General features: G+C 50.5%; 5 protein-coding genes across 8 annotated transcripts; 2 read left to right on the top strand and 3 right to left on the bottom strand.

Moving 5' to 3' along the window:
* The first annotated feature begins 19,859 nt into the window (after nucleotides 1-19,859).
* Nucleotides 19,860-22,857, top strand: VRTN (vertebrae development associated). Its single transcript, XM_043554503.1, has one exon. The coding sequence runs from the start codon at nucleotides 19,860-19,862 to the stop codon at nucleotides 21,969-21,971; it is 2,112 nt and encodes a 703-aa protein (XP_043410438.1). The 3' UTR covers nucleotides 21,972-22,857.
* Nucleotides 22,858-46,297: 23,440 nt separating this feature from the next.
* Nucleotides 46,298-64,564, bottom strand: SYNDIG1L (synapse differentiation inducing 1 like). Its single transcript, XM_043556621.1, has 6 exons — nucleotides 64,409-64,564; nucleotides 59,669-59,766; nucleotides 50,239-50,412; nucleotides 49,572-50,050; nucleotides 48,234-48,374; nucleotides 46,298-48,075 (listed from the first exon to the last, which is right to left on the bottom strand). Exons 4-6 carry the CDS (start codon nucleotides 49,989-49,991, stop codon nucleotides 47,917-47,919), a joined length of 720 nt encoding a protein of 239 aa, XP_043412556.1. The 5' UTR covers nucleotides 49,992-50,050; nucleotides 50,239-50,412; nucleotides 59,669-59,766; nucleotides 64,409-64,564; the 3' UTR covers nucleotides 46,298-47,916.
* Nucleotides 64,565-106,455: 41,891 nt separating this feature from the next.
* Nucleotides 106,456-115,381, bottom strand: NPC2 (NPC intracellular cholesterol transporter 2). Its single transcript, XM_043556623.1, has 4 exons — nucleotides 115,122-115,381; nucleotides 110,930-111,037; nucleotides 109,134-109,306; nucleotides 106,456-107,201 (listed from the first exon to the last, which is right to left on the bottom strand). The coding sequence occupies exons 1-4, from the start codon at nucleotides 115,201-115,203 to the stop codon at nucleotides 107,115-107,117; spliced, it is 450 nt and encodes a 149-aa protein (XP_043412558.1). The 5' UTR covers nucleotides 115,204-115,381; the 3' UTR covers nucleotides 106,456-107,114.
* Nucleotides 115,382-115,632: 251 nt separating this feature from the next.
* ISCA2 (iron-sulfur cluster assembly 2) lies at nucleotides 115,633-117,958 on the top strand. The gene is made up of 4 exons (XM_043556622.1): nucleotides 115,633-115,749; nucleotides 115,953-116,055; nucleotides 116,174-116,289; nucleotides 116,921-117,958. Exons 1-4 carry the CDS (start codon nucleotides 115,679-115,681, stop codon nucleotides 117,093-117,095), a joined length of 465 nt encoding a protein of 154 aa, XP_043412557.1. The 5' UTR covers nucleotides 115,633-115,678; the 3' UTR covers nucleotides 117,096-117,958.
* A 3,277-nt stretch (nucleotides 117,959-121,235) lies between these two features.
* On the bottom strand, nucleotides 121,236-228,172 carry LTBP2 (latent transforming growth factor beta binding protein 2). Of its 4 annotated transcripts, XM_043556624.1 has the most exons (36): nucleotides 226,959-228,172; nucleotides 219,705-219,775; nucleotides 204,472-204,721; nucleotides 175,414-175,604; nucleotides 173,292-173,462; nucleotides 172,524-172,730; nucleotides 171,513-171,790; nucleotides 170,333-170,435; nucleotides 158,733-158,807; nucleotides 155,220-155,342; nucleotides 151,559-151,723; nucleotides 151,083-151,298; nucleotides 149,974-149,993; nucleotides 148,787-148,826; nucleotides 147,964-148,077; nucleotides 145,674-145,802; nucleotides 144,889-145,017; nucleotides 140,439-140,558; nucleotides 135,064-135,183; nucleotides 133,863-133,985; nucleotides 133,505-133,630; nucleotides 132,936-133,061; nucleotides 132,042-132,164; nucleotides 131,815-131,940; nucleotides 131,288-131,410; nucleotides 130,459-130,590; nucleotides 130,046-130,171; nucleotides 129,332-129,475; nucleotides 128,039-128,230; nucleotides 127,835-127,918; nucleotides 127,013-127,141; nucleotides 126,574-126,711; nucleotides 126,320-126,487; nucleotides 125,741-126,022; nucleotides 124,613-124,762; nucleotides 121,236-124,160 (listed from the first exon to the last, which is right to left on the bottom strand). In XM_043556624.1, the coding sequence occupies exons 1-36, from the start codon at nucleotides 227,450-227,452 to the stop codon at nucleotides 124,015-124,017; spliced, it is 5,454 nt and encodes a 1,817-aa protein (XP_043412559.1). In that variant the 5' UTR covers nucleotides 227,453-228,172; the 3' UTR covers nucleotides 121,236-124,014. The 4 variants fall into 4 exon arrangements, with proteins under 4 accessions (XP_043412559.1, XP_043412560.1, XP_043412561.1 ...); XM_043556625.1 differs by lacking the exon at nucleotides 135,064-135,183; XM_043556626.1 differs by lacking the exon at nucleotides 132,936-133,061.
* Nucleotides 228,173-231,598: the final 3,426 nt, after the last annotated feature.

Here is a 231,598-nt window from a genome sequence, read left to right on the forward strand (position 1 = left end):
TGGCTGGGATTTGCTGCTCCCCGACCCTCCTCCATTTCTTGCAGGCCCTGCCCCTGTGGACAGGACCTAGCTTCAGCCAAAATGAGTGTGGCTGATTCACAGTGACATGGGCCACTTCTCCTGATAGCCTCCCAAAGTGCCTCCAACTTCCTAGGCTATGGGCCAACACACCAAAAGGCACCGGGCAGGGAGAGGAAGGAAAACTCTGCACCCTGGCCACCTCTTGCCTTGGAGAGAAAAGCTGCAATATAACTACGGATGTGCTCATGGCCAGCAGCCCTGCCAGCCCTCAACCTCAAAGGGCCAAAGATCCCATCCTCAGAGGCCACTTCAATCATAGTAATTCCATGTATGTACTGAGCAAAAGACAACACAAAGTGGGGTGCCCGGGCAGCTCCGTCGGTTAAAAGTTGGCTTTCTGCTCAGGTCGTGATCTCATGGTTTGTGAGTTCAAGGCCCGCATTGGACTCTACGCTTGGGATCCTCTCCCTCTGTCTCTTTCCCTCCCCCACAGGCACGTGCTCTTTCTCTCTCAAAAATAAATAAACCTTAAAAAAATCTAGGGGTGCGTAAACATAAGGGAAGGGAAGCAAAAATAATATAAAAACAGAGAGGGAGACTCTTAAATACAGAGAACAAACTGAGGGTTGCTGGTAGGGTGTTGGGTGGGGGGAAGGGCTAAAGGGGTGAGGGGCATTAAAAGAATAAATATATAAATAAAAACTTAAAAAAAAATCTTTAGAACACCTGGGAATTTAAAAAAATCCAGAGGCGCAGGTTGCACACCAGACAATTACATCACAATTTCTTGGGGCGGGAAGGAGGCACCTCTTTTTTAACCTTTTCAGGTGATTCCTCTGAGCGGCCAACTTGGGAAATAGCAACTTAAAGAAACAGAAGAAAGGAAAAAGAAGTTGTAAACCTTCTCATGAAAAATTTTTTGAATTTAATTTTTAAAAATTTATTTCTGAGAGAGTGCGTGTGCATGGGGGAGGAGCAGAGAGAGAGAGGGTGAGAGAGAATCCCAGGCAGGTTCTGCACTGTCAGCGCAGAGCCGGGTGTGGGGCTTGAACTCACGAATCATGAAATCATGACCTGAGCCGATATCAAGAGTCAGACGCTCAACTGACTGAGCCACCCAGGCACCCCATCTTTACATGAAATGTGAACAGATATTACCTGCTCTTCTCCTTCTGGGAAAAGAAAGGGCCTGGGGTCACCTCGAATTATCTCTAGACTTATGTAAGCATAGCCCTTAGTAGTACGAAACTTACTGATGACACCTGAGGTATTCTAGAAGTTGATCACTTGATTTTAAGACATCAAGTCTTCAAGGCAGAAATAAAGGAAAGAGTTCACTGGATTCTGAAAGACCTGTGCCACCAGCTCATTGGCAAACTGGGAACACAGATGACAGTGCCTGACACAGTAGAGGTGCTCAGTAGGCAGTAGCTTATTCCTTTTCAGGAATGGAGGGAGCTCAGAGATCTCTGAGTACCAGGCACTTGTATACTGTATTGCATAATCCTCCTAGACAAGCCCTTGAGGCAAACATTGACATCTCCATTTCTTTCTTTAAGTAACCTCTCCACCTGACGGGCGGCTCGAACTCAAGATCTGGAGATCAAGAGTCGGCCACTCCACCAACTGAGCCAGCCAGGTGTCCCTTGAGATTTCCATTTTACAGGTGCAGAATTTATGGCTTAGCTGGGTTAGCACCTTGTCAGAAGCTAGAACTCAACCAGCTCTGCCCAACTCCAAATTTTATACTTTGCTCACCACACTCTGTCACTTCTTTTAAAGATTTTATTTATTTATCATTATTATTTTAAAAGTAATTTCTGGGGGCGCCTGGGTGGCTCAATCGGTTAAGCATCCGACTTCGGCTCAGGTCACGATCTCACAGTTCGTGAGTTCGAGCCCCACGTCGGGCTCTGTGCTGACAGTTCGGAGCCTGGAGCCTGCTTCAGATTCTGTGTCTCCCTCTCTCTCCGCCCCTCCCCTGCTCATGCTCTGTCTTTCTCTGTCTCAAAAATAAATAAAAACATTAAAAAAAATTTTTTTTAAGTAATCTCTACCCCCAACGTGGGGCTCAAACTCATGATCCCAAGATCAAGAGTCACATGCTGTACTGACTGAGCCAGTCAAACGCCCTCATGTTGTCACTTCTTAGGGACATTTGGGGCTGAAAAATAACTGTGATTGGACCCCTCACTTTCAGATGCACTCTCCATATACCTCCAGAGAAAGGGAGTGTGTGACCAAAGTCATCTGGGGTCACCTTGCTTAGAAGTGATAGAACACTTTAAAAGATTGGGCCAAAATGTGGTTCTGGACGACCTAAAGTTGAAGGCACCATGAGAAAAAAGGAGACTTCTATCTCTGAGTCCAAGGGGAAATGTTAGGAGCTTTGGGCATTCGTTCTGCATGGCAGATGGATCTGGGCAGAGGACCCCTCCTATTTCTTACCCCCAAGCCTTCCGTTTCCTCCTCCCTCAAAGCAATTGCTTACTTTGGTGTCTACACCTGTTTCTTGGCAGCCAAGTTGATCTTCCCACCTCAGAGGATTTGGTTCCAATCTTATTTTTTTCACTGTCTTGAAAAAGGAAGGTGCCCTTGGGCATTGTCCTGTTGTCTCTTCCTACCCCTTTTCCCACCACTTGAATCGAATAGTCAAAAAGCAAGGCTTTATGGAGCACTCCCACCATGCCCAGCATGGATAGCACATCAGTTCTGGAGAGTCCGTCTTGGATCATCCGTTGTTCCCTTCACCTGGAATCCCTGTTCCATCATCCTTGTCTCCTGGGCAGCGTGGCTCCCATGCCACCCTCCCAAGGAACACTTCACATATCTCGGCTGCTCTGTGTCCTCATGGGCACCTTAACTGCGTGTCTCACCACATTCTGTACTTGGTTATAACTATTTGTGGATATGTCTCCTCGACTAGACCGAGCATTTCCTTGAAGACAGAAACGATCTTTGTTTATCTTTGTATTCTTCAAGCACTGGACACAATGACTGGCGTATTAAAAATGTATTTATATAGGTGCTTGCTTATGCTCTTTCCAAAAGAAGGTTGGAAATATCTTACTAAAATACATAAAGAGTAGCAGAAATGGGGCTGAAGAAAAGCAAGAGTAGGAAATCACAGAATGAGAGCCAAGAATAACAATATGAATAATATTTGAGTGCTTAGTATATGCTGAGTACTGTTCTGATTGCTGTATTATTGTTTTAATATTAGAAAACAAATTTTTAAGTAAACTCTTCCTCCAACATGGGGCTCAAACTCATGACCCTGAGATTAACAGTTGCATGCTCTACTGACTGACCCAGCCAGGTGCCCCGTGCTAATTGCTTTATATGCATCATCTCTTTGTAATAATCTTTGTAATAATCCTATGAGGTAATTACTACTATAATTATCATTTCACATTTTAAGGAAATAGAGGCACAGAGAGATTAAGCAACTTGCCTAAATTCACACTAGTAGGATTTGCACACAGGGAGTGTGGTTCCAGAATCTGTACTCGTAACTACAAATCTCAGGATGCCAACCACAGGCATTCTGTACACAGGGCTGGGTTATGAACTTGGCTCTGAGGTGCCTAGCAGCCGAAGCCAAAAGCAAGGCATTCAATGATAGGAGTGATCTTATTCATTAGAAATAATAAACCAATTGCTTGGGAGAAAGGAAGCTTTTTGTGACCTTGAGTCTGAGAGAACTCCTAAGGAAGACATTGCTTTCTAAACTTTATAGGGTAACATCCCATGGCTAAAAACTGTTAAACTCCCCAGTATAGGTGTATTTGCTTATAAACTATACATATGCACCGATGAACTAATGCAATATTATGTGCATTATAAAACACAAAAATAAAAATTAAAAAGAATGAGAGAAAATGTAGATAGACAAGGAAATTCTGAGGATCGTCTTGCACATTCCCTCCAGTGGACACAGGGTCCCTCCTGAGTTCCCTGGCATGACCTGTGAAGGTCCAAAGCATGACACAGAACAAGCATTGGAGTCACAGCAATTCTAGAGGGACCAAAATAATGTGGTCCAAGTTTGTACCTCTCTGATTGGCTGGTTTGATCTAGTAATAACTATTAAAATTTTTTTTTATGTTTATTTATTTTTGAGAGAGAGAGAGAGACAGAGTGCAAGCAGGGGAGGGTCAGAGACAGAGGGAGACATATAATATGAAGCAGGCTCCAGGCTCTGAGCTGTCAGCACAGAGCTTGATGTGGGGCTTGAACCCATGAACTGAGAGATCAGGACCTGAGCCAAAGTCAGATGCTTAACTGACTGAGCCACCCAGAAACCCCGAGATCTGGTAATAACTATTTTAAATGCCAACTAATATTTTTTAATAAACCTTTTTAAGATTCTATTTTTAAGCAATCTCTACACCCCAAGTGGGTCTTGAACCCACAACCCCGAGATCAAGAGTCACACACACCCCCGACCGACTAAGCCACCCAAGAACTCCTAAAAGCTAGCTACTATTAACTGAGCCTTTTCTGTGTGAGTCACTGTACTAAGTGCTTTATCTACATTTCCTCATTTAATCTTTATCACAATCTATGAGGTAATTATCATTATAATTACCGTTTTATAGATGAGGAAACTGATCTTTAGAGAGGTTAATTTGTTTGTGGGGTAGAGTTGGGTTTAAACTCTTGTTTATTAGGTTCTGAAGCCAGGGCTTTTAATCTTAATCTCTACAGCTCGTAAATTCGGAATACTGGGCACTTGGCGGAGTCCGTAGAGCACGAGATGCTTGACCTTAGGTCTTGACTTCAGAGCCCCACAGTGGACGTAGAGCTTACTTAAGATAAATAAAATATTTTTTAAAATATTCTGAATATAGATGGCTGTAACCAGTAGCCTGCTCTCTTTTCCAAATCTGTTTTATTTACAAAAAGAATGTGTTCTTATGGTAAAAAATTGTACTAACCAAATTGAAGTGTGCAAAGTAAAAAAGCCACCTCTTCCTACAAATAACGCTCACCAGGATTTTCCCCTGGTCGTTTGCTCTCTTTAATGTTTTGCAGACTTCTTTCTTCTCACTGAACATGTGTAGATACATATTGATTAGATGCATTTTTGCAAAAACTGGATCGGAAAATACATTTTACTCGAACTCCCTCTTAAGTTGGCCATCTTTCCAGGCGGGTTTGTGCAGATCTACTTACCCATTAGAAGCAAGTAACACAATTGATGACTTACTCCATTCTTCTTCGAATATTCTCCTGTGATTTTTCGTTTCTTTGGTTTTTTTTTTCCTTCGGCTCAGACTCTAGGGGTTGGTCCCTTTTTTTTTTTCTTTCCTCTTGTTCCCCCTGTCTTCCTCCAATATCTGTTATCACTTCTACCCCCTTGGCTTTAGATCTTATCTACAGGCCAACAACTCCCAGACTTGGCTCTTAACCTGGAACACTTGGCAATTTTCCCTGTTTTCAGTTTGCTTTGTTGTTAGTTTTAAGCCTATTTAAAACATACTCGGAGGATGTATATTTGTATTTGCTTATACTTATAAAAAGAAACTCTGGAAGGTAGCTAAGGTGGTTACCTGAGTGTGGTGGTGTGAGGAGAGGAAGTTGGGAATTAGTTAACCAAGATCAAGGGCACCGGGCCTGAGGTTAAGACCAGAATGATTGGGTGAACTTGGGTGTGGCCTCCTCCGGTGGTGCCTCCTCTTTATGGTTGAAACAGAGGTGACAGAAGAAATGCATGGACCTTATGGGGAGAGGACTATGAGCCCTGGAAACCTTGTTTGAGGTCTGGCTGTTCTGGTTGTGTACCTGTGATTGTTGCCTAGGGGCCAGGGGAGGAGCTAGTTATCCACAAGCCTTCATCCCGCGCCAGGTAAATTCCCTAAGGACAACTGCTGTGTGAATGAAGCCTGTAGCTCAAAGGGCGCCTAGCAAAGGCCTTCAGGAAAAAGTGTCAATCCCTGTGTCCAATGACTTTGCCCACCAGGCACCTGCGCACCTCCACCTAGGCGGGAATGCTGCCTGTGGGCAAGTTTCCTTCTCCCTTGCTTCCATGAAGTGATGCTCCCACTCCTCAAAAATAAATATTTAACCTTTCTATTATTAAACTTATGAAATACACCAAAATGTGGAGAATAACATAATGAATCGCCCTGAATGAATGGCAAAATGAGTCCCTGATTAGAATAATAATTATCAACACTGTGATATATATAGCTTACTCTTTTCTTCTCCTCTGGTTTTTAAAAAGTGAATACCGGGGTGCCTGGGTGCCTCGGTTGGTTAAGCGTCTGACCCTTGGTTTCTGCGCAGGTCACGAGCTCACGATTTCCGTGAGATGGAACCCTGCGTTGGGCTCTGTCCTCACAGGGCAGAGCCTGCTTGGGATTCTCTCTGCCCCTCCCCCACTCACACTGTCTCTGTCTCTCTCAAAATAAATAAACTTAAAAAAAAAAAAAAGCCAATACCCGAGGTCTTATCATTTCATGCCTAAGTTCTTACACATATATCTGAAAATGTAGGACATATTTTACTATTATCACTTCTAACAAATTAACATTAATCCTTAGTATATGCTAAGACACAGTCTATATTCAAACTTACCACCGAATTAAATGTCTTTAAAGCTATAGATAATTCCAGATTGGAGTGGCAAATGAAACCAGAGAAGCCAGCAACAGCCTGACAGCCCGCTGAGCACGGACGGGTCTCTGAGGAAGGCCAGTGTCCAGGAGCGAGGGGCTCAAGAAATAGCTTGTTCCTTCCCTTGGCAACAGCTAGTAATGGTAGCCCTTCTGGAGCACTCCCTCCTTCCCCCTGGGCTATGGCTTCTGATTGGAAGAGACGACACAGCTCTTCGTGTGTCTTCCACAGCACTGAGAATAATGGCTACATAGGGTAGAAGCTCTACCCAGTGTGATTTGACTTGATAATCATATCTCCCTGGTATTTTATTATTTTTTTTAATGTTTATTTTTGATGTTTATTATTATTTTTTAGTGTCTATGTTGAGCACAAGGAGGAGAGTCAGAGAGAGAGAGACACACACACACAGAGGGCGGTGCAGAGCCGGATGCGGGCCTTGAACCCAAGAACCCATGAACCCACGAACCATGAGATCACGACCTGAGCTGAAGTTGGGCTCTTTGACTGAGCCACCCAGGTGCCCTTATCTCCCTGGTATTTTAAATATTTTCTTCACAGCCAAAGAGTGACATCACCATTTAATTTAATCATTTGAAAAGGGGGATATCATCCCCATCTTACAGATGAGGAAACTGGGGGTCAGATTTGTTTCAGTTCCCTTAACTGGGAAGTAGAAGAGCCGAGAGTCAAATCAGGCTGGTCAGACTCCGGAGTCCGAATTGTTATCTGTGTTTTGGGAATCGCCAAGGGACTCTGGCAAAGGTAGAAGAGGCCTGGGCAGAGGCAGAGAGAGGGTAGCAGGAAAGGGTGGTGGGGAGGAGGTGATGGAGGGAGAAGAAAAGGAACAAAGAATAAAGAAAGGAAACCAGGAGCTTATGACGTCATGGGGTAACTGTCAGCCATTGGATTTAGGGCCTTTGGGTACAGTAAACACAATAGGTGTTTGTGGTATTATGTGTGGAATGAACGAGAAGACTTTTGCGCCTTAACCTTCAGACTCTAGAATCTGGAATCAGGTCTGTAGGCATCAGTGTGTCCTCAGGGCTAGCCCAGGACCTGGCATATAGTAGGAGCTCATATATATCTGCCAGTGCATGAGCGAATGTATGAGTGGTATGAATAAATGAATAACTGAATAGGAAATGATGGACTAATATAGAAGTTATTTAATAAGGCACTGAGTGGATAAGTTGATTTAATGGACAGAGGGATGAGTTCTTCAAAATCTCCATAGAGAATGAGTTGCACAGCTTAATCGAATAGAAGCGTCATTTGCTGAGCCTTTATCATTAGGCCTGTGCCGAGAATTTCATAAGCCCTTTTCATTTAATCCTCATAGCAACCTCTCCAGTATTATTCTCATCATTTTTTAGGTGAGGAAGTAGGTCTGGAGACATGAGAAAACTTGTTCAGCGGCACACAAGGGCAGAGCTGGAAATTTCGGCCCTGCCATCACACCCCACAGCTCGGGCTCTCAGACTTGTCACTACCCAGTCAGTGCTCAGTAGATGCGTCACTCAATTCAGAACTTGTTTTTTGTAGGTGTTGCAAATACAGGTGACCCCCCCCCCCCACTTATGCAAGCCCTGGAAAGTTATAAATTTAAACCCAGTTAATTACTTAGCTCAGCTCATTATTTAAAGGAAGCTTTTCTATTGTATGTCCCTTTAGAAGTGAAGGATTACCTCCAACTCATCTGCTTCCTAAATCTGAATTTTGTTCAAAGCAAGGTACATATTAACTAAAGATGTCTCCTTGTAGGATTTGATTTAGTTATTGCTGGGAATCTGGGATTTTGGTGTTTGGACACCTGATGGCCAAGACCTTGATTTTGTAACACTTAATCTTAACAGTGTAAATAAAGCTAAATTAAAATTTACCAAATCTGGAATCCATTAAAGAAAAGCAGATATGGTCGATATATGTAAAAATAAAAAGATTTCTTCAGGATAAAAACTTCCATAAGCAAAGTCCACTTATAAACCACAAAATCAGAAAAAAAAATCATTTCTAATTCCTATTATAGACCAAGGGCTATCTTTTTTTTTTTAATTAATTTATTTTGAGAGAGGGAGAGATGGTGTGCATGCAAGCAGGGGAGGGGCAGAGAGAGAGGGAAAGAGAGAGTCCCAAGCATACTCCACACTCAGTGTGGAGCCCGAGGTCGGGCTCCATCTTATGACTGTGAGATCATGACCTAGGTTGATACCCAGAGTCAGACGCTTAACTGACTGAGCCACCCAGGCACCCCCAAGGGCTATCTTTATACAAAACTCTCATTAAACAACGTGAAAAAGGTGTATAATCAATAGCAAAATGGGCAAAGAATATGCACAGGAAATAAAACATAAATGGTTCAAAAATATATGAAAAATGCTCTCCCTTATTCATAATTAACAAAATGTAAATTAAAACCATCCTGAGGGACTAGTTTTTCACCTACTAGATTTGCAAAGAGAAAAAAAACATGGTAACACATTACTACGGGGAGGAAGACTGCACTCTCCTACTTTGTTTTCGGGGAAATAAATCAGTACAACTTCAAGGGAGAGAAATTTGCAAAATCCATACAAATTACTACTGAAACACACTTTGGAAGTATAGCTATTCCTACATATGTGCAAGGTCATCCGTTGTAGCTTGGTTTAAGAGCAAAAGATGGAAATGACCTTAATGTTCATCAATAGAGGCCCGGATAGTACTTTATGTTAATTCAGAAAATGGGGCTCCTGCTGCATCTAGATGTGTGCTAATAAGTTTGCTACCAGCCCCTTGTGACTGCAGAACATTTGAAATGTGGCTGGTTCTACATGAGATTTGCTTTAAGTGGAAAATATACATTGAATTTTGAAGACTTGGTACAAAAAAAAAAAGTAAAATATCTCAGTAAATTTTTTTCTTCTTTTTTAATGTTTATTTTTGAGAGACAGTGTGTGCGTGAGGGGGGGAGGAGCAGAGAGAGAGAGAGAAACAAAGGATCCCAAGTGGGCTCTGTGCTGACAGCAGTGAACTCATGAACCATGAGATCGTGACCTGAGCTGACGTTGGATGCTTAACCAACTGAGCCACCCAGGCGCTCCTCTCATCAATAATTTTTTATATTGATTTCTTGTCAAAATGATAATATTGCAGATATATTGGTTTAAATAAACTATATTAATTGGGGTCCCTGGGTGGCTCAGTTGGTAGAGCATCCTACTCTTTATTTTATTTAATTAATTAATTTATTTGATTGAGAGAGAGAGAGCGCACTTGCATGGAGGAGAGGGAGAGGGAGAGAGAATCCAGTGTGGAGTCCGACACGGTGCTCAATCTTAGAACCATGAGGTCACGACCTGAGCCAAAACCAAGAGTTGGACATTTAACCCATTGAGGCACCCAGCTGACTTTTGATCTCAGGGTCGTGAGTTCAAGCCCCACATTGGGCGTGGAACCTACTTACAAAATATTAATTTCACCTGTCCAATTCAATCACCCCTCTGTCCATTCAATTAAAGTCTTTGTTTTTTGTTTTTTTTGTCTTCTAAATATTTTTTTTTTAATTTTTTTTTCAATGTTTACTTATTTTTGGGACAGAGAGAGACAGAGCATGAACGGGGGAGGGGCAGAGAGAGAGGGAGACACAGAATCGGAAACAGGCTCCAGGCTCTGAGCCATCAGCCCAGAGCCCGACGCGGGGCTCGAACTCACAGACCGCGAGATCGTGACCTGGCTGACGTCGGACGCTTAACCGACTGCGCCACCCAGGCGCCCCACTTCTAAATATTTTTATTGTGGCTACTAGAAAATGGGAAGGTACGTGTGGCTCTCATTACATTTCGTTGGACGACGGTGACTGGATAAAAAAATAAAGTGAGAAAAGCAAGGTGCATCGGAGTGTTTAGCGTACTACCATTTGTGCTTCAAAGAAAGAAAAAAAGCACTCTCTCAGAGATTTGCTTGTTTTCTGGAACGAAACCCTAGAAACAACATTGGCTGCTTCTGGAGAGAGAAACTGTAGAAGGGGCTGAAATTTGAATCCTGAATCCTTTCGTAAATTTCTGAACCAAAATTTACATGCGTTTTGAATAATACATGATTTTTTATGCATATAATATAATCAAAAGTACTTTTAAAAATGTTGTTAGAACAAAAATATGCAGAGAAAGACCAGAAATTTATACGTGTTGTAAATGCACAGAAATAGAACTGGCAGATAAGCATAGTGAAGAGAATGTGTTAGGGACTGAAAGAGAAGACTTGCTCAATTTACTCTATTTTTTACTCTGTACCATTTGGATCTTTTGGAAAGAGAATGCTTAATTTGTGTAAGTCTAAGAGGAAAAAAAAAATCCAGATTAGAAAGAAATATACCAAGATGTTCACAATCGCTGTCTTTAAATAATGAAATTACAGGTAACTTTTTCTTCTTTCTACTTTAAAAAAGTTTCCAATTATCCTAACTTTTCCCAATTAGTCTACAAAAAAGACTCTTACTTTGGTGGTGGAAGCATCAACAAACCTTTGGTTTCTTTTTAAAAAATACTTTTTAAAGATTCCATTAGCCTTTTAAATAATTTAAAATGATCTTCATCGCTTTTTAAAATGATAGCAAGTAACGTAGACTTCTTATAAAATGTCAACACAGAAGGATAATTTGGAAAGGAAAAGTATTCAACTCTTTCTTCTACAAGATAACCACTATTCTCTGAAACTTTTAAAATTCAAATTAACTGGAGAGGCTGAGGACTGGAACAGGCTTGATCGGTGCCAGGCACGGTTCTGAAGGCTTTTAAATCGATCATCTTGTAGAATCTATGCCGCAACTCTGCGGGAAAGCTTGTGCCCCGGTAACCTTGAAGTCAGGGCTCCAAGGGTTGAACAATTCGCCTAAGGCCACACTCTAGTGAGGGGCAGGGCTGGCATTCAAATCCAAGTCCAGGACCCGTCTAAGCAGCTTGCCTCGGGCGGCTGCCATCATGGTGGGTGGGGCTGATGTGATTATGATCCAGGGACTGGACTTGAGCTCACATCTGGTGGTCCCCTTCTCCCGTGCTCCTGGGCACGGGCGTTCGATAAAGGATTTTTGATCTAGGTGGTAAGTGTAGGGCTCATGATTGGCACAAGAGCAAATGATCATTGTGGAGCTGGGGCATAACCGACCCTGGGGAGGCATTTTACACCGGTAGCCAGGGGTCAGGCGATAGAGAGGAGGTGGGTGGAATGAACTCCGGGTGGAGAGCGGCTAGCCCCGGCACTCCAAAGGGTTAAAGCCGGGCAGGAAAGCCCCTGGGGGGAGCTACCACCAAAGGCTGCAATCCGGCGGCCTTCACCTCCCCCACCAGCGGGGACTAGACGGGCGGATTGGACTGGTTCCTCTGGGATTATCTGAGGCCCCTGGGCCGAGATGAGCCGCCGGGAGGGACGGAAGCCCAGGTACCGCACGCCCCCGCCTTCCTGTGGGGCTCAGGAAACTAGGTGTCGTGGGGATCAGCGCTCTGGCCCCTGACAGAAGCGATTCTGGCCCAGGCACGCTTTGGGAGTGAGAGGTGTTGAGCCCCACGCCTGGGGGATGCTCGGAGAAAGGTGGGAACGGAGCCCGTGCAGAAAGTGGGGCCTGCACCGAGGTGGGCGCAGTGAGCTCTCCAACCTCCCCATCCAGCACCGCCAGGGATGGGGGGACTGCCTCAGGAAGAGAAACATCTTGCAGGTTCAGAAAGCCCCAAAGTCTACGCACTCATCCAAGGCCAGTTTCTGGGCTCCAGCTATGCTCCCCTACCCCTCTCCTCAAGCCTGGCCATAGACTTTCTTCCTTAGGTCTTTCTATCTAAACCTCCCCAGCCCCTCCCCCGCCCCAAACTCTTTGGAAATCTTTCAACTTTCTTTCAAGTTTTCCCTGGGCAGATTGGGGTCTGTTTCAGAACTAGGTCTGGGCGCTTTAACGCGCCCAGCTGGGTAGAGCGGAGGAGACAATAGCTGCTATCACTTTACCATTGGAAGTGACCCCCGAATTTGCACTTCTTTCATCTTGGGACCAGAGCACTTGAGGGTGGGCGATTTCCTGGGGGGAGTGGCTTAAGCCTCTTCTCCACCGGCCAGTTGGCTGTAGACGGTCCATGCTCAATGGTCCACTACAGATACGAAGCCAGTTCTGGAGTGAGAGTAGCGCTCGGCTGGGGACGCTGCCGCAGGGTGACTTAAATGTCCCAAGCTGGAAGCTGGAGAAAGAAGTGGACGCCCCCAGGGCTCTGGGCCACCCTCGAGGTCAGTAAACTAGGAAGTTTCCTCAAAATGAGGAAGAGTGGGTGCCCGGCGCGGCTTGGAGGCCCCAGGGGAGTGAGGGCTGGCCTTGGGCCAAAAAAAAGGACCCAAGGGTCAAAGAGTGACTCTGGGAAGATGCTGCAAGCTTGTGTGAGTGTGTGTGTGTGCGTGTGTGTTTGTGTGTGTGTGTGTGTGTGTGTGTGTGTGTGTGTGTGGAGGGGGGAAGTGAGGCATTGTTTCAAGTTCTTTCTCCCCACCCCCACCTCCAGCCCCATCCCCACCCCCACCCGCCGGCCTATCTCCCCTCCCCACCCTACACTATCGTCCGTCCTCGGCCCCTCCCCAGGCTCTCAGAGCTTCCCGGGTCGGATCCCTTGTTTCAGAAGCCCGGGGCCAGCCAGCTTGCTCCCCAGCCACCCATCGCCTCCTGGCATCCTGAGGGGCGACTATTGGCCTGCACTGCTTCCCCTGGTGGGCCACACTCCCTCTCTACCTCTCCAGACACGTGGTCCACTGGAGCTACTAAATTTGGGAACTCCCGAACTCCCCAGACTCGGTTGGCTTGGTGGCTTCAGGCCCACCCCGGTGCCCGAAGGCACTCCCGTTACCCTTGGTTGTGGGAGGTTCCTTGGGAAGTCACAGCTGATGGACTTGCTTGACCCCAGCCAGCCCCCGTGGCCGCCCGTGCCCTGCTGGGCCTTCTGACCACCAGGGAAGGAGCCAAGATGGCTGGCGCTCCCTCCAGCCAGGGACATATCCTGGCCAGCTGGGAGGGCAGGCCAGAGAGGCGCGGAGCCAGGCCAGGTGAGATGCCAGCTGGTTTACTATGGTCTTATCCGGTCTTGCTGAGTGTTGAGGCCTGCATGGCCGTGTCTGCTGCTTGTTGGGCCTGGTTGACTGTAGAGACTGCAGAGCCAACTTTATGAGGCATGGGGAGAAAAGAGGGGATGGGGAGAACACGGGGTCCTTGGTGAGCAAACACAGCCTAGGATGAGGCTGGCAGGGAAGGAGATTGCTCTAGAGGCCAGAGGAGACTTAAGCCAGTATTGTGTTTGCAGATTCCTGGCCCTTCGTTCCCTTACCCTGCCTAGAACCCTGGCCCACTCCTCCTAAAATGGGAGGGACAGAGGCCAGACCTGGGCTCTGAGACCCCGTATGCTTGAAATAAGGAGATGGAGGGAGGAGGAAAGCTGCCTTTGGTGCAGGTGAGGCTTTAGGTCTCTTGCAGAGTTGACAGTGTCCCTTCATTTATTCCTTGGCTCCAGAGCCCTTCGTAAGCACTACGATGCCGGCGGGATGCTTTCTGGATACCCTGTTTTATCTCCTTCCAACTTCAGGCCAGGGGAGTCCCTGTAAGCCTCCTCGGTTTCATACCTTCTCTGATCCCTTCCCAGAGTTGTGGGGTCAGGGAGGCCAGTTGAGCCAAGCCCATAGATTAGCTCTCACTCTCTGCGCACCTCATTCCACGAACGCACCTGGCGTTCGCCAGCTCTGCCTTGCGTTGCACTCCCAGAGAGCCATGGTGGAAGAGACTGTTGCACCTGAACCCCATCAACCAATTGTCTACTTAAGGACGATTGGCTTTCCCGTAGGGCCTCTGGCCTTTCCGCACTGTCCGCTCCTGGTAGTCCAGACCTTCCTGAATGGATGTGGGGTGCGGAGCCTCTCCAGGGAGCTGCTTTTTCTCAGTAAGCTTTTGAGGAAAACAGAAGTGGGGTAGTCCCTACTCATATCTCCTCTTACCTCTTCTTTGGGGAAGAGGAACGGATGAGATTGGGCGAATGAGGTTGGGCGGAGTGGAGCTGGGTGGGACTGAGACTGAGGTGGGGAAGAGTGGGTAGGAGGAGGGGTGGGGTTTGTGCAGAAGGAAGTGTGGTATATCTGGACATTTTGTTGGGAGAGATCCGGATACCGCTGCTTGAATGCAGGCCAGTTGTCTTCACCTTTCTGGACCTCAGTTCCCTTATCTGTAAAATGGCCAGATTTGTCTCAGAGCTCCAAGAATCCATGGGTTCCTGGATCCCTCGGCTCATAAGCATTTTGGGTGATATATTCTCCTGGGTGGTGAAATTACAGTGGTTAGGAGGGGCGCTCTGGAGTCAGATGGCTTAAGTTTTATAGCTTTAATAGCTGTGTGGTCTTGGGAAAGTTATTTAACCCCCAAGCCTCCATTTCCCCAGGTGTGAACTAAGGCTAGCCATCCTAGCAATGGTACAGGTGTGGTGGAATCGTGGTTCACGTGGGGGGAAGGTGAGACCCACACAGAAACAAAATGACTTCTAAAAACGCTCACCCCTCGTGAAGCCCACAGAAGCTTGTAATCACCAGAGGGAACGTGGTGTTGCTCAGGCAAAGGGACTTGAGAGGAAGGGCAGGAAGAATCACCCACGCAGTTTAAATTAATTGTCCCCTTATTTTTTCTGAGATTTTGGTTGCATTACCTAATTAGATGCACATAGTAAGTGTAAGTAAGCGGTGGCTGTTTGCATGATTTTGTTGGCGAAGCATCTAGCAGAGTGCTCATGTCTAGGCAGCTGTACAGCGCGTTCTTCCCGTGACCTGTAAGAAAAAAAAAAAACTCAAGCATCTTTGTTGTCTGCCAGAATGAAAAAGCTCTTCTGTGTAGACAGTTTATTTTTCAGGGCTCAGCTTTTTCTCGCGTATGTTACCAAGGATTGATATGACATTATTTCCTGAGTTGAATGAAAACTAATGGTTTTTTTATTTTTTAAGGATTTATTTATTTTGAGAGAGAGAGAGAGAGCAAGCGGGCAGGGCAGGGGGTGGGGGGGGTTGAGGGGGGTGGGGTTGGTGGACAGCAAGAACGTCCCAAGCAGGCTCTGTGCTGTCAGCCGAGCCTGACTGGGGTCTTCATCTCAAGATACGCGAGATCATGACTTGAGCCAAAATCGAGAGTCGGACACTTAACCGACTGAGCCACCCAGGCGCCCCTGAAAGGTAAACATAAAGTACACACAAGACGAATGGATTAAAAGCACAACTCCGGGGTCAAATGGTATGGTAAAAATTGAAATTTGGTGAGAGGTTAGACCAGATCTGTCACAGCATACACGTTAAAAAAAAAAAAAAATCTACAGCCAAGAAATTTTACCCAAAGGGGATTCTAATTTTTAACTTTTTAAAAAATTATTTATTTTTTGTAAAATTTTTTTTTCAACGTTTATTTATTTTTGGGACAGAGAGAGACAGAGCCTGAAGAGGGGAGGGGCAGAGAGAGAGGGAGACACAGAATCGGAAACAGGCTCCAGGCTCTGAGCCATCAGCCCAGAGCCTGACGCGGGGCTCGAACTCACGGACCGCAAGATCGCGACCTGGCTGAAGTCGGACGCTTAACCGACTGCGCCACCCAGGCGCCCCCAAAAATTATTTATTTTTTGAAAGGACTCTCTGCCCAACATGGGGCTCAAACTCACAACCCCGAGATCAAGAGTCCCATTCTCTCCCAACAGAGCCAGCCAGGCGTGCCTGATTACTAATTTTTGAAAAGCTTGCTTTTTTATGATTGTCCGGTAAAATTCTGGTGGCACTCCTTTGGTGCTTTACAGACTTCTTTTCAAAACTTCACTGAACCATCATTTACACTCAAGCACACCCCCTTTGAGTGTGCAGTTTGATGAGCTGACAGATGTATAGACCCAAACGCAGTGTTTAGAGCTAAGGCTAACCTAAAGCAATTTATCAGTCTCTGAGAGCAAAGATCTGAGAGCGGACAATGGTCTCCTTTTTAATTTAAAAGCAGTGTGGGAAAAGGAATATTACTTTGCTTTGCAAGGCAACGCTGAAAATGTACCAGTAATTAGGATGATGTTTGTGTGGAAAAGGTGGCTGGTAGTTTAAAATGGAGATGAGTCACAGACCCTAAGGCATCTGGGGCTCAAGCAGGGTAGTGGCCACACCATTTGTATGACCTATGGCACATGAGCCTGAGTTGGATTTTCTCAGGTGTCTCTCCTCTGAGTTGGGGGTGAGGGTAGTGCCTACTCTAAAACATGGCTGTCAGGCTGAGGACAGTGCCTGGAAAATACTAAATGCTTGATAGATCCTAATTATTAGACCTGTGTTAGCACAGTGAGTAGGCTTCCATCCCTTTGAGGAAGCTCTTTTCTCTAGGGTAGTAGTTTGCAGGTTTTTCGGTCTCAGGACCCATGTGTGCTCTTTAAAACTTGAGGACCCGGGGCGCCTGGGTGGCGCAGTCGGTGAAGCGTCCGACTTCAGCCAGGTCACGATCTCGCGGTCTGTGAGTTCGAGCCCCGCGTCGGGCTCTGGGCTGATGGCTCAGAGCCTGGAGCCTGTTTCCGACTCTGTGTCTCCCTCTCTCTCTCTCTGCCCCTCCCCCGTTCATGCTCTGTCTCTCTCTGTCCCAAAAATAGATTAAACGTTGAAAAAAAAATTTCAAACTTGAGGACCCTGAAGACCTTTTATGTATGTAGGTTATATCTACCAAGTGTATTGCATTCCAAATTAAAACTGGGGAATTTAGAAAATATTTCTGAAACAACCCCGTGACCCAGCAACGGATAACACATTTTTGTGAAAAATGACTTTTCCAGAATAGAAAAGATGTAGTGAGAAGGGTGCATTTTTTTGACATGCTTTTAAATCTCTGTATTATCTAGTTTATTTTTTTTAATTAAAATTTTTTTAATGTTTATTTATTTTTGAAAGAGAGAGAGTGGGAGCAGGGGAGGGCCAGAGGGAGAGAGGGAGACACAAAATCCGAAGCCGGCTCCAGGGTCTGGGCCGTCAGCACAGCGCCCGACGCGGGGCTTGAACCCATGAATGGCGAGATCGTGACCTGAGCTGAAGTCTCGGATGCTTAACTGACTGAGCCACCCAGGCACCCACATACTATCCAGTTTCAAAGATATTCTCCTATCCATCTCTGTTTGATCTCTTGTGATAAATTGTTTTGGTAGTTTTTGAAGAAAATCCAACTTTGGCCAGATATGTGGATGGAAAAGGGAAGAGTATTTCGATAGCTTGTTCAGTGGATATTCTTTGATAACTACACCAACACTTGACAAGTAGCAGTTCCTTAAAGCTTAGTTATGATGTAGAAACTGAAACAATATCCGTGAAGTTTTTGTACGTTGAAGTCCATTGTTTTCTTTTATGCTTTGACTGGATCTTTTATTTGTATGTGACTTTGTAACATCACCCTTTGTTTTTTGGGGAAATACAGTTCATTGATTGATGCAGATCTTCAAATGTTGACAATTGCATTATATAGGATGAAAAGTTACATTTGTTAGTGTCACTACTGATTTCATCAGTAAAGTCTTTAGGTATTGGGAAGCTGTCAAGCTCACTGTAGTGGAAACAGGTTTTCCCAAAATTCTAGTTTCCAAATGAAAGCCCCAAATTTCACTGGCAGCAAACTGTCAACAGTTTTCTTTGAAGTGACAGGCTCACCTTATTCATTTTTGAGAAGATGTCTGCCCAATATACCCAAATCTAAATGAGTAATGTCTCAATTTTTCTTTCAAGTAAAAGTGATATTCCATGATAAAAGCGGCTGGTTGATCCTATAAACCAAACAATTGTCATGTGAGACATTCAGTGTGCCTCAGAAATGAGTATTCCCCACTTTGCCACTCCCCAAATTGAAAAGTCATGTATTTAAGGGTTGCGATTAAATACAAATAAAAATCTTTACTGCTTCGTCGAGGACATTTTTTTTTTAATGTTTATTTTTGAGAGAGAGAGAGAGACACAGAGAATGAGAATAAGCAGGGGGAGGGGCAGAGAGCGAGGGAGACACAGAAGCAGGCTCCAGGCTCTGAGCTGTCAGCACATACCCTGAAGCAGGGCTCGAACCAGGGGCCATCAGATCATGCCCTCAACCATCAGATAATACCCTGAGCCAAAGTCAATCAACTGAGCCACCCAGGCGCCCCCATCAAGGACATTCTTGAGTGACACCAGCCTTTGGGTTTTTTTCTCCCTGAGTACATGGTGGTGAAGAACATGACTGCTAGCATAGCATGATTCATGCTGTTACCACAGTTTCACTCCAACATTAACACAATGAAAAGCAAATAATATCTTCGTGTTAAGTTATCTTAATATATCTTCGTGTTCTGAAAATAATTTAGCTTGCAGACCCCATGGGGCACCTGGATGGCTCAGGTAAGTGTCCCACTCTTGATTTTGGCTCAGGTTATGATCTCCGTTCGTGAGTTCGAGCCCCACGTTGGGCTCTGCGCTCATGGAACCTGCTTGGGATTCTCCCTCTTTCTATTCCTTCCACGATGGTGCACTCTCTCTCTCTCAAAATAAATAAACTTAGACAAAAAAAAAAAACCTTGCAGACGCCCTGAAGTCATCGGGAACCCCAAGGGTCCATGGACCATACTTTGAGAAGCACTGATCTAGGGAAAGGCAGACCAATTGTAGCTCTTTGAGACTGTAAGTCTTTGAACAGGTACAGAGGTACAACCTTTATGGCTGTACTGTAAAATATGTACTGTGTAATAGTTAACTAATGCTTCTGTAGTGCTTCCCTGTGTGCCGGGCACTGTCTAAAGATGAGTGTGTGTGTGTGCGTGTGTGTGTGTGTATACCTACATATCTCCTTACTTTCATTGTCTCTTTTATGCCCACACTAACTGTATAAGGTGGATACTCTTACCATCCCGTTTTACCAGAAAAGGAACCAGAAAAATGGAGAGCTTAAGTGACTTGCTCAAGCTACTATCAAAAGCCAGGCTGCAGAGACGAGTTGCTTTTCCTGGCCACTCTCCCACCTCACCCTTCCCAGGGAGCAGGGTCTCCTCCGGAACAGACGCTGGCTGGGGAGTGACTAACCCCCGGGAGGCCCTTAGCTGTTACACCCACCCTCTGGGGGAATGGGAGTGGGTGGGCACTCTCCTTAGGGAGAAGGTGCAGGACACCATCGCTGGGTCTCTGGGCACCTTGTCCTGACCCTGCCCTCTGCCCTCTGTCCTGGCAGGATGACGTCTCGGGAGCAGCTGGTACAGCAGGTGCTTCAGGAGCTGCAGGAGGCCGTGGAGTCCGAGGGCCTGGAGGGTCTCGTGGGTGCTGCTCTGGAGGCCAAGCAAGTCCTGTCGTCCTTCACCCTCCCCACCTGCCGAGAGGGGGGTTCCGGCCCCCAGGTGCTGGAGGTGGACTCCGTGGCCCTGAGCCTGTACCCGGAGGACGCTCCCCGGAACATGCTGCCGCTGGTGTGCAGAGGCGAGGGCAGCCTGCTGTTCGAGGCCGCCAGCGTGCTGCTGTGGGGCGATGCCGGCTTCAGCCTGGAGCTGCGGGCCCGCACGGTGGTGGAGATGCTGCTGCACCGGCATTACTACCTCCAGGGCATGATCGACTCCAAGGTGATGCTGCAAGCCGTGCGCTACTCCCTGCGCTCTGAGGAATCCCCCGAGATGACCAGCCTGCCATCCGCCACGCTGGAGGCCATCTTCGACGCGGATGTCAAGGCCACCTGCTTCCCCAACAGCTTCTCCAACGTGTGGCACTTGTACGCCCTCGCCTCCGTCCTGCGGCGCAACATCTACTCCATCTACCCCATGCGAAACCTCAAGATCCGGCCCTACTTTAACCGCGTCATCCGGCCCCGCCGCTGCGACCACGTGCCTGCCACGCTGCACATCATGTGGGCCGGCCAGCCCCTCACCAGCCACCTCTTCCGCCACCAGTACTTTGCCCCCGTGGTGGGGCTGGAGGAGGTGGAGGCCGAAAGTGACCCCGGCCTGCCCCCAGCGCCTCCAGCCCTGGCCCCGCTGCCGCCACCCGCCAAGACCCTGGCGCTGCTCAACCAGGAGCCCGGCCTCAGCTACTCCCACCTCTGTGAGCGCTATAGCGTCACCAAGAGCACCTTCTACCGCTGGCGGCGGCAGTCCCAGGAGCACCGGCAGAAGGTGGCCACGCGCTTCTCCGCCAAGCACTTCCTGCAGGACAGCTTCCACCGCGGGGGCGTCGTGCCGCTGCAGCAGTTCCTCCAGAGGTTCCCCGAGATCTCCCGCTCCACCTATTACGCCTGGAAGCAAGAGCTCCTGGGCTCTGGCACTTGCCAGGCCCTGGCCCCCAAGGAGGTGCAGGTGCTGGAGGAGCTGGAGAAGCTGCCGGACGAGCAGATCGCCAAGGGGCTGGGATGCTCGTCGCTGGCCGTGTCGAGCCCTGGCATGATCTTAATGCAGCGGGCCAAGTTGTACCTGGAGCACTGCATCTCCCTGAACACACTGGTACCCTATCGCTGCTTCAAACGCAGGTTCCCCGGCATCTCGCGGTCCACCTACTACAACTGGCGCCGGAAGGCCCTCCGAAGGAACCCCGGCTTCAAGCCGGCGCCGGCCCTCTCCACGGCCGGGGCTCCCCAGCCAGCGTCTGTTCCGGAGGAGGCCCTGCTCCCTTGGAAGGGTGAGGTGGGAGAGGGGCCGGGCCAAGCGACTGCGGGGGGACCGCCCGCCCCCCGTGAGCTCCTGCCCCCAAAGGTGCCCCTGTCCCGTTGGCAGAGGCGTCTGCGCAGGGCTGCCCGCAAGCAGGTGCTGAGCGGGCACCTCCCTTTCTGTCGCTTCCGCCTCCGCTACCCCAGCCTGTCGCCCTCTACCTTCTGGGTCTGGAAGAGTCTTGCGCGGAGTTGGCCCAGAAGCCTGTCCAAATTCCAGATGCAGGCCCCCGGCTTGGGCAAAGAAGGGATGGAAGCTGAAGAGAAGCAGGAGAAAGAAGCCTGCAGGGATGTGACCGCTGTGACGGCCCCTCCTGTGGGAGACCCCCCGCGGGTGGGGTCTTCTCCAGGAGAGGATCCGGGGAAAGCCCAGGGAGGGCCTTCCAGAGAGGGGGCCACGGCCCAGGGCCGGCCCCACAGCAGCCTCCCTGTGACCGAGGCGGCAGTGGGTGGCAGGGACGGCCAAGTGCTGGTGATGGACATGCTCGCCACCACAAAGTTCAAGGCCCAGGCCAAGCTGTTCTTGCAGAAACGCTTCCAGTCTAAGAGTTTCCCCTCCTTCAAGGAGTTCAGCGCCCTCTTTCCCCTCACTGCCCGCTCTACCTACTACATGTGGAAGCGGGCACTCTATGATGGCCTCACGCTGGTTGATGGCTGACAAGGAGGTGTGAAGGGGGCTGGGAGGAGAGGGGACCCGTTTGCAGAGGGTCAGGGACCTAAGTTGACGCCTGGCTTGGCCAGGATGCCCTTTGCTCTGGCTCCCACAGTGTCTGCCTTGACTCCAAGGGCAGCTTTGCGTTGCTTCTTGGCTCTCCGGCAGACAGAGCCCGAAATCAGCCCTCTGGTCTCCCGTGGAGAGCTACAAGACCAGAAACGTTCTCCATTTCAGTTGTTTGCCGTTCTTGCTTTTTATTGTTGTCTTGGTTTTAGGTTTTTTTTTGTTTTGATTTAAGTGGATTGGCTGGGCCCCCTGGCTGGTGTTGGAAACTGTATGTTTGGGGTGGGGGTTTGGTTAGCTAAAGTTGCTTTCAGCTCTTCCTGGGGACGGAAGAAGTATTGTAACATGGCGATCTGTCCCATTAAGCAGAATGTAGGTCTTCAGTTTCTTTTGGGGGTTGGCACCCTCCTTACTCAAAGCCGTTTCCCAAAGGAACATTAGAAATCAAACGTGGAGCAGGTCAGTGGCTTCTCTCTGGTGCCCCCAAAGGAGAGGGTGCCGGGCTCAGCATGAGACGTGAGGGCATACAGGAAGAACCTCTAGGGGAAGGCCCTGAACTGGATCACGGAGGTGCTGGCCTGTCCCTTGCAAGGAGTGTGGTAAGGGGCTGGGGGAGGTGGCTTCGAGTCTCTGCTGGTGCTTGGCCCGTCTGCTGTGGACGCTTCAGTCCTCTGCCAGCCTGGTTGGCTCTTGGGGACCCTTGTCTTTCTGTCGAGTCCCTCCTCAGAGCCTGTGCCCCATCAGTGAGAGACCATTCGGTGGCCAGACAGGCGAGTAACTGAATTTGCATTGTCCAAGAGTCGAGTTGGAAAACCAAAGAAATAAAGTGATGTGGTGCCCATAGCCCTTGGTCTCTGGTATTTGTTTTGCCAGGATGTGACTGCTTATTCCCACATTCCCTTTGGTTGGCGGATGGAGGGGATTTACTCTGGGGATTCTGTTTAGAATCGGATCTAGAGGTGACCTTGGGTGCTCTTCAGCTGGAGCTGGGGCCTGGAAAGATGCTCCTACCCATGGGGGAAAAACTGGCCCACTAAGTGCCCCGGCAGCCAGCACAAGGGTCAAGTCAGGTCTGTGTCAGGCATTCTCTTTAGTGCTTGTCATGTACCCAGGCTCGGGTCAGGACACCTCGAGCCTCAGAGTGGCTAACTTTGCTAACCCCCTGCGGCGGGCTGAGCTTGAAGGCCAGGCCTCAGCTTGTTAAGATGTGGCATCAGTGGCTGCTTTCCTCATGGTCTTGGGGAGTCATTCTTGGTTCTGTTTTTTTCACCCCCACATCCAGTCTATCAGCTGGTCTTGTTGACTGACTCCCAACTGTGCCCAGAACCCTCCTTCTCATGCTGCTGCCACATCCCCCCTCCTCTCCATCTCCCTTCTGCTCTTGCCCCATACAATCCATGCTCCGTAGAGCAGCCAGAGAGCGCTTCAAGTGAAATTGTATTCTTTTCACTTTCCTAAGATGTATCCACGGCTTCCCTTCACTCTTAGAATTCCTTGCACAGCCTGACAAAAAGCCTTCGTAATCCAGCCCCTGGCTAGCTCTCCCTGCCTCTTGTCCCACTCTTGCCCTCACGCCCTCACCCGCCACCCTCCAGCCACACTGGCTGCCTCAGGTCTTGAACATGCTACCCTTGGTTTAAGGGCCTTCCCATTTGTTCCATTGGAACATCTTTACATGGCAGGCTCCTTACTATTCAGGTTTGAGTCACTGTTGCATTATTCTTTTAAATTCTCTGGTGCTTATGATGATATTTCTTGTTTATTTGGTTATTTGAGCACCCCACCCCCCCCCATGCCATTAGAGTATAAGCTCCATGTAAAGCAGGGCTTTTTCCTGACTTGCTTACACACTGTATTCCCAGCAGGAAGATTAGTTCTTGGCACATATTAGGTGCTACAATCTGTTTAAAGACGCAATGAAGGGCGCCTGGGTGGTTCAGTCGGTTAAACATCAGACCCTTGGTTTTGGCTCAGGTACTAATCTCACGGTTCGTGAGATTGAGCTCTGCGTTGGGCTCTGCACTGACAGTGTGGAGCCTGCTTGGGATTCTCTCTCTCTCTCTCTCTCTCTCTCTCTCTCTCCAAGAAACATGGGGGGGGGATGAATGAAATGGGGACACTATGCTTTTCCTGCTGTTGTCCTTTGGGATTGGTACTCAAATGTAATCAATCCTACTTCCTAAGTATCTCTCATTGGCCATTGTTCTCCATCCTACAGCAACCCCATATCTAGGTCAGTGGGTGCTGTCATCTCTGATGCTGACTACCTCCATTCAAACTATCCCATTCCATCCTGACCAATGCGGGAATGATCTTGCTAAATCTGGCCTGCGATGGCCACCTATAGCCAGCAGGTGGCGATCTGGTGCAGCAAGAGGCAAGTCTCTGGGTTCCTAGTAGGTACAACCCTGTCTGGCTGTTTCCAACCTCAGCCTAACTCCTCTTACTGCCTTAGCTGTCAGAGGGTGGTACCAACCTCCCTCCTGAGAAGTGACCTGGTTGGGGCTCTAGATTCTGTTTGTCCTTTCCATGAGCTCTCAGAACCAGAGCAGATCTGATGTCCCCAGCAGTATCTCAAAGGGGTCTAAAAACCACCTGGATCTCAGTACCTGGGGGAGCTTATTAGGAATGTGGATTCCAGGGCCCCACCCAGATCCAATGATGGTCTTAGACATTGAAGAGGCAGCATATGCACATGGGTGAGTTAAACCTTGTACTTCACTTTCTCCATCTGTGAAATGGGGTTTACACAGTAAGCACTAGATGAGCATTTGCTGTTGGTAACAATGATACCGAGTTTGAGAGCCCCTGGGAAGCTAATGTCCAGGGAGATTCTTGCTCAGGATTGCCCTGTAAATTAAAGATCCTCCATCCCCCAAACCGAAAGGTCCTTTTGTTCAAGGCCAGCTCTTCTGAGTCCCAAACCCACAGGGAGATACTTTAGCTTCTGTTGGGAACAAAAATAAGATTAAAAAAAAAAGATATGTCAGTATTTATTGATTTGGAAAATATTTTATTAGTATGGTTAAATTATTCTGGTGTAGAAAAACCATTTCCTTTGTAATTGCTTAGAAAGGCAGATTATACCTAAACAGTGACTGTGTTTGCTAAGAATACTTTATGCTGATTGCAAAGTTGACGTTTGTTGAAATTATTTGTATGTTTCTGCACCGCTTCGTCAAATGCAGATGTAGAAAGAAATTCCAGTGAAATGAACAATGTGAATAAAGGAAGAAAACAGAATACGTGAGGCTGGCTCTATAGCTTACAACATTCTGTGCCATTGTAGACTAATGGTTGGTTCTGCAAAATTTGAACATAAAAGCTTCACCCTGAAAATCAATCAGCTGTGAATAAGTAAAAATAAATTTATGTATTTATCCCCTGGGGGCAGGCGTCCTATATTTTGGTGGAGATTATCTTGTCTACCTTGATGCATGAGGTTGCTCCTCAAGTATTTTCCTGGAGGCCAGCACCCAGACCTTTGGGAGGCTCTTGGGCCCCGAGCAACCAACTCATACCTCACTTGCCCCTCCTGAATGTTCCACCAGCACCTTGGTCTCACCAACTGCCAGTCTGGGCTCATTCCCCACCAACCTGCTCTTCTCTGAGTAGTTTTTAGATGCTGGTTGCTGCCAGCATCGGGTTAGCAGTTGAACTGGCCAGAAAGCTGGGCATAATCCTATAGTTTTCTCTCCCACATCCATCTTGGCAGGGCCCTCGGAACATTGCAGGCTTCACGTGGTTCCGCACTGCTAGATTATCGCAGGGAAGAGAATTGGACTGGTCCAGGCTGCCCTCCTCCGTTCCTAGTAGGAATGTGCAGAGCTCTCGTGCCAGGTCACGTCTGAGGCCACTCACCACCCAAGTCTGGTCCAGTTGTCTGGCTGAGGTGCTAGAATAGACTTGCTCACACAGGGTCTGGCAGATATGATAGGCTCCTGTCCAGCAACCCATGACAGGCTGAGCCCTGTGCTGTGAGCTGAGGGTACAGAGCCATTTGGCCTCAACTCTTGTCCTCACAAAGGCCTCCGTTTACTGGCAGCAATATGATAGAAGCTTCCATATGGAACGCACAACAAAGTGTGGTGGGTTCACAAGGAGGCACATGCCTGGCTTTGGCATCTCGTAGCTTCTCCTGATCCCCCCCCCCCCCCACCTGCCAACTTGTAGCTTCCCAGAGCCAGCTTTTCTCAGAAATACTAGCTGCCTGGGGGGTCTCTGGGAAATGCCTGGATTGCTCCTCAGATGACCTCAGTCTTTGGTTGTAAAGCACTTGTCCCAGTGTGATGGCTGTCATGGGAGGATGAGGGACCGGTGTCCTGACAAGGAAGTTAATAGGATGGAGATGGCAGTCTGAGAGGCCAAGCTCAGGAGTGCGTGCAGCGGGGACCTGCTCCAGCCTTCGGTGCTGTCTGCCCTTCTCACTGGCCTGACTTCCAACAGGGAGGTTTCAGTGTGATTTCACCTTCCCAACCTTGGCTAGTGATACACGAGGACACCTGTGGAGTATCACTAGCAGGTTCCGAAACGTTCCCATTATTGGTTTATCTCATGGAAGAGGAGGAGGAAGCTTTCAGGGAGATGAGAAGAGCAGCAGAAAGTAGGTTTAATAGTATGAAAAAATTTCCATGGAAAATGACTTTGAAAATAGCACGAAATCCGCTTAACTCTAGCGGCTCTTCTCTGCCAGGCAGAAAGAGCTGGAAGGGGGCAGGCGGACCTGACAGGAGGGCAGCCAGGAGGAGTCTGGGCAGGCAGCTGCTCACATATCGCCTGCCTGAGGAGACCAGGGGACAGTGGAGGGCAGATGGGCTGCGGCGGATCCTCCTCGGGGCCTCACCTATTACAGACCGCGGCCCCCACGGTGCAGGCTGGTGGGAGGCCAGAGTCTGGGAGAAGAGAAGTACAGGCTGTTGGGAGGTATTTGGAGGGAGAGCACCTGAGAAGCTTTGCTCAGAAGGGGTGCCAGTGCAGTTTGGTGACTTTTGCATGTTGCCAGCCACGCTCAGCTTCTAGGCTCCCTGACTTTAGGCCGTTATCTGTTGTCACCTCAGTGTGGTCACCTCAGTGTGGCTAAACATTACAATCCCCTGGATGCTTTTTTTTTTTTTTTAAGTTTTTATTTAATTTGAAAGAGACAGAGCAGGCAAGGGGCAGAGAGAGAGAGGGAGAGAATCCCAAGCAGGAAGCACTCACTGCCAGTGCAGAGCCCGATGTGGGATTCGAACCCACAAACTGTGAGATCATGACCTGAGCTGAAACCAAGAGTCCAATGCTTAACTGACTGAGCCACCCAGGCGCCCCACCATCTGAGTGCTTTTAAAACTAGGTTGTCCCAAGCCCAATTGCAGACCAATTAAATCAGAAACGCTGCATGATCTCATTAACCTGCCCTATGATTTTACCTTCTAAATCTCTCAAATCTGTCCACTTCTCACTTCCATCATCACATACTGGGCTGCAATATACACTGAACCAATCTTCCCCACATTCATGCTGCAACCAACAGGGGCATTTTTTTGAAACACAAATTCAAATGAGCCACTTGCTTAAAATCCTTCAATGCCATCCCTTCTTAGGAAAAAGATCAAAATAGTAACTTTTTACAGTGGAGAAACCTGACAGGCACCAATGAAATCAAGAGGTAGAGCTTAACAATACCAGTAACAAGGCATATAACTTCTGTGGAATCCTTGCTAGCAATTTATAACCTCAATCCAATCCCGAGAAAACATCTGACAAGCTAAAATCGAGAGGCATGCTATGTACATTCTGTGTAATAAATGAGCAGTGCTCTTCAAAAGTCTGAAGGTCACGAAGAATAAAACTAAGGGACTGTTAGGAGACTAAGGAGACACAGTAAACATGCAGTGTGGACCCTGGGCTGGAGCCTGGAACAGAAAAAGGATTTTAGGGGAAACTGAGTGGAATTCGAATACGCACTATAGTAAGTAGCATGGTACCCATGTTATATTTTCCTGGCTGGGATAATTGTACATACTCGTGTGAGTTGTTAATCTTTGGGAAAGTTGGGTGAAATAAAAGCCACCCAAATTAGAAAGGAAGAAATAAAACTATATTTGCAGATGACATTTTATATATAGAAAATGGTAAAGAATCCAACAGACTCCAGCTCATGACAAACTCAGCGAAGTTGCAGGGCACAAAAATCAGTCGTGTTTCTATGTACCAGCAACAAACAATCTGAAAAGGAAATTAAGAAAACAATTCCATTTACAGTAGCATCTTAAAGAATAACACAGAGTGAAAGGCTAGCACACTGGAAACTATAAAATATTGCTGGAAGAAATTAAAGAAGACCAAAATAAATGGAAAGATATCCTGTATTCATGGATTAAAAAACTTAGGACTGTTAAGATGGCAATACTCCCCAAAGTGATCTACAAATTCAGTGCCTATCAAACCCCCAAAAGCCTTTTTTTCCCCATGCAGAAATGGAAAAGCTGATTCTTACACTCATGGAATTTCAAGGGAAGCTGAACAGCCAAAAAAAATAATTGAGAAAGAAAAACAAAGTTGGAAGACTTACATTTTTGGATTTATATGGTACTGGGATAAGGATAGACCTATAGACCAATGGAATAGAATTAATATTCCAGAAATAAATCTGAAATATCCATGGCCAGTTGACTTTCAACAGGGCTGCTAAGACCATTCATTGGGGAAAGAGTAGTCTCTTCAACAAATGCTGTCTTTATTCCATGTAAGAAATTAACTTATAATTGATCAATAACCTAAATATATGACCTAGAACCATAAAACTATTAGAAGAAAACATATGGGCAAATCTTTATGACTTCAGATTTGGCAGTGGATTCTTAAATTTAACATTGGGAACAAGCAACAAAAGAAACATTGGACTTTGTAAAAATTAAAAACTTGTGCATCAAAGGACATTATCATGAAAGTGAAAAGTACAGAATGGGAATACACACACACGCGCGTGTGTGTGTGTGTGTATAATTTATTATTTTATTATTTTTTTAAGTAGGCTTCATGCTCAGTGGGGACCCCAATTCAGGGCTTGAACTCAGGACCCTGAGATCAAGAGTTGGATGTTTAACTGACTGAGCCACCCAGGTATCCCTGAGAAACATATTTTCAAATCATATATCTCATAAGAGTTTAATATCCAAGATATATGTTAAAAAAACTTTCAACAACAAAGACACAACTTAATTAAAAAAATTTTTTTTAATGTTTATTTATTTTTGAGAGAGAGACAGAACACGAATGGGGGAGGGGCAGAGAGAGAGACACACACAGAATCCGAAGCAGGCTCCAGGCTCTGAGCTGTCAGCACAGAGCTCACTGCAGGGCTCGAACTCATAAACCAGGAGATCATGATCTGAGTTGAAGTCAGTCACTTAACCAACTGAGCCACCCAGGTGCCCTGAGAACTTAATTTTTAAAAATGAGCACTTGATGGGCACCTGGGTGGCTCAATCGGTTAAGCATCCAATTCTTCTTTTTTTTTTTTTTCTGGGGTTTAAACAAATAACAGTTTATTTTTCTTTTCTTTTCTTTTCTTTTCTTTTCTTCTTTCTTTCTTTCTTTCTTTCTTTCTTTCTTTCTTTCTTTCTTTCTTTTCTTTCTTTCTTTCTTTCTTTCTTTCTTTCTTTCTTTCTTTCTTTCTTTCTTTCTTTCTTTCTTCCTTTTTATAGTAAACATAATTTATTGTCAAATTGGTTTCCATATAACACCCAGTGCTCGTCCCAACAAGTGCCCTCCTCAATGCCCATCACCCACTTTCCCCTCTCCCTCACCCCGCCCCCCCCCCCCCCCATAAGCATCCGATTCTTGATCTCGGCTCAGGTTATGATCTCACAATTGGTGCGTTTGAGCTCTGTGTCATGGGGGCTCTTGGCTGACAGCATGGAGCCTGCTTGTGATTCTGTCTCTCCCTCTCTCCTGGCCCCTCCTCTGCTCGCATGTGCTCACGTGCATGCACACGTGCTCTCTCTCTCTCTCTAAATAAATAAAAATGAGCATTTGAATAGACACTTCTCCGAAGAAGAGCTAAAAATGGCCAATAAGCACATGAAGACATGCTCACCCTCATTGGTCATTAAGGAAATGCAGATCAGAGTCACAATGAGATATCATTTACATTCACCAGGATGCCTATCATAAAAAGAAAACGCACAGAAAATAATGTGTTTTTGAGGATGCGAAGAAATCGGAACCCTTGTACATTGCTGGTAGGAATGTAAAGTGGTGCAGCCACTGTGGAAAACAGTTTGGTGCTTCCTCAAAAAGTGAACATAGAATCGCCATATCTTAGTTTAAGCTGCTGTCACAATTTACTATAGATTGGCTGGCTTAACAAACACTTATGTCTCATAGTTCTGGGGGCTGGGAATTCTGAGATCAGGGTGCCCAAATGGTTGGGTTCTGGTGAGAACCGTTTTTTCCGGTTTGTAGACGGCTGCCTTTGTGCTGTTTGCTGATGTGGCAGAGAGAGGAGAGGGCACCCTTGTGTTCTTATGGGGCCACTAATCCCATCATGAGGGCTCTGCTCCCAAGCCCTACTATTCCCAAATGTCCCACGTCCAAACGCCATCACAGTGGGGGTAAGGACTTCAACATAAGAATTTTGGGAGACGTAATTCAGTCCATAGCACCATAAGGCTCAGAAAATCCACTCCTAGGTATATATTTCCAAACAATTGGAAAACACACTCAAACAGATACTTGTATTCAAGTGTTCAGAGCAGTATTATTCCCAGTAGCCAAAAGGTGGAAACGACCCAAATGTGTACCAACAACAGATGAATGGATAAACGAAATGTATATTCCACACAGTGGAATATTTCTCACCCATAAAAAGGAATGAAGTTCTGATACTTGCTACAGCATGGATAAACCTTGAAAACATATGGCTCTAGATCTAACTACAGCCTCTAAAAACCCTTCCCTTGATCCTCAGGGGCTTAGAGGGGCTCTTCCTTAATTCAGTGATATTTGAGTTCATTCATTTATCAGGTACCTGCTATGGATCAGATTGGGTCCTGGCCCTCAGGTTGCACAAAACCCACACGGGTGAGGAGATGGGAACAGATCTGATACACAAACAAACTATAATGATATGCAACACTTGCCCGGGATGTCTGTGCAAAGTGAAAGATATAATTAAGTGTGCCTGGGGAGAGAGGCAGCCTCTGAATGGTGAGGAGGAGGAGGAAGACTTCCTGAGAAGGAGAGGGTATCCTGGGGTCAGGAACTCCCGGAGCAAAGGGCTGCTGCCTGTGGCTCTGGGAAATGGGGGTGAGGTGGGCAGAGGTTAAGGCCAGAGCAGTTGGTGGAGACAGATTGTGCATGGCAGGTGAGGAATCTGGGCCACACCTTGGAGGCCACAGTGGGTTATGTTGCAGCAGGTTTTGTGATCTGGGGTAGCTTTCAGGGGCCCTGGGCGTGTCTTGAAGCTGTGTATAAAATTGTGTGCACATGTGCATTTTCTGGGCAGGGTCCTCAGCCGTCATCACATTCTCAAAGGGGACTGTCCCCAAAGAGGCTAAGAAGTTGATTGTTAGCCAAGCTGATTATTGTTGCTCTTCCCTAGCACCCTTGGTTCCAGCCAGGCTGGGCTCCTCTCCACTCCCCAGCACGGTGCTGGTGCCAGGCCCAGGTTTACTGCCTGAACCACCTGTCTCTGCTAGCCTCCTGTCACGCCCTCCCCACTCACAGAACAGTCCCCAGCAGCCCTTACCCCCTGAGCCACCTCTGAGTCACCACCGTTTGGCTCCCCTGTTTGAGTCTGTCTGTCTTCTCTGCCTAGAGGGCCACACCTACTTGCCTCCCCCCCAAACCTGCTACAGTCTGGTTCCAGCCCTGTCCTCTCCTGACACAGCTCTCAAATGTCACGGATGAGTGATGAGCCATGTCCCAGCTGCCAAATCTGAAGTCACCTCAGGGTACTGCCTCTTCTTCCACCTCCTCCTCCTCCACTTCTGAAAAGCTCCCCTCTTTTGACCTCCTCGACATTGCACCTGCATGTTTGGAATCTCTTCCTGCCCCCGAGATCGTTGCTGTTCTGTTTTTCTTTCCGACTTTTCTGTGTTTTTCTTTACCTTTAAAATTGTGCGTTAAAAAAAGAAAGAAAGGTAATGCATGCATATGGGAAAAAAGTCAAACGGAACAAAAGAACATATAGTGAAAGTTACTTCTTCCTTCCGTGATCTTAAATTCCTCAAAATCGGGGCGCCTGGGTGGCGCAGTCGGTTAAGCGTCCGACTTCAGCCAGGTCACGATCTCGCGGTCCGTGAGTTCGAGCCCCGCGTCAGGCTCTGGGCTGATGGCTCAGAGCCTGGAGCCTGTTTCCGATTCTGTGTCTCCCTCTCTCTCTGCCCCTCCCCCGTTCATGCTCTGTCTCGCTCTGTCCCAAAAATAAATTAAAAACGTTGAAAAAAAAATTAAAAAAAAATAAATTCCTCAAAATCTCTTCCTGGGGGCAACTGTTATTACAACCCTTTGACGTCCCATATGATAGCCACTAGCTATTTGTGATTATTGAGCACTTAAAATGTGGCTAATTTGAATTGAAATATATTTTAAATGTAAGACACGGGCCAGATTTCAGGATTTAGTATAAAAAGAAAGGAAAATATAATACCTCATTAATGATTTTAAAATACACAATTGTAACTCAATAAAGCTGGGGAAAATAATTTTAAAATATTGACTGAATGTTAAAATGATACCATTTTGGATACATACTGGGTTGACTAAAATAGGTTAAAATGAATTTCACCTGTTTCTTTGTATCTTTGAACGGGGTGTTGAGAACATTTAAATTATGTACGTTGCTTACATTTGTGGCTGACGTAATTTATCAGACTGTAATGTTCTAGAGCTAGGCTTTGCACTTGTAAGCATGTATGCATTTCTTTAAAGACACAATACACAAATAGCAGAGCACATAGACTGTTGTAAATTTCTTTTTGCACTCAACCACCTTTCTCAGAGACTACATATTAGTTTGTCTCAGCCTGCAACATTTTTATAATGTCTGCATAGCATTCCATTAGATGACTGTACCAGTGTTTATGTCGTCAGCTCTCTATTAATGGGCATTCAGGCTGTTATCTTTGAATGCTACCATAGCATAGTGAGTCTGTGAGTATCTGTGAACTTACATCTTTGGGCGTGTGGGCAAGGATACCCGTAGCATGAATTGTTAAAAATCGATTCGCCAGAAGTGGGTATTCTTGGAGTACTGTGGATGGCTTCATCTCTTTGAGTCCTGCAGGCCCCCGACCCGTCCACTGTGGATTATTTGTTGAACAGAAATCTCAGACGTGGAGTTCTGAGCTGGAAGAGGCCTCAGAGTTCGCTATTTATTCGTTAATTTTACCAACACTTTCTGAGTTCATTTGGGGGCAATGGTGAGCCCACAGACGAGCAGATGGGGTCTCTACCTTGAGGAGCTCATAGAATAAGGAGACGGATGCGTGCAAACACGTGATTAAAGTCAGGTGCTTTAATGAGGGTGCGTGTGAAATGCAGTGGGAGTATTTGATAGATGGTGAAACTGAAGCCCATATACCAAAGTGAATTTGCCAGGGTCACTGGAATGGATGTCTTCTTTTCCCCTTTAGAGTATAAGCTTTTGGGAATCAAGATCTGAGGTGTTTTGCATCTGTTGTGAGCATGAGCTCTCCTTCCTCTGAGTCAATATATATTAGTCATTATGAATCTAATCGGCACCAAGATGTGCATTTTCGTACCTGATCTCATCTAAATATCCCAACAGCCCGTGAGGTAGGCTGTTGCTACCTGACATCAGCGTCCCCTCCACCCACCTCTCCACACACACACTGAGGCCTCCTGCCTCCCCTCAGAGCCCATGTCCGCTCCACTCGTCTAGCCCCTGGCTGGAGGTACCTCTTGGTGAGGTGTGGCTGAGAAGCCAGTCTGAGTGCCCCAGGCAGCCAGCATGCCAGGTGGTTAAGGTTCATCCTTCGGATCCAGAATCCAGGCTCAGATGCCAACTCCACCGCTCTTGCCTGCATGCCCTTGAGCAGCATATTTTGTGTCCGTTGCCTCTCCCGAATGCATCATGATGATAGTCTGCTTCAGAAAGCTTGAGGGTGGGGAGTGAAAAGTTAAAGTGCACACCTTGCCTAGATTAGGGGCTGGCCTGCTGTAAGCGCCCAGAGATGGCGGCTGTGTCTGTGGGGCTGGCTACAAAATCGCAGAACCAGGCCCTGGAAACCGCATTTTTGTTATATTGTCCATGTTTTATAAAGCTTTCGTCTACCAAACATATTTCAGTCAGTTGGCATGGTCTTACCACAGATTTGGAAAAGTTTTTTGTTGTTTTTTTTAAAGTGTATTTATTTATTTTGAGAGAGAGGGAGAGAGGGAGAGAGGGAGGGAGAGAATGAGTGGGGCAGGGGGAGAGAGACAGAGACAGAGAGAGACAGAGAGAGAGAATCCCAAACAGGCTCCACACTCAGCGCAGAGCCTGATGCAGGGCTCGAACTCACAAGCCATGAGATCGTGACATGAGCCAACATCAAGAATCAGAGGCTTAACCAACTGAACCACCCAGGTGCCCTGCAAACTGTTGACTTTAAAACAGTTAATTTCATGTTATGAGAATTTCATCTCAATGAAAAGAAAAGAAAAGGAAAGGAAAGAAAAGAAAAAGCTTATGGGCCTATGGGCCCTCCTTCCCCATTCTCTCTTTGATGACCCTTAGGGATTCCAGTTAAGACTCGATTGGAAACCACAAATCCTTTAACATTATTAAGGGGAGCCTTGGGAAATGGAGGGGAGAGGCTCTCTTGGGGACAGAGAGCGGTCCCAGCGAGAATACTGAGAACCAGTCCCTGTGCTAAGCACTGAGGATTCAGCCAGCCATGAGTAAGACCCATGAGTCCTTTCTCATGGAGTTTGCATGCCCGTATAAGAAGGCTGACAAACACAGGGAATCAGATGTCACGCAGGGATAGAGCTGTGAAGAACAACAAAGCAGGTAAATGGTTAGGGATGAGGTGGCTGGGGAGGGCCTCCAAGAGGAGGTGACTTTGAGCAAGCAATGCAGAGCAGATATCAGGAGAAGGGTGTTTCTGGTCCTGGAAGGACCAGGACCAGCAAATGCAAAGGTAAAGCGAGGCAGGAGCACACTTGGTGTGTTAAAGGACCGGTAGGAAGGCCGTCTCAATCTGTGCCATTTCTGAAGAAAAGGGACTCATTCTGTCCCGGAGAACATAGTAGGCTGCTCCGCGCTTAATATACGCTGAGTCAATATTTAACCCATGCTCACTGACGGAAGGAGGTTGGGAGGCTGAACAGCGTCTGGGGTGGGGGTTGGAGCTACCCGGGCTTCCTGGCGCAGCTCCCAGCTCCCCAGCCTGCTCCCTGGCCCCTGAGTGGGGAGCTTCTGGCAAGCAGCTCCCTGAGGCTTCCTGGGCAGACTGCTAGGGTGGGGGGTGCTTTAAGCAGTACTGAGTCCAGCAGCGCCACCCCGATGCTTGTCTTTAATTGGCTTCTCTGAGTATGGAATCCTCCATATGCCACCCCAGGGAGACGGTGCAGCTGGAGAAAGCCGCTCATCACTTCTCCACCTGTATGCTGGGGGGTGGGGGGGGGGCGGTGGGGAAAGAGGAGGTCTGGAGCTGGTAGGGGGTGCTGGGCAGAGGCGGTGAGCTCTGAGATGTTTCTCTGCTCAAATAACCAGATGCAGCTCCTGCCCCGATTTGGGTAAAGAAGAAAATGGAGAATTGTTTCAGGCAAGGGTGGAAGCTGATTTCTGCTCCTGAATATTTATTTCACTTTCCTACTCACCCTTGCTGGGTTGATGGGATTTTAGGCACAGAGGGTTAAAGACTGAAGACTCAGCGATTAATTGTAAGGCTCCCCAACTTCCCGGCTGGTTGGGTGATTTGCCTTATCTCTCCGAGACTTACTTTTCCTGTCTATAAAATATGGATTAATACAAAAGGGAATGAGCCCAGTAGTTGGCATATGGTGGCACTCAATAATCCAAATCTAAAACCCGAGGTTGCCTTTCCTTTCTTGTCCATGGTTGAGAAGATTCCCTACTTCCTCCTTCCTGAGCAGACAGCTCTTCACGGGGACCTCTGAGTCAAGCACCATTTCTCCCAGCTTTCCTGGGTAGCACACAGGACTGCTGCATGGGCAGGGTAGCAGCTGACCTGTCTGTCCCCTGGGCATGGGACAGCATTTTGGGAAATGGAATGGAAACAAGGATCTGCCACCACCACCCCTGTCCACGACCCCCACCCCATCCCCACGTCCTGGTGGTTTTGTTGCCCAAGATTCCTGATCCCTTTCTAGAAATCTCTTCCGGATCCTACCTAAATGGGCTGCAGGCTCCTATGGCTCTGTCTTCCTTGCCTCTCATTGACCATTCAGAAAGGGCCAGAGGCTGTTCTTGGTTTTCACCATCCACCAGGCGGCTTGACAGGTGCTGGGCAGGCTTATTGGCCTTCTGGAGTTACAGAGAGTAAATATTCCTTAAAATGCATTGTGGGTAAAACACATGGTTCTCTCTCTGCTACCCTAAGCCCTGCTTAGCGTCATTTAGGGAGAGGAAAAAGGAAAGAAGCAATGGGAGAATGGAGGGGGGCAGAAAAGTGCTTAAGATAAGGCTTGGCACAGAGTAAGTACTTAATATCTTTTTTTTTTTTTTTAAGTAGGCTTCGTGCCCAGCGTGGAGCCCACATGGAGCTTGAACTCAAGACCCTGAGATCAAGACCTGAGCCGAGATCAAGAGTCAGACAGACGCTTAACGGACGGAGCCACTCAGGCACCCCCTTAATATCTTTTTATTATTACGTTTTAATTTTTGTAGTTAATTGTATATATCTTTGACCAGGAATTTGTTTTTGTTTGCTTAAATTGTTATCTATCTGGGCATTGGAATTACAATGAGGGGAGACAGACATTAATCCCATACTCAGAGAATTAAATGGAAAGTTGCAACTGGGATCTGGGCTTTGAAAAAGGGGCACGCGGGGCTCAGAGAATGCTCAATGGTGACAATGGACCCAGCCAGGCTGGTGATGGAGGGCTTCCCGGAGGAAGTAACTTTAGGACAAAGATATGAAGGGTGACAAGGGATTAATTAGTCCAAGAAAGGAAGGAAAAGTATTTCAGGCAGAGGGAATAGCATATGCAAAGACCTTACAAGTGTGAAGGGCAGGGCCACATGATGGGGTGCATAGAGTGTGAGGGAGTGTGTTGTGAGATGTAGCTGGAGGCAGGCAGGGCATGTAAGCAGGTGTAGGAGTTTGGTTGTTATCTAAGAGAGAGATCCTTTGAAGGCTTTAATCGGGGAAGTTTATTTGACTAGATTTGCTCTTAGAAAAGTTCACTTTAATTGAGGGGAGGCCAGGGAGGAGGCAGAACGGCCATTTTGGGGGCCTATATTTTTTTTGTTTTGGTCATTAAAATAATCTTTGGGCATTAAAGAGGGCACTTGTTGGGATGAACACTGGATGTTGTATGTACGTGATGAATCACTAAATTCTACTCCTGAAACCAATATTACACTATACGTTAACTAACCTGAATCTAAATGTAAAAAAAAAAAAAGAATATTTTTTTTCCAGTTTTGGTAGGAATTTACCTATTTCTATGAAGACTTCAAATTTGTTGGCATAAAGTATTCTCTTTTTTAATTTTAGTAATAATCTTATTCGTGAATATAGCTACATGAAAAGACAAAATCTTCAGATATTTGGCTGTCTTTATCTTTTAAATTTTTTTTTAGTGTTTATTTATTTTTGAGAGACAAAGACAGAGCATGAGTGGGGAAGGGGCAGAGAGAGAGAGGGAGGCACCGAATCTAAACCGGACCCAGGCTCTGAGCTGTCAGCAGAGAGCCCGACACGGGGCTGGAACTCAGAAACGGTGAGATCATGACCTGAGCTGAAGTCGGTGATTTAACCGACTGAGCCACCCAGGTGCCCCGGCTGTCTTTATCTTTTAAACCTCTGTTTTAACTATAGTCACATTATCCTTTTCATTTATGATGTTACATATTGTTTCTTTTCCTTGGCCAGTCTTTTCTAAGATGCATCTAATTTATCTATTCAGAGAATCAACTCTTGGCTTTGTTGGTCTCCATTGCATTTTTTTTTTTTTTTTATTTTGTTGATTCCATTTGGTTTCTTATCATCTCCTTCCTTGGATTGTTTTGGGGTTTATTGTATTTTTTAAAAAATATTTGTTTCGGGAGAAAGAGAGAGTGCGTGCACGTACACGTGAATAGGGGAGGGGTAGAGAGAGAGGGAGAGAAGAATCCCAAGCAGGTTCCACGCTGTCAGCACAGAGCCCCATGCAAGGCTCGATCTCGCAACTGTGAGATCATGACCTGAGCCGAAATCAAGATGCTCAACCGACTGAGCCAGCCAGGCGCCCCAGGGTTTACTGTACTTTCAAAAAATTTCTTAGAGGGGCACCTGGGTGGCTCAGTCGGTTAAGCGTCCGACTTCGGCTCAGGTCACGATCTCGCGGTCCGTGAGTTCGAGCCCCGTGTCAGGCTCTGGGCTGATGGCTCAGAGCCTGGAGCCTGCTTCCGATTCTGTGTCTTCCTCTCTCTCTGCCCCTCCCCCGTTCATGCTCTGTCTCTCTGTGTCCCAAAAATAAATAAACGTTAAAAAAAAAAAAATTTCTTAGATTGGATGCTTAGGTCATCAATCTGTTCTTGAGGGTATTTGCCTCGTAGCTGAACTCAGCTGAACCACAACTGGTTTTGAGGGAACTGTGGGGTGGGGACCCTCCACATGAAGCAGGACTCTAAAGGCCTAACCTTGGTGCAATTTTGCTTTCTCCCCAAACTATAGTAGAATGATTAGAAAAGAAAAAAGAAAAAAAACCATCAAGAGAAGAACCATATAGAAGAATCATTAGCCACAGCGCTTTGGAAGTTGGAAAGTAGATGGATTTAACAGGCCCGAGAAAAACCAAATCGCAAACTTGAAAAAGAAGCTTATACCACAAAACCATTAAGAGGCCCTGGAACCAGGCATGCCAGTTATATTGGAGCTGGGGACTTGGGTTAGTGGGGGTGGGGGGGACAAAGGAAAGCTCCTACAAGTTTGCAGACAAAAAGTAGATTTTATGCAAAGGATTATGGCTCAAAATGTCATTGGATTTTTCAAATAGCCTCAGCGGAAACCACAACACGATGGAGTAGTGATATGTTCGACATTTTGAAAGAAAGAGTTTGTGGTTAAATTGGTGATAAATATTAGCAAACTAAATCAATGAGAAGAACACGTTAATTATTAACTCCAGGGAAAACAAAATGTTATACAGGAAAAAAAAGATAGTATCCTATACAGCTCGTTTGACAATAGATTCGTAGTCATAATGAGGCAAATAATGAATATTGACCGAATCAGAATTATAAATAACTGTATTGGGAGGCTGATGATGGAGGCAGGGAGAGGTATGTACACGTATTGTGGGATGTGTGTGTAAGGGCAGGGGGTTGGAGAGCGACCAAATCGTCCCTTTCCATGATGAGAAATCTTTACGTAATGCCAACACCTGAAAACTCAAGAAGTAGCAAATAAACTTGTTCTTTAAAAAAAATATAGTGGGGGGCGCCTGGGTGGCGCAGTCGGTTAAGCGTCCGACTTCAGCCAGGTCACGATCTCGTGGTCCCTGAGTTCGAGCCCCGCGTCAGGCTCTGGGCTGATGGCTCAGAGCCTGGAGCCTGCTTCCGATTCTGTGTCTCCCTCTCTCTCTGCCCCTCCCCCATTCATGCTCTGTCTCTCTCTGTCCCCAAAATAAATAAACATTGAAAAAAAAAATTAAAAAAAAATTAAAAAAATTAAAAAAATATAGTAGGGGCGCCTGGGTGGCGCAGTCGGCTAAGCGTCCGACTTCAGCCAGGTCACGATCTCGCGGTCCGGGAGTTCGAGCCCTGCGTCAGGCTCTGGGCTGATGGCTCGGAGCCTGGAGCCTGTTTCTGATTCTGTGTCTCCCTCTCTCTCTGCCCCTCCCCTGTTCAAACTCTGTCTCTCTCTGTCCCAAAAATAAATAAACGTTGAAAAAAAATTAAAAAAAAAATATAGTAAATACCAAAAGGACTGAAAACAGCATCTCTGGGACTGAGAACGGGAGGGGGGCAGGGGGGCAGGTAGGGTCGGGGAGGGGCTTCAGGGAATTGCTAATTTTCATAATAAACCCTGTAGAATTTTTCAACTTAAGTAATAATCTTCGGGGCGCCTGGGTGGCCCAGTCGGTTAAGGGTCCTACCTCGGCTCGCCATTCCTGAGTTCGAGCCCCACATCAGGCTCTGCGCTGACAGCTCAGAGCCTGGAGTCTGCTTCAGATTCTGTGTCTCCCTCTCTCTCTCTGCCCTTCCCCTGCGCATGCTCTGGCTCTCACTCTCTCTCAAAAATAAATAAACATTAAAAAATTTAAAAAAGCAATAATAATCTTTGAAAAGAGACAGAACAGGTTTATAATAGTATTCAAGTATTCCTTTACAATAGTAATTATTACCTGCCCCAGTCTTTTAAAAAACTATGGTACAAAACACGTAATTTAAATCTATCACTTTGTCCATTTTTAAGCATACAGTTCGTTAGCGTTAAGTCTGTTCACAACGTTGTGCAACTGATCTCCAGAACTTTTTCATCTTGCGCAACCGAAACTCCCTACCCATTCGAGGACAACTCCCCATTTCCCTCTCCCTGCAGCCCTCGGCAAACAAATTCTACTTTCTGTCTCTGTGAATTTGACTACACTAGGTGCCCCGTACAAGTGGTATCCTACAGTGTTTGTCTTTTTTTGTGACTGGCTGATCGCACTGAGCACAAGGTCCTCAGGTTTCATTCCTGTTGTAGCATGTGTCACAACATCCAGGAGGCTTTTGTAGGAGCCTGAGTGGGAGCCGATGGGGGCTTGGACTGGGGCTTGGCAACACAGATGGGGAGAAGTAGACAAATCAGGGAGGTTTGGGGGAGGTGGTGAGACGGGGTGAAGCAGTGCTCCTGTTTTCAGCCTTGACCTCCAGAGGGGGCAGTGGACAGGTCAGTGGCACTCTGACTTGTGGGCTCCTTTGGAGGATGTGGGTGGAGGCGAGCCGGGGGCTGAGTTAGGAGCAAAGGAAGTTGAGAAAGAACCTCTTCTTTTGAGGAGACCAGAAGGCACAAAGGGCAAGCAGCCACTCTGGCATCCTTACCCCTTTGGTTATGTCTTCCTACAGAGTACGGACCTCACTCCTGTACTTCCGGGTATCCCAGACCAAAGGCAGGGGGAGGTGTGTGAGAGTCTTGTCCTCTGTCCCTATTCACATACCACCAGACTGGACACCCCGGGGGTCTCCTCTGTTGCCTCGGGTCTGTTTTATCTCCCCACCCCCCCCCACCCCCACTCCTATCTCCTCCAAGAAGTTGTGGGTTCTCCCCTCTGAGAGAGAAATTGCAGAGGAGAGAGTCCTGACCCGGACCCCCTCCAGCTGTGTGGCATCTGCTGGGAGCAGGCCCCGCAGCACACCTAGGGATGCTGGGATCAGACGCGAGCCCACCCTTGGAGGAGCAAACAGCACATCGATGTGGCGATTTGAATGGACGCAATGGTGGCTCATGAAAAGGGGCCGTTAGCTCTATTTGGTTTGTGGGTGGGGGTGTGTCTGTGGGAGGGAGTTGTCAAAAAAAAAGGGCTACAGAGAAGGTGGGATTTTCTGGACCTGCGTCTGGGAGGATTTTTATCAGTTTGGAGGAAAAGGTCAGGGAGTCGAGGCCGATAAGGGAATTACAGGCAGAGGGAACACAAGAAACAGGTCCCGGTCTTCAGCTTGCTACCAGCTGGGATCTGCTGAGAGGTCCACAAGGTCGAGGTATACCAGGACTTTGGCATTAATCTCTCTGGCTGGGTAAGGGTGGGGGCGGGGAGGGTGGGTGAGGAACTTACCGCAGGGAAGCCGTTTAGGGTGGTGATAACTAAACGCATTTCCCGCTTTTGGACACTTACTAGGACGCTTACTTGGACACTTACTAGGTGTGCAAGGCCGTTGTGGGAGCCATACGAGTATTCATGTGTGTAAGAGTCCCAGCAGCCTTAGGCACTATTCGCCTTGAGGGTTCCCAATTTTCCAAATGGGAGGACACCCAAGGTTGCACAGAAGAGCAAGGTAGGATTTGAACTGGGCAGTCTGGCTCCAGATCGACCACCGTCACCTGCTGTTTCCCAGGGCTGGAGGGGATTAGGAAGGAAACCCGTCCAGGAGTCGGCCTCAGGAGTTGGGATGTGGAAGAAGGGGAGGGGCTGGGGGTTGACAAGGGTGAGGGTGGAGACACAAGTCTCCCAGAGGTCCTGGTACCATTCACTGAGCTGTGGAACCAGGACAAAAGAGGGCTTTCCTGGCCTCAGTTCCTCTGTATGCAAAATGGGAACAGAAACACCATGGCCCCGAGCATTGAGGGTGCCCTGTCAACGTAGCCTGCCCGTTGCCGCTTCATCTGGGCCCTGCCCGCCGTTACACACATGTCTGCTGTCCCCTCTGTCCCCTTCCTGGCCGCCTCTCTGGCACCCTGTGCACTGGCAATTTCTTTCTTGTTTCCTCACGGAGCTAGAAGTGGCTTTGAAGGCTGGCTCTTTAGAGGGAGAGAGGTTCAAGGGATGTAGGTTGGAAATGCAGATGGGTGGCAGGAGCCCATCTTTTATTTTGGTTCAGAACATCTGAGTGTCTCCGTGGGGCACTCCCCACCCCTGAGAGTGTGGCCTCCCGTTGTTGCAGAGCGGATGTGAAAGCACGGGGTGGGGGGGGGGGCGGGGTGTCTGCTGTGAGCCTGGGGCAGGCAGGGCTGGACAAGACTGTCATCTTCCCGCCCTACCCCTGCCATTCCACCAAAATAGAAGGACGGAGGTGTCAGCCCTAGGGAGGGAAGCCTTTGAAGCAGGAAACAGCCTGGGAGGGAAGGCTGAAGGAAGCAAGTGTGTTAATATTCACAGGGCAGCAGCGGTCATCCCTGGGTTTTCTGTGTTTCCGCGGCAAGCAGACAATCACCGGCCTCGCTCAGCTCAGCGATCTCAGGGCCTGGGAGGCAAGGCCTGGGCTCGGCTTACAAATTGCTGGGTGACCGGGCAACTCACCTCCCTCTCTAGGCCTCAGTTGTCTCATTGGTAGCCTGAGGGACTGTGACTAGGTCCTTTCCTGTTGTGACATTTGTATCCTTGACAACTTGGTGGCCCATCCCTGCCTCAGCATACCCCCTCCTATCACCTGGGTGGCCCGGAGACTCTGGAAAGCAGCAGGGACAGAAGTGTTAACGCTGAGGGGTGGTGGGTTTGCCTAGCCCCCTCCCTGGGAGGTGGGCAGGGGCAAGAGGGGCGCAGGGGCACATTCAGAGACATTTAACAGTCAGGGGAGCCCAGGCATGGACCAATGCATTTGGGGGAGGGGGCTGCTGTGTCAGCTGTTAACCCTTTATTCCTGGGGAACCAGCTGCGGGGTCCTGGGGGGAGGGCTCAGGGAGTCAGAAAAGGGAACCATGTGGGAGGCTCGGGGCAGGGCATATGTATCAACCGGCATGGAAACAGTTCAGCATTTTGGCCACCGTGTGACTGCACGAGAGACCTGCTCTCTGTCAGCCCTGTGTGTGGAGGGAGGGACGGGAAAGGCTGCTGGGGCCCAGGAGCGGCTTTCTGGCCATTTCCGCCGTCAGAAAAATTCCTTTCACTCGGAGTGGGTGGCAGGTCACTGTTTCCACTTGGCCCAGCCTCCCAAGGCCCATGGTCACAAGGGAGGCTTCCTCTCCTCCGCGCCACCCCCCCACCCCTCCCCGCTCTTTCCACACAGCACTGTGGCTCCACAGCCAGGCAGCGCTGGGTCCTCTGTGGCTGCCTCCCTCAGCCCTCTTCCCTCCCCCTGTGGCCCCCGTCCTCACTCATACCCCCCCACCCCCCAGACAGGGACCTTTCCCCTTGGTTCTGCCTGTCTGGCAGAGGAGAAAGTTGAGGTGGAGTTGCAGGGTGGGGGCGGCAGGGGCAGGTGCAGCTGAAGGGCAGCTGGTGGGGAGGGAGACCCCGGATTCTTGGTGCAGGGCCCCTTCTCTGCCTGCTGCCCCGACTTCCCCGTGCGGCAATTTCGCTTTCTATTTTAAACAGTTTGGGTTGGCTGCTTCCCTGCCTTCCTGCTGGGTGTTTATAGTGAGGAAAGTAATTGGTAATATTTGCACAGATGTGCTAGCGCGGCAGCTCATCACGGGCACCTTTACCCGGGGGACCCTCCCTGCCCCCAGCCTCTCTCTGCCAGCCTGAGGAGCCAGCCTGCAGGGGGTAACGGCAACAGCAAGCTCCCCCCTCTCCCAGGAGCCTCAGGCGCTGAGGCTCAGGCCCAGAAAGCGCCCTAGGCGCACCCAGAGGCAGGCCTCAGCTTGACCTGGGAGGAGTTCCTGCCCCTGCTGCAGGGACTGATCAGAAGGAGCCCAGGCTCCGCAGGATGTGCCCTTTCTAAGGGACTGTGTGGGAGGGGAGCCCCTGGGGGCTCCGTTTCTGATTCCATTTTCTCCTGCAGAGCCTGAATTTGCTTCTGGGGTAAGGGAGGGCGTAAAAAGGAGGGGGAGCAGGTGATCATAAGATATCATCTGGCTTCTTCTCCCCTGTCTCAAGGCCTGAAGGCAGCATTCTGGGGGGCTAGGAAGGAGGTGGGGATCATCTGGGCTGTGAGACAGGGGCCTGGACTGCCCGTGTGTGCTGCCCACTGCCCATTCTGGGGCCTGGCCGGGCTGGCGACGGGGTGAGACTGCACAGCGGGCAGGGCCAGATGAGACTCCTTGGCCGCCACGTCTCCTTTACCCCTTACCTGTGTGTGTGCACCTGTGAGTGTGGGCCTGCATATTTGTGCACGTGTGGGCTGTACCTGTGTGTGTGTGTGCATGGCTGCACGCCTGTGCCTATCTGTATGTGTGTGCACATGCATGTGCCTGTGTGTGCTACATGTATGTACCACACATATGCATACATGTGCTTTGGTTTGTGTCCCCCCCATAAGCCGACCCAGACACAAGGATTCAATTGCACGTAGATGGCCGCAGATAGCAAAGCAGGGGAGTGAGGAAGAAGGTGGGGGGAGGAAGGCGGCCAGTGAGGGCCGTGGTCTCCAGCAAAATGCTGCCGTGGGCAAGTGTAGGACATGGCTTGGTTTCTCCCAGCCAGAGGGCAGAGAGTCGGGGTTATCTGTCCACCAGCTCCCATCGTCACTGGTTGAAGCCTCCTGACAGGGCTGTTGGCTCTCTGGCACTTTGGCCTGTCCTTGGCCTGGAGCTGCAGAGTTCTCAGGGAGCAGCCTTCGATGTGTGGAGGTAAATGCTGAGTGGTGCTAGGTGACACCGCCGGGTCTGTTGCCTTGTGGTGGGTGTGGCCGGTGTGGCGGGGGTGGGGGGGCCGCTGCAGAGGTGGGGGGAGCTGCAGGAAGGACAGGCTTGGTCCTCTAGCCATTGCAGGTGCGTGGCAAACAGTGGGGGGCTGCCCCAGCTGGAGAAAGCCTCCTCACCCTAGGCCTCTCTCCTTTTCTGGATGGCCCACACCCAATGACTGCTGCGGGGGGCGGGGGGGGGGTGGGGTATAAAGGCCTGGCTCTTTGTCCCAACTTGGGTCAACTCTGAAGGGTATCCTGGCTCCAGACCCCACTACGTTCAGGCCTGCCTCACAGTCTCACCTCCCCCTGCCCAGATCTGCCTCCTCCTCCCTTCCTCAAATGATATCCCAAGAGCAGCCCCTAATATACATCTGGTGCTAATCTCTGTCTCCGGGGCATCCAGCCCACGCAGCATGTGTGTGTGCAAGAGAGCATAGCTGTGTCTTGCCGGGAGGACATACAGGTGTGGGTGTGCCTGTCCCACCTCCCCCAGGGCGCTCCACGCAAGGTGATCTAGACGCCAGGCTGGTCCCTTTGCTGGCCCCGGCGGGCTCCTGGGGGTCTCGGGCGGGGGCAATAGCTACAGGCAGCTCAGTGGAGCCTCAATCACCTGCAAGCTCTTGACCTAGAAGGGATTTTTCTTCAGGCACGGACCTTGTCTTGTCCTGCTTGGAGTCAAGTGCACGCCATCACCCTACATCCAGGCTACCCTGAGCAGAGCAGTGGTGGGGTGGGTGGGTACTCTGGCCACCCCTCCTCCCGAGACCTTCTTGAGAAGACTGCTGGGGGCCCAGGGCAGCACACACGCAGCTGGAGGTCAGTCTTGGAGGACGGTGGGCTGCAGGCAAAGATGGAGGCAGGCAAGGACACGAAGAGGCCCAGAGGGCACCAGTGTTACAGAAATGTTTATTACAAGGATAAATATATACAATAGGGGGATATTAAAACCACTGATCCTGGGCCTGTGGGACTTCAGGGGATGCGGGGAGTGGAGGGTGAGGCAATGCCTGGTTGGGGAGGGTGATGGGACAAGGTGGGTCAGTGGTCGATCCACAGCCCTGGGCTCTGGATGCAGCCTGGGAATGACCAAGTCCCCAGATCCTGCACAGTTGGGTCCTTTGCTTGAGCCTGGACAGGCCTGCCCTCCCAATATACTGCCCCCCCCCCCCCCAGCTGCCTGGCTGCCTCTAAAATTCTGGATGTTCCCTAGTGGCTGGAGGTGTTGAGAGCAGCCCTGGTTAGGGATGTCAGTGAAGACGGCTGACCCCCTGCATTCAGAGGTGGGAAAACATCACTGGTCTTTGAGAGACATGTTGCCTAACCTTCTTCTCCGAGGTGGTGGGGTCCTCAAAAATGGCTGTAGTTTGGCTCCAGCCCAGATGCTCTAGGCATAATCCAAATAGTTTGGGAGACTCCTGCCATGTCCCTGTTCATGAATACGAAGGGTTATGGGGAAACAAATCTAGATAAATTCTCCTCATCCCTCTAGACCTTGCTCAAGGAACACCTCCTCCAGGAAGCCTTCTGAACACTGCTGGGCTGCCCAGCAGCCATGCCAGTCCTCTATCCTGCCCCTCATTTACACTCATGACTCCCCAGGGTCTCTCCTTGCTGCTTTCCCACAGGGCTGGATCTAGGGCCCTGTGCTCAGTGACTGGTGCGCTAAGGACACTCTTATTAGCTCAAGACCTCCCAGGAGGAGCCCAGAAAAGGGTGATGGAGGTGAGGACCGGGGGTGGAGCAGGGAGGCCTAAGTAGTCTGGCAATATTGCAGGACCTCTGTCATTACATCTGTCTTTTGTTCCTGCGCAAGGAAGCTCTAAGACCCTGCCTTGGGTGCAGAGCTTACGTGCCCGAGACTCTTCTTCTCTATCTAGACTCTATGGTGTCTTACAAGCCCGCAGGAGAGAGCCGGAAAGAGCAAGGGGTCCCTGTGTCTCTATGTATTTCGCTCCTGGTTGGCTGGGGGTCTTGGCCTCATGGGGCCAGAGAGTGGAGTTGGGGAAGCTCAGGTTGTCCCCAGTGTGGAGACTCCGATTAGCCAAAAGAACTGGGTCAGGTCCCCTACCCCCAGGTGTCCTTTTATCTCCCAGTAACCTCCTGCTTTTTCTCTGTGGAGAGGCTGGCAGAGTTGGGGAGTGGGCTTCTGGCAGAGCAGGCAACCCTTTGTCGCGGGGGTGGGGGGCGGGGGGCAGAATAGGCTGAGCTCCCGGCCGGCCTCAAGCCAGAGGTAGGTCCTGCCTAGATGGCTTGATGGGCAGCCCTATTCTCTCTTGCTTCCTGACATAGCCTGGGCTAGAGGGTGGTGTCCCAGACTCTGCTCTGGGGCTGGGGGCTGTGGACAAGAAGAAGTGACAGTGGAGCCCTGCAGGCTGCAGCCTGGGAGGCCACAACAAGCCAGGATTGTGGGTTGTCTTCAGGGGCCGGGGCTCTCCAGAGAGCCTGCAACCCCAAGCCTCACTGCCTCCTCAGGCGGAGCAGGGGAGCCAGGATGCCAGGCCCTGCTGGCTACTAGCCATGGCCATTCTGGGACATGTAAGCTGCCAGAGCCACCACCACGGCCACATAGAGACCGGCGCCCACGGCGATGGAGAGTGTGGCCAAGAAGAGGGCCCTGCGGGAGGTGGTGCTGGCCAGGCGGAAGTCTCCCTTGGAGATGGCCTTGCTGGTCTAGGGAGAGAGAGGTGCTGGTGAAAGGGGGTGTCCCCACGGTTGGGAACCCAGCCCCAGCCTGCGGGGGCTCTGACCCGGTCCTGCGCATGGAGGGTCAAGCCCTCCAGTGGAGGGAGGGAGCAGGAGCAGATGCCCTGGGCCCCTTGTGCTCTTACCCCCTGGGAGAAGTAGAAGGCAGCGATGCCCAGGGGCCAGAAACAGCAGAGCATGGAGAAGATAGTAAGGCCCAGGTGATCCCTGGGCGGCAGCGCCACGAAGTTGTCTTCACTTTCACTGTCCGTCGACGTCACATCACTCTGCAAAACACGGGTGGGCTTTTGCCACCGGGCCCAGGATCACCAGTGGCAACGATGTGGGGCCACAGGTAGTGTCATCTGCTGCGGGGGGGGGGAGTGTAGGTTGGGCTCGGCCCGCTCTACCCAAAGCCTGAACTGTGGCCCGCTGATTCCCTCCTTTGGAATTAGCACAAGCATACAAAGAAAGAATACAAGTGTCAGTGTGCAGGCTTGTGTATCATCGGACAGTAATTGGGAAAGAGGAGAAAGTCTCAACGCCCAGTGGTCAGGAGATTGAGTTAATAAGTGGAGGAAGAACATACAATGGGATACCAGGAAACCCTTAAAAATCACCTCGTAGACAAATATTAAATTACGTGCAGCTATACTGAGATATGGTGCTTGGAGGGGAAAATCTGGTTATAAAACTATGTGCAGCAAGATCTTTCTGGGGGGGAGTAGGGTGGGAGAAAAAGATTGAACAAAAAAAGACTAGAACATCATCGACTAAAATAATAATGTTCTCTTCCAGCGGTTTTCTGTATTTTTAAATTACTTATGTAATTAAGAAAACAAGAATGATAGGGGCGCCTGGGTGGCTCCGTCAGTTAAGCGGCCGACTTCGACTCAGGTCATGGTCTCCCGGTCCATGAGTTCGAGCCCCGCGTCGGGCTCTGTGCTGACAGCTCAGAGCCTGGAGCCTGTTTCAGATTCTGTGTCTCCCTCTCTCTGACCCTCCCCCGTTCATGCTTTGTCTCTCTCTGTCTCAAAAATAAATAAACGTTAAATTAAAGAAAAAAAAATTAAAAAAAAAAAAAAGAAAACAAGAATGATAAATGCTATTACAAAATTAAGCCATTGGAGCACCTGGGTAGCTTAGTTGGTTGTGTCTGACTTTAGCTCAGGTCAACATCTTGCAGTTTGTGGGTTTGGGCCCCACGCTGGGCTCTGCACTGACAGTATGGAGCCTGCTTGGGGTTCGTTCTCTCTCTTTCTCTCTCTCTCTCTCCCCTCTGCCCCGCCCCCACTCACGCTGTCTCTCTCTCTCACAATAAATAAATAAACGTAAAAAAATCAAGTCAACCCAAGTTTGTGTTTCTCAAAGTATGGACAGAATCTGTGCCAGAAACATAGATTCCTGGGCCCCAAGCCAGGCCCACTGAATCTCGACACCTAGAGGCTGGCCTGGGAATCTGCATTTCAAACACAGCCACTCACCTCCTCCTCCTCCTCCTGGTCATTCTCCTGGCCCTGCTGCTCCTCTTGAACCCCGTAGGACACAGTCTGGATGGTGACATCCTCTTCTGCTTGGCCAGGTTCTGTGGACCGCAGCGTAGGCCCCGCCTGGGGCTCCCTGTTCTCTGTGAAGCTGGTCTCACAGCTGTTTGCCCTGGCTTCCTTGACCTTGTCCCTCCCCAGGAGGCAGGTGGGCCTGTACCAGGCCTCCACGGCCAGCTGCAGGGATCCTGGGTCCAGGAGCTGATGGGTGCGAGCAGAGCCAGCACCACCCAGGAGGTAGGAGTAGAGCTTCTCCTGGCATGACCAGCTGGGCGAAGCCTCGGGGTAGGGGTAAGGGCCATGGAGGGGGGCGGGGCTCCGAGGCAGCAAAGGGTTCTGCAGTTCACTCAGACTCTCCATGGTTCTGGGGGCAGCTCCAGGGAGGGGAGCCTGGGCCAGCTGAGCTGTCCTCAGAGGGCCTGATGGGCGAGCAAGACAGATAGATGCTGAGTCCGGGGCGCTGGATGCAGGACGGGAAATGTTTAAGAACTCAGGCCCTCAGACCCTGCCTTTACCATTGGCCAGCTGTGGGACCTTGAGATGGCCACTGAGCTTCTCAGAGTTTCCTTTTCGTAGTCTACAAATTGGGTGTAGCCACAGTACTCACCTCATAGAGTTGGTTCATTCATTTATCCTGTCAACACTTATCGGTTGAGCATCAGCTCCCCACCAGGCACTGTACAGATACTGGGGACACGAAGGTGAGAAAGGCAGGGAGCAGAGAGAGGGAGGAGGATGCACTGTCTTCACGGAGCTCACGGTGGCGGAGAAGACACCTGCCCTGAAGGGGAAGGACAGCAAGGGGCGTAAGAACGTGCAAGGCACGGAACGGACACAAAGGTACAGGGAAGGCTTGGGAGCTGAGATAGAAGGAAGAGGACCAGTTGGCAAGGCAAGGGGAGGGGAACACATTTCATGCAGAGGCCTCGATAAGGGATGTTCGCTCTGAGAGCCTGGGAGAAGGCTGGTGCCTCTCAGGGTAGAGAGGGAGGGGTGAGATGGGGTGTGTGGCCAGACCACGCAGCCCTGTTTAGGTCTAAGGGGGCTTCAGGGGTCTTGGCAGGAGCGATAGGATAGGGTTTGGGTCCAGAAGCTTCCCATGGCTGTGTGGGGAGAGTGTCTTGGAGAGGGCTGAGCTGATTGTGACACCGATAGGAGGCTTTGCCATGGCTTCAGGTAAGCTGAGGACAGCTGGGACTCAATGGTGAGGAGATGCAGAGAAGGGGAGGGGCCTTGGGAGATAATGGCAGGACTTGGTGGCCGGTGGGATACTGGGTTGAGGAAGATTTGTTGTAGGGTTGGATGGGACCACGCTTAGCTCAGAGCTCCGCATAGGCCACGTGCTAATTGCTGTCGATTCTTCGCAGAGGAGGATGCTTCTCTCCAGTTATGGTCTTAAGGGGACGCTCCTTAGACTAATCTCCCCTCTAAGGTTAGTTGTGGCTTTGGGAAGTCCTGTGGGATCTAAGGCAGGGCCTCTGGAGCACTAGAGTCTGGACTTGCACATCCCAGCTTGAAGTGTAGACACACTCATGGGCTAGAGTGTAGATGCCCACCTGGGAGGGACACATAGTAGGTGCTCAGGGTTGATTGAAGGAGGGAAAGGCAGCCTATAAATGTGTTTACAGCAAAGCCTACACACATGCCGGGTGTGGCATGTAGAAGTGGGGTATGGAGAAAGGGGGCAGGCCCCCCCAGGGACCCTCTCTCTCCCTCCCAGCCCCATCATGATGCTGAAGGGTGAGAGGGTCATGTCTTGCCCTGGATTTATAATCTGAAGATCGGAGAGTCAGTCTTGGCCTTGATACTTTGGGCAAATAATCATGCCCTTCTGGGTTTCTTCATCTGTAAAGTGCAGATGATAATTCCTCCCCAACCCACAAGGTTGTTCTGAGGATCCAAAGAGATGGCTGATGCGTCATTGTACATGGTAAGGAGGGGCTTCTGTGCCACCCTAGGTCATTTCTGGCCTGATGGTAAAGGGACAAGTGTGGAGAGGGAATTCTGCCCCCAGGGAAGGTTTGTCTAGGCCCCTTCTCCACTCCCACCTCCTGTCAAGAATTCACAGCCAGAGGGGTGCCTGGGTGGCTCGGTCGGTTGGGTGTCTGACTTTGGCTCAGGTCATGCATGATCTCACGGTCTGTGAGTTCAAGCCCCGCGTCGGGCTCTGTGCTGTCAGTTCGGATTCTGCGTCTCCCTCTCTCTCTGCCCCTTGCCCACTCACACTCTGTCTCTCTCTATCAAAAAATGAATAAACGTTAAAAAAATAAAAATAAAAAAGAATTCACAGCCAGAGCCTGGCCATTTCTCTTTCTTCCCCAGAGAAGTGGTTCGATTCTAGAAAGTTGGTTTTTGGGAAACCTGAAGACAGAGCATGGGCCCAGGAATAATGGGGAATGGGACAGAGTGAGGGGCAGGGGAGGCCCAGGCAAGACCAGGGGGAGGCATTGAGGGTGGGTCCATGGGGGGCCAGGGTCCCTTGGCTGGCCTGCTATGAGGGAGGAGTGAGGGCTGTTGCCTGCCTGGAGGCAAAGGAGCAAGAGAAGGCTATCCTGGCCATGTCTCAGAGGCTCTGAGCCCGGAGAAGTGTGACCTCTGGGGCTGGGGCTCCCAGAATGTCTAACAGAATCCTGGAAGGACCCAAAGAACGGCGTGTGGCCCGAGTGCCCAACTCATCACCCAGGGAGGGCACGGATGGTGCTGGGCTGCCCTACACCTGGGGGCTCTGTTGGCACATTAAGCAGTTACAAGTTCCATTCGGGCTGTCACCCAGCTGTGGAAGGAGTTTCTCCGCATGCAGAGATGGGACAGCAGTTCTTGGAAGGGGCGGAGCTCATAAATGCCAGGGTCTCACTCTTCTCCCTCTTCTTTCCTCTCTATGGATCAAAATGCAGGGAGCGCCTGGGACTATAATATGTGGACGGGTTCCTTCCTGCAGGTGGGGAGCTTGGAGTACCCAAGCTTGCTGGACTAGGCTTGTGCCTGGGCTCCTCTGGGCAGATTCCCAGCGGGACTGGTCTCTTCTGACCCCGGAGGGCAGTGTTTGAGTCCTTGTCGGAGCCTCCCCCACACCAGCAGATGTGACGTGCAGATGTACAATTGAAGGGCACGGGAGCGTAAGGCTCATGGGTTTGGGAGTCAGGTACACTGGGATTCCATTCTGATTCGCCCCCATTAGCTTCTTGATCTGGCACCTCGGTTTCCCTATCTGCAGTAAGAGGGGCTGGATTAAATGATCGCTGATGGTGGCACTAGCTCTCCGTGGGCCCATAGCCTCAAGGAGCCCTGCAGAAGTCAGCTCCCCCACTCCCTGTCCTCTGTCAAGACTCAGGGATAGATGAGCACGCTCAGAATCCAGTGACGTACCACCTTCCCTATCATGGCGCCTCGAGCACATTGAAGGAAGCAAAGGCAAGGCATCTCCTTGTCAGATGCACAGTGGAGCCGTAGCACCATCCCGTGGCTTCCCAACTCCCCCTGGTCCTGCCCTCCATCTTGCCCACCCTATGGGATTCTAGGACATGGCTCCCAAAGGTCCCCGGCCTCTCCTCTAGCTGGTCTTAATTAACGCTCCCTCTGCTTACAGCCTCAAGGGTCCCTGTTGTCATCTGCGTAGGCAGAGGTATGTGGGCGCCTTTTGACAGGGTGTGGTGGAGAGGACCGGCCCCAGGGCCCTCACAGCAGACTAATGCATCAAAGTCACCCTGCCCTATGTCCTGAAGGAGGCATAGGAGACCTTGGCAGTCACCTGTCCGATCCCCCCAGAAGAAAAGGAAGGATCCTTGTGGCCAGGAATCAGGCCCCAGAGCTCTGGAGACCGTAGGGGCACTTGCAGGGCACGTGTCCAGGACAGGAAGGGGCAGCTGGGTCCCAGCTCATTCCCCTGTTCTTGCCAGCCATCCTCTCTTGGTCAAAGTGCATCCAGCTGAGCTACTGAAACCCAAGCCACGAAGCCTTTCCTGGATTACACTCTCCTCCACCACACTGTGCCTCTGGGCAGGGGCTTCTCGGCTTCATGTACAAAGATGTATGATCCTGGGTTTGCACAACAGGGACAAACTGAAAGCCACCTGAATGTCCAACAATCGGGCACAAGTTAAATAAATTGTGGTACAACAATCCAGTGGTACAAGGCCTTCGAACAGGTTTACAAAGAGGAATGACATGAGAAAATGCTCATTGCGGATTCAGTGAGAGGGAAGAAAAGAAAATGCTATGTGCCTGCAATCTTAACTCTGCCAAAACGTCAACAGTGATTATTGCCAGGGGTGGGAGCACAGGTGCTTTTCATTTGCCTTTTTACACCATTTTTTTCCTGTTTCCCATATTTATTTTTTACACTGAGCATGTACTTCTTTTAAATCAGAAAAAAATTGAGTGCGCAGATTTCTTCCGGGCCGAATTATCTAAAAGTGGTTTTAAGCCTTGCCAGGTTTGGGGGTTCCGTCTGGGTGTAAAGGCTGAGCACAGTGTCAAAGCCTGCCCTGACACAGATAGACAGACAGACAGACACACACACACACACCCTCCGCCTCCATAAAGCAACCAGGTTATGGGCTACAGCACCTACTCACAGTCCAGCCAAGGGTCACAGTTCTTTAGCAGGTCATGTTCACCCCCGAAACCTGCTCGGGCCACACGGGAGTCCGCTAAACTGATCCTGGGGACCCAGCACTGAGCCCTGGCCAGAAGGAGGAGGTGGCAGGTCTCCAGGCCCAGGCTTCTCTATCCTTAGCCTTGCCTGACATTTTGGCCTGTTGCTGAGGGCTACCTCTCCCTGTTCTTTGGAGTAAAGGACCAGTATTCAGAGGATAATTTTCATCTCCACTTCTGCCTGGGGCTCATGTGGGCTGTGTGTGCCTGCTGTATAGACAGTACTGTATGTCTGCTTACTTGCTGGTGAGCGTGCCTCTGCGTGTGTGTGTGACATGTGCACACATGTGCACACGTGTGTGCATTCTGCTCCAGAGGGAAGACATGAGATGTCTGCAATTCTTTTCTTTTTTTTTTAATGATTTTTAATGGTTTTTTTGAGAGAGAGAGAGAGCGAGAGAGACAGATCATGAGCAAGGAAGGGGCAGAGAGAGAGAGAGAGGGAGACACAGCATCCGAAGCGGGCTCCAGGCTCCGAGCTGTCAGCACAGAGACCGACGCGACGCTCGAACCCGTGGACTGTGAGATCATGACCTGAGCTGAAGTTGGACGCTTAACTGAGCCACCCACGCGCCTCGAGATGTCTGCAATTCTGAAGCTAAGGAGATTGCTCTCGATTGTACAGTTGGGCAAGAGGTCTGGGCCCCACAAAAGGAGAGGGAGGGGGGGACCTGGGAGGCCACAGCCCCCAGTTTGTTTCCTTTGGAGCTGAGAACTGAGCTGGGCCCTATGTTTTCCACTTCCTGATTTAGAGACCGAGAGCACAACGCCACCTCCAGACTGGGGACAGGACACCATACGGGAATCCACTGGGATCCAATTACAGCCTCCACTAGAGTCTGATTGTTCTGGAGTCCAATTACATGGTGTAACATCAGTTTGCTTATCTATAAAATGTGTGGAAGGGCACAAGGGGTTCATTTTTAATAGCTCAGCTCAATACGGCCCTGAGATTCTATTGGGAGAGGAAGAACAATAACTTAACATTTATTGAGCTTTTCATCACGTGCCAGGAACCAAACTGCTCTAAAAGCTCATCTGACCCTATCATTTCTAGTGGGAGAGTCACAGCTGGACAGGGGGCTTCCTCTTCTAGGAAAGAAGTGGCAGACTAACCTATGTCACACCCAATTGCCAAGAACAGTTAGAAAAACTAGGGAAAGATATGAAGGCATCAAAGAATCACCAAGGGAGCAAGAACTTGAGGGGTCAAATTGCCAAGATCCTAGAGGAAAAAGAAACACGGGGAGGTGAGTGTGACCCTTGGTGCCACTTTCTCCCTCCAGCAGTATCAGAGGCCGAGGCGGGGAGGGGATGGGAGTTCAGGGCCTGTTAAGGAGGGGCCCCAGGAAACACCCCTGGTTTTCAACTGGGACTTCTTATGGGGTAACCCCAAGGAGCAGGAGCAAACCAAAAACAGAGCAGCCTTTACAGGCACAGAAACCAGGCTTTGAATCTGCTCCCGCCTAACTGGATTAAGGTGATCTACATGCAGCCTCGAAGCAGAAGTTGCCCAGGGCAGTGGTTCCGGTCATTGGTGTGCACTGACATCACCTGCACGACTTGGCCCAGGCTGCTGGGCTCCACCCTCACCATTTATGATTCCGAAATAGGCCTGAGAATTTGCATCTCTAACAAGTTCCCAGGTGGTGTCGTAGCTGCTGGTCCAGGGATCACACTTTAAGAACTGCTGCTCTAATAGTCACTATAAGACTAGTAGGGGCGCCTGGGTGGCTCATTTGGTTAAGCGCCCGACTCTTGGTTTCGGCTCAGGGCGTGATCTCACGGTTTGTGAGTTCGAGCCCCGCATCAGGCTCTGCGCTGATAGCACGGGGCCTGCTTGGGATTCTCTCTCAAGATAAATAAATACACAAAAAAATAACAGCTATGATTTACTGCAACCCCACATGAGCTAGGTGTTTCCTATGCTTCATCTCAAAACCATACAACCACCAGCGGGGCTGGTTGTGATTATGTCCCATTTTTCAGATAAACTGAAGCTCAGACAGGTCAAGTAACTTGTCCAAGATTAAACAGTGATGGAGACTGGAATTGAACCCAAGTTTCATTGAATCCAAAGCCTGGGCTCTCACTTAACTGCGCCTTTCAGAGCCTACTTGTGTGCCAAGGGCCATGATAAATAGTGTGGGTGTGACAGTGTCGAAGACTTGGTCTCCAATAGGTTAAAACTGAGGGCTTCAGTGAAGGGAATGGGAAATGGGAACTTTGTGAAAAGATTAGGAGATGGGGGGTGACTTAGCAGCCCAGGGTGGCTCCCTAGATAACCTTAAGGTCTGGGTTCATATAGATACAGACTCATTGTGAGGACGTTCAGCTGTTGGCCACTATCTCTCGGCACAGCAAGAGTGATTGCTTCTAAACCAAAAGATAAAAGCAAGATCTTCTTGGTAAGGCAGAGGATTAAATATAAATGATTAAAATCCAGGGAAAAGGTGAAATCTTGACGATTGGGTGCTAGATCATCCCCTTGTCAGATAATGTGTAAACCATACTGCAAACTGTGAAGTGCTGTGGCTACGGTGGTTGTTTGCAGATGGCTTGAGGCTGGATTTGATGATCTCTGGTCTAGAGTCTTGGCTGCAGCTTGCTGCATCTGACACTAGAGAGAGAAAGCCAGGGGTCTGGGTGGGGAGGAGGGCGAGGCCAGCGGAATCAGAATCGAGGGAAAATGAGAACTTGGCTTTCTTTGCTTCAGTTTGCCTCTTCAGGGAGCTAACACAATTGATTATCCTTTTTTCCCTGTTTTCAGCTGCTCCTCACTCCTGATCCTTCCTAATGGCACTTAAACATATTGTAGTCTCTCTCGCTTAAAAAAGAAATCAATTGCGATGATTGCAAAACCCAGCTGTAAATACTTTGATACTCCTCCCTTCGAGAGGAGGGATACAGACCCCCTCTCTAATCTGAGTGGGCTTGTGACTGCTTCAACCACAGAGCACAGCAAAGGTGATGCTGTGTGACTTCAGAGGCCAGGTTATAAAAGGCCATGCATCCTTTACCTTGCTCACTGAAAGACTCACTCCCCCAACCCTGAGCCACCCTGTCTGTAGCTGGACTACTCTGAGGTTGCCCTGCTGGAAGGTCATGTGTGTAGGAGCTCTGGTGGATGGAACCTGCTGAGCCAAGCCTTCCAGTCTTGTCAAGATGTTAGACATGTGAGTGAAGCCATCTTGGATGCCTCAAACCAGCCCATCTGTCAGCCAAATACCACTGCGTGACCTCTGTCCCTGCCATGTGGAGTGGAGTAATCACACAGCTCAACCCTGCATGGATTTCTGACCCTCAAGGTCATGAGGTAGAGTAAAATGTCTTTAGTTGTAGCCACTAAGTTTTGGGGGTGCTTAGGCAGTAACAGATAACTGGAATGCCTTTCCTCAGTGCCATTTCCCTCCGACAGCCCCTGTCCTCTCTTTCACTTCACAGTCGCGTTTCTCAGGAGCATTGTCTCTACTCACATCAGAATCCTTCAGCTCTCAGCTCAAAAGTCCCTTCCTCAGGGAGATGTCCCTACATCCTCAGTCTAGATTTAGGCTCCTTGTTTATCTGCTCTCCAGGCTCCAATTCCTCCTCTCAAAGAGCTTAGCACAGTCTTTTTCTATATGTGTGATTTGTTGATTAGCGTCTTTCTCTCTCACCAGATTGTGAACTTCAAGAGGGTGGGGACTGTATCTTCCTCATCCGTGCAGCACCTTGCCTGGCGTATACTAGGCACTCAGTAAACAGTTGATCTCATGAATAAATGAGTGAATCAGTGAATGAGTGAGCTAGGTGTGCTAAGGCTCCCCCATAAGAAAGGACTTTCTAGGATCTGGGGCGGGTGGAGCATATCTGCATAATTTCTTGAGCAGTTAATTCAGACCAGTTCTTGGGATGCAAGAATAAACAAATGGTACCGGCTTTGAGGGGGAATACAACTAGCAAATACGAAATTTCAGTACGATGGAGTGAGTTGTGCTAAATACGACCAAGTGCTAGAGGTACACTGATAAGGGACTCCTATCCTGGGATGGGAGAGGAGGCAATGTCAGAAATTAAGAAGAGGCTTTCAAAGCATGTGACATATGAATTGAATCTTTTTTTTTTTTTTTAGTTTATTTTTTGAGAGAGAGAGAAAGAAAGTGAGCGAGCAGGGGAGGGGCAGAGAGAGGGAGATAGAGAATCCCAAGCAGGCTCTGCACCGTCGGCACAGAGCTCGATGCGGGGCTCAAACCCACAAACCATGAGATCATGACCTGAACCAAAATCAAGAGACAGACGCTTAACGGACTAAGCCCCCCAGGTACCCCTGAGTTGAATCTTCAAGGAAGAATCTGAGTCATCCAGGTGAGACAATGAGAGAAGGGCATTTCCAGCTGAGGAACCAGCATAAAAGCGTGAGGTAGCGGAAAGGAGGGGAAGCCAGGGAGGTTTGGTATTGGTGGAATAAGACAGGAGAGGTGGGAAGGCCTTGAATTCCATGCAGAAAAGCTCTCTTCTGTGGGAAGTGGGGAGCCAATGAAAGTGGTAGCAAGAATGAAGTGACCCAGTTTTAGAGCTCTCTGGCTGGCTGCAGTGGATACAAAGCACTGGAGGTGAATGAGAATGGCGGCTAAGAGTCCCATGAAGAGATGAGTACAAAAATGCAGGCAGGAGAGGATGGGGACCTAACCCTGATCTGTGGCAAAATGGATGGAAATGAAGAGTCATAACCAAGAAGGAGTCAGGAGGCTGAATGAACGGAACTTTGTGGCTAACTAGAAGTGAGGGAGAGGGAGGAGCCTAGAATGACTCCCAGCCTTCTGGTTTTGTCAATTAAGTAGAAGGTGAGGCCACCAACTGAGACAGAAAATCCAGGGGAAAGATGGCTGGTTCAAGAAGGCAGCCTGAGGGGTGCCTGGGTGGCTTAGTCGGTTAAGCGTCCGACTTCAGCTCAGGTTGTGATCTCATGGCTGGTGAATTTGAGCCCCACATCCAGCTCTGTGCTAACAGCTTGGAGCCTGCTTTGGATTCTGTCTGTCTGTCTCTTTCTCTCTCTCTCTCTGCCTCTCCTCTGCTCGAGCTCTGTCTCTCTCTCAAAAATAAATAGACATTAAAATTTTTTAAAAAAAGAAGGCAGCCTGAGCACTAGTGATGACCTCTTCTCCTTCAGATTCTATTGAAGTGATAAAGCATATATTTCTAAAAGAATGAAATCATAACAAAATTGGAAAACAACAAAAAATGGTATCAGTGGAACAGAAACACTGAGGAATTTCTGGAAGATAAAGAGCAAATGAAATTCTTTGGTGAGGAAATCAGTGTCGAGAAACCTGCAGCCCCAAACAGAATAAGAAGTAAGAATAAGTTTCATTCAAGGGGGACGTCTGTTAGGGAAACAAACTTACCCAAGTTCAGAGGAAATCCGTACCAGTTGCCTATGCTAGTCAATACCTTCCTTTATTCGTAAGTCTGAGTGGACACCAAAGGATAATGAAGAACAACTCTATGAAAATAAAAGAGAAGGATTAAATACACAAATAGAACAATTGACCCAGTAAGATTGAAATCATTCAACTTATAGAAGAGATCTCTAAATTTTTTTCAATTCATATCCCCTGGGAGAAAAAAAAAGAGGACATTGTATCCATAAAATGAGAGCAGCCTGCTATGAAAAAAGAACAAAGAATATGAAAGTGTTTTGGAAAATGAAAATAACTGTCTAAATTTTCAAAAAATTCAATAAAGTGGGGTGTCTGGCTGGCTCAGTCAGAATAGCATGTGACTCTTGATATTGGGGTTGTGAGTTCGACCCCCATGTTAGGTGTAGAGATTACTTAAATAAATACAACGTTAAAAATTTAATGGAGAGACTGGATAACAGAATGGACACAGTTAAAGACTAACTTTTTAATGTGAAAGAACAAGTTAATGAAATATCCCAAGACATAGAGCAAAAAGACAAGAAGATGGAACATATGAAAGAAAGGTAAGAGACATGGAGGAGAGTCCCAGAGGTTCAACATCCATCTAATAGAAATTTCAGAAAGACACAGCAGAGACTGAATGGGAATGACGATGAAAGGAACAGAAACAGGAAGTGGTTCCTCAGCTGAAAAAACAAAAAAAAAGAATATTTATATTAAAAAGGCCCACGAAGTACCAATCCAGTAAAATGAAACACACACACACACACACACACACACACACACACTAACACAACAAGGAAGAGCAGGATAGGAAGGAGAAGTGGATGAGTTGGGTCTTGGGATGCTAGGGTAGAAAATCCACCTGACAGTTAGATGTATGCAGTTGAATCCCTGGGTCATGGTCAGGGCTAGACAGAGACTTGAGAATTATCAATGGAGCTATGAAGAAGAGCAGGGCAGAGGAGAGGAGAGGGTGAAGGAGGGAACCCAGGAAAGAGAAATAGGATGGCTGGAACACTTCTCAGTTCCCAGGGGAGGCTTCCTAGGCACTTCCAGAGACATCGGTCTACCTTATTTTCTATCTGCTGCCAACCTGGGCTCCCCCTCAGAGCATAATTCATTGGCTTGGGGATGGATTTGTGGCTAACAAAGATGAAAATTACCGGGAGGATTGGGACAGTGGCACCACTACTCATATTAGTCCATTTTCAAGCAGGAATCAAATCTTTATTCTTGCTGAAACATCCTGTCTCCTCACTGAAGCAGCTTGTTCCCAACCACTTAGAAGCAAATAGTACATCTAATGGCAGAAGATAACACACCTAACAGAGAGGAGAGGTAGAGCGTCAGGTCCTCACTCCCTGCTTGGTTTGCTTGAGGGAAGGGGGTGGTGGGTGCTGGTGGCAGCTGCAGGAAGGAGGGAGAAGAGAGAATAAAGGAGGAGCAAAGAGAAGAGAGAAACTGAATACAAAGAGCAGGGTTGAGATTAGGGATGAGATTAGTCTTTATTGTCCCCCCACCTTGCAGCAGGGGGGACCTTATTCCAGCAGGATGCCCACCAAGCCCCTGAGAAGAAAAGGGGGTTAGAAAATGGCAAAGGTTTAAAGAAATCGGATGCTTCTTCTACTTTCTCCCTGGAGTGGGGTGTACTTTGGGACTGGAAGTCCCTCTAGGATTCATGGATGAATTGGCCTTTGAACTTGATGATAATTAATAACGTGCAGATGTCTCTAGATATTTTATTCTCTGCTTCTGTCATATGTGTGCCGCCCAGCAGAAGGGACCTGCATGGGTATATTTCAATGTTTCAATCTCTCTCTTCTTTCTTTCTTTCTTTCTTTCTTTCTTTCTTTCTTTCTTTCTCTCTCTCTCTCACACACACACATACACACTTCATTTCTTAATGACCATGTTACATTTATCTATTCCTCTTCTTTAGATTCTCCCCACCCCGCCCTGACCCCAGATAACCAGGATCACCTAATCTCTTCTTCCTTTTGAGGTGTTGCAGAAGGGGTCAAGTAGGACCCCCAGCAGGAAGTTGGCAGGTGGGGAACACAAGGAGTAGCCAGTGGGTAGTTCTCCCTGGTTGAGAGAGGAGCCAGATGTGTCTACCTTGGTGACCAGAGATGCCCTGCACTCTGACAACTCTGGGGGTGGGGTATCTACCCAAACAGCTGCAGACGGTGGGGGTGGTGGTGGTGAGTTGTTCTAGCCCCAGCAGGAGGCCAGCACCCCCACAGACTAGTCTTGTAGATAATAAAGCCCCTCTCTATGCTTGCTGTGCTGCGCGATTGCCATTACTTTGTCATGAGGGTTAGTGACTGTCCGTTAATTCTGGAGAGCTGATTTTTGCCAGTGCTGCACCAACATCTGGGAGCCAGAAAGTGCTGACATGGGGTGGGGGGTGGTGGTTGATCCCCCACCCTGGCGGGGCGCTTAAAGGGTAAGTCAGGGGGGTCACTGGCATGGCTTACTCAGCTCTAAAGAAGTGCCAATTAGCTGAGGTTTTTCTGGATATTGGCTGGGCCTGCCACAGTTGAGGAAAATTATTGTCAGAGGAGCTCATTTTGTTTTTATATAAAAAAAGCTCTCCCCAGGGATGGATCTCTCCCGACTGTCCCCTCTTCCAGTCTTCTTAGGAGAGGGGATCCAGCCAGGCAAGGTCCCTAGGAGGACATGGCTAAGAACTGGGTTCCTGGCTCTTGGCTACTCACAAGGAATGTTGTGAGGGGGGTGCTTTTCTAGAATCTTGTCCTGGAGGCAGGGGCCCTCCCAGCTCTGCCACTCTGTACACACTCATGGCCTTCCGGGAAAATAAAGAAGAGAGGGGGAGCTTAAGGAAACATCAGAAACATAAATGGCTTTTTCAGGTTCTTATTGCTCCCTTCCACTCCATTCATAAAATCCAGTTCTTTGCTGAAAGGATATTAACTTAGTCTTAAAACCAGGTTAATGAAGCTGGTATGCTGTGTTCAAGAACTGAGGGATTTGCGGTCTCAAGATGGCCATCAGAGAGCCTCCCAGAACATCAGGAATGGTAGAACTTATCTAGCCCAACCCTCTTTTACAGAAAAGAAAAATGAAGCCTACAGAGGGAAAAGAACTTGCTTGAGTCAGTGGCAGATCTGGGACCAAACATGGGGCTCCCAGACGTCCAATCAAATGCTTTTATTCTGAGATATTTTAACACTCCATTCTCTTATTTTACACCCAATTACCGAGTCCTTACTATCTTCCAGGTGCTATGGGGGAGGGGAAGTGTGCAGGGAGGCAAAGAGATGAAAACAACACAATCCTTGCCTTCAAGGAGCTGTTTCCTTAGATCTGTGATTCTTGGGGGGGGAAAAAACAACGAAAACTGTGAGTCAGACTCTCACTCTATATTATCTTCTATAGGTGATGATGAAAGAGAAGGGGGGAGGGAACCCTTTTGGCTCCTCAAGATTTATAAGTTGGGTTTCACGGACCCCAGGGAGGCCAAAGACAAAGCAAACCATGGTCAGGCTGGGAGAAAGGGGGTAGGGGTAACAACGATCAGATTACTTCCAGCCAGACTGGCTAGTGGATGGAAACGGTGACAGCAGCTCATCCTGGTATGATGACCCACAGATGACAAGCCTTCAATCAGGCACATTGTTTCACTGAGTCCAAGGCAGTTCCCTGAGGTGGGCACAACAGCTACCTTATCCCCACTTTAGGGATGAGGAAACTGAGGTTCAGAGAGTTCAGGTAACTGGCCTCAAGCTGAGAAATGCCAGCGCTCAGCCAAGAACTCCTAGTCTAGTGCTCTTTCTCTCGGTGGGGGTGGAGAATTTGTGCTGGGTTGAAATGATAGGGACAAAGCAGTGGTCAGCCACAGTGATAGGCCAATCTTCCTCTACGCAGTTTTATTTTGATCACTACATTCTGCCACTCAGAGAACTCTGCTCTGAAGAATTGGAAGCACTTTGCAGGCCTGAATGAGCTCATTCGGCACACTCTTGCCAGAAAGAGGGCAGACTCCAAATGGAGGCTCTGTCTAGGGTGACCAGCATTTGGGCACATAATAGAAAACAAGGCTCAGGTATCTCCACTCTCTGCCCTTATGCACCAAGCAGTATGAGGCAAAACCAGCCTTCTTCCATTAGAGTCAAGAGGGCCATAGGACAAAATGAAGGTATATTCTGCTACCTCCTTCCTTCCCTGGAGAAATGGGTTAATCAGTCCTAAGGGGCCTGGCCCATCCTCGGCCCAAGGGCCATTACCGGGCAAAGAAATCTTGAAGCGTGGGGTGAGGGGGAGACCACAGCCACTCCAGTCACCCTGATGAGCAGGCTTGGGGAGGAGAGGGATGCTTAGTGAAGCTGGCTCAGATTTCCCTCATGAGCAAAACCATGGTGGGCACTGGGGTACAGGAGTCCGGGATACTCTCCTTACCGTTCTTTGTGGGCAGGGTGTCTAAGAGCTGTCTCAGGTTGAGGTTAAGGCCTGGTGGTGTGGGGTCAGAGTGTCCAGGTGACTACCTGGGCCCCAGTCCCACAGGCTCCTCCCAGCATCCCCAGTCTGTAGGGTGAGGGGTAGGGATAGACTTGGCAGTGATCTCTTGCGGAGCGCAAGGTGCAGTCAGCAGGGAGGAAGATCCCCCATCCCTGAGAGGGGTCCCACTGCACTCCCCAGCTCGATCGGGCCTCGGCGTCTCGCTCTGGGTTCCCGCCGTGCCCCCAGACGGCCCCTTACCTGTCCCGCCGAGGACGGTCCCGCCTCCTCCGCGGGGCTCGGGGGCCCAGCATGGGCCGGTGAACGACGGCGCCCCCGCCTTGCGGCCGCGGTGGAGCTCCCAGGAGGGCGCCTCTGCTCCCGGCCCCGGGTCCCTGCCTCCGCCGCCGCCGCCGCCGCAGCCGCCGCTTCAGCACCGCGGACAGCTCCCGCCCGCCGCCCGGCGCCGCCGCCCGCCCCGCCCGGCGCGGTCCCGGGAGCCCCGCATCCTGGTCCGGCCCCGCCGCCGCCACGCAGCCCTTAGCCCGGCCCGAGGCGGCTCCGCGCCGACTTGGGAGAGCAGAGAGGAGGATTCCCCTCCTCCCTGCCTCCCGCCGCCGCCGCCGCTGCCGCCGCCGCCGCCGCCGCCTCTTTCTCCCCTCCGTCTCCCTTCCACGCTCGGGAATCAGCCCACCAGGCACTCCGGACCCAGCTCCGGGGCGGGGCGGGGCGGGGCGGGGCGGGAAGTCAGGGGAGCCCAAAGGAGGCGGCGGAGCGAGGGGCGCACAGCTGGAAAGGTCTCTCTGATTCCTGGAGCCGAGCTCCCTTTCTCAGTCCTTCTCCTTACCCTACTTCCCCATTCCCCCAGGAGCGATGGGCGGCCCTCGGGTTTCTTGAAGTATTTGGGAGGTCTTAGGTTCCCAAGCTCTGAGTTTTAATATCAACCTAAAGAGAAGAAAAGCAAGCAAGCAGAAAGCATTTATTGAGCGCCTACTATATACCAGACACCATACCAGGTTTTTATGTTTGTAACCAATATAATCTCATTTAATTTTCTTAACAACTCTATGAGGCAATGTAATCCTCCCCTCCCCCTGCCCTTCCCCCTCCATTTTACACAGGAAGACGCTGTGCTCAGAGATTAAATCTCTTGATTGGGAGACAACAGTGCTATGCTGGCAAGGGCACAGGCTTTAAAGACCATGGGCCTAAGGTTTGGTCTTAGTGTCTCATTAACTGTATAACCTTGAGCGAGTTAACCTCTCAAAGACTTGGGTTTCTCATCTGCAAAATGGGGGAGCTGTATCCACTTCATAGGGGTGATATGAGGACAAAGTGAGATGACGGATGTGACATATTGGTCTCAAATAGGCCCTCAGTGGGTACACATTCTCCTCAGTTCTCCCAGAGGGAGATCTGAGATCTGAGCCCAGGGCTTCGGTCTGCTTTGTCTCCCCTACTGTGCTGCTCTTTATCTGTCCCCCTGCATCCTGCCTCCTGGTTTCCTTTCCTTTCCTTTTTTTTTTTTTTTTAAATCATGGGGGATACCCTCATCTTCAGGATTACGGCATAGATGGGGCTATTTTTCAAGTTCCGTGCCAGGTCTTGAGTCTCACCACAGTACCAGGGGCCTGGGAGGGGAGAGTGTTCCCATTTTCTGAAGGCAAATAGGGGCAAAGTAAACCCCAGAGCAGAATGAAGCAGGGGCTGGGGGTGGAAGGAGGCCCTGGGGACCAGGCTCTGGCAGTGGGAGTCCTCTCTCCTCCCATCCAAGGGTGTCATAGCACACTGAATAGTGAGCTCCAGGAACCCCTTACTCCCACATAACATGAAGCATCTGGGGAAGTTCACTTTAGTTCCCAGCATGCACTGTAGGAGCCAGGAGCTCTTGTCATGGAGTTTGGGTCTCCTCCTCTCCACTGGACAGAAAACTCCCCAAGCCTTGTGCGGTGTCTGGGCTGGGCTGATGATATTGGTGTTTAACCTATTGGGTGCTAAATATAGTCTTGTTCTTCTTGCCCCTGCCCCATTAGAGTGGAGGCCCTGAGGCTAGGAAGGTTCTTGGACCACTCATCTGGAGCCTATAGAGCATCTGCAGAGGCATTTCTCCCTTCCTTACCACCCCCCCCCCCCACACACACACCCAAGACCCTGTCCCTTGAGTCTATGCACCCTCTTGCACCTTTGCTCCCCCGTGGCCTTCCTCTCACAGGGTCTCCTGGCCTTCTACTTGGCCTTGGCTCCCCTCTGCTCCTTCCCTCCCTACCCTGGCTTTGCTCCATGCCTGGGCTGCATACCGAATTACTAATCAAAAGGATAATAAAAAAGCCAGTGAAGCAAAAGCTGCATATAAATTGCAAATACTAATGTTGATAATTATATGCTGTTGCCTGGAGGGAAAACTTGTGGAGCGGCCCCTGATGTTGTGTCAAGGACCCTGGCCTGGGCACCGAAAGACCTGGGTTTCAGACTGGTTTTCGTCCTGAATTGGCACAGCCTAATCTCCATGGACTTTTGCTTCCTCAGGATTCTGAGCCTCCTCAGCAGCTTTGAAGACACTGTAGGGGCAATCAGCGCCATGCGAAATTGTGACAGAGAACACGGGCTGATGCAGTGGTAAGTGTTTCTTTGAGGGAATTTCCCTCACAGGATCTAAGGGGTGGTTCAGGAACTGTAGACTCTACAACTATGCAAAATTTCCATTCCATGTTCCTCTCCCTTTTCTTCCCCCCTCTTTTCTCCATCAGGCATGTCCTGCTATGTAATGAAGGTCTGCTTCCCTGCTAGACCCTGAGAATAGAGGTATAAGCCATAGTCTGGGTCCTTGAAGGAGCTGCCACGAAGGGTGATGAGGTAGATAAACACGTTAACCAGCCATTCCAAAACATTGAAATAAATGTTATCATAGGGTAATCGAAAAGCACACAGAGAAGGAAACAACTAGCCTTGCTTGAAGAAGTGCCAGCAGGCTTCCTGGAGGAGGTGACATTTGAGCTGAGTTTCATTAAACAATGAGACATTCACCAGGAAGGCCAGGAGAGGAGGACATTTTGGTAAGAAAGGCTGGAGAGAAGAGACGAGGCTGGAGGACTGGTGAGGAAACTACAGCAGAGTCCAGGAAAGAGACAGTGAGAACTTGAATAAGGCAGAGTCAGAGGGATGGGGAGCACAGGATGGGTTTGAGACACTTCTGGGGAGAACAGAGAGGAGAGATTGGTTGTGAGGAAAGGGAAGAGACATCAAGGGTAAAACTGGGGCCTCCTGTTTCTGGGTATGTGATGCTATCTAAGTTGGGCGTTGGGAGGGGAGCGCACTTTGATTACCCAGGTACTGCTGCTGACTGCCATAAACTCCTCAGTTTCTAGGCCTTTACACTTTCAATTTTATTCTCCCTTTAGTTCCTAGACATTTTTCTTTTTTTAGTTTTTATTTTTCTTTTTTAAAAAATGTTTATTTTTGAGAGAGAGAGAGAGAGTGTGCATTTCCATGAGGGAGGGGCAGAGAGAGAGGGAGACTGAAGATCCAAAGTGGTCTCTGTGCTGACAGCAGACAGCCCCATGTGGGGCTCGAACTCATGAACTGTGAGATCATGACCTGAGCTAAAGTTGGACGCTTAACCAATTGAGCCACCCAGGCGCCCCTCTAGGAAATTTTCTTAAGCCAAAAAAATCTCCCATTTTACCTTGATTGTCTTAGTAGAAAAGGGAACGGCCCAGGCTTGGGCTGGGAGAGCTCAGTGGACAGAAAAACCCTGGAAGTCTTCCTGGAGGAGGTAGCAGGTATCCTAGCTGGAACTAAAGCAAGGTCTATAGAGAAGGGAAGGAGTAAGGCATTGGGTGAAAGCTTGGGAGGAAATGCCTTCATGTCCTGTTCTGCACCCACCTCTGATATCCTCCAAGCAGAATCCAACACAGTGGACTCTGTTTATGTTGGTATTAGCTCTGGTTGCTAATTTCTTTCCACCTGGGGATTTCTCTTCATAAGCTCTTTTATGCACAAACTCTTAGCTCTTTATACAAGAGGTTGATTTGCTCGCAGAATTCCCTAGGGAATGTAAATCAGCACGAAGTGTGGGGAGATCTTCTTTACTCGCTACATCAATAGACCACACAGTAGAAGAGACTCTCCCCATAAAGGAGAAGGCGGGTCTCACTCCCAGCCCAGTGGGCTCAGTACCTCTGAGTCAAACTCGTGGTCAAGGCCACATAGCTGGGACCTACAAAGCCCTAGGTAACGGGGTGGGAGGGAAGCAGACTGGTATAGAATGCAAGGTCAAGTGGGCCTTTGGGCTGTCCATCAGCCAAATCCTACCCCCGTGGACATGGCTCCAGAATGACATGGCTCCAAGAAGGGGTTCATTTCTGGATATAAGTAGGTAATGGGAATAAATTCTTGACTCTGTACTGGAGAGAACCCTGGAGATCCTCACTGCTTCTGAGTCAGGCTCTTTGGTTAGAGGCAGACCCCCACCCCTCCAACAACGAGGTCTGTAGTGGTCTGTCTCTTAAACTTTGGGCGGCTTTGGAAGTACCACAACTACCCACTTCTCTCCATAGGGGATTGCAAAACTTCAGATGAGGCAATTTCTTTAGCAGCACACCGATTCATGCAGGGAAAGAAGCCAGGAGAGTTCTCAGCGCCAGTCCTGCCCAACTTCTTGCTCTCCTACGGAGCACAGGTTCACTCAAGCCTGGGAGCGTGCATGGCCGTTCCTGCCGTTTTGAGACCCAAAGCCAGAGCCTGAGGAGGCGGAATAAGGCAACCACAGACTGCACAGCTCAGAACTCCATCCACGTTAACTCTGGCATCCACAGGCTGCCTTGGGGGCATGTGAGCGCTTGCTCACTGGCAGAGGAACCTGCGCTGCTGGCACTTTCCCACTTTCCCAGAGCAGGATGTGTGACTGCATATGTGTGAGGGGTGGGGGAGGGGCCGGGGGGGGGGTGAGATTTATCAGCAGGTGGCAACTCCACCAGGTCTTTCCTCCGATGCAATAATGAAAATGAAAACGAATGGAAGACCAAGAATGCTTTATATCTGCCTTCCTCTACACTTTTTGAAGCATTTGTTCAGCTCTTATCTCACTTGACTCTCATAAATGTGTCTCCTTCCCAGGCAACAGATGAGGAAAAGGAGTCCCAGAGAAGTTAAGTAACTTCCAACTCGGGGAAAAAAAAAGTCAGAGATCAGCCAAATGAAAAAGAAAGGAAACTGATGCATGATTCTGCCCTTTTTCTGCGCTTGAAGCTACAGCCAGCCAGGTGAGGTCTGCAAGGGGAGGCCTTCTTTGCCTTCACCTTGAACTGAGACCGCGAGGAGTGGGTCCCAAATTCTCGTGAGGCCCTGCCCTGGAGCCCTCCGAAGAGCTATGGTCCAAGACCTAGGGCAGGTCCCATTTTTGAGAGAGGGTGGTGGTGGTGGTGTGTGTGTAGGTTGGTATATACTTGCTCCAGGGGCAACTTTCTTTCTCTTTAAGCTTATTCACTTATTTGTGTTACTTAAATAAGCCCCACCCAATGTGGGGTTCGAACTCATGACCTCGAGATCGAGAGTTGCATTCTCCTCCAACTGAGCTAGCCAGGCGCCTCGACCCCAGGGGTAACTTTCTGAGCCAGGAAAGGAGAGACTTTTCTCCCTCTGTGTGTAGGAAGGCACTTTCCTACAGAAGCTGGAGTACTTTTTATATTCTTCAGCTCAGGATAAGTAGGAGAGAGAGACCCATTCTGGATGCCTACTCTGTGTCAAACGCGTACCTTTTAATCCTCAAAACAATTCAATTAGGCTGTTTTTAATCGAGGCCCGCGGAAGTTAAGTTAATGTGCCAGATGCATACATCCAGCAGATACAGGCAAGATTTGAAGCCAGGTCTGTCTGATGCCAAACTGAGCACTCTCTACTCTCTTCCCCAGCAACCCTGCTCACTCCCATCATTGTCCAAGGGATTGGGACATTTCGTGAGGGAGCAGAAAAAGAAACCTGAGGAAATAACCTCAAAGTGTAAAAAGAGCCTCTCTGAATGTCCCTTTCCCCTCCAGTGGAATGGGAATGGCGCAGGGCCCTGAATTCTCTGCTGGGTCAGGAGCCTATACTTGCCAAACTCTAAGGCTGAGAATTTTCCTGTGCTTTCTTTGTTTATTTCCCTTTTGTTCTCCCTTAATTTTTCTGATGTTCCTTTTGAAAGTCATGGCCTGACTCAGCTGGTTAAGGGGACCCAAGAGTGAATGGGTGGGGGAGGAAGGAGCCGTGGCGATGTAGCCTTAGGGGCCGGCAGGGTGTGCCAGCAGAAAGGAAAATGACAAATTGGGGGGAGGGGACGTGAAACACTCAGCTTGCTGTTTTTCTCTTCCAGAACACCCCTCCCAAGATCTCTTCTTTTCTCCTGCCCTGGAAGGTGTGTGTGTGTGTGTGTGTGTGTGTGAAAGGGACAAGAGATAGGTCCTCAAAGGCCAAGTTATTTGCAGTTACCAGCTTCTTGATCCCTGGTCCCCCACAGTCTCAGTACGCTTGGGGCATCCACATAAGGCCCTGCCTCACAGTGAGCCCACATTTGGTTTCACTGCAGCCTGTGCCCCATCTGTCACGCACATCTCGATATTCAATCCTCTCCCTTCAGCTCCCAAGCCTGTTATTCCAGCACAGACCTTGGGTACTGACTCCATCAAACTGGCAGGGCTCTGCTGTGTCAATGAGAATGTTAAGAGTGATGATGGTGAAGGCACACTGCGCCAGGTTGGGCACTGGAGAGCTAGCAAGAGCGTAGTACGATAGATGACAGAAAGAGAGCTGGACGGGCAGATGGATGGCACACCGATAATAGATTATCTAAGTGCCTACCATGTGCCAGGAACTGGGCTAAGAGCTTTATGTGCATTATCTCAATGACCATCTAATAAATATGTGAAAGAGGCATTCACTCCATAATATAATTCAGATTTATTCTCAAATAATTTAATAAGTGCCAGGCATCGTGCAAGGTGCTTTCTACAGTCGTAATGCTAATCCATTCCTTCGGCATTAAGAGAACGATTACTGCAGGGATTCCTAGCACTCGCCTGAAGAGGTATTGTAGAGGGGCTAGTAGAAAGACTGGGAGCCTTGGCATCGGTCAGGCTGGAGTTCAAATCAGGATAGGTTTGTCAGTACAGGTTTGTTCTTGTTTTGGAAACCAATTTGGCACTATGTATCAAGGACCAAAGTAAATCCACTACTGGTAATCTGTCTTAAGGCATACTAACAGGTAAATATTTACTGAGTAATTACTAGATGCCAAGAACTGTTCTAACTGCTTTAGATGAATCATCTTATTTAATTCTAACAGCAAACCCAGGAGGAAGGTACTATTGTCATCCCTACTGTACAGAAGCGAAAACCAAGGCACATAACTTACCCAACCCCTTGTAAGGGTAAAGCCCAGATTTCAATCAAGACAACCACTCATCAACCCTACACCATGCTGACTGTATAAGCTTTGCACATAAAACTGCCCCTTACAGTATAATTATCATTATAGGAAATTTGGAACTCCTGTAAATGTCCAAAAAAACTGGGCAAAGAGAAAGCAAATTTAACTAATGTCTTTAAAGAGTTTATAATACCATGAGGGAAATGCTTATGTTATAATACGAAGTAGAAAAAAGCAGGCTACAAAATTATACATGCAATATAACCACAAGTATGCAGAAAAGCCCAGAAAAACATCCTAGCATGGATTAAAGTAAGATCTGCTAAGGGTTATCTCTGGAGAGAGGCAACCATGGTTCCTTTAAATATTTCTCTTTTTTTCCTGTACTTTCTAAATTCTCTGCAATATACATGCATTACCTTAAAATTATTTTAAAACTTACATAAAAACAAGTATTTGCTGAATAAATGATTGGTCTGTTGGGTGCCTTTCGAGGACTCATCTCTTTTAATCTCAGCACTGGCAGCAGGAACAATGGTGGGGTTGGGGGGTGACCTCTACCCCTGGCCTGCACAGTGTGAGAATTATAGTAAATGAGGTCACATTTCTAAAGGGTTATGTTCCCCTTACAGCTGGGTGGACTGAAGCCCTAGTGATCCTCATCAAAAAAGGAAGGCAAAGAAGAGAACAGCAGGAAGAATGCACGGAGTGTGAGACACAATGGCAGCTGAGAAGGAGGACGTGGGGGAGACAGCTTGGGGGCAAAAGGGGAAGAGATAAAAGAAAGCAGGAGCCCAGAGAAGGGTTGGGGAGCCGTGAGGGCTGAAAAAGCCTAGGGGGGCAGACTGACAGACAGACAGACAGACAGACACAGACACACATATACACACACAACACAGCCACCTGGTAAGAGATATAAATTCTCTTGACCCACCAATGTTCCTGCTGAACTGCAATGGATTGCCCCAGTGTTACAGAAACCATTTTCTACAGTGAAATGATGCTTCCATTTAGGGGAAGCCTTTTCCCGGGCTTGCAACTTGAATCTCTTCTAGCTGCCTGGCTACTCCCCAGTCCTCAAGGCCCTCGCCAAGAAGGACCTATATGCACTGTAGCCACTGCAATTTGCCAGGGACAATTAGACCTATCCCTGCTGCAACCATTCAATCAATGTTGGGAGCTTTGGTACCGGTGGATAGGAATCATGACATAAACACAGGATTAGCACCCAGAACACAGTTTGCAAAGGCTGCCTAAGGCTTCTAGTTTGTAAATTAAGGTACTAAAGAACAGAACAAAAACCATGGGGCAATGTGAGATGGTCACCTGAGGAATCTGCCAGAGGGAAAGAAGTAAGGCCCAGAGAGAGAAAAGAGCTGACCAAGGCCAAAAGCTGGCTGGCGGGGGGGAGACTGGGCTTTCTGATTCTTACCCAGTAGACCAGTCCTTTATGAGTTATAGTTTTTGTCTGTTTTCAAAGGGCTTGTTGGGACCCTACCCTTCATTTACCTTTATAATATGTCCCTGAGGTAGGTAGGGAGCCAGCTCTTGTTTTGTGGGTAGAAAATGTACAGCTCAGAGAGGCCATGGAATTATCCCAGTTATCAGTGGGCTGATGGATGATGTGCTGGGGCTCAGACTAAATCTCAAGAACATGAGTGCTGGGCCACACACTTTCCTGAGGAACTTTCGGCCATGGGAAGTCAGGAGCAACTTTAGTTTCTGCAGTTTTCTGGCGTCCTCAGGCCAAAATTCCTCCTTGGGGTGGCCTCGGAAGTATTAGAGGTGGAGTGAGCGTGTCCCAGTTTCCGCTGTGATATTCCGTTTCTACCATGAAATCATCTGCATGGCTATAGTTCTGATGTGAGGCCTTAAGCCCATTATCGCTGACAACCACTGGTCAAGCACTAACTATATACAGGGAACAGAGTAGGTTCTGGGCATACACAGAAATATAAGACATGGCCCTGGTTATCAGAGACAAGATTATTTTAGCTTTGGAATAAGGCCAAATACGTACAAATGCAACAAGATGGCAAGTCTGAGGTCTCTCACGGTGGCCTGTCTTCACACGTACTGTTTTGCTTCTTTGAAATCCCCTACCGCACCCACCCGCACAACTCCGGTGTTTTCCTCTTTGGGCATCTTTTCCTCTACTCCTCAGCCTGGATTGGATTCCCCTCTACTGGCTTCCTATAATATCCTGTATGTCTCTCTACTGCAGCACCTAACATACCAACCATACTTTTAAATCTTACCTGCCTCGGGGCGCCTGGGTGGCTCAGTCGGTTAAGCAGCCGACTTCGGCTCAGGTCATGATCTCGCGGTCCGTGAGTTCGAGCCCCGCGTCGGGCTCTGTGCTGACAGCTCAGAGCCTGGAGCCTCTTTCAGATTCTGTGTCTCCTTCTCTTTCTGACCCTCCCCCGTTCATGCTCTGTCTCTCTCTGTCTCAAAAATAAATACACGTTAAAAAAAAAATTAAAAAAAAATAAATCTTACCTGCCTCTCACTCCCATCTCTAACTCTAAGCTTTGGGGAAGAGGATGGGGTGTATTTCCATCCCTCTTCCTAGTTTGCGTCTGACACAAGCCAACACTTAATAAATATGTGCTGAATAAAGAAAAGCGACCATTCTGCTTCTGCTGCCTCCAGCAGATAAGCTCTAACGTCCCTTGCAGCTCTACCATAGTGTGACTTTATGTCACCATTTGAGGCATTGTTTTTTAGTCACAGTGGTCTCAATTTCATTGAGGCTAGATATGACCTCATTTAGCAGTAATGGAAGCCACCTCACTGCTCCCCTCCTTTTGTCCTAAAGGACCTAACGATAATCTGAGCATGAGTAACAATGGGAACATGTGGCTTATTCACTTCCTTTTTATTAGAATTACGGGACCTGGCAAAGTCCACTGGGAACTTTCTGTCCACTCCTAGCAAAGTCTCTGCCTAGTTACCTAGTTGCTGGGCAGGTAAGGTTGGGAAGATCCAGTGGCTAGGCAACACAGAACACTCAGGAAAGGAAAACAGCCAGAAATATTTGCAGACTAGAAAGGCAAGGAAAACTTGATGGAAACAAACATTCAAAGTACCTGCCAGGCTTTTAATAATGTCAAAGGAAAAGAGCCTGGAACCAGCTGGAGGAAAAAGATAAGAAACACATTTATTTTCTCTGCCCAGACCCTATCAACTGTCCCCCAACCCCATACCTTCTGTTTTACTGTTAGAAAAAAAATGGCCACATTTCTCAGGCGAGCTGCATTGTGCCAATCTCTCTCTATACGTAGGAAAACTGAGTCTAAGAGGGTTAGCAAATTTATTTGGCAGCAACATTGGGATGTGCCGCTGTCCATGGTTCTGAGTCCCCCCTGGGGCCCTGAGGCATCTGAGTCTTAGCCAGGTTCTTCTGCCCCCACAGATGACCCAGCTAATGAATGACAGGAAGAAGCTGGGCTGTGGACAAAGAAGACTTGAGAGCTTGTTTGGAAATGCAGATCTACAATGTATTATCTGAAATCCCTGGGGTCAGATGTTTTTCAGAATTCTGAATTTTTCATGTTTTTAACAAGGTAATATAATGTGCCTATTGAATATTATGTAAAATCCTTAGTGAAGTCCAGGGCAGCACCACATAATCAAACGCATCAATATTTCCTCAGAAAAATGTGTGACTAGTCATCCCAAATATGATCAATAAAGACATTAAGTAGCCTCATGGCAGTTCAGGGTCTTCCTCCAAATGAGTTCATTTGCATTAGTCTTGTGAGAAAACTTCTGGTCCTAAAGTGTTTTGGATCCAAAATTTTGGCTAAGGGATTGCAGTCCCACAGTAGTACCAGCCCGTGGATTCTAACCTCGGGTCAAATAGACCTGCCAAAATTCCTATGGTTGATCAAACTTTCTAAGCTTGTAAATTTCCTGACTGGGGGTTGCAGGCAGGGGATGGATGAAGAATGAAACTAAACCAAAGAAAATCAGCTTGACCCATCTAGTCCTCAGACCTCCCCACCCCCAAAGATGCACAAGTATAATTTTCTCTTTAGGACAAATAGCTGATAACTCTGAAAGTATATAGCTGGATATCCTGGGAACCCCATAGATGGCACACAGATTGAGGGGTGGGGGAAGAGGCCATTAGCCTTTTTTTTCTACCCACAAGCCTGACTACCCCTTGATTCTGGACAAGCTCACATCTCCTATCACATAAGCATGAGCATACTTGGCATGACTGTGACGGGGGAAGAATATTTTGTCGTCAGTACATAATGATGATTATTAGTCTTGTGGACTGTCTACTAGCTGCTAAGCTCTGTACTAACTGCTTGATATGCATTATCTCTCCTCTCCTTACCCTGTCCTGTGGAGACAGGATTTTCTCCATTTCACAGATGAGGAAACTGGGGCTCATAAAGGTTAAATAGCACCCCCCTGAAATCATAAGCTGGTAAATGGTGGAATCAAGGATTTTAACCCTGACTAAATTCTACTATGACTGCATTACTTTACCTCTTTTCCTTTGTCTTCATTGTCATAGGCGTTGGTTTGAGTGTGAACAAGGGGATTAAATTGCTGCTAGTATTGAATCAGTTCAGCTTGTGGTAGGGTGTTTGTTTTTTTTTAAGTTTGGTTATTTATTTATTTATTTTTTTTAAATTTTTTTTTCAACATTTTTATTTACTTTTGGGACAGAGAGAGACAGAGCAGGAACAGGGGAGGGGCAGAGAGAGAGGGAGACACAGAATCGGAAACAGGCTCCAGGCTCTGAACCATCAGCCCAGAGCCTGACGCGGGGCTCGAACTCAGGGACCGCGAGATCGTGACCTGGCTGAAGTCGGACGCTTAACCGACTGCACCACCCAGGCGCCCCTGGTTATTTATTTTTGAGAGAGGGAGAGCACGAGCTGGGTAGGGACAGAGAAAGAAAGAGGGAGAGAGAGAGAATCCGAAGCAGGCTCTGCACCATCAGCACAGCGGCCGACGGGGGATCAAACCCATGAACCTTGAAATCATAATCTGAGCCAAAATCAGGAGTCAGTCAGACTGAATCAGCCAGGCACCCCAGTTTGTGGTAGGATTTTAGTTAACTGTCCTGTGAAATGACTTATATTTACATTAATAGTATGTTTCAAGTTTAAAAAAATTTTACAAATAATAATTGTTCTTGGAGTGGGGGAGTGAAGTATAAAAGGCTGCTTTTGGCTATGTTCTCCCCAGGCCCACTCCCAAGAAATTATGGTTTGCTGTGTATCCTTCCAGAAGTATATATGTACTTTTTAGTACATAGGAGATCATACATAGGCCACCATGGCTTTTTTTTTTTTCCTGCCTTAATAATATATCTTTCCAGGGGTGCCTGCTGGTTCAGTCAGTAGAGTGTGCAAGTCTTAATCTCCAGGTTGTGAGTTTGAGCCCTATGTTGGGTGTGGAGGTTACTTAAAAAAATAAATTAAAAAAATATATCTTTCTATATCTGAACATACAGAGTATCTCATGTTTATTGTTATTAAACTAGTCCCCCCTCCTCCAGAGTGCCCTCCTCATACACGCTGTTTCTTTTTTTAAAAAAAAATATTTTATTTTTTAAAGTAATCTTTACACCCAACATGGGGCTTGAATTCACAACCTCAAGATCAAGAGTTACACGCTCTACTGACTGAGCCAGCCAGGTGCCCCTTATTAAACTAGTTTTATTTTTTTAAATTTTTTAAAAATGTTTTTATTTATTTTTTGAGAGAGACAGAGTATGAGCAGGGGAGGGGCACAGATAGAGGGAGACACAGAATCTGAAGCAGGCTCCAGGCTCTGAGCTGTGAGCCCAGAGCCCGACGCGGGACTCGAACTCACGACCTGTGAGATCATGACCTGAGCTGAGGTCGGACGCTTAACTGACTGAGCCACCCAGGCACTCCATTAAACTAGTTTTAAAAATGAAATGATAAATATACTAGGCAAATAGAAGTGAAAGGAATGGATTTCCAATTACTAGACTAATACAAGTATGCATGACTGCTTGTTTTTGAGGGAGCTTAGTATAGTGGTTAAGAGCCTAGACCTAGAGCATTTTGGATTCAAGTTCCCACTCTGTCCTCATAAACTCTGCAACTCGATAAATTACTCAATCTCAATTACTCAAGCCTCAATTTTTTAAATCTGTAGAGTGGGTTTAATCATGGCACCTCTCTTGTGGATTTGTATATACTAGAAGAGAAATGCAGTTAATGAGTTTAGTGGTTTAGTACAGTCCCTGGGACAGAACAAGTTATGTACATAGTTCAAATCTGAAGCAGCCACATTCTGGGCTCCTGGCTGGCCTGGTCAGCAGAGACTCTTGATCTCAGGGTCACGAGTTCAAGCCCCACATTGGATATAGAGCCTACTTAAAAAAAAAACAACAACAACAAGGTGTAGCCCCATTCCTAAGGCTAGAATAGATGTATAGGGATCTCCCTATATGTGCTTATAGGATAGCCCTGAACTGATAGCACTGAATTCTTTTATCCTGGAAAGTGAGAATAGATAGGTCCAGGGATCTCTTGCTCTCCATTCCCCTTTCTCCTATCACAAATTGACCACAGTAAAAAATTTGAAGGTCATTGCTTATGGCAGATTGAACCTTGGACCTTGGACACTAAGCTGCTGCCCAGGGTGTCTATATGGAATTCAGTATATAAAGCACTGAGTTTGGAGTTTGAACTTCTTACCCTAAATCTGCCATCATCTTGCTGTGTGACTTTGAACAGATTGATTCTTCTCACCCGAGAATTTCTAAGTCCCATCCAGCTTTAGGATTCCAGGATCCTTTTCTGATATCTAGGATTCTGGTTTTGATTTCCAGGATTAAACAGATGTGGCTACGGGGAACTTATGTCCTTAGAAAGCTGCTGGTTAGTCTGGTTTTGGTGTTTGCTCTGCTTGGGAAAGCAGAGTGCTGTTTAAGCATTGCAGGTTCTGGATCGGAAAGGCAGGTTCAAATTTTGACTCAGCCACTTCTTACTTAGGCATATTACTTAACTTATCTGAGCCTTAATTTCCTTATTATGTAAATATGGGGTTAATAATAGTACTTACCTTAAAAGTAATACTTACGCTTTTTGATCCTTCATTTTGCAAATATTTGTTGAGCGTTCACTGTGAGCCAGACGCTGTGCTAGGTACTGGAATACAATTATGAGAAATAACAGATGGACTTATAGTCTAGCATGGAACACAGACAATGACACAATCTAAGCTAGAAAATATAAAATCGCAACTGTGACAAGTGTGGCTAAGATTTGCAAAATGGTGTTGTAAGACTCTATAACACAGGGATCTTTTGTGATAATGAATTTCAGGTAAGGTTTTCTTGGGAAGGGGATGTTTGCCTTGAGCACTTAAGAGTGAAGAGAAAAAGATATGACTTCTTTGAAAGACCGAGGTATTTGATTTTAGAGCTTCCACATGACATTAGTGAAGCTTACATTCTAGAACTACAAAGTGGACTCAACCCTCTTGAAAGGGAGACCTGGAGGAGAGCTGGGAAGGGAAGAGATTACAGCTACTTTCTTTAGGAGTCACATGCTCCCAGAGTCAGGGTCAGACAAAGTTAGTAACTGTGGTTAGGGGAGAGGGGTAGGGAGAGATGATTTCCCTGTGAAGGTCCCAACCTCTAGGGCATCTCTCCTTCAGCATATCTCGGTCAAAATCCATGAAGTTTTCATGAACTATTTCAATTCACTGACTTCTCTCAACTCCTATACCATTTAGGGCCCTATATAATTTATCAATTGCTGATTAAGGTTCCAATAAAACAAACAGATAAAATAGAATTTATTAGAAGGAATTTATAAGTTCAATTTTTACTTATTTTAAGATCAGTAAATGAGAAAAATGAGGCTGTTCTAATAATGTGAAAGGAAGAAGGAAAGAAAGAAAGAAAGAAAGAAAGAGGAAGGAAGGAAAGAAGGAAGGAAGAAAGAGAGGGAGGGAGGGAGGAAATCAGGAGTTCTGTTGGCCTCGGAAACCAACTTGTTTCTTTATTTTGTTTTGACTATAAAAGAACTCCAAAATACTAACTGATTCAGTAGTTGGAAATAATAACAGTTTTAGCTTGCAATGATGGGATATTCTTTAATTAATCAAAGAGGAAAGAAGAAAGAACATTTATTCTAAGACCTGCACAAAAATGAGCTAGTCCAGAGAACAAGCTGGCTTCCTGTGTGTGTGTGTGTGTGTGTGTGTGTGCGCGTGTGCGTGCAAATATATACACCAGCTCAAATATTTTATGAATACTATATTATCTGCTTGATTATATATTTTTATTCCTTAAAACAACCCTATAAAGTAATTATTATTATCATCCCCATTGACTGTACAAGAAAATTAAGGCTCAGAGAGATTTCATTTCTGGAGACATGAAAGTCTAGGTACACTAAAAAACCCATTTACTGAAAACAACTAAAACTTTGGGGTAAAATAATTGTAAGCCATCAATGATCTGGCAAGAAAGTAAAGAATCTACAGAGTAAAAGAAGGAACTAAGTAATTAAGCAGACTATTGAAGCTCACTGTCACCCTGAGGATGTCTTCTCATCTTAGTAAACTTAAGTTTGAGATTTTACAGACTTCCGGGGCTCAGGAGACAAAGCCTAATTGTTCCAAGGTTCTTGTATGATTTGAGAAGAGGGTAAAAATATTGATTTATCATAGATTTCAGTCATTTAAGCATGTGGACGTTTTTGAAGATAATCATTAAAAGAATAATGATAGAGAACATGTCTTCCAAACCAGTGCCAGAAACAAATGGAATGAAAAAAATTTCAAATAATGCAAAAGAGGTCAAGAAAGGCAGGGGGCGGGGGGGGAAGGAGAGATAGAAAGAATGAGACAAATGTAGTGTACAAATTACAATGTAGAAATTAATCCAAGTATTGTTTATTGCAATTACAATAAATATAAATGGATTAACTACTACAGTAAAGGATTCTTTTATATATATATATATATATATATATATATAATTTATTATCAAATTAGTTTCCATATAACACCCAGTGCTCATCCCAACAGGTGCCCTCCTCAATGCCCATCACCCACTTTACCCTTTCCCCCACCCCCATCCACACTCAGTTTGTTCTCAGTATTGAACAGTCTCTTATGGTTTGCCTCCTTCCCTCTCTGTAACTTTTTGTCCTCCCTTCCCCTCCCCCCTGGTCTTCTGTTAAGTTTCTCAGGATCCACATATGAGTAAATACATATGGTATCTGTTAGGATTATCAAACTAGATTAAAAAAACAACCCAGTTATATGTCATTTATTATTTATTTATTTATTTATAAAGATTTTATTTTTTTTAAAAAAAGGGGGTTACACCTGGGTGGCTCAGTCAGTTGAACAACTGACTCTTTGATTTTGGCCCAGGTTAAGATCTCACAGTTTGTGGGACAGATTCCTACACTGGGCTCTGCACTAACAGTGCAGAGCCTCCTTGGGATTCTCTCTCTCTCACTCTCTCTGTCCCTCCCCCACCAAAATAAATAAATAAACTTAAAAAAAATAAAAGAGACACACCCAAAACATAAAAATACAAACCAAGTGGAAAATAATATGCTAGATAGGCACTAAATAAAAAACTCTGTTGTAGCTATAGTAATAGTCAAAATGAAATCTAAGGCAAAAAAAAAACCCAAACCCACAGTATGATTATAGATAAAGGGAGTCACTGCATAATGACTCAAAAACAGAAAACAAAGTGAGGGTTGCTGGAGGGGAGGTGGGTGGGGGGATGGGATAAATGGGTGATGGGCATCAAGGAGGACATTTGTTGGGATAAACACTAAGCGATGAATCACTGGGTTCTACACTGTATGTTAACTAACTTGAATTTAAATAAATAAATTAAAAAGAAAGTTTAATCCATTAGTCAAACAATAATAGCAAAGAGAAAATATTCCTAATGACATAGCCCTCAAAAAAGTTACAAAGTTATAAGGAAAAACCAGAAAATCCACTATCATAGTGGGAAGTTTTAGCACAACAATTAAAAAAATTAAGCAGATGAAAGATTAGGAGAGTATAAGAAATTTGAAAAACACAAGTAATGAGCTTGGTCTGATGGTAAAATATAGACAATTGTACCTAAAAGTACAGAATACAACCATAATAAAAATATATTGTGTGATTTATAACATATATATAAGTAAAATGTATGACACTAATAATATAAAGGCCAACAGTTGGGAAATACAAGTATACTATTGTAAGGTTCTTATACTCTATGTGAAGTGGTATAATATCAGTTGGAAATAGATTGTTATAAGTTAAAGATGTAAACTATACACCTTAAAGCAAGCACTAAAGTAACAAAGAAGAGTTACTGCCAACAGAGACAAAATAGAAGCAGAAAAATATTCCAATAATCCAAAACAAGACAGGAATGAGGAAAAAGGAAACACAGAAGAGATGGGGCAAAGAGGAAATAAACACTAAAATAATAGTTTAAGCCTAATTATATTAATAACCATATTAAATGTAAATGATGTAAATACTCCAATTAAAAGGCAGAGAACATCATATTGGATTAAAAAAAAAACACGACTCAACTAAATGATGCTTAAAGAAATACACTTAACAGATAAATGCACATATGAGGTAAGAGCAAAAGGATGGAAAAAGACATACTGTGCTACCATTAATCAAGAGAATGTTGGAGTGGCCATATTGAGCAGATTTCAGAGCAAAGAATATTAACAGAGATGAAGGTTATTTCATAATAAGAAAGGGGTTAATTCATCAGGAGGACATAAAAGTCTTAGACATTTATATACCTTAATCATAGAGCTTCAAAACACCTGAAGCAAAAACTGATGCAATTGCAAGGAGAAATAGAAAAACCCATAATCATAGTTGGAAACTTTAATACCCTTTTCTATATCCATTCCTTTTACGTGCACACAGACCATTTACCATGAAAGACCAAATTCTGGATCATAAAGTGACTTCAATAAATTTAAAAGGATTCAAATCATATAAAGTATGTTTTGGGGGACACCTGTGTGGCTCAGTTGGTTAAGCTTCAAACTCTATCTTGGCTCAGGTCATGATCTCATGGTTGGTGGGATTGAGCCATGCGTTGGGCTCTGTACCGACAGTGTGAAGCCTGCTTGGGATTCTCTCTCTCTCTCTCTCTCTCTCTCTCTCTCTCTCTCTTTGCCCTTCCCCTCTCTCAAAATGATAAAATATTTAAAAAATAAAGTATGCTTTCTGGCCATAATAGATTTAGTATGGAGTGCAATATTGGAAATCAGCAACAGAAATATATCTGGAAAATCATCAAGTATTTGAAAACTAAACAACACACTTATAAATAATCCACGAGTCAAAAATAATACGTGTATTAATAATTCAAAGTAGAAAGTATTTTGAACTGAATAAAAATGACAACACAACATATCAAAACCTGTGGAAGGCCACTAGAGCAATACTTAGAAGAAAATTTATAGCACTAACCACCTATATTAGAAATGAACAAAGGTCTCAAAATGATGACCTCAGATTCCACCTAGAAAAAGAAGACAAATTAAATCCAAAATAAGCAGAAGAAAGGAAATAATAAAGATTAGAACAAAAACCACTAAAATAGAAAACAATAAAAGAGAAAACCAGTGAAACCAAATGCTGGTTCTTTGAGAACGCCAATAAAATTGATAAACCTCTGGCCAGACTGGGTAAAAAGAGTAAAGACACAAGTTACCAACATTAGGAATGTAAAAGATAACATCACTACAAATTCTACAGATATCAAAAGGATAAAAAGGAAATATTATGAATAATTATGCCGATAAATTTGACAACTTACATGAAATGGGGAATTTCCTTAAAAGACACAAGTACCAAAACTAACATGAGAAAAGCATATAACATGAATATCCTTGTATCTATTAGAGAAGTTGAATTTGTAGTTAAAAACATTCCCACACAGTGTGGACTTTCCTCAAAAAATTAAAAATAGAACTACCCTATGACCCAGTAATAGCACTGCTAGGAATTTACCCAAGGGATACAGGAGTGCTGACGCATAGGGGCACAGGTACCGCTATGTTTATAGTAGCACTTTCAACAATAGCCAAATTATGGAAAGAGCCTAAATGTCCATCAACTGATGAATAGATAAAGAAGATGTGGTTTATATATACGATGGAATACTACTTGGCAAAGAGAAAGAATGAAATTCTGCCATTTGCGACAACGTGGATGGAACTGGAGGGTATTATGCTAAGTGAAATAAGTCAGGCAGAGAAAGACAGATATCATATGTTTTCGCTCATATGTGGATCTTGAGAAGCTTAACAGAAGATCATGGGGGAAGGGAAGGGGGGAAAATAATTACAAACAGAGAGGGAGAGAGGCCAACCATAAGAGACTCTTAAATACAGAGAACAAACTGAGGGTTGATGGAGGGGTGGGGGAGAGGGGAAAGTGGGTGATGGGCGTTGAGGAGGGCTGTTGTTGGGATGAGCACTGGGTGTTGTATGTAAGCCAACTGACAATAAATTATATTTACAAACAAAACCAAAAACCTTTCCATGAAGGAAACTCCAGGCCCAGACAGCTTCACTGGTAAATTTTATCAAACATTTAATGAAGAAACACTACTTATTCTACATGGGCTCTCAGAACATGGAAGAGAAAGAAACATTTACCTATTCATTTTATAGGACCAGCATTATCCTGATAACAAAATCAGACAAAGACATTATAAGAAGAGAAAACCAAAGACCAATATCCCCCATGAATACAGATGCAAAAATTCTAAATAAAATTTTAGCAAATCAAATCCAACAGTACATTAGTAGGATGATACATGATGGCCAAAGTGGAGTTTATCCTAGGAATGCAAAGTTGATTTCACTTTCAAAAATCCATCAATGTAATTCATCGTATTAAAAAGTCTAATAAAGAAAACCCATAAGATTTTCTTTAAAAAAATTTTTTTATGTTTGTTTAGTTTTGAGAGAGAGACAGACTGAGCATGAGCAGGAGAGGAGCACAGAGAAAGAGAGAGAGAGAGAGAGAGAGATACAGAATCCAAAGCAGGCTCCAGGCTCTGAGTTGTCAGCCCAGGGCCTGATGCAGGACTCGAACTCACGAACTATGAGCTGAGGTCGGGTGCTTAACCAACTGAGCCACCCAGGATCCCCTATTTTATTTTATAAGTTTACTTATTTATTTTGAGAGAGAGAGAGGAGCGGAGGGGCAGAGAGAGAGAGAGAATCCCAAGAAGGCTTTGCACTGTCAGCAGTGAGCACAGAGCCCAACGCAGGGCTTGACCTCATGAACATAAGTTAACATCAAGAGTTGGACGCTTAACTGAACCACCCAGTTGCCCCCTGAGCCAATTTTTTAAAAATGTTTATTTATTTATTTTTGAGAGAGAGAGAAAGAGAGCATAACAGGCTTTGAGCTGTCAGCACAGAGCCTGACGTGGGGGTCACACTCACAAACCATGAGATCATGACCTGAGCCAAAGCTGGACACTTCACCAACTGAGCCACCCAGACGCACCCACCATGAGCCAATTTTAAAAAATAAGTGTTAATATATACACATCCCCCTGTTCTTTTTCCCTGGAGGACTCTGGCCTCTACACTCACCTATTACCCATTTCTTCTGCTCTTCAAGTAGGGCAAGAAGGAAACAAGTGTTTGGAGAGAAGGGGAATGAGAGGTGGTGGGTCAAGTGGGGCCAAATGAAGAATCCTCCCTCTGTGGTGTGAGGAATGGAAAGGCAGGAAGCAGAGGGAGCAAGCCTCTCCATCTCTCTGAGCCTCAGCTATTAACTTGGAGGGATGCGGACAAGAAAGAGAAGCATATCAGTCCCCATGAGGTAGATCATTCTTAGAATCAGAGCCCAAGAGTGGTCCAAGGCATTTAGAGATCATCCCCCCTAGTTCACTCTCTCTTTAAAGAGATGACACCTCACACCGTGGTGGCTGCCAGAGGGGAGGGAGGTGGGGGGATGGATGAAATAGGTGAAGGGGAGTAAGAGGCACAATCATCTTCCAGTTATAAAATAAATAAGACATGGGGATGTAATGTACAGAATAGGGAATACGGTCAATAATATTGCAACAACTAACACAGATAGTAACTCGACTTGTCTGCGGTGACAGTTTTGTAATGTATGTAGATATCACATCACTATGTTGTACATCTGAAACTAATACAATTTTGTATGTCAATTATTCTTCAATAAAAATAAGTGGACAATGCCTGAGCAACGAAGTCACGTGCCCAAGGGCCCACAGCAAGCAAGGGGCTGAGCCACGTGACTCCCAGCCTAGCTGTGACTCAATCTCCTCTGTTCTCTAATTAGGAATCTTGGAGCTGCCCACAGTGACACACTCCCACCCTTCTTGTGGTCTCTAGGGATGGCCATACCAGGGAATGAGAGACACAAAGGACCGGCTGCACCTTAGAATCCCCCAGGGAGCTTTTTCAAAATTCCAATATCTGAAGCCTACCCCAGACCAATTCTATCAGGATCTCTGGGGGACGGGGCCTGAGTGTCAGTACTGGCTGAAAGGTCCCCTCGGTGATTCTAATGTGCAGCTGGGCTGTGAGCTACTGGCTAGGCAGCCCAGGGATTGCCCAGCTGCAGCTTCACGTCACATTTTCCCGTCACATTTTACTCCCCGCCCCCATCCTGACTCAGGGCTGTCCTTTCTTGTCATTCTTTGTGCTCTGCCTAGGATGAAAGAGCCAGGGAGGCTAGCCTGGCCAAGAACACCTGCTCTGTCCCTGCACTTGCCCTGGAGTCGGGCACAGCTCACCCTTCTCGACGCCTTCCCATGTGGAGCTGGTGCCCCATTGAAGCAGAAAATGCTGGTGCCCTCCCTTTCCCCCAGTCTGACCTGTCTTCTAAGACTTCCTGCCTCTTTAGCCTCTCATCCCTTCTCTACACCTCCAACCCCCCGACGCCCTTCCTTTCTCAGTCTTTCTTTATCAGAAGTTCCAAGCTCTTTTCTTGGTTCCCTTCCCTGCATGCAGTTCTCCCTCCTGCATCAGTGGCTGAATTGAGTTGCTCTCTGGTGCTTTTCTTCAGGAAGGGGACGTGATTCTTTTCAGTAGATGACCTGGCTGCCCCAACCCCACGCCAGCAGGGAGCAGCTCCCCAGATGTCGGTCACTGCCAGTGTCACTGACTTCAGATGTCAAGAGAGGAGGCGTGGCCACCTCTCACCCTATAATACAGCCCATGTCCCCCTTTCTCTTCCTTCTCTACCCTGCCTGAGAAAATTCCTGATGAGAAAACTGCAGTGATAGCCCCACAAAGGACAGAATCTTCTCTTGAGGCCCTACTATGTGCCAGACATTAAGACTACAGAGATGAATAAAGCTGTCCTTTCCCTCAAGGAATTTTTTATTTTATTTTATTTTATTTTTATTTTTTTTCAATGTTTTTTATTTATTTTGGGACAGAGAGAGACAGAGCATGAACAGGGGCAGAGAGAGGGAGACACAGAATCGGAAACAGGCTCCAGGCTCCGAGCCATCAGCCCAGAGCCTGACGCGGGGCTCGAACTCACGGACCGCGAGATCGTGACCTGGCTGAAGTCGGACGCTTAACCGACTGCGCCACCCAGGCGCCCCTCCCTCAAGGAATTTATAGTCAAGTAAAAGGTAGAATTTTTTTTTGCTCAGGGGAGAAAGGAGGGTGAAAGTGCGGTGTGGGAAAAGAAAATTTTAGTACCTATCACGTGCCAGGAAAATACGATCTTCTTATATGATCACAAAATTCCATGTAGAAGATGCCATTCCCCCCCCCCCCCCCATTATATAGATGAGGCAATTGTGGCAAACAAGGTTAAACAACTTGCCAAGCTTACACAGCTATTAAGGGCCAAGATCAGGGTTTGGACCTACATCATTAGACTTCAGTTCCACTGTTTTCTAGAAGTCTGATGATTATACCATACCCGATCCCAGCACCCTTCACCAGACTGAACCCTGGGGACAGCAGAAACCTCAGAGTTAGAGGCCTGGCTTCTTGTCCTGGCTCTGCTGCTAACTAGCTGTGTGACATTGGACAGTCACATCTCCTCTCTGGGCCTTGGGTTTCTTACACATAAAGTGAGGGAGGTAGACTAGGTAATTTAGAGGATCTTTTTCAACTCTATGCTTTTCTTGATTCCATTTCCTTTCCCCAATCAGTTATGTATTCATTTTGCTTCCATCTCATAAGAAGGGTCACTGGAGCTCGGGGGTGGGGGTTGGGGGTCATGCCATCAATTTCTTGCTGGGTTGGAGCTGGAACCCACAGTCCAGCAGCTGGTACACTGCAGTGTTCATCAGTCAGGGCTGGGTGAGTGCAATTAGACTCCCCCGGGAGGCACTGAGAGTCCTGCCTGCAGGATTCCAGGAGCCAAGGCTATGCCCCTGCGTGAGCCACCAACAGCCACCACTTAGTCCATGAAATCAGGCTGAGGGGAGGAGAGGATGGCCCAGAACTAGTCACTGTGAAGCCTCCCCAGGCGTTTCACGCTTTTGAAAATGGCCCTGAGAGAGATGCTATCAGGAGGCGTATTTAATGGGTTTTGGAAATTGGCTAATTTTGTTGCAATCGTCTGGATGTTGCCCGATGCATGCTAAGTATCTAGGGCCAGCGTGGGCTTGTGAGTAGGGCCAAGGTGTCCAAGGCCTTCAGAGATATGTGGCACAGGGAGGGCAGTGTGGAATGGCTGGTCATTCCTAGTTGCCTGAAAGATCCCAGGTGACCTCAGGTCATCAGGCTGGGTGTTGGGTCAGTGCCCTCTGCTGCCCCACAAGGTGTCATCCCTGCCTCCCTCCTCCCCGCCTCCCCATTTCACATTGGCTCTCCCTCACCTTTCTCCGCAGGGCCTCCCTTCTCACCTTTGCCCATAGCCCCTGCCTCCCCCCTGCCCCCAGCCACCCCCAAGTGGCGTTCTCCCTAGCCACCCTCTCCCATGCCTTGGGTCAATAAACCATCAATACCCTGTACTGAGAAGGAACACAGAGCTCTTTGCACGCCTGATTCACCAAGAACTGCTCTTCCAGCCCCTCCCTGGGCCTCTGGCACGTTCTCTCCATCCTTTGGGCCCTGCCTTTCCTCCTCCAGAGACATTGTCATCCATCAGCTCTCTGCCTCACTGGTCACAGTTCCTTCTCTGGCTGTCTTCAGCTGGGTTGTTTATTTTCTTCTTTTCTCATCTTCCTACACCCTCTTCCTCCCCTCGTTCCTGGATTTGGGTTTTCTGTAGGTTCCTTATCAGGGTTGTCCTGCAGAATGGGGCAGAAGAGAGGTCCAAAGCAATGCACTCTTTGATCTTTGGGGAAACAGGGCTACAGCCTCCTGCAGTGATGCTGCTTAAAGGGTCCAAGATTTGGAACCAGAAGACTCAGTGTCAGAACTAATTCCGGGAGTTTTGGACAGGTTCATTACCCTCTCTAAGCCTCAGTCCTCTCATTTATGACATGGAGTTGTGGTGGCCAAGCGAGAAAATAACAGCTATCATTTGCTGAGTGTATTTTGTATGTTTGGCTCCACGTTAGGCACTTGCGAATATGCTTGCATTTCAGTATGTTTCTGGAAGTGCTTTGTGCATTAGAAAGTGCTATGCGAATGCCAGTTACTATCAGGAAACCAGAAAGCCATAATGCTGGCTCTCCTTTGTACCCAGAAAGTGATTACATGGGCACTTTCGAACAGTTGTGTTAACAAAAATTTTATACATACATCATCTCATTGACGTTCACGTGACTACTCTGAAGTAGGTAAGCAGATGTGATTAGCCCCGGTCTATGGATAAGGAGTCCCGGACTCAGAAATCGGAGCCCAGACAGCTCTGCCTGTTTTCTCCACTTGCCTCAGTGCTGGGAAGTACACCTGTTCCACCTCACCTGATGGTCGGACGGGTGGGCAGTGTGGGAGCGTGCGTGCGGCATCGGCAGCATCTTGAAAGACGGAATGGAAGGCCAGGTGGGGAAGTTATCTGAAACAGTCCCAGTGGAGCTCTGAGAGCAGAAGAGTTTTCCCAGCTGGCTGGGGGGTCTCCACAGGGAAAGGGGCTTGGTGGGGAGAGGCCTCAGGATCAGAGTGTTGGCAAGCAGGCTGATACTGGACATAAGCCAGCAGGAAATGGGGCCACCTAAGAAAAGGCATGGTGTGTCACATGAACGAACTTTCGAACACGGGGTCTAAGCCTGAGAGCCTAGCAAGGATTTGTTCTTACTCTCTGCTAACTCCAGGCCAGATCACCTTCCAAACCAAACCACACCTGGTATCCTCAGGCCACAGGGCCAGACTCTGTCCGGGAGCCTGTGTGTGACCCTGTAGCCCCTTCCAGGGAGCTAGCGTAATTATCCAAGCCTCAGCTAACTCTTTGCCTCCAGCCACCAAAGGCCACTGCTCATTCCTACACGGGCTGAAGTCATGGTGCCAGCCTGTGCACATGGACCAGGGCTCCCTCAGAAGTACGAAGAGCGATCAGGGTTGTTGCTGACCCCTTCAGAAAGGCTCCAGTCCCCCCATCCCCAATAGCTCACTGCATGGGCAGATTCCTTTGAAAACTACAGCCAGGGAAATCTACGAGGCCCCAGGATATATAGCTCCTTCTGCCAGCTAGACTCTTCATTACTCTTAGCCCCACTGCACTCTGAGCTTCCCCTTCTGACCTCCCATAGCCCCTCTCCCTCCAAAATTTCCCCTGGGCCCCTGGGTTCTCCCTCCCCCTCACCTCCATGGCCTGATGCACTATGACTCTTCCCTAAGGGGCACAGCTTCCCTTTGGGCCATCTTAGGTGGAAACTACCATTCTCTCTCAGCGCTTGGGCTCAGGAGATGGGATGGTGGCCTGAGTTCAACAAACCACTACACACCACCCTCTCTCCTGAAAACCAGCTCCGGTGGGTTCCTGCCACCTGCTTTCCTCGGCTTTGATGCTATCATGGCTCCACCTCATTCATGGAATGACATCACATTTACATGGACTACCTCCTCAAGACCTTGGTTTTTCCATTGTAGTCCCCCCTCCCCCAACTCCAGAGCCACCTCCTGAACCTAGTCATCTTGGAACTGCCCCTACCGCTGTAATGTTAAATATCAATGTCCTACGGGCTGGCCATGATCCCATTCCCTTTGTGCTCTCCATAGCCTTTCCTGCAACTGTCTTGTGATATCATTGCTCCTCTGATTCCTTGGTCTTTAATTTTCTCCCTGTATCAACCCCATGCATTTATCCCTCCAGCCTGGAGTCCCTATTCTATTTCTTCTAACAGCCTCACGTCCATTGCCCCCTTATCTTTTCATGACACTCTTTTGGCAAAGCCCCAGCCCAAAGTTAATTCAATTATTTGCCTTCTCTGCACTTTCTCTGCACTATCTAGGGTACTGGGTGTTGTGGGGAAAAAAAAAAAAAAATCACACAGCTGCAGACTGAGGGGACTATACAATTATAGCCTCCATCACAAGTGTGCCTTCAAAGTGGCCCAGAATTTTCTTCCCTGCCTTTGTCTGCTCTCTCCCTAGAGCCCAACATCAGCTATTTCAGACCTTCTCATTCTCAAGATACCACCTTTCCCAACATGTCCCCCCCACCTCCCCAAACACACACATTCTCCATAGATAACTTTAGGAGAAAGTAAGAGTCATTTGGCAGAAATCCTGTCAACATCCTGCCTTCAAACAGATTTTATCCTTTCCTTTTTCGCTCTCTGGTCACAAGAGGAGAGATAGGGGTCCAGATGTCTCTCCTAAGAATTTAGGCTAATCCCTTCAAGTGCTTTGGACCTCCCCTGACCACCTCCTGGAAAACCTCATTTAATTGAATTTCCATGCATTTCTCCCTAAGTTTACAGTTCCTCCTCTCTACTCGCTTCTCATTAGCATTTAAACATGTTTGGGATTCACTCTTTAAAAACAAAACAAAACAAAACAAATCCTCTCCCTTAACCCCATATCCTTATTTCAATCCCTGTATTCATTATCTATTGCTCATGCAACAAATTTCCCCCAACATTTGGAAGCTTAGAATAACAAACATAAAGTAATAAACATTTATCATTTCTGATACACAGAGTCTGAGGGTCAGGAATGGGATCAGCTAAGCAAGATGGCTCACGTCTCTCATGAGGCCGTAGTCAAGATGGCGCAGCAATTATCTGAAGGTCTGACCTGGGCTAGAGGATCTGCTTCCACCATGCTTCAGTCATATGGCTGTTGGCAGGTGGCTTCCACTCCTCATGACAAGGCAGCTAGCTTCCCCAAAGCGAGTGCTCTGAGAGGAAGCAGCTGAACAGGAAGCTACAAAGTATTTTGTACTCTACTCTTGGAAGTGACATTCTATCACTTCTGCTGTATTCTATTGGTCCCACAGACCACCCTGGTATCGTGTGGGAGGGGACTGACAAGGGTGAAACTACTAGGAGGTGGGGTCACTGGAGGCCATCCTGGAGGCTGGCTACCACACCCCACTTCACAGCAGACCAATTCAAAGAGTTGTGCCTATTGGTTGTGTCCACCCTGTGCTCTCACCTCTTCACTTAGACTGTTCTTACTGAGTCCCCAGTGACTTCCTTAGTCTGAAATCTAATGGCTTCTTCTCAGCCCTTATCTTAGGAAGGCTCTGGAACATTGCACCATGTTGAGCCCTCCTTCCTTCACACTTTCTTTTTTGGCTCCTGTCATATCATAAGGTCCTGATTCCCTTTACCTTTTGGCTTCTCCTTGGTTGTATTCACATACTTCTCTTCACCTATCCACCCATCCCTTAGGGTTGCTTCACCTCAGGGCTGTGCTGGGGATCCCTGCTTCGAATATCATCTGGCCTCTGTCAACCTCATCTCCCACACTCCCTGTAACCCTGCATTCTCCTTGCCAACCCTACAGAAAGTCCCATGGTCCCTGCCCACTTCCCACTCCCATCGATTTAGATCAGCACATCTGGGCTACTCTTTGTCCAGTTTTGGATCCCTCAACCAAAGGAAGTGGGGAGAGGCCTGAAGGGTAAAGGGTAAAGCCATAAATTAACATGGGGGGGCAAGTGAAATTCACCAACCACAGATGGAGAAGCGTGAGGGGTGATTCGATTACTGTTTTTAAGTCTGCAGAGGCCTCTTGTCTTGAGAAATATGACCAATAGCTCTGTCTTCCCCATGGACCAAATAAGAACAGGCTCAGTTTTCATAATGACAGGAATGACAGATCCAGGTTGGAGACAGAGAAACGTTAAATGCCAGGAATTAGCTAGAGCAACGTGGAGTCTGATCAGCAGATTTTTTTTTTTTAAGTAGGTTAGGATTTTGCACATCCAGGATGATTCCTGCATAGACCAAGCTGAGGGTGGGCAGGTGGTGGATTGGGTAACCTGCCACACCCCAGGATCTCTACTTTCCGTGGCTGAATGAGAGGCAAGTCCAAGTGGAGCTGAGCGCAGAGCCCATATCCTGTCCATTTCCAGCAGTGGAGTATGATTGCGGCAGCCCCTGGGCTACAGGACAGGTTCGTTCTGGCCTGCAGACTAGATACTGCCACTTCGTTGTAGCAGTCCTTGAAAGAGGCCAGAGGCTGGCGTTCTAGGCAGGCAGGAGTGGAGTAAGGATGGGTATGGGTTGGTATTTAGGAGAGGAGCATCATCAGGGAGAGTAACCTCGGCTAAGGAGCGGGTTGGAGCATCGCCTCCTTCAGGAAGCCCTCTCTGCTACCCCAGGCTGGCTTAGGGTTCCTCTTCTGTGCTCCACAATGCCCTGTGCTGCCTTGGTCCTTAAATGAACCCTGTGGTACTGAGATGGCCTAAGCATTTGTCTCTCTTTCTTCATCAAACTGTGAGCTCCTTGATGGCAAGAATTGTTTTGTTGCTGTCTCTCTCTGGGACCTGGCACAGAGAATATATAGAGAAGCGCTGGGTAGATCAGTCTTGACTTATTGATCTAGGGGACAAAGGCCTTGGGGGACTTTGAACTACATCCAAATGTGTTCCCCCCAAAGGTGACTTCAATATGGCTCAGGAGAAAACCCTGTCTTTTTGGAACCCTATTCCAATGGAACAATTGAAGAGATGACCCAGAGAGATCTGGGTTCTTGTCCTGTTCAGTCACATGTATGACTGATTATCACATGACTATCCTTTCCCCATGCCTCGGTTTCCTTATCTGTCAGATGGGGGTGATGACCCCACAGATTCACAGAGGTGACTTGAAAATCAAATGAGATCATGGGTGTGCAGGCGGTAAAAACATCTAGAGAAAGGTCTTTAAGACTTATACAGAGGTAAGAAGTTATTAATAGCCTCATTATTATTCTTACCCAGAATGCCCATGGAAAAGCAGCATGTGGCAGTCCCAGCCCCCGCACCCCACCCTCCCAGGCTATTTCTGTCCCTGGAAAGCAGGTTCTTGGAGTGGTAGTCCCCGCTTTGCCACTGTGGGCGGAAGGAGGTGAATGTCAGGCAGGGCTGTCCCCCTTCCGCCCCAGCTCTCCAGCCTGACCCTCCTTGGGCGTTGCCAAACCCTTTGATTTAGAGAGTATGGCTGACACTGGCACACCAGCCATCTGGAGGGTTGTGGGTGGCGTCTCTGTCACTTCATTTGATGCTGTGGTGGTGTTGGTGAGGTGCCGAGGTAACACCCCATTCAGGCTCAGGTGCAAGGGGAGGCAGTTTCATTCTCTTTCTGCACTTCTGGGGAAGGGTGAGTGACTCAAGGTGGCTCATCCTATCTGTCTTCCTGCTTTTCTCCCCATGGGTCCTCCACCGCCTACAGCGCACCGTGCCTGGAGAGTGGAGAGCTTCAGCTGGGAGTGGGGACAAATCCAGGTTTCTCTCCTCCCCCACACCACTCCCTTCCCTGCCCTGCCAGCGTGATGCTTGTGCACATCAGCTGGCCTAGTACTAGGGAGCAGCAGAGAAGCAGGTGGCCTGAAGACAGGCAGAGGCAATCCAGATGGGTGGGGTCTACTGGTGACCTCACCCTCCACAAAGTTCTGGAGGCCATATCCAGGTTCTGCCGGCCGGCAGAATCCCTCGGGACGGAAGCCCCGTGGGCTCTCAGCAGAGGGCCTGACCTCCCCAACCTTGGGCCTCATCTCTCCATTTCCCCTGACCCCAGTGCTAACCTGTGAACACGGCACGAGGACAGAACAGAGCTGTGGAAGTGGGGGCTTCACTGGATGTGGCAATAACCAAAGCCCCAGGGTCAGCAAAGCAGTGGGGCCCGAGGAGAGAGAGCCAGGAGAATATACGTGAGGCCCAGGGAAGGCTGGCATCTGGAGCGAGATGTGAGGCTCAGGCCCCACCTGCCCTGTCCAGGGTTCAGTCCGCAGGAGGAGGAAGGCCAGCAACACTCATTGCCAGTCTCATGGGAATGGGCCACTGTCAGAGAAAACACACTCCGGCTGCTCGAGGAGGTCTCCTAACTCTGCTTGGCTACCCCTCCCCACTCGGCCAGCCAGGTCTGCTCACTGCTGACTTAAAACGCTGCCCTCAATTCTATCTTTAGCTCTGGCTGCTGGGAGCCTGAGTGACAGGCAGGGTGGGGGCTTGTGCTGGGGTGGGAAAAATTTGCTCAGGTTTGCTGAGAAGGTGGCACTGACGGTAAGGAGCAGGGCCCATGGCGTGCTGCGTCTGTGGCCAGCACGGCGGTGGGCATGGAGCTCCACCAATAGTGGCAGAATGGGGGGTGGTGGCGAATGCATCCAAGCACGGATGAAGCAGAGGCCCCCAGAGGAGAGGATGCGAGCGGGTCCACTCGGTCCATAGATCAAGTCACGGGCCCCGCAGGAACTCTGCATGATCTTGGAAAAGGCACTTCCCTTCCTAGTCTCAGTTTCTTCATTTGGAAAAAGGGACCAGAGAAGCAGTTTTCAGCCACCTTCATGGACCCCCACTACTACGTCGACCACCGCTTCGCACCCCTCCATCCCACCCCCATAAAGAAGGTGCTGCCACCGGGCTTGATTTGGAAGGAAGGGAAGTGATGGATTGACAGAGCTCTCCTACCCCTTCTATCAGGGTTGAGTCGTTTTTATCAATTCTGGATATTGAACTTCCTGAAAGGACGCCTCTCAGACAAAGGGCAGCTCAGTTCCCCAAGCGCATGCAGACTTGAGGAGCCGGAATGAGATTGCTTCTTGCAGCAGGTGGCAAGAATAGCCCCTCAACAGTCTCTTATCAGGACTGATATAAAAATCCCCTATCTGAGCAATAAAACACCGGGCAAGCGCCCATCCAGCCAGTTGTCTTTTCCAATAGGAGAAAGTGAAGTGCCCAACAAAGGACGGGGAGGGGTCGAGGGGAGGCCCTTGCAGGGCTGTAGGAGGTAGATCGGGAGGGGCTGACCAGAAGATGATCCAACCCCCAGGTGGGCCTAGCGGAGAAGCAAGGTGATGTGCAGCTGGTAAGGAGCCTTGAGGCAGGGAGAGCTCAGAGACGAAGTGGAGTCAGGATCCCTCTGTCCTGTCTGTCCTCAGGTAGGAGGGCACAGCAGGCCTTTGTTGGAGGTCCTAAGGGAGATCTAGGAGCCTAGCGTCCTGGGACCTGGATGCCAGCGTGGGGTGCTCACCCAGTGGAGCCCAGGGAACAAGGTCATTGGCAAGTCAGGAAGGCCCTCTGTGGAGAGGGAAGTCCGGCCCACCGAACTTCTCATTCTTCCTCTTGGCCTGTCTTATGAGAGGAAGAGGGTATGACTGGGACCTTGGACAAGTTACTTTAACCATTATGGACCTCTATTCCCTTACTTATTATATGGAGATAACCTTTGGCCCCGCCTACACCACCGAGGTGTTGTGATCAAACCAGATTACAGATGTGAAAGTCTTCCTTTTTAATTATGAAAACCGCTTTAGAGGTATTCTTCCACGGCCAGAGGGCTGGGGTCTAGCTAACAGGTCCCTGCTTCTTCTGGGTTCTTCTTCCTCCTGCTCTTGCCAGTGAAGCCTCCTTCGAGCTTCCTTCCTTCCCAAAGGCAACCTCCTCCCACACCCTATCTTTCCCAGCCTTTACCCCAGTCCAGCTTCTGGTGCTGAGCTCCCAATAAGGAGAAATTCCTGATTGAATTCCTTGCTCCAGTCTCCCAGCTCCAGCTCATCCCACACACTTCGGCTGGAATCTTCATCCGTCTCTGCTTGGAGGCCTGCTGTGTGTTGAGGTGTGCGTCCCACATCGAGCCCAAGTTACTCATCAAGGACTGGCACAGGCCCGCCTGCTTCTCACTGACCCGGCCACCCCAGGCACCAACCCTGCCAGGGCCCCTCTGTAAGCAACCGGCTTTCTACTTCCTCTGGCCTCCACGGCCTCCAAGCTACCCCTCCCCTCCACCCGAAACGCACTCTCCTTTCTCTCTTCTAAATCAGAAAATATCCTCTGAATACTTGGCCGGATATCCCCCTGCCAGGGAACCTTCCCCAAATAGCTTCACTGAAATCTTGACCTCCCTTCTATGTCTAGACTAAAACAGGATTGGAATCCCTGTAGCATGTGTACATGTGAGGTGTGTGTCTGTGGGTTCCGGTGAGTCCCCTGAGAGCCATCCTTCCCAGAGGGACTGTAGCCATTGGTTCCCCGTGGCGGGATGGGTACAGGTCACTGACTGACTGGCAGACTCGTTATGTAGGAACACGACCAGGTCAGGTTCGGTGTTGGGGAAGATGGCAGGACAGCATCAGGTGCAGAGGCCAAGGTTAGTTTTATGACAGTGAGACTTCCCAGAGCCTTTTCACCGAAATGTGGCCACAGGGCATCCTTTTCCTATTCTTGTTCTTCTTCTTCTTCTTCTTCTTTTTTTAAGTTTATTTATTTTGAGAGAGAGAGAGAGAGAGAGAGAGTATGAGCAGGGGAAGGGCAGAAAGAGGGCAGAAAGAGGGAGAGAGAGAGAATCCCAAGCACACTCCACACTCAGTGTGGAACCTGACGCGGGGCTCAATCTTATGACTGTGAGATCACCACCTGAGTTGATATCAAGAGTCAGCCACTTAACCGACTGAGCCACCCAGGCGCCCCTAGATCTGGCAATTTAACCCAGGGGAACCTTTAGGTGCTTTCCAACCCTGTGATTTCTTTCCAAGCCTGCAATTGTTCTGGTTGGAAAATTAAAATCCCTCTCTGCCAGCAATTCATTTACCAAAATAAACAAGAATTCTGTTTTTCGTGACAAAGACAGTCCCTGAATGGCAATGTTAGGGCCTCCGGATTGCAATTTCAAGTGGGTACAGCCAGAGCGGTTACAGTTTGCAGGTGATTTATCATGGAGGTTATGAGAAAAGGAGAAAATGCAGTCAAGAAGGAGTGGAGAAGAGTGTTGCCCTGTTCTTGTCCTCATCTCTAACTTCTCTGGCAACAAGTCTCACGCCCTTGACTCTCCCCCCACCCTACTTTTTTTTTTTTTTTTTTTTTTAAACCACAGATGATTCTTGTTTTTCCATTCTGTCCTATTTGGCTTATTTCCAGCCCTTTCCTGACAAGGTTGCAGCCCGGCCTGCTCCTTCCAAACCGCATCACTGCCTGCTGGCACCTCCAAGCATTCCTCAATCAGGACTCTTGTCTTGCTACCTTTTGCCAGTGGGTCTGGTCCTTTCATTAGACTGCTGGTTCTGGGCTAGTTGATCTGATACGTTCTAGAAACAGTATCCAGAGTGCAGAGATGCAACCTCGCTCTTTCCCCTTCCCTGAAAACCAAATGAATAGGCTCAGATGCATTAGAAAGCGTGGGGGCAGCCACGGATCCGAGAGAGTCAGAGCTCCTGAGCAGCTGGGAAGAATTTGCTCAGGTAGGCAGAGTCAGGGGTTTGGGGGTGGAGGCTCTGAGTGGCACCAGCCAGGGACCATTAGAAATGATGTCGGGGGAGTTAAAAAGCAGTGATTAAGTCTGAGAACACTGTCTCCTTCATCTCAGCCCCTGCTGAGAACCAATCCCAATAATCGCCCCGCTAGGATCACCAGTGGTTGTTCCCCAGGCTCAGCGCACTCCTTTGTTAGGTAGATTAGGAGGGAAGAGAAAGGACCCACCAGCCTTCTTCAGACACGGGCTCTTCCCACTTCCTGTTTCCTACCGCCTACCTTTGAGAATTTTGTTCTTCAGGGTTTTCCATCTACTCTCGTCCCAAAGATTCCCTGGGCCGGACACTGGGCAAGTATTCACCATGCATGGTTTCAAGATGCCAAGTGTTAAAAACAGGCACAGCCCTGTCTTCAAGGAGCTCCCGGTTTCTGCTGGAGTCAAAGCAAACACAGATGATAATGGAAACACGCAGACTAATTTCTTTATGAGCAATGCAGGAAGTTAAATTCTCTTTGTACTTTCTGCTTTTCATCTCTGTCTTGCTACCTCCCCATCGGCTCCCCCACTATTCCATCGTGGAAGAGCTTAGACACAACACCCCACGGAGCCCCTTTATCTAGATCCTCTCCAGAGAGACACAGAAGTGGCCCCAACTCTCTCTGGAGGAGTGGGTAGGCAGAGCAAGCTTGATAATAAAATCCAATGGCCAATTTACAGACTGCACCGAGAGTAAGTTGTTTGCTATGGATGCAGTTCAACACTTAACGTCTATTTATGTTTGAGAATGAGCGGTGAGCGGGGTGAGCGGGGGAGGGGCAGAGGGAGAGGGGGGCAGAGGGCCTGAAGCAGGCTCTGTGCTGACAGCAGAGAGCCCGATGTGGGGCTCAGAGTCACAGACCGTGAGATCATGACCTGAGCTGAAGCTTAACCGACTGAGCCCCCCCGGGGCCCCCCAGTTCAACACTTAATGTACAACTGTAGGGCACTGTGCTTGGTGCTTTGCAGGAGTGGTAAGCGGTACAAAAGCACGACAAAAATCTTCTAAAGAGTATACCCTCCGTGCATTTGTGATACCGGATTTATCAAACTTCAATCATACAGAATCCTGTGGAATATAGTTCTTTGCGGTAGTAACGCTTCTCAGACTCTTTCACGGAAAGATCACTAAAGGCATTAGTGTCTTTCAAATCTCATGTGTTTTTATAATCATATGGGATTTATATTCTACTCTACATCCGTATCGGTTTCAATATAAAACGATCCTCTTCTCCCCCAATCCCGCAATTATCAAAGTCTAGTTATAACTGAAGAAGTAGGAAAATGAGACAGTAATCCTGTCTTTCGTAGCCCAGCACCCAACGTACACAAGTACTGAGAATCAAGGTAGTAGATATTTAATTCTCCCCCCTTCCCAGGCCACCTGCTAGGTCTGACCTTGCCAGGTGGCTCCAATCTTTCCATTTTTCCTCCCTTGGCTCCCCACTTCTACAAGCTTGGAGAGCCTCTTAGGTTCTGGGACATCCCTTCTTTTTACGTCTTTCTCAGGGGAGGCTCTCCATTTGGTTCTGGCCCCTGTATCTGCTATTTGTTTTTGGTTTTGGACACACAACCAAATTTAGGCCCAAGGCAAACACAGAGTGGCCCCCAAAAAAAAATCATTTACCGTCCCGTTAGCTAATTCATATAAAAAATATTTATTGGCCGCCTGCTCCTTGGACTGAGAGCTGTTTTAGACACTGGGAATACAGTGATGAGCAAAATGGAAAATGTTCCCTCCCCCAGAGGGACGGACATTTAATCGAAGAATCGTTAACAGTATGTAACTCTGAACTGTGCCATGAGGGGAGAGGACAGGGGGCTCTGAGGATGTAGACCAAAGCACTTGATCTGATCAGGGGCAGGTGGTCGGGGCAGGTGGAGGGCTTCCCTGCGGCAGAAATGTGAAGGATGAGTCGGGGTTAACTAAATGAACGTGGACGAAGTGAGAGGAGCTTTCTGCGCAGAGGGAACAGCCATGTGTAAGAGTCCCGTGGCCAGCAGTTCAGGGGGAGGTCAACTCGCTGCAATAAATATTTCAAAAAGTCTCAGAAGACAAAGGGCAGGGACGTGTTTGCTGGCTGAATGGGAGAAGGGGCGAGTGAGGGATGAATAAAGATGGAGCGTGCAGTGTTGGACAACTCCGTTTCCAGTCCGGCTCCTAACAGAAGCCTGACCTGGCTCTGCCTCTTCCAGACCAAGTCGTTCTTCCTTCTGGTTGCCTGTGACTGGCATTTGTCCCACCTGTGACTGGTGTTGCCACACCGTATCACAGCGATGGCTTGCTGCGTGCCTCTCCCCCTGGACTCTGAGCTTCCTGAAGGCAGGGGCCTTGTCTTACTCATTCTTACCACGCCAGGCACAAAATAGGGCCTCAGTAAGTGTGAGTTGAAGGAAAACATGCTGTCTTGCCCATACGGAGTCAACTAGACTGAGTAGTGATCAGGATGACAGAGGGAGAGGTTGCCTAGCCTTCTATACCCTCGGGACTAAGCAAACATTGCTGGAGAGCCGGCTGCATTAATCATCTGCTTTGTGGCCAAATCTTAAACTTGTTCTTAGAGCGATCAAATCCAGGACCTTGGTTTTTCCTGTGGGTTTTCCTATGTGTGTCCAGCTCATCAAGTCAATAGGAACTAAGCAGGAAAATCCAAAGGATGAATTGCCAGCCCTCCACACTAGCCTGTGATATTATCCTGAGCGTGAGTAGCTTTTGTATTTCCCAGCTACCATGTGCACACCCATCATTTCCTTTTGTTCATGCACCACCTCTATGAGATATTCAACTAAAAAAGGCTAAATGATTCATCCAAGGTCACATGGCAAGTCAGGCCGGGAGGATTTTCTCCTACGTTCATTCTGCTGCCTTATTCCCTACCCCAGCACTTTGCTTTACCTACCTTGTGAGGAGACAGTTCTCAGCAGCCACAGTCTGGGAGAGGCTCTGGTAGCTCTTTGGGCCTTGTTTCTGCTGAGCAAGCACAGGCAAGCTCTGGTGGGAAGCTGAGGGGTGTGTGTGTGGTGGGGGGGGGCGCTGGGGGTGTGTGGGGGTGGAGGATGTGTCAGGGGCTGCAGGGATTTAGCCTACCAGAGAAGGGAGAGATTTGGATAAACCAGATCTGCTTTCTCTCGCCTTTCCAGAGGCGAGCTGATAGGATGTGCGGCTACAGAGCCATCATCATGACCCAGACAGAAGCCAGGAGAAGTCAGGAGGTTTGCTGAACTGCATTGAAGACAGACAGCATCCAGGAGGGGAGGGAGGGGGAGCCATTTCCTCCTGAGCCCAGAGTCAGGCTCGAGACAAGCTAGTGTTGTCAATGAGTCTCGGACGCAGATGACAGCTGGCTTCTCCAAGATGTGAGCCGAGTCCTGCTCTGGAGCCACCCACCCAGGACAGGGCACTACTGTGCCTTCTTCAGGAGAATGAAACCAAATCAACCATCACTCTTCCCGTCCCTTTGGAGACCAAAGCTGCTATAGAACTAAATGGTCAGATTCAAAACCTAAAGAGTCATGACATTTTTCTGTATTAAAAAAATTCATTAAATCACTGCTGAGTGCTGAGTTTGGGGCATTTGCTTAAATATGAAAGGGCAGTAGGAAGGTAAGCTGACACGCAAAAATTACACATAAAAAAAGAATGTGGTTAAGAGTCCTAAAGGGAGGATTTGGATTTGCCTTAACGAAGGCAAACCACAGGGAAGACCATCGGAGGGAACATAAGTCTTGAATGGCACCTGGAATTAAATGTGGAAGACAAATCCACGGCAAATGCCTAAGATTCTAGGCCATTGAGCAGTTTCCATGGCTGCAACCTTCTTATCCGGAGGATAATAATCACCAGGTACTTATTAGAGTTGGGCGCTGCACTGAGCACTTTGCATAAACCACCTCAGGTCATGGTTAGAACCGCCCCGAGGTGGGTATTCTTATCCTGTTTGACAGCTGAGGAAATCGAGGCCTTCGGAGGTTAAATAACTTCCCAAAGTCAATCAACGGGAAAGAGTTGGAGGTGGGATAGAAACACGGCTTGTATTTAAGATTTTAAATGTTACAGAAATCTATAGATAACTATGTTCCAAAAGTGAAAATCTCCCCACAGATCCTGGGGAAATGCTCAGTTGTCCCGTGGAGCCGTGCGAATGCTGGGTGGCATCGCTCTCTTTCTCTGGTGCCAGGCTCCTAGACTCTAAAACTCCCTGGGAGGGGCTGAGACCAATAACTCCAGGCAGATGGCAAGATTAGGAGGAAAAAAAAAAATAATAATAACCCAGGCCAGGCATCTCAGAATTCTGGGAGAATCAGGTGAAAGTCCCCTGGGCCAAACATGTCTGAGATGGCCTCTAAATCAAATGCCTTCGTCTTAGTCTCAGTCCAAAGCCCCCCGGGCCCCCAGGGATGTTCCGCACTCTCATAGGTATGATTCGTCTGCGTCCTCTTGCCTGTGGTGCCGAAACTTCCCTTCAGTGTCTCGATGAACGGTAAACTGTTGGCGTGGCCGAGATTTTAGAGATTAACTAGCCCAATCCCTTCGATTTATACACCACCCGTTAACAGTTGTTATTGGCGGAGCCACTAGGATGCTTTTTCTTTGTTTCAGTGAAAGGTCATCTTCCCACCAAACACCGACGTCGGTTGTTTCCCTCGCTCGCAAAACTCAAGAAGGAATCTCACAACCATTGGGCGCGTCCGCCGAGACCCCCTGTCAAACCTCGTCTTTCATACTTTGTTCCATCTGCAGTCCCCTTCTGTGGTAGAGGCATGCAGGTGGTGGGCGGGCAGAGAGCGGGGCAGCACGTGTCTCTACTGCCCACAACAGAGACCGCTGTTCCTGGGCAGGCTTCTGCTTCCTCACCTGGGGCCCTCACCATCTCTGCCACGCTCGAGGCCAGCAGCCGTCCGTTCTGTCTGCCAGGCTCCTTACTGGCCTGCCCCACTGGCAGCCAGAGCTGAGCTCCTTCCACCTGCTGGCTGTTTATCTGGGACACGGGAGGAGGGGAGCACGGCCCCCCATGCACAGAGGAGCCGAGACTTTCCCTCTCAGAGCCCCAGGCAGATGACTGGCATGTCAGGTCTATCCAAAACCTCACGTTCTTCCTCTCCACTTGGGAGAGCAAACACCTGTGCCCGGTGGCTACCCACAGGACAGCGCACAGAGGACAGGTGGGGAGTGCCCGCAGAAAGCGGAAGAAGTCGCTGCTCTTTCTGTCCCGGTGGTGAGGGGCTCGCCGGGCTCGCTCACCCCACCGCTCGTCCTCTGGCAGGACTCTCGGCACCTGGGCAGCCCATCTGGGCTCCACCCTCCACCCTGCCCTCCACTCCTTTTTCGGAACCAAACCCCTGGTTTGGAGAGCATGGCAGGTTCCCATAGCAATGGGCCTTTTAGCTGTTTCCATGGCAACCAACACCCAGACCATTTAGTTGCTAGTCAACTGACAGCTGTAAGTGAATAGGTTTCAGTTGGGAATCTGAGCGATTGGCCAGGGGATTCTCTTCATGGAAAAAGACACAATCCCCCCAGAGGACACAGGACTCTTTCAGGCAGTATCTGTGGAGAGCCAGTGCCGCCTTCCACCTCAGGTCGCATAACAATGCCCCTCCCATTCCCACCACACACACACACACACACACACACACACACACACACACACACACAGTACCCCAGGCTTTTAAATCCTCTAAGCTGTTTTCAGTGCTGTGTCCTTCCCAGAGGGCCCTTGGGAAAAACACTTGTTCAAGAGGACTCTCGCTGGGGTGACATATCTCACACATAACCCTCTCCTCTGTGTCCGTGCTTTTCCTATGTGCCATGACCTCGTCCTCATACTGACCATCCCCCCCGCCCCCCGACGCCCAACTGTAGTTTATGAAATAATTATCCTCGGTAAGCAACCCAGTCATTTAAGCGATATTTTGCCTTTTGGATTATCTGACATGAATGGCTAATCCTAGACATTTTCCCTTGGCCCGGACCTCACCTACGTCAAGCCACTCTTCCTACATCTGTGGGCTTCCTCAGAGAACACACTGTTTTGTCAACCTCTGAAGCGTAATTAAGACCGATCTTCATTGCTTCTTTTAAAAAATCGCCTTAGATTTCAAAACCAAAAACGAACAGGATGAGAAATGACTCCGTGCTTACTGCTTTTCATTAACCCGATGATCTGACTAAATGTCAGGCCTCCCACCTAACCCTTTCCCAAACTGGAGATACTGGAGGTTGGGTTTCTTTTATTCCGTAAGCCGGGGTGCTCCTTGTGCTTTTTAAATGACTGTGGAGTCTGGGACTGTTCTGCCCTGGAATTCATGCAGGAGAGAAGCTCTGTCTAAGCCTCCATGGCTCGCTCGGTGGACTAGAAAAGTATGAGACTGTCATTGGAAAGAGCATGACCTTTCTTATATAGCCTAAGGTTCAGTGCTTCTCAATGCTTTAATGACTCAGGGGGTGCCTATGAACTGTCTGTACAGAAGCCGACCTTTCAAACTAATCCCCCCACGGGAGCCCTACCTGGCTCACCGCTGCAGGCTCCATGTAGCCTCACAATGGCTGGTAAACAGTTATAAGCCGTTGCGTTACCTTTCTGCTCTGACTGAAGGGTATACACTAGCTGAGCTGCTTTTCTTCTGTCTTCTTTTAACACATGAGGTCACGAGTACAAAATGCAGGGCAGGTAGCTGTGAGCCTTGAAGGCGTTCAGTGACACGGGCAGTCTTCTGGGAATAGGGAGAGAGCAGGCATACGTGAGAACGGAGCTTTTCCAGGCATCTCAAAAAGTTCCATGCAGAGGATAGGCTCATTTTTCTGAGGTGATATATCATCACGCCTCAGACTGAACCTTCTGATTTTCCTGCTACTTCTTGATGAGGAACAAGATCTACCTCCTAGAAAGATAGGTAATATTTACCAAGTGTGTATGATGTGCCAGGGGTCATTCTAAGTGTTTTACGTGCATCATCTCGTTTAGTCCCCGCAGCCCTGCTGTTATTGTCCCTATTTGACAGATAAGGAAACAGAAGCACAGAGAAGTTAAGGGATTTGAAGATTGCACTGGAGGTCCTATTAATTGGTGAAGCCAGGATCCAACTACTGGTAGTCTGAAGGCAGAAACCACAGCAGTTAACCACCTTTGGAATGGTCCACGCTGATAGACCTTGGGTCCAGCATGGGGAGACCCATGAGTGGGCTGACCTTCTACACACAGCGTGACAGCATACAGCACCAAGCTAAAGAGGACAGGGCTTGAATGGCTCTGGGAATGAACTAGTAAGTCTTGGCAGCTGATAACTTTATTCCTGATCTATGGCTGTCCCCTGGTGGTTTTCCTGGGAAACTCACAAGCCAAGGAAATCCAAGGCTCTGGTGAAGTTAGTGGGACAAAGTGAGCTGGGCCAAATGGCTTACGGGCTGCATAAACACCCCAATCTAAGAGATGGCTTTTTGAGGTCTACATTACCCAACTCACTTGTGAATAGGGCTGTAATCCCTGTGACCGCAATCAAAAGCTGATTGGCAGCACATTGATCAAAACAGGCAGCAAAATATATGCCCCATATATTTTGAAGTGCACATACTTTGCGCTTCTAAAGCAGGAAAGTCCAAGATTTAATGAACTTGGCCATTATTTGCCGCAACTTCTCATTTCATGTTTAAGCTTCTAGGCTCTCCTCATGGTGGAAGATTCCTAAAAGACTACTGTGCTTCATGCCAGCTCGTAGCCTCTAACTCCCTGCCCCTTCCCCCGCAATTTAGTTCCCTTGACCTTTCAGATGTTATTATTCAACTAGGTGGTGTTTGCTTTCATTGCTTCTGGTGGCATAAGAGTGTGCAAAATAAAGCAAAAAATAAGGTCATTTTGTATAAAATAGGTAAAGTCTGGCTGGGCAGAAGGGAAGAAAAGGCAGTTTCTGAAAGAGTCGTGTCTTTGCTGCACTCTGGGACCACGGGACCAGGGTGTCCACCCTCCACAGATCTGGGGCAAAACACTGGCCTGAAAGCAGCAGGTGACCGCTGCCAACATGCGGAAGGCAAGACCGCCACGTTTTTATTTCCAGGTGCATAAAGAGGCCACAGGTTAATGTTGTTAAAAAAAAAAAAAAAAAAAATCAAACGTCTGTTAATCAAGTGCTGCGTTTAATGAACACCGCCTAAGACAGGGGGTAACCTAAGGAGACAGCGGGTAACCGCAGACAACCGGCCATTCAGGGGTGAGTTGCCGTCGCAGAGCGACCCCCCTCCGCCCAGCTGCTGGGCGCCACCGGCCAGCATGTCACGATGGATGAAGCAGCGGACCAGCAGGTACTGTTAAGAGTCAGCAGGCTGGCTGGCCCGACGCGCTGAACTCAGTGAGGCACTTGGAGATGAGGAACTTGCAGATGTAATATCCCTGTTAGGTGGGGGAGGTGTGGAAACCCTCCTCCGCTGCGAGGGGCCGAGGGCCGATAACCCGAGGGCAGGTTAGCCAATAGCCTGAAGCAGCCTCATCTGGGTCCTCACTGACTGGACCTTCCTTTTTCCAACGCAAGAAACACTGAAGACAAATTAAATCCGTGCCTCTCTCTCCCTCTCTTCTTCCCTCCAACCCTTCACCAAAGACACTACAAGGGCAATAGTTCTGAGCTCTCAGGAAAACAGGGTCTGGAACCTTCTGGAGACTGAGAGGCACCAAACAGCTGTGTCAAAATTCCTTTGCTTTAGGTTAGACTCGATTTCTCCTGCCCTCCCTCCACCCGTTCCTCTCTCACCCCCACGCAACATGCTGGCATCAGCACCTCTAGCCTTCAATCTGCACTGGGATCTCCCAGCAGAAGAGATTCTGTTCCTTGTCGCCCAGAAGCTGCCACTTCACCATCACTTTTATCTGGAGAAAGAGAAAAAGAATTGGGAAAAGTGAAAGCAGGCCCTCACCTCAATCCAGAACCGGTGTAACTATGAATCCGAGTTAACAAACTGCCTAACTCTTCAGACTTTTTTTCTTAAATCATGCCACCATGGAGGCCGCTTGGGACACGGGGGCAGCCTGTGGTCTTAAAAGACCAGCCAAGTGACACCTAGGATTCGGCGTCAGCGGCACCACATACTAACCTCGTTAACTCATCAGACATAATTTCTGAAGCATTCTTTTCCCTTTCAGATCAAAGGCACATGACGAAGCCTTGAGGGGAAGAGAATTTTACATTCAAACAATTTCTTACGTACTTGGCAATCTGATCTGGCTTTTTCCGAGGGTTAACCATGCATGGAGAGTAGTTATTCGTAGGTGTAACAAAATACCTTGTTACTTGTTAGCCGAAAATGTCAGAACACGAAGGGTGTCCCGAGAAGTTTATAAGTATACGAATGGTTCCGGGAACAACAATGCTTCGTAGCAATACAGCTTCAGTTAATTTCCTTAAACTGTTTTTGTTTTTTAATAATATACATCATTAGAAATCTCTGCTTTGACTTGTTATACTAGGAACTGTCCCTTCTAATTCTTAAAAAAAAAAAAAAAAAATCACTGAGAATTTTCCAGTCCTTTCTTATGTAGATATTAGCTTTCTTATGATTAGTTACTGCCCCTAATTTGGATTCAAATGTTTCTTTACAATTCAACATCTGAGTGACTGTGATACCTGCATCTCGAAACTTGCAAGTTTTTCAAGACCAGTACACAATAACTACTGTTTCACTTAGTGCTTAAATTAACATAGTTTAAGATGTTTTTCAAATGAAACGTAATTCACTTAACAGCTGCTACCATATAGGAAGTGCCTACTATGTATCAGGCCCTAATTAGACACTGTGTAAATGACCAAGGCTCAGAAATGACTATGATTTTATAGATACTCCGCAAATTAATCTATAAACCTGTCCCTGACCCATAGGGTCTCTTATATCCCTTAAACATAGACTCCCTATATTACAGCCTCTTTGGAATGTTCTTTAATTACTTGCCGTGTCTAGAAAATAAATGGCCGGAATGCTCCTGGGTTCTACTTGATTTCCTTCCAAAATGTGCAGTGTTTTGTTTTGTTTTTTTCTTCATGGAAAAAAGGAATCCCCTTACTTCTTCCATTACTTATCAGGATTCATATCTTTAATACAGGCCCATTCCAACAGGTTCTACCTCATGTGCGTGGTAGAAAAAGTAGTAGGTATAGCAGGGCGAGTCAAAGGAGAAAGCAGGGGCTGGGGGGGGGGGCGGGATAGGGGGAGAAAGAATTGTGTGGAAAAGTGACCTCTTTGCTATGGAGCTAGGAAACTACTGCTCTCTTATTAAGAGATTAATGGAGAAACCAGAATTTTTCTATAACTTGACATCTTGAACTACTTGACAACTGCCTAAAATCTTTTAACAGTGCACAGGTTTTGGGGTCACAAGGCCAAGGATCTAGACAAGGTCTAGGTCACAAGGATCTAGACGTAATATTTCTTAGCAGAGTAGACATTGCTCATTTTGCTTAACATTGGAGGCTCAAGTTTCTTCATTTGCAAAAAGGGATAATACTGCCTCCGCAAAGCATGGTCATGAGAATCCAGGAAGATACTGTGTATCAAAATGGCATCATGAGGCCCAGGCTAACGATTCGGCGACGAAGAACAAAGGGGCACGGGGAAAAATACCCGCCCTACCTCGTGATTCCTAACACTCAAATTCATCTCCTTGCCCCCAGCTTCTGCTTCTTCATCATAGAGAGACGAAGGACTCCTACCCAATCTTTTCTTCTTGCCCCCCCACCCCGCCACCCCCCCGTCAGATTCCTCATCTAGTCACAAGGCTACCAGTGTCCTGAACAACGATGTCACTTACAGAGGGGTATTCATTCTTCACTGGTAGTTTATTCAGGTAGCTATAGGTCTTGCCTTGCTGGATGGGGCAGTTGATTCCACTCTTACAACCATCAGCCTCAGGAATGGGAAAGGGAACGGCTACGCCCATCAGGATGCCATACACCAAAGCTTTGCTGCCCTGAGATGAAACATCTAAGAGGAAAGAAAGAGAATGAGATAGCGACAGGGACAGCTTATTTCTAAACTCGAAGTAAAAGAGTCAGATACGTTCTCAAGCAGTGGCAATGCTATGATAGCAAACCATAAAGTCTGTACTTCTTAACTCCTAGAGTCTACTTCTCTTTGTAGTTATGCTTAGTACCTCTACGAATGCTACAGAATAAGCATTCACTCTTAAAAAAAAAAAAAAAAAAGCAAGGGAGAGAGCGGTTTTCTTTGCTCCCAACCCCACCCTGCTCTTCCTTGCCTGTCACAGTTTCTCAGGAGAATCAGAGCTACCTGGGTAAATAACCTTACCCAACAAAGTAACTGAGTTTTTTTGGGCAGTAAACTTTGTTTCCTAACTACGTCAGCTTCCGTCAGAGCGTACTGTGTATCTTACAGAGCTTTAGAAGATTGGTCTCTGAATTCTCAAATGCCCTGCTCACAGGATTCCTTTAGAAAATAAGGAAACAGAAAGGAATCTCCGCAGAAATGCAGTTAAGTAACAATAAGAGATAACCCTTTACAAACTGGGTAAGGTTTGAAAGATGAGGTACATCTCTTGACATCCTCTACCCTCCATATCACAAGATGGGCAGGAGGAATAAATGCAATAAAATTAGGGCAACCAGGGTAATCAGCTGTTAGGCTATTGTGGAGATCCAGGGTGTTGGTTTGGTTCCCTCCCTCCCTCCCATCCTTCCTTCCTGTCTTTCTTTCTTTCTTCCTTTCTGGGATGGGGATTACTTTTGTTTAGAAGGTACATTTTGGGGGTGCCTGGTAGAACACGTGACTTTTGATCTCAGGGTTGTGAGTTTGAGCCCCATGTTGGGTACAGGGATTACTTAAAAAAAAAAAAATCTAGGGGCGCCTGGGTGGCTCAGTCGGTTAAGCATCCGACTTCGGCTCAGGTCATGATCTCACGGTCCGTGAGCTCGAGCCCTGCGTCGGGCTCTGTGCTGACTGCTCAGAGCCTGGAGCCTGTTTCAGATTCTGTCTCCCTCTCTCTCTGCCCCTCCCCTGTTCATGCTCTGTCTCTCTCTGTCTCAAAAGTAAATAAACGTTAAAAAAAAAAATATATATATATAAAAAAAATCTAAAAAGAAAAAAAAAAGAAGGTACCTTTTTGGTTTGGGACAACAGAGGGGCAGGGTATCATCCAGGAGAGAAAACAACTCTAGTATTTAATGCTGTCTTCAGGCTTAAAAGAAGGAGATGACAGGAACTTTGACATTTCGTATTAGACTGCCACATCTAGTTCCATAGGATAGAAAACGAGTAAAGGATTCAAGGTTGATACCCCTTGTAGAAATAAAGATTTTGCATTTGTCTAGATTCCTGGGAAGCTGAAGGTGATAAATGTGGTACCAGAAAGCAACAAGTTCCAATAATATTTCTTTACGTTGAGGAAGGAAGCTCAGATTTTTTTCCTTGGGTCCCAAATGAATTCCGTCAACCTTACAGAGGGGAAGTCTGAGCTTTGCAGAAGTTGGAAGGGAGGTCACAGACTTCCTGACTGCAATTCCTTCCCCCATATCCCTGTGCTCATTCCAACATTTGAGACTGATGTTCTGCTTTATGATGAATTTGAAGTCAAGGGCCACTTTTACTTACTACTGGTGAAGGTGACATTGACACTGTAAGACTGGCCTTTGTGCAATTTGCAGGGCTGGGTGGGGCATGGGCTCACATTCAGCTCCTTTATAACTCCAAACCCAGAACCTGTGAAAAAAAAAGAAACATGAATTGGAATAGGAGGCAAGATAAACCACCTATGCTATTTCCTACCTAATGGAAAGGTGCTCTGCTCGTCAGGAAACTCTTCCTATTATTTGATGGGTGAAGGGGAATTAAGAAAATGAGTTAAGTATGTAAAGCCAGCTTCCCCGCTCCGTATCCTGGCAGGACTATGCCAGGGCAAGTCATCTCCACCCCTCCTTCCATCCCCAGGTAGGATTTAAAGCAGCACACATATGGCGCAAGTGATGGCTCAAAGCTTCAGTGCTGTTTCCACTTGGACTCTTGAGCCTGGCTGCTTCTGAACTGCCCCCGCCCCCCATCCTTTCTTCTTTTTTTTTTTTTTAATTTTTTTTTCCACGTTTTTGTTTATTTCTGGGACAGAGAGAGACAGAGCATGAACGGGGGAGGGGCAGAGAGAGAGGGAGACACAGAATCGGAAACAGGCTCCAGGCTCCGAGCCATCAGCCCAGAGCCTGACGCAGGGCTCGAACTCACGGACCGCGAGATCGTGACCCGGGTGAAGTCGGACGCTTAACCGACTGCGCCACCCAGGCGCCCCATCCTTTCTTCTAATCCTGTCCCGGTACGGATCCAAATCAGTGATCTCCGAGCTTTGTACGTCCCTACCAGTGAAAACGATTTTAAGAACGCATCCACAGTATACAGGCGGACACTCCACTTTAGAAACGTGTTCTTCAAGATAAGTGTCTCCGAGACAGGGTGTGTGTCTTTTTGTAAAAATCTCAGTCCAAACAAAGACAAAAGTGCTGTTTGTTCCCAAGAAATGCTTGACCTAAACAGGTTAAGTAAAATCTTTAAGAATCCCATTGCCGCATCCGGGTCCCTGAAACTGGACAGCCAAATCGACAGAATGCAAGCAAACTGCCTGGTAACACCGCTTATAGCAAGGAAAGCTTAAGTTCTGCCATTCAGCCATCACTGCTGAGGTGGGCTCTGGGACCGGGCGCCTGGGTTTGCAATCTCACTGGCTCCCTTACTCACGGTGAAACCTCAAAACAAGGCACTTCACCCCTCTGGGGATAACAACAGTAACTGCCTCATAGGGTAGGTGAGTGAACACACAGAAAGGTCTCAGGTAAGTCTTTGCAACATGGTAATGCTATATAAATGTTTACTTTATTATCATCACATCGGGATTCAGTCCATGAATTTAATCTAGAATAGTTGCTGTGGGTGGGTTAGCAAGTCCCCTTTTCACACAAAAGCTGGGCCTCTCCTCTGCAGTCATCAGGTTGGCTCAGCCCATGGGCTATGAAATGAGAAGCTCATGTAGACGCACTTGGCTTTCCCAGCCTGTGCCTGCTCTTGGGTGAATGGTTTCATCCTACTGACCAGCACTCCTCCAGCTAAGTCTGTGAGTAATAACTTGCAGTCCCTCAGCCCCTTGCTTGCTTCTCTGTCATTGCAAGGTTCCAAGGTTTTCGAAATACACACGCGAGAATTCTCTTCTGTAAGCACTGTCTTCTACTCTGTCCTCCGGTCTACAGATAGGGAATAAATATCCAGAACTTTAATCAACAACCTATTGAAAATCAGTGCTTATGGGGCGCCTGGGTGGCTCAGTCGGTTGAGCGTCTGACTTCGGCTCAGGTCATGATCTCGCGGTCCGTGAGTTCGAGCCCCGCGTCGGGCTCTGTGCTGACGGCTCAGAGCCTGGAGCCTGCTTCAGATTCTGTGTCTCCCTCTCTCTCTGACCCTCCCCCATTCATGCTCTGTCTCTCTCTGTCTCAAAAAACTAAATATATATTAAAAAAAAATTACAAAAAAAAAAAGAAAATCAGTGCTTTATGCTAAAGCTTTCAACGTCTGCTTCAACGTGCTTCTTTCAAGGCTGGGTCACGTGATTAGTACTTGTAGCTCCTTGAGTTTTACTGACAAGAGGTTCTTGGACTTCCAATGTCAACAGAACTCCTCAGTCCTAACTGGCAAAAATAGCAAAACCAGTTTGCTTGGCCCCATTTCTTACTTGAGGAAATACTCCTCCCAGGGAAAGGGGTCATAGAGTGGAACTCAAAAATCTTTTGATGTGGGCACTGAAGTTTACATTGTTATTTCCCATCGCTTCTCGGCCTTTTGGCTAAGATCAAGTGTACATTGTTATTTCCCAATTCAAAAGTAAATTGAAAATTTGTAACTGAAACCCTCCCTTCCTTAAGAAGCACTTGCCATAGGTGTATATCTGGATTTGGTTTCCTTGGTCTTTTTTTTTTCTGATGTTTATTTTTGAGAGAGAGAGAGAATGTGCACTTGTGGGGGAGGGGCAGAGAGAAGAGAGAGGGGAGATGAGGCGCTCCCTCAAAATCAAGGAGTGTGAGGTCATGACCTGAGCTGCAGTCATGCGCTTAACCACCTGAACCACCCAGGCATCCCCCCCCCCCTTTTTTTAATGTTAATGTTACCACTGAAACTCAAGGCGGTTCACAGACACCCACTAATTTCCTACCAGGAACTAGCTGTGAGACTTGGGTTTGGGGCATGTGGGTGGCTCAGTGGTTAAGTGTCCGCCATCGGCTTAGATCATGACCTCATGGTTTAAGAGTTCGAGCCTTAAGTTGGGCTTTGTGCTGACAGCTCAGAGCCTGGAGCCTGCTTAGGGTGCTCTCTTCCTCTCTCTTCTCCTCCCCAGCTTGCTCTTTCTCAAAAATAAACACTAAAAAGAGAAAGAGAGGGGCGCCTGGGTGGCTCAGTCAGTTAAGCGGCCGACTTTGGCTCAGGTCATGATCTCGCGGTCCGTGAGTTCGAGCCCCGCGTTGGGCTCTGTGCTGACAGCTCGGAGCCTGGAGCCTGTTTCAGATTCTGTGTCTCCCTCTCTCTCTGACCCTCCCCCGTTCATGCTCTCTCTCTCTCTCTCTCTCTCTGTCTCAAAAATAAATAAACGTTAAAAATTAAAAAAAAAAAAAAAGAGAAAGAGAGAGAGAGAGAGAGAGAGAGAGAACGAACTTGGGTAAGTTACTCCATGTGCCTGTTTCCTATCTGTAAAACAGATCCTGAGGGCTGGATGAGTTAATAGAGTGTCTTTGTCCAAATTTGGCCACTAAGTTTAATGGAGGGATAGGCAGTAATTTGAGGTGATAATAGGATCTTTCAAGTGCTGCTAGTTTAGTGGAACAGCATTTGCTAAGTATTAATAGACCAGCAGTCTTATTCCTTAATCAATCCTGTCCCCTAGCCTAACTCTGATTTTGCCTCAAAATGAACTGATGACATAGTGGAAGGGGTATTTATTCTCTCATCTGCTTTTGCTTTAAAAGGTTTTTTTTTAATGTTTATTTTTTAGAGGAAGACAAAGCGTGAGCGGGGGAGGGGCACACACACTTTGAAGTTTCCTTCCAGCTCACAAATTTTATGTCTTCTTTCATTTATTACTACACCTTTCCACGTCAGAAAACGTTCTGCTAGAATAGTTAATTCTATAGACTTGGCTGAACGAAAGAACTCACAATTTCCTACAAGCCCCCGCTGTACTTCCCAACAAAGATCCCTACCACAGCGCCCAGACGGGGTTATGTGTCACAAGCTGTGTCACAGCAACACGAGCTTTATAGATAGGAGGAGACAGTGATTAAGAAATCACCAAATTATATAGCACAAAGGAAGCGGTAACGGAATAAATCATGAAAAGGAGAATTGACTTTTGACTTGTCAGCAAAAGGGAAATTAAAAATAAAAGCAAACGGAGTAGGGAGGGAGAGGTCATCCAAAGACACAAAGCAAACATACAAAGTTCTGTGCCCCTCACGTCCCGCGCATCATTGGAACCTTCAGTTAGTTGTCTGTGCTACAAACTTTAGAAAACTTCTGCAAAAGGCCCAGCTCCAGTTAATGTCCAGGGACCCCCAAAACGCGTCCCAGGAAGAGGCGAAGTTGTGAGCCATTGGGTTTCGCCCCCCGCACCTTCTCCCCAACCCCAGCCCACTCCACGTGGGGTCCGAGGCTGAACCTGACCGCCCGCGGGACCCGCCCAACCCAGCCGGGGGTCTCGGCGCGGGGTTCGGGTGGGGGCTCCCGCAGAGGGCGCGGGAATCTCGGGCCGGCTCCGGCTCACCGCAGTCCTTGAAAATCACTGGCTCGGCGAGGGCGGAGGCGCTGAGCGCCAGGAGCACGAACGCGACGGCCAGGGAACGCATCGCAGCTGAACAGGTTCCAAGCACGAAGAAGGAAGAATCAACCGCCTCAGTCACAAGATAAACCTGCCCGGGCGGGCCTGGGGAGGAGCCAGGTCAGGCGACTCTCACCAGCAACCAGGGCCGGGCCCGCCCGCGCTCCGCCCCGCCCGCGCTCCGCCCCGCCCGCTCCAGGTTGCCGAGCTCGGCTCGGTCCCGCCTAGATGCCCGCTATCTCCGCCCACCTTGTCCGCTCCGCCACCGGGTAGGCTAGAATCCATCTCCGCCCCGTTCCGCTCCTCCCTCCGGCGCTCCGCCCAGGTTTTGTTGGTGCGCCCCAGCTTCCGTAATGAGAGCAATTCTAGCCAATCAAATCCCTTCTCCTCCACCACCACCCAATGGGTGTGCTCGGAGGCGGGGTCTCCGTGGGTCCCGTCCCCGGAGGCCCAGATGGAGAAGGCGATTGGGATGACGCGAGGGGTGGAGTTTGTGGAGGAAGATGGCGGCCGCCCGTGGGTTATCGCTAATGGCCGTGGCGCTGAGGGTGGTCACTCCGTGGGCAAGGGGCAGGTACCAAGGCTACAAAGGCACCTGGGAAGGGTGTTAGTTTCTGCGCCTCCAGGACTAAGGGGGAAGTTAAGGCCTGCGGGGGAGGCGAGGGTTTGGCGTGAGGCTGTCCAGGTGGAGGTCGTCAGGTTTGGCGTGAGGCTGTCCAGGTGCAGGTCACCAGGTGCCCATCTGCTCCAGGCTCATGCTCCTCCCTTGCGCAGTAGGCTCCTCGCGACCACTCGCGGACCTCAGGCTCGTCGGGAAGCGTCGTCCTCCAGCTCCGAGGCCGGAGAAGGACAGATCCACCTGACCGACAGCTGCGTCCAGGTAGGAGGTCGGACTCGGGGCGGCGGCGCCAGGGTGTCAGGAGTGCGGGGACTTGCCCTTGGCTCACCCTTGTTCCTCCCCTTGCCTGGCATTCTTGATCCCCCTTCCTGCATTTCAGAGGCTTCTGGAAATCACCGAAGGGTCAGAATTCCTCAGGCTGGAGGTGGAGGGAGGCGGATGCTCCGGATTCCAATACAAATTTTCACTGGATACAGTTATCAATCCCGACGACAGGCAAGGAGGAAGGGGTGGGTCCTCAGAGAATGTGCGGGAGGGATAAAAGTGCACATTTAGTTCAAATTTGAAAGGTTTGCTGAGAATGCCTAACACCACCCTTCTCACACAGTGGGAATACAGTGAGGATTTGTGTCATGCTTCAAAATAACTATGCTATAGGAAGAAAATTGGCCTGCCGACGTCCCTAGTGTAACTGGTAAGAGCCAGCCTGGACTGGATTCCAGTCCTAAATCCTTAACCATTTACCAGTATTCATTCCATGGGCTCTTTTTGCCTCGGAGAAAAGCAGCACTTGTTAGAGATAACAAGGGGTGCTTCCTCTGTATTTCTAAAAAAAAATTTTTTTAATGTCTCTTTATTTTTGAGAGAAAGAGCATGAGCAGGGGAGGGGCAGAGAGAGAGAGGGAGACATAGAATCTGAAGCAGGCTCCAGGCTCCGAGCTATCAGCACAGAGCCCACCACCGGGCTTGAACTCACGAACCCTGAGATCATGACCTGAGCCGAAGTCGGAGGCTTAATCAACTGAGCCACCCAGGTGTCCCATCTCTATTTCTAAAACTGGGCTCAGAGGGTGTAATGTTTTTGGTGTTTATGATAGTCGTTAATGTCTTCCTCCTGTCTTTTCAGGGTATTTGAACAGGGTGGGGCAAGAGTGGTGGTTGACTCTGATAGCTTGGCCTTCGTGAAAGGGGCCCAGGTGGACTTCAGCCAAGAACTGATCCGCAGCTCATTTCAAGTATTGAACAATCCTCAAGCGCAGCAAGGCTGCTCCTGTGGCTCATCCTTCTCTGTCAAACTTTGATGCGACGGCAGGTGACCCAGAGATTGCTTCCCCTTGCACCAATTTGAGGAGCCTGGCAGTAGTAGAATTCTAGAGGTTTCCTTCCAATCATCGTTCTCTCAATTGTTTTTTTCCCTTCAGTCTAGGAGTGTTGTGTTTGCCACCGTTATTTTCAGAACGTGAAGCTTTTACTCTTGATTTAATTTCACTCACACAGTTCTGAGGCCAAGCGTCTAGATGCGATGATCTAAGCTCTGCTAACTTGTTGAAACCCACCCTGTGTAATCTGTAGAGCCTTCAAAGTTCCAGAGTTTCGAGTTACTTCTCTGGCCTTCAGAGTTGCTTGTACATATGCGTATAGCTATGTATAAAAGCTTTATTTTGAAGGAAGTCCTTATTGTGTTCTGGATCAGGGTCACAGATCGGGGACCTTAACTCTGGTTACCAGGCTAGAGAGGATGAGAAAGGCAGTGTTCTTTTTTTTCATCTCACCCTTCCTGAATGTGTTACTAGACATCCGTCTTTTTCTTTTTTCTTTTCTTTTCTTTTCTTTTCTTTTCTTTTCTTTTCTTTTCTTTTCTTTTCTTTTCCTTTTCTCTTCTTTTTTTTTTTTTTTTTTTGGCATCCTTATTTTCTATGCAGCTCATTCTCCACCTTCCGTTTGTTAGGGTAAATCCTTTTTTCTTTCTTACTCCTCATTCTGCTAAATTTACAAAACCAGTAGCTCACCCAGAAAACTTGGATCGAACCCCCGCTGATAACCTGAGTCATTTGGAAAGTAGGCCCCATACTCCATACTCACAGAGACATTTCAAGATTCTGTGATCATTCAGTGACTGATATGTTGCTTCACTTATTGTGTAAAATGTCTTTTGTCTCGTGCATAGCAGGACGTGGTTTTTGTGTTGGTATGGATATGGAGAGTTAGGGATTACCAGATAAAATGTAAGATGCCCAGTTAAATTTGAATTTCAAATAACACATAATTTTTAGTATAAGCGTGCCCCAAATATTTCGTGAAACATATTTATACTAAAAATTATGTGTGGTTTATTTGAAATTAAAATTTAACTGGGCACTGTGGTTTTTTTTTTTTTAAGTTTATTTATTTTGAGAGAGAGAGCGAGTGGGGGAGGGGAGGGGCAGAGAGAGAGAGGAAGAGAGAATTTCAAGGAGGCTCCACACACATTGCGGAGCCCAGTGTGGGGCTCGAACTCACAAACTGTGAGATCATGACCTAAGCCAAAACCAAGAGTTGGATGCTTAATCGACTGAGCCACGCAGGCGTCAGGGACATTGTGTATTTCTGTTTGTTAAACCTGGCAGCTTTATTTTAGGGTCCCTGAAAGAAAAGCTTTTTTTTTTTTTTTTTTTTTTAAATTTTATTTATTTATTTTGAGAGAAAGAGTGTGAGTTGGGGAGGGGAGAGAGGGGGAGAGAGAGAATCCCAAGCAGGCTCTGTGCTGACAGCTGCATCTCATGAACCATGAGATCATGACCTGAGCTGAAATCAAGAGTCTGGTGCGTAACCGAACGAATGAGCCACCCAGGCGCCCCAAGGAAAGCTTTTTAAGCAAAATTCCGATGAATTTTATTTAATTTTTTTTTTAATTTTTTTTTTCAACGTTTTTATTTATTTTTGGGACAGAGAGAGACAGAGCATGAGCGGGGGAGGGGCAGAGAGAGAGGGAGACACAGAATCGGAAACAGGCTCCAGGCTCCAAGCCATCAGCCCAGAGCCTGACGCGGGGCTCGAACTCCCGGACCGCGAGATGGTGACCTGGCTGAAGTCGGACGCTCAACCGACTGCGCCACCCAGGCGCCCCCCAATGAATTTTAAAGTACTTGTTTGGGTATGGCACTTAATTAGTCTACAGATCTAGAAATAGTTGTGGCACGTGTGTGACAGGGCTGGGGGAGCTGGAACTGTATGGACAACTAAAAAAAGAAATACCACTACCATAACAAATGATTTATTAATGCTCATGTTGGGAAAACCACAACCAAATTGATTATGGAAGAATTACTGGTTAAACCCTTGTTTTCCTCAAGAGCCTTAAAGTTTGTTACAGCAAAACTTGCATTTCTGGACTGGATTGGAATTAAGGTCATTCATTAAAAGAATTTACCATTAAAAAGGGAAATGCAGAGTTTAGAGAAAAGTATCTGGGACAGAAGCTTAGGTACTTATATTTTCAATGTGGGAAAACCTAGAATTTGGAGAAAGCAAGCCTATTGTGAGTACAAAGAGGAAACAAAGGGAGGCTCAGACACCTGAGCTTTCTTGGCAGTTTTCCATGGAAGGAGGCAGAGAGCAGCATACCATAGGGGCATCTGTGTGGCTTTACTTAGATACCTAAAGATGCATGAGTACCTGGGCCTGATAAGATCTTCAGCTCAGACTAAGTTTTTTCATCCTCGTTAAAAAGAGATTTTGCTACATTTTATGTATTAGAACCTGTTTAAAGAGTGCACTTTATTTTTGTTTATTTTTTGAAGGAAGCCCTGTACCCAGCGTGGGCCTTGAACTCATGACCCTGAGATCAAGAGTTGCATGTTACACTGACTGAGCCAGCCAGGTGCTCCATGATTTGGTGATTTTAAAACTCATGCCGAGCACATGCAAGGTAGCTTTAGCTGCTAAATAAATCATTAAATTGCAGTAGTCAGACAGGAACCGAATCTTTGAACGCCTTTATGGAAGTACTTGCTGTTAATGGGAGATTTGGACTTCTGTGTTTTAGAAAGGGTGGGTTTGGGAGAAATCACCTCACTTTATTACACTGAGAAAGCCTCAGGGGAAAACCTGAAGTGATAACAAGAAGCCTCCATTGGAGTAGGATGACGTAGAAATTTTAAAAGCACGGGGCATAGAGAAATGATAGCATCAAGGGGACGGTGGGCAGTTGGCTTGGAACAAATAGTAAGTATAGTAAAATGGGTTTAGGGTCTTTTGCAGGCCCTTTTTGACCAGATGCCCTCTTTCTGGCAAGCAGTAAAGACCAGCAGGTGTTTTCACAAATTTTGCTCACTGTGCAAATTCATTTACGAAAACTTGACACTCCTCTAGTATCCATTGGGAGACTTTTTTTTTTTTTTTTTGCTTCCCCATTACTTTCAAGGGGAAAGGCCCTGTTTGTTGCAGAACTGGTTTTATTTATGCAAAGTTAGAGAGTGTCTGGGGCAGCATGTCCCCCCTTTGCTTTAGCAAGAACCAAAGACAAGGGAGCCCTGCGTCTGCTTCACGTTGTGAATCTGCTCTACGGTGTTCGCTCAAAAGAGGGGGGGGGTCTCTGGGTCAACATCCAGATCTTACCTTGTGGCATCATACGCTTCAGTTCCGTGACTGATAGTGACTGGTGGTATGTACACTGTAGGTGTCCCACCCACCCTTCGTTTGTGTGGGAATGTTGACTGATTACAAGGGATTGGAGAAAACAGGTTTAGAAGTAAGGGGTTAGAAGTAGGTGTCCAAGAACTTTCTAACTTCTCTTCTTTTTAAAAAATTTTTTTTTTCAATTTTTATTTATTTTTGGGACAGAGAGAGACAGAGCATGAACGGGGGAGGGGCAGAGAGAGAGGGAGACACAGAATCGGAAACAGGCTCCAGGCTCTGAGCCATCAGCCCAGAGCCCGACGCGGGGCTCGAACTCACGGACCGCGAGATCGTGACCTGGCTGAAGTCGGACGCTTAACCGACTGCGCCACCCAGGCGCCCCACTAACTTCTCTTCTTAAGAATTGAAACCCGTTCTTTCAGTCTTCTGTTACAAAGCCTCAAACGGAGGGCTGACATGTGGTAGCAGCATCCTGTATTGAGAAGTGGGCGGCACCGATCATCTGGCGTAGCCCTCCCGTCAGTGCTGGCCAGGAGTGGGTCTCGTGCCGCTGGTAGTGGACGGGACCTGACACTGTCCAGTGCAACATTAATTATGGTTTTGCATGTGTGTCTCAAAGGCAGGAAACTCCTCTACTTTCTAGGTATCTAGCATTGGTGTTTATGGTTGCTCTTTCAGAATCCCTGTTTTCCATTTCTCCACAGAAATGCTGCAGGGCTGTTTAAAGGAAGTTTGCTTTAAGAAGTTTTGCAATAATTGCGGGGCTTTAATTGTCAGATAAAGACAGAAAGGAGGGAGCATTTAAGTGGTCTGTGGCCAGCAGCTGTATTTAAAAATATTTTATTTTTTTGAAAAGGTAATACACACGGTACAAAATTCAAAAAGACACAAAAGGGGATACAGTGAAAAGTCCCAATCCTGTACCCGTGTACCCTGTCACCCTCCCCACAAACCACTGTTGTTTCTAAGAATTTACCCTACAGGTATGATTCATAGATATAATGTGAAATAACATACAAGAATATTCATTACAGCATTACTTATAAATAGCAAGAGATAGGAAACAATGGAAACAGCTGTCAATAGGGGACTGATTACAAATTATGACTGATCCATTCAGTGGAATAGCATATAATTACAATATAGAACGAGACAACTCTTCATGTGAAAATACGGATTAAGTGAAAAAAGCAAAGTGCAGAACAGCATGCATAGAGTGGTCTTTGTGTTTTGATACAAAGAAATCCGTGTATGTGCATGAAGTTTTTCTGGAAGGGTGAGCAGGAAGGCGAGGGTTGAGAGGAGGCACAGTGCCAGCAGGTGTACTGAAGAGTGGTAAGAAGTTCTCTGAACCGTGGGGCGTAAGGAGAGTGGTGAGGGTGAGGTCAGCAGATACCCAGCTGTCTTCCCCCTTTCTTTAGATAAATAGCAGCATATATTACACTTTGTTATATGACCTTCTTTCCCCCCTTCGTCTGGTTTGGATTTCTTACCAAGGCATTTACAGCCACTTTTTTTTTTTTTCCTCCTTTTTTAGGCCTCCGTTTCAACTAATAGTTTCTAATCTTTTACTGTTACAAGTAATGCTATAATAAATAACCTCTGACGTGTGTCGTTTCACATTTGGTGAGAAATATCTGAAGGTTAAATTCCTAGAAGATTCAAAGACTAAGAGCTTTTGTAAGTTTGAAAGACATTGCCATGTTATCCTTTTCAGAAGTTCTATCAGTTTCCGTCCCTGTTAGCTGTGTATGTGAGTGCCTCTTTCATCAGATGCTTGCCGACTAGGAGTCTTAAACGTTTTGATCCTTGCCAATCTGACAATTTTTAAAAAGTATCTCAGTGTGGTTTTAATTCACATTTCTTTTATTACGAAAGAAGGTCAGAATATTTTCACATGTGTAAGAACTATATAGTTTTGTTGGCTGAAAACATCTTAGCTAGTAGAGTGACCTAGGGCAAATTGTTTAAACTCTTGTGTGTCTCAATTTCCTCAGCTGTAAGCTGGGAATAAAAATAGTCAGTAGGATTGTTGGATGATTAAATGAAATTTGTGTCCAGCACTCAACACAGTGCCTGGCACATAACAGGCATTCGGAAGTTATTATGGGATGGCTGACAATCAGAGCAACCGCTAGGACAGGACAGATTAAATTAAGAAAATGACATTCGTCCCTATGTCTTCAGGCGCATGGAGTCTCATTCATTTACATTGCCTTTCATCAGACAAATGCAAAGGCAGAGCTTTCCTTGTCTCAGAAGAAGAAGGAACCTTTTCCCATTGGATCCCAATCCTAGGCTGTTGGCAGAGTTGGCAAGAGGGTAGGCACAGCCTCATGTCTAATAATTAGACTTAGCCAACATGGTAAAGAAATTTGGTTTAATATGAAATAAAAACAAAAACAGAAAAGCCCAGATGTACATCTTTTTATTCCACAATGGTTCTAAACTCCTGGCTGGCCAAGGTTGGAGTGGGTCTCTACTTGTAAACTGAGAGGGATAGCAGCCATCCCGTTTTTGAAAGAAAGATGGCAGGGGCATCTGAGAATACAGAAACAACATAGGAAATCTGGCTTCCCCTAAATAAGACTACACTGTATCTCACAAGCTAGAAAATAGGCCCCTTTATTTTTAGTACCTCAAAACTGGCATCCACAAAAGGGAACCCAGGACAGATTTGTTTCCTGTAAGAAGCAGTATGTATTTAATACAGGTCTTCGGAGATGGGCACCCTGTCCTGTGGCAGCCTTTGCTGGGTGCACGCGAATTATCATGGGTAGATGGTGAGTGTTTACCCGAAGTTACTGAACGTTTTCTTTAGACTTGTTGAAAGCCTTGGCTTCCCCTTTCTTAACAACTCCCCGTATTTTTCATATTGCCCTCTTGCTGCTTTCTTAGGCTTCTTGTTCCCCTTCACTTGTGTCTCTACACTCAGCAAGCTGGTATCAGTCTTGCTCTTCCGAGATGAGCTGAGCTGATCTGCTCCTCCCTGGGGCCACAGAACTGCTATTGGATGGAGCTGTGGTAAAATCTGGCCCAGACCGGATTGGCTGAGTGAAGTGTTGGTTCTCTGGAGGCGGCCTTGGAGTCACTCCCCAAACCCCCCCCTCCCCCCCCAATCCTTTTTTGCTCAAGAGATACTGAAGGACCATCCCTGGGCAGATGTGACCTCTGACCCAGTTGTGGAATCATCAGGATGTCCTGTGGATCATGGCTGGGAAAGGGTATCTGCAATGTGAGTCCGAGTGACCTTGCGTGTTTGCACAGCTTGAGGGGGTGGATGAGGGCCATCCTTTAGGAAGCATCCATAGCAAGGCCAGGACAAATGGCAGACTGGTCCTCATGGCCAGTGGCTGAAGCATTAAAGCGTTTGGTGGTGGTTGAGCCAAGCAAGGGCACGGCAGCATGAAGGCAGTGACAGAAGCTCAGCCAGAGCCTAAGCTGGGAGAGATGAAAAGCAGGCGGGGCTGGCTGGGAGCTGGGCTGCAGGGCCTTCTGCCTGCTTCTTCATGGTGTCTTCCCAGCTAGGAAAGCCTTCTCGAGGCCCCTGCCTGTGTGGCCTGGGCCCATTTCCAGGTAGCTGCCCACACTGAGCCCTCACTGCTATTCCTTGGAGGTACAGTGTGGGGGGCCGGCCTCGGCCACATAACCTGGGGAGCAATGGCAGCGGTAGGAGCCCTCGGTGTTCTCGCAGTGACCGTGGGCACAGAGCGCAGCAGGCCCGTTCAAGTCGTCACACTCATTGATATCTAAGAGGAAGGGAAGGAAGAGAGAGCTGTGGGGAACCCAGGTGCCTCTGCTGTTGTGGTCACTAAGCACCAGCCCCTGCCCCGCAGTGGAATCCTACATGTGGCAGCCAGGAGCTGAGGTCATTGCCCCGAACTAGGCAAGTCAGAGACACAAAGCAGGTGGTAGTGAACCCATCCTGTGCCCCTGGACAGTGGCCATGCTCTTTTGTCCCTGCCTTTCTTCTCTCTAGGAACCTCCCTGGAAAGGGCTTTCTATACACAACAGGAGACCTTCCTTTGGTGCTGTCTCACCACTTGGCCTGGTTCCAGACAGCCCCACTAGGGGGCAGCAGTGTATGTTCCACTCTCAAGTTCAGCCTTGTATTCCTCAGTGAGCGGTGGGCCAGTCTGACCTTTCCACCTGGAGCCATCAGGGCCATCCTGCTCCCTGGGCCACTCACATCACAACTTACCCACGCAGGCCATGTGGGCCATGTCCAGCTGGAAGCCCTCAAAGCAGTCACAGGTGTAGCCCTCCCTCACTCGCACACAGCGGCCGTTCTCACAGCCGTTCAGGATGCCGCATTCCTCTGCCTGAAGCCCTTCGAAGCCGGCCTGGTGCTCTGGTAGGAGGGAGTCAGAAGGAAGCTGAGGCCTCGCACCCAGCCTTGGGAGCCTCACCCTCCACTATGAAGGTTGCTCCTTTTGGAATCCTAAGGTCAGGGTTGGGAGGGTCTAAAACTCTCACGGAGATGCTAAAACAAAAGGCACTACCCTTAAGAGATAATTATGTGTCATTACTTTATGGTGGCGGAGACCTGCGGTACTTTAAATGTTAGCCCCGGGAAGGTTGAGACTCCTTGCTCTCATAGTGCCAGGGTTCCCGAGCAGGTGGGTGTCTATATAGTGTTGGTTTTGTGGTTGGTGGTGGTTAAAATCTTTAGATGGTTTTTGGGGGGAGGAGATTGGCAGCAAAAGGGGATTACCCTCACCCAACACGAAGCAAAACTTAGGGATCTGCTTAACCCTCTCCTCTTTAAGCAGGTCCCAACCCCTGAGAAAGACCGTATCCCTGGTCCCCGTGAAGCCTTTGGTACAGTGGCCTGTGCCTGGGGCAGCTACCACATCCGTTGCACAGGTGCCAGGCCTGACTTCTTCATTAGAATTCAAGTCCTATATGCTGGGGTCCTTGCCACTTACAAACCGAGTCACCACAGTGGGCCTCTAAAGTGATTAGAAATCCTGAATGCACATTTCAGGTCACGAGTGTGAGCCTGTAGACCAGGTTATTCTGCACACCGTGGGTGGTATGGAGGGAGAGAGACGGACCGGAGTGTACCTGCTTTCTCTTGCTCTCTCAACCCCCACAGGGAAGTTTTTGAGGTTGGGATGGTGTCCTGTCCTGTACCTCTTTGGCTCATCAGAGTTGTTTGGGTCTGACCCAGGCATTTGGAGTTGTCCCTTGAGTGACCTGTGAGAGGGCTGGCTGGGTCTTTTCCCTCCCCGGGCCTCACCCCGCTGGCAGCAATTAGTAGGTAGAGGAGATGGAAGTGAAACCATTTTGGTGCCCGCCGCTTCCCCATTTTTGCAGCAACACAGACCTGGATGGCTGGCCACGTAGTGGGGCTGGAGTTCTGAGGGCTGCAGGGGGGGCTCAAGAACTGGTAGGTGGTCCCCTGGGCGGCTGGCTGTGTTGGGGAAGGGTGGCTCTGGGACGGTGTCCTCGGGACCCAGGTAGTTGTAGAAGGGGGCCCCGTCTGGGCCGTAGAGGCTGTAATGCAGGTCCTCGGGCCCGGGGCCGTACTCATAGCCTGGCCGGAAGTGGACTCCAGCCTCCCGCTCGGCTTCGATCCGGGCCACGTTGCACAGCTGGGCGTAGACCTCTGTCAGGGAGGAGGGAGAGAGGATGCTGCCAGGCTCTTGATAGCTAAAGCCTGGAGTGTGGTTCCCAGGCTCATTTCCCCAGGGAGAGGGAGCATGCTGGGACTGGTGTCCTCTGGGAGTTCCTGACAGTGCTCTCCTCGTCACCCCAGCCCCTCCCCCACTCTGTCCCCAGACAATAGAGATGGAAGATGGCCACACTCTGATTGCTCTACTCCTAAATCCCTCCTTCCCAGGTGAGGGCATTTCCTTCCCTGGGGCCCCTCCCCCCCCAGGCAGGCACGGGTCACCCTTCTCACCAGAGCTCCTGGGGGGGCACAGGGCACACTGCTGGCTCCAGGCCTCGCCATCCTGACAGCAGCATTCCGTGTAGGTGGTGCGGCGCCCGTGCAGGGGTTGGCTGCACACATAATTGGTGACTCTTTTCCAGCAGATGTCCATGTGGATGTCGTGGTCAGGCAGGTCCTCTGGTGGCACAGCACAGGGGCACGTGAGCCCTCCCGGCCCAGATTCAGTCCCCCCACCGCTGCCCCGCCACTCCAGGCCTACTGACCCGTGCCGCCGGTGCTGTTCACGCAGCGCTGCTGGCCGAGGTCCAGGGTGAGCGGGGGGCTGCAGAAGCAGTGGAAAGAGCCTTCAGTGTTCACACACTCACCGTTCTCGCAGACCATGTCCTGGCACTCGTCATGATCTGTGGTGGCAGAAAGACGGAAGGGGGATGTGGGGGGCAGTACCAAGGCGGCTTGCCCACGGACCGCCTTCGTGGAAGGGGGTTTTCTTGTAACTGACAATGAAGAGGTGGCACCCTGCTTCCCCCTCCCTCCCCCCCGACCCAGTCCAGTCTGGGGAGGGGGGGGCCCTCCCCAGGGATGCCTTTCCAACAGGTGTCCAGCTCCCCTCACCTCAGACCTGCCTGCTGCAGTGGGAGCTCCCAGCAAGAATGGGGCTGGCTGGTGGGGGCTGGGGCGGGGAGGGGCGGTGTGTGTCCTCACCCTCACACTTCCTGTGGACGGCGTTGTAGTGGTAGCCGGGATGGCACAGGCAGATGTAGCCAGGCACCGTGTTGAGGCACCGGCCGTTCTGGCAGAGCCCAGGCCCGAACATCACACACTCGTCCGCATCTGCGGGAGGGCGGAGCCAAGGTGAGAAGCAGTACGAAGCAGAACGTGATACTAAGGGCTCCAAAGCCAGACCTGCTGGGTTTGGGTCCTGGCGCTGCCACTTGCCAGTCAGGTGACTTTGGGCAACTTGTTCAGGTCTCCTTGCCTCAGTTTCCTACCTAAAAATATGTGGATGCTATTACTCAATCTCTCACAATTGTTACGAAGATTAAGAGGTTAATATATGTAGGTGCTTCAATAGCACTTGGCATGTAGCAAGCACTTAAGGAAAGCTGCTTCTGTTTCTGGGATTTCCTTCTCCAGCTTCAGGATTAGGATGCGGAAGGGCTCATGCCTGAACTACCCACTTTGAGTGTGGGTTCCCCCAAAGTTTCTGGCTTTCTAAGTGAGGCCAGGGAGATAAGCAACTGCCTCGGTAGAGCAGTATTTCCCACTCTGTCCCTATGCCCCAGGACTGGGTTAGTCAAGGCGTCATAGTTTATTCCGGAGGGTTCGGCCTCGGGGGAGCAGAGGGAGCTCAGGTCAGAACTTCAGCTACACATCCGTAGGTAGTCAGCCCCAGGACAGGAACCAGGGGAGTCACCTGGGAGGCTGGGGCTTCATGCAGAGCTTCCCTGGGAACCCTCCCGGAGGACCAGGCCGGGCCCGCTCAGGTGAGTGGAGTCTGGGGAGGAGGGTCTCTAGGGAGGTTACCTGTGTACGTGGTCTGTCCAAACATCCAGGCTCCGTCCACAGGGATGTAGCCTTTACCACTAGGGCAGATCTCGCTGAATTCCACTGTGCAAGAAGGTATCCAAGCTTAGAGACAGAAGGGCTCTGCCCCCATCTTCTCTCCCCTTCTTTCAGGGTCACCCTGCAGAGCTGACACTGAGGATTTGGGACCCTTGGGGGCCTTACCTGAGTCCTCAGCTGGGCAGAGGTCACAGGCGTCTCCCCAGCTGGCACCCTGAGTGCAGCAGCACTCGGCCTGTGTGGTGTTCCGGCCCAGAAGGCTGGAGCAGGGCAGCTGGTCATTCTGCCCAGAGTAGCACTCCATGCGGATGGGGCCCGGGGGGTGGTCCCCTGGCGGGGCCTCAGGAATACTCTGACCTGTGTGTGAGCGATGCCCTTTATTACTGTCTGTCCGTGGCTCTCTAGGGCACCCTAGGCTTTGAATTTATTTTCAAAATTTTATGTTTATATAATAGCACTTCCCAGTGTACAACATGCTTTTACCTGTATTATTGTGCTTGATGCTTTCAACAACTTTATATTGTCACCTCCCTCTCACAGATGAGGCAGTTAAGATTTAGAAAAACTAGGTGACTTACCGCAGCCACCAGCTGTTAAGTGGCCCAGACCCCTGTTCTTCTGCTATCCCCTGCTATCCCCCTGCTATCCCCCACTATCCCCCACTATAGGGGGTGCCCCCAGTCCTTGGCATAACCATAGAGGCAGCCCTCCCCCATTCCTCAGCTCACACTATACCCCAGCCCCTCCCACCTTCCCTGTTCCAGGTCCTGTTTTCTTTTCTTTTTTTTTTTAATTTTTTTTAACATTTATTTATTTTTGAGACAGAGACAGAGCATGAACGGGGGAGGGGCAGAGAGAGGGAGACACAGAATCGGAAGTAGGCTCCAGGCTCTGAGCCATCAGCCCAGAACCCAACGCGGGGCTCGAACTCACAGACCACGAGATCGTGACCTGAGCTGAAGTCGGACGCTCAACCAACTGAGCCACCGGGGTGCCCCTCCAGGTCCTGTTTTCTTTTCCCCAAGTCAGAGGAGGCCAGCTGAGTCCTCATGCAGCCTGGGGTGACAGGCTGGACCCAGCAGCTCAAGAGTGGAGTGGACAGGAGAGAGTGAGGCTTAGCTTCAAGGCCTCCCTCACCAAACGTGCCCTGAGACCCCCGTGAGGCTCAGTCTGAGATCACTGGGCACCTTCAGTTGGCATCAGAGCTTCCCGAGCCTCCCAGACATTCCCTGGCCGGGGACAGGCCCCCACTCCCCCCCCCCCCCCCCCCCCCCCCCGCTCTCGTCTTGACATTTGCTGCACTCCTTGCCCTGCCGCACTGCATTCCTAAGTGGTGCCCCTGCCCACACTGCCCGGGCCTGGCCCGGGCTCCTTCTCAGTAGCTGCCGCAGTTGAAGTGCTTTGTAAGCCGCAGAGTGGTCATTCGCAACGACTGGGTAGAGTATGGGGCACGCTCACCTCCAGCCACCCGTGGGCGGCAGTGCCCCTCCTGAGCGTCGTACTCCTCCAGGTCACTGGCACAGAGGCACAGGAAGGAGCCCTCCACATTCTCACAGAGCGCCGCCCCACACACCGCCAGCATGAGCTCACACTCGTTCACGTCTGCCAGGCACGAGGATGGGCTTGTGGGTGGAGAAGACGCAGCCTGTGCCCCTGCCCCTCTGCCCGCAGCCCAGGGGGCAGATCCTCATCCATCCCCTCAAAAGAAACAGACTAGGTCTTGGGAGAAGAGCAGAAGGGAGCTAGCAGGAAGGAGGGACCGATGAACAGAGGGCGTGGGAAGGGAGAGAGGCGAAGGGTGGCAGGAAACGGTCACTAAACGGACAAAGAGGAAGGGTTCCTCCCTCCGGGCACGTTCTCCAAATGTGCCTCTCGAGACCCAGAGGTCTCTGGGGAAGGGTGGTGCGCCTTCGCTGATATGCTTGCTCCCCCTGCTGGTAGAACATGGCCACGTTTCTCCTGCCAACCTGGTCCCCCTGCCTGCTGTAGGGTAGAGCTGAAATCCCCCTCCCTTGCCCACTCTATGAGGACCTATTGTGGAGGCGTGTGACCTCGAGCCCTTCAGGAGGAGGGCCCTAGGGCCTCTCTCCAGGACAGCCAAAATCTGTGGAGATGGGCCCAAGGGCCTCCCCTTCCCGGGCCCGGAGCCGGGCTAGCCTGCAGGCTTCTCACCAACACATTCCCAGCCGGAGGACGAAGTCTCGAAGCCCTGGTCACAGAGGCAGCGGAAGGAGCCGTCAGTGTTGTCGCAGAAGCCGTGGCTCCCACACATGGTGTCGTTGGCACACTCGTCTATGTCTGTGGGACAGTGGGGACTAGGGTGTAGGGTGCGCTCTTGCTCTGTTTGCTGGGAATACTTGGACTATTGACACCAATGTCTATAAAAAGTAACTTCTAAACACAGGACAAGAACACTCTAACATTGACGTTCCTCTTCAATTTTTGTGTAAGCCCTGCTGTTTGGAAAATACGCAAACTTCCAACAGCTGCCAACACAATGTCCTCAGGCGAAAGCAGTTTCTAGCTGGATACGTGAAAATAGGTGTCCTCAGCCCTCCTGCCTCCGACTCCCCATTCCTACTCACCAATGCAGTCTCCAGTCGGAGCCATGTGGAAGCCAGGCTGGCAGGCTAGGACACAGCGGTAGGAGCCAGGGCTGTTCTCACACCTCCAGGCCCCACATACCGAGTCGCCGTGGTCCTTACACTCGTCAATATCTGTCCCCAGAGCCAAGAGAGGGGGCGGAAGTGGGCAGGTCACTGCTTTGGCCCCACCGTTTTGGCATTACAAGGTCATGCCCCACAACCTTTGGGGTCCTTGATCCGCTGCAAATGACTGTGCTCAACCCACCCCCAAAACATTAAGTTCAGGATCATTTCTCCTGACCCGGCAGGATGAGTGTCTAGGTAGAAAACTATATGCTGTTTAGGAACGCACTGAGCTCTTAGCCTTCTGTGACATATTTTTTCCCTCACCCCCTTCTCCCTACGGCAGAGTACTTTATGCTTCTTTTTATATAAGTCTGCACCAAAGCGTATTTACTGAAAATTGTCTTTGTATCTGTCTCCCTTGCTCAATTTGAAGATTGTCCATAACTGTCTACTTTGTCCTAGCAAAAGACATTGAACCTAGCAGGGGTTTAATAAATGTCTATTGAATCAGTTTGGCTTTAAAAACTAGATTGTGTGCTCTGCTGGCACAAGGATCCTGATTGTCTTTATTTTGTCATCCTTGGATATGTCCGGAGTCAGCGGACAGTCAATAAATGCATTCTCCATTGGATGATTAATCTGTGGAAAGTGCTCTGCTTTCTGGAAGCTGCAGTTCCTAGTCCCAGGGAGCTGAGGACCAGGCAGGGGTGGAGGTGGGCGGACATGGGGCAGAGCCCTGTCCACTCCCCCCTGGCGACCTTACCCACACACTCCCCGCTCTCTGGGGAGGGCTGGAAGCCGGTTTCACACAGACAGTTGAAGGAGCCCTCCGTGTTGACACAGTGTCCTCCCAGACACCGGTCTGTGACTGCACATTCGTCCACATCTAGAATAGAGACATTTGTCAGCAGGCCCAGCCATGGGTCCCTGGGGCCCTAAGTAGTCCACAGGAGAGCCAGAGAGTGCCTCAGGTTAGGAAAGGGCTAGAAGATCTGAGGAAGAGTCTGGAGCTAGAGGCCAGAGGCCAGGCTGGGGGGAGCAGCCCCAGAACTGGGACACTACCAAGGACAGAAGGGTGACACCCAAAGGATTCAAAGGGCACATGCCTGTCGTAGATACCATGGAGAGGCCCTGTTGAGTGCCTTCCTGAAACCTGTCTCCCTGTCATCACTCAGCCTCCCGCCTCCCATCCCCGGGTGGGGCCAGGAGCACTTTATTTTTAGTAGTCTAGACAGAGCCTCCAGCGCCCCCTGCTGCTGGCAAGCAGACATGGCCCAGCTGGCTTCTCACCCTGGCAGCTGGTGCCCCCCTCGGCGCTGGCGAAGCCCGGTGCGCAGAGACAGAAGAAGGACCCGTGGCTGTTGAGGCACTCGCCGCGGGGTGCACAGTACTCCTCTCCCACGCACTCGTCCACATCTGCAAGGAGAAGGTAGGCAGCGGTGTCGCCCAGGCATGTTGCCCCCTCCCCCGCCCCACTCATTGTCCACGGTTCCCGCTGGGGATAGGGAGCCACTCACCCTCACACGTGGTGCCATTGGCCAGCTGGAAGCCTGTGGGACAGAGGCACTGATAGGAGCCAGCCGTGTTCTTGCACTCGCCTCCCAGGCAGCTGCTCTGGAAGTCTTTACACTCATCCACATCTGCAGGGTCACACAGGGGGGAAGGCAGCCCGTGGCAGCACCACCCCCACCAGGACAGGAACCAACAGGGAGGTCTCCAGAGGACCAGTCCCCTGCCTGAGGAGTCTGGACCCACAGGGGCCTCATCGCCTTATAAAGCAGCTGGCGAGGGAGGCTTCGGGGAGCAGTATCACTGCAGCTCCCTCCATTGTTGCCCTGGCCCAGCAGCCTTTGGCTGGGCCTCTCCAGCTGCCCACACAGTGCCCCTGGGGATGCTTGGCCCCTCCCTGCGACCTTGGCCTACAGTGGCCAAACCCACTGCCCTGACCACGGCTGAGATGGCTTAGACTTTTCTGAGAAGCAATGGGAAAATAAATGAGAGATAAATGAAGGAAATATACAGAGAAGCTAAGAAGGTCACAGGAACTAGGTTCTTTAAGCGGGCCTACAGATTGCCTGGTACAGGCCGATGTTTCCCAAAATATGGTCCCAGCCCCCACCCTTACAAAGAACCCACGAAGCTGCTCGTGGACCAGACTCCCCTGAAGCTTGTGATCCAGTGGCTCATTGGCCCCCTAAACCCAGATGTGTAGTCACCTTTCCAACTCCTGTTGAGGGAGGGGTGAGAATAGGTGTCCCCAGCTAGCCAGTCCAAGGTAGACAGAAGGGCCCCCGGCCTGGAAGCAATCCCTGCCGTGTCTGGTCACTCCCTTCTCTAAGGGTGGTGGGTTGGTCTCCTGCGCCCCATCTGTGCTCCCCTCCCTCGCGGTGGCGGGGGAAAGGGGCTCTCACCTTCGCAGGTGTGGCCCAGGGGGCTGGGCCGGTAACCCTCCTCACAGTCCCTGCAGGAGAAGGAGCCGGCGGTGTTGGTGCAGACTCCCGAGGGGCAGACTCCCGGAAAGGCGCACTCGTCTAGGTCTGGGGCAGACAGCCAGCCAGTCACCCTGTGGGCTCGGGAGAGCTCCCTCTACCTGTCAGGGCAGGAAGCTTCCCACACACGTGGCCTCCTTCTCAGAGCTTATAGGACTGTCTTGGGGCCCGTGGGGAGAGGCAGGCCCAAGCTGGGGGCCTTCTATAGGGCAATGCTGGCACCCTCTCCCCAGAACGCTCTGGGGGCAGCTCTACCGTCAGCTTCCCTCCTGTCTCCGCGACTCCCTTTTTTTCCTTCTATCCTCGCCTCCAAACTTGGGGATGATGACAATAGATGCTCCCCTTGGGGCCAAGTCCATTGATAAGGTCCTCTAGGCTAGCCTGGAGACCCTGAGCATCAGCCCAAAGCTGGGGGACAAACGGAGTGTTCTTTGGGGGGTAAGAAAGCCTATATTCCTGGTCCCCCTCTGCCAGCCTCTCCCTGGGTTTACCTTCACAGGCAGTGCCGTCTTCATTCACCCAGTACCCACTCTCGCAGGCGGAGCAGGTGAAGGAGCCCTCAGTGTTGAGGCAGAGGCCCGTGGGGCACGAGGCCCGGCTGGCACACTCGTCGACATCTGAAACAGGCCATTGGGTTCTGTGTGGGACCCTCTGCAGGACAGACATGGCAGGACGGACGGAACTGACAGGTGGGCAGTGGGCGGGGGGAAGGATGGGACTTGGCAGGATGTGTGGTTGGGTCCGCATGATTAGGGATGTGGGACGACGGCTGGATCAGCAGTGGGTGTGCAGAGGGACGGAGCTGTGGGTGGATTTGCATGGAGGAAGGGTGCTTCAGCATCTATGTACCTTGGCAGCCCTTCTCATCTGAGGCGACCACATAGCCCGGCTCACAAGAGCATCTAAAGGAGCCCTCCAGGTTGATGCACTTTCCATGGGCGCAGACCCCAGGGGTCAGACACTCATTTACATCTGTGGAAGAGAAGTCCAAGATGGCAGGTTGGCCTCCTCTCTTTCATGTGGTCCCCATTGTCAGGCTTAGAGCATCTCAGTTACGAGGCCAGGGCATCAGCATTCTGAGGGGCCACAGGCCACCCTGGGAAGGCCATCAGGTTGTTCCTGCTCCTGGCCCCACCCACCTAGTTCAGGGCAGGGTGCCCTTCCCGCCTGGGCCCGCTGCAGCTCTATCTGGTAACACACAGCACTTTGCATGTCCTAGAAAAGGAGGCCAGTTTCCCCAGCCCTGGGGCTGGTTTGGCCCATCTGAGGACACCTGGAATGAAATGTCCAAGACCCTTGACTCACCTTACAGTGGCTCTGAACCCTTCTGACCTCCTACTTGCCAACCAAACTGGTATGATTCCATGTTCCCAGCCCAACAACCAGCTTCAATAGGTGAGTGGGCAATGCAGAGACAGGCCGATCTATGCCTGGCTGGCTGACCGGAGTCTCAAGGGCCTGGGAAATGCCTGCCCTCTCCAGAGCCTCAAAGCATCTATTCACAATTCAGTCCCTCCTGGCCTTCTGAACCCTGGGCCATTCTTCCTGCAGGGACTGAGGGGAAAGAACACTCTTCCTACAGCTGATACGCAGCCTCCTCTGGAGGGAGAAGCACACCCACTGTTGAGTTAGGTGTTGCTGTTTAGACATTGCTGTTGAGATGCAGAAAAGCAGAAGGCCCTCCTCCCCGGGAGGACTCGGCTGCCAGCTCACACCACCAGAGCTACCCTCTTCCTAAGATTCTTGGCAACTCACTCTACCGAACAGGATCCAGCCCCAGAAGCTTCTGGACTTTGGGCTGTAGCTCCTGGATGGATATGGTCAAGGAACCAAAGGGGCCCCCACACAAGCTGATTCAGAGGGCAGAACACCAGTAATTGAAGCACACCCATCTCATGGCCAACATCATGTGGGAACCCAGCCAGGTCATGGAGGACAATGGCCTCCAAGCCACTTCCCCCTGCCCATCTCCTTCCCTCCCTGTGTGTGGGCTCAACCAGAGGTCCCAAGGCCAAACAGCCCTCTCACTGCCTTGGCAAGCAGCCCTCACCTACACAGCTCCCGCTCTGGCCCCTGTAGCCCTCCTCGCAGGCTAGGCAAGTGTAGGAGCCGGGGGAGTTGACGCATCTCCCATCCGGGCAGGTGCCAGGGTGACGGCATTCGTTGATATCTGCAAAATAACATCTCCACCCTTGGTCATCGCTGGGAACCACAGCACATGGGTAGGTCTGAGAGGAAGCAAATCCTTGACCCTGCCCTTGATGGGGGAGAGGGAGGGATGCCAGTTTCTGTACAGATGGAAACTAGGAAAAAGTGAGTCCTGTCTGGTGTTCCCAGCTTCACCTCCCACCCACTGTCCTGGACAAAAGAGACAGAAGAACTTTAGAAAGGGAGACTCCCTGGGTGGGGCAAGAGGCCGTGGTCACCACAGCTGTGGGAGGGTGGGAGAGCTCTACTCCATGAGCTGGCCTGTTAGGAAGGGCCTTCGTATCTGCCTTGGTGAATCCTGTTCCTTTACGTTACTGGGACTGTACGTGCTTGGTATGGCAGGTCCCGGAGACCCCAGAACAGGTCGCTGGGCAATGAGGGCAAAATGGGCTCCCCTGCAGCAGGAAATGGGGACTGAGGAGGACCCCCAATCTCGGATGTGACCAAGACCAGCCCTGAGGCTGATGCAGAGTCAAGGGTGGAGGCTGGCAAGGCTTCTTGGCCGGAGAGACTTTTGTTCCAGGTGAGAACCATGTAGGGCTGCCAATGCCCACTCTGGTGAGATCCGGGAGAGAGTCCGAAAGGATGAGCCTGGGGCAGCGAGGAGGAGGACAGAGATCTTGCTCCCGGGGGTGCTGCAGGCAGGGTTCTTCCTGATACGACCTGACATACCCAGAAGTCCTCATTCAAGGCACACAGGGGACTTGGGCGGACTTAGGGAGGTCATAACACAGGGACTGAACTCTGGGTTGGGACTGCAGGAAGGCAGGATGTGCCTCGGGCTCAAGGGTGAGGCTGCCAGCCACTGTTAGTGACAGACAGACTGACTGAGCTCCAGAGGAAACAAGAGGATCTACTCTTCCTAAATCGGGAACTGTCATTCTCCTGGAGGAAGTCCACCAGCTTATGCAGATGCAGAAGACCTACTGCCCAAGAGGAAGATCTGCTCAGCACCCATGGAGGAAATGCAGGCGGCAGAGCCAAGGGTCAGAACGCAGGCTCTCTGCAAAGGGACGAAAGCCAGCAGCTGTTACAGAACACGATATGGCCCCTGAAGCGGAGAGTGAAAATAAGTCTCCTCTGACGTTGTTTGGTCTGCAGAAGCCGGGCCACATCAAAGCCCTCTATCCCAGGGCACCTGGGCCCTCTCAAGGCCAAAACTTCACCCTGAGGGTCCAGAAGAGGAAGGTATACAGAGGGCAGGCGGTTGTTCAGCTGGGTATCTGCAAGGAAATACCCAGGCCCCCAAGGCAATCTTGGGAACAATGAGATAAGGTTCGTCTCTAGAAAGAGGGTGGCCAACAGCTCCTGGTTGGGTTGTGGTGACACTGGGCTAGCCTATTCTAAGGATCTCTGTAAAGACAGAATTGAAGAGAATGAGACAGAAGAGGGGGATTGAAGGGTCTAGGACCCCCAACTTTGGCTGCTCATTAGAGAGCAGCCAGCTCCATGGCCTGCGGCCTTAGCTGAGGTACCAGAAGAAGGATGGGCAAAGCCATTGGGAGTGATAAGTGATCATTGCTTCGGGAGATAAAGAGACAGAGGTGAGGACCCTTTTCTAAGACCACACTGAGAAAAAATGAAACCTTTGCATCTCTCCTACAGGGATCAGGTAGTGTAAGAAGGAGATTACATTTACCAGGAGCAAAGAGCCCTGATGCCTGTCCTGCCCCAAATGTTCTGGGCATATCTGTGGAGGTGTCGCACAAAGTGTCCTCTACTGGGCATTAGGAGACTCCTGGTATTGATGCTGTTCACTAAATATTCCAGCTTTCCCCTTGCTGGGCCAGGTAGGCTTGTGCTTCCTGGTTCTCTCTCTCTCTCTCTCTCTCTCTCTTAAGTTTATTTATTTTGAGACAGAGAGAGAGAGAGAGTGTATGTGTGCATGCAACGCAAGTGGGAGATGGGCAGAGAGAGAGAAAGGGAGAGAAAGAGAATCCCAAGCAGGCCCTGTGCTATCAGTGCAGAGCCTGACACGGGGCTTGAACTCACGGACTGTGAGATCATGACCTGAGCCAAAATCAAGAGTCAGATGCTTAACTGACTGGGTCACCCAGGCGTCCCGTGCCTCCCGGTTCTTTGGGTCAGACCAGGGCACTCGTGCTGGCTGATGAGCTATGACGCATATAATTTATGGACCAAGGCATAACTGTGAGCAACTCTTCCTTTCTTCCATGGAGACTGGCCGCATTCAAGATGCTGGCTATCCCTTTAGGCTAGTTCTAGAGTGAAGAAACATGAGGCAGGATCCCCAGCTGACCCACGATGAGCATGTAGCACTGATCAGATGTAAACTTTGCTGTGTTCTAAGTCATGAGGGCTGGGGTCGCTTGTTAACGTAGCATAACATACTCTAGCCCGGCACACCACTGCTGGCTTCTTTCCTCGGATCAGAGCCCCAGCCACGATTATTGTATGTGAGAGGTCTGTCAGCAAGTGGGAGAGGGAAGGCAGAAGATCAAAGCAGCCCTTAGTCACCCCATGAGCCAAGGAAAGGCTCTCCCAAATGGGAGTGCATGTAACAGAGCCATCTGCCAAGCCCATCAAAAGGAGCCAGAGAAAGATTCCGGATGAAGTAGATTCCACTTCTGACCAGTCCGTGTTAAGGGCAAAGGCTCTAATGTCACCAGATATCTTGAAGCTGTTCCATCGATCCCTTGGTATGTGGACTAGAGCTGGATTTTTCTCCCTAGTCTAGGGTTTGAATTTAAATCTAAAATTATCGTATATTTTGCTGGGTTCTAATACCTTGGTAGTTGGGGGCAAGAATGAGACCATGTGACTAAAATGTCACACCTTATTGGGATGAGGTTCTGAAGAGACCCCAGAGGACCCAAGGAAACAGGCACCCCAGGGACCAGCTTGCCAACTTGTCTGTACAAGTTGGGGTCCTGGATCTTCCCTAACCAGGGCTTTATTCTTTGCATGAGGAAATGTGAGGTTACCCATCTCCGCTCCTTGTGGGAGCACAGGGTGGGAGGGGGAGCGTGCTCAGTCAGGGGCCAGAAGCGCAGGAGACCTGGGATGTGGTTGGGGCACAGCAAAGCCCAGGCAGTCTGCAAGGGGATCCAACCCCTTTCTGTGGGAACCCAGAGTTTCTGGTATGACGGAAATGCCATTGAGACTTTGGATGGGCTGCTGCCCAGAGCACTCAGGCCTTCCACCAGAGACTTTGAGTTTAAGTGGAGAGAGTGGTTTCTCAGTTGGAGTGAGAAGAAAGAGGGGGAGGAAATTGACTGGGCTCCCAGGGTGATGGCTGGGTCTGTGGTTACTGATGGAAACCTGGAGAAGTGTGCAGGCTACACCAGCCTTTCTTTCAGCAGACTGAATGTCTGGCCTGGGCCAGGAACTCAGCCTGACCTCCCAGTTGAGGTGTGTGTCTGGAACTTTTCCTCCGGAAAAAGTTCCCTCCGGAACTTTTCCGGAAGGGAAGGGGACAATCTGGAGGCGTGGACTGCAGCGTGAGGGGTGTCTAGAGGTGAAAAAAGAACGGGGTTCTCAGATGGAAACACTCCCCCGTATTCACTGAAAGTCTTGTTGTACGTGTTAGCTTATTTGGTCCTCACAAGAACCTCCGAGATGGGCATTATGGTTTCCATTTTCAGATGTCAAGACAAGAGTCAAACCCAGGCCTGTCTCTACAGAGCCTATGCCCTTAACATGGACTGGTTTGTATAAATCTGATCTTTTTAATGTCCTGGTATTTTCTTGGTTCATCTCCGTTGGGTTTGCTTTTCTTTTTAATAAAGTCTAACGTCACATCTGTAATGTTGTCTGGGGCGCCTGGGTGGCTCAGTCGGTTAAATGTCCGACTTCAGCTCAGGTCATGATCTCATGGCTCATGGGTTCGAGCCCTGTGTTGGGCTCTGTGCTGACAGCTTGGAGCCTGCAGCCTGCTTCAGATTCTGTGTCTCCCTCTCTCTCTGCCCCTCCCCTGCTTGTACTCTGTCCTTCTCTCTTTCTCTCAAAAAAAAAAAAAAAAAAAAAAAACATTAAAAAAATTTTTTAAATGTATTGGTGTGATGCTTGAATGAGATAATCTGTCAAGTACTAGGACACCTCCTGGCACATAGTAGGCCCTCATCAACTCTCCATTCTCCTGGAAAATGCCAGGCTGTGTGCCTCCATCATGCTTATGAGGACAAAGAGAGGCCATTCTGGCTTTGATCATGTGTAGTCCAGAGTATGAAAGGGAAATCACCAAGAGGGAGGCATCGAGAGGAGAAGGTGACACCCTGGGGGGGGGGGGGCAGACTGCCCTACACCCCCAGCCATGTCTCCCCTTTGCTAAGACCTTCTAGGACCCCGGACCTAGCTTCCCTGCTAATGGCACTGGGAAGGCACACCCTCCCATCATAAGGCATAAAAGCCCATCCCTCACCTCCAGGACCCTGTGCAATCAGGCAAGTCCTGGCCAGGAAGAACCTGGAGGCTGAGAGGTGTCTGGTCCTAACCTCAGATCCAGGACAGGATTTCTTTCCAGAGAGAGCCTTGGTTTACCCTCATTCATTCCTGTCTCCACCACTCTTCGCACACAACCCAGGCCTCTTTCGAGCATTTGCCACCCCAGCCTGGCCAGGAGGCGGTAGTGGGAGAGTTGCCAGGAGCTGGTGTGATAGTGGCAGCTCCAAGTCAGTCTGTGGGGAGACTGGTTGGCAATGTCACAGGCACCTCTTGGCAGGGCCTGGGAAAGGGAGCAAGGACTGGGGCTCCATCAATCATTCTTCATTCATTTACTCATTCAGCTAGCATTTGCTAACGTTTGTCCAATGCGGGACATTTATCAGGTGTGTGCACAGGGGTCATCTAAAGATATGGTCCAGCCCTGAGGAGCTCATGGCCTAACACGCTTTAGCAAGTCGGTCATGGCTGAGGCCGCAAGCACCTCCCAGAGAGACCGGCTTCTCCTCTGTCATATAGGAGAGCAGTGTGACTCAAGGCAGGGGAAGAGGTGTACGGAGGGATGTTCCCGGGGTCTCGTGTGTATAAAGTTGCTGTGCTCCCCTGCTTTGGGGGGCAGACAGGATGCCAAAATATCATTGAAGGGGATGGAAGGCCTCAAGAATTCCCAGACAGACCTCTGTCCATTAGAGTCGGCTCAGCATCAAGGGGCCCAGTCGGAGAGAAGCTGGAAGGGGAGGTGGGGGTAGCCAGCACCTGGGGAGGGGCCAAGAGATGGTAGGGCGGCCGGCTGCCCTCCCTCATCCCATTTCTTACCTTGACAGTGTCCCTTCCTGACCATGATGTAGCCCTGGTCACACTGGCAGTCGTACGAACCCTCTGTATTGGTGCATTGTCCCCCGCTGCACACCCCTGGCTGCTCACACTCGTCTATGTCTGTGAACACACGAAACAAGTCCTGGGTTGGCGTCAGCCCTGCAGGGGTCCCGGGGCATCCCTTCAGAGGCCCAGGACAAGGATGCCCGTGCTGAGGCCCAGGCAGGAAAAGGCATCCTTGCTGCAGCTGTGATTGGTGGGGGGGCTCCTATGCCAGCTCCGAGACTGATCTAGCTCAGGCCCCTGCAAATTCCTGAGTTCCTTTCTCCCAAGGCCCTTGGGAACCCTCAAAGCTGTCTTCCTACCCTGAGGCAAAGGCTGGTCTTGAGGTCACGCGGCTGTCCATATGGCGTGATCCGAGGAGGCCAATAAAGCCCCCCCCCCACCATGAACCCCAATGCATCCTCCAGAGGTCTGATCCTAGAGTTCTTAAGGGCCTTCTCAAAGGTTAGGGATTAAACAGCCAGAAAGATAGCATCTTAGGCAGCCGTGAATCTACTGAAGTGGTTTATTCCACTGTCCCAAAGCATACTGGTGCCCCACAGTGGCTCAAAAGTCTGACCCTGGTCACGCGACTCCCCTGCTTAAATCCCTACTGGGGTTCCCTGATGCTTCAGTATGGCTCACAAGGCCTCTGCCGCTCGGCCCCAGCCTTGCTGTGTTTGCTGATCCCCACTGGTCAGCCACCAAACCTTTGTTCATACAAATGTCTCCACTTGGAGCATCTTTCTTTGCCTTAACGGTCAGCAGTGTCCTACCTCCATTTCAAGGACTGGTTCAATTGACCCACTCAAGGTTGCTCTGGCCCCTCCCCATTCCTTGTCCCCACAGTCAAATCAATGGAGGATTTACTTTTGCCCCCCGGCCCCCAGGACTGGTTCAAACATTTCATGGGGCCCCTACGCAGATCAAAAGAGATAATCCAAGCGAAGGGCCTAGCACAGTGCCTGCCTGGCACAGGGTAACCACCGAAGAAATGTTAGCTATTATTATTCTAGCATTAAACCTACCCTATAACATCTCATCTCCTAGGCCTGGCATGTGAGATCTTTAATGATCTGGCCCCGTCTGCTTCTCCCACCTTGGTTCCTGCCTCCTAGCCTCAGCCACACAGGACCTGCTCCTGAACTTGGGCATGTCCTGCTTGCTTGTCCGGAGTGGCTTCCTGCCCACTAGCTTGGCTGCCTCCTACTCATCTCTCAGGTGAGGATGACCTCTCCCCTCCACCCCATATGTCCCTCCCCAGGGTTCCCCTAGGACTCAGCCACTATAGTGACTGTTCATTTACTTGCTTTTTTCTCTCCGACTGCTGAGAATGGCTCTTATTATCCGAATGTCCCTAATGTCCAGCACAGAACCCCAAATAGTGCTCGTTGCATGAATGGAATACTAATCATTTGTTTATGGACAGTGTTTTCATCCGAGCGGTACTTTGTACCACTGTGGTGCCCAGCGGAGTCATTGGCAGAAGGTGTAAAAGTCACACCCCCCGGGCCCACATCCAGGGATTCTGCCCTCACAGTACTGGAGCCTGCATTGCAATACCTCTCTGGGCATTTCTGAAATAACTCATCCTCACTTCGAGAAGCTGGGATCCCAGGGGAAGAGGAAAGAGAACTCAGAGGCAGAACCACACATGGGTACTTGAGGAAGAGCTCACAGACCGGCAGGGCCAGGGCGACTGATAGACGAGGCTGAGAAAGCGGACTTGCTCCGTGCAGAGCGACAGGCATAGAAACGAAAAACAAACAAAAAAAACAAAAAAACCCCAGAAAACCAAAACAAAACCAGATCATAACGTCTGTACAGACTCCAGATGGATTAAAACATGCTGTAAAAGGTGAACTAACTTTTATGAAAGAAAGCGTGGAAGGATATCTTTGTGGCCTGGGGATGGGGAAGGGCTTTTTAAATAAAGCCCTAAAAGCATAAAAAATAAGGCAAAAAGGTGAATTTCAATATGTTAGAATTAAGGATTTCTGTTAAAAAGAAGGACATGTGGATAAGGTTAACGGACAGAGGATGAAATGAGAGAGTTGCAATATCTAAACCCAGGCAAGTATCTGGAATATACAAGAAACTCCCAAAGAGCCCCAGGGAAAACCAGCAGCCACTGGAAAACTGAGCAAAAAAAATAGGAACAAGCAATTTTCAGATAAGGAAACCCCAAGGCTAATGTACGAAGAGATGCTCATATTTATTAGTAAAGTAAATGGTTTTTTTTTTTGTAAGTCTATTTATTTATTTTGAGAGAGAGAGAACCAGCAGGGGAGCAGCAGAGAGTGAGAGAGGAGACAGAGTAATTGAAGCAGGCTCTGTTCTGACAGCAGAGAGTCTGATGTGGGGCTCCAGTTCATGAACCATGAAATCATGATCTGAGCTGCAGTTGGACGCTTAACTGAATGAGCCACCCAGGCACCCTGCGAAGTAAATGTTTTAAAAAAAATACTTGGGTATCTCAGTTGGTTGAGGGTCTGACTCTTGATCTGAGCCCACGTCATGATCTCATGGTTCGTGAGTTCGAGCCCTGCATCAGGCTCTACGCTGGCAGTGCGGAGCCTGCTTGGGACCCCCTCTCTCTCTTCTCTCTGCACTTCCCCCACTCTCAAAATAAATAAGCTTAAAAATATAAAAAAATATTTAACATGTGAACAATTTATAATAATTGCATTAATTTTACTTCTAGAAACTGTTACAATTTATATTAATTCGTTACACAAATTAGTGAAATAATTCACACATAATTAAATAATGAGATGTTGCTTCATAAGACTGGCAGACTTTAGAAAGGGGATGTTATCCCGAATAAGGTCCCATCACGGGGCAGCCAGGTTCCACTGGGCGAGGCACCGAAGCTGACCTTGACCTCCCTCCCCAGCTGCTGGGGCTGGCGGAGACATCCGGGACCGGTGACGCCATTCCCGGCAGCAGCCACTGCCTGTCCCCGGGGCTGGTGCCCTGGGCTGGACCCACAGAGAGCAGCGCCTCTGACCTACAGCACCGGCCAGTGCTGCTGAGTCACCTCCCTGAGGACCAGCTGAGTGCGTCGCCACCTTCTGCTTATAAACCTCTACTGGCTGCCCACTGCCTGCAGGATGGTGTCCAAACCCTTCAGCCTGGCACTCAAGACTTCACACACTGGCCTCAGCTCCTGCCACTTCCTCCACATACCACATGCTCCAGTCACACTGGATTTATCATTATTCCCAGAGCCTGCCAGGCTTGGTCACTACTCTGCCCTCTGTAGAAATGGTTCATTCCCTTTCTCTGGAACACTCTCTGCTTTCTCCATTCCTTCGCTGTGCATGTTTTTGGAAGCAAACCACGCTTTGACACCAGAATGACTTTGATTCTGTTTCTGGCTCTGCCACAACTCGGTACGAGGTCCCTGGGCATTTCAATTCACTTCCCTGGGCCTCAGTTTGCTTAACTATAAAATGGGTAAGGATTTCTACCGACTGGGGCTGGGAAGATGAGCTTCGTATGATCAAGTGCAATCCCCCACCCTGATTAAGCTAGCTGGTTGTTCTCCCCTACTCCCTCTCCCCCATAGCAGGTGAGGAGACCCGGACGGGCTTGGTCTCTGCAGACGAGATCTCTGGGGGATTAGAACCTGGGGTCCCTGGTAATGTCTGGATACACAGCCTCCTGGCCTCCAGGGCGGGACTGTGGGTGACTGCTGGGCTGCCCCAGCCAGAACCAGCAATGCGAGCCTCAGGAAGAGTTCTCCCGTGAAGTGTTCCAGCTGGGTTATGCATCTTAAGGCCCTGCTTGGAAAGTGCCTCATCATATTCTCTGTGAGCTCATTCATAAAAATGTATGCAGAGGGTTTTTGCATTGCAGTACAAATGCTGGAGAGTCAAGGGTTTGTGTTGGAAGCTTCTCTGCCCGGGGGCCTCGTGCGGGGGGCCAGGCCTTCCCAGGGAAGCGCAAAGACTTGCCAGGTCTCTGAGCTGCTGAGGACCCACGCTCCTCTTGCAAAGTCTGCTCCCCCGTCTGCCAGGAGTCCCAGTCGGTGTCCTCACGCGTCTCCTTCCTTACCCAAAATGAAAGCGGCTCCTAGTCACTCAGAATTTGGGGACCAGGCTTTTAGTCCTCATCTCCAGCCATGTCCCCAGACCCCTCACACTCTCAGCTCCAGCCACACCTCTTCGGAGCCTTTGTGAACATTGCGGTCTTGCAGGTCTGAAACTCTCCTTCTGGTCTCAGCGTAGGGGTCGGCTTCCTCCCAGGGCCAGGTCACTGCCCTGAGTCTCTGTTCTCACAGCTCGCGTGCTCCACACACTGCAGAGCAGTGGCTGGGTGCTGTGAATGCTTGGATCCTCTTCCACCTCAGTACTCTCTAGGGGGGTCCTGTGCCTATCCCAGGGATGAGGCAGACTTGGCTTACCTTGACATTCCTGCGTCGTCCCCGAGGTGGCCAGCGTGTAGCCAGGGTAGCAGAAGCAGGAATAGGAACCCACTCGGTTGACACATCGTCCTCTTCCAGCGCAGGGGTCCCTCAGACACTCGTTGTCGTCTGAGCAGAGGAAGGTGGGGAGGGAGGTCAGGGAGACCTTTCTTTGGGCACCTGCCAGCAATCTGCCCGTGCTAGGAGCTGGACAGGGGATGCTGCTGCGGGTCAAGGAGGGGATGAGGGAACAGAGGAGGCCAGGGAGACGAAAAATCTCTAAGGCTGGGGTCACAAAGTCTGCCCCTAGGGCCCACTCCGGAACCAAGGGCCTGGGCCAGTGGCCCAGCACTTCTTCCCTGCCCATGTCCCCCTCCTCCAGTGGCCTCCTGACCACTTCTTTTCCTTCAAGGCACAATGGACGTTTCTCTCTTGAATAACAATATGGAGGGGGTGGTCAGTGGAGACATTTCCAACTAGGGTAGGCTTTGGTCTGCCCTGTAGGCAGCAAGATGGCTAGTTGGAGGCGTGGGCTGATCTCAGAGCTGAGGACTCCAGGAATGGGCTGAAGCCCTGAGGGGCTTTGCACTCTTCCGGAGTCCTGGAGACTCATCGGATGGTGCTCTCGGAGACTGGTCTCCCCAAGGTTCAGGTGAGCTTTGTCTACAGCCACAGCATTCTTTTTCAACTCCTCGGAGCACACAGCAGTGCTCGCGCCTTCCGTTGCCTGGACTCTTGGCTCTGTCCCCAGTCACCGAGCGAGCCCAGGATGCCCTAGTGCATACCCGTGCAGTAGGCCTGGCTGGGGTGCAGCTGGTAGCCGGGGCTGCAGATGCATTTGTACCCGTCCGGGAGGGTCACGCAGGTTCCAGGGCCGCAGATGTTGGTGGCTCCAGCGGCGCACCGGTCAATGCCTGCGACAGAACGAGGCAGAGGTCATAAGGGAGTGAGGACAGGCAAAGGCAGGGGAGCGGGGCAGTGGGGTCGGGGGGGAGAGGGTGGGACGCAGGGCACAGGGGCCTCAGAGAACCCACAGAAGCCTCACTCCTCTCTTGGCTGGGCCCGCCCATATCCACATGTAGCATGGCCTTGTACAACACCCCACGGCACTCCTCCCAGGACCCTGAGTCCCAGCGGGGAGCTCCCAGTAGTACATCCCCCTGACCACAACCCAGTGGGCTCCACTAGGCCATGTCCCAGCAGGGGGACCCTCGGACACCTGAAGTCCTCTCTGAATAAGGGCATGGCTCTCACCCACAGTCCCAGAGACAGACAGACAGCACTGGTAAGCAGGGTGTTGGGGGAGAACTGCCTGAGGAAGAAAGGAGAAGTGGGCTGGGGCCAACTGAACAAGGCCTTGAATGCCATGTTCAGACAGGCCTATGAGAAAGGGGGTCATGCAAGGTGGGGTATGATCAGAGCTGTCTCCAAAAGACCACTCATCTGGCTATGCCATCTTGCTCAGAAAGGTAGCAAATGGCTGACGGACAGGGCGGGAGGCACGGGGCGGGGGCTCTTAGAAACCTGTTGAAGTAATTTAAACGAGGACTCCCTGGGTGGTGGGGTAAAAAGTGGGGAGGTGGGTGCTGAATTCAGAAACAGTTTGCTGACCCACCCGGACTCAGCACTGAGGCCGTATAGAGGGCAGAGACTCTAGCTTTTTTGAACTGTGTCCTTAATATTAGCAGTGTACCTGGCACCTAGAGCGTGCTGAATGAACCACTGATTGGATGAATGGGTGAGGGACATGTCCAGGCTCTGTGTCTGTCCTGAGGTCATGGCCGGAAGCCCACATACCCAGGGCTCCCCTGCCCTGCCCCACAGTACTGAGGTCACCCTGGAGGCCCAGGGGAATGGGTTGGGGCGACGCCTGTGTTGGTGCACAGCAAGGCTTCACGGCGTTTGCTAAGCAGGACAGAACCGAATGTGCATACCGGCCTGTTGGCAAGGCTAGCCTGTCCCTGGCCTGGCTCCAAGTCTGGGTCAGCTGGGGGAGGGCTTATGGGGACCCCCTGCCAGGTTCTATGTATGCTCCCAGAGGGGTGAGGTTGGGGGAAGGCAGGGGAGAAGGGGGATTAAGCTGTGGGTGATGACGGAGGGGGGATTCTGTCCCCCCACAGAGCTGAGAGCCACTGCTGAGCCTCACCTGGGCTCTTCCTCCTGCCACCCCCCCCCCCCGCCCCTGTCCCTGCCTCCAGGCCCATTTTTCTGGTCGGAGAATCCCCAACGGATCCCCTTAACCCAGCTCATCTTGCCTGCCCAGCAGAGGGGGATAAGGATGCTCCCTGATGCAGTGCACTGAGCACCGAGGAGAGAGGTCCTGGAAAGGGTGGCAGGACACCCCCGGTTCGGGCCTGGGAAGGCCAGCCCCTCCTCCACCCCACACTCTCTGGGCTGTTCCTTCCACCCGGCAGCCTGGTCTCTCTCTCTCTGGTGGAAGAACTCCGGAAATACTCGCGCCCCTGACGTGAGCTCAGTCTGTGAGGTTAAGAGATCAGCCAGCCCCTGACGAGGCACACGTGAGGGCACACGTGAGGGCACGCGCGTGTGAGCACACCTGTGCACAGGGAGCAGCAGTTCTGCAGACAATGAGCCTTTGAGGAGGGCGCATTGCAGAGCAAGGTGGATTTGCCAGGGATCTCCCCCACCCCACACCCCTCGCCATTGTAGCCGACCGGAGAGGGGGAGCTCAGGCTCCCCGACAGTTAAACAACCTTGAGAACAGAACCACTTTCCTTCCCGAAAGTTGGCCGGCCCTGTGGGCAGGAGGCTGCTCGCTGCCGGGGCACTCAGCTGACTCAGGGTCAACAGCCGGGAGGAGCCAGGCTCCCGGAGGCTCCTTGCGAGGGCCCTTGGGTTTTCCTAGAAGGTCTCTGAGTAAGAGGAGCCTCCGAGGCCTCCCTTCTCTTTCTCCTTCCCCGCTTGACTCGTGCTCCTGACAGGACTGCTGTGTTCATTAGGGGCCCCCTGGGATGAGATGAGCAGGAATTCACTAGAGGCCGTTCATCTGGTGGGCGAGGAGGCCCCAGAGTTGGCTCTGACCAGCCACACTTCGCCAGGCTGACGGCCAGGTACCTGAGGGGCCCGGGGCCTCCAGCCCGTCATGGGGGGTGGTCACTCGCTCTTCTTCCGGGTTGTCTGGAATCTCCTGTCCAGGCAGTGGTGGTGTTGGTCTTTCTGTGGCATTGCCTGCGGTGGGGGAGAGGAGAGAGCAGATGAGCCATGGCCCCTTGGCCACCTGCCTTCCCACCCCGAGACAGTGTGCCCTCCAGAGGTGCTGGCAGTGGCCCTTCCCTCTTCCTGCCGTTCCAGCTGGAGAACCAGGGGTGGAGCCTAGGGTGGATTCTGTCCTGCCCTCCCCATCTGTCTGTTCCAAATAGAGTCAGAGAATCTGAGAGCTCGAATGGGTCCGCCAGGACATCCAGTCTCAGCTTCCGTTTCACAGGTCAGGAGACAGGCTCGTGGAAACGACCACCAGGCCAAGGCCAGCTAGCTTGTTGGAGACAGAGCCCCTGAACAGTGCCCTGTCCCCAACCCCAGTGACCCTCTGCAAGCTGGCCTCTGCAGAGCTCCAACCTTTTCCCAAGGGGAGACAGGCCCCCGGGGAAGGGCTCCGGGGACCTGACGGGCCCCTGCTTCATCAGTGCTTCCTCTTTGGTCTCGTTTATATGCTGAGTGGCACCGTGAAATGCGGAAAGGTGTTTAGGGAAATATTCGCAAAACATCTCTGTGTCTTTCACCGACCTTGCAGCACCTTAGGTGTATAGAGCACCCAGAAAAAAAAGCCTTCGCGTGTCACGCCACCCACGACCTCATCTGGTATGAGCCCCGTGCCTCAGCCCAGGGTACAAACTCTACGGTCTCTCTTTCCTGGGAGCTGCTAGGAGGAGGGACTCACCTGGGACCCAGGCAGGTACTTGGGTAACACTGGTTGTGACCTGCACAGAATAGAGGAGACAGTCACAGTTGGATCCTTTGTCACCTCTCTGATGTTCGTTCTTCCATCACACTCACCCCTGCCCCCGGGGCTTCCTGTCCACTTTACTTACTCTGTCATTCATTCCAGGCATTGAGGAGTTTTTCCTAGATGCTGGGCATTCTGCCAGCGCTTTATGTCCACTGTCTGAATTAATCTGCTCAACTATCCTATGATAGTAGGTTGTAACGATTAAGTGAACTGATGTATGTGGTGTGTCAGATCTGTGTCGCACCAGCAATGTTCAATGATCAGCTCAATGCTAGGAGCCCAGATAAAGTCACAGAAGCTCCAGGGGTCAACTAGCCTACCTAGGGTCACAGGACCAGTGCGGTGAATCCGAGTCCCCCAGGCCATCCCTGGCGTCCCTCACCACAGCTCACAGACAGCAGTGGTGGACCAGGAGGAGAGAAGGGGCAGGGGACGACAGCGGGCCAGGAGCAAGGCTGGGGGCTGTGCGGACGCAGAAGCGGACTCTGGTCTGGGAGGACAATATGTGATTCTCTGGGGAGAGAAGCAGCTCACTGGAGGAACGGGGTTTGGGGACAGTCAGGTATGCAGGTTGGAGGGGCAGGGGACAGGGTAGGGACCGGCAGACTGGCGAGGGAAAAAGCAGGTTCACTCTTGTGGGATGTCTTTCCGGGAGGATTCGGTTCTTCCCGGGGGAATCCTCGGTGCAGGGAAGGGAGTGAAGGGGCGTGAGGCCAGCCACATCTCTGCTTCTACTTCCCCACAAGCCACCCACAGGGGAGATCCTGCGGTGTGAGCAAACCAGGCTCAGAAAGTGCCACGTCCATAATTCGTCTGGAACCAGTTCTAGACCTTAGCTGCAGTACAGGACCTGTTCCTACTTCCTTTCTGAGGGGGGCCCCAGAGCACCCCAAATGAGAGACTGCCTGCACAAGAGCTGATGTTCTGACTTCCCTTGGGGTAAAACTAGGTCTTTGGGTGAGTCCCCCCCCCACCCCAATGCCAGCATCTCTCCAGGTAACACCCCACACATAACCCCTCTGCCTCCCTTTCCTCCTTCAGGGGACAGTGCCCTGCAGTCTCAGTGGCTACCCTGTCCCGCTCTCTGCCACGCTTGGCCGATCCCTGGATGCACTCACCTGGCCAGCCTGGGAGTCTCCTGGGAAGGAAAGGTGAGAGCATGAGCTCAGGGAGGAGAGCCGGGCCGCCTCCTTCCCTCCACCCACGGCCAGGCTCGTTCAGTCACTGACCTCCTGACCTGTCCCCAGAGGTCAGCGGTGGAGAGAGTACAGCCTCTGCCCCTCCTGGCCTTGCAGGGACTGGCCACCACAGACCCCAGAAGGCCAGGTCTGGAGGGCCTATGACGTGGCTCCCTGGGTGAGAGGGAGCCTCCTGCCTTCCTTTAAGGCCCCTGTGATGGGAGTCCCACCCCTTCCCGGGCCCATCCACCCATCTGTCCTGGATGTAACTCTCCTCTTTGTTCTGTCACCTCCTCCCTCTCAAGCCTCCCAGCCACACCAGGTCACTCCAGCCTCTGCCGTGGGCTACGGCCCAGGGCAACAGTTCTAGAAAGAGAAGAGCTGCTCCTGGCCTGGCCAGTGTCCAATTCCCATGACTGGGGCTCTGTCCGGACTTCCCTGTTTATTCCAGATTCCTGGAGCAATTTTGGCCATCATGTAGCTGTCCTGTCCTAGTGTGTCCTTGGCCTCCTGTGCTCAGGGCTACCAGTGCCCCGGGTGTACTTGCAGCCTGGCTTCCTGGGGATCCTGCCAGGGGTGCCTCAGGCCATCTCTTTCCAGCCTGTGCCTCCCCAGCCCGAGGCGACTGAGCTGGAGTTGGCACTCTGATTCTAAGGCCAGGGGAGGGGATCGACAGTGTCCAGACTCCCCAGGGTCTCTCTACTAGACCTTCAGGCCTTGAAGCAAGCACCAGCCCCAGAAGCTGTGTGGCCAGGGCCATGGGACCAGGGGCCAGGAAGGCCTGATGGGTTGGGGTGGGGCCTGCAGCTGACCTTGCCCGCTTCCACCGGCAACCCTTGGGATGTGGGCACCTTTGACCCCATATGGGTAGGGAAGGAGGTGAGACCTTCCCATCCTGCCAGGCCAGGAGAGCAGGGCTCCCGGCGCTGCTGCTCTAAACTCCCTCCCCTAATGCTCCAGAGTTGGGAAGCCATGGATCCAGGATAAACACCCAGTGGCTCTTTGAGGGAGAAGGGGAATCCCTCAGGCACCTCCCCCAGCCCAGATACCCTTGTCAGGGACGGTCTCGGCCTCCAGCCAGGTGTCAGTGACTGCCCGGAGTGGCTGCCTCTCCGCTGGCCCGAGCAGGGTCCCATAGCTCTTCTGCGCTTGCTCTCTGGAGGGCCTGGCCAGTTCCTCCTCCTCGGCTTTCCTCATGGCCAGGCGGATATGTGAGCTCGAGTAGGTGTAGCCGTGGCCAGCAGGGCAGATCTCCCTGAAGCCCTCTGCAAGGTCAGGGGTCAGAGGCCAAGCTGAGAGGCGCCGTTCCTGCAGGAGCCCAGGGCCCTCCCTTCCCTCCCTTTGGGGGACAAGCAATTGTGGCAACGGGGGAGGAGGGACCCAGGTTGGGGTAAGGAGTTGAGCAGGAAGGATGGAAGAGACTAAGGGTCTTCTGGCTGGAGGTGAGGCCCAGGTGGGAGAAAGTGGCCACTGGCTTGGAGGAAGCCCCTGGGTGGTCAGAGCTGAGACCAGGCAAGATGCTTACCTGTGCCAGGGAGGGGGCATCTCTCACACTTGCTGCCCCAAGCTTTGCCCACTCGGCTGCAGCAGCAGATCTGCTTGGTGATGCTCTGGGCCAAAGGCAGGGTGCAGGTGCCAGCCCCCAGCGACCGGTAGCACAGCCCCTGCTGCATGGAGACGGCCTTGTCGGCTGCAACAGACACCGCAGGTGGGGTGGGCAGGTGGCCAGCCACGGGGGAAGTGCAGGGTGGGGGTGGATGAGGGGGGCAGTTGATGAGAGCGGCTGCTCCAGCCGAGTCTCAGAGTCTCAGTCTGCAGGTTTGGGCACTGAAAGGGCTCAAAAGAACGTTGGGAGGAATAATCACAGTGGAAGCCTTTGGTGTCTCTCCTTGCGTTACCTGATTGAGGGGCCCCTTGATTCCCACTCTCACACGGAGGGCCTGAGGGCAGGATATGGGGATGTATGTGCTTGTCTCCAGATGCCAAGTTAACAAGTGTTTACCACAGGCCTGGGGTTGGGTGGGGAGCAGTGTGCTCTAGGGCCAGAGTCACCCTGGGGAGATGAGACAAGGTGAGAGCCAAAGGCTTGATGGGGAGCTTTGAGGACAGGGACCCTGTCTGGGCCATCTTTGTAGCCCAGGCACCCTGTGCAGGGTCCGGTGCATGCGGATGCTCAGTAAAAGCTCGCTGGACCAGTGTAGGTGGATGGTTAGATCCACGAATCAAAATCCCGTGCACCACCGTGGGCGTGAGCTATGCTGGTTTTACACGATGATAATACCATCACCATTGTCTCCCTTCTCGTCTTTTGATAATGAGTATTAAAGATTATCCTCTTGTACGTTATCTCGGTGGAGGACAAAGAGGCCATGCCACACTGGAAGGGACTGACTTCCTTGTAGGGCCAGACGAAGGGACGAGAAAAGGGCAGAGAAGACAACACTCAAAACTAAGGAAAGAATGACCCTGGGGAAGTCCAGGTCAGGGCCCAGGACTCAGCAGGCCAAGTTCCAATCCCTGCTCCGCCAGGAGCTACGTGACTCCCTGGGCTTTACCGTCCTCATGTGTACAATAAGGATGATGTTAACTCCATGGGGAGTAGACACCTGTGCTTTTGCCTGCTTGGCATCTATGCCCCTGTATTCTGGTAACAGCACCCTGGCTTGCTATGGGACCTACCCTGCCTCTCACTCTGTCCATGTGGAGTAGAGGCTGACTCTACTTCCTAGCTGAAAGAGTCCATAGCCCTGGTCACAGTGAGTGGGTCAGGGACGGGCACTTGACCAAGTACGCCCAGTGATAATAATCAGCTTTGGGACTTTCCATGGATTATTAGAAAGGAGATGCTTTTTATTTCTCTATTTTTAATGTTGATTTGTTTTTGAGAGACGGAGTGCAAGGAGAGGAGAGACGGGGGGCGGGGGGGGGACACAGAATCCGAAGCAGGCTCTGGGCTCTGAGCTGTCAGCATAGAGCCTGACATGGGGCTTGAACTCATGAACCGTGAGAGCATGAGCTGAGCCGATGTCAGACACTCAACTGACTGAGCCACCCAGGCGCCCCAATTCCTCTATTTTTAAATTGGAGTTTGCAAGGCTGGGAGATGTAGGTCTGGAGTGTCTGAGTGTCTGGTGGCCACCTTTGAAGGAATTATGAAATCAACACAAAGAAAACAGCAAGAGGCATCCTAAAGACACTGCGAATACCTGTATCCAACCAAGCCTAAGGCACACCTACCCCTGGACTTTGCAGTTGTGTGGAGCAATTAATTATTTTTGCTTGCGGTGGTTTGAGTTGGGTTTCTGTCACTTGCAACCCAAAGACTCCTGACTAATAAATATACTTTCTTCTTCTTCTTCTCCTCCTCCTCCTCCTCTTCCTTCTCCTTCTCCCCCTTCTCCTCCTCCTCCTTCTTCTTCTTAAAGTTTATTTACTTAAGTAATCTCTACACCCAACGTGGGGTTCAATGTCACGACCGTGAGATCAAGAGTCACATGAGATCAAGAGTCACAGGGGCCAGGCGCCCCCTGTCTGATATACTTTCTTCACAATGATGTATGTGAAGGTTCCTTGTCAAAGGTTATGTGCTACACACACAGGTCAAACACTGGTCAGTGCATGAGCCTGGGTCTCCAGGTATAATCTATGCTTCGAGCAGCTACTTCCCTTGCAATACTGTAGGGAATGGCTCGGTCCTTTTATTTATTTTTTTTAAGCTTATTTATTTATTTTGAGAGAGAGCACATGCACAAGTGGGGAAAGGGCAGAAAGGGAGAGGGAGAGAGAGAATCCCAAGCAGGCTCTGCACCACCAGTGTGGTGGCACTCGGTCCTTTTGAGCCCCAGGGTGGAGGTGACCCGGCTGAAAGTATCAGGAGACTGCCCCAGCACAGAGGGACCCTTGTAGACTGCCCTAACTGGCCCTGGTCAGGTGGCAGGGAAGAGGGCAAAGTTCAGAAATGAAGAGAAGAGAAACTTCATGCCTGCCCCTCTCTGCCTACAGGGAGGTAAATCATCAGCTGGAGGGGGTAACGGTAGGCAGGGAGAAACAGTAAAGAACACCCAAGGGCCATCTCTGCCTCCCTGTATTAAGGCTTTCTTTCTGGCACTAACAAGTCAAAGTCACTTCAGGTGTGAAATATGCCTGCCTAATAAAGGAATCTTAAGTGGGGGGTGAGATGAGAAGAAAGTGCTATATGTCTCTTGAGGCCTTGATCACATATCTGGTCACCATCAAGTCTTCATGAGAGCCACCAGACGTGTTCTCCCCACTCTGGGATTCCTCACTCTCTGGGTGTCCCCTCTTAAGCCTTTTTTACTGTCTCCTCTCTTTGGAGATGCTTACTGGGTCCAGTCTCCTCTTTCCCTTCACATGGACGCTCCCTCTGGGTGGCACTGGAGTCTTGCTCATCCTGTGGCCTTCCCAGACCCGGTACCTGGCGGTTTGTAGGCCGAGGGCTTGGCCAGCCCCAGGGAGCTCTGCTGAGCTGGGCTGCCACTTTCCAGATGCCAGTCGGGACTGGTTTTATTCAGTTCTGGTCGGGCCTCCCTGCCCAAGGAGAGCCCTGTCTGGGCCGTGGCGTCAGTCCTGCTATCTGGGGGTGCTGCCAGCCTGGGCCTCTCCTAGCAGGAAACCACAGAGGCCGCTGGAAACAGCTGGCTGGGGGTGCACACATGCACATATACAGACACACGTTCTGAACCATAAGGGACGCGCGTTTTAAGGAAAGGCCTGGGGGTCAGGCAGCAGGCCTTCACGCTCCAGACAGGCCCTTTAAGAAAGGGCTGAAGCCAAGTGACCAGGCTGCTAAGCTCGGGCCCTGGAAGAGGCAGCCACAGCTCAGCCAGACATCAGAACAGAGGCGACACACGCACCCGCCCCCTCAAAGTAAACGAGGCAACAGATAGGACAGAAAGGATTAGAGAATAAACAGAAGCAGAAAATCCCCAGCCGCAAAGCCCCCAAAGAAATGCCAAAAACCCAAACTGAAGTCGTAACCATCTCTGCTCCAGCAGGCGGGGGCAGGTCAGTTTTTGTGCATCGGGCCCAGCTCCCGGTTGAGACACAGGTCCCGGGCCTTGGGATGGAGCCTGGGGGAAATTACCGCTCTGGGCCTGGCCGGGGGACCCTGAGGATCCCATCTTGCCTCCCTGTGTCCCCCACCCCTGGCCCCCACCAGCACTTACACACACAGCGGCTCCTGGACGGGTCCAGCATGAGACCAGGCCTGCAGGTGCATAGGTAACTCCCCCTGGTGTTCACGCATTCCGAGTCCTTGCACAGGCCCAGGGTCAGGCACTCGTTGATATCTGTGGGGTTGGAGGAGGTGAGCGAGCGCCTGCCCCACCGAGGCTGGACGGAGGGGAGGGGCCGGTGCAGAGCTCTGCAAACACTTTCTCAAAAAAAAAAAAAAAAAAAAAAGACAACAATGGAGCTGCCATCTATTAAGTGTGGTCCCTCTCTCTGTACCTCCGTTTCCTAATTCATAAAATGGGGACATTAGTAGTAACTACCAGGGGCGCCTGCGTGGCTCAGTTGGTTGAGCGACCGACTTCAGCTCAGGTCATGATCTCATGGTTTGTGAGTTCGAGCCCCGCATCGGGCTCTGTGCTGACAGCTCAGAGCCTGGAGCCTGCTTCGGATTCTGTGTCTCCCCCTCTCTCTGCCCCTCCCCCACTCATGCTCTGTCTCTCTCTGTCTCAGAAATAAACGCTTAAAAAATTAAAAAAAAATAGTAACTACCAGATGGTCTTGTTAGGAGAATAAAACAAGATAAAAATTGCAAATCACTTAGTCCACTAACTGGTAATAACGGTCATAATATTAAAAGTGAATGTTTATTGAGTGCATATTATGTGCCAGGTACCAGGCGAGGTGGCTTGCCTATGATACCCCATTCAGTTCTTACCAACAATTTTATCAAGTAGGTCCATGGGGCTTCATCTTATAGGTGAGGAAGCAGGTTCCAGGAGTAACTTGCTTAAAGGCACCCAGCTAGTAAGTAGCATGCTGGGATGCATACGGGGGGAGCAGATAAGGGCACAGTTCGGGCTGGAGAGTGGAGAACCATCTGTCCAGTCCCTCCTATTCAGGCTTCCTGGAGAGACTCTGAAGCATCTCTGCAGGTCTGGGGGACACATCCGCAGGACAGAGGGGCCCAGCAAGGTCGAGGAGGCAGGAGGCCAGAGGCTATGTTTCCGGGAGGCGGAAGGCCTCAGGCAGCCCCACACATCCTCCAAGACCAGTGGGGGCACATGCTGTTCTTCAAACAAGGGAGTGACATTAGCTTCCCTTCTGATCTCAAAAACATTTCATGCTGGAAACTTCTTCCTGCCAAGGGGAAATCCCAACCCTTACTCTAAGCTCCAAGAAGTCTTGGTGATGGCACCCTTGTTGATGATGGTAAGTGAGGAAGATCCGTGAGGGGCAGATCTCCTGCCTCCAGGGCCGGGAGATTAGACATGGTGCGACCCAGTGTCACCAGAGTCGCAGGCTCACCCATAGGCTTCAGCGAAGCCTGTGCAGTAAGACAGGAATGAAGGGTTAGAAGATGGCCCAACTACTCTTTGGCAGGATACCCTGTTGGGAAGGAGGTGCCTGGGGAGATGCCACTGAGATCTAGGAAAGGGAACAGACCCACCTGCCCCTGGACTGTGGCCATAGTGATGTGTCTAAGTACCTAAATGCAAATCTGACATGCCTCTGGTCCCCATTCACCTCCTAGAGGGAGCTCCTAAACCCTCACAGGGCATCCAGTGCCCTCCACCATATTTCCCCACAGCCTGTGGGTGGGCAGCTGGCCCCGACGAGGCTCTGGGATGTCTGTGTCGTCTCCTGTGGGCACACAGGCTGTACTCCAGCCGGCCTAAACTGTTCCTTTGCTTGTGCTGTTTCCTCGGCCTCGAATGTCCGCATCCCCGTTAGTTGGTCACCTCTACTCATTCCTTAAGTCGAGGTGAGGTGTCACCTGAAGCCCCTCTCCTACCCTCCCAGTCTGGGAAGGGGCCCCCACCATGGGATCCCACAGCACCCAGAACTTCTTTCCGGTGAGAGCACTTCTCCCGTGGGGTGTAATGGTTTAAGCGTCTGTATTCACCTGGGGCAGCTTCCGTGTTTATCTGTCACTGTGTACTAAGCACCTAGCACAACGCATGCAGCTCATGACAAGACCCCAAAATTGTCCCATGGAAGGAGAGAAGGCTGGAGAGAGAGAGAGGAGGGTGATGCACATGGATGTAGAGGTGAGCAGGTCCCCTCCCAGATAGGGAGACCAAGCCCACAGACATGGGAAGGGGGAGTTTTAGGGGGCAGGGTCTCCTGGGGGAGGGCCCCCTGGCTTCCTATATTCCCGAGGCTCCGTGGAGGGAGGGCTGAGAGCTCATTTGAAATCCTGGGAATAACTTTAATCCTGTGCACTGGGAAACCAGCCAGGAGGAGAGGCCACTGGGGACAGTTGAGATATGAATGGCCCTACTGTACCCTCCAAGGGCAAAACTAAAGACTTCTCTCCACGCCCACTGTCTAGTCTACTAGTCCCCATTGCCCCCAGGGGAGTCTGACCTTGGGCTGGGTCAGAGGCCTGCCCTTTTGCCTGGTCCAAGCACTTTATCCATGGTCCAGAAATCCCCTTTGGGCCTGGCACCCCACAGCAGACAGCCTAGACACCCCCCCCCCCCACCCCGGCCCTGGACTCCCTCAGATCTCTCTCTCCTGAAGAAGCCTCCAGGGGGAGGTACCTAGGAAGCCATCTGGGTCAATCCCCTGTCTCTAACCCAGCTTCATTCAAAGCAAGTCATACAGACATCAGTGTGTCTAGTTCCCCAAAGGGGAGGCTGCCTCAGCTCCCCACTGACCTCTGCCAGCCTCAGGAGCCTCCCAGCTGGAAGGCCCTGCTCACCTCTCCTACCGCCAGGCCCATAGCCAACAGCGGCTCCCTGCTCAGAGCCTTAGCGGCGCAGTGGTAACAGCTGCCCCTCAGTGAAGGCTTCTGGACCCTCAGTCATCCTGGTCCCACTCCCCATCTCCACTGGAACTCCCTGTAGTGACAAAGCCATAGCTGAGACCCACCTCCCACCCATCTGTCCTAAGGTGCCTCTGGGCCTTGCCCCTCTGGGGGCTCTATAATGCAGAGTGCTCCAGGCCTTGGTTGGCCTTAAAGAGCCTGTCAGCCAGGCCAGCAAGGATCATGGGCTAGACTTTATGGCCCCCTGTTCCCTCTTTCTTCCCCCTCCTAGCTGTGGGAGGCAGGTATGAGTAGCTGAAGGTGCGGTGTTGGGCAAAGTCCACAGAGGTCCCCATCAACTCAGGCTGACTTGATCCTGGAGTCAAAAGTCCTCCCAATCCAGGGAGATTGGCCCAGGAGGTGAGTAAACATGTAGGGACCAGGGTCTTCAAACACAGACCCACAGCTCTAGAGACCCACCTGGCCCAGGTCCAGTGGGGACAGGTGGAGATGGGAGGAGGGACAGGCTCAGCTCCCAGGTCCTTTCTAGGCTTGCTCTATCATTATCTCCCCGACTTCCTTAGGCTCCTGGAACCAGCAGCCCCCATAGCATCCCAAGCTGGGGCTTAGCGGTACCCAGAGAAGACCACTCAGCGACACCATTCCTTCTGTCTGGGGATGGGGGTAGTGCCCCGGCATCATCAGACCTTCATCATTTCCCCTCCCCAAGCCCAGCCCTGGCCCCGGTCATCCTTACCTTGGCAGTGAGTGAGATTCAGTCTCTTGTACCCTTGGGGACACTCCAGCTGGCCATTTTCAACCACCGGCGAGGCTAAGGAGTGAAGATATAGATGGGCCTCACTGGAAGGCCCTTGGGTTCCTCTGTCACCCACGCTGAAAAGTGGGGTACAACCCACTCCACAGCTGTGAGGCTCTGTCCCCCCAAGTCACCACTGTGGGTAGCTGTGATGGCATCTTGGCTGCAATCCCTTCCCTGGCTCTCACCAGGTTACCCTTGACCCAACTTGCTCTTACTAGAAATGACCCTCAGTGACTATATTCTTGTATATATCAATGTTATACACTATAATGTGATTAAACAAGCTTCGTTTATTTATTTATCTAATTTTTTTGGGGGGGGTTCTTTTTTTTTTAATTTTTTTTTCAACGTTTTTTATTTATTTTGGGACAGAGAGAGACAGAGCATGAACGGGGGAGGGGCAGAGAGAGAGGGAGACACAGAATCAGAAGCAGGCTCCAGGCTCTGAGCCATCAGCCCAGAGCCCGATGCGGGGCTCAAACTCACGGACCGCGAGATCGTGACCTGGCTGAAGTCGGACGCTTAACCGACTGCGCCACCCAGGCGCCCCTTGGGGGGATTTTCAAGTCATTATAGATTTACAGGAAGTTACAAAAAACAGTCACAGAGAAGTCCTGTGTGTCCATCACCCCGCTTCTCCTAATAGGTTATATCTTACGTAACGATGGTTATTTTATTAGTTTTTAAACCTCTAGACACAACAATTCACTGTCTAATTCCAAGTTCTGTTTATTTGGATACTTGGTGTCAATGCTGCCATAGCCGACAAGGTATCTCAGCTCAAGATGGAAGAAGGCCATCCTTGATTGCACTCATGAAACCACGCTATTCATTTTTCACTCACATTCACCAACTGTGCGATGCTGGTGTTGAAATTTGGCTGGTAGCTTTCCATCTCCCCTGAGGTCAGCTAGTGGTTCCTAACAGATGTAAGGTACATTAGAAAATTCCAGTTTTCCGGTTTTTTAAGTGTGCAAGTGAGGTTGGCTTCTAGCGACAAATCCCGTAACGATGGAACGGTTTCCATTTTCAAAAGGTTCTCTCTGTGGTACAAGTCTCCTGACCAGCAGCCCTGCCTGAAGTGAAAAGCAGACAAAACCGGGCAGATGTCTGACTCTAGACTGACCAACAAGGAAATAAGTCTCAGAATTCTGGTGCTGACACCTACCCTACCTGATCGCACAACGTTCTCCTGTACGTTAAAGAGAAAAAAGTACTTTGAAAAAGAAAAACCTATTTAAAAACAGGGAAGACATTTCTATTCCTTTGGGGGGGATGGACTGGCGTGTCAGCCTCCAGAGGAATACTTGGAAGGGTTTGGCTTTTTGGGGGGTTTGGTTGGTTGGTTGGTTTTTGTTGAAAAGCTCTAGCAGGTAGCATATGACTGACAGCCATCTGTCATCATAGAAAAAGGCAGCAGATGTGAAACACCCATTTTTTTTTCTCCAAAAGAATAGCTCATCTATAAGTCTGACCATTTCTTTGCCAAGACACAGCCCGCAATTCTCAAGGGGTCCAGGGATTTCCGTGATGTTTTGACATCACGTTCCATAAAGATGCCATTCGATTTTAAAGGTCTTGTTTCATAGAGTGAACCGCATGATGACTTCCTCTAGCAATTTGTCTCCTTCTGACTTTCACTTCCTCGGGGCAATAGCTTGTCTGTGAGTGCTGCGGTGAGGGAATTTTCCAGAGTGCTCTCCACCTCTATGACTTCACCTGGATTCCTTTTTATTCCAGTCGGGGCATCAGCAATGACCCTTACGGAGTTGGTGGAAAAGCTTACTTTTATTCAAGAAGTCATTTAACGTTTGGGAATATATGCCTGGGGGTTGATCCTTTCTTTAGTAGCTTGCACAAAGATAATTCTTCATGTGTTTTATTGTGGAAATAGATTCTCGCAAATACCGAGAGACACGTTAGAGGTATCTATACTTCCACCCAACTATACAGCAAAGTTTGAGCATCTCGGAGTTTTTAAATGTGTTTCTAATCCAGATGGCTTTTACTCTATCATTAGTTGCTGTTTCCCAGCACATTCTGTTTTCTTCCTCCCTCCCTCCTTTCCTTCCTTCTTTCTTTCAAGTGCGAGCGGGGGGTGGGGGAGAGAGAGAGAGAGAGAGAGAGAGAGAGAGAGAGAGAATCCCAAGCAGACTCCACGCCCAGCAAGGAGCCCCATGAGGGACTCCATCTCACGACTGTGAGATCATGACCTGAGCCACAATCAAGAGTCGGACTCTTAACCGATGGAGCCACTCAGGCGCCCCCAGGGCAAAGTCTGTTATTAACGATATATTATTTCATACAGCCTTCTTGATCATTTGGACCCTGGGGTCCGTTTTGGGTCATGTCTGAGAGGTCCTGATCATTTTTACTTTGGAACACAGTTGATTACATGTCAGAGGAGAAGCGGCAGCATTGAATTAAAAAAAAAAATCATCACTTGGCGATTATGCTATTAGTATTATTTTGAATCCTGTTTCTTTGCAGGAATTTTTTTTTTAGAGTCACTTCTCCCCGTGGCGAGGGTTGTTTTCATTAAAACCTGACAACATAATTGAAAGACCCCGTAAACCCAGCACTGTTGTGGGTTATGTGTTGTGATAGGCCAGACACAAACAAGAGGAGGTGCCATGTTTTTCCGGAACCTTCTCTTCCCTGAGGACACTCCACAGGCCCAACACGACATCCCACAGTCTGCCATACAGGCCAAGCAAGGATATAAATTAGTAAAGCTTAATTTTTTTTTTTCACATTCAAAAAAAATCGTCAGTGGAATTTGTAAAATCTTTTCCCGCTATGGACGACAGTCTTGCTCAGGGTTGACAGGTCCTTCCACGGTGGGGACCGGGCTGCGGCCCAGTGGAGATAAATGAGGATTCTGAACAGGCCGCTATTGAGACAGAGGGATGGGAGTGAGGTTGGGAAACGTCAGCGCCCCTGGCAGGGGGCCCGGTGGCATCGGCTGAGGACAGGGAGGAGGAAAGGGAGAGGGGAAGTTGTTTGGAGAAACTCAGAAAGCAAGCTGATTAGATGCAGCCTGCAACCATTATGAGGAGCAGAAGGTGGGAAAGAATGATGCAAGGCCGATGCCAGAACATCTGGACAGGGCTTTGGAGCTGCAAGGCCACTGGTACATAGAATCCCGTTTCCCACACAATGACCTTCAAGGCAGGGAGCATTATCCCTGTTTTACAGATTAGGAAAGCGTAGCTCAGAGGGGGCCGAGTAGCGGTTGAACCCAAGCCTCTGGCTGCGAAGGCCACATCCCTCGCGTGCCGCTCTGCTGAAAGCGGGCGGGAGAGAGGGGCCAGGGGGCCAGGGTGGCACCGAGATGTCAGGGGGGAATCGTGAGGCAGAAGGACCCCGCTTCCTCAGCGAGTGGGAGATGAGTGGTCCGAGCTGGGATTAAAGCCAGGAACCAGGGTGGAACAATGGCGGGCACCTTCAGGGCACCGCGAGAACCTGGGGAAGGTGGCAACTGAGAAGAGCTGTGTTCATTCATTCGTCCAGATTCATGTGCTTTTCTTATAAAGTGATTTCTTTTCCAGAGGGCTCTGCCCTCTTGCTGGCCTTAAGAGAAACTGTTGGGGGCGCCTGGACGGCTCAGTCAGTTTGGTTAAGCATCCAACTTTAGGCCATGTCATGATCTCACAGTCTGTGGGTTCGAGCCCCGCGTCAGGCTCTGGGCTGACGGCTCAGAGCCTGGAGCCTGCTTCGGATTCTGTGTCTCCCCCTCTCTCTGCCCCTCCCCTGCTCACGCTCTGTCTCTTTCCCTCTCAAAAATAAATACATGTTAAAGAAGAAGAAGGAGGAGGAGGAGGAGGAGGAGGAGGAGGAGGAGGAAAGAGAAACTGTTGGATGGATAAGCATCTGTGAAGGCAGCCTTCTGGGGAGGAATGCATTTCAAAGCCGCTGTCCCTGGTGAAACTCCCATTTTGCCAGCAACCCCGACCTGATCCCAAAGAGGGCCCCGAGACCTGTCTCCACACCTCACAGAGGCCACCTATGAGCTTCTGTAAGAGCAAGTGCAGCATCCAATCTAGAAAAGTCAGTTGCAATCTAGTGGGGGGGATAGAAGGCTGAAGTTTATTTTTTTTATTTACTTATTTTGAGATAGATGATGAAAGAAAGAAAGAAAGAAAGAAAGAAAGGAAAGAAAGAAAGAAAGAAAGAATCCCAAGCAGGTTCCGGGTTGTCAGTGCAGAGCCCGATGTGGGGCTCAATCTCACGACCTGTGAGATCATGGCCTGAGCTGAAACCAAGAGTCGGATGCTTAACCGACTGAGCCACCCAGGCGCCCCTAGAGGGCTGAAGTTTAGACAGCCATGTGGAAGGGAGAACCTTGGCTCAGGTGGAACCCAGCACCCACCTGCGGCTCCAGGAGTGATCTTGGCAGCCAGTGAGCTGTGATTCATGGTGAGGGGGGTGGGCAGGCACCACCACCCCTGCCACCCACCCTAGGTTGCCTCCCAAGTGCTCTCAACACACTCAGGCCTTCCTTTCTCTTGACACTTAAAATGCTTTGTTGCGATCGCCTGTTTGCTTGCCCATCTCTCCCGCTGAAGTGTAAGCTCCTTGAGTTCAGGGACCCTGTCTTATTGTTGCCATGTGTCTAGAGCCAAGCATAGCACGCGGAACACTAGAGGCACTCAGTCAAAATGGGATGACTAATAATAGCAAACGCTAAAATGGCACTTACGATGGGCCGGGCTTTGTTATAAAGTCCTTACCTGTATTAACTTATTTGATCCTCATAACAGCCCTTGAGGGGACTTACTGATATTGTCCCCATTTTATGGATGAGCAAACTGAGGTCCAGAGAGGTCAGGAAACAGGCCCCAGGTCTCCCAGCTGGTGGGTGGCGCTGGGATTATGAACGCAGGCCGTCTGCCTCCAGAGGATAAATTCTGAACCATTCCTCTCTACTGCCTCCAAATAAATAAATGCATGAACTCATGACAAGCCTCAGGAGTTATCTAGGTCTGGAATCCTAGGGTCTGCAGGCTACAGGGAGATGTGTGCCCATCAGGAAATATATCACCCTTCTTGGGAACCTCTCTTCCCTTTTTCTTGAAACAAGGGACCAGGAGAGCGACTGGGAAAAGCGAAGGCAGCGGTACCCAGATGGAGGTCGGAAGAACTACTCAGATGTTGGGTAAATGCCCCACAAGGTCTACAACCGAAGTGCCATGCAGAATCAGGAAAGGCAATGGGTAAGAACCCGCACTACCCCTCATGGCCCCTCGGCCAACACGAGGGGAAGCCAGCGGGTCGGAAAGCAGAGAGAGGTAGATCTGGAAATCGAGAGGCTAAGCTACGCTTCCCATGGGCGCTTCGCAGAGATACGTGGAGAGCGGCTGCCGGTGACCTTGCGGTTGGGCCTCTTAGGCCTGAGAAAGCCCAAGCGGCTGCTGAGGGGTCAGCCGGGATCAACCCGAACTCCAAGGAGTCTGAGCATCACAAAATGCCCACGAAGCCTGTAGAGTGGAGGTATGTACCTCTCTTGCCTAAGGAAACCCGGGCGTTGGGGGCCAGAACCTCCCATCTCCGGGCCCCTGACCCCAGCCCTGTTTACTCACTACTGCACCTGAGCTGGCTCACACACCGGGGAAGGAAGCAGAGGGGTCCCTGGCGGCAGTTTGCCGCTGCCCCGCTGGCTCTCTCCCTTGGCTGCTGGGACTCCCCAGGAGGTCTCAACCAGGACCGACTAATTGCTGGAGACAGTTTTGGCCCTGACTCTACGACAGAGCTCAGGGAGGAGTTGGTGGAGACATATGTCTGGCCACGGAGCTGTTTACAAGCCATGCTGATCTCAGCCCGTGATGACAGATGACCACAGCAGGGAGTTGTGGAGGGTGCCCGGGCACACACGCCTCTGCCAGAGAACAGACAGACGGACGCGTGCGCGCACACACACACACACACACACACACACCCTGGATGAGGCTAAGCTCGATGCACCGGGGCATGTGAGCCCATCGGTGCTGAATACTCCATTTGCAAACCTCAGGTGGGTAAGCTGGAAAGAAACTTCTGCTCCCCCAGAGCAGTGACAGGAGTGTGGGTCCTGGGGCAGCCAGACCCACACTGAATCCCTGGCTCTACTCTGACTAGCTGTGTGACCTGGCACACATCTCTTAACCTGTTTCGGTCTTAATTTTTTCATCTGCACAGGTGGGGACAGACACTCCGTGTCATGGCTCGTGAAGGTCAACTGTACTGAAACCATCAGTGTCACTGAAGCTAGCACCGTGCCTAGCAAAGTCCCTGCAGATGCTCCCCAACACTTAGTTCCTCTCTCTTCCTTTCCTTCCCTCCCTCCCTCCCTCTATGCTCCCTTCCTTCCTTCCTTCCTTCCTTCCTTCCTTCCTTCCTTCCATAACACAGTTTCAAGGACGGCAAGCTGGCTGCTGCCCCTCATTGGCTGGAGACACTTGGGCAAATGACTCAACCTCTCTGAGTTTGTTATCGGTAAAATGTGGAAGACAATTCCTTCCTTGGGGCTATTGTGAATGCTATTGTGCAAAACCCCGAGCATGATACTTGTCACACACTGGTGATTATTGTAACGTTCGTTATTCCAGATTTTCTGCTTGGTGAGGTCCTAATGGATCCCCTCAAGGATTGTGGAAATCGCACCCAAAGATGGGCTCTGACTGCTTCCTTGGGGCAGCACTAGAGCCAAAGCGGGCGTCTTGGTTACCGCAAGCAATGAGGTAGAGAGGGGTCTGGTCAGACCCTTGGCTCAGGCAGGCGCCACTCCAGCCAACCCCACCGCAGCCCTCCCTGGACCTCTCCAGGCCAGAGATGCCACGTGTCGGTGACACCGCTCTGGGGTAAGGAGGGCGCTAACTTGAGCTGAGGCACAACTCCCAGGAGGCCTCGAGTCCCTTGGAAGAAGCTTTCAGAACATCCCCGAGCCAAAGAGACACTGCTTTTTCTTCAGCCCAACAACTGGAATTCTGAAAAATCCCATTTCTTTAGGGCAGGAGACTGGGCGTCTCACCCAGAGTCCCAGAGAACAGGAGCCCCACCCCAGCACAGCTGTTCCCTAAGCCGGGGTCCTCTGGTTGAACAAATTCTCTAAGCCAAGTGCACACGAGGCCACACGAGAGGAAGATCACGGGCTGGTTAGAGGAAGGGGTCCCGAGTCACGGGCACACAATTTCCCCGTCTGGAAAATGAAGACAGTCACACCCAACGCCCAGAGACAGGGTCAGGATGCAGTGGAATGAGGAAGTACTTAGCACCGGGGCCTGGCACTTACTAAGTGCTCCAAAGAAACGGTTGCTAACGATGATGGTGATGATAACGAGGTTGCTGCAGTGACTTGCCCTCTGGTGCTCTCTGCCCCAAATCCTGCCAATTGCCTGTGTCCCCTCACATACCCACCCTCTCCGGGGGTTGGCCTCACCTGAAGCAGTCCCCCGCGGGCAAGGGCCCTGGTAAAACCCAGGCAAACCAAAGCTTTCTTTCTACTGAGGGTTTCAAATACATTTGCAGACATATATATTAAACCTCCATTCCCTCAAAAATAAATTTCCTTTCCCAACTCCTTCCATGAACCTGTTCTTAGCAGCCAAACTCTCTGTGGCAGAGAGCTCAGTTCTTCTGGGCACACCCCATTATATCCTTGGGTTTTGATAAACTGTGGTTTTGGGGTTTGGTTTTTGGGTTTTTGTTTTTGAGAGAGAGAGAGAGAGGACACAAGCTGGGGGGAGGGGCAGAGGGAAAGAGAGAAAACCCCAAGCAGGTTCCACCCTCAGCGTGGAGCCTGACACGGGGCTTGATCCCACAACCCTGGGATCATGGCCTCAACCAAAATCGACCGACGGAGCCACCCTGGCACGCCCAATGAGCTGCAGTTTTTAATAAGCTGTTGCTTGTGCTTTGAATTGAGCTCTGCTCACCAGAAACATCCTCACATTGGCTTTAGCCCTCCAAGAACCACAGGGAACAATCCCACCAGCTTCCCTCCGGGACAATTCTTTTAACGCATCTCCGTGAACCCTTAGGCCTGAGCTTCAGGTAGCTGCCCTGCCTGTCTATTCTATCCCAGTCTTCTTGAGGGATGTCCTTTGGGCACAAATAATTCATGAAACACAATCCTGGGCAGCCCCCTCTTGGCTGTGAACTCCTAGTCCAACGTCCTGAGCGTTGCTGTCTTTGGGCAGGCCTAACTCTCCCCAGAATGATTAGGGAGATCTTGGTCAGCAGAGAATCACTCTGTGGTGTGAAGCCTTGCTCCCCTGTCCTAGCTGCATGACCTTGGACAAGTTCCTCGGCCCTCTCTGAGCTTCATTTGTCAAGTGGGGATAAAGACTCTTAGCTCGAAGGTGGTTGCAACAATTTAGTGAGGTCAGGCAGGTGAAGAGACGGGCATAGGGTAAAAGTTCAGCTATTATTGTTTTTAAGATGGAAAGATGCGGAACTCCTTGAGGGGCAGAGCAAGAGAATCAGCAGTCCCTGGAGGTACAGGGAGGGGCCCGGGTTTTGAGGTGAACTCATCCCATGCCAGGCGGATGGACGGAGCATCTCGCGGCAAACAGCTGGAGCTCAGAGTGCCAGCCACGCCTGCCCCAGCAAAGGGGCCTTGGGGTTGACACAGCCAATGCCAAGCCAGATGGGACAGTGGCCAACTTTCCAGTCGACCCAGATGTCTGTCTTTCTCAGACAGAAACTCAAAAATGTGGCCTCAATCAAAGTGGCTTTTGAGAGCTGTGTGCTCTTTGGACCCAGCAGGGGAACTGCAGAATCTTCGAAAAACTCCCAATGGTTAGGAAGACGTGGCTGGGGTTGGGTCCTGGAAGGTCAGCTGTATCTGCCACTCAGAGTGGAGGGAAAAGGGAGGGGATCATGGCTCCCTGAGCCGAGGTCTCCCAGAGAAAGAGGAATTTTTGCGGAAGAGAAGGGATTTGTCTGTGTCATGTGAATGAGACTTCAAGACAATTCTTTTCCTCCTCAGAAATAGCATCATTCTGCAGGAGCCTTTGACCGTCCAGCATGGAACCTCAGAAGCCAAAAGGACTTAGAGGAAGCCTTGAACTCACATAGCTCCCTGGCTGTTGGCTTTATTACTCCCCTCACCCCCTGATCCTGCTAGATGAACGGGATGACAAAGCTCTTCCCCGAGGGACACAGCCTTATTTCACCAGAAGACAAGTAGAGGCTCAGAGGGGCAAAGCCCCCCGGCCTGGGAATGTTCTCGAACACCGAAGTCCTGCCTGTCTTGCCAACCATTCCCAAACCCACCCCAGCAGCGCAACTTTTCTTCCGCTGTCTCTTGCACTGTAGCCTGCTAGTCATGCCTACTTAGAGAAACATCTATCCCCCACCCGCAGCCCCAGGCTCAGTCTGGCACCCTGTCAACACACACAAGGCTCCTCAGTCTTAGCCTGTCTCTCTACGATGCCCAGCTGCACTTTAATGTGTTTTAAATGTTTGCGTTCCCTGGTCTTTGTTATTTCTTGCTTGGTGTGCTGGAATGCTTCACACTCTAGGGTTTGCACCCTGGCGCCCAGCTTGCTGAGATGTGCTGAAGACAGTGGGGGAAGGGGGTGGGAGGCATTAACCGGGCCAGGGAGGAGGTGAGGGCACAGACTTGGGTGTGCTGTGCTCTAGGAAATGTCGCTCACTCTCTTGGTCTCACCTGCCTCTGCAATTCCCTTGGGTTGTTTGTTAAGCTCTTTCCCATCTTATTGGTCTACTGTAATAATTCTTCAGCTCTCATCCTGGATGATGTCACCTCCTACAAGAAGCTTTGCCGGATCCATAAGTTTGAGGTAGGATCTTCTACTGCACAGGGAACAGATGTGCAGGTTGTGCACTGCACAAAAGCACCACATCTACGAGAATCGCTGGCATCCTAGATTTGTATTTGTGAAGACTGTTTGGAACAAATGGAAGTAGAACCTTCCTCTAATTTGTACAGAGGTGCCATAGGACCTATCAGTGGTCCCGGTTCTGCCGTCTGTGTTCCCACAGCACTTGACATGTGTCTAGTTAGTGCTACCTGTATATACCCCCCACACCTCAGACTGTAAGCTTGGAGAAAGGAGTCCCTGCTTCTGCTAATTCTCCACTGTCTTTCCAGGGCCTGCACACTAGGGACGCTTCAGATGGGTGCTTCGTTAATGTCAATATCTGTTGACTGAATGGAATGTGGGATACGGAAGTCTCAAGGGTGGGCCTAACTAGAAGGAACAGAAATGGGTTGGGGCAGGGGGTGGAGAAGAAAAGGGGTGAAACGATCTGTGAGCTGCAGGGGGAGATGCTGAGCAGGTCAAGGCCTTGCCCCTGCCCACCTCCCGCCCCCCGCCCCCCAACCCTGAGCCAGTGTCGTGTGTCCATTCTCTTTTCCCTTTCTAGAGGCATGCTTTTTAGCAATTATAACAACAGCTACTGTTTATTGACCTAATGCTAAGGACGCGCATCCTCTACGCTCCAGAGCAGCCCTACTGGCGCTGTCACTGTCTTCATCGTGCAGATTGGAGACGGCGCAGAGAAGAGGTCAGCCAGCAGAGCTGAGACTGGTACCTATGAGTTGCACGCTCTGGCTCGGAAGCTGAATGCTACCTCTGCTGCTTTGCCAAAAGTTCCATCGCACTGCAAAACCACCCATACTTAGTTTTAATTTGGAAAATACGGTCACTGCCCCACAACCAAGTCTGAAGTTAGGAACAGCCCTGTCCCTCCCACCTTTAGGCTCCAGGCCAGACCCCCTACGGAGCCAACTCACCAAGTCAATCGTTGACAGGCAAAAGAAATACATGCCAGGCCTGGGCCCAGGCCCAGGAGTGGGGTCTGGAGGGAGAAGACGGGCTGAGCGGGCAGAAGCCATACTGAGGCACAGGCACCTCGTCACCCACCTCCCAGTTGTAAGGTAGATGTCTACGAGAGCAGCATGAATGGGCCTTGTGCTGACTCCAAAATCCTCTGTGCTTGGCCCACACAAGGCACCTGGTGAGCATTTGCTGAATAAGTGAACGAATCAACGGACGAATGAATGCATGTTAGGTTTGCCCACCATCCGAAAGAGGGCAGGGAACTGGGTGTCCCATATCCCAAGGCAGAGGGCATTCTGGGACAGACACTCAACCCGGACTGGGTTGGAGAGACAGGAAGCGAGGAGGTGAAGACGAGTCCTGGAGGCCCCATCAAGGAAAGAATGAGGGAAACGCTGAGTCACTAAATCAAGACCACTGGGCCCCTGATACGTGGGCAGGTAGGTATGTAGAAGGGGGCCGAGGGGTAGGAGGGGGCCCGGTATGGGACAGGATCCTTAAAGTCTGAGCAAGAACAGCTAGCAAGAGGGAGGAACCCCTCCCAGGCAATCAGATAGACAGGCAGTCCAGGCCGCATGTGCTGTCGGGAGCCTCAGCCACCAGCCAGAAGCACCCTCAGAGCAGATCTGGAAAGCCTGCCCAGTTTACCAGCCCGTTCTACCTGCCTGGCCTCTGAGACCCCAATGGGAGATGAAGTGAAGGCCAGGCCTTGGGAAAGCTTCACCCTAGACCCTGGCACCTAGCACTCACCTGGTCTGGGTGGGCACGGGGCACACGAGGTCACCCCCCAGAAGGCTCCCACACTGCCGCAGCAATCCTCTTGGGCAGTCAGCTCCAGCAAGGGGTTGGCACACTGGAAAAGAGGCCGTGGACACCCATCAAACCCTTCCCTGCCGTGCACAGAAATGTCCCAGGAAAACCCGAGACAGGAGCTCAACCCCAATTTCCTGCTACAGGATGCCTCCACCCGAGGGAGGAGGGAAGAGAGTCAGATGGTGTCCCGGCAGAAAACAAAGAGACCTGCAGTCTATTCTACCAAACCCTAAACTTGGGGGCAGGGCACACCCAGAAAAGAAAAGATCTGCCCTGTGCAGGCCTGCAACCTGCCCCCTTCCGTGCCCCCAGCCCACAGAGGGTCCCAAAAGATGGGTTTTCCTCCATCAAACTCCAGGGAACTATAGGGTCACCCACCATGCAGGCCTTCCCCATGAACAGGGTCTAGGCTCAGGGACACTACATGTTGAGAGGTCAAGGAGGATGTAGGGACTCAGAGTCTCTATCCCTTGGCTACTTCCTACCGCCTCCAGTTCCCTAACCCCAGGAGGGGGTTCTGGAAACACCAAAATGCAACCCCAACAAAAACCATCCTGGGTCTGGCTTGCCCCATAAGTTTTAGATGCCTAGACTCAGAAAAACTCACCTGATTTCCCATCACTGACGACGGATGCCTCCGGGGGGAGGGGGGGGAAGGGGGATGAAGTGTCTCTCATCCTTTACCCCCAAGGCTTTAGGGTTTAACCTGCCTTTTCTAATTCCCCACCTCTGTGGCCCCAATCTCAACTGAATACCAAACTCTTTCTTGTCTGGACCTAACAGCCCTACTGTTCATGCGCCGGGAGTCCTAGGCTCAGCTCCAGGAGAGGCCAGGATTTACTGGGAACAGAGGATGCCGATGCCCTTCCAGAGGGGGACTCTTTTGGGTCCTCTTCGGCAGGCCTGGCACTGACAAGTATCCTGTGGAGCCGAGGTAGTAAGGAGCCCCCTCCTCACTCGGGCAATTTTATGCCCTGAGCTGTCCCGTACGGGGAATAGAAGACTGCACATATCCATTCTACAGGACGAAGAGGAGACAGAGAAGGAGAAGGGGCAGAATGAGGGGCAGTCGCTATTCTGGAAGCCCTCCGGGCTGAGGCAGGGGATGCATTCTCACCTGTCCGTTCACAGAGCTCAGATAACAGCGGCCCAGCAGTCCCGGAGGCCTGGGTGCTGCTGGGGGCGGGGGCTGAGGGGCCTCTCCAGACCGGGCGGGGATGCTGTTGCTGTCCCAGTGGCTGTGGCGGGGGCTGGCAGGGAGCCGGGGCGAGGGTCTGGTCTCCACGCTGTTCTCCTCCGGGGCCTCGCCCCGCACCCGTGCCACCTGGTGGACCTGCACAGAGGCCTCCGGCGGGTGGTGAATGTGCACCTTCACCAAGGAGGGGTTCACGGAGGCTGGGCACAGGGGCTGGGTCAGAGCCGGCAAACAGGGACCCGCCTTCTGAAGAGGGCCCACCACCCCTGGGCCGTGCAGGCCACTGGCTGTATGTCTCCCCCAAATTCTCCTTCCGTCTCTTCACTCTCCGCTCAAACCCCAGGACCACTCCCCAGCGAGGACAGGACGGGGCACAAACTCCTTCACTCTGCACCTTCCAATGAAGGACCTTCATTATCAACCATCAAACTACCTCTCTGGATTCTAGCTCCCCCCACAATCCTATGCAACCCCTGAATTCCAGCCCAACTGACCCTGCAGGGCCCCACCTCCACACGTTTGGTCACGGGCTGGCCCCTCTGCAGGGGAACCCCTCCCACCCTCTCTGCTTAGTCAAAGGCTCTCCATTGTTTAATGGCTTTCCTGAGCACAGTCAGGGGGCTCTCTATCTGCTGACCTCCTATAGAAGTCTGCATTTTTGGCTACCCTTTACCTGGTACCTGATAATGGAAGGCAGGGGAAATGAAATGTTTTATGATGATATTCTCTCTCCTATCCAGCATCAATATATATATATATATTGATGAATTCAGAGGAAGGGCAAAGAGAAGTTTAGCAAGTGAAACCGAGCCCCGGGGGAGGGAGGTCAAACCGAGAAGGAGGGAGGTTTGACCAGAGTCAGTTTCCCTGCCCTGCACCACAGGACCAGCACCCCCGTGTCCTTACCCAGTGCACCCCGAGTCTTGCACTCACCCAGCTGGTTGGAGAGAGGCAATGTGAAGGTGGACTGCCTCAAGGGGCCTTCCAGCAGGGCCCTGTGGCGGGAGCCCCTCTCGGGAGGCCCCTTGTCCAGATTCGGGGCCGGCAGGTGGCAGAACTTCCCAGTGGAGTTGGTGGGGCACCAGCACTCATCCCTGCCGATGCAGCGGCCTCCGTTCAGGCAGGGGATCTGGCAGAAATCTGAAACATCGACCTCAAGGTGACTGCTGGTAGAAGAACACAGCAGCACCCACCATACGGCTGGCGGGTGGCCACAGGGAAGCAGGGGGAGCAGGAACCCAAATCTGGGTGGCTGGGGGAGTCCGGCACACCCTGAAATGCAGGGACTTTCCAGGAGGCCGGGAATGAAGAAGGGTAGACGATAACCAGCCCTTGCCTTTCTAAAGAGCCCTTTCACGCGTTTCCTGGACCCCACTGTACAGTGGGACCCCTCCCCCCTCCACCGAAACCTGGGGGACAGGAGGGCAGTGGCACTACGAACTTCCTTAACTTCTCTGTGGAGGAAACACGGACTCGGGAAAGTTATGTGACTTGCCTAGAGTCGCACAGCCAGGCTGTGACAGAGCGGGGTGAGGACTCGGCACTCCGTGTGACTGGGAACAACTCACAGAAGCCACAGGAGGAGAGCAGTGGGCTTCCTTCCTGCAGGAGGCCTGGGCTCCTGCCCAAGGCAAGCCTGTCGCTCTGGCCACCCTGTCCCCTCCCAGGCCCTGGGAGCCATCTCAGGGGGAAGGGACTCACAGATTCGGAAGCCAGACTTGGGGTCATGCCCGTGGCCACCCTGGCTATACAGGGTGGTGGTGTCGCCGCGTTCACAGCTGTTGGAGCAGTGCCCACGGGCACAAGTCTGCTTGCAGATGGTGGGAGTGAAGACGATCTTGATCTTCTTGATTTTCTCAGTGAGGTTCAGCCCTGCAGAGAGAGGGCTTGGGTCCAGGGGGCAGGGCTGAGAGGCACAGCTGTGACCTCCAGAGGCTGCTTAGAGAGGCCCACGGGGTCAAGGGTGACTCCATCCCAAGGGCATTTGCTAAGTACCTGCTGGAAGCAAGGTCCCGTAGTGGGGGCAGGGTAATACCTTTGAGAAGCTCACAGTCCAACAGCTATTGGGGGACGCCAAAGTGCCAACCATTCAGCTCATGCTTTAGGCAAATTAGCTCTTATCCCTCTTGGCTGAGTATTATTTTAGGTTGATCCGCTAGAAATTGCCATTTCTGTAGGTTAAGATAACTGAACATTGGCACTGTTCCTAATCTAACGTTTCTCTTTTACAGATATGGAAACTGAGGCCCAGGGAAGGTTGGGTTGCCCCAAATCACACAGCTAGCAAGTGCTGCAGCTGGGCTTTGAGCCGGCAGGCAGAGAGAAACGACCGAGCTCAGACTTGCCAGAGCAGAGTCAGTGTGGGGAGCTAATGCCCTCCCAGCTGGAGTGTGCAGGTGGAAGGGGAGGCAGGGTGACCAGTTGGGAGGTCACTTTGGCCGTCCCAGCTGGTTCTGTAACACAGGTGGTGGCAGTGCAAATACAGAGGAGAGGTGTCCATTCAGCATGGGGAGCCCAGGGAGGGAAGCCAGAGGGAGAGGGGTAGAGGAGGGAGGTTTAAAAAGTCTACATAGACCGTGTGTTCAAGAAGCTAGCCCGTGAGAGGAGAGATAGAGAGGAAGCCCAAGGGAAGTCGGGGCGGGGGGGGGGGTGTGCCCGTGCAAGGGTGTGAGCATGGAGAGCTGACCAAGTATATTTGCTGATGGGAAGCGGCTGGGAGAGGAGACAGCGTGAAGAGGGAGGAGAGAGGTGCAGGGGGGAGGGCAAGGGATGGTCTAGTGTTCTAGAGGAATCAAGAAGGTGGACGCCCCCCTTTCCAAGATGGCAAGAAAGGTGGTCACGGACTAAAAAGAGGAACGAATACGGGCAGGGACAAACCTCGAAAACATTACACGAAGTCACAAAGGGCTACATATCGGACAGGCTCGGTTTACGACATGCCCAAGATAAGCAAATCTGTAGAGATAAAGTAGACTAGCGGGGGCCCGGAGCTTGGGAAAGAGGCTTAATGAGCATGCGGCTTCCTTCTGGAGTGATGACAGTGTTCTGGAATTAGATAGTGGTGGTGGTTGTGCAAAATTATGAATCCACTAAAACTCACTGATGCGTCCACTTTAAAATGGTTAATTTTATATGCATTTCACCTCAACTTTTAAAATGGGAAAAAAAAAAAAGAAAAGAGGTCAGCTCAGGCACAGGTGTAGGTAAGGGCATCGTGTGCATGGTCACATGGTGAGGCAGGTGGGCAGGAAGGTGAGGAGCTCTCCCAGGGGTGGCAGGGTGCCCATGTGCTGACGGGATGGCACTTGGGGAAGTGGGGGCAGCTTGGAGTAGCTGCTCTGAGGGATGAGAGAGAGACAGAAAAAGAGAGAGACAGAGAGAGAGAGAGAGAGAGCAGGCACCTGGGGAAGGACTGTTGGGCAATGGCCAGAATATGCAGAGGCATGAACCTGCAGGGATGGTCAGGTGTCTCCTCTAGAAAGCAGAGGCCCGGCTGTGGGTGCTAAGAAAGCAACTGGCCAGGTTGGTCCAGGAGGGTTGTGCTTTGCAGGAAGGATGAGGTGGAAGGAACAGGGTCAGGGAGGTGAGGTTCACGGCTGGATATGAAGGAAGCAAAGGCAGGACGTGTGACAGGGGCAAAGTCTCCGATCAGCTGGTTTGGGACCCTTGGAGCCCGGCGCAAAGCAGGCGTTTGATGACTGTTGGTTGATTGGCTGAGAGGATGAGTGACAAGGTGAAACTCAGCCCCTCTGTGAGAGTGGAGGGGAAGGTCAGCAATTTAGATGCTCTGCTCTTCCAGGACCTTGAGACGGGGCATCCTTACCCCAGGGGGATGACGGGTGGTCCAGATACGCCGCCTGCTGGGTGCCATCCCTCCGCTCAAGGCCTGGCCCTGCGGGCAGGGCATTGGAGGTGAGCTGACCGCTGGCTGCGGTGGTTGGGTAAAGCCGGGCCGTCCGGGACAACCCCACGTGCTGCTGGGAGGGTTGCGTCTGGCTGAGCCCACTCAGGGTCCTGTGGAGATAATCATGGTACAGGGGTTTACCACCTAGAAGCAGCATCCCTGTGCTCTCTGTCCCCACTCGGGCCACCCACCCCGCTGCCTCTGCACTAGAGGAGTGCTCTCTGTTTGGCTGCCTTCTCTCCATCCATGTGCAGTGACTCAGGGATATGGAGGTGCCCTGAGGTAGGGGGAGTGAGGTAAGGTCCGCCAGTTTGTTCCATGGGAGTGCCTATCCCTACAAGGGATAGCTAGGCTTTTGCTGGGCTGTTCTGGGTGAGTCAGAGCCTCTCTGAGCCTCAGGGCCCTCGACTACAAAACGAAGGTGTTGGACTGGTCTCCTGTGGCTCTGACATTCTGAGAGTCTTTGAGACTCTTAGCAGTCAAGCTCTGCCCCCCAACTGAGTCCTGTGCCTACCCCCTGCCACTTCATAATTCAACCCTTAACACAAATTACCTGTGGACTACGTGCCCAGCAAATGCTGATTCATAGATTGATTTGGGAGGCAGAGCCTAGAATATCCCTCTCATTTATTTTCATTGTGCAAATAATACAATATTCAAGGAGAAAAAAAATCGAATTCATCATCCCTCTGCCCCCACCCCTCAAATACTTTGCACATTCCCTTTCTTTCTAATGTTTTTATTTATTTTTGAGAGAGAGAGAGATAGAGACAGACAGACAGAGTGCAAGCTGGAGAGGGGCAGAGAGAGAGGGAGACACAAAATCTGAAGCAGGCCCCAGGCTCCAAGCTGTCAGCACAGAGCCCGACACAGGGCCTGAACGCACAAACTGCGAGATCGTGAGCTGAGCTGAAGTTGGACGCTCAACCGACTGAGCCACCCAGGCGCCCTGCATGTTTCCTTTCAACCTTTGCTCAAATCTATGTTCTTACCCTATTGTCATCGCCTGTAGGTGCACCTTGAGTTATTATTTTTTTCACTTAACATTAGATCATACTTGATACAATTTCAGTTTTCATATTTTAGCATCTCAATTACTACATGATAGTCTATCAGAAGACAAATGACAATTTATTCAGACATTCGCCTGTTACATAGATTGTTTTTAATTTTTTTTATGAGACATTTATTTAGTTAGTTATTTTTGGAGAGAGGGCTCAAGTGAGTGAAAGGGAGAGAGAGAGAGAGAGAGAGAGAGAGAGAGAGAGAGAGAGAAAGAGAGAATCCCATGCTGGCTCCACACTGTCAGCATGGGGCCCGAAGTGGGGTTCATGCTCACTAGATGTGGGGCTCGAAATCACAAACTGTGGGATCATGACCTGAGCCGAAGTCAGTTGCTTAACCTACCGAGCCACCCAGGTGCCCTGACTTTTTAATTTTTAACTGTGGACATATGTACTCATGTGGCTTTTTTCCATCTGTTAAAATAACCCTCTAGTATAGGGGGATTCGCTATACTATACTATTTTATTCTGTATATTTGAAAAATATGTATAACAGACATTTAAAAAGGACTATTATTTTAGGATTAATTCTGTGGACTAGAATGACCCTCTCAAAGGTTCTAAACATGGGGGCGCCTGGGTGGCACAGTCGGTTAAGCGTCCGACTTCAGCCAGGTCACGATCTCGCGGTCCGTGAGTTCAAGCCCCGCGTCAGGCTCTGGGCTGATGGCTCAGAGCCTGGAGCCTGTTTCCGATTCTGTGTCTCCCTCTCTCTCTGCCCCTCCCCCGTTCATGCTCTGTCTCTCTCTGTCCCAAAAATAAATAAATGTTGAAAAAAAAATTTAAAAAAAAAAAGGTTCTAAACATGTCTGGCGCACACTGGTGCCTTGCTTTCAGAGAAGGTTCTATCAAAGGTATTAATGTACCACTCAGAGGGCACCCTCGACATCCTAATGTATTATTAATTTCTCATGCTTGGCTAATTAAGGATAAAATGGTACTTCATTGTTGCTTTTCTCTCCTTTATTACTTCTGAGTTCACATGTTCTTCATGGATCTATTTACTGCCTTGAAAACTTTCCGCTCCTGTCCTTTGACATCTTAACCGTTTGAGTTGTTTGTCTCACAAATGTGAACGTGTTACTCATATGTTTATTAGCAGGCCATTCTACAAAGCAGCCTCCATTGTAAATATTCCATCACTTCACAATGTATATGAACCTGTATATGATGGTGTCTGGACCGTGGCGAGTGGGATCACACTGGGGCCATTGAAGCTGAGGGAGCAATTCCTTGTCCAAGATTATACAACAGGTAAATTGGGATTGGGCCCCAGGATTCCAACCTAGAGCATCCTGACTCCTGTGCCACCCAATAGACCAGCCCAGACCACGATGGAAGCTCAGCCTAGAAGCATCTGCTCAGGCCTGGAGGGTGCTCCTTCCCCCAGTAGGTCCCAACCCTACTTGGGATTCCTTGCCCAAGGTCCTGGGACCCTCTCCCTCTACTGCCCCTACTCCAGTTTTGTTGACCCTGGGTGCTTAGGCCATGAGCAAACTTCCTCTTATCCTTCCCTAGCAGAAGCCAAATCAGGAGGGTTGCCAGAGGCCAGCACCCCAGTGCTTCCCCAGGAAATGTTTGACCCTTCCCCAGGCCCCTTTGCTCAAAGCTTGGCTCCCTTAGGCTTTAATGCAGCTCTTCCTTCCAGGGCCACCAGCAACAAATCCTTACTCTGACGGGCATGAACCATGCCTCACCCTGCTTCCCGGATTTGGGGTCTGGAGTGGGAGAGAGGTCCTGTTAGCCACTTGAGAAGTTCTGGGAGATGTAATGGGCCAGAATGGGGAGCCCAAGCCTCAGGCACCTGCTCCTCACTACTAGAAGAGTAACACAACCAGCTGCAGCAGAAAACACAATCCTTTCAATAGCTTCCCAGAGCGTGCCTGAGAGAGAGAGAACGAGCAGGTGGGTTGGTGGGAGTCTCCTCCTGGTGGCACCAGGCTGGTGCCACGGCTCAGCTTAGTGCCATCATCACAAAGCACCTTAGAAAGATGAAGGGAGTAGCTCATGTTCTGCCCAGCTCTTCACCGTTTTGAACTTGACCAACAAAGAGATCCCCAATCTGGTCAAGGTGGAAACTCAAAGGATGCTTTCTTGGCGGTTTGTTGTCATTGTTGTCGCTGCTGTCACTTGTTTCTCTAATGGAACTCAGTGCTAATGGCCCCAAGATTCCTGAGTCCAAATCCTAAGGCTAGAGGTTAATGTTGTAGAGAAGAAAAAAACCACGGCCCACAAAGAAAGTCATGCATTCCCTAGTTGTAGACAGGACCTGGCTGTACCGAGGAGAGAGAACGGGATTAGGCCGGGCAGATGTCAGTTCTTCCTCTTCTAGAAGAATGGTCTTGAGCAAGTCACTTAGCTCCTCTGAGCCTCAAATTCCTCATTAGCAAAATGGGAATAGTGATACCACCTCAAGGGGCTGCAGTGAGGACTAAGAGAAACCGTGAGGCCGTGGGATTGCTTTGCAAAAATAAACAAATGGTCACGAGTTGAAAAATATGCCCAAAATTTAAAATCGCATGAACAACAACAAAAGTGCTAGATACGCTTTATTTATTTATCTATTTATTTATTGTTATATTTTTAAACATTTTTATTTATTCTGGAGAGACAGGACATGAGCAGGGGAGGGGCAGAGAGAGGGAGACACACAATCTGAAGCAGGCTCCAGGCTCTGAGCTGTCAGCACAGACGTGGGGCTCGAACTCATGAACTGCGAGATCATGACCTGAACTGAAGTCGGCCGCTTAACCAACTGAGCCACCCAGGTGCCCCAGTGCTAGCTACACTTTAGACAAGCCCCTGAAAGTTCTTATTTATCTAAGGAGAATAAAAGACTTCCCCAAATGCTTTGTTTTACTACCACACATCCTTATATGTCAAGGGCCAAGTGCCCAATCTCGTGTTCACACAAATTTTAACAACCAGAGTCTCCTGAACCCAATCCATCGTCATCTACTGCTGTGATGGGGATGTGAGGGTAAATGACAGAAATGAAAAGTTCTGCCCAGTCTGAGAGGCTCCCAGAATAAAGGAGGAAGCCCCTGGTTCTTTGATAGTTTCTATCTCCTCCACCGAAAGTACCCCTATAAGGAAATTGCCATCTCCCTTCATAAGCCCCAGCTCAGTCCTTGGAGGGGGGCACTGAGGTCCACCATGTGAACAGGGGTGCAGGTCCCTTGGTCTCTGGCTGGTCACTCGTGCCATCAGCACTTCGAAGACCACAGGCATCTAGGGTGGGGTGCAGACTGTGAGCTGCGGAGTCTGTAAGCCCAGTAGCCTGGCTTTGTGTTAATCTTTGTACTCATTTCTTTTAAGTGAACCACAAGCCGTTAGCAAAAGCTTGTTCGTATGCCCCAGGTTATGGGACATCAAGAAAAGGCTGTGGCATCATGTTCTGCCCAGAGTGGTCTAAAGAAGCAATGCCCCCTTAAGGACAAGCGTGGTGGTGACAGAGGCAAGCTAGAGGTTCACTGAGAAGGTGACTTTCTTGGACCACAGCCCTTTGGGAGAGGTCGTGTCCACTCAGCTTTGGAAGAGCTGCTTCGATTTCATCAAAGGATAGCGGTTCTCGAACTCTCCTGGCACAAGAATAGAAGTTGCTATCTCTCTGGGATTGGTCCAGGGAAGTCCTGGCAAAGCAGCCACAATGAACCAAAACAGCTGTCTCTAGACTTTAGGATCTTGTGGATCAGTAAAGTTTTGAAACAAATGTAGAGGAAAAACGTAAAGTTGCCAATTTTTTATTTAGGTAAGTAAGAAATTCTCTCTCTCTCTCTCTCTCTCTCTCTCTCTCTCTCTCTCACACACACACACACACACACACACACACACACCCCTACCAATTATCACCGCCATAATTCCATGAAATAAAAGACATTTCAATGTCAAAAGAAACATTTGACTAAAGCTTAACTTGACAGAAACCTTACCATATTGACTTTATTTTCGTTTCTCCATGAACCAATAAAAAATTCATGACAGGCTAGCACCAAGCCAAGGGGAAGCCACTGGGCAACATGATCGCCCAAGGTCTGCTCTAGTCTGAGCACATTTGGGCTCTTTCGACCAATTTGGGGGAGAAGACTTCCTGTCCTTGCCGGCTGGGATCTTCAGACCCAAGTGAAAACTGCCTGGACAGTGCATCCCGTGATGCCACTCAGTTAACTGTGGTGTGCCCATATCCTGCCATCCTTAAAAGATATTTTACACTGAGATTTTCAAGAGCAATGGGGAGACAACTGGATGAGGGCCTCCATACCTTCCACCCCATCCAAGTGCACCCCAGCCAGAACGCAAAGTACTAGGATATATACAACTCCGCAAAGGACCAAACATTGTAGGACTTCCACTCCATCTAATTTAGAAGTTGGGGTTCCAAATACCATTTTGATTGAAAAGCCTTCTGCTGCTAAAAGAAAGTTTAAAAACATCACTAGAAGGTGCACAGAGTAGTTAGAGCTATCACATTGAGCACTGAGCTAGGTACTTTAAATGCATCATCTCATCCACATTATTTTATTGAATGCGAGTAAGTTGCAGAATAATATGGATAGTATGCTTCCAGGTTTGTGTCTTCAGAAAAACTTCTCTCTCCCCCTATAGATATTGAATCAGGGACAGGAAAGATCTGGAAAGGTCTGTAAACAGAGGCTGCCCCTGTTTCTATAGTTTTGGAACTTTTTTCAGTAAAAAATTTGAAACTTTGTTCAGTAAAAAATTTGAAACTTTTTACAGTAAACATGCATCATTTGGGAATAAAAATAAATATTTCCCACAGCAGCTCCATTTTATAGGTAAAGAAACTGAGGTTCAGGAAAAGCAACGGAAATGTGTGCAAAAAACTAGGATCCAAGGTGGACTGTAGTGGCTAAAGAGGTACAGGAATTCAGATTTAAGAAAGACCATGATGGGGCGCCTGGGTGGCTCAGTCGGTTAAGCGTCCGACTTCGGCTCAGGTCGTGAGCTCGTGGTTTGTGAGTTCGAGCCCCGCGTCGGGCTCTGTGCTGACAGCTTGGAGCCTGGAGCCTGCTTCAAATTCTGGGGTCTCCCTCTCTCTCTGCCCCCCCCCTCCCCGCTCATACTCTGTCTCTCAAAAATAAATAAATGTTTTAAAAAAATTAAAAAAAAAAAAAAAGAAGGAAAGACCATGACATTTGAGCTGGGGCTTAAGAGATGGGTAGGATTTTCACTGTCCAATAGGAGGAGGAAGACATTGCAGATAAGAAAAATAACAAGAGGGGGCGCCTGGGTGGCGCAGTCGGTTATGCGTCCGTCTTCAGCCAGGTCACGATCTCGCGGTCCGTGAGTTCGAGCCCCGCGTCAGGCTCTGGGCTGACAGCTTGGAGCCTGGAGCCTGCTTCGAATTCTGGGGTCTCCCTCTCTCTCTGCTCCCCCCGCCCCCCGCTCATACTCTGTCTCTCAAAAATAAATAAATGTTTTAAAAAATTAAAAAAAAAAAAAAAAAAGAAGAAGGAAAGACCATGACATTTGAGCTGGGGCTTAAGAGATGGGTAGGATTTTCACTGTCCAATAGGAGGAGGAAGACATTGCAGATAAGAAAAATAACAAGAGGGGGCGCCTGGGTGGCGCAGTCGGTTAAGCGTCCGACTTCAGCCAGGTCACGATCTCGCGGTCCCGGAGTTCGAGCCCCGCGTCAGGCTCTGGGCTGATGGCTCGGAGCCTGGAGCCTGTTTCCGATTCTGTGTCTCCCTCTCTCTCTGCCCCTCCCCCGTTCATGCTCTGTCTCTCTCTGTCCGAAAAATAAATAAACATTGGGAAAAAAAATTAAAAAAAAAAAAAGAAAGAAAAAAAACAAGAAAATCCATGGAGGGGGGAAGCATGGGCCATATTTAGGGGGAAATAATGAGCATGGTTGGATTAAGCATAGAATGGAGGGAAGGTACGGGAAGGAAATAATATCCAGTCAGTGCCTACAGGGTAGCAGGCATCATTCCAGGTGTTTTACATAATGTATCATTTACTTGTCCAAACAGCCCTATGATAAAAACATCTGTGTGGCCAAAACCCTTAAAGTAAAAAGACAAATGGCAAAACGGAAAAATATGTACAACTCCTATCACAAAGGACCCATCTCCATAATATATAGAGAGCGCCTGGAGATGGAAAAGACAGACCAATAGCCCTAAAAGAAAAATCAGCAAAGGAATAGGAATAGTTCACAGGAAAAAAAAATACAAATGTTTGCTAAACACATGACAGTACGCCCATTCTAAGAGATGTGCAAATGAAAATGACGCTGAGGTGGTATTTTTAATCCATTAGATCAGCAAAAATTCAAAAGTTTAATAATAGACTAATGTGGCGGGGTTGTGCTGAAACCGGCACTCTCAAATGTTGCTGGTGGGAATGTAAATCGATCCAGCGAAATTGCCCTCATGGAAAGCGATGTGGCAAGTCTATCCACACTGCAATGCACCTGTGCTTTGCTCCTGCCTCTCCACCTCCAAGACGATGCTGCAGATTAAACCTGCCATGGAAGGTGCTGCTGCCACCCTTCCCAGGTCCCCTTTGCAGCTGGTGCACCTTCTACTGGCTTCTTCCTCGCGCTGGGTGGATGCAACCACCTGACAAGCCCCTCCCACAACCAATGGGAAGTTCAAAACCCCTGCCTCTTGCCTCAAGGTGGGATAGCTCTGCAAGCTCCACCCTCCATCAGGCGTTGTGCTCCCTTTCTCTGGGACCAGTCTTTGCTTGGCTCTTTCCACCTTCCCCTTCTGCTTCCCTTCCTCCCTTGGCAATCCCCCAATAAATCACACACACCCGAATCCATGTCCCAGCTCCACCTCTAGAGGAATGTGACCTAAGACACTTGTTAATGTCCAAAGTGATGGATGAACAAGATTATTCATAGCAGCACTATTTTGTAATAGCAAAATATTTGCAAAGAATAGAAACAACTTAAGTGTCCTTCAGTAGGAGATTGGTTAAACAAACTAAGATACATCCATGAGATGAAGTCATATGCCTTCGAAACAGAAAGCAGCAGCTCCTTTACATCGATAGGGAAAAGCTCTCTAAGACACAATGAAAAGTGAAAAAGGGACGCCTGGGTGGCTCAGTCGGTTAAGCTTCCCACTCTTGGTTTTAGCTCAGGTCATGATCTCACGGTTCATAAGTTCAAGCCCTGCATTGGGTTCCACACTGAATTGTGGAGCCTGCCTGGGATTCTGTCTCTCCCTCTCTCTCTGTCCTTCCCCTGCTCACTCTCTCTGTCTCTCTCAAAATAAATAAACTTCAAAAAAATTTTTTTAAGCGAAAAAAAAACCAGCCATAATGTGGCCCACTGATTGTTTTTGTATGGACGGTGACATAATATTTTTTAATATATTTAAATGGTTGGAAAAGGTCAAAAAGAAGAATGTATTTCACGACATGAGAAAGTGATGTGAAATTCAAATTTAGGTTTCCATAAATAAAGTTTAGTTGGCACACGGCCACACTCATTGTCTGTGACTGCGTTTGCCCTACAACGGCAGAGCTGAGTACTTGCAGAAACTTTATGTCATACAAAGCCTGAAATATTTACTATCTGGCCTTTTATGGAAAAGCTTGCCGGCTCCTGGTGTGGGGCATGTACATTTTTGTGTAAAAGTAGAGAAAATAAGTATACGTGCTGCATTTATTTGCATATTTATCAAGCAACCTTGGAAGGCTACCTTGGAAATTAATCACAGTGGTTACCCTATGTATGTGGGGTGGGAGGCAGCAGGAGGGGGTGGGTGGGGCATAAACTGTGCCACAATTTAATGAAGGCTCGCTCTGTGCCAGGCTCCATGCCAATAATGCGCAGTGCACATATTATCTCATGTAGGCCCCTCAGTACCTCTGAGAATTACCCATTATCCCATTTTACAGTCAAGGAAACGGAGTAGCAAGTTTCTTTCCCTTCCTGAAGGTTACAGAACTCCTAAGGGCAGAAGCCAGGTTACCGAACCAGGTAAGTTCATCCTAGAACTACCCCTCCATTTGTTATTTCGGTGTCACCATTTTACAGACGAGGACGCTGAGATTTTGCAGGGTTAAAGGAAGACAGGCGCCAGTTCATATGATGGACAGCATGAAATACCAGAGAGGTGTTTGGGCTCAACTGAGTGGGTGAGGAGGTCCTTGGAGAAGCCCACCTTCTTTCACTCCCTCAAGAAGCACTTACTGAATGCCTGCCACATGCCAGGCACTGAGGTCAAGGATGGCAAAGACCCTCAGACCCTCTCTGCTCCCATGGAGCCTGGGCAAAGGGTCCAGCACCCCAGCAAAGGTGTGAGGGCACAGGGGAGCCGCATATTAGCCTTGAGATGTTCGTGGTCTTCACGCAGGTCTAGGACATGATGAGATGGGCCTTTTCGAATGATTATTACTCTGGTAAAAGATTACCCAGTGTAGATGGACCAGAGAGGGGAGAGCTGGAGGCCAGCTGGATGGTTTTGGCTGTGCTCTAGACTAGCAGGGACCAAGGCCAGGACCAAGAAGAAAGCCTGGATTCAAGGGCTTTTTTTTTTTTTTAATTTTTTTTTTCAACGTTTATTTGTTTTTGGGACAGAGAGAGACAGAGCATGAACGGGGGAGGGGCAGAGAGAGAGGGAGACACAGAATCGGAAACAGGCTCCAGGCTCTGAGCCATCAGCCCAGAGCCTGACGCGGGGCTCGAACTCACGGACCGCGAGATCGTGACCTAGCTGAAGTCGGACGCTCAACCGACTGCGCCACCCAGGCGCCCCCAAGGGCTTTTTAAGACACAGAGACTTCCCGGTTGTGGCTTAGACCAATGGGTGGAGGGAGCTCCACGGACCAAGATCTCAACTGGGAGATCCAAGAAGTGGCTCAGTTCAGGCAGGACGAGTGTCGGGTGGCTCAGGATGGATCTCCACGGGGAAGCCCTCAGGACGCAGCAGTCAGGAGAGAGACAGGATACAGTCGGGAGAGGGGAGACTCGTAAGGGTAGACAGAGGTGGTGGATACAGAGTTAAGGGGGAGGGCTGACACCACTCAGGGGGAGCGCGTCGAACAAACCACGCTTCAGAGCTCCCTGTTGGACTGAGGCGTTAACTCTGCTAACGCTTCCCCGTTTCAGGAGGGAAGATGTGTTAATGAATAGGCTGGCCTCAGTTTTAAGTTTTGTGCCCATAACTTTGTCTCCAGCCTGTGGCACCTGCTACCATCTGTCTGCTAGCACGCGATAAGACAAATGAACAAGCAGTAAGTGACCATTAACAGAAAACGTGGCAGCCATCCCCTTCACCTGACAGCAGGTTCTTTTCACGGACACACGCGTGTGCCTAGAGCTGGGTTTTTGTTTTGAACACACAGACGATCGTCATAGTTTCTGCTAATAAAACAGTTCCCAGCTCTAATCATGGAATGGATTACATGGATGGCATTCCTTATGACTTCCAGGCACCCTGACACCTAAACACTTTGAGAAATACAGGGGTGAAGAGGGAAGAGGCACGGTGGAGGAGGGGTCCCCTGAGGGCAGGCAGAGGAAGAGGCCATGAAGGTGTCGGGGAAGGAGCAGCCAGAGAGGCAGGAGGGGAACAGGGAGAGAGCACCGAGACAGGAGGGCGTTCCCAGAAGGCCATCTCTGCTTCTGGCCCTCCTGTGACTGCAGGCTTAGCCAATTGCAGGTGACCAGGCCCTAGCGCCTCCCAAGGGGCTCAGTCTCCCCTGAGGATCTGGGTGCTGCGAGGCCCGGGAAGCCCCACCCCTTCTCTCCTCAGGCCAGGCAGGCCTCACGCCCAGGCCAGGGTCAGCCAGCCCTTGTGCCAAACCCTGGGGGACCCAAGACAGTGTCGCCAGACATCCTGCTCCAGGCACGGCCACAAACCTGCCTTGCCTCAGCAGAGGGCAAGGGGCCACCCAGCCAGGGTGGATAAGGAGGAGGGGACACTGTGGCGGTGGTGACACAGGAGCCGGGAGCCCACTGATTCTAGCCGATGCGCGGCTCGGTGGCTGAGCAGGTGAGACCCAGGCTGGCTAAGACTTGTCAGCTGTCACTCTTCAGCATCTGGGTACAAGACGTGCCAGGGTGATGGGTTCTCTGATGACACTGTCAGGAGGGGAGGGCTTGAACCCTGTCCCATGTGTCTTAGACAATGATAATGAATATTTTTTGAGCACTAATTCTGGGCTGTGTATTAATTATTACATTTGCATTATGATATCTAATCTTCATAACCACCTTAGGGGCTAGGCACGGTCATTAGCCCTGTTTTTCAGAAAAGGAAACTGAGGCACAGAGAGGTCAAGGAACCTGTCCAAGGTCATTTGTCTAGCATCACTCTGTCCAAAAGAGCTTTCTGTGCTGATGGAAATGCTCTATAGTCCGTGCTATTCAATATGCTACCAGCCACGTTTGAAACTTGGAAATGTGGCTAGTGTGGCTGAGTGACTGAGTTTTACATCACATTAAATTTAAACAGCCCCATGTGGCTGGTGATTACCATATTGGACAGTACGGTATTGAAAATGGAGGAGTCAGCATTTGCACCCAGAAAGTCTATCTTGGCCTGTAGCTATCAGTTAGAAGGTTCTCCTGGCTCCTCTGACTGTCTTCTCTGTCCCTTGAAGGCTTCGCTCATACCCCAGGCGCTAGGGTCCCCTGACTGTGCCTGGGGGAATTAGGACCCTCCTAAACCTTGCTACCTTCCCCCAAACTGCAGTATCTGTCATCAGATACGAGGAGGCCTGAGGCAGGAAGGAGACTGGATTTCCAGAGGACAGACCCAGGACCATGCCACAGGGGAGCCACTTTCAGCACAGTGTGAGGAAGGGCTTTTAAAGAGCCAGGGTTGACCCTGGCTTCAGTGACACGGTGACCCCGAAGAGGCAGGAGATTTCTTTTTTTAATGTTTATTTACTTTTGAGAAAGAGACAGAGACAGAGCACGAGCAAGAGAGGGGCAGAAAGAGAGGGAGACACAGAATCTGAAGCAGGTTCCAGGCTCTGAGCTGTTGGCACGGAGCCTGACGCAGGGCTCGAACCCATGAACTGTGAGCTCATGATCTGAGCTGAAGTTGGACGCTTAGCCCACTGAGCCACCCAGGCGCCCCTGAGGCGGGAGCTTTTTGTCCCAGGAATAGTGGATCTGTGCTTCTGCACGCCAGAGAGGAATCCATAGGCCTCCAGGCCCATGGCAAGCTCAGTGGGGTGGTGCCCAGGGGACCCCGCCCCTGCCTGCTTCCTGGCACGCTGATGTGGTATCACTCACTCCCTGGTGCCTTCCTGAAATGTCCGAGAGCTGGCTGTCTCAAGACCTCTCCTGCCACTAACCCTGCTATGCTTACCCTGCTGTGCCTAATCCCTTGGGCCTCAGTGGTCAGCTGGAGTCCCCAGCCCGGCCCCCGTCAGCTGCCTGTGAGTCATATCCCCAAGCTCTGAGGTCTGAGTCTCTAGCACTGTGGCCACACCCAGGCCTGAGAGTTCTGGAGATGTGGGACACAGACCCCAGGGGATGCCTCTACCAGGCTGGGGGCAGACTCCTGGGGGAGTCTGAGATCCCAGTCTCTGGCCGCTCTGCTCTCCCAGGCAGCTCAGGAGGAAAGAGCACCCCTGTTTCATTGCAGGCGAATAAGAGGCAGAGGTTGGCGGGAGGTGTGCGTGTCCAGGGGAATGTCTGTGGAGCACAAGCCTGGCCTGGGCCTGACCCCCACCTCCAAAGCAGCCCTGAAGCAGTTGCTGCCTCATATCCCAAGGGTTCAAAGACCCCTCTAGGCCTCATCTCTCTCCTCCACCCTCTAGACCCCTCATGTCGACATACCCTTTTCTACTGAGCAGCCTGCCTCGTATGCTGTCAGGTGGCCAAGCCCTGGCCCCTTGAGACCCTGCATTGCCTTTTTTTTCTCTCCTGGCTGGGCAAGGGAATAGGGCAGGAGAGCCTGAGCAGGCTTCCCTGGTCCCCAGAAATGCCCCTTATTTTCTACCTACCTTGCCCAAGTGTCAAACTACTGGGGTCATCGCCCTTTCCCCAGAGGAAAGGGCCTTTCCAAGAGTTCCTCTGCCTCCCTCTGGGTCCAGCAGACCACCCCAAGGGCTGCAGCTTGGCCAGGAACACAGATCCCCCCAGAGAGAAAGGCAAGGGATCGAGTCTCACCCTCTTTATATTCTCCAGGGAGTCACACAGTGCTGGGCACAGAGCTACTGTCCCCAAATTGTTGCCACGTGAACTTCCACCGTCCCAGGGGCCTCTTCCAACCCTCCCGCCTCACTGGAGCTCTCTCTCCAGCCCTGGCCGGGCCCCATCCTTCAGCCAGCCGGTGCCAGCGGGCAGTCTGAAGCCTTTGGCTCCGGCTTCCCCGAGGAAGACTTGTCGGCTTGTGGGGAGCCTGGATGTCACGAATTCATCATTCCCCCGCTTCCAACGTGCATTTATGGGCACCTTATAAGGTGCATAGTCCCATGTGGGCACAGTAGGAAAGGCACCTTGCTCCCTCCAAACAGGGAGGCAGAGGGCGGGGGAGGGCCAGCACTTGGGGCCTTGCTGTAAACTAGACAAGGGGCCCCTCGGGGCGGCCAGTTCACAGAAGCTGCCCCATTTCCTTCCCGGTGCCAGAGCTGGGTGAGCAGAACACAGGCTAGATTTTAGCCACATTTATTCCCTGAGCAGCATCTTCGTGCAGGGCATGGCACACACACCCATACATACCAGCCCTGGGACAAGACCCTGCATGTGAGTGATTCATAACAGTCCAAGATAGGAAAGCAGCAGGGGCCAGGAATCTCACAGCTAGATGCGTGGGGAAGGCTTTCTAAGTGGTTGTGTGATATGAGCCAGAGAAAAGGAGTGGGGAGAGAACCGTGAGCACAAGGGGACAAATTCAGGCATGTGCTGTTAACAGGTGGTATTCAAGAAGGAGGCCTGTCTGGTTAAAGGGAAAACAGAAGGGGCCGAGGATGACAGTCAATAATAGTAAGTAGCTACACAGTGCTTACAACATGCCAGGCATGATTTTAAGCACGTTATATATATATATATATATATATATATATATATATATATATATATATATTAACTAATTTAACTATCTTTAAAATTAGGAAGTAGGTATTATTACTTCCAGGCATGATTTTAAGCACTTTATATATAAAGTGCTTAAAATCATATATTAACTAATTTATCTTTAAAATTAGAAAGTAGGTATTATTATTATCTCCATTTTACTGATGAGGCACAGAGAAGCTAGGTAACTCGTCCAAAGTCACACAGCCAGTGACTAACAGAACTGGGAATCAAACACAGCCTACAGATATCCTGGTTCCAGAGCCTGTACTCCAAACCCCTATACTATCATGGCAGCTTGAGAACTGTGTTTTGGGACTGAGCTGTAAAGCCAAGGGTCTGGGGCTTAACCTGTGCATCTCATGTGCAGAAGCTCATCACGCCCTTGATGGTGCTCTCCTCGGAGCTGCTGCCGTGGTGTGGTGGGCTGCTGCCGTGGTGTGGTGGTGGGCATGGCAAGCGCTCTGGGAGATTAGAGGAGATGAGGGGCTGGAGGTGAAGCAGGGAAAGGAGAGAGCTTGAGGATGAGGGCATTGAGCTAGGACCATTTCCCAAAGCCACGGAGAGCCTGGTATATGGGCATTTCACCACCATCAAGTTGGCATGAAATGGCCACCTCCTGAACCCTCAAGTTCCCAGCTCATGGCCTTTGGGACCCCTCTATCCTCCATAACACATCCCCGTGTATGGAGCTTAGCAGGCCTGCCTTACCGGACAGCAAACACAGGTCTATGACGTCAGATGAGTCTATCCCACTTTTGGACCTGCCCCGGTAGGCCCTCTGGGGGGCCTGGGTCAGTGACATACTCCTCAGGGGCAGGCCAAAGTGCTGGTAGCCCACAGCCAGCCTGCTTTTCCAGGGGCTGAAACTCTACCCCAGGACATCAACAAAAGGAGATTTCTATGAGAACTGGGGCCCCAACCCGAGGAGCCTCTGTTCAGCACTATAGCAGCCCAAACCTACCAACTGATTACGTGCCACACATCTACTACAGGAGTTTCATTTTTAAAATTTTTTCTGGGCTCTCTCTGTTTGACACGTCACGTGATTAGCACAACAACCCGATGATACAGGAACTAGCGGCCCCCATTTTTTTAAAAAAAAATTTTTTTTTTCAACGTTTATTTATTTTTGGGACAGAGAGAGACAGAGCATGAACGGGGGAAGCGCAGAGAGAGAGGAAGACACAGAATCGGAAACAGGCTCCAGGCTCTGAGCCATCAGCCCAGAGCCCGACGCGGGGCTCAAACTCACGGACCGCAAGATCGTGACCTAGCTGAAGTCGGACGCTTAACCGACTGTGCCACCCAGGCGCCCCGAGCGGCCCCCATTTTATAGAAGGGAAGACTGAAGCAGAGGGAGGCTGTTGCTCTGGCCAGGATCACCACCAGCAGGGCAGTGCTGGGGTGGGTCTCAAGGCCTGAGCATTGCCTGCCTCTGATGGACGATATTCACCCTTGCCCGTAGCAAGAAACCTCACTAGGGCCAGAAACACTTAGTGTGGTCCGGGCAACCTCTCAGACTTTCTAGTCACCTCTGCTCCTTCTCTGATGTCGACAAAAGGCTCAGGTAACTCCAGAGTCCAGGGACAAATACGAGTGGGTGTCACTCACAGAACACTTCAAAGGTGCCAGGTGCATTTGCATGTATTAGTAAATCCTCCTGACTATTCTGTAAGGTAGTGACGGACAGTCCCATCTTATAGATAAGAAAACTGAGGCTTGTCAGGCTTCCATCATTTGCTCGTGGCTGCATAGTTGGTAAGTGGCAGAGCTGAGGTCCAGACCCAGACTTCTCTAAGACATAACTACTTTCATAATTCCCTACACACCACTGCCTGCTCCAGAGCCTCTGACCTTGACCCAAGAACCTCAAAAAAAGAAAGAAATATGTTCCCCGAGAGTGTGGCCTGAGGTCCCCTTCCAGGACCAGATTCCATTAAGGGGCAACCCCCGCCTCCTGGTGGGTGCACAGGAGGGCGGAGTGGATGTCAGGTAGTAGTCAGGGGCTGAGGCTCTGGGAGGGAAATGCAGTGTAGACAGCTGGCTAGAAGCCGGAATGTGGTAGCTCCAGAGGTTTAGATCTGCAATCTCCGTTTTGCAAGGAACGGGAATTTTTCTCTTCAAACAGCACTGGACTTCCTTGAATTTTAGACCTTTCACAAATATTTTTTTAGGAGAAAAAAGAACAAAAAAAACCCCCACAAAATGCCTGTCGCAGCTACTCACTTCCACAATGAATCACGGACACAAAACCACAGCTATGTGGCTGACAAAGGAACTATGTGTTTTCACATTTTGTTATTGGAAATCATTTAGCAATCTTTACTATGTCATCCGCACTCAGACAGACAGACGGATACACGCACGCCCCTCTGGGTACTAAGCAGCCAATCTTGCAGCCATGGTTGTCAGACGACTTTGCACTTAATTCATTGCTCCTTTCTAACCTTCTTCCAGGAAATTATCCCGCAAGCCTTAACGCTGCCTCGTTAGCGCCCTCTCCAGTGGGGGGGGGGGTGTGTGCGTGTGTGCACGCGCGTGTACAGCCACGTGCAGACCCACGTGCCAGTGATCAGGAGAGGCATGTGAGACCCTGATGCAGTTAGTTCCACGCTAGTCCCCCAAGTGGACACAAGCACGCGTTTGGGCCCCTTTTTTATTATTGTTATCACAGTACCAGTTTGGTAAAGCGATTTTCACCTGGGAAGCTGACAGTGCCTTTTCTGACGGTGGCAAATTAATTAACTGATGGCAGATTTAAAGATTGTGTAACTGGAAAAACTACCGGGCCCATAAATCAGAAACTTCCTCTACGTCCCAGACAAGGGGTGAAACCTGATATACATAGATTTGAAAACCTTGAACTCAAAAGGAGAATTCACAAGGTCCAAAAAAAATCTCCATTATTATTTCTGAGGCATGTTCTCTCATACAGCTTTCCCACCCATGCCACACACACGCGCGCGCGCGCGCACACACACACACACACACACACACACACACCCCTACCCAGAGGGTGACATTCATGGAGTACCCACAGTTCTGTGCAAAGCAACCAATGGGCCAGACATCCCTTGGGGCATCTGAAAGAGAGCATTGACTGTCTTTTCAGTCCCTTCTTGCTTCTTCATCACTCCCTAACCTTTTCCTTTCAAACAAAAATCCTAGAGGACGTGGGTCAGTTAAATGCTCCGAGTACAGCCACAAGCTTGAAATGTTTATTGTTACTATTTTTTAAGCTGGATGCTGGAAACTGCATACATTACATTTGAATGACCCCAACAAGCCGCCTTTGTTCCCCACCCACGGCTGTGGAGAATCTACTCCAGGCTCTTGCTGGTTTCCGGTGTCCGTGGTCTTCCGAAAAGTCCCTAGATGCCTTGCCTGCCCCAGTCCCCGTGGCTCCCACACCAGGCTTGCTGCTCTGCACTTGCCTGAGCTCACCTGCTCTGGAGGCTGTCTAGCAAAATGGCGGCTGGCAAGGGCTCTGAGGTCTTGAGTAGAGCTGGGCTGGAATGGCCCCTCCCCTCAGTGTCCTCACTGTGCAGTGGGGTTAACAGGAACGTCCTCGTCGCAGTGTCACCGTGAGGACCCACTAATGTGCTGGAGATCTTCCACTCGCTCCTCCGGACCTTTCTCCACCCCACTCTGGGCCCCAGCAGGCTCCGTCACCCTCTGCCTTCCAGTCCTGTTCAGCCGAAGGGGAACCCCAGCAGGCGGGCAGGAGAGGGAGTGGAAGTATTGATCCTCCCAGCTCCCTCTTGACGGGCACCATGGGGCAGCAGCGGTGTGTTCCTCTAACGGAGGCCACAGCCCTGTCATGGCCTTCTCCTGTGGCCGAAGCTACTCTGGTTCCAGTAACCGCTGGCCCTTGGCCCCTTTGGACTTCCCTACACAGCCACCCCCGGGATATCCCATCCCTTGTATTACTTCCTCTAACCCTGTCCGTGCCTTTGCAGATAGACCCTTTATCAAACTGAGCTCATCGAGGGCGCCATCTGTTTCCCGTTGGAACTCTGATTGATAACGGATAAAGAGTATCAGCTGTTGAGTATTGAACACTTAGCCTGGTGACTCAGCACTTTACCCACTTCTATTTTATTCTCACCACAGGCCTGGGCAGCCAGGGTTAGCATCATCCTTTTATACGGAGACGCAGGGAGGGGAAGGAATGCACGGCATCAAATGGCTGTGAGCAAAAGAATCAGATGAAACAGAGGTCTGACTCACGACCCACTCTCTTAACCGCTACGTCATATGGTCCCCGTTATTAGGTGGTGCCTGTTGAGTCCTTTGCACGGTAGGGCCAGCTCACTCAATAAGGCTCCACAAACGGTAGGTTAAAATAACCACCATACCACACGCAAAAAGAGCCCCACAATCCAAAATTCAACTCTAGCACAGCCCTAACCCAGCCCTAGCCACAACCCTAAGGTTAAAATCTCACTGTAACACCACACTAAAGTTACCCTCTCTTCTCACCCCGACCACCACCCGATTGTGAAATACAGTATCACCCTCAACACATCCCTCGTCCCACCCAATCCTAACCCAAGCATTCACCACTGTAACCACAATTCTAGACGCGCCCTCAGGGTCAGACTAGGGTCAGGGCAGGGGCGAGCACTGGGAGGTCTCCCTGACCCTCTGCTTGCTCCTGGGTGATTGTCCCCATCCCACCGACAGGTGCCGTCCTGTCACCTCACTCCACTTATACCCCACTAAGTAGACTCCACGTGATTGGCCAAGAGACATTTGTGCAACGGTTGCTTCCCCGCATGTCACCGAGCTGGTGGCTTTGGTGTGGGGAGGGCAAGGAGAGGAAAGAGGAGGGTAGGAAATCTAGCACAGCAGGGCACCATAACGCTGTCGATGGTGGTGCGGAAGAAGGAGCCTGGAGGAGGAGGAAGTTCCCTAGCTTTCTCTATCGCTTTGCTGCAGGCTGTGGGCAGATCGGAGGTGACGAGCTCCTAGCTCAGAGAATTTTCGAGGGCTAGCGCCTGGGCTGGGCTGGAGTTCCTCTCTGTAATCACACCTAGCGAGGTTCTGATAATCCCGGAAAAGGAAGAGATTCCTGGAAAAGGGAGACACGCAGTCTTCACCAGAGATTTGGGGGCTGCCTCAGGCCAGATGTTCGCCTTCAGGCTTAACTAGGAGAGAAAGGAAGGCAAGAGAAAGGGCGCAGGAAGCAGACACCATTTTCCTGGAGCCTGCCCACTTGTCCTACGTGGGGAGCAGGAGAGGTATTAGAATGTGCTGGGCTCCCTTCTCCTCTGAGCACTCAGAGGCCTGAGCTTGGCATCTCCACCAACCCAGAGGTGTCTGCACTGGGCTGAATATTCCTTCTTTGTGATCTCTGTTGGGACCACCAGGCCTAGAGGCAAAGCATAGCCAGAATGCATGTCTCGGGCTGCATCTGCCCAGAGTCCGTATCTTTTTGTTATTCGTGCACGGCTAGCCAAGACCCCGCCCAGGCCCTGAGCTCTCTGGGTCTCAGGTACGTGTGTGGGTCAAGGAGGTGCATATTAACACTCTAAATGGCCCCAGGGGTCCACCCCAACGTTACCATTTCAGAGAAATCTAGAAGGAACCTCAGCAGCCATGCCCAGTTATAGAGCACTGCTTTGAAGTAACATACTTTGTGGGGGAACTGCGAAACATCTCCCTCCTGAGAAGAAGCCAGGTTCGGGGTCACTGCACACAGCTGCACAGGTTGTGCACTGCACAATTCTTGGAGTGCCTATCATAGAGACTGTGAGGTGACGGACATCTCCTGTTGTATCCAGTTACGGAAATGTCCAGCACAGGATAGCCTGTCTCACTCCTCTCCCTGGTGGGAATGGAGCGCTTCAGACCTAGCCATTACCGCCAAGCAGTCTGCTGGGCAGTGCCGAGGGACCCTGCAGAAAAACCTTAATGTGGCCCATCTACACTTGTAGAATCCCCTACAAGCGGCAGGGAGAGGGGCGTGGGCAGTAAAGGAAGCGCTTGGCTGAGACACAGATTTTTTTTCTGCTCTCCTCAAAAAGCAGCAGCAGGGCTTCTGGGATTTCAGACTTGGGAAAATAATACCCTCTCCGTTTGTTCTGGCTGGAGGCCCACAGTGAGCATCTCCCTCTGAGCCCTCTCTCTTCCAAACCCACAAGTCCAGGGAGAGGGGGTGGTTCATGGGGCTCGTTTAAGGCCCAAGAGGCAGAAGAAGCTGGAAGAACAGCCCCTTCACAGCTGCCACAGTCCTGTACCAGCCTCCTCAGAGTCTGCTAAGTCCGGCTCTGCCCCAACCTAGTCACCATCAGGAGAGAAGCATTGCCCTAGGCCCACCTTGGCTCCAGAGCCTCCAGGCCACGGGGCAGAGACAGGGCAGGTTCCCACCTGCTGGGAGGACTGGGAGATCCCCTTCCTGATCAATGACATGCTAGGGGATGGGCTGAGTGTCAGCTCAGAAGGGAACGGACGCAAGACCATCTTTCTTTGCTCCAGATAGCTAGAGGGGATGCATTGCAATAGGGGTGTTCATTCAGTAGCTATTTATTTATTGAGGGCTTACTGTATACCAAGCACTGCTCTAGGATATCAGGATATGTCACTTAACAAAGCAAGATCCTTGCCCTTGAGAAGCTCACATTGCAGCTGGGAAAAAACAGACGATAAATACTAAACATAACAAATAATTAACTTAGAAAATAGAAAATAAAAAGTACTATGAAAATAAAAAGTAAATAAGATGAGAAGAGTCTCAGATTGGGGGTTTACAATATTAGGTGATAGGGAGCTAGGAGATGTCTCCCTCCCAGAAGAAACCGGGTCCAGGATTGCCACATACAGCTGCACAGGCTGTGCACTGCACAACTGTTGGGGAACCCGTCAGAGACACTGTGCTCTGTGCCGTGAAGTACATCTCCTGGTTTGTATCCAGTGGCTAAGGTTAACCCTAAGGTGAAAACCTTAGTGGTCAGGAAGGGCCTCAATGAGGAGCTTCTCCTGAAAAGTAACCCATGCACAAATAGGAGACATAAGAAAATACCCCAGCTCACTGTCAAGACTGGTAGTTAACAACATTAACCAGCATTTGCAAAAAGCATTACGGTTCACAACGCAATCTTTTGCCCGCAATGTTCTTGTGAATCCTGACAACATCCCAATGAGGAAAGAATTATTTGTTCCTATTTTGCAGATAGAGACAATAAGTCTTAGTGAAGTTAAGTGGCTAGCCCAAGCCACAAAGCTACTTAGTGTCCTCGCCAGAAAGAAAATTGGGTCTCCTGCTTCTAAGTCCTTTCAAAATAGTGTATCCAAGGTCCTCAGGGCTGGGGAAGTCCAGAAAAACCCCAGGGGGCAAGCTTGGGGCTCCATGTTAGAAAAACAAATCAGAAAAAAAATAAGGCTAAAAAAAAAAAAAAAAAAGGAAAGGAAAAAAGGAAAGATGACACTCAGTCCCCAGAGATCTCGAAAGCCTGACTCAGACAGGATTGTAGGGTTGAGTTAACCTAACAGGTCTGCCACTGCATGGCTGTGAGGAAGGGGTGACACAGCACGAAAGATGCAGGCTGCTTAACCCCACTGCAGCCTTGCCAAGGAGAACTTGAGGCCAGAATGTCACGGACAGCTAAGGTCTGCCCCAGGGAAGGCATCATGTGTCCTTGTCACGATCTTGGAAATAGGTAAAAGGGGAGTAAGCACATTTCACCATCTGGGACAGGAAATGACCAAGCTGGAGGCCAGAATCTGAGACCGTTAGCTCGACCTCAGAGAAGACCCACTCTATGTCTCTGATTTACAAATGTGGAAACTGAGGCCCCGGAGGGCAAAGGAGTTTTCCAAGGCCTTCTAGCATGAGTCAGTCCCTCATCATGTCCCAGGGGAATTGGAGAATGGTCTTGGGTCCAAGGGGCCTTGAATGAGGGAGGAGGGAGGGCAGAGGGTCATGTCGCCCAAAGGAGCCAGCAGAGGGCATGTGACAGCTTGTCAGAGCCCAGAGCAGAGGAGGGGAGTGGGTGGGAGGTGGCTGGAGCAGCAGGCAGGCTCAGGGGACCCAGGCAAGCCTTCAGAGTGGCCCAGAGTCAGGATCTCCCGGGTTCCCAGAACAGACCCCTAACCCAGCTGCCAAGCTTTGTCGTGCCTCAGTTTCCCTATCTGTAAGTCTAGACAGTGGGGTGGAGGAAAGCCCATCCTGGCAAATGGGATGTGTCCCACTGATTTGTCATAGATAAGGTTATTTATTGGACCTCCCGTGTGCCAGGCACCCCACCGATCCCTCCACATACATTATTTCAATGGATTTTCTCAACCCTCCTATGAGATGGGCATCAGTTTTCCCATTTCAGAGCCAAAGAAACTGAGCTGCAGTGAAGTAAAGTGACTTGCATAACTAGTTTGTGAGGGCACCAGGGTTTAAATTCGGCCTGGCTCCAAAACCCAGCACTCCCCTGAGACACACGTTGGCTGCTTCCTCGCACCTGCTCGGCTCCTTCCGTTCCCAGCTGCCCTCACCCCAGCTACCTAGTTTCTGGTTCTGGGTCATCGGTCTCCTCTTTGCCGTTCTGTCAGGCAGCGGGTGCTGCCTTTGCCCCCAGGCAGGGAGCCCGGGTCTCCCCTGCGGTGGCTCTTGGTGCAGTGATCTACTTGGGCAGAGAGCACCCTTTGGGAGCTGAGACCCTGCACCCACCAGAGGAGGCCCAGGCAAGGCCTGGGAGTGAAGGGGGAAGCACTCCCATGGGAAGCCTGTGGGCGCAGTCTCAGCACCAGCAGGTTAAAGGTCACAGGTCAGGAAGTGCCAAAGGGGGCCCAGGTAGAGAGGTGGGGGCTGAACAATTCGAGGGTCCTGCCCTGAGGAGGCGAGTCCTATAACCAACCAAATGCACCCACACGTGCTCAGTGGCCTGGTTCTCACCGCTGAGGCTGGGCCTTCAGCAGGGGCTGGCTGGTACCTGCCCTTCCTCCCTCTCCCACAGGCAGAAGCCCAGAGAGGCCGGTCACAGGCCCGCATCTCAGGCCAGGCTGGGGGAGTGCGGACCAGTGACCTCACCTCTCTGAGCTTCGTCAACAGAACGGCACAGAGCCGTGACGGGTACATGAGATGACTGGGGGGAGACCCGAGCCTGTCCCTCAGCACGTGTTCACCTATCCCCATTCTGGGCCAGTTGTGTTCGGGTGCTGGAGGTGTGGCAGCAAGAACGCAGATAAAGCCCCCTGCCCTCCTGGACCTGGCCTTTTTACCGGGATAAGAAAAACAATAAGCCAAACAAATAAGTAAAACACAGAAGACATTAGTGCAGTGGAACAAAATCTCTGGGGTTGGGGTAGGGAGGGAGGGTTAGGGAGTGTGCAGGTTTAAATCAGGTGAACAGAGGACCCCACTGAGAAGAGAAGGGCTGAAGGGGGAGGAAGCGAGCCATGTGAGGATCTAGAAAGAGTGTTTGATGTGGTTTGAATTGTACCCCTCACCAAATGTGCTGAAGTCCTAACCCTCATCCTATAATTGTGACCTTATTTGGATATGGGGTCTGTGCAGACGTAATCAGTTAGGTTTAGACGAGATTATACTGGATTAGGGCACACCCTAAATTCAATGACTGGTGTCCTTATAAGAAGGACACCACACACACACACACACACACACACACACACACAGATCAGGCCATGTGATAACAGAGGCAGAAATTAGTATGAGGCAGCTATAAGCCAAGGGACCCCAAAGATTGACGGGAGCCACCAGATGCTAGAAGAGAGGCATGGAACAGATTCCCTCTCAGAAGGAACAACCCGACTGACATCTTGACTTTGGATTTCTGCCCTCTTGAACTGGAAGAGAATAAATTTCTGTTGTTTTAAGCCACAGTTTGTAGTAATTTGTTATGGCCACTCTAGGAAATATTAACACGGTATCCCTAGGGGGTGGGGGGATAGCAAGTGCAAAGGCCCTGAGGTAGGTGCACCTCTGGCATATTTGAGGAAGCACCAGTTGGCCAATGCGACAGAAGCAGAGTGAATGAGAGTAATGGATGGTCAAACCTGACATCAGAGATGTCAGAAAGGTTTTGGGGGCCAAATCGTGTAGGGCTGCCCTGTGGCAAGCCCTTGAAAAGGGGAGTTGTTGCACTTCAGATGGAGGGTCCCAGCTGGAATGGGCTGCGGTGGGTGGGTTTGGTTGGCCCCCATGATCTTTGTCCCCTAGTGTTACACTTTTGAATACGTTACATTAAATGACAAAAGGAATGACACCCATATAACACTGTACGTTAACCACACTGGAATTAAAATTAAAAAAAAAAAAAAACAACTAAATGGCAAAGAGAAATCATGGTAGCAGATGGAATTAAGGTTGCTAATCAGCTGACAAAACAGCTGGATTACCCAGGGGGGCCCAGTGTTTAAACGTGGAGGAAGGTAGAAGACAAATCAGTGAGAAAGAGTCAGCCAAAGAGGGAGGTAGAGGGGAGATTCAAAAACGTGAAGAGTTCACGTGCCATTGCTGGTTTGTAAGATAGGAAGGTGGCCACAAGCCAAAGAGTGTAAATGGCTTCTATATGCTAAAAACGGCCCTCAAGTGACAGATAGCAAGAAACAGAGACTTCAGTCCCACAACTGCAAGGAACTAAATTCTGCCAACAACCCGAATGAGCAAGGAAATGGATTTTCCCCTAGAGCCTCCAGGAACTGAGCCCGCTGACACCTTGACTTTAGCCTGGTGAGACCGGAGTCAGATGTTTGACTTATAGAGCTGTAGGATAACGCATCTGCATTGTGTTAAGCTGCTGGCTTGTGACAATCTGTTATGGCAGCCGTAAGAAACTAACACGGTGGATTAAGACGTGGGGTGTGTGGACAGGAGATCCAGGAGAGAGAGACAGAGAGACAGAGAGAGACCGGGTTAGTAAAAAGAAGGCGAACTCTAGCTGCCTTCTGGGGGAGCAGCCAACGGACAGCCACTACCATGGGGCCCACAGCTTCCCAGACCTCTCTCCCCCCCCCCCCCCCCCCGCATAGCACTGTCCTCCAGGCCTGTTGTTGCCCAAGGAGTGAGCAAGACTGCTTAGAATGTCCCCAGAGCCCAGCTTCTAGGTCCTTGGGTCAGGCTAAGGAGCAAACCCAATGGAGGTGCCTCCCATTCTGAGAAATGTGACACCTCGCTCAGCCCCCTCTCCCATAGGGCTCTCCTCCTTACCATAAGGACGGTCCTGGTGGAAGAAACAAGCCAGCCAAACCCACTATGGGTGCTGCTGTGGGATCTGCTGGTCCCGGCTCCTCTGAGGCTGGCCTGGGCCTCTGGCTGCTCCCCAGAGCAGGTCTATGCACACATGCATGCACCCCACGTTTTGTCTGCTCTTTGCCACCCACGTCCCCACAGCAGAAAGAACCAGCCTGCTGATGGCTAACCTACACTGAGGACTAACTCTCAGGCACTCTACTAAGTGCTCTGCATACCCGGTCTCATTTCGTCCGTTCTGCAATCCTATCAGGTGGGGACTATTGACTCAGATTACTTAGGATTCTTGCCTAATGTCACACAGCTGATGAGTCATAAATCCAGAATTGGACCCCCCAGGATTGTCTGAGCCCAAAGCCCAGGATGGACCCTCACTATTCAAGGTGTGGTCCATGGACCAGCGGCATCAGCATCACCTGAGGCCACGTTAGCGATGCTTTCCCCAGACCTGCAGCATCAGCAGCTGCATGTTAACAAAGTTCCCGTTGCAGCCTGAGAAGCGTGGATGTAAAGCGCTCTTCCATGGCTGGCTGGTCTGTCCCAGGTGGTTGTAACCACCCCTGCCCCACCTCTTCAGGCCTGTCCCCAGCTGCCTGGCTCCTGCTCCCAGGTGGGGCAGGCCCTCTGACCAGCCTTGGGGAAGGTCTCAGACCTGGGTCTCGGAGGGAGTCTCCAGGCCCCTGCAGCCGGCCCAGGCCACAGCTGGACGACCTCCATCCACGTCTGCCTCTGCATAGGGCGAGATGCTGCTGCTGCTGCTGCCCTAGACGCTCCTGGCCCCTCCCTTTCGACTTCCTTCGGGAACACACATCTCTTGGCCTCTGTCTGGTGTTTTCCTGAAGGGGGTTTCCCGGACATCACCAGTGTCTCCCCTCCCCAGATATTTTGGGCCCCCCTCTCACTTCTAGAGTGCCCCTGCTTCATGCCAGTCCCTCTATCTGGACACCAAGGGCCTGTGCAAGTTGCCATCAGGAAAGAGGCCAAAGGCTGCTTGGGGAACCTAGCCAAGCTCACAGGAAATGTCTGACACCACCAGGCAAGCGGGATTTGGCCTCTCAAAGCAAAACACAGCTGGGCCGACAGCGGGCCACTCGGACTTTCCCAGATTTCATGGCACTGAGGTCCCGGGGCAGAGACAGAGAGACTGGGCCGGCCTGGAGGCTGTAGCTCATTCATGACCACACAGTAGCCCCTGGCCAGGGAGGCTGTGAGGCTCGAAGAGGACGTCCCTGCCGTGGGCCATTGACCTCACTGTGGGCCCTCGCCCTCCACGGCCTCTCGCACACATGGATCCTTTGCTGGGGGACGGAAGACTCGTGTAACCCAGCCTCCTCCTCTCCCCAGCACTGGGCCTCATCCGTCTATTCATTTCGCTCACATAAGTTGAGCACCTACAGCGAGCCAAGCACGGTATTGGGTACCAAGGACACATCCATAAGAGAGCAGGACACAGTCCCTACTCTCAGGGAGCTTCTGGTCCGGTGAGCAGATGAACGGACTGTCCCGAGGGAGAGTGTGAGGTGCTCCACCCGGAAGCACAGAGCCTCACCTCTTCCTGTACTCAGAGCAGCACAGGGCTGGTGTGTTGGTTCCAGGTACAAGGCGAGGAGCCAATGCTGGGTGGACGCTTTCTAGGTGACTCTTCAGTTTGGACCCAGTGAAGCAAATTGTGGACTGAGCATTTTCTGTAAGTGAGGACTGTGGGAGGAGCTTTGCGGGAGATCCAAAGAAGGAGAGACGGAGTCACTGCCTTCCAGGGCCCAGGCCACACAGTCTGATTGCAGACACAGGGCACAGATCCACAAGGGATGCGTGGCAGGGGGTCAGAGAGCTGGGCAGAAGTGATCAGAGGGCCTTTTGGAGAAAGTGGGACTGGGCCTTGAATAGCAGGGGCGGGATGGGCTGGCAAGATGGGGCAGGGGATGTTGAACAGCTCTGACGCCAGAGTACAACGGACAGCATGGCAACTATCCCCCATCCCCGCTCGTGCGTAACAACAGGGATTCCGTGCATTATAAAACGAAGGAGCCCTGCAAGCCAAAAGAGAGCTTGCTGGTGAATTCCAGGCTGGAAGGACTCTACTCCCATCCTGCTCCGGGCTGACTCTGGAGCTGGTACCTCTGGTGTTCTTCCAGATGCCTTCACACCAGGCCCACCTACCTTGCATCAACAGTTGGGACCGACCATAACAAGGCTCAGGCCCTGCCCACCTGCTCACAGCCACTCCCGGGTCATTCACTCTGCCTCCTATGTTGCCTACCTGGCCACTAGCTCTGCCCTTCTCTCTGCCCCCGCATCCCAAGGCCTTGGCCAAAGGGTCTGGCTCTTCTGGTTTTGATTTGGATCTCCCTAGACCTCAGCCTGAGACTATCCTTGTGCTCTTTGTGCTTCTGGCTGCCCTGGGAAACTACCTGCCTGGGTGGTTGGGGCTCCGGACCCCTACCTTCCTGAGACCCTGGTTGCCTCCCCCTTCCGAGTTGCTGGACGATCTCAAGCGCCTTTCCTTTCTCTCCTGAGCTTTTCTGCTGGGGCCCTGATCTTGAGGTCAGCCTCCTCTCCCTGGTTCTCCTGGCCTCCCAGAGGACCACTCCTTTTTCCCCTTAGTTCAGCAAGACAAGGTTGCAACATTTCAGAAAGAACATCTTAAGTAGGAAGCAAATGGAAAAACGAGCCTGAAAAACCAAAAGGAAAACACAGCCCCCTAGAAATGGACCAGTTTACAGAGTTCAGATTTCCTGTCCAGAGCTAGAAAAAGTCTAGCCAGGTTGGCTGGTAAGCAGGCCAGGGAATCCTGCCCATGAACATTCCCCTCACCCCACATGCTCCTTCTCTTCCCCTTCAAGGAGAGAGGTTACTGCTGAGCAGTGAATGAACTGAAGGGTTTCTTCAGGCAGAGGGGTCCTTCCTGCCATGGACCATAGGCAGAGCAGGAGGTGGAGGAGGAAAACTTTTTTTTTTTTTTAATGTTTATTTATTTTTGAGAAAGAGAGACAGAGCGTGAGTGGGGGACGGGCAGAGAGAGAAGGAGACACAGAATCTGAAGAAGCAGGCTCCAGGCTCAGAGCTGTCAGCACAGAGCCCAACTCGGGGCTCCAACTCCCAAACTGTGAGATCATGACCTGAGCCAATCGTCCATGATTGGACGCTCAATCGACTGAGCCACCCAGATGCCCCAGAGGAAAACACTTATAAAGAGTTTACTATGTGGCAGCCACTGTTTTAAGCACTGTCTTCATATTAACTAACTTAATCCTTACAACCATTCCATGCTTGCGGTTATCATCATTTGTCCCCGCCTCACTGACGAGGAATCAGAGAGGTAAATAAATTGCCTAAGGCCACGCAGCCAGGAAGGGGCCACACCAGGATTCGAAACAAGAGGGCCCGGGTACATGCCCTCCTCAGCTTTCTCCCAGGACTGGAGGGTAGAGATTCCACTTCCCACCTCTCCTGGCCACCCCAGCCTGAAAAAGCCTGTGCCAACCCCGACACCCACTTTTCTGCTCCCTGCACCTCAGGTCAGGGCAGGGAAAGGGGAAGAGAGCAGGGGGGAGGGAAGGAAGGATAACTCTGGTCTTCTCCACTGAGGTCTTTACCCAACGGTCCTAAGGAAGATATCCCGAGAGAGAGAGAGAGAGAGAGAGAGAGAGACACTTGCCCCTGGACCTGAGGTCCCACTGAGGACTTACCTGGCCGGCGGCAGCTGTGAGGCCAGTGAGCGTGTTCTGGGTGTCGTGGTGCTTTCTCTGGCTGCACTGCTCCTGCGTGGGTTGGGTGACCCCTCGGCTGAGCGCCGGGGCGCTGGCCTCGAGTTCTGGGGGTCAAATTCCTCCTCAGGAATGACCTCCTCGCAGCGGGCTCCCCGGAAGCCGGAGCGGCACACGCAGAGCTGGGGCCGGCTACAGGATCCCCGGTTCTGGCAGGGCGGCTGGCACACAGCTGGGGAGACAGGGAGAGGGATGAGGGCAGGGGCCTGGGCGTCCTGACACTTTCCTGGCTGGTGCTGCTTGGGCTTCCCCACTCAAGCAGGGAGCCCGACTCTGGCCTCAGAAGGCTCCCTGGGCCCATTTGTCCCCGCCTCCCCCCTCCGGTCCCCAGGGTGAGGTTCCCCTGTCATCTCTGAACAGCCAAGCAGACACCGAATGGCCAAAGGCGTGAGGCACTTGACATTGTATGGTACATTTGTGCTCACTTCTGGTTGTCTGTCTCTCCTCCCAGACTGAAAGTCCCAGAGGGCAGATGTTTTGTTTTCTTCCCTCCGGCCGCCCCAGAATTTGGAATAGAGACTGTCACAGAGTAGATTCTCAATAAACAAACAAACAAACAAACAATGAATGAACGAATGAGTTTCTTTCATGGGAAAGGGCTCAACACTGGCCTGAAAGTCAAGGGGCGGGGGGAGGTTGAGTTGTTGGGGTTTTTCTGTCTTCCGTGAGCTGCGTGATCTTGATCTCATTGAGCCCCAATTTCCTCATGAATCACATGAAGGGCAGACTGAGGAGGCTGGGGGCATCCTAAGGGTCTCTCAAAGACATCTTCAGCATTGATAGTCTCTCTTCTTCCTCTTTGGAGAGCATCTGCTCTCAAGCTCCTCACCTTCCTTAACAAGTGGTAGAACTCTTGCCCGAAAGCAGGAAGAATTCTGGCTCCTGGGCCCTGGATCCAGCCTGGGGGCAAAGTGGGGCTGGACCGGGGCCCCTTCCTCTGAGCTGGTGCTGTGCAGCAGCCACTGGCCCCCCCAGAGCCATGACTTTTCACTGCCCTTCATCACCTTGCCAAATCTGGAGTCCCCTCCAGTGACTAGCAGTCATGGGAGAGAGAGTCCCATGCAGAGGTACACATCGGGATGCGGGGCCCTGCATGGGGAACACGAACACAAAAGAACCCAGGAGAGCATGGTTAGGCTCATGTTGGATCCTCTAAACCCAAAGTCGCCTCTATCTGTCACTCATTCACTCAACAAATATTTGCTGAGCCCCTACTAGGCACCGGGGACGATGTCTTTGTCTACGTGGAGCCCACAGTCCAGTGGGGGGGACCAACAGGAAATAAAATACCATAACATTGCTTCGGGCGGTATCTCAGGCTGTGAAGACAATTAAACAGGGCGATGTGGTGGCCCATGCGTGACTTTAGATGGGGAGATCAGGACAGGTCTCTCTGAAGAGCCGGCCACAACGGATACAAAGCAGGTAGATAGGCCAAGGTCTTCCAGGCAGACAGACAGCCAGGCACATCCAAAGCTCTGGGGGCTGGCGGGAGCAGGGTACATTTGAGAAAGTGCCAGAGGTCCAGGGAGGCTGGGGTCTGGTGATAGGGGAGAGCATGCAAGGTCGGGGAAATAGAGGCAGATCACGCAGACCCTCGTGGGCCTCAGTTATTCTAAGTGCATTAAAATACCAGGCACCAGGGGCGCCTGGGTGGCGCAGTCGGTTAAAGCGTCCGACTTCAGCCAGGTCACAATCTCGCGGTCGGTCCGTGAGTTCAAGCCCCGCGTCAGGCTCTGGGCTGATGGCTCGGAGCCTGGAGCCTGTTTCCGATTCTGTGTCTCCCTCTCTCTCTGCCCCTCCCCCGTTCATGCTCTGTCTCTCTCTGTCCCAAAAATAAATAAAAAACGTTGAAAAAAAATTAAAAAAAAAAAAAATACCAGGCACCACAACACAGATCCTGAGCCTGGGATTTCCTGAGCTGTACTCTTCTTTCTGAGAACAGGCCTGGAGTCCACACGAGGGGCCAGTCTGAATAAATCTCTCCAAAATTCCACTTGGCCCATGCCACCTCCCTCTCGGAGACACTCACTGGCTCCCGGGCGCCTCCAGAAACCAGCACTGAACGCCTTCCCCCGTCTGATCCCCCTCTAACAATCAATCCCTCTAAATTAACCCTCGGTGGCCAGACCGGCCTGTGGGTGTGGCTCTCTCTTCTTTCTGCCTCTGAGTGTACTGTGGCCCCTCCCTGGAACTCTTTCCAATTCCTCTCCACTTAACCTAAGTCCTACCGTTCCCTCAAGGCGTCTTCCCCATCCCTGATGACCACCTCGAGCTAGTGCACCCTCCTGTGAGCAACTAGCACTGGCACTCACCGTGCACACCGCTCAGTGGGCATGCTGCCGTCAGCATGATGGGTGCTCACGTACGTGGCCCAATTCCCCATGGATTCCTGTGATCAGCTCCTGTGACTGTCCCTGACACCTCTTTGCATCCTTAGCCCTAGTATACGCGCACCGATGACAGATCATTTTTTCTTAAGGCAGCTACTATCTCTTGAGTGTTTACACTGTGCCAGGCACAGTACTTCGCATGTACTATCTCATTTAACCCTAACAACAATCCTTTGCAGCAAGGGCGATTATGCTTCTCATTTTACAAATAAGGCCTCAAGCTCAGAGAGGGTAAAAACTTGCCCGAGGCCACCCAGCTAGTCAGTGGTAGATCTAGGATTCGAATCCGGGTCTGTTTGACTGCAAAGCCCAGGCTCTTTCCTCCCCACTGCTTTCCAGTGGGGCTGGTACGGTCCTTCCTCCCTACCATTTCTGAACCTCTACCTGGAGCTGCTGATGAAATGAAGGGATCTGGTGGCTTCAAGTCAGCCACCGAATGCACCTTTGCAGGTGGTGGAGACTTCAGGACCCTGTCCCTCTCCAGAGCCCACACAGTAAATCTTAGATGATGATGGACCATGTTTACCAGTTCATGCATTCATTCAGTGAACATTCATAGAGGGCTCACTAGGTGCGAGGCCTATGGCAGAAAGAACCAATCTCTCATGCATGAAGTGTATTGTCTCATATGGAAGCCAGGAGATAGGTCATGTGATAAATGTCAGCCAGATCCTCGAACCCAGGCTGAGGCAAGGAGAAGGGAAAGTCACGGAAGGCTTCCTGGAGGAGGTGGTGCTGCTCAGAGACACAAAGGATGTGTTGATCGGGCATCATGTCGGTCAAGGGCAATCTGCCTACTCAGGAGAGAGTGGGGAAATACAGGTCTTACTTCAGGATTCCCACCATGAGCTGAATCCTGTTGCCAGAGCACTTCCTGAGTGCCTCAGCATCACTTCCTGGCAGGCCCCTGGCCTCCAGATAAACAGACCATGTCAGAAGATTGACCCTGAGCGCTTCCCCAAACACACACTGCCACAGTGGCAAGATTTGGGCCTATCTCCTGGCTGCCACTCTGGGGACTTGGCCCCCAGCTGACCACCCACCAGGCCCCGTCACCACCACCCCAGAGACCAGCCAGGCAGCCAAACCAAGGTCAGTGAACACTGCGGAAGCAGGTTTGTCCAGGGCAGGTCTTGGCCCTGCTTTAGTTTTGAGAGGAAGTAAAAAGGGAAGGCCTGAGTGTTTTCCCATGAACACCGCAGGGCGCCTAGTCTCTCGGACCATCTCCCTGCCGGCTGTGACCAAAGCCTGGCCTGGGTGAGCGGAGTGTCACACAGCCTCTCCCAATCCCAGTCTCCCTTCCACCTCTGAGTGGGCAGTCCTTGCCTTAAGACAGCTTTTCAAAACCAGTCTGGCTTCTGTCCTTCTCCTCTTGGGCCCCAGGATGGCCCATCCTTGACTTTAATAATAAGATCTTTCACACCCTAGAAACCCCAGACCTGAAATCCTGCAGGCCTCCCTGTCTCACTTTTATTTTGAGTCACTCACTTCTGGTTCTGCCTTATTTGCTACTCTATTCCATCAACAATTGGTGGGCACCCTCCCTTGGCCAGACTGGCTGCCAGGGGGCGGGGGGGGGGGGGCACAAAGACAACAAAGCTGGTTCCTGCGTGGAGGAAGCTCTGCCCAAGGGTGGGTTCTCACAACCACAGAAGCCCCTTGCCATGCAGGGCGTTAGGTCCTCACTGAGGACCAGGGTTGGCCAACCTCGGCTGGTACAATGAACAGCTTATTGAAAATGGGTGGTTGAGGGAAACCATAAAAACAGCACTTATGGATGGATGGATGGAATACCATGGTAAATGAAAGTTCTAAAAGGCTTCCAAGCCAGCCAGGTTGGTTGGCAGAAAAAAACCTGCTGGGGAAGATAACCTCTCTGGATCAACCATTTACGAAACTGCACAGAGGCCCAGATTTGCCAGGGGTCAGGGTTTTGGAGGTTTTGAGCCACCTCTCACTGACACCATCTGCACCCTCTCTTGAGTTGTTTTACATGTTTCAGCAAGATGCAGGGAACTACCTGACCTCCTCACTAAAGGGGTCACGCTTCTGTTCTGAGCGGGGCATTGCCTTATGGGACTGGAGCTGAAACTCCTCTCTTCTGTCTCCACTACCCCCAAAGTCACCCCCAAATGGTTCAAAGTGGTGGTTCCTAGTGCCCATCTGTCAAGGGCACATTCTTATGACCATTTTTACTGGTCTGCCATAAAATAAAGAAAATAAAAAAGGTGCCCCGAGTTTTTTTGTAATGCTGTTTTCCCATTGAAAAAGTGTCTTTTATTTTGAGATAATGTCTTTCCTTCTTCTTCTTTTTTTTTTTTTTGGTACTCTGTTATTTATATATTTATTTAAAAAATTTTTTATTGGGGCGCCTGGGTGGCGCAGTCGGTTAAGCGTCCGACTTCAGCCAGGTCACGATCTCGCGGTCCGGGAGTTCGAGCCCCGCGTCGGGCTCTGGGCTGATGGCTCAGAGCCTGGAGCCTGTTTCCGATTCTGTGTCTCCCTCTCTCTCTGCCCCTCCCCCGTTCATGCTCTGTCTCTTTCTGTCCCAAAAATAAATAAACGTTGAAAAAAAAAATTTTTTTTTATTAATGTTTTCATTTTATTTCTCAGAGTGCAAGCGGGGGAGGGGCAGAGAGAGGGGGAGACACAGAATCTGAAGCAGGCCCCAGGCTCTGAGCTGTCAGCACAGAGCTCGACGTGGGGCTCGAACCCACGAACTGTGAAATCGTGACCTGAACCGAAGTCAGATGCTTAACCGACTGAGCCACCCAGGAGCCCCTTTAATTTATTTATTTTTTAAATGTTTGTTTATTTTTTGAGAGAGCGCAAGCAGAGGAAGGGGCAGAGAGAGGGGCACAGAAGATTTGAAGCGGGCTCTGCACTGACAGGCTGACAGCAGAGAGCCCGATGTGGGGCTCGAACTCACCAACCGGGCAATCGTGACCTGAGCTGAAGTCGGACGCTCAACCAACTGAGCCACCCCGGAGTACCCCTAGATGTTCTTTTTAAATTAAAAGTGATGGCAAATGGTAGTTTGTATTTCTAACATCCTCACGTGGCAAAATGAAAAGTTGGCTACTGTACTTCGGTACCTATGAGGTTTTCGGATATTTTACTAGTGCATGAAATCCAGAAGTTTGGGACCCTTCGGCAAGAGTGGTCATGTGTCCTTTTGTTGAAAGGAGACTGAAGCAAAACGTTCCTGTCAAATGAACACAGGTTTCAAAGCTGAAGGATCAGAGAGGAAATCATCCCTGTCAGAACGGCCGGCCGATGGCAGGGCCTGCTGCATAAAGCAGAAAAGGAAATGCCAAGGGCCCCGGGGCAGGCAGCTCCATGCAGTGTTGCGAGAATTTTAGGAGAGAAAACTTCCAGCCATGGCCAGCCGGGAAGTCTTTATGTTTTGTTCTTGGAGCCTCCTCTCTCCCACTTTTCCACAGGAGCAGAGATCATGCTTTATACTTGAGAAATTAACCAGGATGGGGTACATGGCTTTTGTGAATATTCACTGATTATTGGTAAAAAGGTTGTCAATCACGATGCCAGGAAGGGCACAGCCAGCACCCCCCACCCCCCACCCAGAAGCCAGCTTCCTCAGACAACCAGCAAGCAAGGCTGTTTCAGCCTCCCCGGTGCTTACTCCCCAATGCCAGTCCTTAGCCATTCATAATTTGGGCTTCTCCTGAACCCTTGCTTTTCCACACTCTCCTGGCACTCTCTTCCTCACTGAGGATTGGACATGTGGAAAGTTTCAACTTTGGGAGTTCAGCTCTGTGCAGTTAGCAGGATGCCGAAAGAGAGGGGAATAAAAAGAAAACTCCTGAAATTGCTTTGAAAGTAAGAAATAGAAGGCATCGTTCCCTCCAACCCCCATCTTCTGGCTGTGCCCCTTCTCCCTTCACTCCGCTCCAGAACAGTTGAGCTGAGGTTTGCTCAGATTTTCCACACAAACCCCTGCCTCTGGGAGGAGACCAAACTCAGAATGGGCAGGCCCGGGGGGATTCTGGAAATAGCTCTCGCCGTGTGGCCTTACTCCTGCTCTGAGCCTCTGATCAGCTACTTGGTAGCAGAAAGAACATGAGGCTGGGAGTCAGAAGGGTTTGGTTTGACCCCGGCTCAGCCACATCCCTGCTCTGTGACCTTGGACTCGTCTCATCTCAGCGAGATGCCTCAACCGGTGCCTCAGTGATCTCTTCTATAAAAGGGGGCTGATAATTCCTGCCTCAAAGAGTCATGTGAGTCTCAAGAGAGATCGTGGGTGTGGAGGGGCACTGCACTCTCTACAGCTGTGCGACGCAACAGTCTAATGCTGCAGCCACAAGCTGTATGAGGTTATTTAACATGAAATTGATTAAAATCAAATAAAATGTAAAATTCGGTTCCTCAGTCACAGAAGCCACAGTTCTGGTGCCTCTTGTCTGGGAGATGAGCCTTGGCTGCAGGTCAGACTCTGGGCCCAGCACCCCCTCACCTGAAGCTCAGTTGCTCCCCAGATTAAACCTCCATTTTCCCTAAAATCCGTGTCAGTGGGACACAAAGAACCTACCCACTAAATTACCGATCCCTCCCTCACGACAGGGCCCTGTCCCCTTCTACATCCAGAGGCCTTGCAGACAGGACAGTCTCCTCCCCACCCTCAGTGTTTATCTCAGCCCTGCCCTGGGTGCCCCAACTTAGGCCCTCACCCAGAGGTTTTGATTGGCCCTGGAATTCTCTTACAGGGGGTGGGGTGTCCACTACGGCTTGAGCAGTTTCTCCATAGCCTTGACCTTTGCTTTCCACAGAAAGGGACCTTGATTGTCAGCGATCTCTGAGGCAAGGAAATCCCCATCGGGTCCCCAGACGACTTCAGAGTCCACCTAGGCCCAGTCCATACCCGAGCTCTGCCTGGCGGCTGTGTCTCCAGGCCCCAATCTGGGCCCTGAGACCCCAGGCTGTGGGAAAAGTCAGGTCCTCAAGGACTTGCCCGGCTCCCGCCGCAGCTGTTCTCGGGACGGCTGGAAACAGCACTGGGGCTCAGGGGCCAGCCAAGCACCCGGCTCCAAAATAGCAGTTGTGTTCACATAAAAGCCTCTAATGAGAGAAAGATGCCGTTCTTGGCCCCTCGTGTGCTCTCTGCAGACGCCGTCTGGCAGGCCAAGCGGGCCTCTACCGTTTGGCGGCCAGAGGGGAGGAAGGGGAGGTGTGAGTCAGACCTTGGCCCCCAGCCCCTCGGCATGGACCGCCCTGCTAATTGCATTAACAAATGCCACAACGCTGGGCCAGTCAGGGGCAGGAGGCCAAGGGCAGAGAGCAGGCCCAATTCCCACCGGCTCCAGCAGGCATGAGGAGGGAGACCACTGGGCAGGGCTCACGGCCCAGAGCTCAGGCCTGGGTTTGTCTCCAGCTCCTGCGCCAAAGCAGAAGAGTTACCCCACTATCCCTGCAGCCCCGGGGCCTTGTCTGAGAACAGGCAGGGTTTGGAGGTGTCAGTGCCAGAGGGGCCTCTGGAGAGGAGAGAAGGATGGGATGGGGCCCCAGGACAGCCTCCAACAGGGATGAGCCCAGGGACCAGCCTTTTCCAGGGGAGTAGCTTCGGGGCATGGAAGAGAGTTCTGTGGTTGACATGAAGCCCACCACGCTGTTCTCCAAGAGCACCAGATCCCTGCCCAGGACCCAGGAAGATCAGGAGGCGGGGAATACACCACTCCTGCTTACAATTCAGCCAAGGTCACGGCAGAAGCACGGAGGGGAGAACAACCTTGCAGTCAGAGACCTGTGTTCAGATTCTGTGGGACTTTAGCTCACCTCTGTGAGCCTCAGTGTCATCTAGAAAATGGTCACGCATCCAACATTTGCTCTTTACCTAGGATGGTAAGCAGGACAGACACTGTCCTTTCCTTCATGGAGCGTCCAACTTAGAGAGTCACAAAACAAGTAAACACATAAATAGGAAAACCCAGATCAAGGTATGAGTCACGGAGGGGAAAAGTCAAGGGGGCTAGGATCCAGAATAACAAGGCTGGTGTGGGCAAGCCCTGGCGGAAGGGTTAGGGGAGCTCCTCTGAGGAGAGGCACTTGAAACAGAGACGGGAAAGATGACAAGGAGCTGGCTGCATAGAGAGAGAAGGAAAAGCAAACAGAGCAGCATGTGCAACAGCCTGGAGGATGTGTCTTCCAGGAACCCAGGCTGGATTCGGTGAGCCGGGGGAGTTCTGGGAGACGAGGCTGGGTACACCGCGGCAGGAAGGAGTGAACAGAGATGTGTTATGATACGGTTTATGGAGAAAGACCCAGAGAGTGGGGAGAGCAGCCAGCAGGCTGCAGCAGTCCCCCGGGAGCCCATACTGGCTCCTTAGACCGGAGAGGCAGCAGGGGCAGCAGGGAGAAGCAGACAGGCCCCCGAGGGATTTAGGAAGTGAAACAAAGAGGGCTCAGTGAGGGGTGTCCCGGATGGCCCCCAGGTATCTGACTCGAGCATTCAGGTAGATGTGGATGGCTTTAAACAGGGTGGGTAACACCTGGGCAGGAGAGCTGGCAGAGGGAGTGAGCTCCTTTTGGACCAGTTGAGGGTGGGGATGTCTGGAGAATATCAAGAACAGATGCTGAGTAGGCATCACGACGCAGGAGTCTGGAGGTCAGAAAAGAGGTCTGGCTGAAGACGTCTATATAAATCTGGGTGTCGTCAACCCAGAGATAATGCTTCCATCCATGGGGATACGTGAGATCATTCTAGGAGCGGTACAGCGAGAAGGAAGGGGACCCAGGCCTCAGTCCTGGGGAACCCAATGTTTAGTCACTGGGTAGAGGCCACAAGCCACAGCCAGGGACACAAGAGGGAGCACAGCAGAGAACACACGATGACCACTCACAGGGTCAAGGGGGTGAAATGTTTAGTGTGGTCCCTGGCTATAACAGAGCATGGCTGCTATTATTGTTGTGTGTTTGTTGACAGTTAAGAGTGCCTACTAGGGCTCAATAATGGGGGACGACTAATGTTTGGGTTGGCTCCCATGGGCTCCCTCTTTGCGGGGGCGATTTCGAAGATCCGTGGGAAGTCTTGGGGAATCCCAGCATTAAGATGGGCCCCTGGCTGGCTCAGTCAGTTGGGCGTCCAACTTCCACCTAGGTCATGATCCTACAGCTTGTGGGTTCGAGACCTGTGTCAGGCTCTGTGCTGACAGCCCAAAGCCTGGAGCCTGCTTCCGGTTCTGTGTCTCCCTCTCTCTCCATCCTGCCCCCACTCGCCCTCTGTCTCTCTCTCTCTCTCTAAAATACATAAACATTAAAAAAAAATTTTAATAAAAAAAAGAAAAAGAAAAAGAAAAGGAGACTCCAGCCAAGGAGGTGAGAAGAGGCAGCTGGGGATGGGAGAAGGAAGCTACCAGGCCACCCATGTGATCCTTCACCTACTCGGTCCTTTGCCACACGTGGACCAGGTAGACACTTCACTGATATCAACAGGACACAATACCTGGCTTCATGATCCCTGGGTAAGAACATCTCCTAAATACTTCTTTGAGCAAAGAGCCTTGGGGGCACATACCTGCCCACCAGGAAAACCTAAGGTACCCGTATATGCTCGGGGGGAGAGAAGACGGTCTCTTGCTAGGATTGATTGTACCTTCATGTTGGTTGGGTCTCCACTGAAGTTGTGCGATTATTCCCCTTGGCCACTTCTCACCTTGCTCTCCTCCACTCCCCGCCAACTACTGAGTCTCAGAGGATGGTTCTTCCAGAGACAAGCCACACAGAGGCTCAAAACTGGCTCCTGGAAGTTCCTAACCAGTCAGTGAAGATCCCACCCGTGCTGTGACTCCTTCCCCTAATGTTTGTTCGGCATTTACCATTGTGAGGCCCTGAGCTAACTTCTTTACACGTGCCACTCCTCTTCATTCTTATAACTACTACGGGTGCCATTCTTATCCCTGTTTGGCACGTGGAAAAACTGAGGCTGAGAGCAGGCAGCACAATCCTGGGATGGGCCCTGTATTATTTAGTACATGCTTACTGAGCCTTTTTCAACGTTTATTTATTTTTGGGACAGAGAGAGACAGAGCTTGAACGGGGGAGGGGCAGAGAGAGAGGGAGACACAGAATCGGAAACAGGCTCCAGGCTCTGAGCCATCAGCCCAGAGCCTGACGCGGGGCTCAAACTCCCGGACCGCGAGATCGTGACCTGGCTGAAGTCGGACGCTCAACCGACTTGCGCCACCCAGGCGCCCCGACCTTTTTATATCATGTCCAATGAGCACCTGCCACTGTGCTGCATGCCGAGGGCCTCGAGACACAATCCCTTCTCCCGACATCAAGGCCAAACATGCACGGAGCACAGGGAACATGCCAGGCCTTGAGCTAAACGTTTAACCTGAGTTATCTCATTTGTCTCTTACAACTCTGTGAGGCAGGGACTACTATTAGTCGCATTTTACAGGTGAGGAAACTGAGGCACAGAGAGCTTACGCATCTCACCCACGGTCACATAGCTCAGTGGCAGAGCTTGCATTTAAACCCAGGGAGTCAGCACAATCTCCTGGATGTGGATTAAAATGACAGCCAAACTTACCAAGTGCCAGGCTCTCTGCACAGACTTGTCATTTATCAGGACCAAGAGTCCTGTCCCTCCAGAGCCAGGCTACCTGGATTCACAGCCAGGCCCTGCCGATTCCTAGGTGCATGGCTTAGGGGAACAGTTAGCCTCATTTGTAAATGGACAGAAAGATCAAATCGAATTTATAGGATTGTGAGGATTAAAAACGAACAACATAAAGTCCTTCGAAGGTAATAGCTACAGACTGTTATTATTGTTAATCCTCAAAGAGATGGTTGCACCCATTTTATGGATGAGGCTTTATAGTAGAAGAGGGCCAGTCACTTGCCTGAAGACGCAGGGCCGGGATTCAAATCCACGACTCCTTGGATTTGGCACCAGAATCCAAAGCACACGCTCTCAACCTTGAACCTTACTGCTTGGTGGTGGTGACGGTGGGGTAACCCACCTAGCCCCCTCAACAGCTACAGGGACTCCTTCTGCCCTCCCCAGAAGAGTCCCAGCCTCTGTGCATCTAGGCTGAGAAAATGAGAAATCAAAGAATTCTTCAAAGCTTCTTTCCCCGCATGAGCCTTCAGAAGCCCCCAAAGCTTGTGTGTGTGTTGGGGTGGTGATGGGGGTGAGCCAGTTTGGAAAGGCTGTACAGTCTTCCAAATGCCCCAACTATAAACAGGATCCAGTCAGCCCACACTCTACGGTGCTTCCCCTCAGGAAGGACTTCAGGCAGGCCCCCGTCAGCTGCCTCCACAAATACATAAACACATAAATCCTGGGGCAGAGCTGGCAAAGCCACAAACGGGAAGGCAGAGACCAAGAGCAGAAGAAGAGATTAGAGCCCAACTCTCGACCCTGCCAAGGTGGAGTGAGGAGCTGGGATTCGAACAATGGCTGCCTGCAGACGCAGTGGCTCCCTGAGGTCCAGACACTGGACAGGGAGGAAGGAAGGGGCCGGGTGGCTGGACTGGTATGTCACAGCCACCGAGGATTCTGCGAGAGGAGGTGAGAGGGGACCAGGGTGTGGCCCAGCGGGCAAGGGCCATCCCTCCCTGTGCATGGGCAGTGGGTTGGACCCACAGATATCTGGGAGAGACCGGGGGACAGACTGAGTCTCCATAGGGTCCTGGGACTAGACTTCATTCTTGGAAGTGAGGGAAGTCCTCCTCGTCCGCCTCCCTCTCCCGCTGGCCAAGGAGGCACCCCACATGTGTGAAAGTGCTAGGGAAGAGTCCCGAGAATTCTCCGGCATTGGTACCCTTGGCTCCAGCCAGGAGGGCAGCTGTGGGGAAGGGAGAGGAAGATACTAACCAACAGGGGGAGGCAGGAGAGAGCCAGCTGACAGGGTGTGGTGCCAAGAGCCCCACATTCTACAGAGCCAACACCCCACCGCCCACGTGGTTCTCGTTAGGCTCTTTAGCAGCAAAACAGCAACAAGCAAACAGTACAAGGCCCAGCTAACCAGCACACAGACCTTCGGTGGGCAAGCCAACCTCCAGTTGGGAAAGGCCCCCCGGCGATTCCTCTAGGAGAGCTGCCAGCTGCGTGCCAGGGTCGAGGGGGGATGACCAGGGGAACAGCAGGGCGAGGGGACCCGGAGAGAAATACGGGGGCTGAGGACTCCCAGGGTGGACTGGGGATTTGTCCGCATGCCGGCGCATCCCCCGGCTGGGGACAACTGCACGCACGCGTGTTGGGTCTGACAATCTGCACACTCCCCCAACTTTTGAGTTTCCAGCGTCAACACTCCAGCTGGGCAGAGACTGATGCTGGAAAATCATGAACAAGCTAGGAAACTGAGAACCTCCAGGGCTGGAGGGCCCGAGCGAGGCCCATGCCCAGACCCCTCAGGTAGCTGATGAGAAGCGCACCCCCTCTGAAAGCCACCCCGCTCCAGCTTCGACTCAACTCTCAACAACACTCTCTGCCGAGCTCCCTAGAACATATCAACCTTCCTCCCCATCCCCAATCCCGAATCTCTCCCCAGTCCTCCAGAGGGCCCCAAGGCCCTGATATTCAAAGTGTGGTCCCTGAACCACCAGCAGCACCTGGGAGCTTGCTAGAAACTCAGACTCTCCAGCCCCTTCCCCAGACCTGCTGAGTCAGAATCTGTACTTCAGTAAGATCCCAGAGGAGTCATGGGAACATCCCAGATTTGAGTTAGGGCCCCCAAGGCAAATCTTCCTCTGACTGACTAAACTCTGTTCAGTGGTCTTCAGCCCTGGTGAGAATTGCCCTAGGGTTGTTTTAAAAATATACCAGTGCCCAGGCCCTAGCTTCTAACTCCAAATCTTCTGCTGAGCATAAAGGCACCTGGCTACCCACATCCCTTGTCTCCTCTGCCCAGCAGTGTGGCTGATGTTGAGGCTCAGATCCTCCCCCAGTGAGCCTGTGACCTTACGCAAGCCACCCGAGGCATAACGACTTCATCTTACAGTTCTGAAGGAAAAGTGTCTTTCCCCCAACTCTGCCACCAGCCACAGAGGGCCTGTCCTCTGAGAGCCCCCACTAATCCAGGCTCCCTGAAAAGGAAAGAATTTTCAGGTGAAAGTTCTGCTTTGCTGTTTGTTTTTGAGCTTGGGGTTTTGGTCTATCTGGAGACCCTTAGAGAGACCCAAGCTTCTGCCTGAGCTTTGCTGTCAGGCTAGGAGAGGGTCAGGGCCATGGAGTTTGAAGCAGAACCAGGAGCTTGGGGAGCCAGTAGGTCCATCCCCACAGAAACAGATGCATGCCCATTTTGTCCCCTGTCATCCCCATCTCGGGAGAGATGAGGGCATCCATCAGGGCTGGGAACGCCACAGGTTTGGTCAAATACCCAGACCATTAGTTGTGAAACCCTCGCGCTGAAAAGGGCCTGGGGCTTGTCATTGGGCAGGAAGGGGTTCTGCTGAGAATGAATCTCTGTATCCAGCCTTAGGACCTGGGAGAAGGTAGTGGCAGGAAGAGACAAGTGAGGCCCCTGGGCCAACCAGACCTGGGGAGCTGATGAGTGCTCACGAGGAGTCCTGGGGTGTGAAGGAGAAAGATCCAAGGGGCTCTCTGGAGCCCCCATATGTTTTCACCTGTGAGGATTCCAAATCCAGAAGGCCCGGCCTCAGCTGGTGTCGGGAGCCCCACACAACCCCCCACAGAGAAGAGTATGGGGTTCTAAAGTCAAAATGCCTGGATCCAGCCCCAGATCTAGTGCTTGGAGTCGTGTAACCTTGGCCATGTTTCCTAATCAACCCAAGACTCAGCCTCCTTGCCCGTAAGTGGGAATGGTCAGTAAATACCCACTTTACAGGATTATCGAGAGTCTTGATGATGTACGTGAAGGGCTTAGCACAGTGTTAGGCACACAGTGAATGCTCAGCTCTTAGCCAGTAGGAATAGCAGTAGTGATCCCAGTTCACAGGTGTAGAAAGTGAGGCCCACAAAGATAAGGTAAGATAAGACATCTGGCAGCAGGGTCCAGGGATTAAGAAGAGGGACCCCCCGGAGTCAGGTCACTTGAGCTCAAACCCTGCCATTTCCAGGCCACGTGACCCGGAACCTGCTTGTGACCTGCTTGTGCCTCAGTTTCCTTATTTGCCAAATGGAGAGGAGTACTCCCTGCCCCCCTGGCCATATAAAGTGTAGCTTGCACAAAGCGAGTCCTGTGTAGGGATTGGCTCTTGTCGTTGTCACCGCCTCTACACCACGAAGCCTCTCCGAGAGGCTTAGGCATGGACCCCTGGCTCTTTCTGCCTGGCTCCCTGGTTTCCATGTAACTAAGATGACTCTTCTCTCTTTTCTCTCATCGGGGCCAGCCTGCCAGCTTCAGAGCAGTCTCAAAAGGCTCTCCAGAAGTGGGATCAGAGCCTCACCTGACAGCCTCATCCTGGCAGACGCCTGACAGAGGCCAGGACCAGCAGGGCCAGAGGCCATGGCAGGGTGGAGTCCCATGGCACACGATGTGCATGGTGCCCCTAGAAATGTGGGACGCGGAGACTCTGGGGCCAGGCATGTTTTGCAGACTACAGGGGCATGTGGGCACCTAAGGGACCCCGTGGACGGGGCAAGTGGGGCACCGACACAGTGGGGCAGCAGGAAGGGAATGCAGGAAGCTTTAAAAAACATAATCGGGGGATTTTCTCCGAGAAGTTGTTCCAGCTGGAGGCCTTTTTAAAATCTCCTCCCTTCCACCATAGGCTCCTGGCCTGGCCAACCTCCAGGGAGAGAGGGGGGAGAAGGGTGAATGCGGCGGAGGCACTCACGTTTGATACAGTGGTTGGTGCTGTTCGCCGTCGTCCATCCCGGGCAGCACTGTCCCCCGCAGACATTCCTCCTGCCGGATCAGCAAAACAGGGTCAGCACAGGGTGCTCAGAGTGGTACTCTTCACAGAGCTGCTTTGGTGGTCCCGCCCTCTACTGGCAGGGCCTGGGGGAACACTGCCAGGCTGGCCACACTGTCCCCCTTCTCTGGGGAGTCCACATGGCCCAGGGGTAAGCACTTTGACATCCTGCAGATCTAACACTGATTCCTGACTGCCGTTCTCTGAGTGATCTTGAGAAACTCCACTCCCTCCCTCAGGATGATGGACATAATAATACCTGCCTAACTGGGTTGTTGTCATGATTAAACGAGAGAGAGGGAGAGGGAGAGAGAGAGAGATACAGTACCTAACACAAAGAAGTCACTCTCCTGGGACAATAATGAGTGATCATGCAGATGATGAAAAAAGCAAGTTCAGAAAGGTTCAGTCACTTGCCGAGGCTAAACAATGAGTAAGTGCCAAAGCCAAATGCAAACTTGAGTTGGCCCGTCTCTAAGTCATGCTCCGACCCCACACTGCCTCTCACCAAAACGAAACACCATGGTCCTTTGCCCAACAAATGCTGACCATGTAGGGGAAGCTGGAAAACACATGTAAAACAGTCCTAAGGACCTACATATGCGTCACCTGCCCACACATGCACACGGGGAGAAGTCTGCCCCTGGCAGGCCAGTGGGTGTGCAGTGGGGACAGAGGGACCTGGGGTTATAGAATTTCTATCGAGGAGGGGCTTGAGGTGGTGAGCTGGTAAGAAGATGAAACTGTGTACTTGGGTTAAGCTGCCTCTGCATAGCGAGCACACTTTTTCTTTGGGCAGGCTGATAGAACTTACTCCATGGGGGATAGTCCTTCCCCAGCTACTCCTTGGTTCTGGCACCGAGGGCATCCGCAGGAGACGCTGGTCTATACTGATCGCTGGGGCAGTTACCCAGCTCACTCGCACACTGCTTTCAGGTGTGTGATCAGACCCCTGTAGCCCCAGCAGGTTTCACTAGCCCCCACTCTTCGTCTGAAGACTCAAATGCCCAGACCTGGGTGACTTCTCTAGAAGGACTCTTCCTGGAGAAGGCTTCTGAGGGCCTTGGCCCTGGCTTCATGGGCCCCATTACGGGCATCAGAAATGGTCTACTGAGCACTCACTGAAACAGGATGAGTGGGGCAGCAGAGCACGAGCTGGAGAATCAGGGCGAAGGACAGAGAAGGGGGCCTGTTCCTGTGACCTCTGTGGCCAGGGGAGTAAGCATCTGGTCTCGCTCATGAATTTATTTGACATTTCAACGGACCCCAAAGCTTGTGTGGTTTTTTCAGTCTTACAAAACATTCAAAATAAATTCCTGCAGCTTGGAAAAGCTGAAGCCCGTTTCTAGCCCTTTGGCCCAAAGTTGTGGGGAACTGCCTCCCAGGGAGCTCCCAGAATATCCTCCCAGCCAAAAGCTGTGCCATTCTGGCCACCTTGTAGCCTCTCTGGACCGCTGCCTTCAGCAGCTTCCTGGCTCTATGAGAACCTCCTCCCCATCAGGGCCCAAGTCACTGGGTTCTGGGGAAGGGGCTGGTCCTCATACCCAGGCTTTCTGAGTGTGCACGCCGGTGGAAGGGGTGGATATTTTACCCACCCATTTGTAAGTCACTCGTAAGTGACAAGTCCTCACAGGGGCCTAGGGGTCTTTGAAAGGAAACAGTCTGCATCCCCTGGGAGTTTCCTAAGAACTAAGGTCTGTTAGAGCTCAGACAGCACAGACTGAGGGGCCCACGTGGCTAGGAGGTCATGGCATGGAGCCCAGCCCAAGGAGGCCCCCTGAGCCAGCTGTCACCCCCAAAGCCCTCAGGACAGCTTTGCAGCTGAGTATAGGAGGCAGCGGCCAGCTCTGCCCTGCCTGCTAGTGGTAGAACACAGTGAAGCCTGGTCAGAATCAAAGACTGCCAGGCAGAGGGGGCCAGAATGGGGCTGGAAGGGCACTCAAGAGGGATTTGGGTACTCAATGGAGGACTCTGAGAGTTCCTTCTAGGCCAGTATCAGAATCTTGGGTAGAGGCCCAGGGAGGTGGGAAATGACCACTCAGCAGGCTCTGGCTAGCTGGAGGGAGCAAGTGTTTGACTAGCTGGGGCATATATGACCCAGGGATTCTGACTCCCTGGAAGGTCATTTGAACCCAACCTTCCAGGTGACACCTCTCAGCACACATCAACTCAGTATCCAGCATCATTGTCCAGCCCTTGGGGACACATCTGGCTAACAGCCTGGGACAGCTGCTGTTCCACCTAGGACCAACGTGGTCACATTGGTACTTTGTTAAAAACCTCACAAGGCTCTCCATTGGCCTCTCATGAAGCTGGCCAGACCCCCACCTGCCTGTGCAGTCTAATTGCTCCCATCACCCTTCCCTTGTCTCCATGACCTTCCACAACCAAAGCTATGATCCTCCAAGGCTGCAAAATGTGTTGTCCCTGAATTGCACCACATAGGGTCACATTTTGATGCCTTTGCTTAAACTGCTCTCTATCTAGAATGCCTTCCTTCTCTTTGCCGATTGAAACCCTTTGCATACTCCAAGACTTCCAGATCGAATGTTACCTCCTTTGTGTGAACCTCCCCTGATATACACTCAGCCTTTCCCATTCCCCATCCACTCATTCATTTAGAACGGATTGTCTCAGGGCCTGGGTGGCTCAGTCGTTTGAGTGTCCAACTTCTGCTCAGGTCATGATCTTGCGTTTTGTGGGTTCGAGACCCGCATGGCGCTCTGTGCTGACAGCTCAGAGTCTGGAGCCTGCTTTGGATTCTGTGTCTCCCTCTCTCTTTGCCCCTCCCTTGCTCATGCTCTGTCTCTGTCTCTATCTCTCTCTCTCTCAAAAATAAATAAACATTTAAAAAAATTTTTTTAAAGATTTAGAACTGATGCCTTGGGTTATTGGTCATATGTGTCTTCGTCTTGACTATCTGGAGAAGTCTTTCTTATTCCTCTTTGTGTCTAACACAATGCCTGACACCTGGTATACATTTAATACTTCTCTGTTTCACTTAATCCACTGTTTCCCAAATAACGGGAGCCACACCCAGAGTAGGAAAGGGGGTTTTAGGTTTCCACAATCATAGCATTCGACAATGCAAGAGATTCCCTTTTCAGTGATCTTTCTAGCCTGATTAGATGAGTGAAAAAAAAAAAATCTGCCTGAGGTTAGGTCTCCACGCCAGGTCCTTCCCCTAACATTTCCCAGTCCCCCCTTTCAATAGGAAGCATACCACAGGGGTGAGCTTCCTAAGATAACGGTGTCTGACTAGAATTTGAGAACATTTCATTATTTCAATTCTCCTGCAATCACCTTCTTTTTATGACAAGTGGTACTATTTTCGGCTCGATAAGAGTGATACAAAGTGTCCTCGAAAAATGAATTTATTTATGTAGAAAAATGAGGCAAGCACTACTTGCAATCGCAAAAAAAGGTAAATCATCTAAAGGGTCGAAAACAGGAGGGTGGATAATTGTATATTCAGACAATGGCATAATAAACCACACTTAAACTGAATAAACGTGAGCTGAATATACTAACCTGGTTAAACTTAAAAATCTAATGAGGAAGGGAGAAAGCAAATTGTAGGAGGATAATACAGTATGGTATCACTTATCTAAGTTTAAAGATATGCAAAACAGGGGCGCCTGGGTGGCGCAGTCGGTTAAGCATCTGACTTCAGCCAGGTCACGATCTCGCGGTCCGTGAGTTCGAGCCCCGCGTCCGGCTCTGGGCTGATGGCTCAGAGCCTGGAGCCTGTTTCCGATTCTGTGTCTCCCTCTCTCTCTGCCCCTCCCCCGTTCATGCTCTGTCTCTCTCTGCCCCAAAAATAAATAAAAACGTTGAAAAAAAAAATTAAAAAAAAAAAAAGATATGCAAAACAATACTGTGTATTTTACGGAGCCGTGCATTCATAGTAATTGTGTAAAAACATACACTGGAATCATGAATGAACTCAGGGTAGTGGTTAACTCTGGGCAGAGAGAGAGAGCGAGAGAGACAAATTTATAGAGGAATTTTCAACTGAAAAAAATCAGAAGCAAGATGTGCCCAAATCTTAAGGTTTGAAAAATCTGGATTGTTAGGCATATTATTTCCAATACCTTTTTGTATGTTTGTACAAAAGTTCATATTATAAAATACTTTAAAATTGATAAAATACAAAATCCTGCTATTTTAACAGTATATAAATTCAAAGGAAAATAATAGAAGAGGGAAAATATCAAGGAAAATATTATGAAAGTGTTTGGCTGTGAGGCTAGTTCAAGATATACTGCCTATTTTGAGACAAGGGCTTTAAAAGTCCCTGTAGGGGTGCCTGGGTGGCTCAGTTGGTTAAGCGACAGACTTGGGCTCAGGTCATGATCTCACCGTTAGTGAGTCTGAGGGCTCTGTGCTGACAGCTCAGAGCCTGGAGCCTGCTTCAGATTCTGTGTCTCCCTCTTTCTCTGCCCTTCCCCTGCTCGTGCTCTCTCTCAAAAATAAACATTAAAAAAAATTTTTAAGTCCCATGTAGACCATAAATTTCATTAGTGCAGGCAGGATCTTTCGGCTATGGTTACAATGTATCTCACACACCTAGCATTGTGCCTCGCACATGCTTACTAAATCATCCTTGTGTGCAATAAATTCCCACTACATGCCAGTTTCGTGAGGACACGCGCTGTGCCCGCCACTGCCGTTATCTCCATGATCCAGCACAGCGCCTGGCATATAGGAGGCTTTTCAAATACTTGTTGAAAGAATAAAGAATCCCGGGAAGTCGTAACGCAGTTCCAAGCTCCACCAGAAGGTGGCACTTGGTCCTTGGCCCTGGGCAACCCACTAGGCAATTGCCAGAGAGGTCAGCCTGGCCAGAAGCCATTAGCCAGAATGGGCCTGCGTAGAGGAAGCAGATGGACAAGACTGCCACTCAGCCCTCCCCAGCTGATTTGGAGCGGTTGTGTGGACTGCCAGATGAACCCACCCTTTATCAAAGCTGCAGAAGACTATCTGGGGGAGAAGCCGAGCCCCCAGATACACAACTTGTGATAACGTGTGTGCGCCTGTGTATGATAGGTGCCTACGGGGGGCACCCCGTCCATGTCCTTACACGCCTGTGCACATATACCGGCTCTATTGTGGTGACAATCTGCTTTGCACATCTTCACCTCATTTCACAACTTCTAATAGTGCACCCTTCCACTCCCACCCTGCACTATCCTACCTTCCCCCCAACTTCCACCTAAATGCCAATGAATAAGTTCCCCCATGATCTCGCCCAACCTATGGCTCCAGCATCACTCCTATGGCTTCCCTACACCAGGGCGCCTGCTTGTCCCCAGGCCAGTGCCAATAGTGAAAGGGCCTTGTCCTCGGGCACTGCTACACCTCTGGACCCCACTCCTGCCGCCTCCCCTCTGCTTCCCCACAAACTGTCCATTGACCCCCAGGGACTGCAGCTCACAGGGCTGCCTTCTCCTCCGAGCTCCTCAGCCATAGCTGTCCCATTTCTTTATGCTTTAACATGAACTTTCCGTTACTAGAAAGCACATTCACTGGCACATATCTGTTCATCTCTCTAACTCCCTCTCTCTAACTTTTAAGTAATTGAGTTGCTTTCCCTGCAGGAACAATGCCTTTGTCACTGGGCTGCCATCTCCTATCCCCTGCTCTGCACACTAGCTCTTAGGAAGCATGTATCAACTTGCACACATCAGGAAAGGAAAAAACTGAAACACGTGGGTGCTCCATTAACCCTTGTTGGCTGATCCTGGGTGTGAGCAACTTGGCAGTGCGTGGGTGTACTCTCAGCCTGCTTGGAGCTGGGCCTTCCGTGGGCAGCAGCGACTTCATCCACTCATTCAACAGATACTCAATGAGCATCAATTATATGCAGGCACTGTTCTAGGCACTGGTAATATAGCAATGAACAAAACAAAGCCTCTGTTTTCATAGAATTTACATTAGTGTGGGCTGGGAGACCAAACCATAAATGCGGAAACAGAAACAGGTAAAGCAGAGTGAAGGGAGAGAGGGTGGGGCAGGAGTAATCAGAGACCTGTCTGAGCAGAGATCTGAACGAAGGGAGGCAATCCTGCTGAAGTGGGAAGGGTGCAGCAGCCAAGGAAAACCCAGGGTGGAATGCCATGAGGCACACGGTCCTCCAGGATAAAACCGAGGGTACAAGTGTCCTTACTGTGCACTGGGACTGAAACCAGCTAGTATATTGGGCCCAGGCCATAAAGCCAGAGCCCTTCCCAGCCTCCCCCATCCTGCCCCCAACCAGCCGCTCACTGCCCAGGGCTCCCGTGCCCTCTATTCTAGAGACACCTGTCATACCCAGACAGGGCCAGTGCCCCTCAGCCATGAGGATCCCAGCTGGGATGAGGGCTGCCTGGGAGGCTCCCGACGCTGCGAGGGCGCCCCCAGCGGGCAGCAGGGATGCCCGGGGAGAGGGGAAAAAAGCAACTCGCAAGGTTGGGGAGAGACTTAGTCCTGTAGATTGCACGAGTAGCGCTGACACGTAGCTGCACAGACGAGCACACAGACCCATTCTCCCACGTACCTACTGTACCCCAGCTCGAGCGGGAACAGGCTTCGAACCCAAAGTGCCCTTGAGCCCATGCCGCCTCCCACGTCCAGCCACGCGAGGGCCCAGGCAGACCTGCGTCCCAACTGTATATACACTTGTAGCCAAGTTGAGGCTTCGCTGCCAGCTCCGTTCCCGGAGATGCATCTGCCTTGGCATTCTGGAGCCCCGACCTCCTCTACCTACCTGCGCTCTGAGCCCGCTCGACCGCTCCCGGGTCTCAGGCGCCTGAAACGCCCACCCCGCTGCCCCTTCGGGGCTCCCTTTTGGTTCCCGGCAGCGCTGCGGGAGTCTGCGGGCACCAGTTAGCGGAGGGCAAGCGAATGCACCCGCGCCTTGCGAAAGGATTTAACGTCAGGTCTCGGCGAGCTGGCACGAAAGGGTGAGGATGGTGTTTCTCTCTGCCCTCAACTCTTCGAAAGTGGGGCGGATCTCCGAGCCTCAGCTTCGGGACCCCGGTGCTGTTTGCTTGCAGTCCTGAGGCCAGAAGAACCAAGGGCACGAGCCCGGGGCCCTCTCTCCTCTCGCCTGCCCATCCCTCCACTAATGAGCACACGGAGACCCGCCCTCGCTTCCCCCGACCCCTCTGCAGTGCTTCCCTCTGCAGTGCTCACCCCGTAAGTCGCCCTCGCGGCGGGGTTGGGGGCGCAGCCCCGGGCCGCTGCGGGGTTCCGAGGCGCGGGAGAGACGGGGCGGCCCGGGCGCGGACTGCGGGCTGCTGCTGGCCCAGGGGACTGCTTCTCCAGGTCTGCGCAGGTGGCTGGGCTCGGCGCGGCTGCTGCGCGCGGGGCGGCCTCCTGGCCAGCGCGTTGGCGGGCCTCCGGGCGCTCCCCCAGCCGAGCTGGGCCCGCTCCGTGGGCGGCAAGCCCGGGACGGGCGCGTCCTGCTCTCGGAACAGACTGTACACCTTGGCCGCAGCCGCGGCGGGGTGACTGCCCCCGGGGCGCCGCAGCCGGTTCGCCTCCCTGCCAGCCGGCTCGTATCTTCCCACCAGGTCCCTCTGAGCGTGACCCATGCCCACGAAGAGAGCCAGGGTGAGGGCCAGGAGGCTCCCGCAGGGGTTCCGCAGGGCACGCCCGGTGCAGCGGTGGGTGGTCGGGGGCCTCATGGCTCCGGGGGCGACTGGAGAGCGGTGAGCGCGGGGAACAGCCTCGGGGGCTTGCGGCGCCTGCGCTCCGCTCCCCTGCCGGCGGCCCGCTACTCCTGGTCTAGGGGCTCCGAGCCAGCCTTCCCCGGGCGAGGGCTGGGCGGCGTGAGCGCTCCGGGGCTGGGCGCCCCGAGCCTGGCGTCCGCTCGTCTCCAGCCGGGTGCGCACCGCCGCTGCACTTTTCGCGCCTTCTCCCGGTCTCTGCGGCCTTCTGTAGGGGAGACGGACGCTTTTATTTTTGGAAACTTCCCCCTGTTTTTTCGTCTCTTTTATCTACATCATGCCCCCTCCTCGGAGGGACAGCTCAGCCCCCTCATTACGGGAGAGGGAGAGAGGAATTCCAGCAACACCCACTTTGGCACCGGGACGCGAGCGGGCGGCGAGGGGGGTTAACCCGTGAGGAGCTGGGGGCAGCGCAGAGCTGACCCGACGGCTGGCGGGGGAGACGACGCCTGCCGGGATGGGGGCACCTGGTCACCTTTCTCTCTTGCTGGGCAAGCTCGAACTGCTGACCTGTCCCGCATTTATGTCCTGCCCCCGCGCTCGGGGACAAACTCCCGGTTGGGTGACCCAGGCTGCGGCCTCGAAGGTCTGAAGGAGGCCAGGAGAGGTATTAAGAACGGCGTGACAAGAGACTGGCCCGGCGGGACCGCCGTCCGGCCCCTTCGCTTCCCGCCCCGGCCACTGGGGGCGCCCGCTGCGGGATCGGCTAGCCTGCGGCGGGGGCGGGGCCGCGCGGGGCAGAGCACGGAGCTCACCTCCCCCTCCGCGCGGCAGGACGCGTGAGCGCTGGAAGGTCTCCTGGGGCGCGCGCCCTGCCTGGGGCGCGCGCCCTCTAGTGGAGCTGGCTGCGTCCTCCGCCACCTTGCAGCCGCTGCCGGCCGCCTTCGCTCCTAGGTCTTAATCCTTTTCCTGTTGCGTCAGGGTCCAGACTAGGCCTGAGGCGGCGATGGCGGATCCTGGAAGAGATATCATCTTTTAAACAAAGGTATAGATATAGAGGATCTAGAATAAGGTCACGCAGGAAACAGCGTGTATCCAAAAAGGGAATGAAATCCTGGCCTCCTGCTTCAAGCTCAGAAGCCCATACTCTGGACCCCCAGCCCCTTTTTCCCAAGGGAATTTCCTGGAGGTGGGGGAGCGGGCGGATTCGATGAGTCTGTGATTGACCTGGGTGTGCGCAGTGAGTTCATTCACACCATGACCCTCGGCCCCAAAGTCTAAAGGCCTGGCAACCATGCTGTCCCGGGTGGCTTTCTACAGCCTCCTGTTTCCCAGAGAGGAAGAGTGACAGAGCAGGCAGGACGGCACCAGTGGATAACTTCCCACACTACCAAAGCTTGGTCAGTCAACACCTGGTGTTGGAATTCATGCCCGCTTCCCTCTCCCTGAAACACTCACCTCCAAGATGTTTTACAGAATTAGCTTTTTGTCACTTCCCCTCCCAACTCAAATATCACCTACCTCCTGGAGTGGTCTCTCTGAGCCTCCAATCTAGAGCAGCCGTCCCGCTTACTTGCAGCACATCACCCTGCTTTGCGGTCATTGCTCTAATGCCTAGCTGAAAGTATCCTTTTTATTTGCTTGCCTATGCAACTGACCTATTGAATGGGCTGACCTTGAAGAGGGACTATCGGGAAACAGCTACAGTTTCCTCCCCTCACTGCCTTGACCCATGTTACGGTGAATTCCTCTTCTCCGCCTTTAATGACATCTCAAGCAGAGTCCTTGGCTTGCCCATCCCCACCACTCACAAGAACAGTCTCATTTCTGCAATTAAGACCAATTTCCAGGCACTAAAAAGTCTGGTCCTATCCAAATCAAAACCTCATCCAATTTAATCAATCTTCGCATCCAATTTAATGCTCCTCCCCTCCCCTCCCCCATGGGCCTGTCCCCTGGCTGGAGATCCTGTAGTGGGGAGAGTAGGGCATGGTCTGTTTTTCTAATCTTCCTTTGCTGCTGTGGCTCCCTTGTGTCAGAGTTGGGGGAGAGGTGTCAGAGGGAAAGTGGCAAAATCCTATGTGACAGGTGCCCTTGGCTGGCAGGTGCCAAGCGCTTGCCCTTTCATGGGCACCTTTGTGGGCTCTTGGGAGGCTCTCTGCAGGACCTCCATCCTGCACTGCTGTACCAGAGCGCTCTCTGGCCAGCCTCTTACAGACCCCTGTATTTCCTGCCTCTTGTGGGACTTGCCTGCCAATGCCAGCAAGTCACTGGTGACTTGGCTGCTCTTGCTCTGCCATAGAGGCCACTCCAGCCAGGCTCCACAGTCAGAATTCTCCAGACAAAAGAAATACACACAAGTCTCTTCACTTATGCCCATCCTGAAATCCTGAAGACATGTGTTGGGCTCCTTCCAGAATGTCCTTGATGTGCTTGGGGGCACTGGAATGCTTGCGACTTCCAGCAACTCGGCCAGCATCCATGGAAGGAGGATGTTAGTCTCCTCTTCTTGGAGGCCCCCAATCTCTATGACTGGTTCTTTTGGGGCTTGGTTTGCATTGAGGAGTGCCCTCAGGGGAAATCTCAGCCTTGCCGACTAATACAGCGGTTCCCTACCTCAACAACTTTCTTCAATCCCTTTCATGTATAGACTGGAATGGAGGGATGTGGCTAAGTGTTGTTGAACTTGTTCTGCCTTTAGGAAGGTGTCCAGTACTTCTCTTTGGAATGTGAGAATATTTAGTCCTTATTGTTCTAGGCTGTGCAGCCTCAGAAGAAATTCAAAGATCACAGAAAAATCCTGTTCAACCACCTATAAAAAATCATGTCTGATTTTCCAAGCCACAATGATAAAGGAATAGGTATCTTGCCCACGTGGCTCACCACTCTTTCTCCAGAACCCAGAACAGTGCTTGATTCCAATAGACAGCCATGAAATATGTGTTCACTGGGTGGCTAAGTACACGAATGACACAATGGTCCCATCAAGTAAAAAGGGCTGGTTTCAGGGCGCCTGGGTGGTTCAGCTGGTTAAGCGTCCGACTCTTGATTTCAGCTCAGGTCACGATCTCACGGTTGGTAGGATCAAGCCGCATGTCGGGCTTTGTGCGGACAGTACAGACCTGCTTGAGATTCTCTGCCTGCCTCTCTGCCCCTCCCCTGGTCACTCTCTCTCTCCTTCTCTCTCAAAATCAATAAATAAACTTTTTTTTTTTAAGGGATGGTATCACTAGATCCATTTTTTTTTAATATAAATTAGGTCATCTATTATTATTTTTTTCAACGTTTATTTATTTTTTTGGGACAGAGAGAGACAGAGCATGAACGGGGGAGGGGCAGAGAGAGAGGGAGACACAGAATCGGAAACAGGCTCCAGGCTCTGAGCCATCAGCCCAGAGCCTGATGCGGGGCTCGAACCCACGGACCGTGAGATCGTGACCTGGCTGAAGTCGGACGCTTAACCGACTGCGCCACCCAGGCGCCCCTCACTAGATCCATTTTAAGAGAGAAAAACTCAGTTCCTGGTATTAGTTACTGGTCTAAGTTCATGTGCTGGCTTCCTCCAAGGCTGGTCCTAAGGATCTCCTTGACTCTTGTGCCTTGTGTTTTGAGATGAATGCCATCTGAATTTCCGGAATGCTCAGTGCTCTCCCTGAGACACTGCACCTTCCCAGATTTGGGAAAACCTCAGCTTCACACTCCACCCCCACCCCTTGCCCCCTGATCCACCCCACTCTTTAACTCTGGGCTCCCCATTACCTGCCCCTTTCCTTCAGGAGCTCGCTTCATCCTTCGATGCTCACCTTACAGCCCCACGAGCCTCCCAAGGCCAGAAACCTTGGCGTCATCTTCGTCCCTGAGCTATTTTTTCCTCCCATGTGTCCAAGTCATTATTACTGCTCCGTCTCCTTCGTCTGCATTGCTGGAAGTCTGCCGCCCATTCAGTCTCTCACCGCTGGCCTCAGCCAAAACCCTCACGCAGACACATTTCCCTCACCACTAGGCGCCCCGCCTACTCCTTGGTGAGTACAAGTGGTCCTTGGAAGTTCCCACCCTGGTCTCCCGGGGCTGCAGCCTGGCTAATCTACCCTGAAGACTCTCCTTCTGCCCCACCCCGCTGCCATCCTCCTGTCCTGGCTCCCGCTCACTGCCCATCCCTCCTCT

The sequence above is a fragment of the Prionailurus bengalensis genome, chromosome B3, assembly GCF_016509475.1.
Source record: "Prionailurus bengalensis isolate Pbe53 chromosome B3, Fcat_Pben_1.1_paternal_pri, whole genome shotgun sequence".
NCBI lineage: Eukaryota > Metazoa > Chordata > Mammalia > Carnivora > Felidae > Prionailurus > Prionailurus bengalensis.

Coding starts and splice junctions, on each gene's coding strand:
- VRTN (XM_043554503.1), top strand. CDS start 19,860: ATGACGTCTCGGGAGCAGCTGGTACAGCAGGTGCTTCAGGAGCTGCAG.
- SYNDIG1L (XM_043556621.1), bottom strand. CDS start 49,991: ATGGAGAGTCTGAGTGAACTGCAGAACCCTTTGCTGCCTCGGAGCCCC. Junction 48,375..49,571: donor ACCAGGAGGAGGAGGAGGAG/GTGAGTGGCTGT, acceptor CGTGTTTTGCAG/AGTGATGTGACGTCGACGGA. Junction 48,076..48,233: donor CCTTCTACTTCTCCCAGGGG/GTAAGAGCACAA, acceptor CTCTCTCCCTAG/ACCAGCAAGGCCATCTCCAA.
- NPC2 (XM_043556623.1), bottom strand. CDS start 115,203: ATGCGTTCCCTGGCCGTCGCGTTCGTGCTCCTGGCGCTCAGCGCCTCC. Junction 111,038..115,121: donor AGTGATTTTCAAGGACTGCG/GTGAGCCGGAGC, acceptor TTTTTTTCACAG/GTTCTGGGTTTGGAGTTATA. Junction 109,307..110,929: donor CAATGTCACCTTCACCAGTA/GTAAGTAAAAGT, acceptor CTTTCCTCTTAG/ATGTTTCATCTCAGGGCAGC.
- ISCA2 (XM_043556622.1), top strand. CDS start 115,679: ATGGCGGCCGCCCGTGGGTTATCGCTAATGGCCGTGGCGCTGAGGGTG. Junction 116,056..116,173: donor TGACCGACAGCTGCGTCCAG/GTAGGAGGTCGG, acceptor CCTGCATTTCAG/AGGCTTCTGGAAATCACCGA. Junction 116,290..116,920: donor GTTATCAATCCCGACGACAG/GCAAGGAGGAAG, acceptor CTGTCTTTTCAG/GGTATTTGAACAGGGTGGGG.
- LTBP2 (XM_043556624.1), bottom strand. CDS start 227,452: ATGAGGCCCCCGACCACCCACCGCTGCACCGGGCGTGCCCTGCGGAAC. Junction 145,803..147,963: donor GGAGGCCCCGGGCCCCTCAG/GTACCTGGCCGT, acceptor GTTCTGTCGCAG/GCATTGACCGGTGCGCCGCT. Junction 127,919..128,038: donor CTGCCCAGCTGAGGACTCAG/GTAAGGCCCCCA, acceptor CTTCTTGCACAG/TGGAATTCAGCGAGATCTGC.